This window comes from Barbatula barbatula, assembly GCF_947034865.1.
Source record: "Barbatula barbatula genome assembly, chromosome: 15".
NCBI lineage: Eukaryota > Metazoa > Chordata > Actinopteri > Cypriniformes > Nemacheilidae > Barbatula > Barbatula barbatula.
This window is the reverse complement of record NC_136778.1, coordinates 12,796,822-13,085,179: the sequence shown is the minus strand read 5'-3', so window position 1 is coordinate 13,085,179 and position 288,358 is coordinate 12,796,822. Positions and strand designations below refer to the sequence as shown.

The 288,358-nt window shown below is 38.5% G+C and overlaps 13 protein-coding genes across 24 annotated transcripts in view; 8 read left to right on the top strand and 5 right to left on the bottom strand.

Moving 5' to 3' along the window:
• tdh (L-threonine dehydrogenase) overlaps positions 1–2,784 on the top strand; it is a 5,203-nt gene extending 2,419 nt beyond the window's left edge. Inside the window, exons 5-9 of one of the 2 annotated variants that reach the window (XM_079475490.1) lie at positions 348–497; positions 575–747; positions 880–970; positions 1,226–1,495; positions 1,579–2,784. In XM_079475490.1, coding sequence (XP_079331616.1) covers positions 348–497; positions 575–747; positions 880–970; positions 1,226–1,495; positions 1,579–1,718 — 824 coding nt within the window. In that variant the 3' untranslated portion in view covers positions 1,719–2,784. The remainder of the gene's footprint in view (positions 1–347; positions 498–574; positions 748–879; positions 971–1,225; positions 1,496–1,578) is intronic. The other variant, XM_079475489.1, reaches the window with a different exon arrangement.
• A 6,661-nt stretch (positions 2,785–9,445) lies between these two features.
• Positions 9,446–34,028, top strand: pinx1 (PIN2 (TERF1) interacting telomerase inhibitor 1). The gene is made up of 7 exons (XM_079475404.1): positions 9,446–9,544; positions 10,003–10,112; positions 12,902–12,994; positions 13,080–13,161; positions 13,620–13,709; positions 18,256–18,341; positions 33,235–34,028. Exons 1-7 carry the CDS (start codon positions 9,526–9,528, stop codon positions 33,835–33,837), a joined length of 1,083 nt encoding a protein of 360 aa, XP_079331530.1. The 5' UTR covers positions 9,446–9,525; the 3' UTR covers positions 33,838–34,028.
• Positions 34,029–37,479: 3,451 nt separating this feature from the next.
• sox7 (SRY-box transcription factor 7) lies at positions 37,480–40,628 on the top strand. Its single transcript, XM_079474091.1, has 2 exons — positions 37,480–37,899; positions 38,913–40,628. The coding sequence occupies exons 1-2, from the start codon at positions 37,668–37,670 to the stop codon at positions 39,866–39,868; spliced, it is 1,188 nt and encodes a 395-aa protein (XP_079330217.1). The 5' UTR covers positions 37,480–37,667; the 3' UTR covers positions 39,869–40,628.
• Positions 40,629–52,796: 12,168 nt separating this feature from the next.
• rp1l1b (rp1 like 1b) lies at positions 52,797–74,252 on the top strand. Its single transcript, XM_079473992.1, has 4 exons — positions 52,797–52,972; positions 54,974–55,616; positions 61,308–61,485; positions 61,789–74,252. The coding sequence occupies exons 2-4, from the start codon at positions 55,122–55,124 to the stop codon at positions 73,158–73,160; spliced, it is 12,045 nt and encodes a 4,014-aa protein (XP_079330118.1). The 5' UTR covers positions 52,797–52,972; positions 54,974–55,121; the 3' UTR covers positions 73,161–74,252.
• Positions 74,253–81,208: 6,956 nt separating this feature from the next.
• On the top strand, positions 81,209–94,688 carry blk (BLK proto-oncogene, Src family tyrosine kinase). 3 transcript variants are annotated; one of them, XM_079473993.1, is made up of 14 exons: positions 81,209–81,580; positions 82,096–82,181; positions 82,264–82,348; positions 82,517–82,547; positions 82,789–82,882; positions 83,431–83,529; positions 83,903–84,006; positions 85,011–85,160; positions 86,418–86,570; positions 86,782–86,961; positions 87,064–87,140; positions 92,679–92,829; positions 93,232–93,363; positions 93,624–94,688. In XM_079473993.1, the coding sequence occupies exons 3-14, from the start codon at positions 82,265–82,267 to the stop codon at positions 93,824–93,826; spliced, it is 1,458 nt and encodes a 485-aa protein (XP_079330119.1). In that variant the 5' UTR covers positions 81,209–81,580; positions 82,096–82,181; position 82,264; the 3' UTR covers positions 93,827–94,688. The 3 variants fall into 3 exon arrangements, with proteins under 3 accessions (XP_079330119.1, XP_079330121.1, XP_079330120.1); XM_079473995.1 differs by having other exon boundaries at positions 81,363–81,580; positions 82,138–82,181; XM_079473994.1 differs by lacking the exon at positions 81,209–81,580 and having other exon boundaries at positions 82,041–82,181.
• An 8,437-nt stretch (positions 94,689–103,125) lies between these two features.
• fndc4a (fibronectin type III domain containing 4a) lies at positions 103,126–139,856 on the top strand. Its single transcript, XM_079473997.1, has 6 exons — positions 103,126–103,646; positions 121,697–121,812; positions 122,573–122,777; positions 128,358–128,447; positions 136,230–136,363; positions 137,685–139,856. The coding sequence occupies exons 1-6, from the start codon at positions 103,571–103,573 to the stop codon at positions 137,724–137,726; spliced, it is 663 nt and encodes a 220-aa protein (XP_079330123.1). The 5' UTR covers positions 103,126–103,570; the 3' UTR covers positions 137,727–139,856.
• Positions 139,857–140,976: 1,120 nt separating this feature from the next.
• LOC306904222 (low density lipoprotein receptor adapter protein 1-B) lies at positions 140,977–168,079 on the bottom strand. The gene is made up of 10 exons (XM_079473996.1): positions 167,774–168,079; positions 154,434–154,576; positions 153,241–153,359; positions 148,372–148,486; positions 148,006–148,078; positions 147,797–147,877; positions 146,824–146,942; positions 145,976–146,010; positions 143,980–144,017; positions 140,977–142,998 (listed from the first exon to the last, which is right to left on the bottom strand). Exons 1-9 carry the CDS (start codon positions 167,856–167,858, stop codon positions 143,981–143,983), a joined length of 807 nt encoding a protein of 268 aa, XP_079330122.1. The 5' UTR covers positions 167,859–168,079; the 3' UTR covers positions 140,977–142,998; position 143,980.
• An 898-nt stretch (positions 168,080–168,977) lies between these two features.
• LOC306905112 (E3 ubiquitin-protein ligase RNF19B) lies at positions 168,978–181,788 on the bottom strand. The gene is made up of 10 exons (XM_079475506.1): positions 181,696–181,788; positions 179,442–179,825; positions 178,678–179,138; positions 176,936–177,138; positions 176,689–176,836; positions 174,268–174,430; positions 173,074–173,188; positions 171,519–171,650; positions 170,478–170,742; positions 168,978–170,280 (listed from the first exon to the last, which is right to left on the bottom strand). Exons 2-10 carry the CDS (start codon positions 179,598–179,600, stop codon positions 170,085–170,087), a joined length of 1,842 nt encoding a protein of 613 aa, XP_079331632.1. The 5' UTR covers positions 179,601–179,825; positions 181,696–181,788; the 3' UTR covers positions 168,978–170,084.
• A 941-nt stretch (positions 181,789–182,729) lies between these two features.
• znf513a (zinc finger protein 513a) lies at positions 182,730–189,371 on the top strand. Of its 3 annotated transcripts, XM_079475659.1 has the most exons (5): positions 182,730–182,955; positions 183,274–183,389; positions 184,425–184,559; positions 187,051–187,713; positions 187,788–189,371. In XM_079475659.1, the coding sequence occupies exons 2-5, from the start codon at positions 183,350–183,352 to the stop codon at positions 188,546–188,548; spliced, it is 1,599 nt and encodes a 532-aa protein (XP_079331785.1). In that variant the 5' UTR covers positions 182,730–182,955; positions 183,274–183,349; the 3' UTR covers positions 188,549–189,371. The 3 variants fall into 3 exon arrangements, with proteins under 3 accessions (XP_079331785.1, XP_079331786.1, XP_079331787.1); XM_079475660.1 differs by lacking the exon at positions 183,274–183,389 and having other exon boundaries at positions 182,772–182,955; positions 187,788–189,364; XM_079475661.1 differs by lacking the exons at positions 182,730–182,955; positions 183,274–183,389; positions 184,425–184,559 and adding an exon at positions 186,591–186,728 and having other exon boundaries at positions 187,788–189,364.
• A 1,291-nt stretch (positions 189,372–190,662) lies between these two features.
• snx17 (sorting nexin 17) lies at positions 190,663–211,466 on the bottom strand. 3 transcript variants are annotated; one of them, XM_079475423.1, is made up of 16 exons: positions 211,301–211,411; positions 210,665–211,165; positions 208,352–208,426; positions 206,987–207,104; positions 204,525–204,589; positions 203,221–203,331; positions 202,010–202,100; positions 199,278–199,365; positions 196,890–196,959; positions 196,542–196,634; positions 196,177–196,380; positions 194,131–194,259; positions 193,145–193,222; positions 192,765–192,839; positions 192,631–192,672; positions 190,663–192,534 (listed from the first exon to the last, which is right to left on the bottom strand). In XM_079475423.1, exons 2-16 carry the CDS (start codon positions 210,722–210,724, stop codon positions 192,415–192,417), a joined length of 1,419 nt encoding a protein of 472 aa, XP_079331549.1. In that variant the 5' UTR covers positions 210,725–211,165; positions 211,301–211,411; the 3' UTR covers positions 190,663–192,414. The 3 variants fall into 3 exon arrangements, with proteins under 3 accessions (XP_079331549.1, XP_079331548.1, XP_079331547.1); XM_079475422.1 differs by having other exon boundaries at positions 192,765–192,842; positions 211,301–211,371; XM_079475421.1 differs by having other exon boundaries at positions 192,765–192,842; positions 210,665–211,466.
• Positions 211,467–214,095: 2,629 nt separating this feature from the next.
• eif2b4 (eukaryotic translation initiation factor 2B, subunit 4 delta) lies at positions 214,096–220,127 on the bottom strand. 4 transcript variants are annotated; one of them, XM_079475587.1, is made up of 14 exons: positions 220,006–220,124; positions 219,581–219,615; positions 219,209–219,374; positions 217,866–218,060; positions 217,707–217,789; positions 217,532–217,573; positions 216,736–216,827; positions 216,456–216,570; positions 216,279–216,355; positions 216,041–216,143; positions 215,828–215,955; positions 215,460–215,637; positions 214,928–215,108; positions 214,096–214,818 (listed from the first exon to the last, which is right to left on the bottom strand). In XM_079475587.1, the coding sequence occupies exons 1-14, from the start codon at positions 220,052–220,054 to the stop codon at positions 214,619–214,621; spliced, it is 1,644 nt and encodes a 547-aa protein (XP_079331713.1). In that variant the 5' UTR covers positions 220,055–220,124; the 3' UTR covers positions 214,096–214,618. The 4 variants fall into 4 exon arrangements, with proteins under 4 accessions (XP_079331713.1, XP_079331714.1, XP_079331715.1 ...); XM_079475588.1 differs by having other exon boundaries at positions 219,581–219,612; positions 220,006–220,073; XM_079475589.1 differs by lacking the exon at positions 217,532–217,573 and having other exon boundaries at positions 220,006–220,127.
• A 9,407-nt stretch (positions 220,128–229,534) lies between these two features.
• nme6 (NME/NM23 nucleoside diphosphate kinase 6) lies at positions 229,535–233,936 on the top strand. 2 transcript variants are annotated; one of them, XM_079474083.1, is made up of 6 exons: positions 229,535–229,666; positions 229,793–229,944; positions 230,429–230,528; positions 231,705–231,744; positions 232,868–233,028; positions 233,276–233,936. In XM_079474083.1, exons 2-6 carry the CDS (start codon positions 229,849–229,851, stop codon positions 233,428–233,430), a joined length of 552 nt encoding a protein of 183 aa, XP_079330209.1. In that variant the 5' UTR covers positions 229,535–229,666; positions 229,793–229,848; the 3' UTR covers positions 233,431–233,936. The 2 variants fall into 2 exon arrangements, with proteins under 2 accessions (XP_079330209.1, XP_079330210.1); XM_079474084.1 differs by having other exon boundaries at positions 229,535–229,602; positions 233,276–233,889.
• A 985-nt stretch (positions 233,937–234,921) lies between these two features.
• baalcb (BAALC binder of MAP3K1 and KLF4 b) lies at positions 234,922–236,342 on the bottom strand (the record flags this gene model as incomplete). Its single annotated transcript, XM_079474085.1, has 3 exons — positions 234,922–235,095; positions 235,495–235,685; positions 236,159–236,342. 3 exons carry the CDS (start codon positions 236,340–236,342, stop codon positions 234,922–234,924), a joined length of 549 nt encoding a protein of 182 aa, XP_079330211.1.
• Between the last annotated feature and the right edge of the window lie 52,016 nt (positions 236,343–288,358).

Sequence of the window (288,358 nt, the reverse complement as noted above, 5' to 3'; positions counted from 1 at the left end):
TAATGATTATTAATAATAATAAACGACATCCTTATTTATGTTTAGGTATTTTAGATCAGAAGTGAAAAGTATATGTTTGCCTGAGTTGTCTGGTTACCGACGTTCAGAAGAAAACAATTTAATGACACAAGGGTGAATTAATGATGAATTAATTGAAGAATTTTCATTTTTGGGTGTCCCACCACTTTAACTAAACCTTCGTTTCAACACTGTGTTGTTCAGAACATTATAAGAGTGAAGATATTAATATTGTGATAATATATTTTGTTATAGGAAGATTATTGTGTTGTCAGGTAGTTATGGATCAAATGTAAGCTGATTTGAGGATTAATATGTATCATTCACAGGCCCCTTTATCTACTCTGACATTCTGGACTACAAGAACTTGCGAGAGATTGTAGTAAATAACAGGATCACTTGGTTGGTGCATTACAGCGCCCTTCTGAGTGCTGTCGGGGAAGCTAACGTTCCACTGGCTCGAGCAGTAAACATCACAGGTCCGTTAACCTCTCATGATACTCGTATGCATATTGAGATCTGTTTCCATGACTCATCTCATCTAATCTTTTTCTAGGTCTACACAACATCCTAGACATTGCTGCAGAACATGGGCTTCGGCTCTTTGTCCCCAGCACCATTGGTGCCTTTGGACCAACTTCACCTCGGAATCCCACTCCAGACCTCTGCGTGCAGAGACCACGAACGATTTACGGTGTCTCCAAAGTCCATGCTGAGCTAATGGGGGAGGTAAGCCGTAGGTCACCCTTTAGCATTTTATTTGTCTTTTATTCATAGGGTTCATGTGAGCTACATGAGCATGCGACTTTCACTCCGAATAATTTATGAGAATGAACCTTTACTTGTTTTCTTATTCTACAGTACTACCACCACCGCTACGGCCTTGACTTTCGCTGCCTGCGGTACCCTGGCATCATCTCTGCAGACTCTCAACCCGGCGGTGGCACAACAGGTACGGCTCACTCTCTTCCAGATGTATCTGAGTCTTCGGTTTTATCAGTAGTTGAAATGAAACAACAACATTGAATCTATTTTGTTAAACGCAATGAAGAACATAATGAAAACCAAAACTAACCTTGACATTTGTGTCACACCACTTCTTCCTGAATCTACTAATGTTGAAACAGTACATGTTGCCACGGCAAAAAAAAGTTTTAGACCGGACTGCTGTACAATAAAAAAAAGTAATTCTCTTTGTTGTTTTCAGACTACGCCGTGCAGATTTTCCACGACGCTGTCAAGAGCAGCAAGTTTGAGTGCAACCTAAAGCCAGACACCCGGCTACCCATGATGTACATCGATGATTGTCTGCGGGCCACGCTGGAGGTGATGGAGGCCCCTGCAGAAACACTCAGTATGCGTACCTACAACATCAACGCCATGAGCTTCACTCCCGAGGAACTAGCCGTAGAGGTCCAAAAACCGCTGCCTGACCTGCAGGTCACATATAATATCGACCACATGCGACAGGCCATAGGTATGATTCAACACATTCCACCACATTCATTTTGTCTTATCCTTGACTGAACACAACCTGAGTTCTTGGTTTTGCCTCTTTAGCTGACAGCTGGCCCATGAATTTTGACGACACCAATGCACGCAACGACTGGGGTTGGAAGCATGACTATGACCTGCCAGAGCTGGTCCAAACGATGCTCAACTTCATCGGCTCAGACTCTCGAATCGCCCAAGCCAACTGAGTTTGATGTTGGACACTGAAAAGTTGTACATATCAGAAAGAATGATAGCTACAGAAAAGAGAGATCCATGAGCTGTAAATAGTAATTTGCCTTTTGGGCTAGCACATGATAGCATATAGTTTAGGTTATCCAAAAGGGTTGGGTCTCTCTTTTTCTTGGTCACGTCAGAATACCCTCCACGGGGGCTTTTATCAGTGATCCACAGATCTCTCAAAAGTTGACTGTTGAAAAAGATAAAACCTACGTGACCCTTATGTACTATACATTTAGAGATATAGGGATCATATTGTGATAGAGGGATCACTTCAGGCATAACAAACCAAAATCCAAAAAGGAATGTGGCAGCTCTTAAACTTGTTCCCAAGCTCTATTCTGATATAAAGATTTCCAAGGTTAGTTTTTTTCTTAGAAATCGCTTTACTGTACCATTTTTGAGGAGTGTTGATATAAGGCAAGAGGTTCTTGGTCATGTTCCTGATGGGTTTATGATGAGTTGTTGAAATAAGTTACAGTGAAATAACTTGAGTTAAAAGTGTTTTCACATTCTAAAGTAAATGGCCAAATACATTCTGGATTAAACAGGGTGGGACCTAAATGTACAGGTCCTCTGATAAGTAAAAGGGTGGTCATGATAAATTAAGTTATCAAATCTCTCTTGGCTGCCTTTCCTCTCTTGTGCACTATCTATTTATTCAGTCTGCTCACAAGCAAATAAAATAAACTTTAGCAAGTCTTGCTCTGCATTAGTGCACTATACGTCAGCAAGGTCACGTTTTGTCAAATGCAGGTATTTTGCGTTTGCCCGTAAACTTTCCCACAGTGACTATTATCCCGTGTGAAGGGGCAAGTAGGAACATTTTAAATTATTATTTTTTAATTAAGCTTTGCAACCACATCTTTTGTTCTTCTGACCACAAAACTTGTGTCAATAAAGCTTTTTTATTTCAATTATTTTGAAGTGTCTTTTTTTAGTTTCTTTGCACTTTGCAGAACACTGCTTGCATGTCTTTTTCAACTAAAGAGGTGGAGATTGTACAAGCTATTTTATTAAATGTTTACAACCTACAAATTGTGCAGGATTTTTATCATAGACTCCCACTTAACATTTGAAATGCATATTAAGATAATACCAAGTTTAGTCTCTCTTCAACAAAGACATTTTACATTCATACGGAATCAAGTAACTACAATCGCTGCAAATGTGTTTTTGCATTCTTTAATCCCTTCTCATTTCTCTTATTGAATTTCTCTTGTTGTGTTACAACATGGTCACAAGCGGGAGAAACAGTACTCAAACCATTGCATAGCACACTAAGAAACCAAATAGATATCATCATTGTTTTATTTCAAAGTGAGTACAATGCATTAACAAAACTGTACTATAGTAACTATTATCCTTCTTGGATATCAATTTGAGAGTAATTTGCCTTATCTGCATTCATCCCTTGGCATGTTTTGGTTGGAGACATGCCACGTTAATGGCTCTCCGGGAACAATGGTATCTAAACAACTCTCTATTTTTGCATTACTTAGATTACTAAAATACAGAGGAGGTTATGTAATCTGTTGGCATAGTGCTGTAAGTACAATAGACTAGTCTTTCCAAAAGGGTGTTCTCTGCGGTTAATTTCAACACAAGGTTTAAATGCTTCTAAAGATAAAGAGCAAATGTTTCAGTTTCAATGAAGTATCAAATGACTGTGTTGTTACCGTAAAGGAAATGCAAGGAAAGAAAGAAATAAGGGCCGACAGATTTGTTCAGATTTTGTTCCAAGATGTTCTCTTAGAGGGATAATATTGGAGGGGGGGACTTTACTTTGACAAACTTATAAAGATCTGGTCCCGTATCCCTAAAGATTCTGAGAATCCTCTCAGAGAGCTCCTAACTTAACCTAAAAATTCCTTGCCAGGAGTTTTAGCTTAAAAGTGATTCCAGAACATTTTCAGTGAACTTTGAGCAAGGAATGGATGGAAAATCCTATCTTAGTGAAGAGGTGTGGTTGCTAGGTATGAGTCATCATTTCAAAAGCTGTGATTGGTTGATCCTACAAGTTTGATGAAAATGAAGTTTTGGTGATAATGAGCAAAGGATGTACCCTCAAATCAATAAACATAATTATACACTCTAATCTTATGCAGACTGTAATTGTAAATAATATTTCACATTCAAGAAAATATCTGGAAAATGAACAGTAAGCTGTAGGGTAAATTTGAACACCTAAAAAATAAACCATTTAGAGATTGTGTTCTGTGTCTTGCATTTAACAATTGCAGGTGATGTGCAGTAAAACTGTGGTAGTTCTTAATACCATCACAAGTTCTCAAATGACATGGGGCTACAGCTTGCCTGAAATGTAAATTTGTGAAGTTGGCCCTGTAAGGCAGTCCACTCTGGGCTAGGTTCCCCTGTGGAATGTGAATATCTTCTTCACCACCATCCTCATCGTTGTCTTCATCCTCATCCTCATCGCCATCCTCCAGAGGTTCTGCAATCTGTCTAACCTTGCAAATATTGTGTAATATTGCACAGGCTATGATGACTTTGCTAGGCCTCAGCCGCACCTCTCCGTAGAGAACATGAAAGCGCCTCTTAAGCTGGCCTATGCCACGCTCCACCACCACTCTTGTTGTCTTGTGGGCCCTACAATAGAATACAGACCTTTAATTATTTAATGGAAATATTGCACTACTTGGATGCTCTCACATATTGCTTGCATTTCATTTCCATGATTTTTGTATTGTTTGGCTTACCTGTTATAGTTTAGTTGGGGCCCTTGGCGTGGCTGGAGGTAAGGTGTAAGGAGCCATTTACATTTACATTTATTCATTTGGCAGACGCTTTTATCCAAAGCGACTTACAAGTAGTTTTTACAGTGACACATTACTGCAGAGCAATCAGGGGTAAGGTGCCTTGCTCAAGGGCACTTCAGTCATGACCTGCTGGCACTGAAATTTGAACCAGCAACCTTCTGATCACAAGCCAAACACTCTAACCACCAGGCCACAACTAACCATGGTTTGCGATGGTCTCCCTCAGGGAGATAGGACTGTGGGTGAGTATGCTCGAGCGTCTGTGGCAAGACGGGGTTTTCTGCCAGAGACGCTCATGAATGCCTACTTCCTGGCGGGCCTCGTTAAGCCTCCACCGTTGGAGGAACGGGAGAGGCTGATCCGGGGCTCCTTTCAGCAACTGGTCAGCAGTCTTGCCTCCAGCTGCCCCTCAGCTTCGCGCTCTCTCCTGCCTCCGATCCCAGAGAGTCGTTCCCTGAGGATTGGGGTTTTGGGCGTCACCACACACTCTGCTCCACCACCAGCTAGCCTCCGTGGTAGGCGTGGACGGCGGGAGTCGTGGGACTCCCCGTCCGACTCTTCCAGCACGGAGATAGTGGGGTCCCCCAACGCTACTCTGCAGCCGGCCACACGTCCTGTGAGCCGATCAAAGAGGAAGAGGCAGAGGAGAGTGGCACCATCCTGTCCTGCCCAGCAGCCGGTATCCAGCCCTGCCCAGGCGTCAAGTCCGGTGGTCCCGTCGTGTCCGGTGGTCCCAAGTCCTGCACCCAGTCCTGTCCAGCCGGCCTCTCAGCCGGCCTTCCTGTCATGCCCTACCCCTTCTAGTTCCTCCTACTCCAAGAGAGGTATCCCTACCATGCCCAGGCCTTCCTACCCCACCCCTCCGCCCAGCTCTTGGAAGCAGGGTCCTGTCCCTTCTAAGTCCCCACCCAGTTATTATGTTCCCAAGTTTGTCCCACCCATTCCACCTCCCCCCTTCCCATTGATGTTTATTTTTTTGTCCAACCCCAATCCCTTTTTAGTCAGGTTAGCCCTGCCCTTAGTGTGTTCTGTTCTGTGTTTATGGTGTCTGTCCTCCTGTCTGTCTGTCTTGTCATGTTTAGTGAGATCTTGAAGAACTCCCGGAGGAGTTCTTTAAGACGGGGGCTGTGTCATGATCCTGCCTCTCCTTGTCTTGGTTTTCGAGTCTTGTGGCAGGATCATGTCAGTCCCATGTGTTTTGTGTGGAGAAAGAGCATTGTTTTGGTTTGAGAAGCCATGCTCTCCCTCCGGTGTCACATCCTTTAGTCCCGCCCCCTTGTTTCCCCGGTTAGCGGTCCATTAGTGTTAGTCTTGTCTCCAGCCCTGGTCCATCTTTCCCTTAGTGTTTCAGTCCCCTCACCTGCCTCGTGCAATTCTCCTGTTAGCTTTCCCTTAGTGTTTCATCCATGTCACCTGCCGCCACTCTCCCTGTGTCATCAGTCCTTGTTAGTGTTTCCCTTTATCAAGCCCCAGTTGCCCTCTGTCTCTTGTCGGTTCATTTTGCATTTTGCACACTTTGCACATTTACCCTTCCTAGTCTGTCTGGATTACCCGTGTTCCTGTTCCCTGGACTCAAGTTTGTGGACTTATAGTTTGTTATTCTTAAGACCTTGTTTGTTTTGTCCCCCTTGTGGGAAGTTTTAGTTTTCAGTCTTGTTTGTGTTCATGTTTTCCCCCATCGAGGGTCTTTGTTTTAATAAAGTTTTGTTATTTATCAAACCGCTGCCTGCGCTTGGGTTCTGTCTATACACCATAACAGCTTTTTCACACTTGTACATTTCTATGTAAGCACCACTATTTATCTTTGTTTAAAAAAATAAACATTTTAATCCACAACGTTTGCGTCAATTTAACTTTAAATACTTAAGTAGATTCAATTTAAAAAGTACTTTTGATACTGAAGTACAATATTTATCTGTTAGTTTAAGACTTTTACTCAAGTCATATTCTAAAAGGTTACTTTCAAGTTATTTTCTGGGGAGATATTTGTACTTTTACTCAAGTGTTGCTTTTAGGTACTTTTGCATCACTGTCCAAAAGTAGGGCGACATTAATACGAGCCCAGGATAACGCTGATAATAGTTATATAAGTTCAACTTGCCAAACTGGAAATAGGTTAAACTATTTAACACATCATTTGTTTAAAGATTGTAGGACATGCTAAGGCAAGTCTTATGATTTCAGAGATTGTTTCATTTATCTATTTCTCTAAAAAACGGATTCAAACCGCACAGTGTTTAGGTGTTCAGGGCGCTTGGCAAAAGAAGAACTGGGCGTCTCTTTGCCCGTAACATGAGAGCCTTGCGTTATCCAACATTCAGGTTTTATTTGAGGCTGATTTTAACCGTGGGAGTCATTCTATCCCATGCAACATGTGATCGTGTGATCAGTGGACACAAATAACGTTGTTTGTCTGTACTATTGCTTAATATGACATAATGCAATGGTGCATGTGACCTAAACCAGTTTACAACACAAAAATGACAAACCAATCACAAAAATGTTTTACCCAAAACTATCTGTTCCTGTGACATTTTGTATTAGTAACTTAAATGTCACACATGAACATTTCTGCTGTTGCAATGCTGCTGTTGCACAAGGCTGGTGACTTCCATTATTTTATAAGTCTGTTTGTGACACATCACGTTGTCTTAAATCTTTTTTTTTGTGTTGGGGGGGATTTACATTTAACCACAAACCCAAACAATAGAAAGCCATTTTTGTTTGTGTGAGGAGTCATAAATCATCCAGGACAGCTACTGTAATGAAACCAAGAACTTCACACACTTACGCCTCACTGACTATGTAAAGCTCTGCTTGACTTTTGACAGCTCGCTGTTTGACAATGGTAGGCCTATGTTACCTCGTGGATGAAATGAAGGATTAGATTTCGACAGAAAAAATGTAATGCTAAATCATTGCAATGTAAGACATTTCAACAGGTAGTGTTCTAGCGTCCAGGATAATCTACAATAATTGTCTGGGACTGATCTAATTCTTTTTTCAATATCGTGCAAAATGTAATTGCAAAACATTGCATAACACTCATTTGCATGCCCATCCATTATGCCTGTATGAGCTCTTCTCGCTTGCCCCTCTCCTACACCAAGAACCATTAAAAGCTTCCTGGAGTTTCAAAGAACTGAGTGCAGCTAAAGAGCAAGAGACGACTTTCTCTTGAACTTTATGGTAGGGAGTGTCGTGTTATGTAAGCATTTGTTGCATTGACACACCTTCCAACGTGTGTGCTTCTTGACCAATACGAGAGGCAGGTGAACGTTAACATGCTTTCCAACCCCCTCCTCACTGCAGATATTGAGTATCAGATCTGGCAGAACTGTACCGTGTGAGTATAAACACGTCTGGTGAGTTTCTTAAAGAGAGACTCTGCAGCTGTCACGTAGAAGCCTGTTGCTATGGGAACATATACTGTAGCAACTATCCTCTATGACCCATATACTCTTCATGCATGGACCTCCATACGTTCTGGTTGGTTCTTTAACCAAAAATAAAGTTGATATTTTTCTGCATCTTCTGATATTTCTACATTTCACAATGCCGATAGCATTCACATCTGTGACATTTTGACCTCTTGTGTAGTGCTGGATCAATGACTACTTAAATGGGAATTCAATAAAACATTAGCAGCTAGCTCGAGATAAGAGTATTATTAATCACGCTGGCTCTTCCCCTTGTATATCACCGCAGACAGCAGATGAACTCTTCAACCTCTTACTAAAGCTCAGCATTCACCTCCACAATGACATACGACTGGAGCGTGTTTTGTCCAAAATGGGGTCATAAACCCTCTTATTTTAGCACCGGTCAGCAAGAATCAAAGACGTAGCTGAATGATAATACATTTACGTGAAAGCTGCCTATAGCCTACATGATTACTTAGTTACCTCTAATAGCGCAACAATAAAAGGCGTAGTTGACTGTCTGTTTAAAACAAGATCAAATGACTATTCTTTTATTCTATTCATTGCAGACAGGTCACCAAGAGTTAAATCTGGTTTGAATTGAGAAGCTGGGCAAAGCCATTCTTGTGTAGCCTGACACTATAATTCTTTTCTACACTTGAACTTTTAAAAGTCATAGCCTTCTGTCAACCGGAAATAAGTAAGGCGTTAAATTGTAGTATTTCACTTGTGCTTCAAATTGACTTATATAATATATATAATAATGAAATCGGCATCATTTAGAGGTTGTTAAGGGCTCATGGGTGTTATTTGCAGCTGACCCACCCCCCTGAATGAATATACGTTTTAAGAAACTTTCTGATGAGATTGACAACAACAAAGAAGTCAATGTGACTTAATATGACACGTGTACAGGCAGGGTTGTGCGGGACGTTTTATAAATAATTTATTGAAAGACAAGGTCTTATCACAACGTCCTTACAAAACATTTAATGCTCAAGGTGACACATGCACTGAAGCTCAGAACACAGAGAGAGAGAGAGAGAGAGAGAGAGAGAGAGAGAGAGAGAGAGAGAGAGAGAGAGAGAGAGAGAGAGAGAGAGAGAGAGAGAGAGAGAGAGAGAGAGAGAGAGAGAGAGAGAGAGAGAGAGAGAGAGAGAGACCTATAATGGACAAACAATTTTTGTAATATAAAAGCCACTACTCTTATTTAGATACAAATATTTAGGTGGTTTCACAACAAGTATAACCATTCCTTTTAAATGCAATAATTGGTATAAATGTGTCAATTATTAGTATATATTGTTATTACTAGTTGTTTGCATTTGTACTAAAGAAGTACACTCACGCCATCTGTTGTTACAAAGAGTACTGCATGTCCCCTTATTTACTTCAAAATTTGTATTTGTTAAAATTATTTACATCCATGTTTTTCATATTTGTAATAAATTGTTGTTACTGTTGTATATAAGACTTTCCAACGTTTGTAACATTATACGTTCACGTTTATTTTAATCAGGCACAAAAGGACAGTCTGGTTTCCTTTTCCTCCATGTGTTTGAGGACCCCTTAAAATGTCCATGCTCGCCGAACGTAAGTTTACATTTTAAAGTGTATTTTTAAGACACATTTATATATCTACTTATATATAAGTTTTTTTAAGACATTGGAGATTGGAATATTTATAAACCCATTCATAGTTAATATCTGAAGTCGCGGGGTTCTTCTATGAGCTGCTTAGCATGGTTGCTAACATGCTGCCATCAAGGGATTTAAATTAGGGGGAATTGTTTGCTGTCAGATTCTATATTGTTTTTTACTCTACTTTTGACTTATTTATATCGTACCTTATTGATATACACACTTATGTGATACGAAAACGTAACATTAAAATTAAAGCGTTATCAGTGCGGAATTGTAATCACATTTACATTTAGCAGACGCTTTTATCCAAAGCGACTTGCAAATAATTCAGGGAGCAATAAGCGATATGTCACACCAATTACATGAGGTGGATACATATTTATTTGTGTAACTTGATATTTCTTTAGCTCGTCGTAAACAGAAGTGGTCTGTGGACCCAAGGAACAGCGCATGGAGCAACGATGAGTCGAAATTTGGGCAGAAGATGCTGGAACGCATGGGGTGGTCCAAAGGAAAGGTAAAAGACTGAAGTCTGAATGAACTTATTGTCTCTTTCCTAGGAATAAACATACCAACATATGTAATCCAGTTAGGAAGCGCCAACAAATAGTGAGCATGTATTTTGGATCATTTGGGAAACGGTTCATGTTGTGCCAGTGACTGGCACAGTGGCATAACTGGTACCTAGTGGTGGTCCTTACTACTAATTTCTAAGGATGCACTTGAATTAGACATAGCAACAGTTTATTCTTGGTCTTTAACAGATAATAAAACCTCACAATAATTTCAGATAATTTAAAACGTATGTTTGCAAATTAATATCTATTATTATATAGAATAATAAATGGTACAGTTTTATATTATGTTTATTAGGGTTTCGAGCCCGAAGGGCTGAAAACCTATTGTTTTTGTAAGGATTTTTATTCTTCTTCTTCTTATTATTATTTTTCCGCGCTAAAACGCATCGCCCAGCCCAAACCGTAAGTCATAGAAACTCGAGACTTTGTCAATTGGTTGTATATGTGCAGGTTACTCAGATAGAGTGACCCAGCCAAATCGGCCCATAGGGGGCGCTATAGCGATGGCCAATGCGTTTGGGCTCATTGCTCGTAAACCGGATGTCGCACAACAAAGTTTTTGGTGTCATTGGAATCCTTGGCTCCAAACTTAAAAAATGGCTATCTCCGATTTCATTTCCGGTATGCAAATTTTTCCGCTAATTTGCATTTTATAAAAAAAAAAAAAAATGAACTAGTCCCTGGATTTTTGCCCAATCTGAACCAAACCAACGCTGATGAATTCTGTGGAGTGTGAATGTAAATATTCATTGAAAAAAAGTTGAAATTTCGATTCATGGTCGCTAGGGGGCATCAAAACGTCCGAACCGGAAGTAGAAAATGTAACTAAAATGGCCATAACTCGTGAAATGTTTGAGCTATCTTCACGAGGCTTGGACCCTATGTGTAGACTCTCAGTCCAGGGTCACAGTAAGAAGGAGTTGGCGTTTGGCCACTAGGTGGCGCTATAATATACATGAACTCTAAAAGGGCTATAACTACCCAACCGTTTGCCCGATCGACTTATTATTTGGTATGGTGTGTCTTTGTATCATGCACCATCACTGTATAAAAGGACTTTGGGGTTTCTCAAAAAACATGGCCGCCATCGGCCAATGAAGTTTGAGCACTCATTAGACAGGGTTAACGTAGGCCGATCGAAACGACACTCGCTGGGCTTGTTCGACTCATGGTCCTGAAGGTCTGTAAGAAATATGAACTCATTCGGCCACTGGGGGCGAAATAACGTTTTTGGAGTTCATAAACAATTGTGTATCACGTGACATTTGACATATACTCAAACTATGGTTATCATATGATAGCTCTTCTCATTCTGAATAACTTTGCCTCTGGACACGCTTCTGTCGATCAAACGGATCATGAGTTATCGCTGATAATGTCAAAAACCTACTTTCGCGAACTAGTCCTTGGTTTTTCAACCGATAGGAACCAAACCAATGCAGATGACTTCTGTGGAGTATGAATGTAAATAATCATTGAAAAAAAGTTGAAATTTCGATTCATACACGGTAGGGGGGGCCAAAAACTGAACTGGGCGGAGCCTATCACATTAAAATGGCCATAAATATAGAACGGATTAACACATCATCATGGGGCTTGGGACATATGTGTAGACCATCACTCTGAGGTCACCTACAAAAGAAAGTGGTGTTTGGACACTAGGTGGCGCTAAACCAGTTAAAATGGCAAAATTTAGACGCATTTCAATTCTTAAACAATTGTGTATCACGTTACATTTGACTTATACCCAAAATATTTACATCAAATCATAGTTCTCTTCATTCTGAACAACTTTGCCTCTTGAAGCATTGCTGTCAATAAAACGGTCCATTAGATATCGATGATAACGTTAAATACCTACTATTGCTAACTACTTCGCGGTTTTACGCCCTATTGGAACCAAACAAACGCAGATTGCTTCTGTGGAGTGTGAACATCAAAAGTACTTGAAAAAAAGTTGAAATTTAAATTCATACACGGTAAGGGGGCCCAAAAACTGAACTGGGCGAAGCCTATAACACTTAAACAAACGTTGTTAGAGAAGGGTTTGAGATAGCTTCACGGGGCTTTAAACATATGTGTAGACCATCGCTCTGAGCTCACGGTAAAAATAACACGGTGATTGGACACTAGGTGGCGCTTTAACGGGAACAATGGCACTAAATACTGTAATTATGCAACTGTTATACATCTACAGGTTCTGATACGCTTTGAAAATAAACCTCTCGGCCCAGGAACTTCAGACTTCTTGAGTTTGAAAGCACCTTCGCTTCAATTTAAAAGCCAACAACAATGAAAATCGGATACTCATTAACGAATTGTCCAAATGATTTGACAGTCAGGAAAATAACATTATTGTAGTATATGTGCATGTTTCTGTAAGCATGCATAGTTTCTATGAGTTCATACCTCTCATTTTTCTGTGTCTGTGTGTGTTGGACTTTGAACCTTCATGCGTTTGTTGTGGTGTGACCCCTAAACTGTTCATGAATGCACGACTGCTTTTGACTGCCTTAAAACTCGAAACCCGATAAATGCTGCTTGCAGCTTTAATTTGTATTATTATTTTAGAACCATCATTTAGCCTTTCTAGCTAATCGGGTTCATATATTATAATCGGCCATAAAATCAATGTAAGTTGTTATCACTAGCTAAAAAGGCGTTGCTTAACATATCAGAAAAGTTTTGTTTAATGTTTTATGTGTGCTGTCTTTTTTTTGCCTGGCAGGGCCTTGGCAAAAGTGAACAGGGGTCTACAGAACACGTAAAGGTTAAAGTTAAAAACAACACCATGGGTTTGGGCACTTCAGTTAGCAATGAGGTGAGGAACCAATCATATTTCTTTTTGATCTACTGTTATCCAAAATAAGTTATCCAGTCTCAAATTATGGTGTTTGTTTTTCCAGGACAACTGGATTGCCCATCAGGATGACTTTAACCAACTCCTTGCTGAGCTGAACAGCTGTCATGGACAGAACAATACTGAAAGTAAGCTGATACGTATTAATCAATATTTCCTTATAGCATAAAGTATTCACTTATTGTTTCAATATTAAAATAACTATGGCCTGATTGCAGCTTTTGAACGTTTTAATGCGTGTAATGTTCACTAGGTGGTGCTGTAGTGACATTTATGGTGGAATGACTTGAAACATGCTCTCTAGTCATTTTTGTTGAATACTATTTGTGGTGTTTGTCTGTTATGTTTTAGTTGTCCATAATTAAACTCAACTATTAAACATATTTTTTTCAGAGTGCACTGTTTTTAATACAAATAGATAATATTAAATGACATGAACTGAAATGTTTTCTGCATTATATTATTTATTCACTCTGCTGCTGACATAGTGTAAATAAATAAATACATAATAATTATGAGTTCATTATTATGGTTATGTTTTTTTGCCAAATCATTTCTTATTTTTATTATCTTTGTGTACTTTCAGAGCCCAAGGAAGAACAATCCCAGAATTTCAGTTTGGAAGAAAAATCCAAGACGTCCAAAAAAAGGGTCCATTACATGAAATTCACCAAGGGTGAGTTCACAGTGTTATTTCTTGAGAATCTGCCACTGTGCTGCTGGCTGGCATACTCAAGAATAAAAATAAATATTTTTATAAAGTAATAATAACTTTACCTATTATATGTTGGCCTACAATCTTTCGCCATCACATTGGGTGATTCTCACAAAATCTTGGTTTTAAGAAATCAAACATGGTTTTCTTACATTACATTATATATTGGTATATAATAATTATGGTAATAATAAATTCAGCAGAAAAAACAATAACATTTCAAAACCATTGATATTAACAAGATGATAATTATATGTTTTTAAATTAAAATCTTAACCCCCAAAAAGGTACATTTTGTCAATATGTGTTGTGGTATTTTTTTCTACTTGAGTATTTTAAAATTTCCTTTATAAATGAACTCCCGGTTGGTCCTGGTCCATAACTTCCTGTGTTCAGTAACTGAACGTTGTATGCTTTGGCATATGTACCAGCAGCTCATGGGTCACTGCTGCAGTTGATCAACAATCTGTATCAAACGTTCGGTCAGCTTAACCAGGAATCTGAGCCGCCCCAACAACAGGGAGTCACTCGTAAAGCAAGCTTTTGGCTTGTTTGTGTACATGCGAGTCACAAACCTGAACAAATAACCTGCTATACCAATGGCTCCTGAGTTTGATCTGACAGTTTATTTTGTTGTATATCGCCCTTTCTTTCCCAGCATGGAATTACGTGCAACATGATCTAAAATCTATTGGGCTTTAAGTCTTCAGTCTGACTGTTAATGATACTTTAGATTGTTCATTTTCCATGATGGTTGTTTATAAAAATGCCAGGAATGTGGGGAAAAAGCCCTTCGTCTCTTATCACCTGAGAGGACAGCATAGCATGCCGTTCCTAAGCTGGACTTCCTGTTTCCTGTGAGGAGCAGAAGCCAATGCATTTACTTCTCAAAATGGCTTCACTCAGCACCCGATGTGTTCGAGATTACACAGCATTCAAAACAACGTTGTTGTCGTCTCTCTTCTCCTTTTTTGTTGTTGTTTCTAAACCTTTAACTATAAGAAATGCAATTCTCGCTGCAAATGGATGTCAAGTGTCCAGACCCAAACAAAGTCTCACTGTCACCTCTATGGTAATTGGACAACTTCATTAACCCATGTCAGTGACCTCAGCTCAACTATGATTGGTTGTTTGTTGCCCTCTGTCTCAATAAATCACGTTTTATGTCTTCCTGGGTTGAAAAAGCATCACTCATTCTTATTAATGGAAAAGTTTTTTCTGCTCAGGGTTTGATTGACATGACATTGTAAAAAACTAGATCCTTTTAATAAAAAATGGAAAAATCATTTTAGTTTTGATTTACTGTAGTTGTGAACTCTAGGTAGACTCGGGTCTTTTAACATTTTGATCTGTAATGTGATCCAAAGTCTGACTAATCTTCTGAAGGCTTACGTTTCCGCGTCTGAAAATGGAATTAAGCTGTGTAACCGTCTTGAAAATATGTCAAACATGACATTAGTTGTTACAACTTTGTTGTCATGCCAGTTGACTGGTTGTGTCGTTGCATCAAGGTTCCGCCCATGTCCCCTGGGGCGCCTTTGTTGATTGGTTCACCTTTTGCTGATATTAGTTGCTAGGGGTGTAACGGTTCAAATTACTCGCGGTTTGGTTTGTCTCATGGTTTTAGGGTCACTGTTTCGGTTGGGTTTGTGCTATGTTCAGGGAAAAGGGACTACTGACAAATAAAAATAAGACCAAATAATCAAGCTACAAGTTACCGCACCAATAAAACAACAGAGCAAAGAAAACTATTTAATAAACAAGATACTGTATATATTCCTTTTAAGGTATAGAAATGGATTCAAGTAATGAAATAAAACATAACATTGCATATGTATATCATAATTGAAGGTACAGAAGTTATTGAGTCACGAGCGGTGAGTGCTTTCCTTGACTTTTAACACAGCAGGAATATGCTGCTGTCACTTTAAGAGGTGTGCAACAGATCCTGTACACTGATACTGTACACATGCGTTGTTTTCCGTCCCTTTCGTCCGTTCATTTTAGATATAATCTGTTAGATACTCAACAAGAGGGGCATGTGCAAGACTTCCAATTCAATATTTGTGCCATGTCTGAGACTTTCCACATGTGCGCTTCGGGTCTTCTCACAGCGCGCGGTGAGTTTTCTGAAATGTTTAAATTGGCAATGCTTGAATAAATTTAGTCTAAACAGCAACATCTGCTGTTCAGGTCTCACCTGAACAGCATTAATGACTGGTCATATTACAGCATACGTCAATCCTATTGATATGTGTCTACGTTATTTGATTTGTTGTAGGTATCAACTGTGCATAAGGCCGGTATAAGGCCTTTAATGGGTTTTGCAGTTTTTTAGATGTAATTTTTTTTAACTCATTAATTTGCCTCTCTATGACAACCAAATCTCTCAACAAGAAAGCTTATGCTTAAAGGGATCGTTCACCCAAAAAATAAAAATTCTGTCTTGTACGTATCCCAGAATGCACCTGATGTTGGTTGACAGAGTGTGCAGGGCTGAAATCTCGTCAGAATGAAGACTACTTTAAAGAGTCTCAAACATAATTTCTTAATTCTTTTTGAACAGGGCACTTTCACAGTACATAATTTATTTTTCTTCTTTTTGAGGTAGTTTATAGTTCGGGCCAATTAATATTCTAACATTTCTATAGTATTTACTGGAAGAAAAAATGTGTATCCAAAATGAACATTTTGGGAGTTATCTTTTTAGACTACACAGTACGGCAGTAAACGTGAGGCAGCTTATTTCCAAGATTGATGGTTTTCAAACCAAGAGAAAGGCACCAGCGTCTCCGATGCCCATCTTAGGCGCAAGCAGTGTAAACCAGTAACCCAGATTTAATTTGCTACCCATTTATCAACTGATCCAGTATTTTTTTTTATGCGTGTTGAACTGCAAGCACTTCATCATGTGTGTGCCTGAGTGGGTCAAGCTGTTTTACAGATTGTTGAATAATTAACCTGCTTTCTTTTGAGAGACAAAACTAGCATGCATCACTTTTTATTTCTATATCCTGCTTTAACTGTTAAAAGGACATCTCCATTTACCGATCAGACTGACGTTCTTGTCACTTTTTGTTCTTGCTAACCGAAAAGCTTAAAAATTGTCCAGGTGTCTTATGAGGCAGTCAGTTAGCATTTTGCCTGTCAGCTTAGTAAGTCGATCTGAGAAAGCCGCTGTGATTGGTAATCTGGTTTGGCCAGAGTTTTGTCACATTCGTTGCCATCTTGACGGTGACCTCGAGGTGTTCATGACCACTTGTGCATAAGCAATGACTGTCAATTTTGAACAGCTCGGTGTTTAAAAGTCTGTGGCACTTGTATTTACAGCCCCTGTTGGTTGATAGATCGCAGTGCCAAATGGGAAGGGATCATTCGTAGGCTCCAGTTGATGTCCACTGTGATCAGTGAAAAGCTTGTGCACCCCGACCTTTTGTTTTGACTGCCTACAGGATACTTTAGTTACTTGAAGGCAAGGTCTTTCCTTTGAAAGCCACGTTGAAAAAGCAATAAATAAGTGAGCGTTATCTGGAGCCGCTCTGAGGAAGAGGATGCAGCTGGACGAACAGGACTTGAGGCCGAGACGGGCGCCCAGGCACTCCTGGAGCCTTTGAGCTGCTGGAAAACGGGAGGTGTGAGGCGGGGCCGCCCATGTACCATTTGTTTTTCCTTGGCCGTTTCATCCCTGCATCCACGCAACTTTCCCTCTGCTACCTCTCAACCTTTTCTCTCGGCAGGAGTTCAAAACCTCTGTGACCTCTGTTTGTTTAAATCAATAATTTCACCTAGTTAAATGGCGCTACAAAAACATCTGTTCGTCAACAGATCTTGACCGGAAGTTGTTCCTTCATCTTTACCAAAGTTTGCGATGCGTAAAACAAACACGCATCCCATTTTATATCGAAGAGTCTGCAGATGATAACACAGTGAAACAAATTCGTTATTTTCGCTTGACTTTTTACAGTTCTTGTACAATTCTGTGGTACTTATTACTCTGGTAATATTTATTGTCATGTAGCATCAATGTTTTGGTGTGTATTTAATTTGATTTTATTATATAATTCTAGAAATTTCTTTAGCACAAGGAAGGTGGGATGAACGGTTCATGAGGACAGTATTAGTCATAAAAGACCAAAACGATAAAATATACACTTCTGAAGATTTGAACGACTCATTTTTATTAACTTAAGTTATGTTAAACTGTTGCTTTGAGCTCAGTGTTATGCCAGTACCTTGTAATGCCTATGAGTAATAATACCGAAGTGTTTGAATGTCTTTTTTGTGAGTACTGTTGATGGTAAAAAAAATCATGATTTTCGCAAACAGCATGTTAAACTTGTCAGTAAAAATTTAAGCAAAACAACTTTTTCAAAAACGTGTTACATTGTGTAATGAGGAATAAAAGTGAAATAAGTCAGATCTGTAAAATGTGTTTATATAATTGTTCTATTGTGTGGTGTAATGTCAGATCTATAAAAAGTTCTATGTTTTTAACCTTTTCCCACAGGAAAGGACCTATCCAACCGCAGTGAAACTGACCTGGCTTGTATTTTTGGGAAAAGATCGAAACGCAAAGCAAAAGACAAAGATGAGGTAAGCAATGTAACCATCTCCGTTTGATGTGGTATTGCACTGATATATTCTTAACATTTAAAGTGATAGTTCACCCAAATATAAAAATTCTGTCATCATTTACTCACCCTCGTCATTTCAAATCTTTTTGACTTTCTTTCTTCCACACAACTCAAAGAAAGTTGTTAAGCAGCACTTGCACCCATTCACTTCTATTGTATAGACACAAAACAGATTTAAGTGAATGGGGGTCAGTCAACAACATTTTTCAAAATATATTCTTTTGTGTTCTGGGGAAGAAAGAAAGTCATATAGGTCTGAAATGACAAGAGAGTGAGTAAGTAATGACATAATACAATTTTTTGGGTAAACTATCACTTTAAAGGGATTCTTCACCCAAAAAATGAATATTCTGTCTTCATTTACTCAGCTCTGAGTTGTTCAGAATATGTATACATTTCTTTGTTCGGATGAACACAGAGAGAGATATTTGGAAGAATGATTATAACCAGACAGATTTTTCCTCCCATGGACTGCCATAGGAGGAAAAAATACAATGGTAGTCAAAAGTGCCCCAGAAATGTTTGCTGTCCTACATTCTTCAAAATGTCTTTTGTGTTCAACAGAACACGGGTATTTTTCCTACAACGGTAGTCAATGGGGGTCAAAATCTGTTTGCTTATAAGCATTCTTCCAAATAGATTTCTCGGTGTTCATCAGAACAAATACATTTATACAGATTTGGTCGAAGGTGAGAAAATGATGATATAATTTTTTGTGTGAACTAAGCCTTTAATAAAAAAAACCTTCATTCAAATGTCAACTTAGCTGGCACATAAAATTTGAGAATTAAACCGAGACGTGAAAAGCCTCTCGCTGGTTACCAGTAGCGGCTCCAGACAATTTTGATTGGGGGGTCAATGGGGGGTCCTGGTCATTTAAAGGGGGGTCTCATGAAAACCAACAGAAAATACAGTGGACACGGGTAATAACTCCATATTAATGCTACTAAACAAATAAAACAACACAGCATATCAACTACTTTGTTTTTAATTAATTAATCAATTGTAGTCTGCAAACAATATGCACTTTAATTGCCATATCCACACCCAGTGCCGCTGCTAGTCATATTGGTGCCCTAAGCATAATTCCATTATGATGACCCCCCCCCACCCTGAAATTTGCCAGTTTAACTTTTTATTACCAAATTTTTATATTACCATATAACTCAATACCAATAACACAATAGCAGCATCGCAGTATAAAACCTAGGAACACTAAATAGAGAAAGTAAAATCTTCACAGCTTTGCTGACTTTGTAAACATATGTAGAATAGCCAACACACACTACACATTTGAAAGTGCAAACTTTTTTTCAGTAAACAGAATTAGTAGCAGCACATCCACATTTCCCGAATTTAAGTTAATTAAACATGGACATACCTGCATGTGATGCACGGTCATCATCTCGCAGTTTCTTCTTCTTTCTTTTCTCTGATCCTGACTCCTAATGTCTTTTCGGGGCCATTTCCAAATAAGTTGCCTAGACTACAGTCTGTCACACTGCATCAGGCGGACGCGCCATCAACCGGCGCTGCCGCGCGGACCGTACATGGGCGGGTGGTGGTGTTATGGGATTGTTCGGCCGTGTTTTTTTTACATATACATGGCTAAAATGTGCCCGCCTAATCATTTTTCTATAGCCTAATGAAATAATATTAGATTTGAAAAAATGTTTTTCATTATGCTATTTTGGTGTCGCCTCAGCACTTGGTACCTTACGCACAGCGCGTGGTAGCGGCGGCGCTGGCCACACCCATGACAGAAAACATATTTACAATCCAAACGAACTACGCGTGTATGATTTAAATTGAGGCTGTCTTGGTTTCTCGGCTGGGCCATGGATTAAATCCCCAGTTAAATCCTCTCCGCCGTCAGGGTTCCCACCATCTGTGCCCGCTGTAGCGCTCGATGAGACGCCATTTCTTTCCATCTGCTCACCTGTCTCTTCCGCCCTTTTTTAGGTATAACAAAACGATCCATTTTTAGCTTCAAGAAAAGTTCGTAGCAGCTCTTGCGGTCTCGCGACAGCGCCTTGAACGCAATGACGCAAGACGCAGCGGCAGCAACGTTCATGGGGCGTCGCATTGATTCTGATGTTTATATTTTTTTATATGTCGATTAAATTCTTAATTATTATTGTTCTGCGTAGTTTGAAGAGAACGATTTTTAAATCTTTATCCCGGATATATATTTTAATATGTATCAAATATTTTTTAATCAGGAAGGGGTGGGGGGTCTAATGAGGGGTCAAGGCGTTTTTTGGAAGGGTCTTGAGACCCCCCAAGACCCCCCCTGGCGCCGCCACTGCTGGTTACCCCTACACCATACATTGAAGCCCACTGCTGACCTCTGATGTCACGTGACCTGCACGCAGCAGCCTGATAATCAGCCGTGTCATAGCGTGCAGTCGGACTCCACACACGAGTCACTGGAGGCTGGGATACCGTGTAAATCCCCTTAACAGATTTGTACCCTCTCTGAGCTTTCACCTTATAGTGAGCCACCACTGCGGTCAGATCAGGTTGTGTATTTCTGATGATGTGCCACTGGGCACGATCAAAGAACATTTATCCCCCATCATCCTCAGGGGTGCAGAAAGCAGTGAAGTAAGTCAGAATTGCCAATGATCCTCTGAAATCTTAGAGACTTGGTTTTGACGTTTTGGAGGATTATTTGGGAGTTTTTGGCTTACCTGGCTCTAATAGTTGTAAGCAGCTTTTACACCATTTGAAGGTGGTTCCACCAGCCCATATTTAGTGGGAATGTTTATGTTTGCTGTCCTTCTGAATTTGGCATTATATGTTATTTCTACACCTTGTAATATGTTAAAATCTGTATAAATGTCTTTGTTCTGATAAACACTTGCTTTTAACCAAACAGTTCTTGGGCGCAATTGACTAGGAAAAATTGCTTTATAATTTTTTGTTTTGTTTATCTCAAAAGAAGATATTTTGAAAAATGTGGAAATGCAACAGGTTCCTTTTGAACACCATTGTAATTTTTCCTACTATGGTAGTCAGTGGTGGCCAAGAACTGTTTGGTTACAAGAATTCTTCCAAATATCCTTCTCTGTGTTCAATAGAACTAGGACTGTAGCTATCGATTATTTTAGTAATGGAGTATTCTACCAATTATTCCATCGAATCATCGAGTATTCGGATAAGTAATTGTTCTTTATTTAAGAGCAATTCTAAATATACAACAGAAAATAAGACGGGTCTCTTAAAATGATCAAATAATTTGTTTGCTTTTTAGATTATTGGCGAAATTGCATACATTAATATCTGTGAAAACGAAACCCATTTAGTACATTCCATTGCCATATTACATTCAAAATGCATTATGATATAATTGTATAAAATGGAAAGAATAATTTCAAAGGTATACAATTAACTTCAGTTTATGCATGATGCATTTAGTTAACCTCAATTGGTTAGTAAAAAATTAAAAACAGCAATTTGAAAAATTCTATTACTTCTTTTAAATAGTTTTGTCAACAAAAAACTACTGTAGTTTACCAAACCTTTATTTTGGCAGGTTGTCGGAAGACGCTTTTTTTTAATGTGTGTTTGATAGCTTCCCTTTACACGGCTTCACTCAATAAAATGCTCTGTAATAAACTCTCAGAGCAATTCTGGAGATGAAGTTCATGTGTTCATGTCTACATGCAGTGCAGGCGCAGACAACCCATGAGAATCACACGTGTAGCATGTTAAACTGTGCAGTCCATTCACTCAGTCACACAGATCAGCCAGATGGCATGTTTAAATAAGAGGATTATTGACATTTAGTCATTTAGCAGACGCTTTAATCCAAAGCAACTTCAGGGAGCCATGAGAAATATGTCATACAGGAGCAATAACCAGACCACTAACTGTGGAGAGAAAGAGAGAGGGTTATTTCGTTATATGAATGTTGTTTGGACTCGATGCTGCTGGAAAACTGGTTTCATTTGCAAAATAGACTCAATCTGAGTAAAATAGCGGTGCGCCATTTGTTAACGTCACACAGAAACAAGCACAACGACAAACACAGTTCACACAAACAAGCGGCTCTGTTTTATGCACCTGCCAAACTGTATCACATGCCGGCTTCACCAGTAAATACATACAGTATATGCCGCGCTGTACAGCCCTGTGTTAAAACGGCCACAGAGACCGCTTTTGGACAGCCTTTGAACTTGGTACGTTGCTTGTGTCCAATGTTCTCTCAACATTCTCTCTCTCTCACACACACACATTTTTCATATTCGGGTTACTCGGGGAATTGTTCCAGCCCTAATCAGAACAAATAAGTTTATACAGATTTGGAGCAACTGGAGGGTGAGAAAATGATCACAAAATTAAAATTTCCCTTTAATGCAGTTTTTAATGCAATATGTTGTGAAGAACAAGAAGTGTTTTTGAGAATCGACACAGCACTAGTACCTCATAAGAACTATAATTAAATGTTTCAGTGCACTGTGTGTTTGACAACAAACACATCAAACAGGTACTTGCACAGATGTGTCTCTTCATGACTAGGTTATTTTTTTGTGTGTGTTTTGGTTTTAATGATCTAGTTGCCAAGCGCCAGCGTGTATGACATCGCACATAAATTAGCTCACAGATATTGTCAGAATTTGTGCTACATGCTGATGGGTTATGGTGTAAACTAAATGAAGAAAATCATCTGAAATGCGTGAGATTATATGAACATTATTAAAAAAATTAGAAAGATTCTGATGTATTGGTTCCACTTCTAGAACATATAATGGAAAAATATTTTTAAGGCTTTAACATCAGCGATATAAGATGATACTCGTGTCGGAAGTACTTGAGCACAATTGTAAGATTTTGTGTATATACCCTATGTTTACCAGTGAACCTTCTCCTACTTTTGACATGTTTGCCTTGTTTGTGACACAGCAGCTCCATTTACAGCTAACGTATGTACTGTGGGTCTGAAGCCCTGAATCTTAAGCCCTGCTGAACCACCCATTTACAGAAAAGCAGCCGCAACACAATAGCAGCGCTTCATGCTTTGCTTAAAATTGGAACTGCTGTTATTTTTTTTTCTTCTGCTAATCGTTTTGTTGCAGTTTGTTATTGTCCTGCTCTGGAGGGACTTCATTGACCGGATTGAAAACCAATCTGAACAGGCTCACAATGGCATCCCAGGAGGCCGTGCGACGCAGGGCTGGTGGCAAGCCCTGTATAAGAGGGGCATTTAGGCCTGCATAGGAAGGCAGTGAGGGGGTGTTTGTTTGTGTGTGTATTGTGTGCCTGTGCGGTGATATAGGCAATGGAAGGTTTTTTTTACTTGGTTCATAGGTGCATCCTGGGTTCATGACAACATGATGCTTTGACGTCTGACAGACACTGAATGGTTAAAACTTTAGTTGAAGGCTTTTAAGACGTCATTATGCCCATTCCAGACATATGTGTACCCTAACTAGTCTAGTGTGATGTTAATTGGTGACACCAAAGATTGTGTCATTGTCAAATCATAATTGTGGTAAGTGGCATCTCGGAGGCTGGGTTGGTGGGTCTGCCGCTCTCTCTCTCTCCCCCCCCCCCACCTCTTGCACCAGGGGTTTTCCTTCTTTCTCTCGGAGTTTCCTGCTAGTCCCTTATCTCCTGTCACAGTGTTCTCTGACACACACATGATCAGGGGGGGCTGTTCCAAGACACCCCTTCCCAGCAGACGTCTCATTACCTTGATTTAAAGAGCTGTTATGGAAAGTGTGTGTTTTAAGTAACGTTTTGAGCTATACACAATTTTATTTGATGTGATTTTAGAAATGGGTCAAACTGGTGTTGTCTTTTAATATTTTCAGTAATTATTGTTTTGATGAATGACCATTGCCTTTAAATTGACATGTCAACTGTTATATTTGAGATGTTGACGTGTCAAGTCAAATTTTTGAGAGATTTTACAAAGTTTTATCATATCCGACTAGCTGTTATTTTATGCAAGAATCCTGAAGACCCTGAAGAAAAACAAATGTGAGATGATCCCAAAATCAGCCTGAAGCTGACTGTCAACTAGTTTAAATGAGTCAGTTTTGAACATGCACACTTTTTGCACGCCCCTATCGAAATTACACTTGTTTATTTGTTTCAAAATGTAGAAACAAAATGGAAAGATGACCAAATTGTTAAATCTTTCTCCGTCATAATTTCTATTTTGTTGCACACACAGAGTTTGAAAGATTATGATGGACACGATAACGATTCTCTTGGCGGAGAGGCAGCGGTGTCCAAGCAGATCTCCGCCTGGAGGTCAGCCTGTCATCCATCACCTCCTTTCACTCTTCCAACAGACTGTGGGAACAGCTGAGTGGCTGGAAGTGTGATGTCTATGATCAGCGTTTGCAGATTGTTTTGGCAACCGTTCCTTCCTCGTGCCGTGTTTTAACTTTTATTATTCGTGGCTTTCAGTATTTATTCTTGACGTCTCATTTCTTTTTCTGCCCATGTCTCTCTCTTGTTGGCTTGTTCTCTTCTCGTGGGCCTTAGTTAGGCTGTAGGGTAGTAGTCATGAGAGGAGTGGGTGTGATTTATTTCCCTCGGCCCCTCTGTAGCCCCCTCCACTGTGGCAGGCCCAAAGGAAAGAGCAGAGTTTGCTCGAACGCGGCTCGGTTTGCGAGGCCCCAGCATTAGCTGAAATAAACCCTCCTGCTGCTGGTGAAAAATGTCTTGTGATTGGCTAATTAATCAGTCAAAAGGGGAGCGTCGCGGCCTGTGACTTGAGGGACCGGAGCAGGCGACCGCTGAGGGCCTGCTGATAAATGGATTCCCGCCTGCTTCATACATCAGTGAAACTTAGTCATTTTTTACCACTGCTCTTTGCGTCAATGGTGGATCGCCAAGGCCTATGCGTATATATTTGGTGTGAAACTCCATCTGTATGTGTGGAACGCTTTCAAACAATTGTTTGATGTGCTCTGCCCACTTACATTCTTCCATAAATATTGCCTATTCAGCATAATGTGCACATCAGGTGTTTTGTTTCAATATACCCCAGATTTTCAATTTGAAAATGCAACCGTCTTTGCTTTCATGCAATTCATTTGCATTTCAAGGTGTGCCCATTGTATGTTATGATTGTTTTTTTTTTCTTAAATCTGTATTACTGCGTTAAAGGATTTTAGGCTAAAAAAGCGTCTTTATTACTTATTAAAATGCATAAACAAAATATTTATCATTTTAGATTTACTTCATTAATATTTACTTCATTTTAGAATTCAGTTTCGATTCACCCATTTATTTACCTTAGCGCCGATGTTAAACGGGTGCTGTTCCTGTCCTGTTGCTTCTCATTTGTGTTCTTTCTTGTAGTTAAGAGGATAGTTCACCCAAAAATTAAAATTGGTTTTCTCACCCTCATGTCATGCCAAATCTGTATAACTTTCACAAAAAGACTTTATTGGAGTAGTTCACTTCAGAATTTTCCCCATTGACTTTCTTTAGTAGGAATAAAAATTATAAAGGAATAAGATATTTTGAAGAATGTTGGTAACAAAATGACATTGAGCAACATTGACTAAAAACGTTGTATGAACGAAACCACATAATTTCTCGATTGACAGACATTCCTCAAAATATAGTCATATGAAGGTTTAAATTACATGAGGGTGAATAAATGTTTTTGGGCGAACTATTTCTTTTAAGTAATCAATGCTGTCTGATTAATTTCTGATTTTTTAGGATAGGGCAGTTTCTAGTCAGTCAACCAACATGCAGTCTTTGATAAAACAAGATTGTAGATTGCGGACTTCTATACTAAAGTACTGAAACCGTTTGGCTCGTGTGGTTGTCTCCCTGGTTCCTGTCAGGCAGTCGGGCATCTCCTCTCGCTGTGATTCCAGGGGTTGGCGTGACCCACCGTGGCCTCTCCCACTCCCACATGGGCTCGAACACAAAGCTTCTGACTAGAGGGTGGTACCTGTAGCTGTTCTGACTCAGCCCACGCCCGTCTTCATGAAAGATTGCTGGCCACTTGACTTGCCCGTTCCCCCAACGCCACCACCTCATCAAATCAGTAAGAGAGGCTCCACCATTTGGCAGATGGGGTGAATGGGGCGAGAGGCAGCGCGGGCCATTGGTCGCATGGGAGTCGGAAAGTGGGCAGGGCTCAGTGGACTGAAATGCTGCTGATGATGCAAAACGTGAGCTTCAGATATGCCAGCAGGCCAATGAAGCTTCCATAGCAGGAATCGCAGAGTTTCATAAATACATTCAAAAACATTACGTTTTTGTATTTCAAGTTCATTACATCATAAATTCCACAAAGCTAATTTAAGGCTGTGTTATGACCAGCCGATATTTGTGCTTGGTCAGGACCAGACTGCAGTGCAAACTGGCACGTTGCGACTATGTGGTCCAGCATGTTTTAAATTCAACTAAAGCAGTAACCAACGCCTTTGCTCTGGTGTTCAAAGACATGTTTGTTTTTAAACTGGGCTGCACTAATATGTTCTCAGATAACATCTAATTGCCTCAAACAAAAGCACAACCTCCCTCGCGCTGTTGACAGGTTGCGTTGCTGCCGCTACAGAATAATAACGAATGGTCCTGAAATGACTGCTCGCTACATACCCTCTGGCAACTGGCTTGAAGCCCAAACCAGCCCGGCTGACACGTACAAATTAGTGCGAAAATAAAAACGGCATTAACAAAAATAGCTAACCGAAATGGTCAACCTCCGCAGTCATTATTGGCTAGGCAGGACTGCCCCGGCATGGTGATTACACTACGAACAGAGGAAACTAACCGCCTGATGCTCTTAAGAGTCGCCGCCACCACTGTTTTCACGGGCCCGACTTGCATTTAATCACCGCTGGTTTAATCTAATAAATCACAGCAGGGCAGAGAATAAATGGTGCGTCCTCCATCTTAGGGCTGACACATCAGCTCCTCGGAGGGCACGGAGAGGCAAGCACTTTACATTGTAAAGCAAGCATAGTTTAGTGATGATGCCCTATGCAAAGCGTTGTCGCCATTTGTTACTCGTGATAAATAATGAAGTCTGGGGTTGGTGAAGAGATCTGCATCACTGCTACCGTTTGCGTTCCTTGTAGGTCTTTGTTATTCAGATAGCTCTTTATTTTCCACTCTTCAGTGTAATTGATGTTTTTTCCCCATGAATTCCTTTGTTTCATCTAGTATATACATTTCTGATGGCATGATGTGTTTATTTTAACTTGTGACTGACCAAAACGTCATATCAAGTCAATAATAATAATAATAATAATAACAATAAATAAATATATAAATATATTTGGAGATACTTAATATACCAAACATTGTTTCCAGCTCGGATTCACTGCTTAATAATAATAATAATAATAATACAAGTATTAACAATAATTAATCCTAATAATAACTGACAATAATAATTCATAATAACGTTATACATTTACTGATTTTATTTATTTCTCTTTATATCTATATTACTGCGTTAAAAAACACATTCAACATTTTTTGTCCAACAAAGCAATGTAACTTTTTCAATGCAAAATTACACATTGCAGAAATGATCAGAAAGTCTTTTTTTCTATGCAGTCAAAGAACGTGTGAATGAGGTCAAATGTATTTGAAAAATAATAGTAATATTGTTATTGTGTAGCAAGCTTCCGAAGCTTTCTCTCGAAATAATAATTGTACACCCCTGTTAGCTTTGTAGTGCCCTCCCAACCAAAGACAATAATGCTAAACATACATAAACATGCATAAGTATTTAACTAACATTAATCAAGTTATGGCATCTATTTGGTCCGTTTGCTTTGTTCCATTTCATTATGATCAAGTAATGTCTTGTATTACGATACATGTTAAAATTCTCATTAAACCATGCAAAGCAGAGTATTGCGTGGGTGCCACCTGTTTCACTGTCCGCCCACATGAATGCTATGAAGGATGGTGCGGCGGGTCCTTTCTCCTCATCAGGGAGAGACAGCTGGGTAGTCTGGGTCTCGATCCATAAGCCCAGGCCACCACCAAATTTATAATAGTGGCAGGACAATGAAAATGCATTCGCACAATCAGCCCTCTTCCCAATATCGTCTCAATAATGTTTATCAGTCAGTGTGCATAATGGGATGGTATATTTTGTTTAGAATATAGTTTACCTTGGGAAACCTCAGAGCAAATTATCGTCAATACTTCCAGCCCTAATTATTGGGGAATAAGAATAACAATATAAAAACATTATTGATGTTTGTTTTCTAGATTTCTTCCCTTGATTGATCAGTCAACTCCAGCGCTGGTGTTGTTTTTGCAGGTGAAGTCCGGGTTAAAGGCATTCCAGATTAGCTCAACTGACGTTATTTGGAGATCTGATAACTGTCTGAGAAAGATCAGATTTAAGTGCAGCAATGCAGAAATATGAGATGAAATAATATTTTAAGGATCTTACAAAACCGGTAAAACATTTACGAAGCCAGGGTTGTCTTTACTTTGAATATATTAGTTGCACTGATAAATAGTACCTAACTTGACCTCTGTGTCAATCCGGTGCACACCACACTCATTCAAGGGCAACACTTTTTTAAAGCCTGACTTTTCTCCAATGTGTGAAGACGGCAGAGATTTCAGTGATCAAGAGGTTGCGTCTGTCAGTAGACGGGTGTTGATCCTCCCATGTCAACTTGACGAATAAAAACTCACTAAAACACTGTAAACTGTGTGGCTTTGAAACTGCATTTAGATTATATGTTATGGTAGGCGTATTAGAATAATAATTAGCATATCATGAAGTGAATTATTTAAATTATACATTTTAAAAGAGAAACTATTTTTCATTATTTGTTCTTTATTCCTTTGAAGATCTTATTAAAAACAGAAAAAACAGCGTATGATCTGTTCTCAAAATTTAAAGCGACAGTGAACCTTAAATTGAAATCTATATATTTGTTTTAATTGTATATAACTTTTTATCTATGCCTTATGTTGTAGTTGGAATGGAATGAATAATAAGTATGTTTATAAGCTATATATCAAAATGTTTTCATTTCATCATTATATCACAGTTCTGCACTACCTTTCATTGGTGTCCCTCATTGTCCAACACAATCCTGTCCCACATTTGGTTTGTTGGGTGGTGGTAACCCTAGGTCAAATTGACTTTGTCATGTATATAAACATCAGGACAGGAGTAGATCACCTTCGAAATGAAAATTCTAACATCATTGGCATATCCAACCTGTATGACTTTATTTCTTCTGCAGAACACAAAAGAAGATATATTGAAAAATGTGGGTAACAGAACATCACAGCCCCCCCATTCACCTCTATTGTAACCAATGCAAGTGAACGGGGGACTGTTAGAAACATTTTCTGTGGAACAAAGTTTGAAATGACAAGAGGGTGAGTAAATGACGACAGAATTTTCATTTTGAAGGTGAACTACTCCTTTAATAAATACATTTTTGACCCCTTTTATATCCTCAGTTGGGATTATTGTTCATGTATTGCAAAAATATTCAGACTAGAAATAATCATAGCTTTATATATAGCACTGTGTTATTGTACCATATTGCAGTATTTAATCCCCGGACACTACAAGTTCTCATTGCTGAAGCAGCATTTGCGATGTTAAACTAGCCCAGTCAGAGCGCCGTGTCTCTATGCAGGTGAAATTTTACTTTTGCGTTATAAATTAGTGACTATCTGACATAAAACAGAGTGGGACAAATTAGTTGCGCTTTTCAGCAGCAAATTCCAGAGTTTCCTCACAATCCGTTTTCTCTGTGTTTGTAAAACACACTCAAAGGCATTTCAACAACATTTTTTCGCCTGTGCAGACTGTCTGCTGCGGTGTGTTGGCGTCAGCGCCGATGTCTTATTCCTCAGTTTCCTCAGCGCTGCCTTTTGAATACCCCCCCTCCCAATCCCAGCTCCAACCCTAAACCCCCCCAACTCAAACGGCCCATGCCTGGGGAGAGCAGAGCAGGAAGGAGCCCGTAGCTGCTGCTGCAGGGCCCTTATCTGAACGCTGCACACCATTCAGGGAACGCATCCTCTTCCTGGGGCCTCCCATCTGCCAGGAGGAGAGCGAGAAAGAGCAGGAATGGAGAAGAGAGGCAGGAGAGAGTTCAGGACGTGTGCGTTCTCGTACATGTTTACGCCCTCAAACACAGTCACGAAGCCTGGAATATGTTTGTGCGCGCATGGATGCGGCTGCATGCGTGTGGTATAAACCGATCCGTGCTCAGCACTGTTGAGGGATTGCTTCTAGCAGCGTTTCTCTCGGCACATTAGAGAGATAAGGCTAATGGAGGTCCCCAGGCGGCGAGACATCGCAGCACACACACTATCATCACCTCTCTGATGAAGAGGATTTCCCCACTCACTCCATCCCTCTTCGTTTGCTCCCTTACTCTTTTTCTCCAGAGAGTCATTTCACAGTTCACTCCAAAACGCCCCCCAGTCGCTTCTCTGAACGAACGACTCTCACGGTTCCTCAGACCTGAAGGAACGCTGAATTCTGCCGAACCTTTTTTTTGAGGGAAAAATTCATACGTGCTGTCCTGAAGGTCTTGGGGCTTTTTTCCAGGCAGCTCTCAAATTTTGAGTCTTGTAGTTACCACAACAAGATGAAAGGAAAAAATTAATTTACTGGTATCTTTTGGATTGCCATGTGGTGTTGGGTATCACAAACAAATTTCCGTTTCCAGTTCTGCATAATGATTTTCCTTTATTGAACGTAGTGTTGCTGTAAGGTTGTAATGTTGAGTAATCAATCACACATACTTTAGTGGTTGTTTTTCACGCTATCAATAACATTCTGGACACACGTTCTTTAACAAAAACACAACTGATTCTGGATAAGAACCGGTTCTCTGTTCCCAACCCTAGTGCCCAGGAATTTTACAGGCATTTCAGCATATATTGTGACCTTTCCTTTCCATGATTTGCGTTCTTTCTCACTTTTAATGTCTCTGTAAAATTCATCCGTGTTGTAGTTTGTTCTTTTAATGACTTCTAAATCACAATAATAACTAAATACAAAAACGTACGTTTGATTTAATGAAAGATGGAATGTTTTTTAACGTACGGCATTGCAAGAAGTATTAAAACGCATATTATTCTGAGCCTGTATAACACTTATGCAACCTGTGTATGTTTGGTAGAAAACGAGCCCAAACTAAAAAAATTTTCTTTGCTTTAGTCCCCCGATGCATCTTTTGAAAAATGCCGTTTTCACCCGCGTCGACGGCGTAATGTAGAGCAGCAGCGTGGTTTAGCGCAGGTATTCTTCACCGCAAATCATTATGCATTGAGGAGGCCATTAGCACAATGAAGATGAATGAGACCGAGAGGCGCTGTGATAAAGCATTGCAGGACGACGCTTTAATCTAAAGCGCTCCTCTGTGGTCTTTCAACGTAGTCATCGTGTCTTATGATGCTTGTGGATCTGCTATGCTTAAGCTGTACGTTGTGTTAGAACGTTAGCTTCTTTCTCTCCCTTGATGCTTGTAATAACCGTCTCTCTTTGGCTTGCACAAGCAGTGACAGTCACTCATCAGGCGAGTTTTTCAGGACTTTGCAGTGTAATTCAGCCGTTTCAGCTTTAGCGTGGCTGACTCGGCCCTCTTTTTAAATCAAAGTCTTTTTCCGTTTTAATAGGTTTAGTGCCCAATAAAGACAAACTTTAATATATCTGTACAATTTAATGTATGGCATAAAAATACTGTGATCTGATTGATTATTTTTCTGTCATTTTGTTCATCAATTGTACTTAAAAAGTTGGTGCTTTTGCGATTTTAAACACTTAAGGTTTACTTTAAAGTATTTTGTAAATGTCGCAGTTAATACCTCACACGTTGTTTCGTGATGTCATTAGATACTTGGGACATGTCCCGGCACGAAGCGATGTTGATTGACATCTACCGTTCAAGTATCTAGGAAGGAGCTCTGTGTGGGTGTGTGCTTGATGCTTGTAAAAGGGGTTGCTTGACCTGTTTGTGTCTAACTTTGTTCATGTCTTTACGTTTGGCTTTTATACAAAGCGTCGTCCATGCAATGTGTCCATTTTTTTAAGCTTGCGTGTTCTCTGGGTTTTAAACCCTGTATGTGCTGCATTTTACATCCCCTGTCCTTGATCTGCACTCAATGTTGCATTCAAATGACATTCCTCCATCATTCGAGTTGTATCAGATTTGTATTTTTTGTGTTGTTGTGTAGATGTAGCAAGTCTGTGAACAAAACAAATCAAGACTTTAATATCTAGTTTAAGTGCATAAAGACAGTCTTCTCTGTTAAGGTCACACATAACACTTCTGTGTACAGCATATCACTATGGGGATGCGAACACATCTCTAGAGCTGCTCTGAGAGTTTACTTAATGACATTTCACCGCTTCATTTAAAGTAAAGCTACTGTCAAACATCCACTAAAAAGATCTTTGTGTCAAAATAAAAGTCCAGTTTACTTAAATTCGCTAGGACACACCCACATAATTAAACAACAGTATCTTATATTATTTCCTTTAATAGAGTAAATGTATTCATAAAAAATCTCAAATTTAAGGAGGTGTAAAACAAACAAAAGAAAAATCAGAGAATGCACCGGAGAGATGGTTGTTTCCATAAACATAGTTGTGCATTACGCCATATTGTTTTAAGTTTCAAAAACACTGTAGTATCAAGTGTCTTACTATAGTACTAAGTAAATGCTATAGTATACTGAAGTATTGTTATGTGGGCAAAATATAACTTGCTTCGTTAAAAAAAGGAACAAACATTTTACTGGAGAAAACTGATTTTGGGAACAAATAAAAAGGATTTCATTGGGCCCTAAAACAGCCTAAATTAGACGACGAAATCCCTAATTTCTCATAATTGCCCTTTTTTCGTTTTATTTAGGCAAGCAGTGGACCTGACTCTCAGGAAGAGAGGGAGAATGAAAACGACACAGAAAATAACCCCAAGCCAGAGGCAGAACAAAACACAGTGACAAGCACATTGACCATGCAAGAGTACTTCACCCAGCGCATGGCCCAGCTCAAGAGAGCTCAGGTGGGAGATGCCTCTGCAGCAGCTTCACCTGGGGTCAGCAGCAATGCACCATCTTCACCTGCCTCCACAGAGGACTCCACAAACACAAGCGATATGGAACAATCCAAAAAGAAGAAAAAGAAAAGGAAGCAGGAAAATAGAGATGATGCAGAGGAGAAGGAAGATGTTGCATTGACCTCAGTAACAGAAAAGGGCGTTGAAGAGTCGAGGCGATCGAAGAAAAAACAAAAGAAGAGCAAACAAGAGGAGAGGGGAAAGGATGAAGAGTCCAGCACACCTTCAGTAATGAACGGTGTCACTGAGGAAGAGGCTTCGATTCCAAAGATGAAGAAAAAAACATCTCCAGAGATTCAGACAGAGACCGCTGATGAACATCTGCTGGTAGAAAATGTCGATTCTGAAGTTTCAGCTAAAAAGAAAAAGAAGCGAAAGCAGGAGCAGACGAAGTGACTTTGTAAAAGATGATGAAAATAAAGAAAAACTATTGAAATTGTTTTCTAGAACTTATTACGCTCAACCTCTTGATATCGGAATCATTTTAATATTGAGATCACCAAAATGAACCCATGAATTGACAGTACATCATTGGTTTTAATATCTATATTTAAACTACATGACAAAAAATAAAAATGTCAACTATATGTGTACATCTGTGTATTTATTTATGCAAAAGAGAAACACTTGAGGGGTGCTGGCCAATTCAATTACAATCCCCTTTTCCAAGACATACATTTTTTTAAACTGGATTTGTATTAACTCATCTATATTAAAACGATTAAATTGAATATGAACTAGAATTAAATATAAAAATATGATACAACAATATTGCAAATTTACATATAACTTGCATGTGTTTTTAATTGGCTTAAAAAAGCCCATAATGTATTCTGTACAAATATTGTAGATATATTTATTTATTAACTTCCTTTACAAACAATCATTTTGAGAAGGGTTTTGTCACCCAAGCATTCAATCACACTGGAAAGTCATTCTTACATAAATGTAACTTAAATGTTGAAAGACACGTTCTTAATATTGTGTAAAAGTGTCTGCCCTTTGTCTTGATAAACATTTGCATCAAATGCTTATTTAAAACATCTGTGATGAAATCATAATATAACTGTTACACATGAAGTGCAAATTTATCCATACACATTCCCGAAATCATTTAAAAAGTGACTGTTCATTTTTCTACCATTGGCACATTTTGACTTAAGGAACAGAAATAAAAGAAAATTCTGCCGTTTGCCCACGACCAACACTGTCAGCAATATTTGCTGTTGATATGATTCATACAAATTGACAATTTTGGTACATGGAGCATGTGGCTTAATCTTAATCCCACCTATTATGCACATATCCTCAGCGATGACGCTATATACACAAGCTTTCATTATTCCTGCGTGATTGATGATACTCCGCTCAAAGTATCCGTGCTTCTCTTTGTTACACTAGTGTATTTATCATAATGGTAATGTTATCCATTGGGCCTTCTTATTTAATGTATGTTAAGTATATATGTCTGAAGGCTTGAGTTGGTGCAAAATAACTGGCAGCAAATACGACGCTTTTGTTTAAAATCCTAATGACTTTGTCCCATGGTCAATATTGATCCTCTGGAAATCTGCGACACCAGAGGATGTCCTGTTTTATGAGATTAATCAAATCCAGGGGAACTGACGTTCTCTCAAACTGTTTGTTCACCTTTGTGGGCATCTGTTGAGAATTTGTGAAAGAAACAGCTTAGTCTTGAGTATAAATGGGTGGGTAACGTCTTGGAGAAGAGCCGTATTGAGAGGACATCAGAAACCCCAACCAGATAATCTTGTTTGGATTAAGAGTGGGTGTGTGGAGCAAAAAAGATGGAGATGGAAATGGAAACGGCTTATGTTACTCCGAACAATAATTGAACAATCTGCCACATGGCAACGGCTTAGTTAGTTTACTTGTTAAAATTGTCTCTAAAATTGAGCTTTTGAGTAAATCTGAAAGCATCATCAAACCCGTTTGTGATGGGGAAATAATAGAAACGCCTCCCACTCGTGCCCACGGTTTATGTCCAGAAGTGAAATGAGAGTGTCAGTTATGTTTAATAAAGGATCTTAAATAAAACTTGTTTCTTTAAAAAAACAATGCAATTACTTTATTAAATCCTAAAATTTGCTAATGCACTCCGAAAACTAAATTGGCTTCAAAAGGTTCTTCACAGCTTTGCAAAAGAAGAACCAATTTCTTTCTTACCTTTTTAAAATCTAGAGAAGCTTTTTCCACTATGAACCTTATATTCTGTGGATGTTGAAGGTTCTTTATGCAACCATTTATCCAAAAATCTTCTTTTATGGTATCATTGAGCGCCTCTATTTTTAAGAGAGTGACTGTAAAACTCTTAAAAATAAAGGTGCTTAAAAGGTTCTTCACAGCAATGCCATAGAAGAACCATTTTTGATTCCACTAAGAACCTTTTGGTCTTTCGGACGTTAAACGTTCTTTATGGGACCACCTAGACAAAAAAAGGTTGTTATATGGCATCGTCAATCACCTTTAATTTAAGCGTGTGATGTAATAGTTTAAACCTTGCACTTGTGATATATGCTAGACACGTCTGCATCTCCCCAAAATGAAATGATGAAATATGAAACTATTCTCCAAAATACAGAATGAGAAAATGTTGTTTACCACACAATCGTACGTTTCTGTCTTTCCACACGATGAGTAAACATAATTTGTCAGCTCCAGTCCGTCACACCCAAACACTCTTGCAGGTAGGGCATGGAAAGAAGGAAGTGTAGTGTCATATGCTGTGTGTTTTTGCAATCTGGGGCATAAAGATCCTTCTCCCTGTTCCTGTAAATAATGAATCCTACCATCTAAGCGTCCGTCCTTTGATTCTGGTCATTTTAAATTCTACTGACACCTCTATTGAACTTTTGAACATGACCATAGACTAATTCAATGTAACTACTGATAGCAGTATTTGAACTCCATTATGGGACGAATTGCTCCGTTGATATTGTCTTAGAGCAGAGCATTGGTTTATTCTGAACACTTCCTGTCTTCCTGCAGCCCTCATGAAGGGCCAACGGTAAAACTGTCAACAGGAACTTCTTGTCTGGTCGTGTCCATTCGGCTGGCTGTGAGGAATGATCAATATGACAAATACATTAATTGCATTTTACCCATCTTTTTATGCATGAAAGACCATGGAAAGCACCGTTTACGCAAAATGCTACGTGGATGGTCATTGATAAAGGTGCAATACATAACAAGTCTGAGCTTTTTGAGATTGAGTGAATCATGTAGAATGACCGGTTTTGACGAGTCAGTGATGCAGAACTTGTGAGGTAAACAACTGTTGTGTCAATCTCGATGAAAATTAAATAACAGTTCCTCCATCATAGCTCAATGAATGAAACACTGTGCCAGAGAAAAAACACGTCATCGGTTTAACCTGCTTAATGGTTGCTTGGACAGGACGGGCCCCATCGGAACAGGTTTGAGCATTTCTCCGAACTAAAAATAACTCTCCTTTCAAATGCATGTCTCTATACTAATATCCATAGAAAGTTAGCAACGCAATTTCGTGAGTGTTATTTTAAAGCTTTTAAAGAAATGACATTCATATAACTGTGTTCACATTGTACAGAAACTATAGTTTAACCATGAAAACGCAGTTGAAGGATGTTAATACAAATAGAATAAATTCGCCAAGAAAAACATACATTCACTATAATAAAACAATATGCAATATGAATATATATATATATATATAAGTCTTTATTTAAAATAGTAAACTTGAAAATGATTTCACAATATGTATGTCCCATTTATCCAATGGATTGCCTTTGTGAATAATAGTTAAAAAGTGTCCATATTTATGTATATAATGTCAGACGACACACACCAACACAAGCCAAATAACCCTACTAACAGCCCATGACGTGATTTTGAAGTAAAGCGTGTTGAAATATTTTTGTCACTGTTTTTTCTGTCGTGAATCTCAGGTTGCAGTCAAGGAGGAGCTGAAATCCTCCCGTGGGCCTCTGCTGGAAACTGCTCCTCTCATATAAAGCGCTTCCCCATGCCGGAGGAAACAGTGAATCACAGCTTCAGAGCGCAAAACACCGGTTCAGAGGTCTCTGCTCGACCACCTGCTCATTCACGGCCAGCTTTTATCGCTTTATTACTTAACTTTATATTTAAAAAAAACGAAAGTTAACTTCTAGGTCACATTCGCATCTGAGAAACAAAGTTTGTGTGAAGGTGAAGTTTGCGGTGCGCACATGGCTGCTCTGATAAGCGCGTATTCCTCCTGGCCGGAGAGCTTTGAGTGTTCTGCGGGAAATGCGGACTTACCTGACGGACACACCTCCCACAGGGCTCCCGCGGACAAGGTGTCGGAGCCGCGCATCAGGAGACCCATGAACGCGTTCATGGTGTGGGCCAAAGATGAGCGCAAGAGACTCGCGGTTCAGAACCCAGATCTACACAACGCGGAGCTGAGCAAGATGCTGGGTAAGACAAATGATACGGATATATTATCATTAATATTATTGTTATTATGTAGCACTGATCATGTACTTTGTTACATGAAAATTGTGTTTTAATTCTGCGCCTTATTTCACGGACTTGTTACAGAAACATTTACTGAGTTCTCTATTACAGATTCATCTCTATGCTTCTAAATTCATTGTAGAATTAAAAACAGACATTTCTAGAAGGTGTAGGCAGTTAAAATTACGACTATAGAGTAAACTTGACGTCCGTAATAAACTTTTTAAAAGCGCTAGAACAAACGTTTATTGAATTGATATGCATTTAATTGTTCCTCAATCACGAGCACATGTATCATTTTATATAATATTTATCATATACATCCCTCTGCGTTTTGCTTATTTTTAAAATAAGTTAAGGAAGGATTTAGAAAACTATAACTTATTTATTTTCTTATCAACCTTATTAACAATTACTTATTAACCTTATTTCAATATGTCAGTTAGAACATTTTAATTATTTGTGTTACTGTAATAGTTTCCAGTATTTGGTTTGTAGGCAAGTTTGATCAGTTACGCATTTACAGGAAATTTATCAATGAAACAATGATTTCAGGTATTTTAAAATGCCGAAATGAACGCTAATAATAACAATAAGAGCCTAAGAATGGCAATTACCTCAATAATAACAATAATATGAGTATAAACAGTTTTTAAAAAGTCAAACACAATAAAATAAGTGTAGTACAAAGTATTTTTAATTGAAATCAAAAGAAAGAATACTTTTTCATGTCATCTTTATTTTTTCATATTTATAGTGATCTGCATCTGCTTATAATAATCTGTGACATTATTTTGTGCTGGTGTTAATGTGATTATTAAAGGAATGATTTGTAACTTTCCAATTTATACCATCATGACAACATCTGTCCTTTTTCCTCTTTTCAATGATTATACTTCGTCAGGAACTTTAGTTCAGTTTTCACAGTTTAAAATGACATATAAGGCATCTGCTCTTTTTGTCCCTCTAAACAGGAAAGTCATGGAAAGCTTTAACTCCGCTGCAGAAGAAACCGTACGTGGACGAAGCGGAACGTCTGAGGGTACAGCACATGCAGGACTACCCCAATTACAAATACCGCCCTCGTAGAAAGAAGCAGCTGAAACGCATCTGTAAACGCGTGGACCCTGGTTTCCTCCTGACCTCCCTAGGTCCGGACCAGAATTCTCTACCGGACCCCCGGGGTTGCTGTCACCCCCTTGACAAAGATGATGAGAGTGGTGTGAGTGGTGGATTCAGTTCTCCTAATGTAACTCTACCGGGTGTGAGGGTCTTCAGAGACCCTGCAAACTCCAACAGCAGCTTCGACCCATACCCGTACGGCTTGCCCACACCACCCGAGATGTCACCTTTGGACGCCGTGGACCATGAGCACCAATCCTACTACTCATCCCCGAGCTCTGTCTCCACCAGCTCCTGTTCATCCTCCACCTCTTGCCCAGAAGACAGACGTTCAACCCCTGTCCACATGAGCAGTCCACCTCCATACCATCCAGAGTACTCGCAACAGACGGCTCTACACTGTGGGAGCACACATTTGGGCCACATCTCGATGTCTCATCAGGGAAGTGGGGTGACTCTCATCCCTGCTCCTCCGCTTTCCTATTACAGCCCATCGTTCCCCCAAGTTTCGATTCACCCCGGGCATCAGGGGCACCTGGGCCAGCTGTCGCCTCCTCCAGAACAGGGGCATCTGGAGAGTTTGGACCAACTGAGCCAGGCTGAATTGCTAGGTGAGGTAGACCGAGATGAGTTTGACCAGTATCTCAATTCAACAAGCTATCACCCCGAGCAGGGTGGGATGACAGTCACGGGACACATCCAGGTAACACCGGCTTCCGTTTGCTCCAGCAGCGCTACTGAAACCAGCCTCATCTCTGTATTGGCTGACGCCACGGCAGCCTATTACAACAACTACAGCATTTCATAAACAACTAAATAAGGACCATTAATAGAAACTGTGCGATGTTCGCGGGTCAGCGGTGTGACTGACAGGTAAACAAAAGGGGCGCTATGGAGGGAGCGGAAGAGAGAAGCTACAGGAAGTCGATGGACACCTCAGGGATGCATAGATAAAAACTAAAGTTCATTCCCATCTTTGTTTCCAAAAAAAGAACGGAAGTAAAAAAAATGGACAAACCGAAATGCTCTCATATCTTGCGACAGAAACATGTACATATGCTATGAAGCTTATTTATATATCGAATTGCTTTGCATTAAAGCTTATTGTATTGCTTTTTTCAGTTCAGATATATTCTTCATTTTCCAACCTCAATTGTTTTACCTCAAGAATTATTTAAGTGAGGCTGGTCTTTTCCGTATGTCCTTAATAGGATGTTATTTTGAAGGAATTGCCTTTTGTTTTATTTTTTACGTTCATTTCAAAATATATATATGTACTCATGAACAGTTAAGAAAATAATGATGGTGAATACAGTTGTATGCCAATATAGGTTTGCCATGTTAATTTAATTGAGTTTAGCATTCTCGATGAACAGCTATTGACATCAAACCCCTTTCTGTTTGACTTATCTTGATGGAGTGGTCAGATTTGATGATGAATTGCATTGTGTATAAATACAGCACATTCTGTCTGTAGGTCTGGACATAAGAAAAAATTTGCAGATGCTGTTGTTCATTTTGTGAAATATTAAAGATGAATGTTTTGAGGTCTCTTCTGAACCAGACTTAAATAAAAACAATATAAATACAGGTCAAAGACTTTTGTAATTTATTCATGGCTTGAGGTCATTTCATTTACAATTATCACCATTTATGTTCATCTCTAAATTAATTCATAACTGTATATTTATTTACAGTTTTCATATTTTTTTTTGAAGCACACAGTTAGTACTGATTAATTGTACAAGTTCGGGCAGTTTGATGTCCCATGGAGAACCTGACCTGTGAAATTTTGTTGTGCATGCCGGGTTGTTGCTATGACCACGGCACTGGAAATCAGCGGTTACCACCCTGCATTCCCAGTTTGCTATCACCAACACCCATTATGCACTCAGTTTCACTCCTCTGCGGATCAGAGGATTAGTGTAAAACAGGCTCTGCTGTTTTTTTCCCCGCCTCCATCTCTACGGGCCTTTTGTTTCTCCGTCTTATTCTGGGTGCGTGTCTTAAGCATAATGTTGGAACTCCCCTCCTACCCAAACTCCCCCCCTCTCCTGCCTGTCCTATCTTGCTGATGCAGACTTTCATAATCTCTGCGAAATAAATAAATACACCTCGTTCCCGTCAACTGTTTTACACGTTCATTTTTCTTGTTCTCCCTCCGTCTCTCTCTCTCCCTCTATTTTGGAATTCCTTCTCATTTTTGATAAAAGGAATCTGAAAGGGGGGCTCGGGGGGGGGGGGAGTCGCAGTGGCGGGCGTTTGACAAATCCTGGAGTCTGGCTTGGTCTTCCTGCGTTTTTTGGGAACGTTTGAGTCGTGTTTCTTGTAAAAAGGATGTGGCGGAGAAGCAGTGTTTCCTGCCTGATAAGAGTAAAGCCTCTCTCCGTCAGGATGTTTGGGCCCCGGCCGGTCCCCGCATTAAAAGAGCCCGTGGCGTAGGAAAGGGGACCTGCTGTTCGCTTTAGCAGGGAGGAAACATGGCTCTCGTTGATTAATATCACACACCGTGGTTTTTTTTAGGGCTTGGATTTGACCCTCCTCTGGTCTGACCACACACCGGGCTTCGTACAGATTTTCCTAATCTGTCTCTGTCACTGGCTCCAAAGACAAGTGGAGGCAGCTCATGGTTGTGATGGGTGAGTTGGGAAACACGTTTTCGTATTAATTTTTTGAAACATTTTAATAGAGGCACATTCATCATATGTTAGTGACCAAATGTGTTTGGGAAAAGGGGGCGAATGGGGCCACCAGCCCTAGGGCCAAGGCCTTCCTTATAACCCAAACACCTTTGGGCTTGAGGTTAGTGGGCCCGATACAACCTATTTTACTGCCCTGGAGGAAGGACATTGTGTCTTATATGTACAAGGCATGCACGTCAACATTGGCAAGAAAGTAATATAAAAAGATTGCATCCAATATTTTGGCTTTATTTTTGTTTAATTTTGTTGTGCAAATTCTGCAGTGTACATTAAAAGTTTAAGGTCAGCTGAAGTGTGATCATAAAAACCTGGAGGCATATGCATATGTCAAGTGGATACAGCACACTTGTGGTGGTTAAGGAAGAGACCCCCCCTCATACGATTGCTTTGGGTGTACAGCAATACACAATAAAGCACTATATAAATCCTTCATTCATTCATTTAAATGTTTGAATGTTTGGAATACGATTGAATTATGCAGAAAAAGCATTTTATAATAGTCCAGATTCAGAATACTGTTAAAAATCATCCAATGAGTGATGCAACAAAAAGCTACTGATAAAAGTCAAGAAGACATTTTTGCATTGTAACATTTTGCGATATTTTGTGTAATACTTTTTGTCATGTATTGGTGAATTGACCATTCTCAAATGTGTAAAAGTAATCTAAAAAATGAGCAAGTGACCCTAAACATTTAAATTGAAGAATAAAAGCCTGCTTTTGAAAGGCTCTCACAAAAATATTAGCCCATTTCATAGTTCTCATAAGCACCACCACCCATTGCAGTCACTGTGGAGACTGCTGACTTTCAGGAAGCCGAGCCAAACAATCAGCTCATCTGCTACAATCTTTTCCTGTGTGAAACTTGAATAATTCTCCATGCAACATACTAAGAATACATTGCACTCAATGTCACACAGAATGGCCTCTATTACCATGTTCCATATATAGCCAGAGTTCTGGATGCTCTCAGCATGAGAATTACATTAAATATTATATTGTAATTATAAAAAAAATCATATATAATTATATATAGGCTACTACAATTTAATGAATATTATTATATTAATAATATATACTGAACAATAGAAAAATAACATATGTCAAGATATCTTAAGAGTGTTTATAAATTAGAGGTCATAGTCAAAAAACCTTGAAGTAACATTTTTAACTTTTTATTCTATTTGATAATGGCACCAAATAAAAAAACATGATCAAATTAAGTGATTTGCGCGAGTAAATTACATCCAAAATCAATGCAAAGACCAATGAAAATATTTGTCAGATTCTGTCACTCACGAGAACATAACAAACTTTTCCTGCGAGTAATAATGAGCGTGGAACTGGATTGTTTGCGTTTGGTGTGAACCCACACCCAGCATAACCTTTACAAATTGAAAATGATACTAAATTATTTACAAATATTCTATTGAAAAATTTTTTTACATTTTAGAAAAATGGGGTAAAAATACCAAATAATTCATTATATTCTACACTTTAGCTACATATATATGCGTATTTAAACATTTTCTTCACATGTTACCAGTCAAAAATCCCTCTTATATGTCTCAAAGGTACTGTACTGTATATAGTTTGAATAAGCAAATTTCCTCCTTTTAATGGGCATTTCTTGTTTTTTCTTCCTGATTGCTCCCTGGATCGGCTCCATTCTAAGGTCAGTGCTGTGGAACGTGGATGTCAGGTAGTCTCAACTGCTTCCTGTTTCCCCAACAGTGATGTCACATCGGCTAATGCATGCAAGAAAGTGCTGCAGCACGCGCCATCTTCCTCAAAGCGGGCATCTGATGGTGTGACACGGTCTGAACGACCTTGCTGAACACATCTGGGTAAAGTATTAGGTGTCCTGTGGGAGGGGGGTCATGCTTATTGACGCCTCTGTCGGAGACATACTGGCTCGAGCTCTCATCATAAACACTACTGGGTGTGGAAAAAAGCCACCTGATAACGTCAGCTCTAAAATAAGTATGGTACACATGTGTATGCTGTAAACTGGGGGGGTTCAAAGATGTAAAGATGAGTTTTACTATAAAACTAATTCAGACGTTTACATTTTTGCCAATCATCAAATTACTGTAAACAAATAACAATTCTTTTGTGATGCTGCACTGTAAGGAAATAGTGTAGATAGTCATTTCTTATTACATATATAGTGATTAGTGTTTAATTTGACTGGGATATTTTGGCTAATCCTAAAATACACAAAGCTAATGATTGATTCTGAAAGCACATTTCCCAGCCCCGTTCGGCGTGTCTATGAGTCACAGTGCAGTTCTCATTTATTTGTAATACTGTATATTAAATAGTTACTGTACATTGTAGTATGAAAAAATGCATGTACAGTATACATACATACAGTATATAAATACAGTAACTGTAAATGAATGCTTCCACTGAAAAAATGACTTCTTTTCACATAAATAACCAATCATTGTTAAAATGGACATTTTAAGCCATTTGGCTTTAAGTAGGCTAAATTTTTGTGCATTATTAGGCCGCCTGCATGTAAAAAAAGACGTTGAAATTCTTAGTAGAATTCCTAATATTGTGTAGGGTTGCATTAGCAATGAGGATAATGTCATTTTTTATTAATTTCCTATATAAATCTATTATGTTATTATGACTTATTATTTTAAAACCGATTGCTGTATTTTGTCCAACAAAATGATTTCCCCACTAAAAAAAATGTCATGAAAACTTCTCGCATTAGTGCATTACAACAGTCTGCATTGTCACTCCTCTATGTCATATTCTCATGTCAAACCTTCCAAACAGAACAAGACTCTGTGTCTGTCAACCGTGGTCATTGCACATACCTGCATGTGGATCCAGAAGAATAATAACCTGCTTACTATTCATATTTGGCATCTATTACTGGTGGCTGGGGATTATAGGTCTAGCGGTTCTCCTGCATTCCCGCTTATTGTGGTAGAACAACAGACTCTGCAAGCAGATGTGATGCAGGCGTGGTGCAAGGCCAGCTAAAGAATGGACCAGACCTGGCCCAGGGCCCTGTGCCATGTGGTGGAGCCAGCGCATGGGTACAGATGGGAACCCCTGGAAAACTGGAGGGATGCTGCAAGCGGCCAACAACCACCCACCTGTACCTGGATGTGAATACGCCAGACGTGTTGCGCCCGGCACCTGTTTACTGCAGATACTGGTGCCATTAACTGAGAAAATGAGGTTGGACTTTCACTGCCAACCGTGAGTGAGTAAACAGCTCCTCAATTATTTTCTTAGAGCAAAACGATTCCAATATTGGTATTTTATGGCTAGTCTTTCTCCACCCGCTCGGTTTTGTCAGGTTATGAGATGTTTCTGCATGTTTCTGAGATGTATTCCTTGTAAAATTTCATAAATCGTGAAAATCAAAGATGCGATCTCTTTAATATGTCAATGATTTCTCCTAGACATCAATTAGATTTTGGGGAGTAAATGGAAACTTTTACTCAGACATTATTCCTGAGAAAGAGCCAGAAATCTCACAAATGTCGAGTTTCAGAAGAGAGCTCAAAACTGAGCTCAGATTTGTCAAGTCAGCAATCAAAGGTCAATATCAGGGACATGCACAGGAATTTTGAGGGGCAGTTGCTCTGACTTTTTTGGGGCACCCCCCAAAAAAATTTAAACTCACAGGCTATATGAAGGACTGAGAATAACAGTGTCTTTATTAAAATATATATACACAAAGAAGTAAAACACTGAAATACAGCACTCAATCACCGTAACTTCTACTAATAATAACACAGAAAAACATGACTTGAGTCATAAAAATCCCTACATCAATATCCCTATCAAAATGCCTCCCTGAATTGTCTCTCCCTCTCCTGACTCCGCCTCTTTTCAGTGGGCATCTTGGCATCAAACAATACCCAAAATAGGATTTAGGCATTTAGCCATTTTGAATGAAATAACATGATGCATAACTTCCATCATTCATTCTTCTTGCTAAAACGAAATGTGAGAAACTAACAATCAGCAGAAATGTAGCTTAGTTTGCCTAATAGAGTGTTCACACCAAACATGGTAAATACACTATAATACCTACCAAAATAGTAGCCTAGGCTGCTTGTCTGCAAGCGATCTCTCTTATTGTTTCAGCTTAACGTGGCAAACTCAGCCTGGATTTATGAAGATTTTAATTCATTTAAAAAAACTTGATGATGATGATCGTTCGTTTGTTATACTGTACATCACAAACTCACCTTTTCCGACAACGTTGAGTCGTCTCATCCGACAACCACGACAATCTCCTTCTAGGGCCGCTCATGGAGACTCAGCTCAGGTGCCGGTCGCGTGCAACCCCCCTGTGCACGTCCCAGGTCAATATCCAATAATACCTCAAACATTTCTCATCAAATCCAGTTTATTTAACCCATACAATCTACATTCATTTAACAGCTCCATACTGTATTTTAACAATTTTGTCAGATCTTTCAAAAGCGATTGTAAAAGAAACATCCACGACTGATTTGATACCTACACTCCTAAAAATAGAGATGCTGCTAAAGGTTCTTCCCAGCGATGCCATAGAAGAACCATACAGTCAAAAATTATTCCTTTATGAATCATTTATTTTTCACAATTATCTTTATTGTTTTTTTTTCAAAATCAAGACAAAAACCCCACACAAGAAATTAAATAACCAAATTAAACATGAATTAAAACGGTTTTCAATCACAGCAATGTTATTTAACCCTGTTGTTTTACTCAATCCAAAATGATTCTACTGTCAGGTCCACTTGACCGCAGAAGTGAAGAAAGAGAGTCCAGATGTCGATACCTTTAACATCTCTTTGAAAGCAAATGTACATTTTTCCAAAGCAAGGTTACATGACGTGGCCCATTTATTTTTTTAAATAGTAAAACAACTGAGAACTGCATCAAATCTTCTAAGATGAGCAACTTCTGAGTTATCAAATGAAACAATACAACACTACAATTACCAAAGACATGGCACCCTCTAACAAAGGCTTTGCTTTAGCAAAACGCTAAAGCAAAGAATAACTTCTTCAACTTCAGAATAGCTCCTTCTCAGCGATTTACGTGACATTTGTGTCAGGAACTTCCTCACTTGTGACCTAAAATACCCATTAGGAGCTGACACATAGCTCTAATCAGTGTTCCAGAGTCAGATTCACAGCTCACCCATTGCTTTGCTGATGCAGATAATGATACCATGTACATCCCACTAGGGTCAGTGTGCGCAGGCTGCAGTCTACAGGCTTGTTTTTGTAGCACAGGAGTTCCCAGGAGTGTCATAACTCTTAACCCCAATGTGGAGAAGGATGTTCCTATTGTGCTTCCTAATTGCAATGTGGATCTTTCATTTAGCCCGTGTTAAACATGACGTCATTTCCCGTCCTGCTGCTGGCAGTCGAGTTTGGTGACAGCACAACACGCAGGAATTTTTTGTTCCAGTGATGCCTGACCTATTAAACTGCAAAAATGTCAGCTACTTATTTTAAAGGTCTTACAAGTAACAGGAATGCCAAACTTGAGCCGCAGAGTTTTTTCAGGCACTGTAATTTTACACAATCGTAGACCTCTAGATTTAGTTTGCTTGTTTATCACGATGTGATACTTGTGACTGATCTGAAGTCTGTAACTATTGTGTCTGTGTTTACCCAACTAATTTCCTGAAACTGCAGTAATGATTCTGATGAGTGATGCTTTAAACGGTTTCATCCTGTTTCGGCTGCCGTTGACTTTATACCTGCTTTGTTGACAAATCGTACAAGAATGCATATGTGAGTTATTCAGGCATTTGCCTGTGAAAGCAAAAAACTCTTTTCAATGATCAACCTTCAACACGCTTAAAGTGAGTACATAGCAGTACTTACTTCTCACCAGTGCAAAAAGCATTGCGTTTTCCCTCAAATATGTGAATCTGGCAAAAACGAATTTCCGATGCCTTGATCCCATGTGTTTACAGTGTGATAACAGGGGGGAGGATCAGTAGCAGCTGACCTTGGCCACTGCACAAAGTAACATCATTTCCCCACATGTGAGCAAACATTATGGGGTGATGTTGTTTATGGGTTTGCAAGGAATCTTTTCCTGGTGGATAGTCCGATCTGTTTCCTTAAGACTTGACTTCAAATGAAAATTGTGGAAATGAGTCATACTGCCCCTGATGTCTGATAGTTCATTATGACGCAATTTGACAGGTGCATAACAGGATGTCAACTAAAGTGTGTATAGGTCATCATACACTCTTAAAAATAAAGGTGCTTAAAAGCTTTCCATAGAAGAACATTTTTGGTTCCACAAAGAACCATTCAGTCAAAGGTTCCTTAAAGAACCTTTGAAAGAAAGTTAAAGGTGTTAAAAGTGGAACCAAAAGGTTCTTCTATGGCATCGAAGAACCTTTTGAAGTACCTTTTTAAGAGTGTATGAGGGGGGAGATGAGACGTAAATGATGTTAAAATGTTGGGGGTTGATGGACCCTCAAACAAATATGTCTCACATGTAAACAATTATGTTTAAATATCCTTTGCAAATGTACAGTAACAGTACATTCACTTGCTATACCTAGAACTTAAACTTTTGTACAATTTTCCCTTTGCCTTATTATTGGAATGTGACTTCAGTTAAAGCACATGCAAACATCGGGAAACAATTAGGAAAGCTATAATTTTCTATTAGTATCTCACGACTTGTCAAGTCCAATGACTCAATTCACTGTGATGATGAGGGAAAATTTGGGCAAATGTGGGAAAATGTAACATGATGTACTCCAGAAACTAATCATTAGGTATAAACAATGCAATGGAAGCCAGCGATAAAAAACATTATATTATCAAGATATGTCTTTCTTTACGGGTACAGTTTGTCCTCCCATAGTATCATTTACATTTAAATGAATGCGTTCAATTTGTTGTGCATTGTGTTAGTGCTGAACATTTCGGTGTTTCATTATTATTAGTGTGAAATTCTATTGAAATGCCTTAAACTTGGATGCTTTGTTTACAAGATTCGAGCCAAAAATCTGACAGAAAAATATTGTAGATGTTGCGTTATCCTGCTGGAAGTAGCCATCAGAGGATGGGTACATGGTGGTCATAAAGGGATGGACATGGTCAAACAATGCTCAGGTAGGCCGTGGCATTGAAATGTGCCCAATTGGCACTAAGGGGCCTAAAGTGTGCCAAGAAAACATCCCCCACACCATTACACCAACACCAGCCTGCACAGTGGTAACAAGCCATGATAGATCCATGTTCTCATTCTGTTAACGTCAAATTCTGACTCTACCATCTGAATGTCTCAACAGAAATCGAGACTCATCAGACCAGGCAACATTTCTCCAGTCTTCAACTGTCCAATTTTGGTGAGCTCGTGCAAATTGTAGCCTCTTTTTCCTATTTGTAGTGGAGATGCGTGGTACCCGGTGGGGTCTTCTGCTGTTGTAGCCCATCCGCCTCAAGGTTGTGCGTGTTGTGGCTTCACAAATGCTTTGCTGCATACCTCGGTTGTAACGAGTGGATATTTCAGTCAAAGTTGCTCTTCTGTCAGCTTGAATCAGTCGGCCCATTCTCCTCTGACCTCAACAAGGCATTTTCGCCCACAGGACTGCCGCATACTGGATGTTTTTCCCTTTTCACACCATTCTTTGTAAACCCTAGAAATGATTGTGCGTGAAAATCCCAGTAACTGAGCAATTTGTGAAATACTCAGACCGGCCCGTCTGGCACCAACAACCATGCCACGCTCAAAATTGCTTAAATCACCTTTCTTTCCCATTCTGACATTCAGTTTGGAGTTCAGGAGATTGTCTTGACCAGGACCACACCCCTAAATGCATTGAAACATTTGAAGCAAATGTGATTGGTTGATTAGATAATTGCATTAATGAGAAATTGAACAGGTGTTCCTAATAATCCTTTAGGTGAGTGTGTGTATATACTGTATATATACACTATATAACTAATGTTCTTTAAGTCAGCCTAATTCGAATTTCTTGTAAAGCCAATTTGCTTTAACCTAAAAGTGTAAGGCAGCTTTTGAATTTAAGCTTTCGTTGAAATAGGGGATTTTTTATAATGTTACGTGCAAGAACGAATTCCTGACAATGCAAACTCCATAATTATTTTATTTACAGCAAAGAAAGGCAACATAGCACATGAGTACAGTGGCGTACTGAAGAGCCATGTGACAGGATAGTATATCAACTGTAAAGTTTTATTTTAAAGCGTGTTTGTGTGAATGCAACTTTGCATATGTGTCTGAATTAATTCAGCTGGTTCTTTATGCAAGTGAGGTTGATTATGGAAAAATTCAGAAATTAGCATTTGATTAAGTGTCTGATGTTCACAGATACTCACCTTCCTCTATGTCCTCTCTTTCGTTCCCTTTCTCTCTCTCTCTCTCTCTCTCTCTCCACCACCCCAACCACTTTCTCACATACAAATATACAAAAAATTATTTTATCTAATAAAATGTCCGAGAACACAGTTTGTGAATACAGCTTCCCAGTTTGAAGGAAGAGATTTACAAATTTACAGGTGAATATAAGTAATTGTATTGTTTTAATTTGAGAAACAATAAATGCTAATCATGCGAAAACTATTGGTATTCTTAAAGACATGTACACAGCTACAGCTACAAAGAAGGTTCTGCTGTATTTGTGTCTGACATGTGTCAGTGTGAGGCAGCAGCTAAGCTCTGATGTCAGAACTCACGTGTGGGCCAGACAAACTTGACTCATGCTGAGATAATATTAACTTTAGAAATGGCTTGCACATTAGAATGTATATCACTTAAAACAGATCAAAACAAGATTATTAATATTTTGTAGAATAAATGATCAATTTATTTTTCTTACATTCCATATTTGTCCATGACAACCACCTTGTGACGTCCCCTTGGAATTCTTTCAGTGCAAACCGGATCCATTGCCATTTAAAAAATGTTAGGACGGTTCCATAATTCAGGAAAGACCAAAAGGGCGGAGCAAGAGGTGTGAGCAGTGAACATGGGGTGGAGAGGGGGAACATCAAGACGTCAACTTCTGAATGACTGACTCGGGGCAGAACGTCACAGGGGTCTGGCCACACATGACTCAGTTGAAAAAAGATTCTGTCCTTATTCACCCTTCCACTTGGCCAAGCTTCTTATGACACGGACAGATGGTGGGAAGGGCAGGTTCGGCTTTAAAGAGTATGAGTGTATCTGCAGGAAGACACAGACTCTGATGAATAAGCAGTTTACCCATGAAATGACTACAATGTGTGTTAATATGTCCTTGCAAGGTGCAGTTTCTGATAAGTAAATGACTAGCATTGAGAATGTTTCCAAGCTGTTTCCTTATGTTTTAAGGTTTGATGTTTGTATATGCTCATTCCCAGAAGTCTAACGGCCTGTGCTCATGATATATACAGCATCAGTGATTCCCTACCAGACGTACAAATACCCAAAGGGGTAGTTGAGCCTTCCTGATGATTGGTGGGGGTACAGTACGTGATGTGAGGTTGGGAACTTCTAATATATGTATTAAATCATGGAAACTACATATCTGTATCTTTTTTCACCGAAAAACTTAAAGTTATGTTATCATTTACTTAGCCTATTGTCATTTTAAATCTTTGACGTTCATTCTTGTGTGGAACACAATGGTAACCAAACAACATTGGTCCCCATTGACTTACATTGTATGGACACAAAACCACTGAGACAATTTTCAAAATATCTCTATAATTGTCAATAAATGTCAGTAATTTGTACATTGTAAAATAAAATGTAGAAAAATAAAATATCTGTCAGCTGGAGTGACAGAAAGATACCGTAAAATAATACTTTCTTTCCTGTAAAATTACAGGATATAAGGATATATATTATAAATTGAAATTTTACAGTTTCTGACCGAAAAATAAATTAATAATTAAAAATCTTGTTAAAAAAGGAACATTTTCTGGCAGCTGGGGTGCCAGAAATAAACTGTAAAATGTTTTTTCTCTATTGCACATTTAAATTTGTTGTCTTTTTCTAAAATTTCAATCATTTTCATTCAATAATTTTCAATAGTTTTTTCCACGTGTTACTAAAACACATTAAAAACATTTGTAATTGTACAGAATGTTTTCTGTAAAATTCATTTTTTACAGCGCATCCTTTACAGGAATAGCATAAGGGTGAATACATGAAGACAGAATTAAAATTTTTGGGTGAACGGTCACAGATTTAATTGAACTCTTGATTTTAATACTGGTTTTACATAAATCCATTATGAGCAGCTTTGCGTTTCTTGCTGGTGGACACTCTTCACATGTTAGCTTGCTTAAACCAGTACTGTGAAACATATATTGATGTAGTATTTACATAATACTGTAATTCTGATATCAGATATTTTGCTATAGATCAATTGAATATTTAATTTCTTTTTGAACCAGAATTGTTGCCTCAGGATAGCAATGTGTTATACATTATTGTAATTACTGTTGAATAAGAGCGCCATTAATCCATTTTGCATCTGGGCCACCTATTAAGGTAACTGGATCACACCCTCCTGAGCCCTGTTCTTATATGGGATGTCTTACCCTTTTAAGCATCATACTGTCTGTGTACAAATTAAGCGAAAAAGTATCACTTAATAGTATAGTTCATCACTTATTCATCATTTTTGAGAAATTAGGTTTTGTGTCCAATGTAAGTCAACGAGGGCCAATGTCTTTGTTACCAATACAAAATATGTTGGATGTGACATGAAGTTGATTAAATGAAGAAAGAAATTTCATTTATGAGTAAACTATCCCTTTAATGGTGCTGATGTGAGGGCGAACCCAACCGTTTAAGGGCGCTTTCTCACCTTAAGTTCGGTTCAGTTGGTCTGGACCAATGGCAAAAAATTATACACTGTAGGATTTTTCAGTAACAATATATCCAAGTGTAGTTATTTGTGGCTGATAATGTGCTAAATATGTGTGCTCTTTTACACAGTAGCCAAGTTCTTGTCATGTGTCCAAAGCCTCAGCAGATTCTGATGCAGTCTCAGGGTGATTAAGAAGGCTTTTCGTTCTATCCTTAGCACCTCAAGGAGCGATTAGCAGGTAGGTCTCCAGTGGGAGAAGAGCTCTTCAGCTGGCAGTTCACAACAGCTCCCGCTCCTTAACTCTCGCTGTGTAGAAACAACCTGAAAAAACATTCCTGAGGATGGTTTTCTCGGCATTAGGAAGATGGTTCTCATCATGGTGAGTTTTTTTGTAACTGTATTATGTTTGGCTTTTATCGAGAGCACAGTGGAGGAAAATATCCAAAAGAAAAGATCCAGCCTGAATTCAAACCCAGGTCCTGTTGAACCATTAGTATTCGTGAATGTTGTGTGCGTCCCTCGGCACCACTGACTGGACAGTAGGGGACAGTTTGACTTTAGGATGACAAGACTAGTTGACAAGCACTTAATACATTTTATTGGTTAGATATTTGCAAAACCCAGTGACAAACTTAAAGGGTGACTAATAATAATGATTTATAGCACAAAAGAATTATCACAAATATGGAGATACAAGGTTTTAGAATTGAGTGGAATAATTACAGTTGAATGATCTGTAATGCATTATATGAATATAATTATGCCAGTTGGCTTCGAGTGCTGCATGCACAGTGCTGTTCTTACAGCTCTGGATTGTTTAACATCTCTGTTCGATGCTGTTTTGACCTTACAGATCACCAGAAATGAAATCATTTACTTTTTTTGGGAAATGATTATAAATTATAAATTATAAAACAATGTTTTCTTCACATGCTTATATCAAAAGCACATATTAAAACAGGCCTCTGGGGTTTGGAATCGATCAGCACTTCTTTGCCTAAACTTTAAGGAGGTATTATAGTGCAGTCAACCCAAAACAAAACATTTAAAAAAAAATGTGACAATCTGTGTTGACTTGGTTATGCATTAACAGTATAATACATAACCAGTATACATTATTTGTTGTTTTTCATAAATAAGTTACCTGGTTGCCTTAATATTAAAAATATTAGTTAACTCAACAATTTTCTTATTGAGTTGACTAAACTTGTTGAGTTGACAAATATTATTAAATTGAACCAATCATTTTTTTACAGTGTTTGAAAATTTGCTCTGTAAAAGATGGTTGGGTCCTGTTACGGAATTCAAAGCCTGTATCAATCTTTGTTTTTGTTATAATAATCATGGTAAAAAGAGATCAAACTCATACTAAGGTCATGGTCTTTTTGCATTTTATTCCCACATTAAACCTGACTATCTGATCAGAATATCACGCATCATACTTATTGAGAAAGTTCAGACTAGTTCATCTCTATGGTTTCACTTGATTTTAACAAACTATTTTCCACTTAATTCTCACATTTGTACCTGAATCAAAATTAACAATGGACTTCGACTTCAGTCTTATCCCGTCATGTGTCGCTTCTACTTTCTCCCTGCACATGTAGATAAGCCCTATAGTCTAATTCAGGCAAATCTTGTCTTCCATGTCTGCTCTTTTTATCCAGTCTTAGTATTTGATATCTGTCCATCATTTCCTTGGCTATATCTCTCAGCCATAGAGTTTGCCAGAGACAATTGTGCTGGCATGATTGTCCACTGGGAGGTCAGACGGCAACCTCTGAGATAGTAACTGCTGTTTTGGACGGTTGTAACTTTTATATCAGATTATTTATTGACAAAAATGGTTTAATATCTTCATGAATGCTGTAATTGGTATCCAAAGTATTACAATTGATTCCATTATATACAGTAAATAAATAGAGAAAAGTCTTCTGTATGCTATTTGCAAGCATACAGTACATTACTTTCTACATTTACATTTAGCAGGCGCTTTTATCCAAAGCGATTTACAAATGAGGTAAACAATGGAAGCAATCTACAAAAGATTTGTCAGCTGGAGCGACAGAAATATACCGATTAATAAAAGTTTTTTCTGGAAAATTACAGGATATAAGAATATATAATACATTGTTTTCCCCGTTTTAGTTTTTTTGTAATTTTACGTTTTTTTACCGTATTTCAACATGCATGACAAATCTGTAAAAAAACAGTTAAATTCTGTTTTTCCTTCAGTGTACTGTAGGCCTATTTTATACAAATGGATTTACATCATAATTAATATTTACCCAAAGACAAATATGTTAATGGAAATTACATCATTTGGAGTGCTCAGTTTGTCATATTAACCTGACCATATGCTTTCTGTGTCTTTCTGCAGAACGCTTTGAAAAAGGAGGGGATGAATGAGTGTGGACTGCTGGACCAGAGATCATATAGCATTGCTGTATTCTTCCATGGTCGTCTTATTCTCTTATTGAAACCAAAGCCAATTTGACAACCAACACCAACCATTAGATGAAGCTAAAATGGGTTCTCACAAGCGAAGCTTTCAAAGCTTTGATGCCATCCTGGATGATCCATCCCTCAAGCCTTCTTTGTCCTATGGACACCGGTCTGCAGCATCACACATGAGCTCTCCGGCTTCCAATAGACTGGATCCACTGGAGGATCGCGGATGCTACCTTTGTGCCGATCACCAGCAGGCCACGTCGATGACCTCGGAGGCCTCCGGAGCTTACTCGACCCCATGGTATCATTTTCAGACACATCCACATTCTCACCGTTATATGACCAGAAGGCCTGCCCGACCAGAGGAAACCGCTGGAGAGTTTGAGGATCACCACTTCCAGCATCACAAGCTCGGCAGGAGAATAGTGCTTGTGAAGAACAGTGACCCGTCGGTCCGGAAGACCATTGTGCTGCACCGCAGGAGTTTGTGCAGTTTAGGGCTTTTCATGGATGAGGTTTCTGAACTTATGCAATGTCTCATTAGGAAACTCTACACCCTGGATGGCCACAAGGTGAGCCTTGTGTCTCTTGGAAGTTGAAATAGTTAAGTCATTTATGCTGTTTTTGTAACAATCAATAAAAAGCTAAATAGATATAGACGGTTTCAGCAGCAACAACATTAACCAATGTTTTGAGGCCCAAACGATAATGTGTCCGATTGACCTCCGCATAGAATCAATGACTGTTGAGTAGTTTTAATGTAATTGTATACAATTAATAAACAATGAAATATTACTATTGATTAATTATAAAATAGATTCTTCTATTATAACTAGGGATGCACCGATGCCGAGTACAAGTACCAATATTCTTTTCTGGTACTTGCCGATAGCAATACCTGTACCTTTTCACAACACAGCGAGACTGATAAAAATAGAATAGCTTCATAATTACAAACAACTCCAATAAATAATTGTATGTTCTTGTCACAAACTTTCAAAGCAAAATTCATGACAAATTTTAGTCAGTTCTGTCAGTTATGTCACATAAGGTATCGGTCTTTGATATCGGTGCATTTTTACAAGTATGAGTACATGAGCTCAGTATCGGTGCATCCCTAATTATAACCAAAAACAGACCGGAAGTCATCTTTTTGCCAGGCAGGAGCGTCTGATGAAACCATCTAAATTTTTTTTAAATCATCTACACCCCCTCGACTGAGAGAGGGTGAAAAATATATTTTGAAGACCATTGGTTACCAAACAACACTGGACCCCATTGATCTTTATTGTTTGGAGACATTTGTCAGAATATCTTCTTTTGTGTTCCACAGAAGAAAGAAAATCATGAGGGTGAATAAATGAGGGAATATTTATTTTGGGTGGGGAACCAGAACCGTTAAAAAGCAGAGTTACGACACTCTCACAGACCTCCATAGTGAGAATGGAACGCAGACGTAACTTGTGTCATGGACTGACCAATTGCACACTGCACTGAAGCCCATTCTATTCAATATCTCCCAAACACACTTGCTGTACAGTTGTTGATATAACGGCATGTTTATATAGTTTAACGAGTTGGAAGACATATCTTATATTCATAGATCTTATATTCATATTACTTCCAAGACAGAATGCTGCTAAGAATGTAGTCAACATAGTATTCAGTGTACACATAATGCCAATATATTTAGCATCGGTTTTCTGTCCCGCTAAAATCAATTCAAATGGGTTGACAGCACGGACTTGTTTGGAACTTTTAAGCGCTCCATGAACCACGTGACCACATGGCGGCGAGATGGAGTGTGGTAACTCTGTTTTGAGTCTGGGGGGAACCAGGGCTGGACTAGGACAAAAAAGGGACCTGGCATTTTTACTCAGCCCGGCCCATCACAATGGGTCGGACACAACCAACCAGTACACCATCCTTGGGGTCCCTGTAGATATGCATATCTACTGTTCCATTCTCCCAAAAACCTACAAAGCTGAGAACTAAGTGCCATGGACCAGTGTACCAGTGCAAGTGGACCAGTGTACTCACTCTCTCTTGACTGACTCCCTGGTGATAGACCTATACCTACTTGTGGTGTGATTCGCGCAAATTGAGCGTTAGTAAGGGAAGCCAAACAATCCAATTGTGGGATGAGACAGCGGGGTATTACAGAGCTCGCGCCGCGCTGACATGTCATCTGCGCGATTCAATTTCCTATCGCCAAACGATGGGCAGCGTGGCACCAACCAATCCGCTGCACTGACCAATTAAAACATATAAAATGTTCATTTGGCGCCACTCATTTACATTTTACCCATAAACCTCTGCTATTATTAACATAAATAGTTGAGGTAAAATGGCTAGGCGCAAAACGTACTACAATAATAAAATAAATTACCTGAACATGTAAACTGTCCTATATAATTTCAAGGAGGTTGACTACGATATTGGAAGTCATTGAAGTTTCTGCTTTGTACAGGTCTTTCCGTAGCCTCTATAGTATAGAGTCTATACATATGTGCAGTTCTTCAAAGTATCGATGCAAAACACAACCGTTTACTTGTACACTAGAGATAATAATAAAACAATATTATGCATTTCATCCTGATTTCCTTTGTCTTCTGTAGGAAAAAACTGATAGACTTGTGTAAATGTAAACAAATGTAAATGTTTTTAAGGAATGAGGGGTTTCTTTATTGTACATTTGAGTGTACGGTTTGCGCTGTTTAAATAACGTGTGCGCTGACGAGGAGTCGGCTGGCTGGGCGATTGAATCGCGCAGATGACATGTCAGCGCGGCGCGAGCTCTGTAATACCCGCTGTCTCGTCCCACTTTTGGATTATTTGGCTTCCCATAGTTCGCGCAAGTTGAAAAATCTGAACTTTGGCGAAAAGTCCAGCACTGGGGGGAACTATCGCTTTGACCCTCATGTTTCATTCTGAGATTGACCCCAATGGTATATTTGAAAGAGTTTGGTTCCAAAATGAGATAATATTGTACATTCTAATTAATATCAATCAAACTGCAGTTGGTTTCTTTTAACTTAAGCCATAATAACTATACAGCTAACTAACACAATAAAAACATTGTAACATAATAGAAATCTTGATCCTTGAATTTTATTTCAAACAGAGTTATCTCATTTTGGAACCAAACTCTTCATTTATACGAATATAAAAGTAAATATAAAAATATTTTTTAATTAACCTCTTAGTTTCTTTTTTATTACTTTAGTCTAGTTTACCTTATTCAAGCACATAATATTATTGAAACTTTTTTGCTCTTTTGCATGCATTTTTGAAAACAAATGTAAATGACCCATTCAATAATTAATTCAATCAGAAATCAAACAATTTTCAGGACTTTATTTAAACATGTATACTATTTTTATCATATACTATTTTATCTCTGAGAAGCAATGTTTTAGGATTATATTTACCTTGATACTATAATTTGAATAATTATAATCTTTAGTTATTATAATTGTTCTTTCTCAGACCCTAAACAGAACAGGAGGTTTAAAACTACTAATAATTTCTATTTATGATCCGAGATTTCATACAGTTGAATTACTGCAGTTATTCATCAATTTATATGAGGAGGTGAGTCTGTACAGGGGTCACACATATTTTTAACCATAGTTTAAGTTTGCTTAATATGGTCAGGTGGTAATTGTGGAAGTGAAAAAATTATGATGAACATTTACCATCTTTGAATTACATAGTCATTTATATTTTCTGGAAAGAAGACTTGCTGCGGATTTGCAGGAAGGGCAAATGTTTTAAGGACCTCTAGTGGTTAAAGTTGGTAAATATCTGAAACAAATTGTGTGTATTTGATAATAGGCTATAATAGATTGAGTTGTATCTATATTTGAATGAATCACAATGAGAACTATTAGTCGAGTCACTATCAGTTAAGGGCAAATGCCACAGGAAAAGGAAAAGAAAAAAATTAAGAATTAGAGTCTGCAGGTGGTTTGGCCAGATAAGAGGTGGACAGGGTGGTCAGGCCAGTGTAAGGAATAGCCCCTCTGGGACTGAGCCATGGCAACCCTGATAGAAGGTGAGAAGCTAGGAGTTTATACAGCCCCAAGACCTGTGCCACAAAATCAAGACATGTCTCGCGTGTTCGCACGCAATGATAAGGCTCAGCATGCCACTTGCAAACCAAGCCCTTCAATTTGCTGATCTGTGAAATCACGCTGGGGGTGAAGAATGCGCTGTCCCTTTAACAGGGGAAGGTTTCTTGGCTAAGAATCCACAGAATGTCTGGAGTTGATCCAGGCATTTCCTGCCCAGCAGAGTTGGACTTACCAGTCATTGCTGGTCCTCTGTGAGTCCACAGCAGGCACATCCTATTAGTACGGCCACAAGCATGTACTTTCCTTTAGAAAACATGGAGTAAAACATCACACACCCCTCCGCAGGGGCCTGACTGATACATGGATAACATTACGAATGGCACAGAGACACTGCCAGAAATAGATCTACAAGGGCCGGAGAAAAGGTTTATTTGTCATCATTGGTTCAAAATTGTTAGAGTTAGAGAATACAGCTTAACACCGGTGTCCTTGAAGATATGAAGTTTTGTGCTTCAGTTATAATTTATTTGGGTAGAATTCCTTTGGCTTAGAATTTCAAATAAAATATGAACTAAAGAATTTTAATTTGTTTATTATAAATACATAATTTTATATCTTTCATTAATTCCTTTCTTCTTTTTCCTGTTGGAGGCAATCGGGATATTCCTTCACTGGTATTTGTGCACAGCAGTGATACACCAGCATCCAGAGGATAACTATTAATCTTGCTCAAATCAGAGCTATTTTGAACCAACAGAAGCAGGTCAATGCCATGAAAACATAGAGTTTGAGATGCTCGCATCCTCTACACTTTCAATTAATTATGATCAAACCAACCCACTGGAAGAATTGAAAAGTTTTAAAGATACAAAAACTGCAAAGAATGCAGATTGAACATATTGTATTTGTATTGTGGTAAAGAGGGAACGTATGTTTACTTCTCTACATTCTATACTTCTGTCGCATTGGATCACATCCACATCTTTTAATACAATTTTAATGTAAATACATCCCCTATTGTGGAAGTTTGTTCACTTGACATTTTTGCACCACCATTGTGAAATGACGACAACACCACTGGTGGGCCAATTTTGGTATCATGACTCTTCTTCAAGTCCAAAATTTGAACTATACATGCAGTAACAAGCAAAATATCCACTAAGTAATAGTGCAGTTTTTCAGTCTGTGATATTGAATGCTTGTGCCCTTCATTATCATGTCCTATCTTTATTTGATAAGGTGTTTGCCTTAGTCAAGGATTCCACTTTTTCAATCATTCCCCTCTTTCAGTCTACAATTTCCAGGTGCGCATGAGAATATTAGGAAAGAGATAAGAAATATGTTGACATGTAAATGTAATAATTAAAAATTAAAAATGAGTAATAAAAGAAAATAAAAGAAAATATGGGTTATTTTTTACCGTTATATTGTTCAAAAGTTCAAACAGATTTGCTGTTTCAAATAAATGATCTCATCTCTCATTTTCGTGGAGTTTAACTGTAGTCAGCAATGTCATGATTGAGCTTCATGCATTGTTTGGAGATACAGAACGCATTGTCACCTCAGTTCAAGGGATCATCAACTCTCTGAAAAAAATCCATTAGTAGGCCTACATTTAATAGCCTTTGTCATAAATATCGAATGTAGAGTTCATCTTAAATAAAAAATACATGTACCTCATAATAAACTAGTTTCATCGTAGTTTTTCTTTGTGTACTTAAAAAATTAATATGCATTTATTTTTATAAATCTCAGTAAATTAGAAATACATTCACCAAAATTCCTATTTCTGGATAAGAAGATTAACCTATAACCCATTTGTTTGTATTTATTTTTGTTTGCACGCTATTTGTTTTGTGCTGACCCATGGGCACTGACTCATACGCAGAAAACACCCTCTGTAATGCATCACACAGATTTTTAGGTTACCGGTTTACTGATGCGTTGAGTGTAGTAGTGTGGGAAAATGTATTTACCAGATGGTTACACTTCCCATAGTCATTAACCTTTAATTGGTAGGTCTTTAATCCATCATAACACATTTCCTCATCAGAATTTGCAGTTACAATAAAATCCCTGCTGATTTCTTTCCAGACAGATTTTGCTGATCCCGATCATTTTGACTCTTTTGTAATCTATCTGTAATCTATCACTTATCTTTCCAACTCAGACTTGCCTGTTTTTCAGGTTGACAACGTGCAAAGTTTGCTGCATTGCGCTGGTATTTTAGTCTGTGTGGGACGTGAGCCTTTCCACCCACTTCTGTTGGACAGTTTTAGAAAAAACTCAAACGACAAACTTCCAAAGCTGAACATGAAGTCACGCTCCAGTGCTGGCTGTGATGATAATGGAGCCAAGAAAAATGGTAGGTCATGAGTAAATTGGATCTATTCCAGAATTATTCTGGGCTGTCTGCACTTTTATATGCATTATCCATATAGCTATTCCAATTATTACATCAAAGTGATACTTTAAAAAAATATTGTTTATATTGATATGAATTTTCCATTTAAAGGATAGAAAATGATTGTTAAAGTACCGTGTTTGTGCAAAGTGTCTATTACACTACATTACAAGTACTATTTGTTTTGCATTTGTATTTGTTTGGAATGTATTTTCTTGTATTTAATAACACTAAATACTTTAATACTTTATTAATTCCTTACAGTCAATTTTGGACATGAAACCAAGCGAAGCATCGTTCATCCAAGATGCGATTCAAGCAACAGGTCTGCGCAGATGGTGTCATCTGAGAAGTTATTCAACTCATTGCCACCAAGGCATGCGGGCACTTGCCCTCGAGCAAGAGAAGATATGATGGACGATGACATAGAAAAGCGAGTCCTAGTAAACAAAGACGGAAGCCTGTCGATGGAGATGAAAGTGCACTTTCGACTCCAACATGATGAGACGTTACACTGGTCCACAGAGATCAAGAAGTCGACAAGCACTGTGAATAAATGCCATACAGCACATGATGATGCCTACTGCATTTCTCACGGTAGTGCTGAGAGTTGCTCAGAAGTAGAGTCTCTCTCTGCTGGTGAGGCAGAAGAAACCTACAACACAAAACATTACCAAAAAAATTTTGAGGAGTCTAATTGCTACCACCTCTGTGCTCAGTGTCAAGAGTACGACATGTGGAAGAAGCCAATCCTTCCTGATCAAACGGCCATCAGACACATCAGATCCTCAAGCTCAAGTGCATCTTCACACAAAATAGTATGCAAAAAGGCATCAAGCGATAGTATGCACACAATGTCCAGTGAGGAATACACAGAGCATGTTGTTGAAAAGGTCGAACAGACCTTTGGGAAGCAGAGCGACACCAGCATTAAACATTGTACCATCCACTGTTGTTGTAGAAAAAGTCAAGTATGCTTAGTGTCCGCAAAAAGCACAGGTTCAACAGAACAAAAGTATAAAGTATCAGAGAAGATGGAAGTGTCTGATAATGATGAGAATAAACCAGACAACTGTAAAGACTCACAAAAAGGGCAATTAACTGTTCGGATGGCTCAATCCGTAGTGGAAGATGATAGGCCTGTGTCAACAGTCAGCTCTTCCTCACAGATTCTGGCCTCATTGAAAGAAGATCAAGATGAGGAAGATGTAGACATCATTCCAAGCATCTCAAGAGCATCCCTTGATAGTGGCCAGCAAGAGGATGAGGATGGCAGAGATTCTGAATTTAACCCATGCTCTGTTACACCCTGCAGATCCTGTGCATCTATGACACATTTGTCACCAAAACCACCAAACAAAACTTCTCCACTGGGACGGTCCAAAATGTGCAGAAAGCTTACCCCAACAGAAAAAGATGTGGACCAAGATTATCAAAATGTCAGGGCTGGTAGTGCAGAATCTGCTCCGTCTGAAGCTCTGTCGGGACCCAAAAAGTGTAAATGTTCACAACCAGACGACATAGAAAATAATGAATTAATGCCCAATGACCAACAAGAAGAAGATTCTGAGCTCAAAATTAATGTGAATATTGGAGAAATAAAAGAGAGGACACATAGCGAGATGTCAGCCAAATCTAAAACATCAACAAAATCCCCGTCCAAGCTATCACTCTGTTCTCAAGATGATACCGCTTCTGAGAATAATGAGGAACATCAGGACATAACAGATAAGAGATCAACAAGTGGTACAGCCATTAAATCAAATGAATCAGGTAAATCCAAGACTACATCTGTCAAATCCAAAAGATCAAAAATATCAAAAAATGACTTTGAAGATCTGGCTAAATTACATGACAATGTTGTGGAGAGGATGATAAGCTCTATGTCTTGTAAGTCAAATATTTCATCAAAATCAAATCGGTCCAATGAGCCACAGCCTGAAGAAAAAAAAGAAACAGATGAGCATATGCAAGAGAAAGCTTCAGGTGTTAAATCTGCAATGTCAAACAGATCTGGAATTGAAGATCTCAAAGATCAAACCGACGAGAGGGCTTCCAGTGCCCTTTCATTAAAATCCAACACTTCTGACAGGTCTAAGATGTCAGTGGAGCTTAGTGAGCTTGAAGAGCACGAGCAAGACAGAGTTTCTGTTCACTCTCATGACTCCCAAAAATCCAAGTCTGAGATTTCAGAAGCATCTTCTTTCCAAGTAGGAGAAGAAGGAGAGCTGCAGGAACGAACTGGAAGTGCCATGTCAGCAACATCAGTACAGTCACTCAAAACGACACTTTCAGATGTTCTACAAGCAACTACTGTGGAACCACACAATAGTCGGCCAAAAGAAAGAACTCAGAGTGTCATTTCTACCAAATCCTGTGCATCTGTGAAAGTAGATCTACCTGAAGAAGCTTCTCAGGTGGAAAGTGAACTACCAGAGGAGAGATCTCCAAGCTCCATGTCATCAATATCACATATTTCTGCAACATCCAAAGTTTCAAAGGGAGACCAAGAACAGTTCCAAGCTGAGGATAAAGAGGAATTTCAGGAAAGGGCATCAAGCGTTATTTCAGCTAAGTCTAATATATCTTTACAATCAAGAAAATCTGAGACTACACCAACAGCCATTGAAAGGCCAGGAGAAGAAATTAAGGAAAGAACGCTTAGTGCTATGTCCAGCAAATCCAAAGCTTCCTTAAGGTCAAAAAAGTCCAAAGTGTCATCTGTAGCCCCTGAGGAACATGTGGACATGGGGGAAACAGGAAAAAGAGCCTCCAGCACTATGTCTGCTAAATCTGAAGTTTCCACAGATGTAGAGCTAGAACAAGGAGCATCAAGTGCAATATCAGCTAAATCAAATGCTTCTGAAACATCAAAAAGGTCCAAAATGTCAAAGGTGGGAGAAGATGAGCATAAAAAATTACAAGTCCAAGATGATGACCGGCTGTCTGCAGTATCATATAACTCGGAAACATTAAATACATCCAATGAATGGGAAGAGAAAGAGGAGAGAACACCAAGTGCATTGTCAACAAAATCTAAAACCTCTGTGAAGTCAAAGAAATCCAAAGCATCTGATTTGGCAGCTGTAAAAATTGTGGCTGAAGAACATTATTTAAGATCTGCAAGTGCAATGTCCTCAAAATCCATATCTGCAAAATCAGAAAAATCTGAGGTCTCCCAATTGGTCATAGAAGATCCAGTTAAAATAGATGACCAAAAAGAAGGCCCTCAAAGTGCAATATCAGCAAAATCCAATGAGTATGGAATCTCAGTTGTTACTGATGATGATGAAGTTGCAGATGATCGATCCCTAAGCGTCATGTCATCCAAATCCAATGCATCTAAAAGATCCAAAAAATTTAAGTCTACAGTAGAACAACAAACAGTGGAACGGGCACAGAGTGCACTGTCTGCAAAAACAAATGTTTCTCAAAAGTTACAAACATCAAATGCATCTGCCATAGCTGACAATGCTGATGACAAAGAAAAAGAAGAAAGAGTGCCAATTGCTATGTCAGAAGAATCTTGTATTTCTACAAAATCCGAAGCATCAAAAATTTCAGAAGTATCTCTACAAGAGCCTTTTGATACAGAATGTGAAGACAAAACACCAAGCGTCATGTCCATTAAATCCAGTGTTTCGGCAAGATCTCACAAGTCAACTAATTCATACGGTGGCCCTGCTGAAGTAGATATACATAACAATGATAGACCTTTAAGTGCAATTTCATCTCTCTCTAACATCTCTACAAAATCTGGAAAATCAATAACATCAGAAGCAACATATAGTGAAAAGGAAACCCCAATTGAGCCAGATATCAAAGAAAGAGCTCTAAGTGTAATGTCTGCAAAATCAAATTCCTCTGTAAGAACCAGTACATTAAAAGTTTCAGAAATAATAATAGATGAGCCAAATGATCAAAAAGTGGAGAGGACGTCAAGTTCTAAGTCCCTAAAATCCAATGCATCTGGAAGAGCTAAAAAATTGACTAATGTTTCAGAAGCTAGTCCAAAGAATGTTGTCAATGAAGATAAAGAGAAGGAAGAAAGAGCACCAAGTGTTTTGTCCTCTCTTTCTAATGTCTCAGAGAGAACAAAACATTCAGAGATAATCCCTGATGTAATAGGTTCCTATATAGAGGAAAGAGCACCAACTGTGGCACCAGTTACATCTGTAAAGTCTAAGAGCTCAAACATTTCAGGTGTTGTTCCTGAAGAAACTGAAATCACAAGTAACAAAGATGCCGAAGCCTCCGTTAACTCAAGCAATGTGCTTGGAAACGCAAATGCTTCCACAAGGTCTAAAAGCTCCTTCTCAGAAGCTGAAGAACATGAAGAAAGATCAATAAGTGTTTTGTCAAGAGCATCTGTTGAATCCAAAGTTTCCAAAGCAGATCTGGAGAAACAATCAAATAGATCAACGAGCCAGCTTTCTGCTAAATCAGATGTTTCTGCAAAGTGCAAGAAGTCAAAAGTTTCTGGGGGTAAAGACAATACGACTTCAAATAGAAGTCCAGTTTCTGCTCACTCAAAAGTATGTCAAGCAGACTCAAATAAATGTTTTTGTGGAGCAGTTAAATTGAGTCCAACTGTGTCATCTGAAAAAGACTCTCATCATGAAGAGATACCTGCAAGTCCCCCGTCCACAAAGTCAGGAAAGTCCAAAATAAACTCAGCTGGTACTACTTCTGAGAGAGCTTTGACACCAACAAGCACATCCGTTTCTATTGGGATTGTAGATGACTGTGAGGATGATGATGTTGAGAAAATAGATGAAGGTACTACTTCAGTAAAGTCAAAAACATCTGCATCATCAGAAACATATGATAAATCTAAAAAAGTTTTGTTAGAATCCTCGCTACAAATGACAAATGACAGAGCAACACACACACCAGAGGAAAGACCTAAAAGTTTCACATCGGCTAAGTCAAATATTTCAGAAAGATTGATTTCCAAATACTCTCATTGCACTGCTACATGGCTCGCAGACAGAGCACTAGACACAAACCAGAGAGATGAACCATCAGCCAATGATTCAGTGAGGCAAAACTATCCAACCCAAGTAATTCGATCATCCAATAAAGCATCCAGTCTGTCTGTTAGCTCTTGTACAGGGATTTCAGAGGAAAGCACTGCAATAACAGGTCAAGGGGCAGATGAAAGTCAAGATGTTAGCCATGAATCTCAACGTATCTGTTCAAAATGCAGCTCAACAAAAAACAGAGGAAAAACAGCATTAGTCGCACCTACTTCACCAGTTTCAAGTGCCTCAGCTGTCTTAGACTCCAAAGGCTCTGCAGAAATAGTTGACAGACCAAATAGTAGTATATCCAATTCATCTAATTTGCAAGTAAATAATCAAAAAATGTATGTGGAACTAAAAGTTAACAGTGGAGATTCACATTCAGGAAAAAGCAAAAAATCATGCAAGTCTACACAAACAAGTGGGTCAGGTGTCAGGTGTCATTCAGCAACTTTGTCAGTGACCTCCACAAACCGGCGTAATCCCTGCCCACCAAAATCACCCCAAAAATCCAAAAAAACGGTGATTCTACGTGTTGGCTCCAAAGATAGCGTGTCATCTCAGACTGTCCCTGACCAAAGTGGAGAAAACATTGAAAATAAGAATATGGAACAACCTAAAACTAACAGACCTGATAAAACACATAATGGCCGACCCGACACAACAGACAGCATTAGAAATGTCAGTGACAACAAGAGTGAAAAGAGTAGCAAATGTAGAAAAAGAATAGGAAGCAGCTCTTCAAGTCAAATAATTCATGATGATGCACCAGAGTTGAGTCCTTCTTGCTTGCCAAATGCCTCTCCAACTGAGGTGGTAAATGAATGGCTCATGAACATTCCATCAGACACTGCCTTGTTTGATTTGGAAGATGAATTTCATGATAACTTTGATACAACAGAGCCACGTTGCACATCACATGTGCCTTCAGGAGATGAAAATGAGCATAGAGATTTGAAAGATTATTATGTAACCAAGCCTGAAAAACAAAACAACGTGGTGGATGATGCTCATCTGGCAAGTGCAGAAGGAACAATTGACAGAAAAACTCAAGAGAATCATGCAGTTTCTGAAAATGATCGACACCGCATTCGCCCTCAAGCAGGGGAGGAATCTAAAGTTTTGGACTCCTCAGTCCTGGTAATGAAAGTCTTGCTGAGTCCCAAAATTGACAGATGCAACAGCTTACCAGAGGTGTCTCCTGTGTACGGACGTAAACTCAGCACATCGGCACAAGGTCTTTTAGATTGTCTGGCAAAACTGCAGTTGTTAGACTTTGGCCCGAGTGATGATAACAGGAAAAAAGCTAAATACCAAGAGCTCATGAGCATGCTTAAGTCGCTTTGGCTTTGCGACCGAAAAGGTAGTGAAAATTTTAAAGATCAACAGCCTCTGGATGAGGAGTTCAAAGCCAGGTCCTCCTCAGGAGTAGATGTCAACAGTGGCTCAACAAGCTCTGGGAAAAGTAGTGTTTTGGGGGGCGCCCAAGCCCAAACCAACCCAGAATGTGAAGTCCCTGATACACTCACAAAGGTACAGGAAGTTGATGAGACAGTACAAGAAGAACCCTCAGAAACACCTGAATCAAAATGTAAGTCAGCCTTCCCCTATATATCAAGTCGAGCTAAGTGGACCCCTGAGGGTGGGGCGAAGGGTCCAGTTGATGAGAAGCTAAAAGGTGATGTTACAGGCTCTGATGAGACAATCAGGAGCAATGATAGTCCAAGGGAACTCATGGAAACACCTCTCTCATCCAACAAGAGTTCTGGAAATCATCCCCAGAATAAGGAAACTGAAACCGATCATCCAGAGGATTCAAGTTCAGGCAGCCGTTCAGCATCACAAAGACCACAATTATCAAAAATGGTTTCTCAAGACCCTGATCCTATATGGGTGCTAAATTTACTGAATAAATTAGAAAAGCAATTTATGACACATTACGTCAATGCAATGGATGAGTTTAAAGTCCGCTGGAATCTGGATGACAATGAGCAGATTGACATCATGATATGGGAGTTACAAGATGAAGTTCGCAAACGCATACAATGTAGTGTAAACAGGGAGCTCAAAAAAATTAGAGGAAGAGCAGGGAGACCGAGACCACCAAAAGAGGATGTGTCACGTGAATCAACAGTTCAAACCGAGCAAAGGCGGCGGCGTCTGAAAGTCATGCTCAACCAATCAGTTGACCCACATCCTGGAAAAAGTGAAGATGAAAACACAGCCACAGGTACAGATTTCAGTGATCAACGCAGCGATGATGAATATTGCCCTTGTGACACATGCTTGAAAAATAAAATTGCATCAAAGCCTGTTCTACCTGTGGAAATGTTAAATTCTGCACCTGTGATGATGGACTTTGATTTAAGAAGAATTCTCCAGATTAAGAAATCTACTCCAAACAAGGAAAAGACTGAAAGTGATTGCAAAATCAGTAAAATGGACGATGCAGAAGAAAATTTGGCTCTTGAGGCTGTCAAGGAGGAGGATGACAGTGAGGTAAAAGATGCTTCCACAGCTCAGGAAATGGAGAAAGAAGATGATAACGATGGAAAAAGTGACGACTGTGAAAAGAAAGAGGATACTTTTGAGAAAAAGTCAGACACATCTTTAAAGAAAGATATGAATGAAGAAGTGGAAGTAATTTCGGGCACGGAAGTGGTTGAAGTTGGGGAAATTTTTGAGAACAACATGACAGCTGAACAACAAAAGAATATAAATAATGCAGATGAATCAGCGGATGGTGAGATGGTTGATGAAAAAATTGCAGGAAATGAGAAAAAGGCTAATGTAGAATCTGTTGATGTGGCTGAGTCAACAAGTGTTAAATCTGTAGGGGTTGACCAGACTGCAGGAGAGACTGAGGCAGCTGAAGATGAAAATGCAGAAGAGGGTGAGATATCTGAAGTCAAAACTGCAGACGAGAGTGGGACAGCTGAAGATGACACTGCAGAAGAGGGTGAGATATCTGAAGTCAAAAATGCAGACGAGAGTGGGACAGCTGAAGATGACACTGCAGAAGAGGGTGAGATATCTGAAGTTAAAACTGCAGGAGAGAGTGGGACAGCTGAAGATGACACTGCAGAAGAGGGTGAGATATCTGAAGTAAAAACTGCAGACGAGAGTGGGACAGCTGAAGATGAAACTGCAGAAGAGGGTGAGATATCTGAAGTCAAAACTGCAGACGAGAGTGGGACAGCTGAAGATGACACTGCAGAAGAGGGTGAGATATCTGAAGTCAAAACTGCAGAAGAGAGTGGGACAGCTGAAGATGACACTGCAGAAGAGGGTGAGATATCTGAAGTCAAAACTGCAGACGAGAGTGGGACAGCTGAAGATGACACTGCAGAAGAGGGTGAGATATCTGAAGTCAAAACTGCAGAAGAGAGTGGGACAGCTGAAGATGACACTGCAGAAGAGGGTGAGATATCTGAAGTCAAAACTGCAGATGAGAGTGGGACAGCTGAAGTTGAAACTGCAGAAGAGGGTGAGATATCTGAAGTCAAAACTGCAGACGAGAGTGGGACAGCTGAAGATGACACTGCAGAAGAGGGTGAGATATCTGAAGTCAAAACTGCAGAAGAGAGTGGGACAGCTGAAGATGACACTGCAGAAGAGGGTGAGATATCTGAAGTCAAAACTGCAGATGAGAGTGGGACAGCTGAAGATGACACTGCAGAAGAGGGTGAGATATCTGAAGTTAAAACTGCAGATGAGAGTGGGACAGCTGCAGATGACACTGCAGAAGAGGGTGAGATATCTGAAGTTAAAACTGCAGATGAGAGTGGGACAGCTGAAGATGACACTGCAGAAGAGGGTGAGATATCTGAAGTCAAAACTGCAGAAGAGAGTGGGACAGCGGCAGATGACACTGCAGAAGAGGGTGAGATATCTGAAGTCAAAACTGCAGACGAGAGTGGGACAGCTGAAGATGACACTGCAGAAGAGGGTGAGATATCTGAAGTTAAAACTGCAGACGAGAGTGGGACAGCTGCAGATGACACTGCAGAAGAGGGTGAGATATCTGAAGTTAAAACTGCAGATGAGAGTGGGACAGCTGAAGATGACACTGCAGAAGAGGGTGAGATATCTGAAGTAAAAACTGCAGACGAGAGTGGGACAGCTGCAGATGACACTGCAGAAGAGGGTGAGATATCTGAAGTTAAAACTGCAGACGAGAGTGGGACAGCTGATGATGACACTGCAGAAGAGGGTGAGATATCTGAAGTTAAAACTGCAGATGAGAGTGGGACAGCTGAAGATGAAACTGCAGAAGAGGGTGAGATATCTGAAGATAAAACTGCAGACGAGAGTGGGACAGCTGAAGATGACAATGCAGAAGAAGGAAAGACATCTGAAGTCAAATTTGCAGAGGAGAGCGAGGCAGCTGAGAATGAAACTGCAGAAAATTGTGATACATCTGAATTTAACTCAGCAGAGGAAAGTGAGACAGCTGAAGATGAAACTACAGAAGAGGGTGAGATATCTGATGCTAGAACTCCAGAGGAGAGTGAAACAGCTGAAGATAATGCTGCAGAAGAGGGTGAAACAGCTGAGGATGAAAATGGAGAAGAGGGTGAAACATCTGAAGTTAAAACTGCAGATAAGAGTGAGACAGCTGAGGATGAAATTGCAGAGAAGAGTGAGATGGCTGAAGATGAAACTGCAGAAGAGATTGACACAGCTGTTGATGAAACTGCAGAGGAAAGTGAGACAGCTGAAGATGAAACTGCAGAAGAGGGTGCGATATTGGAAGATAAAACTGCAGAGGGGAGTGTGACGGCTGAGAATGAAACTGCAAAGAAGACTGAAGAAGATGGTGAGACTTCTGAATCTGAAACAGCTGAAGAAGAAACTGCAGAAAAGAGTGAAACAGTTGCGAATGAAACTGCTGAAGATGAACAAAATTCTGAAGATGAAACTGCAGAAAAGAGTGAAACAGCTGAAGATGAAACTGCAAAAGATGAACAAACAACTGAAGACGAAACTGCAGAAAAGAGTGAAACAGCTAAAGATGAATCTGCAGAAGAGGGTGAGACAGCTTCTCATGACACTCAAGAAGAACACAAAACATCTATAAATGCATCTTTAGAAGACGACAAAACTGCTGGAGAGAGTGACACAGCTGCTGAGGAACAAACTGCTCAGGCTAAATCTGCAAAAGAGACTGAGACTCTAGATGAGGAGACAGCAACAAATGGGCAGTCTGCAGAGAGTGAATCGGCTGAAGAGGATAAGACAGCAAAAGATGAGCAGAATGTTGAAACTTCTGCAAGAAACAGAGAGACTTCTGATCATGAAACAACAAATGAAGTAGAACCTTTTGTGAAAGATGGACAGCCTGCTAAAGCTGAAACTGCAGACGAGAGTGAGACGGCTGATGAGGAGACAGCAGCAGAGAAAGATGATTCTGAAGGTGAAACTATAGATGAGGATACAAATAGCACTGACAATAAAGATGAACTGGTTGAAGAAAGAGTAACAGCTGATGATAAAAGCACAGATGAAGATAAGGAGACTGATCGAGCAGAAACAGCAGATGAGGAGACCACTGAAGCTGTTGAAGATGTCTCCTCCAGAGCAGAAGAAGACCTTACAGAAGATGAGGAAAATGCGGGAGAAGATTTGTCAGAACAAAAGAAATCTGCTGAAGAGGACACACACGAGAGTCACTCTGAACACGAGGAGGTCGATGAAACTGTCTATCGTAATAAAGACGTTCTTTCCAATCCTGATGACACTGAATATGATGATGTTATTGACCTAAAAGCAGATCAAATAGTAACAGAAGAGGAAACTCTGTTTAAGAATGAGGGTGATGTTGTCATAGATAGTATTGATGAAACAGCTAAAGAAAGTGGCAAAGAATATGATGCCGAAGAGATACAAGGATGCCATTTTGCAGATATTGGTGAATCAGCTGAAGGAGGAGATGAGGCTGAAGATGACACTGAACCAGATATGGAGGTAGATGAAGGGGAACACGACGGGAACGTTCAGGCTTCACAGTCTACTTTACTGCCAAAGCAAGAAGATGATAAACCAGATAAGACTACAGTAACTTCATTTGATGTGGCAGTAAATAATAACTTGGTGTATGATGCTGATGTAGAAGACTCAGAAACTGAAGTAAACAATCAGATCCAAGAACTGAGTTCTGAGGCTGAGAGCAAGCCACACAAGACTGTACGCAAAACTTTCAAGATGCTTATTCACACTCTGGCTTTCCTACAAACCACAGCCACTCTACGGCCAAAAGCGAGAGAAAATGAAGAAGGGGACCATGAGGTGGAACATAAAGAGACTCCGGAGGAGAGTGATAATACAGAAGACAGTTCAGTTGTGGAGAAAGAGGAATGTGGAAAAGAAAAGGGGAAGCTGTCAGATATTACAGAAGATACAGGAGAAGAAGAGAACCATGAAACTGAGACAGGCAACTCAGCCAAAGATGATTCCGAGGAGAGTGAATGGGAATCATCTGAAAATGCCTTAGAAAAACAGTTCACAAAGTCTTCCATAGAATCTCAGCCAGGTTCCTTCGATGAGGTTCTCGATGATCAGGTAAAAAGTCAGGAAAGTTCAAATCATGTGACTGTGAAAGCTAAACAGTAGAATTCGTTAACAATCTCCAGGAAGTAAACCAAAGAGGCACTACAGCATAAAATGGTTGGAGGTTCTAGAGAGGAATGCTATTCATTATTTACAGCAATCTTAGACTAAATACAATAAACCTGAAGCGATGATCATCAAGGTGACCTTGGGTTCTTCTGGGTCAAAATGTATTATTTACCAAAGAATAACTTGCACTTTATTATATGTTTATGCACATTACAGTATACATATAAATGCACATTACAGTATACATATATATGCACAGTATTAATACTCTGTAAAGGGAATTTTTGTATGTAAACGATTGCTGACAAAGGGATAATAATATATCGTACTTCAGTTTCACTTATGTGTAACTTTATAGAAATGTACTGAAAATTTATTTAAGTATATAAAGAAGCATATACCAACATGTAACTGTATTCGGTGGCCTGAGATTTTACATATATGAATGGATAAACATGAACGTGTCTTCTGAAAAGAACTCGAAAAGCAAAATGGATTAATAATATAATTTGCTTGTGGGGACTTCAAATAGATGTGGGGAGAACATACCTTTGTAGGGAAAAAAAGGAAAACTAAAATGTACAAATAAATCTCCATTAGAAAACATACAGTAATACTTAAGTATATCGAGGCAATGCAGATAAACAGGACAGATCAAGTCCAACGTATACCATTTCCCAAAATACCCCAAATATTAAGAATTGAGGTGCACATTATTGATACATGCATTTGATGTTTTGACACATGCATTTACGCAGTGCATTTCCCATCTATTAACCCTGAGGCTATAAAATATTATAGGAAAATAATATTATAAAATATATCACAAAAGAACCATCAAATTAAATTATGATTAATCATTAAATTAGCATGTTTTCTCAATCATTGCAGGTATGAAAAAGGTTTATTGTACCATCATGGCACCATGAATTATGTACATCTGAAGTGTCATCTTTCTGTTGTGTTCACACAAAACTCATTTTTGGGGCTGAACTGTCATTGCACTTTGCTGGCCAAACAATAAGTTGTTCATTTAAAATAGGCATTACTTGAATGTACTGATATTCTGCCTGAAATAAATATATGTAATCTAATGGTGACGTTTTTCTGGTGTTTTGGCATTTAAAGAAATAGTTCGCCCATAAATAAAAAAATCTGTCTTGATTTACATCCTGATGTTGTTCAAAATCTTTATCAATTTATTTGTTCTGATGAACACATATTTTTAAATATATCTTCCAAATAACTTTCTCTGTGTTCATCAGAACAAAGACATTTATAAAGATTTGAGTAAGCCATGATAGATTTTTTTTTTATTTTTAAGCAAAGAAAGTATGCGTGGGGGTGGGTTTAAAAGCACTTAAAATATTACATGTGATTTACTTGGCAAAACACTTAACCAAATGAAAAAAGGACCAATAAAGGAGAAACTGTGTAACCTACATTAGCTCACCCTGCTCTGTCATCCTGAGGATACACCTGGAAGTATACTCAAGGATCTGACGTCTGCAGTAATCTCTGACGTGTTAATTGCATGTAGAGAAAGTTTAAACACAGCGCATTAATCACTGCAGTCTGGAGGTCTCATTCCACGCATTTCAATACTAGTCAAGTAAAACAGCATTATTAGTATCTAGGGTTGGGGAGTAACGGATGACATGTAACGGCGTTAAGTAATAAGGATTTACAGTTATGCACATTTTTTTTATCAGATTACAGTTACATTTTGTAAAAACGGGAATGCTATCAGGATTACAACGGCACGCAGTGCAAACTATGCCTTCCAGCTACAAATACACTCTATCAAAGGTTGCAACTATATGACATTTTCTTAAATAGGTTATATTTTGCATCAAATATTTTACATTGTGGACCAAACCCTTAGTAAATACAAGTTGTTTTTTTAAATGTTTTCTTAAGTAGCTGTATTTACTGTATATATGTCCAAAAGTAGATGAGATAACATTACTTTTATATGTTGTTGCTTGTATTAAGTTACTGAATACTTCTTTATGAAGTCATTTGTAACTATTATGGAATGCATTTAAAAAAAACTCCCTAGCCTGTTATCACACCTGATACAAAACACAGTTTTAACAGAATATTTAAATTATTTTATTCGTAAGGAAATTTTAGAATGAAGAAATCTGTTCAGTAATGTAATTCTTTACATCTTCATGCTTTTAAGTGACACCTTAAAGATGACATGTTATTAATTGAAATGTCCTACTAAAAATGCTTTCTTAAAAACAAACATCTCCAGTGAAAGATAAAGGTCCAGATTTCTCAGCGGGTGGTAGGTAAATCAGTAAATCTATTACTGGTTCCCTTTTCGATCTAAGATATACTGTACATGTCCACATATAGAATTCTTTAAGAAGCATGTTGCCTAATTGAATTAAAGGGTCATTATTAAAGACCGAAACTGTCTAAAGAATTAGTCAGTGCTAATAATGTCTTTCTGAGAAGAAGTCAAGCCATATATACACTTCTGTCCTGAGCTGAAAGTTCTACTGTGTAAGATGTGGATGCAGACCAATGCAAGTCCAATTTCTCGTTTTAAAAATGCACAGACACCAACATGACAGACACCTGCAAATATTTCACAAGCCGTGTTGTCAAATGGTATTGCGAAAGCCCTGCTGTTGGTCAGTTTGTCTTTCAGAAGTTTTGAAAGAGAGAAATTATTTCAAGGGACCTGACTTTGTCTCTGAACCTTCGATAGATCATATCATGACATTCGTGACACAATAAAAAATGCCCCCTGAAAATATTGAAGGTGAAAATCAGCAAACTATTAATAACCTGACTCACCTCATCCATCAAGCACCTAGTTAAGAGTCAATTCCCAGCCACCGAGACATCTGAAACAACCTGCATTTTGTTTTCGCTCTCCAACTTTGCAGTGTTTTTAACAGGCTGGCCGGTTCACTAAACAGGGGTAGAGCCCGAGGACCCCTTTCCAAGACTTCAATTACTCACAGAAGTTAATATCCCTTCAAAAGATATCAGCTTTCAATTTAAGTAGCACGCAATGGAGATTTGCAGACCAATATGTTTATTCTGGGACTTTTAATTACCGTCTGCTTGTGACAGGGTAAGTGTGTGGTTTTTCGAAACTGTCCTAAGAGACTTCATTCCCTGCTGCTGCGGTGCTGGAGTCACAGGTATACAGCCCCATTGGACAAGTCTGATGGATGGTCCTCTCTCGTTGAGTTTCCATCCTCCGTTTCCGGAGGGAATGTGACATAAATAATTGGTGTCACTCCCATCGACCGAGTGCCACACTCGAAGGCGGGGCTGAAGAAGCACAGCTGTCCAATCTCTGTACTCGCAATATCATTGATTGCCTTCCATCTTCTTTCAGAGAGAAATAAACGATGAGGCCACTTGCATTTTAGCATCACGAGGATAAGTATTATATATGAATATATATACAGTCATTATATTCTGTATGTATGGCAATACACAGGGTATTTTAATACAAACAGGACTTTTTATCACTTATTTTAGTCAAATTAAAACATGTAATTACGCTGTTAATGTTATGGCAACGTATATCTTTACTTTTCATCAAAAAAGTTATTCGATTTCAACATGTTTTTATAAGTTACAGTATCAACTCATCACTTGTCAAAATGAAAAATAGTTTGAGGGAGCAAAATAAAATTTACTTATTAATAAAAATAAAAATTATAGTCTATTGAAAATGTTATTTTATAAAGTGTATTATGTCACATAATTCAAATGAAATAGATCAAATTCAATTGAATGATCAACTAAATGTTTAAATTATACTGTTTATATTATGTTTTGACAAACTCAAAAAGTTTTGTGGTAAATAACTTTTAGACTGAGACTGAAGTGAATTTTACTGAATTAAATTGTACTACTTTAAGTTGCATATTTCATATGCTATTCAAACTTGAACATCAATCAATACAACATCAAATTGTCAGTGGTTTAGCACCAACACCAAAAATAAAAATCCTTATCAATTACATAATAATTCAGTATGCAGTTATTTGATGATGATGATGAATTTCTCTTTTCATCATTCAGAGCACATTTAGTCTCCCATCTGTGATTATTCACAACACATCACTGCATTAAACGCTTAACAATAGGATTGTTGTTGGCATTCAGAGGGTTTGGCGCTTGAACTTGAGATGGTTTTCGAGTCTGCCCAAACATGGTTGTAAATGTGGATAAATAAGAAGTTTACAGGAAGCACCTGCTCACTGAAGAGAGGGGGCGATTTCCACCCTCAACACTATTAGATATAGGCATTTATTCCGGAGGATAATGCAAGGGGCTTTCCCTGTTTTTTCCCTGTTTACTTTTGAGTGTTATGCCTGAACCCAGCTGCAAAGTTGTGTATTGCAGCGTCACACTCCCATGCTTCCAGATGTTCCAGGAAAAACAAGTGTGCCAGCCTGTCGGTCAGGGGAAGAAACATTTTAAGCTGTGTGTCAGAACTTCCTGCCTCAGTCTCTACACAGGTGGATGTCAATTACAAGTGTAACAAAGCACACTTTCCTTTTTTAGTATTATACTGAACTCCAGGCATTCGGACCAATTATTCACGAAACTGATCTGGAATCACTTATTTAAATGGCTTGGAAAACAAAATATGTTTTTTATAAATTTGAATTCAAAGAAAAATATTCCTACACCTCACACCAAGAGAACGACATCAAACATTTGGGACCCCCTCCCAAATAGATGTATTTACTGTGTATATGAATAATACTAAATATTTGGTTTCGACCAAGCAAAAGATTTGTCTCTTCAAAAAGCATAATTTTTTTAACCCCATCCAAGTAAGTTTGGAATTTAAATGTTATGGGTTGTATTATACAATTCCATAAAAAGTACACAAAGCACTTATAAAACAAACATTTAAAGGTAAACATTTAAAAAAAAAAATTTCATTGATCATTGTATCAATCCTGGCATGTCTTTTTACTTTAGGATATGCGTGTAGTGCCAAGGACATGTCTTTACAGACCACCAACTCCTGACAAAAAGTGATTCCACAGAGGAAGTAGCGTGTATAAAGTGGCGTTGGCAGGCACGGCTAACAGGCCCTTGAATGCATTGTTGAGTTTATTGTTATTGTGACTGATGTGTCCATGGTCTCATTTAATACAGGCCGAATAAATGAGTGAGTCCCTGTCCGGCTTGATATGTGAGAGAGGCAGAGGAGTTTTCCCACACGGTGAGAGGAAGAGAGAAAATTTTCTCACAGTATTTGCTTTCCCCCTTCCAATGAGGAAGCCCCCCACAAGGCTGTGAATAGGGGCTTCTTTCTCTTTTGTCCTCAGGTGCTGCTTGATTGACACAGTTAAAACTGGGTGCATGCAAACACTGTGAGAAAGAATAAACGTTATGTACCTGTTTATACTGTTCGCAGAAACTGACTTGATAGTCGAGCTGAAACATGTGTAATGTGCTTGCCATTTTTACTAAGGCTACATATACGTTGGAGATCGGGGCAAGTTGTCACAGGAGCTTAGTAAACACCTTAGTAAATAAAGTCTGGAGTCAACAGCCCAGTTACACAAATTAAAAACATTTTTTTGTTTCAGACACCTACCAAGTATTTAATAAAAGTACACTTAAACTGAAAAGTTAAACTCTCACGGCCATAAAAGTCAATGGCCAGATGTCAGATCGGGGCATGTTGTCATAAATTAATATAATAAGTTGGCATGTGTTGTTTATGCTGTAATTTTATACATTTAACTCAATTTGGAGCTAACAATGGTTTTATATTTTTTGTCTCTAATAGATGCCCCGCTATTGCCATATCTGGCTTAAACATAATATTGCAGGTTTCTTTTCATACTTATCAAAATGCAATGCAGTCAATTTGAAATCCAACCAGACAGGTTAAATCTTAAATCATTATAATAATTGCGTTTGAAACATATGTTTATTTTAGTTTCTAAAGTTATAGATATATATTTCCCTGCCTAGTCCATAATATAGTACTTAATAGCATAGATTATTTAAAAGTGTTCATTGAGACAACTGACCCCACATCAGGTGACATCATGGCCCTATATAAAATAAATTGTTATATATAACAATGAGAAGTGCAGAGTGCATTTTGCTGTGTTAGCACATTGTCGACAGTACGGTTCAGAGGTAGAACACAGGTTCTCTCTTGTCAAAATCTCTATTTCTTTGTGCTTCATTTCCACTGTTATTCAGGTTATATTGGTGGACAGGACGCGGTGTCTGGGGACCCGGGATGTGGGGACGCAGTATCCGCAATCTCTGGGAAAACCAGAGTGGGATAAAGATAAATGCGTTACCAGGACACCCTCAACAAAGCTCCCATCACACATCTGCACTGCATGTCAGAGGGGCCCCTTAGACTCCACATCACAGACACAGGTGGTCCAGAAAAAAACGAAAAGTTCTCGACCACAGTGACATTGTTACCCTGTTTATGCGGCATTAAAAGTGATTCCCACAGGAAAAAATGACAGGAAACAACTTTGAAGTGATTTGAAGTTTACTGTACTTCCTTGATATGATTGGTTATGTAGTTCTCGTATTAATGTGATAAATGTCTTCCTGATTATATGGGAAAAACGAAGTATAAAACCATTAATCAACAACCTATTGTTTGATGTTTATGATGGTTTATTTCCTCTCTGACTTGTAAAAATCTTGTTCAAATGTTCTAGCAGGAAAAGCTTTGGAAAGATGTAACTTCAGAATCAGATATTTATTTTATAGACATGATACTCGCATTTTAATAAAATGGTACAAGATCATTCCTTTTGACATTATTGAGTGATTATAATGATATTACACTAAATTAAACCAACAATATCGTAAGGTGGTCCGTAATAATTAAAACATCCATGAAAACTAAACACTGCTAATGTACATCGTCATCTGTTTAATCATACCCAGTCATCACCCCGACTAAAACAGTGTGAGCTAACTTAACCTCAAAACTGTTTCACTGACCATTCCAGCCGAATGCCTCATCTAAAAATCAGCTTTGCTGCCCTCTTATGTGCGTTCATGACAACAACAATTTTACAACCAGGTTCTGTACATAAGGAAATCCTGACAGAGTGTTGATTCTGGTCTATCACATTTAATCGAGGTCTAGGACACTGTCTTTGCAATACACTGCATAACCGAAGGACCAACATTTTTTATGGATTTTCCCTGCACTCCTTGAATGCGCTTAAGCTATTCAACCACCAGAGAGCAGTAATGTGTACCATATAGAATGCTTTGAGTAAACAACATTTCAAGTGTGGTATAACATGGAAAAGTTCTAAATTTGTGTGTACTTTTGAAGGTATGAGTTTTGTTAAGTTTTATTTTATATTACATAAAAACATGCATTTTTCTACCAAACGTATGAAATGAATAATTACATTCAGTATTGTAACGTTTAAAAAATACATAGGCCTACAATAGGCTACTTTTTACATAAACACACAAATGTAATCACATCTTAAATAAAATATTTTTTTTCTATAAAATACTAACCTATAAATACTAAATTGATAACAATACATTGAATTACTAACTTCATTTCTAAAATGTAAATGCTTGCTTATGAGGACTCAAAAAACCCCAGAAACAAATAGAATAAGCAAAAGGGCAAAGTGCAGAGATCAGATCAGAAGCTTAAGGAAACCACAATGCCCTTAAGGGGAAACAAGTCTGTATGGGCTAGTTAACAACATCCTGTCACAACGCTGCTGTTGAATGCTAAAGTATTCCTCTAGCTTCCGCACACATCTCATTTATTATACACTCTCTCCAAGAAATAATTACATCTGGTCCAGGATGAGAACAGAAAACACAACCTTCTAACTTTCAATACGACTTTCATAAAAACGAACTATACTCAGTTTTCTAAATCATATTTTTATATATATTTTGTAGCTATTTTTGTAGGGTCCCTTTTTGACGAAGCAAAATAGATAGCAAACTAAACTCATAAACTCTGTTTGTGAATGTGCACACTATTTTTAGCTTTAAAATGGTTTCCGTTTTCTAGAATGAGGATGTTAAAATCTTGTTGTCCACAACTTTAATGCCTGACATGACATGCTCATCATACGCATGTACACAGTTCATGAATTAAGAACTGGGAGAGGAAAAAGAGGGAGGGGTGGGTTAAATAAACAGAACCGGTGATGTCTATTTATCTCTTTCAACTAATGTGGTCTCTCAGGGCACACGCTGGGTCTCAAGTGCATCTTTGATTGCGTGTGAGCGAGAGTCTGCTTGTGTCTGTCTATGTATCTGCGTTAATGTCGGTACTTGACTGTAAAAGACTGTAAATGACTCCTGATTCATTTATGAAATTAAGAATCTGAATTATTCTTGTTTTAAGTCTTTTTCGTTTGCTGAGGCCAAACAAGATGGTAAGTAAGTTCAAGCTTTTGCACTAGATATTAAATATTGATTGTGTTAAAATGACTTTGATAGGCATATTTTCAGGATACAAACATTCTTTGAAAATGCTAGAATTGTAGTTTCCTTTTATTATCAATTTGATCCTGTATTCAGTCATTTGAATGTTTACTGTCCTCAATTGACCCCGCTACAACACGAATGTCTTTTTCTGTTCTGTATGTTTTGCATTAATTTATTTTTTGTCCAAGAAATTCTTAGAATTCTAAGAATTTTTTGTCCAGTTTTCATTTCATAAGGATAAGCATCTATTTTCTAACCTTTCATTTGATATATTGGTTTACGATACTTGTCCACATTTTGTGAGCGAAAATTGGTGTCAGCACCAATGTCATGGGATCTGTTTAAACAAATGGAAACATTGCTGCTAATCTTTCTTTTTGTAAAAATGTATATCACACCACTTTTGGGAAAATAGCAGTTAGGTCACATGGATAGACTTGTTGTTTTTGTGTCTTTTATTTAGCCCCCAGTATGACGTCTGTAAATGTCTACTCGACTATTACAGAAAACATAGTAGAAAACTGGGGAGACTGACACCTGTGAATATAGGTATGGGGTTAAACATTTTTGTTTCATTTTTATGAATTAAAGCGTAAAGATAATTTATTGACAATATCATTTTATTTTAAAGGATGGGTTGTGTATCTAGTGATCAGAAACAACGGACAGAAAATAAAGAAAGGGGTTTCAATTCAACTAACTCTAACACATCTCATGTAAGTATTGCTGCTTTTAGCACATAAATAATAATTTGATGTTATGACAAGAGGGAATGTTTGATCTTCAGTTTCAAACAAAACATTTTTTGTTTGTAACTAAACGTCTGTAGTGCTATTTTGATTAATTGTGAATAAGTGTTATTTTTTAATTTTGTATTTTTCCAGTTATTGAGAGAACACAGGAACAATAATATAGGTACAGTGATGCATACATGTCATTTGTACACATACAGTACAAACTCATTTGGATAATTGTTAATACTTTGTGAACAGCAAGTAGTGAAAGAATAACAGGTTTATTATCATCATGCTGACGTTAGGCCTATTTATGATATTATTGTATTCATTGGATGTACCATGAACACGCTTCAGTTAGTTATTGTAGTGTTTATTTTATTTAATAAAAATGCCTTAAAGTGATTTATTTTGATTTTTAGATGAAAACATTGTTATTGCTCAGCATGACTTTCAACCTGCTAGTGAGAGTGATCTTGAATTAAAAAAAGGAGACAGACTCAAGATTATCAGCCAGTGAGTATTATGAGTCCACATTTAACATGGAACAAATACATGGAAAATACAGGCTTTAAAATTCTCAATTTGTAAAGGTCCATTTGTTTGGAGTAAATAGAATAAAATTCCTGCGAAAAATTGTCTGCAAAATATGTACATACAGAAAATAACTGCACTCTTAAAAAAGGGTTATTTTTAACCCAGTGTGGGCTCAACAAGCCAGACTTTGGGTAAATTAAACTAGAAATGTTTATATTTAACCCAATAATATACATCACACTGTGGGTAAAATTATGACCAAATGGTTGGGTTTGTCCTTTTTTGACCATATGATGACATTTATGCATTTGGCAGATGCTTATATCCAAAGTGACTTACATTGCATTATAGTATACATTTGGAACAGAGTAGAATCCGTGACCCAAAATAAGCCAACATTTCTTAGTTACTTAAAAAAAACACACAGTTATCAGATAAAAGCTATAAAAAGTGTGTAACATTGTGGCCAACTAACATGCACAAACAAACAAAACTAACTCATAACGAACAACACATTTTTGTGACAGAAATGGAGATTGGTGGTTGGCGAAGTCCTTGGTCACAGGTAATGAGGGATATATTCCAAGTACGTATGTGGCAAAAGCAGAAACATTGGAGGCGGAGAGGTGAGTTGTTGAAGATTATTAGAACTAATTTCAATTGATGTTATCATTTCTGTGATTTGAAAAGAAGCCTAAATGGCAACTTAACTAAATTCTTGTCCAAATAAGTTATGCAAAATGACGCTGTAAATAACTGGTGGTTGTTTTAAACCCAGCTTTGGGTCAACAAGTAACGTTCCCAAACAATCGGTTGTAAATATGCTGTGTTGTTTCATTCCGAAATGCTGTGTTGTTGGATCCACTATAAACCATTTTCTGGGTTAATTTAACCCAATGGCTGGGTGCGTCCCTTTTTGACCCCATGGTGGCTTAGAAATAACCCTGCAGAATTGAGTAATTTAATAACATTAAGTCACTGTCGGTGTTTCTCTTCCAGATGGTTTTTCAAGAATTTGAGTCGCAGAGACACAGAGCGTCTGATATTGGCCCCAGGAAACAAGCTTGGCTCATTTCTTGTGCGTGAAAGTGAAACAACCAAAGGTCAGATGCCAAGAACTTTCAAAGGCATTTCTGTGTTTACATAAGTAGTCTATTTTTTAGGCTTCAGCAACAAACTTTTACTCTATGACCACAAGGTCAAATTTTCAATATAGCTGATAATGTTTAAAATGGCCATAATGTAGGAAAGTGACAAAATGCTTGTTTTACTATTTACATTTATGCCATGAAAAAGAAAATGCTAAATAGATGACTGCTGACTGTCAAAATATTTTCAGATGTCAGGGTTTTTGTTTTCCTGCCAAACAAACTCAAAATACATGTGTGTGTATATTTGGATTCACAGCCTGAGAACATCAACTCACTGAGCCTTTTAACAAACAGCTCATACCTCATACAATATACCTCAACTTTTTTCCCTTTCTGCTCTTTTTATCAAGTTTACATCATTCAAAGAACTTAACAAACACAGAAAATACGTCCTTTGTAGTGCATGAGCTTGTTCTCATGAGTGCAGATATTATTAGTCTTTCAGATTTTTTGTACTTCTAGAGTAAGGGGAACTGCAAAAAAAATCACCCTGTGTAACAGATGACTAGAGATGATAATAATATACTAAACATAATAATCCTTTTACTGATGGTAAAGCTTGATAGTTACGTTTCTGCTGTAAAGAAATAGAAAATTCAATTTATAATATTACACTTGACAAGAATTTATCTTCGCTAGCCTTGGTATTTTTTCTACTTGGAAACATATACTGTCCCCATTGTTGGCTGCACCATGTGAATGTCACTTGATAAAAGCATCTACTAAATGAAAGAAAATGTATTATTCAATGTCAGAGCGGCACCCAACAGTCTTGATACAGATATGGAGGCTTTTTGAGCAAACTTCAAATATGAGCTTTACAACAGAGATGAAAGTGTCTGTGTTTTTAAATGTTAGCTAAAGTTGTATGTGGTTTAACAAAACCAGAATACATTTGAGCATTTTTGCAAAACTGTTTGTATTCATTAACTGCTGTTTCTGATCAATCTCTTCAGGTGCTTTCTCTCTGTCTATACGAGATTCCTGCCCGGAGCAGAGTGATGTAGTGAAGCACTATAAGATCCGTGCGCTTGATAATGGAGGTTATTACATCTCTCCCTCCAAGACCTTTGCTTCTCTACAGGAACTTGTGAATTATTACTCCAGTAAGTACCCTATGGGAATGACAGTTTCATTTTTGTCAAGGTTTTGCAATTTTGCTTTTTAGCAGAAAAATGTGTTTCATTTAGTACTTTTTTATTTAGCACTTTTATATATAATTCGTTTTTTTAATTAATATGTTTTTTATTTATTTAATCAATTTTAATATGTTAAATTAAAATGAACAATATTCAATTTTTATATTTATTGGTTGTTGAACAGTAGCCTATTAAATCCTGTGCTATTCTTAAGCCTTCACTTTTAAATAATTCCAGTAACTTGCTGTAGATTTACATTTATGTAATTGACATTCAAATTTAATTAAATTTGAAATAAAATAAAATAAAATAGATTATGAGGATTTCTGCTTCTCAGAATGCTTTGAAAATTGTAGAGTACAATGTCACTACACTGTCAGAAAAAAGATACAAGAGCTGTCTGGTGCGGTACCCTTTTAAAAAGTACACAGATGCATTTTTGTAGCAAATTCGTAGCTAAATATTATAATCTTTTGAAAGGGTACCACCCCTTCGACACCTTTTGTAGCTTTTTTGTGACTGTATTATTTTTTACGAGTTCCGAACAATGTTGCATAGCAAACATTAAAGTGATAGTTCACCCAAAAATGAAAGTTCTGTCGTTATTTACTCACCCTCTTGTCATTTCAAATTACTTGACTTCTGTAGAACACAAAAGAAGATATTATGAAGAATGTTGGTAACCAAACAACGGAGGCACCCATTCACTTTATTGTATGGCCACCAAACCAATGCAAGTGAATGGGTACCGCCGTTGTTCGGTTTATCTTTCTATTTTTCTTTTGTATTCTGCAGAAGAGGGTGAGTCAATGATGACAGAATGTTAATTTTTGGGGGGAACTATCCCTTTAATGCCAAAGGGTGCACGTTTTTAGCAAACGTTTTGACTGTACCACGAGCGCTTCTCTCACCCCCTCACTATGATTTCTGTGGTCGTAACTGTATGAACACGGCAACGCTTGCTCTAACCACCAAATAAACAGGTCAACTTTAGTCTCAGTTTGCATTCTACATCTTCACTTCTCTTTGGTTTGCTTTTGACACAGACCACACCTTATTTCCATATTTAAATTTTTCTGCATGCCTCACTAAACTGTTGGCTTCATCTTTGGCAAAACTTAGATTCAAGCAAGCTAAATGCTATATTATTTTGCTTTGCTTGTCACTGACACTGCATTCTCACTCTAAACATTTGTACTTTCCCAAACTTTTGATTGTTTACAGGAACATCAGATGGTTTGTGTCAGAAATTAGGAAGTCCTTGTAAGACCACAGCCCCTCAGACACCCTGGGCCCAAGATGAATGGGAGATTCCTAGGGAGACTCTAAAGTTTGAGCAAAAACTTGGTGCAGGCCAGTTTGGAGAAGTGTGGATGGGTAAGAAAGTCTGTCTAAATATTTCAGATCTTTATTTTAGTATTGGGCTATACAGTCACTTATTGTCTTCAAAGGCAGGTGTTTGTGTGTCATGTGGTTTTGTGTGTGATTGCCATATTGCACCCACACTAGTGCAGAATATACTACAGCTCGACTTTGGCCATGACCCTTTGACAAATTGTTAACAAGAAACAAAAACATGTGTTTGTAGGGTACTATAAAAACCGACAGAAAGTTGCCATTAAGACCTTGAAGGAAGGCAACATGGAACCAGAGGCTTTCCTGATGGAAGCAAACCTCATGAAGCAGCTACAACATGACAGACTGGTCAAACTGCACGCTGTGGTCACAAAGGAACCCATTCTGATTGTTACAGAATACATGGCACATGGTTGGTATCACAATTGTGTTTTTATTACTGTAGCAACCAGAATGATATTTTGTCCTTCAAGTTATGAAGTGACTATAAACGATACGTTTTTCTCTCTTCAAGGAAGTTTGTTGGACTTTCTGAAAACGGATGATGGACGGAAATTGAAACTACCCAAGCTGATTGACATGTCTGCTCAAGTATGACCTAATTTAAGCATATAGAAACACATGATTTATTTTGATTTTATGACAGTTATGATTTCTAATGTCAACAAAATCTAGTAAAAAATAAGGATGCACGATCCATATCGGTATTTTTTAATAAATTTAAGACCGATATAATATAGCCGGTAAAACAATAATCATTTCCTCTGGCTAAACTTCTTAAATACAGTATAGTACGATCTTTCTGTCGTGATGATTCATTTACTGCCATTAACAAAACATTGTTGATGTAGGTACACTATTTAGAGACAGTATTTATGTGTAATATATAGGAACAAAAGCTTGTTTGAATCAGACTGCTGTCTAAATGCTTTCAATGTTTAAGAATTATTGGTTATCGCTATCCGCCAAAATGTACATAACGGTGCATCCCTAAGTAAAAAACGTTGTGAGAGACTGACTGGGGTTTGATCTTGAGAACCTATCAACTCCGAGATAATTAAAACCACGCCAATGGGCTTGGCGAATGGCACGCGCACTCCAGTCTCCGCCCGTACATACGGGTATAAAAGGAAGATGGCTGCGGTCATTCACTTACCCTTTGTACTGAGGAACCTGAGAGCTCCTACAGGGGCTCGGCGAAGCACTGTGGCATGAAGACACAACGTCTCGTTCCCTCCATCAGGGAACGGAGGTTACATTCGTAACCGGGACGTTCCCCTTCAGTCGGTCTCTCGACGTTGTGAGAGACTGACTGGGGATATATCTACACGCCACAGCGCTACGCCGTAACATGACCTTCAGCGGCGCGACCCTGACCAGACTAGCGAGTCACAAGAGTGCTACCGCGAGACGTAATCTTCCAGTAACAGAGTAGTGGTCATACGAAGAAGCCTGTACTAACGGTCGTCACGGACAGTGGCGTACACCTCTATTAGCGAGGTGCTGTCCGGAGCCGAATACTGGGGAAACACTGCTCTTCTCTTGAAGAGTGTGTTATGGAGGCCACATCCTACTCAACTGAGAGGTTACATGTGGAGACACTAACATGGTCTCACCAGTGGGGAGAATGACATGCGAAGAGCGGTGTCAGCCCGAGTAGGGGGACAAAACCAGGTGGGAAGGCCACCGGCGGGGAGGTCACAGATTCACCAACAGGGAAATCGGGAGTGAGGAATTCAACATACGGGAAAACCCGTAGGGGGGTCACTACGTATGGGGCATTAGTCCTATTATAGGGGTCCACCTGAGTAGGGATGACTCTACCATTACTGGACTTGCTCCGCCCAGTCCGCTGCCAGAATGCCAATGCTTAGTGATGGATGTTATGCCTACACTTCGCCCTGAATGGGGAAAAGTAGGGAGGCTAAAATAGCGCGCTAGACTCACCTGAGGAGGGGAGAAGGCGCTTTCGCAGGTGTAACAAAACCAGGAGCCTGTCCTAAACGCTTGCAGCATTCAGAACACGGGCTGCAACCGGTTCCACTCGGAGGTTGTAAAACCTCGCGAAGGTACTGGGCGTAGCCCAACCCGCAGCACTACAAATGTCTGCCAGAGAGGCGCCATGTGCCAGTGCCCACGAGGAGGCCATACTCCGTGTGGAGTGGGCTCTCACTGCCAGTGGGCACGGGCGATCTTGGGATTGGTAAGCCACCGAGATGGCCTTGACAATCCAGTGCGCCAACCTCTGTTTGGAGACACCCCTCCCCGGGTGCTGTCCGCCATAACAAACAAAGAGCTGCTCGGAGCCCCTAAGGCTCCTTGTGCGGTCCAGGTAGAGACGTAATGCTCGTACCGGACGCAACACGTTGGAGGTTGGGTCTTCCTCCCCAGAGGGGAGCGCCTGCAGGTACACCACCGGGTCCTGGAAGGGAGTGGTGGGAACCTTGGGCATGTAGCCGGGACGGGGTCTCAAGATAACGTGAGAAACGCCGGGCCCGAATTCTAGGCATCCTTGGGACACGGAGAATGCCTGCAGGTTCCCAACCCTCTTGATAGAGGCGAGCGCCATCAAGAGTGCAGTCTTCATCGTTAGACGAGAAAGATTTGCAACTCTTATGGGCTCAACGGGGCCGTACCAAGGCCCTGTAGGACCATATTAAGGTCCCAAGAGGGTACGGAGCGTGGTCAAGGTGAACACCCCTGATCAAGCTACACCCCTCTCGCGCCCCTGAGGAACCTGGTGACCAGGTCGCGCTGACAGAGATACTTACCTGTAGGTCAGCACTGACCCGATCAGGCAACTCCGCGGGTTCTGCTCCCGGGGAGAACACCAGGACAAAATGGCACCACTTGTAAGCGTATAACCGCCTAGTGGTGGGGCTCTAGCCTGTAAGACAGTCCCCCGGACCGCTAACGGCAAGCCCTCGGGCCAGGCATGGAGGTTCCAGAGGCCTGGGGAATTGGCCAAGGGGGAGCTGCCGCCTGATCTACCAGATCCGAGAGCCAGGTCTGGGTGGGCCAATAGGGCGCCACTACCAGAACCTGATGCCCCTCTTCCCTGACCTTGCACAGGACCTGTGCAAGGAGGCTCACTGGGGGGGAGGCATACTTCCATTTGTCCCGCGGCCAGCTGTGCACTAAGGCATCCATGCCGAGGGGACCCTCGGTCAGGGAGTACCAGAGCGGGCAATGGGTGGAGTCCGGGGAGGCAACAGGTCCACCTGTGCCTGGCCGAACCGTTCCCATATGAGCCGACTGCGGAGTCTTCAGCGGGGTCGAGGGACGCTTGATCAACCTCAGACAGTTCAGCACCGACCGCGCACGCTCGCTGGTGAGACGTGCTGTCACACGGACAGAGTCTAGTTCCGTACCGAGATAAGAGGAGCTCTGCGCGGGGGAGAGCTTGCTCTCTTCCCAGTTGACCCTGAGGCCCAGACGGTCTAGGTGCCGAAGCACAAGGTCCCTGTGCATACACCACACATCTCGAGAGTGTGCCAAGATAAGCCAGTCCTCGAGATAGTTCTGTACCTGCACGCCCTGCTCCCTGATGGGAGCTAGGGCAGCCTCCACGAGTTTGGTAAAAACGCGTGGAGACAGGGCCAGAGCAAAGGGCAGGACCCTGTACTGATTAGCCCTTCCCTCGAACGCGAACCAAAGGAACGGCCGGTGTCGAGGGAGAATAGAGACGTGAAAGTACGTGTCCTTCAGGTCGATTGCCACGAACCAATCCTGGTAACGAACTGAACCCAGGATGCGCCTCTGCGTCAACATCCTGAACGGCAGCTTGTGCAGGTGCCTGTTCAGGAGGCGCAGATCCAAAATGTGGCGCAGGCCCCCCCCTTTCTTGGGCACGATGAAGTACGGGCTGTAAAACCCGGTGGACATCTCGGTCGTAGGGACGGTTTGATCGCACCCTTCGCCAGAAGGGCGGCAACCTCTTCCCGAAGCACGGGGCACTCTCTCCTCGCACCGAGGTGTATAGAATGCCCGAAACTCGGTGGGCGTCTGGCGAACTGGATCGCATAACCGTCCTCTCTATCCAGCGTGACCGGCCGGTGCGCTGCCAAGCGCCCAAACACCGCGCCAGCGGAATCAGAGGGATGATCTGCTTCACCGTGGCCGGGAGGCCAGTTCGGTGGCTGACAGTTCGGTCACCTCGCCCAGGGGGGACCCCTGGGAAGGTGACGGCTCTGTTGATTTGTCTGCTTTTCGGCTGACCGACGCAACATCCGGTGGAGATTGCGGTCGGTGGCTAATTCCATCTAAGACACCGTCGAGACGAGAGTGCTCTGGAGGAAAACCCAGGGGGAAACTTGTCTCTTTGTGAGAATGTGGGCACCTGGACCTGAAAAGAACTGCCGTCCTCCGTCAGGTGGGCGTGCTGGGATATGGGTGGACCACGAGCCGAAGCTGACAGAGCAACATCCATAGATACTCCCAAATCACCCCCGCTACCCGCCAATGCGGTCGACCTCGCTGAAGCGGCAGTCAACGCGTGGGAAGCAAATGGGGTGGCGGCAATATTCACACGAAAATTGCCAGCCGTGACCGCAACACCTAGATCGTGCTGAACATGCTGAATCAACAAAACCTGCCTCAACATGCTGCCAAGCATGTGACGCAAGTCTCATGACCGTCTGACCGAGGGATGAGTGAGTCTGTCACAACCAAGGAAACAGCGGAGGCTGTGAAAACAGCAGTGAGAAATTCGCTCTTTTAGGTCTGCAGCTCCTCTGCCGAAACGCCTAGGGGAAATCCGCACCAGAAGGGGAAATACGCTGCACTGCGTCGTAGATCCAGCAGGAAAAGGTCTCTCGAAGACGATAGAAGTCGAACATCATGTGTTAGACAGGTTCCGAAGAACAAAGGATAAGTGAATGACCGCAGCCATCTTCCTTTTATACCCGTATGTACGGGGCGGAGACTGGCGTGCGCGTGCCATTTGCCAAGCCCATTGGTGTGTTTTTTAATTATCTCGGAGTTGATAGGTTCTCCAGATCAAACCCCAGTCAGTCTCTCACAACATCGAGAGACCGACTGAAGGGGAACACATTTTTATGTTTTTAATGCATATATTATAGTTTATAATACAGTATACAGTACAGATTGTTATATTGCAGAAGCAGGGTGACATTTTTTGCAATGCATGACAACCTGCATATTAGTAAAGTTAATTCAGGGATAATTTAACATTATTTAAGATCCAGATGAATTTAATCTATTTTAAGAACTGGCGTCTTGACACCAGAGACTCTGGTCGTGTACAGTTTTTGTACATATAGAGGAAATAGCTTTTGGTTTTCTAATCGTTTTTAGAACTCACAACACCCCAAAATTAGATTTTAATCTTCCGGGCAGGAACTTACGTCAAAATTTCCATCAAACAGAAGCCTCAACCATGCAAGAGTGTTCTCGCTCTTTTTGAGAAAGCAGTTTCCTGTAAGAGACCACCTTGTCGGCTGCACACTGTCACACTGTCTAGTCTGCATTGCATGCAATGACATATGACTGTTGGACGATATAATTTGACCGAGCTCAGATATAAACCGTTTTACTTCAAAATACAAAATGAAGAATTTCAAATAGAGAAGTTTCTACGCAACTTTTATAAATAAGTTATATTTTGAAGAGTAATTCTCTCAAAATTTTAAGTCAAATTAAAAAGTTAACAATAATATTTTCTTGAATTAAATGGAATTTGCTTAAAAATTTAAGGCAACCATTAAAAGTTAAACCAACAAAAAACAACAAATATCTTTACAGTATATAAGACAACATTGAAATATGCTGTTTTCAAGAACATTCAGCCCTTGCTTATAAGGTTTGAGAGTCAAAATCACATCAAAAGGATTTGCATTGATCTTAATAATGTTATTCAATTTGACATTTAAAGCTACGATGATCAACTATCAGTCAGAACAATGCTTTAAAATAGAAAGACCTAAATACTTCCATTGGAAAAGTGCATTTGATCTGTAATATATTTAACCTAAACAGTTTAAATAATATATTTTTTAAATAAAATAAAATCATTTCTTTTTTGAGGTAACTGATAATAGGTTTAACTTTAACAGTACGTATATACAGTATATTATTGTCCAGTCAGACCTTCATCTCCTTCTATTGCAGATTGCAGAGGGCATGGCTTACATTGAAAAAAAGAATTACATTCACAGAGACCTGCGGGCTGCGAATATTCTAGTTTCGGAGACTCTACACTGCAAAATAGCAGATTTTGGCCTTGCCAGGATAATAGAGACTGAATATAAAGCACAGGAAGGTAAGTTGGCTGATGTACTCTCATGACACAGTTTATTCCACTAGATGAATTTTCCATCAGTCTGTATTAACATTTGCTTTTTAATGCAAAGTATGCACTAACATATCTGACCTTTAAGGGTGGGTACAGGCAGAAGGTAAACTGTATGTAAATACTGATGTGAAGTGAAAATCATTTTTTTCTTTTACCACAATATAAGCAGAATTTGCTTCCCATGTGGGTTTATCATCATCAATGTAGCTGATACTATCAACCATTGAAGACATTTTCCACTACAAACTGTAACTAACAAAGTTGCATTTAAGTTTATCATTTAAACTGCAGGCCTACATCACTATTGAAGAGTACCTGAATAAAATGTTTCCCTCATTCTTTAATTTCCACCACCTTTTTATTCATTAGGTGCAAAATTCCCTATCAAGTGGACAGCACCTGAGGCCATAAATTTTGGTACTTTTACCATCAAGTCAGACGTGTGGTCATTTGGAGTTCTTCTGACAGAAATTATCACATATGGCCGAGTACCTTATCCAGGTAAGTTCAATGGTTTCTCTTGGACTTCCGTAGCTGTTATTTTGCTGTGTGTTTGTGTAATACATGCATGTTTATAAATGTTGAAACAGTGGAGAGTTAACGAAATCTAGAAACAAACATTGCATTATTTTGTGATCTGACTGCATGTACAGTACAACAGGGATAATAATAAATAGCCAAACCTTGACTTCTGTAAAATCGGGTCTTCCAAAACTTTGAGCCTTAAACAACCTGCCTGTCCTCTTCACACTGTTGTAAAGGCATGACAAATCCGGAGGTGATCCGTAACCTTGATAGGAGCTACAGGATGCCTTGTCCAGATGGCTGCCCAGAGGAGCTCTATGACATCATGGTGACGTGCTGGAATGAAAGACCAGAGAACAGACCCACCTTCGATTACCTGCAGGATATACTCAATGACTTCTTCATTGCCACTGAGGGCCAGTACGAGATGCAGCCGTAGCTCCTGCACCCTCATTGAATAAACTTTATGAATGTATACTGTAGATGAACTGAACGAGACGTACAGTATTCACTGAACTTGGAACGTGGAGTGGTAATACGGTCTAAACCCTGTCTCGAAAAAATTATTAAAGGGAAAGTTCACCCCAAAATTTATATTCTGTCTTGAATTACTCTCTAGTTGTTCCAAATCCGTATAAAATTATTTGTTTGATTGAACACAGAGACTGCTTGGTACCAAACAGTTCTCGGACCCCATTGACTATAATAGTAGGAAACATTACAATGGTAGGCATAGGTGTCTCTAAACTTTCCTAAATTCTTCAAAATGTATTTTAATTATAAATATGTTATTAACAGAACAAAAAAATTACAAGTATTTTTTTCTACTATGGTAGTCAATGGGGTCCAAGAACTGTTTGTTTATTTGTTTATGAGCATTCTTTCAAATATATTTCTCTGTGTTTATCAGAACAAAGACATTTATACAGATTTGGAACAACTCGAAGTTGAGTAAATTATGACAGAATATACATTTCTGGGTAAACTATCCCTTTAACAATTGGTAATGTACTAAAGCAACCACAGAATGCAGTAAATATGTGTTTTGTTATATTTTTTAATTTTTACACATTTTTTAAATATGTGTATTGCCTTAATGTATTTTTAAGATGTACTGTATAGTCTTTTAAGCCTATTTTTGCATTATTATAAATATTTTTTGTTACTTTTGTACATCGTTTCGCCATCAGTCACATGTAGGTTGTTTTCCCCGAAATGTGTAAAAATATTGCTCTGTTAGTTTGAGCATACCTGGCAAAATTTCGGGCTGGTTACAGACATTAAAAGCCTGCAGAACATTATTATTTTCTCAGTTTCTACGGTGATACACAAATGACACTCTTCACATCTAAAGCTCTCTGATACAGCTGTTTGAAAGTCCCCATAAGGGTCTCTTCATTAGATAAACAAGATATTTTTATAATTTATTTAGAAGTTTTGGTAAAGAACATTTGATATTGTTAATGCACACAGTGGGGTTCCTTTGAACACTTAAAGTGATAGTTAACGCTAAAATAGAAATTCTGTCATTTCAAACCTGTATGAATTTCTATTTTCGGCAGAACAGGAGCAGATATTTTGGTAACCGAGCAGCACTGGTTTACTGTATTGGACACAAAACCAATTCAATAAGTGAATGGGGGCCAGTTAACAACATTCTTCAAAATTATTCTTCAAAATAGTGTTTCGTGTTTTGCAGACAAAGAAAGTCATATAGGTTTGAAATGACAAGAGGATGAGCAAATTATGACATATTTTTTTGGGGGTGAACTGTCTCTTTAAAGTAATAGTTTACCCAAATCTAAAAATGTAGCCATCATTTATTCACCCTCATGTTTAAATGGCCATACAGTGGAAGCCAATCCAGTTACCAACATTCTTTAAAATACACTTTGTTGTGTTCCGCAGAAGAAATTGGGTTTGGCGTGACATGACGTGAGTAAATATCAAGACATTTTAAGTTCTCCTTTTAGAGAAGTTGTGAAGTGAAGCGTGTGGAAAAAGAAATGATTTTCATGACAGTTTCATGCAGGAAACCATAACATGAATACAGTCAGTAGTCAGACTTCCTCCTCAGATTATGAATGTTCAGTTTTTCAGGAACACATTTAAGATTTAGAAACTGATAATGCAGTAGATGGCGATTATGTAGGCCTACTCACATACATTCATCATTTCATTAGCATGTTCATTGCCGTTTTTAACAGTGTTATTCTTTAAACACTTTATGAAAGCTATCAAAATACCCAATAAGTTAAAGAATATTTTAAATAGCATTTTTAATTATAATTCTGTGGGAGAAGTCTATAAAGCTCATCCATGATCTAAACGCTCCCCTGGGACGTTTACATGTTTGGAGATAGTCGAGGGAGAATGCAACCAACACCCACGAGCTCCTCCACTGGTTTCCGGTTAATCTGCTGTGGAAACAGGAAGCCATGAGTCAGCATTCCTTTCACGATATGCCCCTTCAGAGTTCTGCAGACGATTTCCTCAACATACATGGAAAATAAAAAGGAAGGTGCACAGTTTGGCAAATGCGTACATGGATGTTTATTTGTCAAATGCATTAGAAAGACTACAGTTGCATTCCTGTAAAATAGAGCTAGCGACGCTGAGGTCACATGCCTTTGTTCAATTCTCACATTTCAAGAATGTATTCACTAGGGGTCACTTTGGATTAAAACTGAAAGGGCTTCTGCCAAAAGTGCTTAAATGACTGAGTGCTTGTCACTTGAATATTATATATTATATTTAGTGTAGGAATGAATGAAAGATTATGTCATTTTCCTCCCGTCGTTCTTTTCATCTGTTTACGTACTGCTTTGACAGAATGGAATTAACAAAGGTTGATCAACTCACGGCTCATTTATTCACTTGTGACTAACGTAGCAGCTGGAAGGTAAAATGAATCATTACCCAGAACTGATGTCACACGTTAATGATGCCACTTTTGCCTTTCACTGCGAAGAAAGACACGTCACATGTGTAAGTGTGTCATTACATTTGTGAGGATATGTGTAAAACATTTGAATCAGCCTGCTCTTTCCTACGCACTATTTGTAGTGTGATTTACGTACAGAAGACCAATTATACTAATGGATAATCGCAAATTGCTTAGGTGCAAAAACGTCAACCCATTAAAAAGATTACGGAGGATGCTTTTCTCTGAAAATATTCAAAGAACACCTTTCTGATTCAGACATCCAGGTTGGCGTTGTGCCATCTGGCTACAAAATCTTTTGCTAGCATTTGCTCTACTTTACTTCCTGGAAGAAGCAAACTGTCAGACTTTTGACCCAGCCAAAACATCAAGGGCCAAGTAGTAGAGATTGATCGTGAAGACAAAATAAATTTGAAAGGAAAAAGCTGTCTCGACGTTGGCAGTTTTGAGCACTTTGACCAAGAAAAGCATATTTACAACATCTTTGAATGTACTTTGATTTGGTTGATGGAATTGAAAAAGTAATGGAAACCCTGCAACTACAGCATAATGAATTAAGTGTTTATAGCAGTTCATGCACATTTCCTCTCTCTTGTTTCTATCTTTGTTTTCATTTTTTTTAATGCTGCCTTTCACAATCCATTTTCAAAGCAGCTTTACAGAAACATACACATTTCTATGTAACCAGACAAAACCTGAATATTATAAAAGGGAATCTTAAAGATACAGTATAAGTGTAAATTATAGTATTTTATTTTTTCTCTCTCAGACATTTCCACTAGGCAGTAGTCAAGTACTGTTTACGCGCGACTCTCCCCCGGTGCATCTTTAGCCTCTGATAATGTGCCAGATCACGTTATCTGACATAATAAATTATATTGCTTTTCAAACAAATCGCTTTGCCGGACTTCTGAACCTTGTGCGTTTGGTAAATGACTCATCTGCTGGGCAGCGAGCCTAAACATCTCTTAATAAGCAAGGATGCTGACGCTGTCTGTAGGTAATGAGGGCAAAACAGTCAACTATCTACTTTTTTCACAGAGACTACAACGTTATAGAAACAAGTACAGTTCTCATTGCATCTGTTATTTGTTTCGCCAAATATTCACAGTAATTTATAACGTCACAGATGAGTATTGTACTCATGAGTCTGCTTAAAGCTGATTGGCTTTTGATGTATGTAAGTCTTTTTTAACATGCTACATTATGGTCCACTCTTAGCTTTTGCTTCTTGTTCTGATAAAAGGTTTTGCAGTCACTCGATCTGAACGAGCAGGAATTCTTGTTTCCCAAAGAAATTTTATGAGACACTCTTATGCAGTGAAGTCAATGCCATTGAGTAAAACAAACTGAGTTTGTCCTTTGAGAGATACTGTATGCTCAATCACACAAAAACAAATGGGAACTGATGTGTAGGCAAGCGTGGCTGCTATTTGTTCATTATTTCACAAGTAAACATGCATATCAATACATAGTCAATAATCATTTCCCTCTAAACATACAAAAAATCATAAAGCAAATCATGATAAATACATATGTGATGGACAAACAGTATCCAATAAAAATATTAGTAGGGCTACATTTGCATGCAACCTTTGTCCTTGAGTCGACTTTGCTCTGTTTCATTACGTTCCCCAGATGGAAGACCAAAATATTCTCCTCCCAATCACTCCATCCCTCCCTTCTTTACACACCATCGGTAGAGAGAGTATGATATGAATACAAAGCAGTAAAGGACACAATCTGATTCATTTCCCCAGTCCAGCAGTAGATCCCAAATTATATTATCTTTTTTATTTCACACTTGAGTAAACCAGCCATGCTCTCTCTCCTTGTGTTTAATGATTGCCATGAGTTTAATGAGTGCCATGTCTCCATAACCTCTTATTTTCTGAAATATCTCTAATACGATGTGGTGTAGAATTCAGTCATATGTTTGCGTTTTGTAAAAATCACATCTGAACCCTGTATAAACTTCATTGCAAAACCTTAGAATGGAAATTTATTGTCAGTTTAAGGTCACCCAAAATATTTTTTCCCTTTTCTACACCTTCCTCAAACCACCTGCCTCCATGTTGGTGCACTGCCCAGTGTTGACTATGCGATCAATTCTCGGCCCGTATTCACAAAACATCTAAAGGCTAAAAGTAGCTCCTAACTTGCTGATTTAGGAGAAACTCTTTAAAGTAATGGGCGTGCCTGTTCTTATTTTAGGACTCCTATTTTTTTGTGCTAAGAGTATTTCACATAGCGTTTTAGAACTAAAACTAGCTTCTAAACCTGTGAGAAGTTCGGAGTAGTGAAGAAGACACTAAGACCGACTCACAACAATCCTAAAATGGCTGTAACACCTGCAGTCTACCTTGAAACGTAAACAGTTTAAAAAGATTTCATGACAATGAGTTAAACCATAAAGACTACTAATATCTGCTAACTGTTTGTGAGACAAATAGCAAATAGCTAAACATATACTTTATAGAACATATGGCTAATTTGCAAAGGATAACCCTTTGTTTTAAATTGAATTCAAAAACCATGTTGTTTATTGTGGTATCATGTGTTTTATTGTATTTGTTAGCTGTACTTTTCAAAGTTATTGTTACTTACTAAAAAAACATATACAAAACAAATGCTTTGATTGATATTAATTGGAATGCACAATTAAAACTTGAATTTAGAATTTTGAGTTATCTGTTTTTGTAAACAAACTCTTCACTTGTTGAATTATTAACTCAGTGTATATTTTATAATATGAATATGAATATGGCAACAGTTATATTTTAAGATCTTAATTTAAATATGTCAGCATGAGACCTCATTCTATAATATGATTAAATGACCAGCAGAGACCCATCCTCTATCAGCCAATCACTGTGGTCGTAGTCAGTAAGCTTGCTGACACAGCACAGCTTGAGTTTACTTTCTGTTCCTTAGTAAAAGTTGCTCTCAGCAGTATTGTGAATAGGTTTTAAGTGGAAATTCGTAACTAAAAATGTTTACTGCTGTTAAGGAGAACTCTTAGTGTTCATTGAAAAACCTGTTTCAGTCAGAAATACACTTTTACAAAAGGTGCTTCAAAAGGTTCTTTCATTCCATTGAAGAACTTTTTAGTTCCACGAAGAACCTTCATATCTGAATATCTGTGGCTAAAAAAAGGTTCTTCAAGTTATAAAAAGTAAGAATGAGATGGTTCTTTAAAGAACCTTGGACTTAATGGTTCTTTGTGGAACAGAAATGGTTTTATGGCTTTGCTGTGAAGAGCCTATTAGCACCTCCATTTTTAGGAGTGTACACTCTTTTAAAAGGTGGACAACAGCAAACTTCATCTGAATAAATAATCTGTACCTGTATACTTTCAACGAAAATGACTAAATCTCTGTACATACTGTAGCAAACAAGAAACAATACAAACAAAAAGTAAATAATTATGTAAAACATTTAGGGATGAAATAAGTTCTAAAAATTGCATGACAAATATTAGGGGAAAGAAACAAACAGTAGGCTATCAATCCATTAACATTATTAACAGCCCACAGAGGCTTGCTTCTTACAAGGATAATGCAGGATCAGATCTGGCCTGCAATGTGTCCTTGTCCATTTCAGATAAAGTAAGAGACGAATAAGGAAGTCATAAGGAAGTGTTTTGTGTTTATGTCATAGACAAGTGTTTTGTTTTTTGCTGAGTTTCAAAATGATTTTTGCTCTTTGTTCGATTTACTTAACTTGCTTAAGTTAAATCAACAAAACTTTAGGAAAATTTGGTCACAACAAAATTTTTTATGTTTAGTCACACACAGTAACTGAATCCATTCATGTTGGCACAACATATGGGAGTTGTGTTAACATAAAACAGTAACAATTGGGCAGAGGCGCATTTTTTCAGTAAAAAGAAACACATGTTGGTGTTTAATGTTCATTTATCTTTAAGGTTTTGAAGAGTTTGTAGTATTTTTGAGTTTTATGGTTACCATTATTCAGAAAAGCGTTGCCTTTGGTTAGGTTGTTGGCGGTTACGACCTATTATTAAGTTCTATTAATTCAATATCTTCATACTGAAGTTAAATGAAATAAGGTATAATTAATGTTAAAAATGCATGATAAATAATAAAAAAATGTTCTCAAATAGGACACAAATTAATTTATTCAAGACTACTACAAAAATGTAGTTCATACAGCAAGATTATAAAGAATAGTTTGAAACAAATTAGATTTTGTTGGAGAAATGCAATTCAATTTCATGTAAAAGTTTTCCTTTATTTAATTAAGTTTGTTCAACAACTTTTTTTTATTGCAGATTTATAATTCACTAAAATGTAAGATATCGAGGACTCATAAAATATACAATCCAGGTCCCTGAGGCTTAAATCTCAGACTCAGAATAATGAATGTGAATGATTGATGTCACTCTCCAGGAGAAGGGACTTTTTAAACATTGAAATACTTAATAATGCTTAAATATTTGTATGGTATGACCTTGAATGCTGTCCTTGCTGATGATGAACTGGTTTCTTCCTCCTACAGGAACAATTAAAAGCTTTAGAGAGAGTGTGTTTGCAGCTAAAATCAATAGCTGTGCCTACTCTTTTATTTTTTTACCAAACAAATCGATTAGACAGTTTTGAGGCTCTTATTTCATGTGGAGAATAACTTTCTCAGACTTTTTAATGGCATTGAATTCATTTGAACTAGAACCAATTGGAAATACCCTTTTCAAAGGACTGCCGTTTTAAATTGTACAGCTGTGGTAAAGGCTGTAAAATTTCTGTAAAATTCTAAATGATGAGGCAATTACTTTGTTATTCTCCCTGTTTCATTGCACAAAATGATGAATTATTTGTCAAAGATTGACAGAACAAACCTCGTTTTTGATTCATGCCCTACACCTGTTCCCCTCTTAATTTGGTCCCTTATTAAATGTCCTTGTGTCTTCTGTCTTGTGCTGGTTCTTTGTGGTTTGTGTGGTGAGTTCCTGTGTTGTGTTAGTTTAGGTAGTTTTGTAGTTTGTTTAAAGTTAATTTTAGTCTTGTTTAAGTGTAGTTAGTATTAGTCCTGTCTTGTTATTGTATCTTTGTTTTGTTCTGTTTCCCTCCTCGTGGGTCTCTTGTTATTATTAAATATCTGTTAACCCTTTACCCGCTGTCTGCACCTGGGTCCTCTGTCCGTGTCTCACCATCCGTGATCATGACAGATGACTTGTCAATTTGTGTTGGTGGAACTTATCCACTTTGGGTGAACCCAGTAAAATGACAAAATGCCATTTTACTCTTCAGTAGTGTTGTGAACGTGGTGGAAGAACCCAAGTGCAGGCAGCAGTGAAGGGGTTAACAAATATTTAATATATAAAAGCAACAAAACAAACACCCACGATGGGGGAAAAACACGAACTAATACAAAATTAAAAACACATAGTTCCCACATGGGGGGCAAAAACAAACTACACTTTCAAAACACGACGAATCAGGAACAAAGACAAGGTTACTGGGACCATCACACATAGACTCTTGACAGGGAACAAGTACACCGAACGAGCACAAGACAATAGACAAGAGGGCATTAAATAGGGAGACTAACAAAGGAGATAACGATGGGCAGGTGTGGGTAATGAGACACAGGAGGAAAGCTATACTAGAAACGAGAGGGGCGGAGCCAAATGAAGAGACTGGAGAGAATGCATATTAAGTCAAGATTGACAATAACATGCTTCTCTCCACATAAAACACATGGGTCTGTCATGATTCTGCCCCTAGACCAGAAAATCAAGACAAGAGAAGGCAGAATCATGACAAGTAATTATCTTCTGTCTTTTGTCTGTTCCAGAAATGTGCTGTTCCAGGTTTCACTGTCTTTAAAATGAACTGCGACATATGCACTTGAGTATTGTCTTTCATGATACATGTAAAGAATAATCAAATGAACTTGTGGGACATATGTGTGACAAATTTAAACAAATTAGTTTGAAATGTATCACCCTCAATACCTATGAAAAAGGGCAAGTTACTTATCCATGACTAAACTTTTCGCATGCATATAAATGACAATGAAAAACTTATTTAAATTTAAAGATCTACTGCCAATCTATAAGGTGCAGTAGAACCATCGGTTTTGCAAGCTATATCATGTGTATGTCTAGATTGTGAGTTAAAATCTGAGTAGACAGTTCAGTTGCACGTGTAACATACATAGATTACTGTATGTGTGTAGCTTCATGAACAGTGCCACCTTGTGATAAAATTGCAAAGCAATAAATTTAGCCGCAGCGACAATTATTTGCTTAATAAAATGTAAAAGGCTTGTGTTGTGCGTGCTTGTCATTTATTTGAAAAATAAAATGCATTTTATTTGCAGTGTTTATTGGTACTATTAGTATATTATGTAGACATTATTGTTACATAAATGTAGCTAAAACTACACAGGCTAATAAAACGTTATTATAAAAGCATCATTGTAAAATGTACAGTGAGGCGTTGTAGGAGAAAATGGTAAAACACTCGACAAGATTGTACCAATGTGGATGGGTCTGATATAATTTTTTAGACTAAAGATAAAGATTAATTTTATTGAGTAGCATACCAATCTGTGACGAAGAGGTGATTCACCACCTTATAAATGGAATGTTAAAGTAAGATTGATGAGGAATGAAACTCCCGTAATGAGTTTTCTCTTGTACCGCATGTTGAGTGAGGGAGCTCATTCAGTGATGTCCTGTGGTATTTGAGGGATGTTGCGATACTGGCATCTCCACATGGTTTGAGACGTGCACGTTTATAAATAAATATTCCTACTGTGTCGCCACCGCGCATTCGCGCTCAGCAGCTGTGGCGCTGACCGTGGTGCTGAACACTCGCTCGGTCAGTCCCCTCGACCACTGCATGACGAATGTGCCTGAATCTCAACATCTCCGATACTGACAACTACATGGGATTTCGAGGGAAAGCCTGAAGCAATCGTGCGAAATGAATCCGGAGGGAAATTGACATCGACATTGCATTTGGGAAAGTCAGTATTAAACCTGCAGCTGACATGGACGTTCGGGCACGTGTTATTAAAGAGTCGCTGTACATGATGTCCATCGAGAGATTCCTGCCGCTTCTTTACTTAATTTAATGTGTTATTTTAGGTCCGTACGGTACGTCATTCTTCATAATGTTATAAACAAAGCCGTGCAAAAGCAAAAAGACAACTTCATTTAATTGGATTCGTTAACTTTTTATTTTCTGGAAGAAACCAACCCACGCTGAGATGTCTCGTCTTCTTGTTCTCGTTAACTCTGTCGGACTGTTGCTCTTCGGAAGTGAAATGTTTCTGGTGGGAGCAAGTAAGTTTCTTTTTTTTTGTCAAACTTAACCAGTGTTCTGTCTTGTATTCATTGTATATGTGGACCTGACAATAAGCTTGTTGAAATATGCTGAGTTCAAATGGATATGGTTATTTTGGCGCTTGTTTGCGCTGTAAGTCATGCAATATTCTTAATAAACAACCGTCGTTAAATTGAACCAATACCATCCATTGTTTCTACAGATTCGAATGCACAGTTTTTGTTGTCACTTGATGTACTTGGATTGGTATGTTCAGGGTATGTCTCTGTGCACTTAAGTGAATACTAACATCATTTACAGTTTTACACCTCAATGCAGTGCAATATGATAGATATGCACAGTTCTGAAAATATACTAGATTTGTTGTTGCATTTGAAAGATATCACAGGTGAAACATTTTTAAGCACGCCCTGTCAGTTAGAACTGTGAAGAATTTGTATCCATGCCGTAGACGTCGTTTTCTGTCCTACTGTGATCCATTCCCTTTCTTTGTCCTGATTGAGTCATCTGGGATTTTGTGGTTTCTTTGATATGGAACTATCTGACGCTCATGTTCTCACTAGAACGGTACTTCTGTTTGAAGTCTGAACACTCGCTCTGCTCAAAGTTGCTTAGCTCTTGTCAAAAATATGGATATCTTGTAATAAAGAATAGATTAGAACTGTCAGAACAACCAAAATAAAACTGATTCTCATTCACTGCATGCAGTAATAATGTAATAAATCACTAGCTCTTTTCCTAGTCATAAGCAGAATCTCTGTAGGGAGCTACATGTATATCCTTGCTGCTCAGCAAGATGTCCTGAATTAAATTAGCATCACAGAGGAACATGTGAGACATATGTGTAAAGTCTTGCTAATGATCACTTGAACATAAATCTATATTTAAGGATCCAGTGCAGAGTTTTAGTTTGATGAATAATTTTAATTCATCTTTGTTTCTTTAGCTCGACAACAGACACCTGGAATAAACTAGTTAGTTTCAATGAGAGCATTGTAATACTACAGATACTGTAATACTACTACCTCATGCTTAGTTGGACTGTAGATCAAAGCTGAGCTTCACGTTGGTGAAAGAGAACAGTATATACATGACCAAAGGTAAGCAGACATTGTTTTCTAATAAATGGGTCTCTATATAGCAGTTTCAGGTGCCTAAAATCAAGAACATAGCAATGCGATTTCATAAGACAAACATTAACAGCAGAATAGGGAATACCAAAAGGCCGAAACACTGGGATTGAATGGGAATTATTTCCCAAACCCATGTTCTAATATCTAGTGAAAAGCCTGCCCAGAAAAATAGAACCTGTTATAACCACGAACTCAACAACCAACTTACTATCAAATTAACAATTTAAGCATATTGTTGCTGTCCTCCAAAAACCTCATATCTCCATTTTCTATCATTTAAATGTATTATTATTATAAGTCACCCTTTATGCTTGTCGCTGGGTTTTCACAAAAATTCAACCATTAAAAAGCAGTAAAAGCTACTTGTCCACATTTCCTGAAAAACGTCACATTTGGACGTACAAGGTTTCAGAAGGACATCAACGATATGTAGGTTTTTATGTGTCTGCTGCATACTTTCAGTCACAGTGTATAGTGTGGTGTAATGATTTGTCCAGAAACTGTGCCTCTATAACAAATTGTCACCAACATCATGTGTTGGACAGTTGCTAGGTGATATAGGTCAATTGCATATCCAAATCAGACCTGGTGTACGCTGTGTCACCAAGTACATCAATTTTAAATCTATTCCCTTTGAACCCGATAAGGTTAAGTGTATATTTATCACTTATATATGTATCGCAACTTGCGTTTGCAATTTGCGTTGGAAATCTGTCGGCAGAAAAGGAGGTTGCATTTGTGTACAGGTGATGTGGTGGAGAATGGTATTGATTGTAACTTTGTGAAATGTCATCTTATTGCATTGTATGTATGTGAAGTCTAGCACACATAGCACACATGTATGTGATGTCTTGCACACATACTTTACATTATCAATTGCTTTGAGACACGGAAATTTAACATATCACAGTAGACCTACTTTATACAGATCTTATCATACTATACAGACAAATCTAAATGACTTCATAGAGAGACATCAAATGGGAAATAGTATTTTCAGATCTTATAGAATACAGCATAATATCCTATACATTATTTAGCCGGGGGCGGCCATCTGTCGCCTACATGTACAGGTTCAAGTTTAATCCTGTTTAAATTCTTCAGCTTGGAAACTTTCCAGGCTGATAGCAAATAACTGTTCAAAGGAGGTGTGGGATCATTTGGAGGGACACTGTACCTTGTTCCAGAAAGTCCAATGTTGTTCCCCGAGAATTGTTCCCTTTGCGGCTTTGTGTTGATAGAACGTTCCGCAGTGCCATCTGTGATTGCATTATCCACCCTGGGAGGATAAAACAGCATGACATTGAATTAAATGTATCATGTGGCGAACCCCGTCAACAGAATCCATTGCATGCCTTCAGGTTCTTACAGCACAAGATAGAAAACATAGTGTTTGAGGGCGGCTGTGAAGACAAATGACTGTGGGTTGTGTTCTCTTTATTGCACTCTCTAAATGGACATTCTGCTGCAGCAAGAGCATTCATTTAAATCAACACTTTAGATAAAAAATCTGTTGTTCAGGATCAATATACACACTTGCTGTTTAAGCTGAGGCTGGCAACATGTAGCCCACTGATGTATAATGTCCACTACACTGGGTAGATGTTTAAAAGCATTTCTGACCATTAAACTTGTGATGTTCCACCCACAATCCCGTAATTTTGGCCCAGTCAAATTTTATTTGATTGTTGTCTTTGTTGTCACTTTTTATATTATGATAACATACAGGCCACTCCGCAAAATGTAAAGACGGCTCCGCAAGCGCTTCCGGTTATACTGTAAATAACAAAATCTGAAAGATATTCGTTTTAACATTTTTATTCTGTTTTAAATGTCATGTTGGTTGTAATTCTGCTCAAACGTTTGTGTAGTGTGATAAAACTGAAACAGGAAGTTCCTCTTGCGTTAGACCATCGTTGTTTACATCTTCCAATGGGATCTATATGTGACCCTGCCTGTGAAAACCCAGCTAATTTCAATTAGTTTAGTAGTTTTTGTAGTTTATTGTTTTCTACATAACATCATTCTACATGCAGAAGATAACATTTTGTGAAAACTCTTATCTTGATATCTTTAATGTTGACTAAGTAAGGCCACATTAGAGACTGAAATTAATGTGCAAAGCCACTTTTAAACATTATTTGGTGTTGTGCAAAATAATAAAAGAAATTGCAAATAAAGTTATCTCCTGTATTTTTAATAATTCACTTCAGTATTATGAATAAAAATATGAATGCTGTTTTTTTTATCTATCATTTTTACCTATAAACACACAAATTAATATGACTAGATGCTCCTGGATTTCTTTAACCTGGATTCCCTTTCTGTCGGTCTCTCGACGTTGTGTCGAAGCCGACAGATGGGGTTCGCCCTTGAGAACCAATCATCTCTGACTATTTTGAAAAGGCCAATGAAATTGGCGAATGAAATTTGCATGCCGGGCTCCGCCCCCGGATATCCGGGTATAAAAGGGGAGCCGGCGTGCTCATTCATTCACCTTTTGTGCTTCGGAGCCTTCGCATCTGATGACATTCTTCGAATTGCCGGTTTCTACGACGCGGTGCAGCGGAGATTCCCCTGGGCGTCCTGGCAGTTCCTGAGGTATTTTTCTAAAAGAGCAATTTCCTCAGCGTGGCATTGCCCGCTGATCTCTTGGGTGCAGTACACTCATCGAGGACGGGGACGGACACGGTGGTTGCCGCAAGTGTTCGGGGGTCCGATCGCTGTGGCAGCCTCGTGGATTCGTCCTGCCCGCACGGCGCGCGGATGGCTATTCAGACGTTGCGTCACTGCGCGCGGATGGCTAGTCAGACGTTGCGTCACTGCGGGCGGACGGCTATTCAGACGTTGCGTCACGTTGGCTACGTTCTGTCAAGAGCAAGCCACCACCTCGTTTGCTTCCCGTTCTGTGACCGCAGCGGCTACGGCCCTGCCGTCAGCGGCGGCGAGCAGCGAGGGTGATGTGGGGATTATCGTGAGCGTTAATCCGTCAGCCGGTCGGCTCGCGGACCGCTCGCGCCCCGTCTCGCTTGTTTAGCAGGTCCCCAAGGATGGTCCTAAGCCATCTTATTCCTCAGCCACGCGCTCGGACACGAGCCGTGGAGATGAGGTGTCTCTTGCAACATCGGAGCGCGACCTGCTGGCATCAGACTCTGGCGATTCCCTGAAGCTCCCTCCCTCGGGAGGTCGAGCACAGGTGAGAGCAGACGTCAAGATGTCAGCCATGCTCGCTCGGACCGCCGTGAGCGTCGGGTTGCGGTGCAGCCCTGGTGCTCGCGGCTGGGTACTCGCACATTGGGCCCGGCTCAAGTGCCAAGTTTTACCGAGCTGCATAAGGAGTTCAGTAAGACCTGGAGCGTCCCTTTCGGCGCGCTTCAGTCTAGCTGACTCTATCGCCCTCTCTTCCCTCGGGGCGGGGAGGCAGCTAGGGACTATGTCAATGCACCCTGGGTGGAGCATGCAGTCGCGGGTATCCGCAGACGGCGGCCACCTGGGGGGCTTGACCTAGACTCACCGTCCAGGGCATGTAAGGTCTCAACATCTCTGGTGTTGAGGCTGGCAGTGCCGTGGACCAAGCTGCCTCCACTCTTACGCATGGCCTTCCTGCAGGCCAGGGCGCTAAAGAGAGCCCCACGGGGTAAGACCGACCCAAGTAGTGCCGCCGCCGACTGGCCCTCCGGGGACCGCGGTGGCAGCGCAGGCTGGGTCGGACGATGTCCACATCAGTGGCCCGGAAAGATGCCTCGGACCCAATCTTGCGCAGGGGGGCGATGTCGAGAAAGGCCACTTTCCCGACTCCCCTCTCGCAAGGTCGGCTGATTGGTGGCGCTGTCAAGGACTGCTCCAGCAGCCTTTTGACAGTGTAGAAACAGACCGGCCTGCTGTGACCCGGCCGCCTTTCGGCCGTCGAGGTCTCGCACGTGGTCTGCCCCCAGCAGCCCTGGCCTTCTCCAGCGTCGACTCCGGTTCTGGTGCCCCCGCAGGTGGCCCCCCGGAGGAAGACGTTGAGAGGAGGACCACCTAGAGAGATTGAACCATCGGGCCCGACCCAGCCTGGGTTGCTGGATGGTCGGACTGGGGCGGTCCCTGCCGCGTCCCAAACACCTTCTGGGCCCCTTCGGGGGCCTAGTGCCCGCCTTCTCACAAGGAGAGGTCTCTCTCTGGGTCCCACTTGCAGCCGCTCTCACCCTCTGAAAGATGGTGTTCGGCAACTCGACGTTGCGTCGTGGCGGCACGCAATGGCGAGTATAAAGCAGCCCTCAGCACTCTCGCTTCGACGGTGCGTCGAGCTGCGCCATCGCCTGGCAGGTGATTTAGCGGAGCCGTTCCCCCCGGGGAGAACAGCACTGCTAGTCATTGAACCAACCCCCGCGGGTTGATGATGGGAGTGTGGTCCGTCTCGGCATTCGATCCAGCTCGCCAGACCTCCGCCGGACTTCAGGCATCCTCTTACCTCAGCAGAGGCAGGGATGTTCCTGTGCTCCAGGCCGGGGCTGCCACCCCTCTGGCGAAGGCGATCGAACCGTCCCCTCGGCCGAGATGTCCAGTGGCTTCGACAGCCGCACTTCATCATCCCCAAAACCAGGGGTCGCTGCATACCTTGAGCAGCACCTTGCAAGGGTGCCGTTCGGGAGGCGCAGAAGCGCGTCCTGGTGTCTGTCAGACGCCAGGAGTGGTTCATGACAACTGACCGCATACTCTCATGTACAGTTTCCCTCGGCACTGTCGAGGGGCTGGCATGTCAGTAACGGGTCAGCCGGGAAAAAGAGAGCAGCTCTCCCTGGCGCGGAGCTCCCCCTTTTCCTGGTAGAGAACTCAACACTGTCTCCATGACGGTGTGCTCGCTCACGAGCACGCACAGTCAGTGCTGAGCTGCTTGAACTTTCAGGCAGCAGCCAGCGGTCCCCTGAAATCAGTTTCAGAGGCTCCTGGGCATGGTGTCCTCGGGGGTGGCCTGTCCCCCTCGGGTTGACGCACATGGGACCGCGACAGCACTGACTACAGAGATGAGTTCCCTGGAGAGCGTGGCGCACTGGCAGTAGGCGTATCGTCATTACGCCTGCTGCCGTCGCATCCAACCCCGAGCAGGTCTTGAGGCCGGTCGTGGAACGACAGACGCCTCCCTACGGGGTGCGGGTGCGGTGTGCAATGGGCGCGCAGTGTCGGGTCGCTGGACGGGCCCCCGCCTGCGTCGGCAGATCACTGCCTTCAAGTTGCTAGCTGTCCTGCTTGCACTGATGAGGCTCCGGCCTCTCGTGCAGAGCCAGCATACTGGCCCGGACAGCACGACCGGCGTAGCGTACTAAACCTCAGGGTGGCACTCGCTCGCTGCAGTCATCGCAACTCGCCCAAAACGCCTCCTCCCGTGGAGACAGCAGGTGGCAAAGCCCCTGCAGGTCACAGGCCCACCGGGTGTCCTGAACCAGACAGCCAAGCGCTCTCTCGTCAGTTGACACCCCGTGGGAAGTGATGACTCCACCCCTGCAGGCTGGCCTGGGTGTGGTTTGGGCGGGCACAGGGGGACCTGTCGCCTCCCTGAACACCACCCAGTACCGCTGGGCATTCCTTGGACGAGGACCCCCTCGACACGGAGGCCCTAGCGCGCAGCCTCCAGTGGAGACAGCAGGTGGCAAAGCCCCTGCAGGTCACATAACCACCGGGTGTCCTGAACCAGACAGCCAAGCGCTCTCTCATCAGTTGACGCCTCGTGGGAAGTGACGACTCCACCCCTGGTGGAGACAGCAGGTGGCAAGGCCCCTGCAGGTCACACGCCCACCGGGTGTCCTGAACCAGACAGCCAAGCGCTCTCTCGTCAGTTGACACCTCGTGCGAAGTGACGACTCCACCACTGCGGCCGGCTTGGGTGTGGTTTGGGCGGGCACAGGTGGACCTGTTGCCTCCCTGAACACCCCCCAGTGCCGCTGGGCACTCCCTGGTCGAGGCTCCCCCCTCGACACGGAGGCCCTAGCGCGCAGCTGGCCGCGGGACAAGCGGAACTACGCTTCCCCCCAGTGAGCTTCATTGCGCAGGTCCTGTGCAAGGTCTGGGAAGGGAGTATCAAGTGCTGCTAGTTGCGCCTTACGGGCCCAACTACACTTGGTCCTCGGAGCTAATACTCCTGACGACAACTCCCCCTGGCCAAATCCCCTGGCGAAGGGCCTACTCGCAGGGGATGGACACGTTGTGGCGTTCGAGCCGGACCTCTGGGTCTGGCTCCTGGATGGGACGAGGAGTTCCTGGATGACCTACCCCCCTCAGTGGTGGAGACTGTCACTCAGGCAAGGGCCATGCCCACAAGGCTGGATGCCTTTAAGTGGCGCCCCTTCTCGTCCTGGTGCTCTTCTCGAGGAGAAGACCCGCGGAATTGCTCGCTCAGGAACGTGCTGTCCTATTGCAGGAGAGGCTGGGGAGTAATCTCCCCTTCCACATTGGAACGTGGGTACCCGCTGTCGCGGCTATCACGTACCAGTTGCTGGTGAGCCTCTGGGGCGGCATGACCTGATTATTAGGTTCCTCTAGGGCGCGAGGGGCTAACGCCTCGTCCGCGCCCCGTACCCTCTTGGGACCTTAAGGTGGACCTGTGGGTCCCCTTTTTTCGGGCCCTGCCGAGAGCCCCTTCCTCGTTCTGCGAGGGGGGTTGGCTCTCCTGCTGGGGCTCGAGTCCATCCAGAGGGTGAGGCACCTGCAAGCATTCCGTGTCCACCGATTGCCAAATTTCAGGCCCGGTGACTCTCACGTGATCCTGAGACCCCGGCCGACTTACGTGCCCAAAGTTCCGCCGCCCCCCTTTGGGACTAGGTGGTGAACTTGCAGGCGCTCCCACACCGGGAGAAAGACCCAACCTGTACGTGGGGTGTCCAGTAAGCGCATTGCGCCTCTACTCGAACCACACTGAGGGCTTCAAGGCCCTGAGCAGCTCTTGTCTGTTATGGAGGTCAGCAAAGGGAGTGCTGTATCCGAGGAGAGTTGTAGCGCTGGGTCGCACACGCCGTCACTACGGCGTGCCGATCCTAGCCCGTGCCCATTTGAGTGACGGTACACTCCGCTCGGGGTGTGACCTCCTCGTGGGCATCGGCTTAGTGCGCCTCTCTGGCAGACATCTGTAGAGCTGCGGGTTGGGCTACGCTATACCTCGTAGAGGCTTGCAACCTCCGTGGGGAGTCGGCAGCTCGAGTCTTGCCAGCAGGTGAGACCAGCAGTCGTGGGGCGTACGCCTGCGCATAGCGCCATTCCCCTTCTGAGGTGGACCAGTGCGCTATGGGCTGCCTCCCTTCTTTCCCCAAGGGTGAAGAATAGGCAGTCCGTCCATCCATCAATAGCACTCAGGGCGGCGGGCTCGGCGGAGCAGCCCTGCCGCCTATGGCCGGGTATCAAGCTGAGTTATTACATATAGCTCTAACCGGACCTAGTGCCCCACACGTAGTAACCCCCCACTAGGGTGGTTCCGTCTGAGATGTCGTCATGAGATGGTTCCCCGCGTGGCAACCCATGACCTCCCCAGGTGGACATCCACCTTGCGGCATTCCGCACATACCTCCCATGAGTTCTCCCCTATTTGGTGAGACCATGTTGGTGTCTCCACTGTATTCCCCCCTAGGGGGGGAAGTGGTCTCCGTAGCGCACGTCCTCATTGAAGGAACAGCGCTTACCCAGTAGCCCTACGACTGGATGGCCCTCGCCAATGGGGCCGTCTGAGTTGGCAGAGGGCAGGGGCTACTCATCTTTGCCAAAAGCTCTGGGAGCCCCTGCCTGCCCACTGGAAGGTTACAAATTTCGCGATAGCGCTCACGTGTGGCTCGCCCAGGCCGGTCAACGTCGCTTCGCTAGAGATTGTGACGCGGCTAGTGCCGTGGCGTTTTCCATAGGAACCCCATCTGTCGGCTTCGACACAACGTCGAGAGACCGACAGAAAGGGAACGTCTCGGTTACGTATGTAACCTCTGTTCCCTGATGGAGGGAACAAGACGTTGTGTCCTTCTTGCCACGACAATAGCCGTCCGCTGCAGCAGTCACGAGATGCTCTCAGGCTCCTCAGCACAAAAGGTGAATGAATGAGCACGCCGGCTCCCCTTTTATACCCGGATATCCGGGGGCGGAGCCCGGCATGCAAATTTCATTCGCCAATTTCATTGGCCTTTTCAAAATAGTCAGAGATGATTGGTTCTCAAGGGCGAACCCCATCTGTCGGCTTCGACACAACGTCTTGTTCCCTCCATCAGGGAACAGAGGTTACATACGTAACCGAGACGTTTCACAGCCAGGATCAGATATCTAACATGGTCTTCAGATCAATGAACATTTCATTTTAATATAATTGCCTTGAAGTAAAAAAAAAGGTTTATTTCCTAAAAAAACAACACAGAAACGTTTGTTTTAGTTATGTGCATTTTTAGCTAGAACGTTCAAAGCCATGTTAAATTCGAACAGAATTTACAATATACATACAGTAACTTTGAGCACATTTGTTTATTCTGCTCCCATCCTTTATCGAACTGCAGATACATGTGCCTCAAATGTTGGCTATTTCTTTGAGAGAGCTTTTGAGCGTACTGGGATCTTCTCTCAGGACAATTCATGAAGTGTCAGTTTCCTGTAAATTACTATTACTATGACTGGACTTCTGAGTCCTGTGTGGTCTCTTTTTTTACTCATATGCTCAATGTGTTACCCAGGGTGACCTGAGCTCTTCTTCCTCTTATGTAACAGCTTTGAGTGAATATGACTTGTACATGAGTAGTTTCGGTATATACAGTATAGAGACATACATAGAGACATAGCCCAGGAGTATACATCATCAATAAATATGTATTTATGTAGGTTTGTAAGTGTTTTATTAGCTTTATTATGCACAGTCCAAACACATAAATCACTTAATCAAGTAGGTGAAACTAGAAATGTATTTATATTCAATAGCCTACCTTTGTGTGAGGAACAGACAAACTTTTAGGACGTAATTTTTTAGATACATTCAGACTCCAGGTCTGACATTGTTGGCGTCAAATGACGTTGGCTTTCACAATTTCAGATAGGAATGCTTTGACAATGGGAAAGTTCAAAAGTGGTTAATGCCATTGCTCTGTTCCTCACTCAAACCTATTATATGGCTTCAGAAAGCACGGAATAGAGTGCACAAGTTGTTTGGGTAATACAGTTAGACTTTTTGTTGGTTTTAGGTTTGCCACTGGCAATATAAATCACCATTCTGCCAAATGTCTTGTGTTTGATTTATAAAAGAGAGAAATAATACAAGTTTGGGGCTTAGTGAATTATGTTTTGTTTTTAATGTTTTTTGGCAGGGTTATTGCTTTAATAAATATTTGTATACATTCAGGCAGTAAGATAAGACATTGCTTTTAAGCTGTGACAGCAAATGATGACAGTGGCATCATAGCTCACGCCTTTGTTAAACCAAACCATTATTTTTCACATAACTAAAGACAAAGGTCCGGCCATGTATCACAATTTACTTGATAGTACAGTCAGGCACGTGTAACCTCTATTACTTCAAGGACAATGAGCTCTCAAGATGGAAGAGCAAGGTAAATTACACGGCTCAGATGAAAACAACACGATGAATGGTTTTATAACCTTCTATTCCCAGTGAGCAAGTTAATGGACATGTGTGTTACTTAATGTGGTGCTTGGCAATTCATTATTTGTCATTGGCTCCTTCTATACATTCATTTGGAATCAATCTGTGCTCTTAGCATAATGTATTAACTGAGACTGTGATGTATCTTGAGACCGAGAACATTTTAGTTTCAGCTTTCTTAGGAATCACCATTACTATGATGATCTAGTGAATGTGACAAATGTGATGCCTGCAGATGTTCTACTATGATATCAGTTTATGAAAATCATAAAACATCAGTGTGCATCTGCAGGACATCTGGAATGAAACTGGCTCGGCACCAAACTACACTTTAGATCAGCAATCTACTAATGGACAAATGTAAGACGTGGCCTTACCATTACCGCACAAATGTGGCGCTTCCCCTTGAGAAATAAATGTCTTTCTTTGCTCAAGACCTAATGGAGTTCTCAGTAATGTGCCGTTTGCTTTTTGTTTTAGCTTAATGTCTTTTGAAGTAACAAAAATAGACCCAAATGAGAGAATTTCTGACATTAGTAAGATGTAAAAGTATAAACCTATAAGATTATGTTATATGGATTTCCATAGATCAAATAATGTGTTCTTGAAACAAATTTAAAGAGAAACATTTAAATTCAGATCTAACTTTTTGGAAAATATGACAACCGTTCGATTTTCATGAGCGCTTATTTGAAACTCCAAAGGAGACACATGTGGGATGTTTACTTAAAGGGGTAGCTCCCAAAAATGAAAATTCTGTAAAATACAAAAGAAGATATTTAGAAAAATGTTGGTAACCTTCATTTTTGGGTGAACTATCACTTTAAAAATGAATCATTTGTGATTTTTATTTTTCCACAAGTAATTTATTATGAAACTGCATATAAAGAAAGAAAATATATGAGATCTCTTTACTTAATTATTACAAGTGGAACCTTTGCTTAAGTGTCTTGCATCCATACCTGTCAACATTTGGGTACCCAAATCCAGGAGGCCTATGAGCATCCCTCTCCATTCCTTTGCCGCTTGCATTTCAGGGGGTCTATTCTGGGAGTTTACAGGAAAAATAACATGAAAACGAGAGTTTCACTAAAAAAATAACAAACCTGGAGGGTGGCTGGAGATGGGTGAGAAAAACAGGAGACTTCAAGGAAAAACAGGGGGTGTTGACAGGTATGGCTGCATCAGATATTTTCTCACAAATGTCTCCATTACAATTTCTATTAGAGAGATCTCCACAATGTCACAGACAATATTATTAAATAATTCAAAATGAACTAATGAACATTTTTCATAAAATGTACCCAAATCTTATTAGAAAGAAACATTTTACCTTTACATTCCTTATTCATTTTACAGATCCATCCTCAGTATTTAAATCTCATTTGTTTCTGTTTTTATTTCTTCTCCTCAGCAATTTTAGGAGAAACGGTAATACTTAGTGAAACTAAAGAGCAAGCTTTGTGCGATAAAAATGTCCTATGGGTGGACGTGTTTTATTCTATGTCCACAGCCAGCAAAGTTGTTCTGTAGATCTCACAATAAACCTAATTTCCCACATTATTACACAAAAACAAACATCTAGCTGCAATTCTCATTAAAATGAATGCTTAGATGCATTGCACCCACGTACGCTTTGATATTACTGTGAGCTTTTACCAAGGTGGCCCTGTCGTCCCTGTAAATGATTATCCGTGGTGCACAGCCAGACCTCTTTCTATCCAATTTACACAGCCATCGATAAGGGCCCCTAGCAAGGAAGACCAACATAATCAGCTCTGACCCCAGTGTGTAGATCATAACTGTATGAAGAACAGCGCATGCCACTTGCGACCTCATGGCATCAACACAAGACATTGATTATCAGTCTGATACTAAATGCGTCCTCTAGATTTGTGATGCATTATGGGATTAGTAGCAAATGATTGAAAAAAGCAAGTCATGAGAACAGCAGCAAATGCTGAATTTGATTATTGTTTTTGTCCGCTTTCTTATTTTTGGCCTCCTAAGTGAAACATACATTATAGACATCTAAAATAAATTTGTTTTGTGAAAAGTCCAGATTGGTCTTAAAGCACCCGTTATGTAACATGGCTAAGGGCTTTGTTATTGTTTATTTTCTTTCACAGGTTCGGGTACAGAAACAAATAGAAGCCCTTCCCCTTTTTGCAATCGCCCACACAAACACGCAAAGTCCATTAGAGAGCCGCTCCAGGAGATGCTGCAAAATGCTCACGCGGTTCAATCCAGTTCAGCGCTTTTCTATTTTCTCCAGAGCGACAGAGGCATGTGCTTGAGTATTGAATCTGTCTCTGTGCTCCTCTGCTTTTTGTGGGACTAATTACTTTGTCTATGACATCCTAAATCGTGATCCAGTGCTCTAAAGGCTTGGCTGGATTTAAAAAAGGGACCCATGAAAAAAATGTCATATTAGATTAGCGATTTCATCAATTTCAATCAAATAATGTCGTTCTGCCTCATATTCTATTTCCATTTTTGTAAGTTTTCAAAATATGTTAAACCTTGATACTGTAGATTCAAAAGGCATTAAAGTGCACAAGACGTATGTAAATCTGATGATTACGGCTAAATAACACTTGATATCTCTGTGATAAGTTTTGTCTGTGTGGGAAGGTGCTGCCGCAGTCCAGTAGCGCAAATCGGTGTTCTCAAACTTCAGCTGATTTCCTGTGTGCATGGAGTAGAGAGCAGTGAACACTGGCTGCGTCCAAATACCCCCTCTTGGCCACTTGAGAGCGTCTGCACACTACACGAAGTAAGAGCGCAAGTCTTAAAAAAGCGTGCCTTAAAAACGCATATGTGCAGTGCCCTTAACGCACACCAACCCACACCATCTTGAATACCGCATGCGAGCGGTATTCAGGGCTAAGTGTGTCCCATAATGCATCACCTTCTGGATATATCATGAGACTTTTTGTCCAGGTCTCGCGAGCGTTCCAGTGTAAGTTATAAAACTACTTTTTAATGTAATATTTTTTTCTTTATGTATTCTATGGTTGGCTTGGCTAACATGTGTTTTTCTGTTGTTTTTGCTTTTTTGGAAACAGCTGTTTTGATACAATACAAATAAAGCACTATACAAATAAATCTGACTTGACTATAGAATAAATAAGATAATACATATAATTTCGTAGTAAATGTAGCTTGCACGTTTTTTTGGTGAAAACGTCAGAGTTATGTATTTTTTGTAAAATTGCTTTTTATCACATGCGTAGAAACACCACATTAATTAACGTCACATGTTTGCACTTGCTGAGTGTGTCCCAACGGGTAAGAAATTACATTTGCATTTAGTCATTTAGCAGACGCGGGGTTCTTGATGGGGTGTAGGAGTGTAGTAGGGTGTGAAAGTATGCCGGTGCATGCCTCAAATCAAGTCAAGTCAGCTATATTTATATAGCGCTTTTTACAATTTTCATCGTTACAAAGCAGCTGAAAAATAAAACATTGACTATAAGCAAAACATATAAGGTTATGCAAGTCAAACACAGGTCAAATATCAGACAGACATCAAATTCCTATATGCAGTGTTAATTAAATAAAACTATAAAATTCTAGAAACGAAGAGCCCAAAACTCCATTGGAGGAGGAAAAAAACCTCAGAGGGAAACCAGGCCTAACCAGGAGATTCCAGTTCCCCTCTGGCAAAAGCTGCAGCTTTTGTTAAACAGAGAGAGACGCAAAATATGCAGAGCCTGATTTTGGACTTTATATTTGATGTAATAAAACAAGAGTTTTTGCAAAGTCTAGTCACACCTTTTGGCACCATTTAAGTCAATTCTCTAGGCCAGGAAATTATAAGTAGGAAGTCATCAACCCAACTTAAAACAGGGTAAAACTTGAATCTTTGACTCAGGTGTGTTACACGTCATGGTCAGTAAAGTGTAATTTACAAACAGTTCAAATACATCACCCTACAATACACTGACATGTTTAGGCAGGGTTATATGTAATTCTGATGTCTGTTTGTTGCTTAGATGATTTGTACATCAATGAGCTGGTGTATTATGTTGAAAGCCTGGTGTTGCCAGCTGCTCCTGGTGACGAAAGTCCAGGGCCACTTTTTAATCCTTCAATCTGTTGCAATGGCTGACACTGTTTTTTTATCGCAAATTGAAATTTTCTTTAGGTCTAATTTGCTGACATACAGGTATATGGCCAGATGTGCTCACTTTGTGCACAGTATTTAAAGTGATAGTTTTCCCAAAAATAAACATGCTTTCATCATTTACTCACTATCTTGTCATTTCAATTATGTTGGTAAGCAAACAACGGTGGTACCCATTGATTGCATTGGTTTTGTTTCCGTACAATAGAAGTGAATGGGTGCCGCTGTTACCAACATTCTTAAACATATATTTTGTGTTCTGCAGAAGAAAGAAAGTCTAACAGGTTTGACAGCTTTTTTGGTTGAACCATAACATTATTACATTTTACATGTTTAATAAAGCGACCCATATTTTCTTAATCGCAACATAAGAAATTGATAATGAATTACATTATAGTCATGTGACCAGGCAGATGCACTATGAAAATGACTTTTTCTCAGATTATTTCAGGAAATACTGGTAAACTAGTAATATATCAAACAGAATAATGGATCCAAAAATATTTGCCAGCTTCTTAAGATCCCCATTAAAGCATTTTGCTTAAATGTCTCTGGATGCTTTACTTGCTTTAAGAGAGAGCTGTAGACCCGCTGATAACTAGCCAGAGAAAAAGAGATCAAGCCATAGATGTAGGTGTTTTACAGTCCGTATCTGATTGGTCAGATTGGAAAGCTTTCTTGGCAAGCAACGCAGACGGTCTATTTAAGATAAACAGAATAACAGAGTGCAGCAACATATTTAAGACCTGTGGATAGTTGTTGTTTGCTTCATGGCAATGTAATAGCTTGTCCATGCCATGTTCATGGAATTCTGTGAAAAATAATTTATCTTGCCACTAAAATGAGAGTCTGCACTATAGATTAAAGTGGAATTGCTAATTCAAGTCAAATAGTGTATGGCATAACACATATCAGTTAGGTATACATATAGAAAAATAAATCCTTCAGGATCCTTTTCTTATAATGCATGATGATAAAATGTTCCCCGTGGGCAGTCAGGTCTGACATTCTTTGAATTATTGTAAATGCATGCAGTTCTTCTATGGGGTATTGGAAAGCGTGTGATATTGCTTATAAAATTCCGGATAAACTGTATTGCAGTCATCCTCAATAGGCGAACCGCGGTCCAGAAACGGACCTTGGCTTCCTTCCATTCGGACCGCCAGACATAGCCTAATAAACCATTTAAAACCTTTTACTATTTTGGTTGTTTAAATTGAGCCGCTCGTGTTCACAGCGTTGAATCACATCACATGCGGTCTCAGGAACATTTATGTCATTTATTTTTTGCCTCTATATCCTCTAATATCTTTATTTAGCGCCAAACACGCTTCATTTTAACCCTTTCCGCTCCGTGCACTGCTTCTCTCCCGCCAAAGACATCTCATAATCGAATTGATTATTAGACAACAAGCATCAAATATTAATTTCAAGACATGGAAAGGCTAATTTAGTTTTTGTTTTCTGTCTATTATTTTAATTGTTACATTACATTTGCTGTTTGCATGTTGTCAGTAGTTTTTTTTATTTACAAATATTAATTGTGGCGGGGAAGGCAGGATGAGAGCCGTGAGGCGGGGCCAGTGACCTAAGTGATAGCTGGAATCAGCTGGGCACACACCGGTCACGCATATCTCACGGAGGAGATCGGAAGCTTAAGAGAACGAGCGGCAGGACTGTTGACGAGAGAGGACCAGGCCCGGACATGTGTTAAGTTTGTATTTATGTTCTTGTGGCCTGCATTTTCTACCGTTAGGTGGCTGCCGGCATTTTACTTCCGTGTTATTGTTGGTTTATTTTGATTAAAGATTGTAGTACGTTCGCCAGTTCCCGCCTCCTTCCTTCCCTTTTGTGGATCTTTATTACAATAATTATCAGACTTCTATTAAGAGGGCATTCCCCTAAATCCACAGAGCCTCTACAAATATTAAAATATAAAATAAATGGCTTGATAAAAACATATTTTATTCAGTATATCCAACTGGGCTTAACTGATAAAATATTTATTTATTCTTAAAAAACATATTGTCCGGACCTCCGTTTGCAAGAAAATATAAAGGCCGGACCTCTTGAAACTTAAATTGAATACCCCTGATGGACTGGCCATCTGCCGACTGTGTTTCCCTGTTTCGACCCGAGATATCTGGGATAAGCTCCAGCACAGTAGATAGAAAAGGGGTACAAATGATGAACAGACACGTGGTATAGATTAATGAATGAATGGATGTATGACAAACAGTTTGTATAGTAGCAACAAAATCTCACAACATATTTTGCAAGGTGGTTTATTCGTATGAATTTATGCAATCTCATTTGTACGTTTTAGTAGGATTTGCTTTTGTGCCAGTGACAGTGAGTATAGAGGAGCAACTTAAAGTGAAGAAGTGAATCTTAAGGTGAAACTGAATTTCGAATGAGGAAAATAGTGGTCTTGGCTTGTGTTTTTCGTTGCGATTTGATTGAATGTATAAAAACAGCTGTTGCATATTTAAATGAAGCTGGCAGCAGACTCACAGTTGAAGGGGAGGAGTTAACAGATGCTCCGCCTAAGCTGTCTAGCCTATGTCATCTGAGATGGATAGTTCAGATTTTAACTGAGATTTCGAAGGCATATGAATTTGAAACAGAAAATGACTGACACTGATAAGCTATTTGCAATAAACACATTTTTGAATCTTTTCAAACATTCTCTATGTCAGGCCTGGAAGACCTATATTTTCATACAGCCGTGTGACCACAATGATATTTGAAAGTAATTTGCTATTGCGATTACACAATATTGATATTATTTGTACATCCCTAGTACATACTGTAGATGATATTGCACTTCACTTGTTAGTGTACAAGATCATTAAATGGATAGTTCACCAAAAATGGAAATGGGAATTTTTTTATCATTTTCTTACCCTCGTGTGATTCCAAACCTGTATGACTTTCTTCTGCACAACACAAAAGAAGATCATTTGAAGAATGTTGGAAACCAAACAACATTGACTTCCATTGTATGGACACAAAGCAGACATTTCTAAAAAAATCTTCTTTTGGGTTCTGCAGAAAAAAAGAAAGCCATGCAGGCTTTGAATGACATATTCTGCTATGCACGGCAGAATTTTCATTTTTGCCTGAATTATTCTTTTATTATTCTCTCACAAGAATGACATCAGAGTTGATAATTTCTTTTTATTTTATGTCTAGACCGTCCACCTGCTCCAGTGAATGTGTCAGTCATGCACCTGAGAGCTGATTCAGCAACGGTATCCTGGGAAGTTCCTGAGGGTGACATCATCATTGGCTTTTCCATCTCACAACAGGTAAATCGCTTTAAAAAAAATGTTTATTAGTTTGACAACTGCAGTTATTGTTTTATTATAAAGAGCCGTCAACTTTTATCTTAAACTCTTACAATTATCTAAAACTAACATTCAAAGTTGTTTAATATAATAGGTTGACTTTATTTTTGATAATTATTCGAAATAATTTCATAAGTAAAACTTATGAGATACTACACAATAACATTACTAAAGAATGCATGGTCATAGTGTGCATTAGTGGGTTTGAATGCAACATATGGCTGTTTTCATCTTACCTTCATTTAAAATTGTTGTAGTTATACTGTATATTGCAGTTGACCGAGTAAGATTCATACAAATGTAGACTCTATCAGATCTTTAATGAAAGCATAGAATTGTTTACTAAAATTACTTTGAAGCTATTTATTTATGACTTATCTCATCTCACATTCCAACAATTACAAATGTATCTGTCAATTCTGTGATGAAATTGGTTGTCTGAACTTCTTTAATGGTTTGTGTGGGTGACGTTCACGGATTGAGGCATTATTTATTTAGCCAAGAACTTCCATCAGACACCCCCACACCTACAGTAGGCTGCCTCACAGCCCAAGGGCAGAAAAAAAATGCTTTGCATCAATTTGTAGACTTTAAAGAGCAACAGAGCTAAATAAGTTAAATGCAACGCTATCCAGAATATACGTAAAAAAGATAACCTTTTGTAGCACACTCGCAAATTAAGGAACAAAACTGTAGGTTTGATATCTATGTTTTTTTCCAGAGAATGGACGGCAAAATGCAGAGGTTTATCAGAGAGGTCAACACCACCAGTAGATCCTGCGTGCTGTGGGACCTGGAGGAAGAGACAGATTACATCATCCAGGTGCAGTCCATCGGTCTATACGGCGAGAGTCAAGCCAGTATACGCAACCACTTCAGAACCCTCAAGAAAACCGAGCGCTATCCATCAAACAGCTCAAACCAAGGTAACAACACGATGGTGAATCATTCTTTTCAGTCTATTCGTTCCGGACAAGCAATCCATCATTGCTTGACATTTCGCTTGCACGTGAAATGCACTTGTTCATCCTGCCACAAAGCAATGACCGTTTCAGTCCTCAGTGATTTCTACCATTGTTTTGAGAGTTCTCTTTCCTACAACTGAATTAATTATTGATGAGCTCTTCACGCATGAGTCAGTTTCCTTGTTACTGCTTCTCCGGTCAACTTCAATTTCTAATCAGCTCACGGTGTCTCTGGGGAAGATGCTGTATATCGGTGCAGGGCCAACTGATGGGCCCTAATGGCAGTCTAACCGAGTGGATTATTAAAACCCTTTTCAATGTTTGAGATGTTTCAAAATGAATGTTTTCTGAGAGATTTGCTCTGCTGTGTAGTGTATGAAATCCCGCAGCACACTGAGAACCCTTTAAATGGAAAATGATCAGAGAAGCTATTTTTGCCACTGCCTTGTTAAAAACAAAACGAAACATTTTGCCATATGCGCACCGTCGCAGACTGAGAGCTCGACATTGATCATCAGATCATTTAAAGATACACGTAGATCAGAACTATGCTGAATATGCCATTTATGTTTTCTGCAATTAACTAAAATAAGATATTCAAAGGACTAGCAATAAATCATGTGATTTGATTTGAACGAATTGCTTTTTACTTTGGCTTGTACTGGAAGTGCATTTACCTTCATAGGAATTCAACTCTTTCAGAAAACTGAATCATAGTTACATTCATAGTTTTCTAAACATGAAATGCATAAGAAATAGTTTGTAGAACTAGATTGTAGAAAAAGATTCAGCTAACTGCAGAAACCGGTTCATTTACATCCAGTGTATGAATTGAAGCTGCATCCAATGGTGAGGTTGCGAATTGCAACCAATAGCTCACTCCACCCCTTCCTTTCGAAGCACAACGGTGGCTGACGCAGGACTAAAATGTCATCACGTTTTTGCTTCTATATAGAAATAGCTCATTCTAAGATAACAAAAGAACATAGATCTTAGACATAGTTCTGTATATATTATTTCATGTCTGTCAATAGAAAAAAGACATCCCCTTAAAATCAGTATTAAATTAAAGAATCAAATGAACCCGTTTTGTTAATGACTCATTCAGACCTAAACTGGGTAACTGTCACAGGTGCGAAAAAGGACTCAGATGCAGGTGATAAAGGTAACTAAGGGTTTATTCAAACGTTGGTGAATAATCCAGAACACAGGGAGACAGGGTACTCTTATACCAACAACATAAAACTAAATAATAATCCAGAGAGGCCGAGTGTGCGGCAAGTCCATCTGGTAGCAGGGGTAGCCGAATGGGAGAGAAACATCCAAACTGGCTTCAGCGAAACTAGTAGAGCGCCACGGCACGGCAGCCCGTAATCCACTTGGGTGAACAAGCAAAGAAGACAACGCCACAACCAGTGAGGGAACACAGCGGTATAAATATGAGACCATTAATGGGAAACAGGTGTGAGTAATGATAACAATATTTGGCTAGAACAGCGACCAGGCGGAAGGGGAGTAGGGAATTTGAAAAGTAAATGATTAAACACAATATATAAATGAGAAATAAGAAAAACTACAGAAAAGAGTGAAACAAACTAAACAGTAACATGATTCACTAAAACAATGCAAACTTGGCGTGTTTTAACATCCTTTGTGAGACTTAAAAACCTTGATTCTCATTCATTATAGTTTCATGGAAAACAACGTCCTTTACTATTCTTTAGATGATCTATTTTTGCTATACGGGTTTGATGCAACACAAGGTTTTAGTATTTTTTTGGTTGCCTCATCTTAGCTTCCAGCTGCTGATGCTGTGCGTCCAAATTCTAAATCCGTCCAACAACAAACAAGAAAACACTGTCACTTGAATCTTTTGGTTAGAAAAGCCACAGTGAGGTATGAAAAGATTCTTCACAATAAAGGGAGGTACTGTCAACTCCCACTCAGTTTCCAAGCTCATCTTTAAAAATAAGATATTTTCCAGCATACACAGGGCTGTCCGAAAAGAATACTTCTGTCTTATCATTTTACAGTGACTGAAATTCACCCCACACTTGAAGTCCTTAAAATTTCAAATTTTCCTCATGTATTCAGGATAGATAGTAGATAGTTACTTTAGACTAAAGCCCAGTGATTTTATTGGGGTGTCCAACAACGTATGAAAACTGTATGACATGTACTACAGTACCAAAAACAAATTCTATAGACTATATTTCACTCTTTAAGAGGATTGAAGTATCTGTGTTTGGACAGTCATCCAAAGAAAATCTGTATTACAACTACAGTAAGTACTTAAATCACCATCCAATGATTAACTTCACCTTTAAGGGCATTCCAATCAGTTTAGGTCAATACGGAGAAAACATCTTCAGTACATCTCTCTGGTCTCTGACTTATGTTGAAGACTGTGAGAAATTAAGAAATTATATATGGCAAGGAGTATTTGTAATTTAAACTCTTAAAATGCTGTGTTGTTTAAACCCCAGAATTTTCTAGGTTAATTCAAACCAGCGGTTGGGTTTGTCCATAAAAATTTGGAGTGTACTTAAACACAATTTTATTCCTCTCAAACTCTCAACCTGCTTTAAGTGCCTGCGTAATCTTCTGTCAGATGTGCCAAGTCATAGAGTAATGTGTCTTGTTTTTTACTCCAGACAGTTTTACCTAGGGTTTTAGTTTTTATTTTAGGCCCAATACCTCTTCATAGGTTGTCGGACTGAGATGAAGAAGATTCCCATTGGACTCAATTACCGTGATGCTTCAAACGACTTCTGTAGACATGTTACCGACTCAACATCAAAGACTTGAAAACAAAATCAAAAAGAAACAAACCTGTGCATTCTGATGAGGAAAGACCCATCACAACTAGAGTACATTGCAGACATACTCGCATAGTAATTGTTGACATGCATCTTGGTTTCTGAATGTATTGTTGGCATGTATGTGCCTCTACAGTGTTTCTTAATGGGAAGGTTGACGTGATGTTTACTGCATACATGTCCAACAGTGTTTTTGGACTCATACAGTACAGCAAGCGGAACAAATGAGCAGATGTCTAGTAAAAAAACAAGTCAATCGATGAGGCATAATGTTGTCTGGCACATATAAGCTCTCTTTTTAAAGGCTTTTAAAAGCTCCCCAGTTGGGCTTTTGGAATATAAGCATTGAAATGAACAGCACGGCATCTCACTCGAGCCTGTTATCTCCGTGGAGAAATATAACCAGGATGCGTCAAACCTGTTTCACCATGTGGATGAGAGAAATAGTTGATTCTATTCACTTGTTTTCCACAGATGAGCATGAACCAGCACATGCGTGGTTGTAAATATTCATCGGGCTGATGAGTGGAGCGTTTTGACTGCAATCCCGCGCGGCCGAACTGGGGAAGATTGTGATCTCAATGCTGTGCGACTGTAATTGGAATTTACTCTGATAGGGTGCCCCCCTCCAATCCTTTATCAATTTATGACAGCAGGTGTCTCAGTGCCAGCATTGCGTTCATGCTGAAAGGAATATCAATTGGGAAGAGTGGTGTTCTGGAACAACGCCACGCAGGTAAAAGATATTTGGAGGAGGAAATGAGCCAGCAGTCAATCCTTTTAGCACTGGATTAAGGATGAAGAGAGATGGCCGGTTAGGGCAGCACTTCCTCCATGTTGTGGCTGGATGGAGGTGCTGATTTGAATGCTGGGTATTAAACCAGCTTTGGGCAACATATGGCCAATTTGGAAACAAAATGAAACGTGCTATACATTTATTTCTTTGAGGTTGTGGTGAGGAAGGCGGGACGAGAGCCGTGACGCGGGGCCGGTGGCGTGAGTGATAAGTGCAATCAGCTGTGCGCGCACCGGTCCCGCATCTCATCACGGAGGAGATTGGGAGCTTAAATGGATGTTCGGCAGGACTGTTGACGAGAGAGGACCGGGCCCGGAAATGTGTTTAGTTTATGTATGTTTTATGGCCGACAGTCTACCGTGAGGTGGCTGTCGGCAACTTCCGTGTTTATTGTTTGTTTAATTAAAGTTTTATTATTTGAATGTTCGCCGGTTCCCGCCTCCTTCCTTCCCTTCTTACGAACTTTATTACAGAGGTCATGCTTAAAAATGTTTTTAAATCCTTTGCATTACCGTTTTGCAAAAGCTGCAACCCATAACATTTGCCTCTTTATCGCCAAATGAAACATAAAATTGCACATGATTTATTTTTACGTGTGTTAAGAAGCAACTAACATTTCCAGTGAAATCAAACCGACAGCTAAAATTAAAATCATTATAAGCTACCGTTGTGACAACACAATCTCACTGGAAAAGCATAACTAGTTTACAAGGTGGCTAAATATGGCTGATTTGTAAATCGCATTCGTACATTTTATGTATGATGTTATGTTTTAGGCCGGGGTAAGGGGTGGGGCATCAGTATTGCTTTTTTCCAAGTAATCATCCATTTTGGACGATTCACAATATTAGAGTTTATACGAATTAGACACCCAGGAAAATAGTTACGACTTCCCCTGAGAACAGGTTGGTTGTGGTTGTGGGTAAGATAACACTGATTGCTTACTGTATGTGTTTGCTCAAGAACTGATTATTTTGGATTGCAGAAGGTTGATCCGCCCCAAAACTGTAAATGGATCTGTTAGTTTGAGAGTGAACAGCCCACAATTACAATACAGTATACACAAATGTTGGGATATTTTTGATCAATGGACAAACCCAACCATTGGCTTTAAAAAACCCTGCAAACGGTTAATATTTGACCAAACTGTAAGTTAAAACAACCAAGCATACTGTAGGTTAATTCATAACCCAACGTTTAGGTCTGTCCATTTTTGACTCAATGCTGGGTTGAAAATAACACAACATTTTCAATGTGATAAACCAATGATGTGATTTTGGGGCGAGACCATCTTTCAGTCAACTAGTGGACTGTTTGAGAACATTAATTCGCTATTTTGTTTGGTATCACAAATGGCACAGAAATTATTTTACAAACGTAAAAACAATTACATTCTAATACACCAACCTAAAAGAGTAACTCCACCCAAAAATAAAAATCATGATTTTCTGAAACACACAAGATGCTCTTTAATCTGTAGAAGACACAACATGATGTTAGGCAGAAGTTTAGTCACTGACGACTTTTTACTTTTTAATTACTTTTATTGCATATTTATATGATGAGTTGCTTGTTGTGTTTTTCAACAATTTAAATTTTTAGGTAAAAAATCTTCTTAGTACTGTATATGCCATGTTGCCACTTGTTTCATTGAATGATTCAATGAATAAAAACTGTGGCTGTGCTCCATGTTACATTTTATCCTCTATTGTACCCGATGCATCTATGAGTGGGTTTGATTCAAGGGGTTTGGGCTTCCATCTGCAGCAAATTACCTCACCCACATGAAAATGTGCAAGTGACTTTTTAAATGACGACAGGGGTTATCAAAGTTTACAAGTTTATAAAGAAAATGAACAGAGCCTGTACTGGGTATGACTTTTATACAACCACATACCAATTGATGATCCATTTCTTTTTCCATAGATGACCCAACAGTGCAAGGCCTGGATAAAGCTAGACACCTACAGACAGGCGAGATGATCATCATTGTGGTTGTGCTTCTCATGTGGGCAGGTGAGAAGCTGTTGTCACATCTAAGAAAATGTGCTGAATCTTTCAATGAACACAAGATAGTTGTGGAACACCGATCTGCCTGTTTGTGCAAACAGAGAAACTGTGAAATCTCACGAAATTAACTCATCAATTACTACCATTGAGAGACTGAGCGAGCGCGATAGAGTGAGAGAGCAAATTAGAGTTAGAGCGAATCTTAATTTGTCATGGATCTGTTAATGGTTATACATTTTTCACCTGAGTGATTTTAAAACCACTTGAGGTAAGCAGTTCATAAAAATCCACTTCACAGGCCAGCTCTGGAATGCATGAAAAACCATAATTTGCATTAAAGTGATCAAATATGAAAACTGAGACCCATGTATGGGAATAGAAAGCGCGTCTTTTCTTATGTAAGGCACTTAACCAGCCGCCTCCCTGTCACAAATTGTTTCATGCACTCAATTGCATCTGCCACTCCAGCAAACAGGGAATATCTCTGCACAGCTTGAGTACTGAAAAAAATCTCTCTGCATCTCCCGATCCAGAAGATACTGAACATGTCGACATGAAGAGCAGGGGCAGCCCCATGCACACCCTCATAACTCAACATTTTAAGTGGCTTTTTACACAAAGTAATACATTACATATTTTAATGTGTGAAACGTTAAGAATCAGTTAGTATGTTCATTACATGCAGTTCATTAAGGTTTGTAATATAGAAGTCTCATTAATCCATGTATACAGGACGACATGAATAACCCATCATTTATACTGCATGTGTGTGCGGCGCGTTACGGCTCCGATCCTGCCACCGTACCTGATCGCGGCTACTCAGTCACTTAAGTCAATGCTTTTGTTTATACCAGCCGCACAGCAGCACGTTACCGAAGCGTCCCAGAGGCGGCTCTCTGTGCCGCCTCGCTAAAGATACGCACCTTTTATTGACGGACACTGCATTATTTTGTGGTAAAATATTGTTTAACTATAATGATATATAATAATGTTTTTTGTTTTACGTGTAGCAAAATGTCTTGGTTACGGATGTAACCTCAGTTCCCTGATGGAGGGAACAAGTCGTTGTGTCGAGACAGACAGAATGGGGTTTCACTTGAGAACCTATCATCTCCGATTGTACTTTTAAAAGGCCAATTAACTTGACTAATGGGCCGGCACGCCAGTTCATTCACCTTTTTGGGCTGAGGAACCTGAGAGGCTTGCTCGGTTGCTGCAGTGGCATGATGGACACGTCTTGTTCCCTCCATCAGGGAACTGAGGTTACATCCAACCAAGAGGTTCCCGTTCTGTCGGTCTCTCAACGTTGTGTCGAGATCAGTAGCGGTTTTAGGCACGGGCGAACCGGGCAGTCGTCCGGGGCGTCACTTTTTCATGTCACATGGGGGGCGGCACCGGCACGAGCAGTAAAAAAAAACTCTGGGCCGCCGCAAAGCGGATTTCTATGATCTATCATTCATTCATTGTGTGGGGAATCGTCAAATTGGCGCCCCTGCATGCTGAGAAGGTGCCGTGTGTGTGAAGGGGAAAGGGGAGGGGCGCACGCAGGGGATAGTTCCACCTCTGGATGTTTAAACCGAACGCGAATGTAGCGTTAAGCGCGAGTATTTTACATGTTAAGTCAATTCAAAGACGCGATGACCTACTTGCGGTGCGATCCGCGCGAATGAGGCGATTGAGCGTTCGCGCGAGTGGAAAAATCTGAACTTTGGCGAAAATTTGCGCTGCCAATCAGGAGCTTGCTCTAGTTGAGCCGTGATTATTTACATTTACATTTAGTCATTTAGCAGACGCGCTTTTATCCAAAGTGACAATAAGCGATACCCTATATCATACAAAGAACAATAGCTTATACAAAGTTAGTTTCAACAAAAGCTAGACCACAACCTGTTGAGAGAAGAGTGTTAGTGTACGTTTTATTTTTTTTATTTGTCTGTCAGGTATTCGCCGAAGATGTGCGCTATTGGGAAGAAATTATTATGATTTAGCGAGCTGCAGAAGCCCCTCCCATGACGCAAATTCAATTAGTGGGCTAAAGTCAGTCACACACCACCTCGACTTTCTTCCAAATAACGCACATTTTATCCATAATGCAATAAATACAGGTCATAGTTCCTGCACATTTTTGTTTTTCTGAATTGTGTGAAATGGCTAATAAAAAATATCAAAGGTGGTCTCGCCCGGGGTGCAATTCAATGTAGAACCGCCACTGGTCGAGACTGACAGAATGGGGTTCCTATGCAAAACGCCATGGCGCTGAGCCACACCACCACATACGGTGGAGCCACATTGACTGGCCACAAGTGACCGTCACCGTGAATCGTACACTCCAGTGGTGTAGTAAGGCATCAGTTTGCATGAGTCACAACCAGTGGGGAGATCTCATGGGAGTAGTAGTGCGGGGCCCCAACCAGGGGTGCACAGAAAGCAGTGGAGTCCACTGAGCGGAGGTCACAGGTTCACCGACAGGGAAACCAAGAGTGAGGAGACGTCAGACGGGACTACCCAAGGAGGGGAAGTCACTACATGTGGAGCACTACCTCAGGTATAGGGGTTTGCCTCGTGAGGGAAACTCACCTTTACTGGGCTTGGAATACTGCCCACTCCGCCCGGCTCGTAAACCAGAGAAGTACTTCACCCAGTGGGGGAACTGCGTGTAGCGTCTGGTCGGACCAAAGGCCAACACTGGGGTCGTAAAATGTAAATGGCCGAGCTATCACCTATCTGGACTGACCAGGGGACATTCCGACACTCTCCCTGAGCTTCAAAGGCATTCTCGTGGGGGGGTCCAGAATGCGTCCTAAGGTGACAAAAGCCATGTGGCACCAGGAACAGAGAGAGATTCAAAGTCTACCAAAGAATGTCTCTTTCTCCCCTCTTGCCACCTTAGAAAGGCTTAAAGTGTAAATAATTGTTTCTACCGTTTATGTTTGTTCCCATGATATGCTAGCCTAACCATAATATCAAAGGCATAGGTGTTACACCGTAACTAGGCTCATAATTGTGTTCTTGTACAAATTATGGGTCAATGTTCTAATAACCCTATCATGTTTCATACATAAAGGTTCCCCTTTTCCTTCTTTAGATGATGGTGTATAGCACAGTAATGTATTGTTTACCATACTCGTTTTATTTTCATCTAAGAATATTACAGCGCCAAAACTTCCAGGTGACCATAAATGCAAATGAGCTGTTGAGCCGGACAAAGGAACATTTCCCGCTCAAAAATCAGCTCACTACATTGGATCGCCCACTCGGGAGGGGCGTGACGCCCTCAGGGTTAAAACATCTGTGCACGGAAGAAAATGCGCTCGTTGCTGTTCGTTGCAATATCTCGAGACCTGTCTCCTCCCTGGAGACAGCCCTTTTCCGGCAGTTTGCTTCGGCTAAGTTCGTACTTCCTTCGGCAGCCAATCCGCGAACCCAACGGACTCACCGCTCGCTTTAAACGCATCAGGACTTCCATCAGCGCAGACCAGAACATGTCCCAGCACATCTAAAAGCCAATGCAAGTATCTGGTCTATTTATAAATAGCTGCGCATAAGTTTTACCCCTTTCAATAAGGAGATTGTCCTTGATGGTTTATGCAGATGTGAATTGCTGATGTAATACTGCCACTCCTACCTTGTCTATTACTTTCATTCTTTACTGCTTTTACGTTCCATGTGTGTTTGTCTAATTGTTCATCATTGTTTAGTTAGTTGGTTTATTTCCCCTTTGTCTCGTAGTCAATAAAATCCCAAAAGTACACCTGAATTGAATCTGTTATTTGCTCATATAACTCGAAGTCAATGAAATAAGATCTTAAACGTTATTTAAGCTGTATATTGTATTACTATTTTAGTAATACAAACTGTACGAACATAGGAAATATTATTTTATCCTGATCAGAAATTTAATGTTTCTTAAACGTTTGTAAAGCAGTAATCCTCTATTGAGAAGTCAGTTGGAAGTCTACAACTTTAGTTTGCAGGACAACAGGTCAGATAACTTAAAGCAATTCTATAAAGGTTACTTGTACTTAATTAAACAATTCCCCTATCGGGAAATTGATATTTGTTGTTAACGACAAGCAAATTATATTCATAAACTAATGAATATTCAATCCATTTGAGTTAATTATTCCCCAAAACTCATAGTCGCTACATGCGAAAGCTAGAATTAGCACACTGACTCACCTGAGGGGAGAAGGCACTTCGCAGGCGTAAGCCCAGCCGGCCGCCGGTCTTACTGCAAGACACGGGCCGACACTAGCTGTAAGCGAAGGTTGTAGAACCTTGCAAAGGTGTTGGGCGTTGCCCATGGGAAGTTGCACACAATCCGCTGCACTGCGTCGTAGAATCCAGTAGTAAAGAGAGATAATTCGCTCAGCCTTAAAGCTTTGCAAGTTACGAAGAACAAAAAGGTGAAAGAATGGGCACGCCAAAACCTCCCTTTTATTCCCATATGTACAGGGCGGGTGCCGTCCCATTCCCCATGAACATTGGCCTTTTAAAAGTAAAACCCCCAAAATGAAGAAAAAATGTGTGCGGTGTAAATGAGGGGTAAGTTGAACTGGCATTAACTAAAAAGGGAATAGATCCCAGCGTTAGACAAAATGTGGGGTGTAAATGTTAACATTAAGCGTTATGAATTTTCAAGTTGGGATTCTGTAAGAATCTGTTAGTATTTTGTACATCCGAAAGCAATTATCTGTTTTAAATTGCTTCCTATTAGATATTATGCAATACATGCCATGTCTTAAAAGTTGTATTCAGTTCTCTACACTAAGTAATTGGCGACAGATTCAAGCGGAATTAGTTTGACAAGACTAATTTTATTAGACTGTACTCAATTCTATTATGTTTTGTTCTATTATGAGTGGAGTTCAAATTTTAATTTAATGTCACGAAAACCAATTTCCAATTATGTGGAATAAGAGTCTACAATGAAGTGTAGCCAGCCAAGTAATTTTTGATTGAATGTATACATTTAATTACAAAACCCGCTATAAACACTTTACTTTTGACTTCCTTAATTATAAAAACTATGCCAACTCCATTTCAGAGACAAGAAAAAATGCTTGTGCACGTTGACCATAAGTCCTAGTTGCTGAAAATCCAATGGGCGTAATTGAAAAAAGGACGGATATGTATTGATCCATAGTTCATTTTCTTACATGCATAGGCTGTTGTTGACAAGAAAAATGTTGCATTCATAGAAAGTGCTATGTCTATGGAAGCCTAATCCTGCGTAAATTTAAAATTAATAAATACAAAAACAAATGTAAAAAAGCTCAAATAAATAAACAAATAAATACAGAAATACATTTTAAAATGTATATATATATAAAATCTTTTCTACATTTTTGTATTTCTTTTATGCATTTATGCTAATATATATATATATATATATATATATTTCAAAATATTTACATTTTCACATTTATTTATTTTCACATAAATCTTTATACATTTATTTATTTATACATTTCTGTGTCCATTTATGGTAATGAGGGGGCGTGTCTTGCTTCAGACATGGCAGTAGATCACAGAGTGGTGCTGTAGGCCACAGGTAAGCTTTTAGGCCATAGTAACATCTTGTGCTTTGACAAAATGACATGCAAGAGATGAGTAGGATCACATGAATCAATAATATGATATATTACAGTAATATGCTGTAGTTTACTACAGGGGCGATTTTAGGGTCAGAGCTTTAGGGGTGCTGAGCACCCAATGAGCCCCACTGCCACCACCCACCCTCTTTTCACACAAAAACAAAAAATGTGTCTATTGAAAAATAACTTAATCATTTTAACATTGATTCAACTAACGCCAAAATCCAGATTTTCTTTGACACCTTTTTTTGGGACCTTTTTTACGCTAACACATACAAACAAGGTTTGAGACCTTTTCAGGACACCAGTTTAATTGTGAGAGTTCACACAGACAGCCCCCTGTAACAAACACAAAATCTTCTTCACACAGCTTTTCCTGACCCTTAACTCCATATTCCTCCTTATGTATCAACAGTCATCAGATTGGTTAGATTAGATCTTTATTGACATTGAACAAAGTAACAGGTTTTTGGACAACAAAATGTAATTCATCTTCTGTAAATTATTTACAAATGACCATCTCTAACATATCTGGTCGCACGCCAGTCTGAACTTTCATAAACCAATATAAGTCATCAATAAATTAAATAAATTTAAAAAAAGAAGGTAAAACCAAAAAGTCCAAAATATCCAGATAATTTACAGAGGTCTTGTAAATACTTAGAAAGTAAAGATATAAAAAAAGAAATAGAGGTAAATCTTTAAAGTACTTCCCCTGAATCCCCATTTGGCTCTACTTTGGGAGAGTTAATCTATGTCGCCGCACTTTGAGGCTGGCAAACCTGTCAATGACCCTTTGGGGTTAAAGCAACTCCTTCTCAATAGACATCACAGCTATAGGTGCTGGAGTCTGCTTTGGCCTGTGGTCCTCCTGAGCCATGTATGGAGCCGATGCAAGGCACAAAAAAAATTTTGTGAAGGGAACACGAATCTGAACTGTACCAGCCTCAGTCTTGCGCTTCAGTAAGAATCACTTCCACTGACACTCTGGTCCAAACGCCAGGGCGATCATGTTTCCATGACGACTGACCAGAAAAGACGCACGTGACGTCATGTTTACATGACTCCAGACTGTTAAAATGAGTATCAAATGAACGATAAACTTTAAAAACAGAGGCACAGGTCTGCAGTTTAGTTGTTTTTGTTTCACGCTCTAGCAGTTAATGCGTCTTGCGGAAGAACATAATAACCGGCGCAACTTCTCTCCTTTTATGACTATGGACGAGTCACCCCATATCCTGTGCTACTCCACACCGGCGGCGACCCGCTGGACTAAAATAGTCCGAAAATAAACACTTAGTATAGGTGTACCTAGGTGATTCAGGATACTGACTCCAGTAGTCACCGATATGGTTTCGCAATCGGAATAGTGTGATACAGCTTTGGAGCAACTTGATTCACAACACTACATGACGCGTTCTCACTCCGCGTGTGTTTTGCGCTGGATGACACTCGCGCTGAGCGATGCAGCTACAGAGGAAAAGTAGAAGAAGAGAAGAGGAAGACACCTTAACACATACATTTTAAACAAAAAACTACGGAGTATGTTTTGGACATTATTTAACCTTGTAAAAGACGAATTGTTTTAGAATAACAACATTTCTTACTCCAAGTTTTAGGGGTGCTGAGCTTCTTATTAGGGGTGCTGAAGCCCCCCAAAAAAGGCGCTAGCTACGCCCATGGTTTACTATAGTATTGACTATAGTAGGATTTAAAATCCCTTAAGGAAATCAACCATGGTTTTATCATAGTGTAAGTGTAGAAAAATGTTTTTTTGGCAGATTTGTATGACCATAGTTCCACTACAAAAACCATGGTTAAATAAATGTGAAAATAAACAAATGTGAAAATGTAAAAATTTGGGAAAAAAATATATATATATGCATAAATGCATGAAAGAAATACAAAAATATATAATATAATATAAGTTTAAATATCAAATTGTTCTTTACTTTGTTATTTTTAGAAAATTGATATCTGTCTTTATTTCTTAATGGAGTGTTTGTTTTTTTGGCAGGATTGTGCTTAAATAATGTCAGGTGTGCGTTTAATTTCACGACTTAAAATGTGTATCTTCATTCAGAATTCACAATGTTTTAAACTAGCTACTTGAGCTTTTATGATTTATTCAGAGTCTTACAAGTTGGATGTTTAAGTAACAGAGTTCACCATGTCTTCTGTGTGTCTGCAGCTGTAATTGCACTGTTTTGCCGGCAGTATGACATTATAAAGGACAATGATTCCAGCAACAGTAAAGAGAAGGTAAAGCCGTCCTCAGAGAGAAGCACACCAGAACACCACAGTGGAGGGCTGCTCCGGAGCAAGGTGGGACATCTTTGAATCTGACCACCTGACACAAGCGTCCACTATATAAAACATCATTTCATAAAGCGTAGTTCACCCTATTTGTCTTGTAAATTTGTGGCCTTTTTTGTCATTTAAAAAAATGTATTTAAAAAAATACATGTAAAATAGGCCTACATGTAAAATTACATAATCTTTACATAATACGTTGAAAAACTGTAACAAAAAATCTTCTAAAAACATGAAGTTAAGTAGTAGTGCTAGCAACGCTAAGGTCATGGGATTGATCCCAGGGGATTGCACATAGATTGCACATAGTCATTAACAAATGTATAATACAATGCAATGTGAGACACTTTGGATAAATGTAAGTAAATTATGACATAATCTTTATTTATGGATGAACTGTCATCTCCTTCATCATCATTAACAAAGTCACAGAGAGTTTTGTATCAAGGAACTTTATAAATTCATAAATGAAATCTGTTTATTAGATGAATTACAATGCAAATTGTCTCCTGTCTCTTATATATTTCACTATTTTTAAGCTAATTTCAAACCTGTCAGTCGTTTGTCTCATGGTACCTGCCATCTAGGAGAAGACCAGAAAGGACTTTATGATAAACACAGTCTGTCAGTCTGTTAAAGCGGTTTTATCACACTTGTGCATTTCATACTTTTCTCATCTGAAAAGCTTGTATGTATTCTGTTGAACCTTTGTTCTGTGATCATCGGACTGCCGTGGAGTGTCCAAAATATGCATAGCACTTAATATTGAACCCAAAAATTCATTTTACCGTAGTAAAGTGCAGTGGATCAAACATCAGTGCAACTGACCTACTTCTAAAATAGATCTTGGCTTAAAAAACTACTGCTTGCCTTTGATCCTTCTTCCCCTGATCCTCATTTTCACCCACTGCACAGCTGTAACCCTTAACTTGGCTCTTTCCCCATGAGAAATGCACACCAATAAAATAGATGCTCCACATTTAACTTTTTTCCACTATGACCATTAGTGCTGTAACACATCGTAGACCGGGACTTTTAAACGCATGATAAAATCAACACGTGCCCTGGGATGATGTCGCCTCTCTGCATGGCAACCCTAATGGCTTTAATTTCCAGTATTTGAAACACAGTTCCAGCATATTGCACTGCTAGATGACAATTATGTACAGTATGTCTTTTCTATCTGAGAACGGCCATATATACGATACACTCTAGCTGAGGAAACATCCATCCATGCAGCCATCCTTTCCAAGACTTCTGCACAAAATAATGACTGCGGTTGTTGTGGGTCCCTCGGAGGAGAATCATGTTGTGTTTATCTTGTCTGTTGCAGTTCCACCAGTCTGTGCCATCCATCAACATCATCGAGGTGTGATGGGAGTATTGTAGACGTCAGTCACGCCCTCCATAGCACCTACAGTATCGGGATGAAAGTATATCGCTCATATTCTCCATCAACTATCCACATGGAACGGCACGCCGGCTGTACTGTTGTCGGTTGCCCCTGACGCTAACACTCAGCCCACCCATATGCCGACATGTACATGTATATTAAAGCAATGTACTCCCGTGGAGAGGTGGGGGTGTAAACACATACAGTAATGTACAATAAGACTGTATGTCTAATGCATAGATGATGACAATACAATAGAAGGGGAAATCCTCAAATTTAGTGAGCTTGACTTAGGCTTGTCATAATACACCGGTATTGGCAATGATAACCGTGATATTAAAATTATGATTATGAATATCGAAAATAAAGTTTGAAAGCCAAAAAGACAGAAAAGGACAATTCCAGCATTATGGATTTGACATTTTCAGTCAAAGCCCAATAAATGGAAAAGGGATGGCTCCTTATAGAACATAAAATAGTTACTATAGTTTAATTCCCATTTTTTAGGAATATGGACGGTTATGGATGTGACAATTCACTTATTAGACTATAAAGAATTTTTTTATCTTTCGATTGACATTTGCATGGAATTGCTTAAAAGGTTAATTACAGCGACGCCAAAGAAGAACCATTTTGGTTCCACAAAGAATCTTTCAGTCAAAGGTTCTTTAAACAACCATATTTTTCTTACTTTTTATATAGTCTGAAGAACCCTTTTGCCACAAATAACCTTTTGTGAAACAGAAAGGTTCTTCAGATGGTAAAGGTTCTTTATGGAACCAAAAAGTTCTTATTTGGCATCAAAGAACGTTTCAAAGCACCTTTATTTTAAGAGTGTACCCAAGTACAATATAAACAAAGAAAAGAGGTATCTGGGCAATATCCTTCATTTACATAATAATCCTATTAAAATATTGTCGTATTATTGTTACAAGAATCTTTTGACCATGATGACTGGGTAGTGAAGATCTGATATTGTGGCAGCCCTAGCTTGACTAAGTGTTTCCTCTTGTATTGTAGAGACTAGTAGAAGGAAAGTGTATTTTTGATATGCCACTGGCAAACTATCTCATGGTTTCTACTTTTTAATAATGTTTTGTGTTTTGTTTGAGCATGCACATCTCACGGTCCAGTCGCTGCAACATGTGTGCAGAGGCGCCATTAGATTCGGCTTGTGGTGTTTTTTGATCAGACGTGAAAAAATGAAAAAGTTCAGAAATTTTAATTCTGTTGTCATTTACTGGTTAAGACGAGGTAAAGGAGATCAGGTTATTTTTTCACTAAAACCGATCACGGAATGACCGGCAAGCCGCAGATACTTTCTCTGACATTGTTGGGTGATTTATTGAGCGTTCAAGTGAGTCATGATGTACTGCCATTGTATTCAATCCACTCAGCCGGATATTGAAATTATTTCTGGGGGCAGTAAATTATACAGCTTTGGAACAACATGAGGGGGAATAAATGATGATGAAACATTGTCATATTTAGGTGAGCTATTACTGTACTCTGGTGAATGGGATGAAAGATAAGACTAATGCAAAGTTTTGTCATTTCTACTTGCACTTATCATCACTTCACATTCTTAAATACAACTAACAGTGTTTGCATATTCTAAATACATCCAGCAATATTTGTTTATTTATCTTGTTAATCCAAGAGATGACCTACTAGTATAAATACATGATTAAAGCTGTTGAAAGTATTAGATTTTGATAAAAAGAGTGTTCATGAAGCCTGCTGTTTAGGAGCAAAAATGTAGACATTAGGTTTGTATACATGTGTTCATAGCCCATACTTTTTCCCTACAGTAGTATATTCTAATACCTAAATTCTGCCAGACTAAATATTGTACATAATTGCGGTTAATCTCACTATGTACATTTGACTTCATAAGAAAGGGGAAATTCATTGTTTGCTATTAAGAATATGCCATGAAACATGCCGTAGGATCATGAGTAAAGCATGCATGGTTGTTAGCAATTCTGAACTCATATTTTACAATTGATGCTCTCAGTTTCAATTTGGGCGAGGGACACAAACATGGAACCTGCTTTGGTTTCTTCTATTTCTCCCTATCATCAATTTTAATAAAGGCATTGATGGAACTTGATGAAAGCTTGTGGTTTTCTTTCCTTTTAGCACAGAAGAGTTTATACACTTTCAGTAATATGACAGATGATAGATGTATTTAACAAAAACTGAAATGATTTTTGTTTCAGCATAGAGAAGTGGTAATGACGGGGAACCTTATTTAATGGTGCATTTGAACCAGCAAGCAAATGACATTAACCATTTTCAAAATAAGGTGATTACTCAGACATTTTTTAAATATGCTGTGAAAATAATCCATACTCGATTTAATATTTGACTTTCAAATTATTTATTGGCCTGTTGCAAATTTCCTCATTTTCACCCTCACTTTGTGTCAAACCCCATTACTTTTCTTTAGGAAGACAAAAGTCACCCTACTAATTGTAGTCTTTCGAAAAAGATGTAATAAATGGTGACTGGGTCTGTAAATTCAAAACATTTTGGAAGAACTCACGTTGGTTTGTTTAAAAATATAATTTTTTTAATTCCCAATACTTTTAAAAATTGAATGTTAATCCTCAATAACCTGGCTAATTCTATTTTCCTATTAACAGTATTATAAGAGTATACAGCATGACTGAGACTGCTGACTCACTGTGGCTAAACTAACATATGCATAAGTGAAAATGATCCAAACAGACGTCTATGCTAAATGAATCAGCACCCAGACACGCGCAGCAGGTCACCAACACATGACTCAAGAAAATAACTAATGAAACCGTAGACAGCAGCACAGTGAGCTTCAAGAATAAGTTACAATATCACATGCATTTAATCAATTATTGTTGAAAATTGAAGAGGTAGTTTATTTTATCAGAGTATACAGAATGTATTTCTAAACTGTAGCAGAAAACATTTTTCTTCTTTTAGTTAGTTAATGTCAATGACACAATGAGTGCAGATTTTCTAAAGGTTTCATGTACTAAAGTAAACATTTTTATTCTTCTGTATACAACTTCTGATTTATTTATTTTTCAGTGGATGGTAACGCAGATAAAGTGTACAACGTACAAATCGTAACAAATTGCATAGTTATTCATTATTAATAACCTACTGCAAATTGTATATTTAAATAAGTATTTATATTCACTATTGTCTAGTTCTGATTAAATATTTCATAAATCACTTCAGTTCTTTAAAAGGAGATCTTAACATGTTTATTGTTGTTTTGGCTGTTGCAGTTGTTGTAAAAACATTTTGACATAAGATTCATAAATTTCATCATCAATGATATCGATCCACTTCTCTTGTCAAACTTGTTCATTCCCTTAAAATAAGCCACCACCTCAGAACAGTTCAAATCGTGAAACACAAAATACAAACATATATTAAACATGATTTATCAAAATAACTACACCACTGCTGAATTAAAACCTGTTCCTACTAAAACCAATTGTGCGACTGGATATTCTTAAACTTATTCCACGTTCAGAAAATGGTTAAATCGATCTGTAATGTTGAAAGCATGGACCTCATTTAAAAATGCATAAAATAAAAAACTGCTAACAGATCCAATGGGATCAAAGACCTTCTTGAACGTTTAGCACGACTTGATGAGGAGGAGATGAGGAGATTTGGATCTTCTGAGGGGGTGTAGCTGCTGGAAATAAAGAGGATATCTGTACTCCATTGAAAATGTTTCATATTTCATTTCTGAGGGCCATATATAATATTCACTTGGTCAACACAGACATATATGCATTTGGCAAATTGACAGTGGATGAAGGTCAACATTTTATTATTAATGTTTATTGTTAAATTTGATCAATGTGTATCCAAGGGAATTAAACCCTCGAGATTGGTCTTGTCAGCACTTTTCATCATTAGTTGAGTTACTGGTGTAAAACAAGAAAGCGTGACATTGTAAAATTGTTGAATTTCTTTAGTTTTCATCAAAGTCCTACACAGTTTATTATTGTGTTGTCCATTCTTATATACTTTTCTTTGGATTATCACACCATAGGCATAGCTATTTGTTGAAATCTGCTATAAGCAAATCTGCCATCATTACTGGCTTTTTATTTGTCTGTTTGTGATATTTTATTACTTAAAATCTAGTCAAAATAGCAACCATTTGTTTCATGTTTAAAAAAAAAACAAATTATGATTTGGATCTCATGTAATGCCTTGACAAAAATCTTCAGCCCTGCTCTTTAAGTATATAAAGTTGCATATATATCAAAGTTTAAACGTTAAATTATTTCACTAGATTCAAATAACAAGACCAACAATAACACAGGATAAAACACTGTAGTGTACAGTAAATATACATAACAATAATAATGATGTAAATGTAAAACCTATTTTAAGAAATCTGTCTATAAATAGTCCTCTAAAAGTGATGAAAAGCGTTTGAGGACATTTGCATTGAAATGTACAAATTTTCCAAATTCCATTACACAAAGAAAATCATTTCTGTAATAATTGCTTAAGCAGACATCCCCTGAACCACAGATTGTATATATGAAATTCGATTTCGGTGCTTTAAAATACAAACATTGTGTGTAAATATCAATAATCCTCCAGAAATGGACACACCTGTCTGCTTGGGATAATCCATCCAATCTACCTTTCAGATGAGAGCTTTGTTGACATTGTTAGTTTATTGTTATGATGAGTGTTGAGATAAGCAGAAGATAAGCATTACATCAAACAAGGACTGAATACCTTTGGATGCTGGGCTGAAAGGCAGACAGCTGGAATGTATATTTGGTCTCCCTTTCAAAAACGTGTCCATTTATTGTTCCCTTGCAAAAGATAGCACCAATGCATTGACATTTTTACTAATAAACGTATGCATGAATACACAGTAACAACATGTTATTTTATACATGTTGTAAGCTGTCATGAATGTACACTGGCATTCAAGAGCTCAAACACTTGAATCATGCACATTTACTGTATTCTGCTTGTCTTTGTAGTATTGTTTGGTGTTTTGAAAGCAGATGCTATGGCAGTGGTATTTTATGCAGTCAATCATTTGGGTTTCGTGTGAAGTGCTGGGATGCACTGAATGTTGAGGACACTTTTTGATCGGCTGGCTATAGAGTGTTTGTGGGTTTGTGTTCAGTCGGAGGTGTCGCTGCTGAAGGATAAAAGATTTTCTGCTGGTCTCACTGCTGCATCTTCAGACACGGTTCTGTTACGGGACATCGCCAGCCTGATGTAGGGAGTGGAGACGAAAATGGAGGGCGAGAGGCGAGAGAGAGAGTGAAATCTAAGATGAATAATTCAAATGTAAAAAATGACATCACTTTGCATCTGATCTCACACTGTTCCAGCAGAGGGAACTAGAAGTGAAAATGGAAAGTCTATAAATATAGTGGGGTCCAAAAGTCTAAGACCACTAATAAAATGCTTAAAGTGGCACTGCAACGGTGTTTCATGCATTCTGACTTACAATGTTAAACATGCTGTCTTCTCATCCTTAACATGGTCAACTTGTCAAAAAACGAGTTGGACGTATGACGTAGTATATCTGTGCTCGATATAGTCCCCCAACGTACAGGTTTCGTAAAGTTTTTTTCGATCATGAAAGTCGTTACGTAACAACTTTTCTTAGTCCCTTATTGGACGATTGGAAAAGCATCATGGTGAGCGGGAGAAGGAGCATGTCACTTTCGCACAAGTCACTTTCACTTGTGTGCAGGAGAGAGAGAGAACTAAGTTTGCGAAGTTCAGATGTGTTTGTCTGTTCACTGCATTTGGGGGATGTAACGAAGGATTTGGAGATCGTTTGAAACTCATAGATGGAGCGGCGGTCCCAGCCTTAAAAGATGGCGGACATGAACCGCACGCGGTAAGTGAAACTGTCTGTGTTTTGTTGGCCATGTCCGCGCACATGCTATAGTTCCGCCTCCTCCTACATGCGCTGCATGTTTTCGGAAATAACTGTACAGCTGTAACTGTCTTTTATAAATGTGATCAAACTAAAGACTCTACGGATATTTGAAGGGTGCGAAACTATTCTGTAAGTACTCAAGATTAACATGAGATATGCGGAAGCTCTGTGTGTTTTGTCCGCTTTAATACTTTTTTCATTACGAGCTATTATCTTATTATTTGAGTGGAATGCATGTGGGTATATAGCCATGATAAAACAACCTGAGTCAAGTGATTGTTTCTAAAGAAAATCTCTCACCTCACTTATTGGCGTCCATCTCCTCCACCTCCATACTGCTGCATGGCAGGTGAGAAAGAGATAACAGCTGATAGCGAGTTGTGGTTAAATCATTACATGTCTCTATTACAATCTTCGGTCATTTCAACCAACCCAACCTTCAGGTCGCGACAGCAAGATCTATTTTACTAATCTTCTTTATACACACAGTTTAGGTTCAATGTGTGGCTGTAGCCTAATTATTCAATGTTGCATTAAGAAGATCTGCACGCTGTTTTTCTGCCAAGTGAATGGCAGAGCTGATGCTGTATTTGGATTGATCTCATTTGCTTTAATGGATCGTGGCTCTTTTGTGCATTATGTTACTTAAATGACTTGACATTATAAATTGATGACTTACATTGGCACGATGAACAGTTTCTGACCCGCTGTATGTCAACAATGAGGTCATAGCTATACATTGGCATAAGTACTAATAAACTGACGCATTATGGCAGCAGGGAATCTATGGTCAGCAACTACATGAAGGCCTTTTGTAACATATTAAATATCAGGTTTAAAAAATGTGTTTGTTTATTTTTCACAGAAAGCCAAACGAAATCTACATCACCAGCAGAAAAATCAACTGATGTTTGTGATTGAATCACAGCAAGCAGCACGGTATAACAAGTCAGAAACAGAGTTAAACCCTTGTGAATCTATTTCCATTTTAGAGTGAAATGTAAATCACATTCATTTGCATGTCTTACTGTAAAAGCAAATCTTTTGTACATCACAGGCATTCAAAAGAAATGTGCTAATATTTTCACCATATTCTAATATTATGCCTTTTATTGACATGTCAGTTTACAGCTCGATCTCAATGGCCCAAGTCAATTTCAATCTTTTCGTAAATGAATAAATGAATTATTAAAAAGATTAATTATCATTTCAGAAGAAAATTAATGGCCGGCAACAGTGTAATACACACCAAAAGCAAATATACACAGATTTTGTGATGCTAATAAAATAATAATAATAACTCAACCTGTAAAGTTTAATTGTTATAAGTTTACTGGGTAAACACTTCAGTAAATTCTCACACTATCAACTATTGATATTAGCATATTGGCTGTTTATTGGTACTTATGAAGCACATATTCCCTAATCCCACCCAATACCTAAACCTAATAACTACCTTTCTAACTATCAACTATCAAAAAACTTTATTGGGGGAAAATTCGTAGTTAAAGGTTAGTTAATGGCGAGAATTGACCCCATACTGAAGTGTGACCGTATACTGTATATATTCAGTGTGCTTTTGCAGTTCTTTACGCATTTAACACCTTTAACTGTTCAGTTATAGAAGAGGTTTTCAGAACAGAAGGCCTGAAAGGCCAACCGCTACAGTCCGGTGGCTGTTCTGATATTTATTTCAGGTGCTCTCTTTGAATGGATCATTTTACTGCTGTATGGAGAAACAATCAGAATAAGTTTATTTTCAGTGACATTAATCTAAACCATAGCTGGAGCTGCCAATGCATCTCAGATCTCCTGCTGTGCTAAATCTCTTTCTTTCAGCACCTTATGGAGAAATAATGTCACACCTGAGAGTCTGCAAACTCATTAGCTGAATATATGAGGCTAAATATTGTTCAAATATTACACATTAGAAACAAAAACAGACATTAAAGGAAGAACATCACAGTCTCTTGCTAATATGCAAAGACAGCTTAGGTAAAGGACAAATATGGTCTATTTGCTGTACGCAAGGGAAACAAGTGTAGAATATTTGATTTTCTACAGATTTAAGCATCTGTTGTTTTAAATTCTGCATTTAGATGTTTGTCACATAACAAAGTAAAAATGCTCTTGGACTAAACCCACAAAGTAAACATTGTCTGTTTTGGGTCAAAGTGAATTCTTTTCATTTTGCCTATATATATATATATATATATATATATATATATATATATATATATATATATATATATATGTGCATGTTTTGCAAGTGTTTGAGTGTGTCATACAAACTTACCTTGAAAATGCATCATCAAGGCTTTCTTCCACGTCCTGGAAAATAAAAAGAAGAAAAACCAAATGAACACATCATATACGTACATACAGTATATCGCAAGAATGTTCTTAAACATAGAGCACATGTGTTTCTATAGCTCGATTGGTAGATCACTGCATCATTCCAAACCTGTAGTTTCTTTCTTCTCCATAACACAAAAGAAGATAATTTGAAGAACAATGGTAACCAAACAGCATCAGTCCCCATTGACTGACACAAAACCTCAAGTTCTCAAAATATCGACTTTTGTGTTCTATAGAAGAAAGAGTCAACATGTTTTAAATGACATGAGAGTGAATCAATTAGAAATATAATTTTTGGGATGAAACCCGAACGAAATTCAGTCAACGAGTTGAAAATTATTAACCAAACCACAGCTGAACAGAATGTGTAGACAGGCTGATGGATCCAACCTCGAATAAATGAGATTAAATTATTTAAAAACAACTCTTGAAAGGAATGGGTATTTCGCCATCTAGTGGTCATATATGGCCAATAAAAGAATAAAATGGCTGTTTTTTGTTAAATGCAGTGAGGTCATTCTCTACTGGCATGTCACAAATAGTAATGGTAATTGTTGTTTTTGGGGTGCTATTTGTTATCAAAACTTTTAACTATTTTGAAGCTGATATGTAGAACAATAGTGGCACTCTTTCAGCAAATCACAAGTCGTATGTCATATAAGAGCACATACTGATTCGAAAACACCCCTGCACAACACAGCAACTATCCTGCTGTAAAAGGATGTATGTATTTAGTCTAAATAAAAACAAAGTGCACATGCCGACATTTTGAGCATGACAACGTACCCAGGAGTCATGTTTGATTGGCCGTCTCATAGTATTGCTGCGTGGAGAAGGTGAAAGGAAGGCAGGGAAGAAGGGTTTCCGAACTTTGTGCTCCTTCAAAGCCTGAGTTTTGTCTGCCTCTGTAATAAATAAATAAAAGTCACGTTTAGATGGTTTATCGGACACACGCCCCTGGCCCCAAGTTAACTTCCGGTCTGTGTTTGGTTATCAGTCTGGCTAGTAAAATAACAATTTAGTTACTATTTAGTGACATTTATATTCATATTCATTTCTATTACTATTATTGTGTATGAATTAAATTGAATGAACCAACGGTTATTTATTTTTTGCAGAGACTACCGGAAGTCTATGGCCTAAGTTCGGGCCATACCAGGTTAATGCAACACCAGGTTGCTCAAAGGGCTTTCACAACATCTCAATAAAATGACATACACAGACAGAAATGTTTCAAAAATAGACACCAACAAAACACATCACAGCATGGGCACAATTTAAATGAGCTAGACCGGCATCACAACAACTCCTCATTTGTTTTAAAAGATGTGCTTTTAAGATAGCTTTGAAGACTGGCAATGAGTAGACAGATCTAATAATGAGAGAGAGAGGTCATTCCCTGCTTGTGAAAGGGCTCTATCTCCCCTGTGTTTGTATTTTGTCCTGGAAACACACAGGAGGTGTTGATTTTCAGACCTCAGAGATCTTGAGGGAGTATAAGCTGATACCAAATTGTGAAGAGCCATAAAAGCAAAAGTGAGAATCCTAATCATTTAAAGTTGTAAATATGTTGTTCCCGCTTAGACCATCTATTACATTTGATCTATTACATTTTAATCTAATAATAATCATATTTTGTAAAACAGTACATTCTTAATTCATGATGAAAATTCAACCACTCATAAACTGAAAACAGATAATTTCCCCCATTTTATCAAAGTTATGATGGAAATAAAACAAACAAAAATGTATATTGTACCTGCAACACTGTTTGGTTCTGATTCTGGGTAGGATTCCCGTTCTGAACAGGAATCATATGTGCGAGTTTTCTTACTTTTATCTGAAAAATAAAACTTTTCCCTCAAAAAAGGTCATATATTCATACTGTCAAATAAGCAATACACCGCAATATAACAAATTGTATTATTGACATGTTTTATTACCTATCAAACATTCATAAGATCTCACCTTCTTGTGCTATCTCCCACAGATCCAGAGCTACTTTGAAAGCTTGTGCGACTGTCAGAGTCACAGCCTGAGCCTGTGAATAACAGAACAAAATCAAAGGCTTGAACTTCAAGTCTCCCGACGTTGTCCACTAGATGTCGCTACATGTTAGGTATAGATCATGCAACAAAGGCTGTGGCTTTTCTAATGTTTTAAAATTGTAATAAAAACACAAACTGTGGCCAAACAAAAGGTACACACGAAGAAGGCAAAATTCACAGACTATCAGAACTATGATAACTGAAACATTTAATAAAAAGTGTAAGTAAAAGATGTGGATTACATCAATGAAACCCAAAGTATTCATGCACATCTAAAAGCACTCACTATTTTCTTTTTTTGGCACAGGAAGGCATGGCACTCCAGAGTTTCATTGAATTGGCTTTGGGAGACGTAGGCGAAGACTTTATCCTGAGTTTTATCAGTTGTGCAGTACGATATTCTGCAGAGAAAAGAAATACAAGCTCTTTCGTGTACACTGAATACGGTGTTTATATTTGCAGATATATTTCAGGAAATAAAAAATGAAACGTTGGCAGGTGGCTAAACATTAAAGATAAATTGCAATCTAAACCGAAAGTTGTATTTTGGTTTGAGAGCATGGCACTCAATAAAACATTTTAGGGAAAGGGCATTATTGCAGTTAAACCATTTAAAACCATTAAAAACTTGATATTCCAGGAAAAGGATTGAAAATTAGAGCAACGTGTCGAGAGAGATTGTCTGTGTGAAATAAGGAGATACATTACACAAGAACTGGATGAAGCCGAAAAGCTCTGATCTCACAAGATCTACAAGTGCCCCTGATGCACGACCTAAATATAATGCCCAAGACTCTCTATTCCCCCTCTCTCTCCTTTCTCTCTGAACATGTGGGGTGTGGTAAATTATCATTTATTCTTGTGTGTGGTGCATCGCTCAACTTCATTAATGAAGAGGGAAAAGCAGAGGGAAGGAAACTCTTAATGTTGGCCTAAATATATAGAGTCCCCTTTTAACAGGAGGTTTTGGTTGAAAAACCTCAGTTATACTGCCAGCAGAATCTTATAGTGTTACAAACATCTGTAACTGTTCTTTTGAACGTTTTGAAGTCCAATGCATTAAAATCACATTCGATTATTACTTTATCAGTTGCAGTTTTTACCCGAGTGGATTTATTTCTGTCAATTTTCAAAAGCAATTTCTGGCACATACTCAAATTTGCAGATACAGAAACAAAAGCGTACACCATTACTGACCATAAAATGATACATTGAACATGTTACCCCAGTAGCAGGGCATGTTGTAAAACAATGGACACCTTATCATAAAAACCTTTTATACTTTTCAGCAAAAGTTACAGCAAATTCTGAAACACCAAACAATATAAAACAAATAATACTGTATTACTTAGTGTAAATAAAACACACCAAATGAACCCCCATCCCCCAAAAGGGACAGCTTGCCCTGACCTGACATTTATAAAAAATACCATTGTGCTAATAAACACTTGGGACATTTAGAAAAAGCACCAATTGTGTAATTGGAACTTTTTACATTACATATTGTCAATATACAGTAGCGCTTATGCCAGCTTTCCCATGTGACAACCCATAGATATGGGAACAAATAAGGTTAATCATATACAAAGAAACTGAATCCAGGTCAAGTGGAAAGCACAAAACCTCTAAAGTGGCCACAGTCTGAGCATTCATCATCCACACAGTGGGGTTTGGTATTAGCACAAAAGCTTTTTGCTTTTAGACCCTTTAGGCAAGAAAGATGCACGCTTGTTCAATTTGAGCAAATGCACAAACGCAGCCAGGTCACAAAGAGTCGTGCATCGAACAGAGAGCGAAAAGATGACCCAGTGCCTAACACAGGACCTTCCAAATTGGCATTGGCTGGATGATGACATATTTTTGCATGTGAAAACAATTTATGATGAATGTAAAGAAATAAACAAACTGTTCTTGGGTCATTTTCCATCAAACATGTCAGCTACCAATACGATGTTCAAAAAGATCACGTGAAATTAGCTCTGTGTTGTCTTGCACAACTTTATTTATTATTATTTGAATAATATTTATAAGAGATGCATCGATATATTGGCCAATAATTGGTATCGGCTGATAAAAGCAACTTTTCAGGCTATTGGCCTATAATCAAGGCTGATATATCCTGTCAATTAAGAGGGCAGGAAAATGGGCAAGGATTTCTTTTTTGTTTAAATTGTTGAGAAACATCACAAGATTTATGTTCAATATCAATATTTATTATATGAATTAATAAAATTCGGACAGTTATGAAATATTAATTCAATCTTCAGAATGTAGTTAATGAGAGTAAATATAACCACCAAACTAGGGCTGTCAAATGATTCATTGCGAATAATCGCATCCAGAAAAGTTTGTGTTTACATAATATACTGTGCATTTTCATTTTGTATTTATAAACACATATATGTATACATAATTAGGTGTACATGTATTTATTTATATTGACCAATCATTAAACTATGTATAAATGTTTATAATTTTGATATTTTTCTTAAATATACTGTATGCATGTACAGTATGTGTGTGTTTTTATAAATACAAAATTCATATGCACAGTAAACAGACATATATTATGTACACACAAACTTATTCAGGGCCAAACCATCGGTATGTAACAGCATTATCATCGAAAGAACTCACTCTGAATAATCGGCTCTTGGTATCAGTGGAGAAATGTAGTATCTGTATTTTGTAAAATAATTCAATTATGAACGGAATCAAATTTCCTTTATTTTCAGTACATCCCGAAAAAAAGGTATCACAATAACATTTAAAAAATGCAACATTTTGTAAACAAAACATTCAACATTTTCCTTGGGAATGCCGGCGTTCACAAGAGTGACACTTATTGTTCAGTCTATGACACTCGGAAACGTAAGCATGCTCTGGTTCAATCCCTTCATGAACCCCCACACACTTAATGTGGGACCGTAGTGAATCTTATTACACAAATCACCCTGCAAAATGTGTGATTTAGCTAAATAAAGTCTTGCACAAATACAGATCTCATTTTCCAACATGGTGGCAGTAGTAAAATGATGTTTCTTTGAACGAATGTGCACAGAATGATCAGAAACTGCCGTTTGCATCAATTGTCATGGAACAGAAGCAGATATAAAAAGCCTCAGATTGCCCTTCAACCTTTACTGTTTCTGATGTAACACAGCTGACAGCTCCTGACAAGGCCTGACAAACAACATCATCTTTTCTTTCACTAGAAATAGAATTGGCTGTTTTTTTCTTCATTACGTGTATACTCGGCTGTGCACTGGGATGGACCTCAAAGCAAATAAAGTATTAAAGTATTCATATAATTTTCTTCTTTTGAAACCCCCATCACTTGATTTGCAGTTCTCTCATTTTCTTTACTATATCAAAAAACACAGAATACCCATAATTCTGTGCTTCACCCTCCAAATGACTGTCCGAGACCCCCTCGGGGCCGGGTTGAAATAGCATTTGTTATAGCATTCTGACTGAACTCTGATATACCGTATCGTCCCCTGGCACTTGAGTTTATTTTTCGAAGCCCCTTTGAAAGTCAAACCGAGGCCTCGTGATCAAAGTCTACACTGACTGCCTTCTTCCATGTAGACTCGCTGCTCTAGGGTATTTATTTTATCCTGACTGAAACTGCCTCACCTGGATCAGGATAATACGACAGAAATAACATTAAGCCTGGTGCTTTGGAGAGCATTTTGTCCTGCTACATGAGCTCTCGGCATTCGACAGTGTTATGCAGGAATCCATATGCCATTACACTAAATAGCCAGAACCCCACAGAGGATCTCTGATGGGTGCGAGCGGGATGATGGAGGACTTCCAGGTTCAAGGACATAGTGTTTTGTTGCAGACCTGATGTTGTGTTGGCACAGAAATGAGAAACAAGGCACGTGGCATGTTTTTACAAAGAATTCCCTTACTGTCAAAGAATGTATTGATGAAAAACGTCATTTTTGACCATTAGAAAGTATGTACTTTTGATAAATTGTGTCCAATGCGGTTGCAAACTTCAGGATCTAATTGGACATAAGAGGTCATCAGACATCACAGTCTGTACATAAATGTCACTCACCCATATTTCAACTTTAGTTCAAAAGCTACCATAAATTTTAAGTTTAAGGTTTTTTAGGTCAGTTTTTATATTAAACTGACTCTAAATATCAAACACTCACCAAACATACTGCTGTTTGCGAATGTGCATATTTGGATGCGGGAATGAAGAGATTGGGAAGAAAAAGGGCTTCATCTTCTTGGAGAGGATTATAAAATACCTATAATTTCCATGACTGAGTCTCTGGTGTTGCTGATAAGAGTGGTTCGGCACGGGGACCCCGCTCTGCACTCAGAACCAAGCCCCGCCCCCATCACAATCCCCCCCCACCCAGTATGATAATTGCTTTCCTTGTGTGAATATTTGATTGACACACTTAGATGGTAATGACTTACTGGTTAATGACTTGACTACAGAGGTCATACTGCTATCTGTATACCCATGGGAAAAAAACACATAAGGTCTACAGACCTTGACTGGCTGTTTAAAGAATTGACTTTTTACGGCATACTGAACTCTGCAAAAAATTACTAATGTCGGGTAACTTTAAAAGCTATTTTTTTCAGCACAAACCAATTAACAATTCATTAAATAACACTTTCTACATTTATTCTTATTATTCAGTTCTAAGCAAAGCATGCTGGGAATACGAAAACCTCTGCGCAATCACGTGTTCAGCCTAAAGTTTACTCAAGATATACGTACAAAAATGTGTGTTCAACAATTGATATAAAGATACTCGAAATATCAAAGTAAAATACCAAAACAGATTTATTTGTTGAACGTATATTTTTGTTTCTTTAACAACTACGCATACGTAGAGCTGTACAATATTGAAATTATCGAAATATCGCAATAATTTGCAATAACTAAATAATGGTTAAAAATGTATAAAGTTATGTTAAATCGCAGATAGCAGACCGACTGTGCCTGATGTGTGGAAGATGATCAAAAATCTGAAAGAATGTGAAACATGTACAGGTCGTATAATTTTCAATGGGGAGGTTCATTTTCAGCTCATTCAAGAAATAACTTTGAGTTTCAATTTTGCACAGTGTAATAAGATCATGAATTGTATGAAAGCATGTGGAAAATGCTAAATACCTGTAAATGGAAACGTCCTCGATGAGGTCGTTGGTCTCTGTGTCTGAGAGGATGATTCCTTTAGGAGATACAGTGAGGGTCACCTTTCTGAACTTCTTGGCATTGGCACTGGCACGAGCCTGTAGACGACAAACACCCAGAGAGAAAGGTTTTGTTCTTTCATACTGAAATTGAGTTCTAAACATTTTTCACATAGTTGACTATGAGATTTACGCTTAGAAGAATGAGACGCTTGCTAAAATACAATGAAAATGCTACACGATTGATTTTAATTGCAGAGCTAAACCTTGGTTTGGATATATTTTAGTTCTCCATTTAATCTAATTGGAGTCTAGGATAAAAAATGTGATATATCTGCAGAGATTTTTCTTTCTCATGGGCAGAAACAATTTGTGTGCGGCACAGATAAACAACTTTATCACCGTCAGCTTTGAAAGGCCAATCCTAATTCGTCGACCAAAAACAATATCTCAAAAGGTCAGCAAAGTCTGTGTCTGCCAGTACCTGTAACAAGGTTGACTACTCTATAAGTACAATTCTTCATATATAACAATTATTTTCAGATCGCGTAGGTGGTGTCACTGTGTTACTGTGATTTAGGTGTATGAACATATTATTGCTATGTGCTGGCAGAAAGGAAAAGAGGCCAGTATGGGACGAGAGGAAATTAAAGTTCAGAACTTCTCAAGGACAAATGAATTCAGGCAGAGTGTATCTGGAGGGTCTTTCTTTACCCCAGGAGACAGTCAACACTTTTAAAACGCAAATGATAAGGAGAGCGGAGAAACTCATTTCAGGGGTCCAGAGCTTGGCGGCTTATTTGGAAAGATTGTTGTCACTATAATGCTGTCTTATTTGATTGTACTATTGCTGGATGTTTTCCGGTTGTATTCTGAAAAACGATAATATAATTTATTTCATGTACAACATATTCTCACCCAGAAGTATACACTAAAAATATATTTTCATTCAACAGCATATATCATACAACAACATAGGGCTAAACAATGGAAATGTATTGCAATAAACTTTTTTACAATGTATCCCCTTCATCAGGCGAGAATACTAAAGACAAACACAGGAAGCATTAATATTGTTTAACATAAAATAATCTGTCTAAAGCGGCTAAGAATTACCAAAAGATGTGCCAACATGTTAACATTTTACATGTCTCTTGACGTTTGGTGACTGACCGTGGTAACAATCCTCCTGATGGCAGCTGCTGCCATGTCTTCTCCTTTCGGCTGGCCAACTAAAGTCATACCCAGATACTTCACATTGAATACCATTCCTTCGAGCAGCGTCTCCTTGGTGTCCGTCCAGTTCTCCGGCAGCTCTGAAAACACGAAATAAACATATTTCAAACATGGTCTTGCTTCAGCCTTTCAAAAAACACACACCAACATTTTCAAAGCATGGAACATGAAGACTTGCATGAAGGCTTATTAATCACTACAGGATATGACATCAAACTGCGAAAGAAATGCAATCTTAACATTTATTTTCAATCTATTGCCTAGACTGAAAACAAAGGGTCTATTAGCAAAAAGTGTTTTTCTGCCTAAAATATCATTGAACATGGAAAGCAGATTTTACACATTGGTTCTTGTTTCCGAGCAGGGAGACATTAGAAAACTGTGCCACATAGCAAGCTTTAAATAGCTTTTCGGTCCCATTTGGGTCCAATACAAAACGCTGTAGGCTTGCAGAGCTAGATCATCAGATATGTACACACTTAATTTGACCGCCCTGCTATTGAAACAGTGTTTAAAAGTACTATTACATTCGCAATTGTGATATAATATGTATCAGCACGCTGAAGCCGAATGACATGACATGCGGCTATAACATCACTCTAATCAATGTGATATTGTTTTATAATGTTACTACAATGTCAAATGTCATCTATGCATTTCTACGAAATTATTTGGGAAAGAAAAAACTCAGAACTGTAACAAGGGAGCATTCAAAATGTAGTTTATATTTATTTCAATTGCATGAATATGTGGTACGATTAAACAAGCATGAAGAAAGAGCTTAGATCAAATCATATACTACAGTTCACCAAATTTTTGCTTACTACTATATTCTTTTATCTAAAAGGGTTGCAAGGGATAAGAAAAAAGCGTATCTAATATGACAGTGTCCTGTGCCCCGCTTTGACAGCTCTGTGCTTTGAGCCATCTGGCCCCCCAGAAGCACCAGCTGTTTGTGGCCAGAAAAGCAATTTTAACTCCACAGAATTTTCAACAGCAAGTAAATAATTAACCTAAGAAGACACCAAATCTATCTCAACCCTAGGCCGGTAGGAAAACGTACACTTAATGCTCACTCAGCACAGCAGCATCTCTGTTTACTCTTATTTCAGCGGGGCTACAGGGCAGGGAAAATACAGAAGTGGCCAAAAAGCTCTCTGGCATGTGAGCTCATTATGTTTCCTTGAGCTGTTTCTGTGTATTGGCCATGCTGAAAGTGAAGTGGACATGCTGACAAACATAAAAGCTGGGCCAAGAATCGTTTTCTTTCCAGCAATGAACAACTACAGGTAGCATTGTTGTATTAAAGGCTTGTAGTGTACCATACTGTATGTACACCAGACTGCTCAATTGACTAAATTATCAGATTAATGTTGAGGTGTTTCTTTGTACAAAACATGTATCAGGAAATTCGTGAGAATGTTTCTAAGTGAAAATGTTTTTTCTTAAGAACATAATGTTTTCATAGGGATGCCGTAAAATGACATGTCAGTGATTGTACTCACCAGCGTAAATGTAAATATAGAAATATCTATTTATTATCTACTTTATTTTTGGAAAAGCACCTTTCGTTCTCAAGCGTGTGAAGTGTTAAACGGCATTAAAGGGGTAATACGGTGCGAATACGTATTTATCTGTGTCTTTGGCGTGTTATAAGTTGCCGATGCATGTATTAGACACGTAAAAATGCTTTACATATGGTCAACTTATCAAAAAACAAGTTGAACCTAGTATTTCGGTGCTTGTACACTCCCCCAAGGTTTGTACACATTTTGGAAAGTTTTTCGAACATGAAATTCCATTACGTAACAACATTTCTTAGTCCCTTATTGGGCGATTCTCCTTGAAAATCACGCCCACGAGTCAACCAGTGAGAGCGAGAGAAGGAGCACGGTCGGCAAGTTCAGCTGTGTTTGTTTTTTCACTGCATTTCGGCGATGAATGTTATTTAAACGTTGGGAATATATTTGTAGATTGTTGGAAACGAATAGATGGATCAGTCACAACGATTTTGCATTGATATTGTGTTGAACAACAGGGTGAAACATGGAAATAAAAAGCCAGTATTTCATCTTTGGAGTGAGAGTTGCAAATTTTTAACAGCACATAATTTGATGTCTGGGTTGGTGTGTGTGTGCGTGTCTTTGTGACAGCGTGATCTGATTTGTGCAAACATAAAATGAGATTACCAGAGGCGCTGAGACGTGCTATAACAAAGCCACATGGCATTAATCCTGATTGATCTTGTCACGGTGTAAAGGTTCTGCGATGCAATGCTCTTCAATCAGTATAAATTGACTTGCAAATAATAAATTGTTTAGCATATTATTTCAGTTTTGAAGGGAAATGAATCTTGAAAATCTCGACTTTAATACTGCCCCAAGCCCCCCTAAAAATGCATGCCAGATTAGACACGAGAGAAACATTAGCAGCTCATTTTCTTGTTCATAAGAAGCTAAGTGTGTTTTCAACCCACTGACACATTTGATAATTGGACCTTTGGATGAACTGTCACGCTGAAGTAAATCAACGGAGACTGTTAGCTATAGTTCTTGTCATGAATATTACAAGCTTAATGGTCTCATTTACACTCAAAAGTCAGATGAATACTCAAGCGTACAGCCCAGTAAATATAATGACTTCATCTCCATGATGAGATTAATTAAAACATGAGCTAACACATAAACACAGCCAGGACGGTTGCCCATAGCAACGGGTAAATCAAATGCCCAGATTTCTCGAATCAAGTTGAAGCACTATGTTCACAAAACCTATTTGCATTTTATGTATCACATGTAGGCTATTGTTCAACCACAAACATGCTAAGGAGTAAGATTGGTGTTTTACTAAGGAGACTAAAAAATTAAATTCCCTTCTTCCAGCTACAAACGTGCCGACATGCTTTCATAATAAAGCACTTTTAGTTTTCCTCGGTCATTTAAAGTGTCGAAAATAATGAGTGTTGGTATGAATCTAGGACATTACCTTGACAGAATATAGGACAAGAAGAGACTGTAGAGGGGCATAACAGAGTATAACCTTAGATGTTACATAGAAACATTTGAAAGACTTTGTCTATAGTCATCTACATTTTTTATATTCTTGGGCTGCCTCTATATTTTTTACAATACAAAAGGTCTTCATATAACATAAAACTACAAACTTCTTGTTCCTTGTTGCGACCTTTATTTCAAAAGTACAAGTTTTATTCTCAGATCTAGTTCATTTCAAATGTGTTGTTGAGGAAGGTCTTCATGTTAAATGTTGTGCTTTTAGATACAGAACTGAACACATCAGATCTTCATCAAATTTCTTTGCTTAGGACAATGCATGCAGAGGACACCACAGGAGTGTCAGGCCAAGATTCGTTGTCTAGCAACGCAAGTGCTACAATGTGGGGGTGTTTACAGGCAAACATCAGCAGTCACAATAAAAAGCAAAAAATACTGAGAAATCTTTACTATGAAGTTCAAAGAATGATCCTAATGAACAATATAAATACTGTACTTTTGAGCATCTTTCTGAATGATAGAACGAAGATTTCACATAAATTTTTTCAGAAGTTACAAATGATTATGAGTTACAAAGTCACATCTAGTCCTTTAGCCTTTCTGGGTTTTTTCAGAGATCTCATGATCAGAGCCCTCCTTCTAAGCGAACTAAGCGGCTGCTCAGGGCCTCGCCGCCACTAGGGGGCCCCCAAGAGCACATGAAATTACTGCTTTTTGTGATATAGTCACGACACACATCCATTTTCTCACGTATGGCCACGTATACCCACTATTTTTTGTCAAATTTGACAATGACTAAACGCAACATTGTAAAATCCAAATACGGGAGGTGGCCAATCAAATTAAAGGAGGCGGGAGTTACTGGTTACAGACCCGAGCAGTGACCAATCAAATGAGAGAAGACGGAACTACCGTCACATCTTCAGCTGTAAAATAAAAAGGAATTATAAAATAAATTCAACAACCTTTGTATGGTCTGTGCTCATAATTTAAAGGGACGTTTCACCTAAAATTGGAAGTAATACAATTATCAAATGTTTGACAATCATAATACACTGGTAATGCAAGGGTTTCCGTTTTTATGACATTCCTACATCCCAAACGCAGACAACTCATAGAATTGGGTGTATTAGGTTTAAGGTGGGCATGCAAATAATCAAACATTGACAATAGTCGATTGTATTGGGGGCACAGGGGGACCCCAAATAAAATTCTGATTAGGGCCCCGAAAAGGCCTGGGCCCGCCCAGCTCATGATTCATTCTCATGCATTTAAGATTTACTTGAGAATAGCCCTTAATCAATTTTCACTACTGTTCCCTCTCCTCCAAGAAATTTCAGGTCTGCAGAGGCCTGTTTCAGTGTTATCTCTCTCATGCATTATCTCTCTCATGCATGACTGCGCAAATGGAATTAATGAACAGAGAAAACAAGGTTTATCTTCCTAGTGAAAGTGGAAAGACAACATCTCCTCCCTCAAGGCGACCAAAGGAACTTTCTAACACAGATGCGTACATCCTTTGCTGGGCCACTTTAAAAAGGGGGCATAAATTAACAGTTTACCCACTTTTTATAGAGGGTATGGATCTTCAACTACTTTTCTTAGAGGGCCAGATTCCAAACACAGCACACACATATATATCAACATCGTCATCATACATTTCCATTTTATTATCTTCTGGGTAAAATGAAATACAAATACATATGAAAACAGACGACAGAATTGTTATGTATTTTACATAGGAGAGTCATCACACTTTTAACTAATCTAATTTGAGCTACTGAGTTGTATAAATTATAATTTACTGCTACAGATTATAGAAACTTTCACACCTTTCATGAATGATGTTTACAACAAAGAGCAAACTTTTATTATCCAGGCCTTTTCCTCACAAACCTTTAAAATAAACAAAATGTATGAATGAATAATGATTTTTGCTTTTTGTTCTCATACTAATCCAACTGCAGTGCAGCTTTGCCTAGTTGTATGAGAATGTTTTTTCATGATAACAAAAACAGAGTCTTATCTGCGAACTTTGGGCTTCATCATTCAACCACATGCCATGTTTTTTAAAAACAGCAGCAGCTGGTGATTTTTCCCCATGCTCAGCGGTGATACCTACTACTATGTAGTAGGAGAAAACAGTACTTGAACAGAGTAGTATGTCCGAATCGCCAGTATCCATCATCCAAGAGTAGGCAAGATATTCCCAGATGGTTTAGGAACTGACTCTTGGACTAGACTGGACCCAGGAACGAACTCTTGGACTCGACTGGGCTCAGGAAGGGACCCATGGACTCGACTGGGCTCAGGAATGAAATTTTGGACTCGACTGGGCTCAGGAACAGACTCTTAGGTCGGCTTCACACTTAGTTAGATTGCCTGGTCCGAATCCTAGTTCGATCCCCCCCTCCCCCTGCACCCACTGGACTCATATTATAATTTTTGGGTCCGAACCAGTGGTCATTTGTGTCATCAGCCTGCAGCTGTTTACCCTGTCGCTTGTAACAACGATGCAGGAGAAGGCGTCAAAATACTGAACATTGCTCGCATAACATACATTTATGTTTTGGACCATTAGTTTGGTTTCCAACGCTTCAGTACATAGCAGGACCTTCGTCTTTGAATGTTCTGCAAATGCTCTTTAGAACGCTGAAGGCGAACAGAAAGGAGATGGAGCACTTCAGTCATGCTCGTCAGAAAAGTTAGAGAAACACACAAAAAGCCAACATTTTAACCAAAGAATACGTCATTCATAGCGGTTCACTTCCGCGATTTGGTAGGATTGTGTTACTATCAGCAGCAAAGCGTACTGGAGTTCACATGAATCGGGTACAGTTCGCGGATGCACACCCAGGTTCGGAAGACAGCTTTTACATCACCCAAAAGAACCAACTCTGAAAGTACTAGTGTGAAACTGCCCTTAGACTTGACTAATGATCCACATGACAAACTGAGACCCAGTTTGGGCGTATACCCACTTCTATATCAGTCAGCATTGCCGTATACATTCTGTAATTTTTCCATGGTGTGTCATAAACGTTGTGCACATATAGATACATCTTTTTGGACATGGGTATTTCTAACATCCTGCATACTGCCCTTAATTTGTCTCTTCATATAGCCAAAAAGGTCATTATTGACTGGAGAATCTGCACCTCTTCTGTGGCAATCACTCATTTCTGATACGAAACTTCAAAATGTGCATAAAACCAGAGTGGAAACCTGGTTACATTATAACACAGATGCGTACATCCTTTGCTGGGCCACTTTAAAAAGGGGGCATAAATTAACAGTTTACCCACTTTTTATAGAGAGTATGGATCTTCAACTACTTTTCTTAGAGGGCCAGATTCCAAAAGTATAAATAGAATGCAGGCCAGTTTTTTTTATCATAATTTCTTCTGTTATTTTGTATTTCTGTTATTGAATCACATTCATGTGCCCCACACACTTTGAAGGACCGATCCTTTGAAGTGCAAGTTCTGGAGGGAGATGAACAGCTGCTTTCATAAATATAGCCGTTTAAATCATACATAATTAATGAAGTATTAAAAACAACACATTTTTCCCTTATCTGAGACAATAGTTCACATGGTGTATCCTGCAGTTACTTTCAAGGGCACAAGACACGTTTTTGACACGACCTATGGCGTGTGCAAACCGACTGCCTGTGGCTGTGAATTGCAGATTATTACGTTGTTAATAACATTAAGTTTCTTGAACAAACCAATCAAATCACTTTATAAAATGTCAATATACCGCTATGAGGCGCAGGAATAACTTTTGTGTGAATGTAGCAGCGTTCTGGACTTTCAAAGATATGGCGTCTCAGGACGTGCATTTTTTAAAATCTCTCCATTTATTTGAAATACGGTAAAGATGATTGGCGGGCCGCATTTGGCCCGTGGGCCGCCAGTTGACTAGCCCTGTTCTAAGGTAATGAAAACAAAATGCTTCCTTACGTAAGGTCTATATACACCTCTGAAGACATAATTATGTATATTATATTGCATTTCTGATCCTCCAAAATATTACACAGTGGACCTTTAATTTTATAGCTTTACCTTTTGAGTTATGAACTACTTGTTCTAGTCTGAGCTTGTGTCTTTGAAATTGATGGAGAAATCAATACTGGCTGAAAACAAATGTGATGATCATGGTTTATTCAAGATGCAATGTAAATATTCAGGTCTTCCTCTAAAAAGCCCAGTACTGGGTAAGAATCCCCATCCCTCGGTTTAAACTCCCATCCCTACTGTATGCTTTTATATTATGATACCCAATTATAAAAAACTGGTGGCTATAACAGGGCCACAGCTGGTGTGTGTGGCATAAGCGATGACCCATGGGGGTTTGGCTCTAATGCAACCACTCCGTGTGATGCTAATTGGTGGATTTTGAGCCGGAAACCACATGCCCTGTCTGCATTTGGTAATTGCTGAGGTCAAAGTTCAAAGCACTGAAGACAGCTAATGGATAAAGTGACTGCCACAGCTACCTCAGCAAGGTAAACCACTCCCAGCATGCCATACAGTATGACTCTGAATCTTATAAGAATGGATAGTGAAAATCTTACATTGCTTATGTTAGGGGTCTCAGAGACCCCGGATATTTTAACATGCATATATGAAAGATCGCAGTTTGGTTTATAGACCAGACGAGTCTGAATCCTACTGAGATCAGCAGCAAAGATAAATGTCAATTAGAGCACATGCATAGAGTGACAGAGAGTGACAATGTTCACCAGGACTGGTGTGCCGAAAGCAGAAAATGCCAAAAATAGAAGAGAATACCGCGGGTAACAGGTTCCAAAGAGCAAAAGAGAACTGCCAGACGAGTGGTTTCCCTGATACATGTTCAGGCTGTCAAACAGGAAGGAGAGTTTGGATGTCAATGAGCTCGCTGTGGGCGGATGTGGAGGGCCCAAGACACTAGGATGGCCATTTTCATGCAGTACATGCAGTACTCAACTGCATGACACTTCCTACTTTACATGCTGGAAGAATCTGAGAGTTGAGAATGTACATTTAAATGAGAATAAGAGGAAGGGAGGGAGAGGCTCAATACATTGTAGCTGAAAAATGTATAAGAAAATAATATTGCTGGTTAGCTAAAGTGAGCATGAAAAAAACTATGTTAGGGAAAACCGTAACAATAACTGCTATCGCAGTCTAGCTGAGAGATAAGCAAGCTCACTCTACATCAGTGCTGTCTCATGCTTTTCAGCAAAAGATTCAAGGGAATGTTTGCCCAAAAAGAAATATTCTGGCATTGTATATTCACCCGTATGTCGTTCAAAACATGTATGACTTTCTTTCTTCTGTGGAACACAAAAGAAGATATTTAGAAGAATGTGTGTCCATGCAATGTATGTCAATGAGGGTCAATGTTGTTTGTGTACCAACATTCTTCAAAATATCTTATTTTGTGTCCTGCAGAAAAAAAGAAAGTCATGCAGGTTTTGAATGAGGGAGAGTAAATGAGGAATTTCACTTTTGGGGAAAAAAAGATAATATAATAATATTCCATTATAACATTAACAGTTATTAACAAGTATTTACAAGAAAGTAAAATGGAAAATCACATAAGAACTTCTGTTGTGTATTGTATGACTCTTATTCTTTGCTTTTAAACACACTGTGCCCTGAGTGTGGCCAGATATGCACATGGTGCATCAGTTGCTCTCTCCAAAATCTATTTCTCTTCTTTTATTCATAACCTGCAGGGAACAAACCACAGGGAGCCTCTATCTTCACAGAGAGTTTGGAAAAATAATGACAAAGACAAGAGAATAGACAGAGAAAGAAAGATCTATACTGAGGTCTTAGGGGAGTTTTTTAAGTGATTTAAAATATTGTAAATAAACAAATCAAAGCTGGAGGAATGAATAGAGAGACTACATGCAGTTTTATAAATGTATTTTTGCTGACAGACATGAGAGCCACAGTTCAAACAGAATGCATTTATATTTGATGAAGAAAAATCATTTCAAAGAAAGTGTTCAAATAAAGCGCACAGTATAAGAGGCGTTGAAAATAATATACTGATAATATGCTGCATTATAATAACCTTATAAAGTAATCAGTGTTATGTTAGTACATCTTGTCCCCCTTCAAAGACCCCTGAGCTAGAGCTCAGATCCTGTGGTCCTAAACAGTCCTACTGTATGTCAAAGCCTTTGTACAGAAATGAAACTATATTGGTCAACCTAAATGGTCTGTGCCTAATTTCAATGGCTGGCAGACTTGTTGTTGCACATAGATGTCACAGTGTCTTATCTTAGGGTTAACACAATAACATTGTCTAAGAGTCACTGAGGCCAGCAGTAATAAAGGAGCAAGTCTATTTCTCTGTCTAACCCCATGTGTGCCTTCGCGGTCAGTGGTGAGTCGTAATTAAGGCAGAATAAAGGTAGTCTTATATACTAAGTCTTCATAAAAGCTGTGCCTAGTGACATCAGCGTCAGACGAGTCGTATAATGGGCAACAAGGAGGATGGCCTTATGAATCCTAAAGGTCTTTTTACACAGCATTGCAAACTTGTACTGCAATACTGTGTGTGTGTGTGTGTGTGCGTGCGTGCGTGCGTGCGCGTGCGTGTGTGTATAAATGGTGTACTGTACTGTATAAATATAAAGTAAGTAATGCAGTGTTTTTACAGTATGAGTATGTGGGGATACACATCAAAGTGTTCAGATTTCTAATTAGAGATATTTTCCTTAGGGAGGGGAGAGAGGCAATGCCTCAAGAAATTTGAATAAGAAAACAATCTATATTACAAACAAAGCAAATATGAGGAAATATAATAGTGTGTAATTTGTCAGCAGATAATGTTTCAGAGTTTAGAAATTATCAGTAAAAAACTATAATATTCCAGCAGCTGAGGTGCCAGAGAAAAAGTAATTTTACATTTTATATATGTTAAATAAGTAAAATTCTGTAAATAAAACAGTAAAATTGCGTTAAATTACAGTTTTTAAGAGTGAGCATCTCTTTTTGGCAACCCTTGAGCCCATGGTGTCATATAATGGATTGCCTGAGACCTGCTCTAAATGTTTATTGCTTCTTGATCTTTAACTTATACATTTTGCAATGCTTTATTCTATTATCTTTACCTCTGATGTGTAATGTGGTCTTTGTTTTTGTAAAAATGTGCTTTACAAGAGAATTATTATTATTATTAAATATTGACAACCCAAAGTGATGAACACCTGCAATGTGAATGGTACTGTGAAATACAGATTACAAGTCATCAGGAAGAGGGTAATGGATCAACTGAATTGAAGGAATCACTTTCAGTCTTGTCTGTATGAACTGGATATTAAAAAAATATTATAAACATCAGCAGGTGTTTAGCAAACACTCAACTAAAATGAAAGTGCACCTATAAGCATGAGACCTTCATCACACCTAATTTAAATATGAATAAAAGAACAGGAAGCTGGTCCCTATTAATAAGATTAATACAATATAAACACACTCTTCACTGAAGGTGCTCAGTTTCTAGAAGAACCATTCCATTAACATTATTCTATAACATCTGTAGAAACATTTTGTTACACCAAAGAGTCTTTGTAAAAAAGAAAAGAAAGAAATGAACCTTTGAGTAAACGCAAACCAAAAATGGTTCTTCCATGGCATCGCTGTGAAGCACTTTTGGTAGCACCTTTTTTAGAGAGTATTTCTGACTGAACCAGGTTTTTCAATGAGAAAAAAAAATAAAAACAATTATCAGTCAGAATCTATTGGATTGTGAACACTGGGCAGAACACCAACAAAGAAGCAAACGGTTTGAAGGAATGTGTAGAAACATTTCAGATGTATTTTCCCCCATTTTTACAGTATAAAGGGGACATACGCGACCGAATAATCCCACAGCATATCTGAGACAATATAAGTGTTTTTTCTTGTTGTTAGTTTAAAAATGGTGTTCCACATGTATTTAACCTAGAAACTATGCACACAACTTACACTAATATAAACAATGCAGAAACAGGACATCACTGTTTATTAACGTATGTAGGGCAGAGTTTTCCACCCACATTGTTTGCATGTACTGTATCAATCTGTGTGTGTTCTCTTTACTTCAGATAATAGAAAGTGAGACACCACCGTCACTCTTAGCGATGTTCATGACTTCATGTCCTTCAGAAGCAGCCAACAGACGCTTGTGTGTGTGATCAATGTGCTGACTGACGTCCATCCTGAGAGTCCTTCAACCAAATGTGCCTCTAAAAATGTTTGCTTTATCTCAACATGGACTAACACAATACCTTTAAGCAAAGACTGAGAGCTTCTGCCGTATTGATCTTATATCACGCAGCATTAGCAACCATTGCGGTATTTAATGTAGTGCACAGAAAATCAACACTTGATCAATACAGAGAAAGTCGTGTGGACTTAATCACCTTATGAGCTGTATTGAGAATGAGTTTACTACATAGATATCAATATATTTGTTCTTGAACGTGTGTTTCTTTAGATCTGGCAGAGCACACAACATTCTTGCTTAGCACCACAAAGCCTGTCATTTATAAACCTGCCATTATTGTTTCAGAAATAAAAACTCATCAACTAACATTAAATACTACGGTCAATAGTATTATAATACTACAGTCAGAACCTTGTTTCATGACTGTAAACATACCATTCCTGTGATCAGATTCACTGGAGTGACTCTAGTTGGGAACATGCAGAAAATGACACTGTAATATGTATGTATGAAATGTGCATAGTGTTAGGAGGCTGTGTCATAGATAAAAGAGGGAGATCCTCTATTTGAGGTGGAATTCCGTCCCCCCTTGAAATTCACTCGTTCGGCCATAGATACTTCCTTTTTAGCAGCATAAAAAAGAAAATTATTATTGATTTGACTACTGTCACTTTTAAAGGGATAGTTCCCCCAAAAATTTTATTATATTGTTCAAAACCTGTTTCTGAACGCAAAAGAAGATATTCTGAGAAAGGGTTTTGTGTCCATACAATGCAAGTCTAAGGAGTCCAACGTCTTCTGAATATCTTTTGTGTTTGGCAGAAGAAAGAACGTCACACATACACTATACACCCTCTCCCCATCATATCAGCTTTGTTTTGAATGGAAGCGTAAAAGATCAATTTTGAAACTGCAAACATTGAGGTGCTAAAAAGTCACGGAAACATCACACTCTGATTCCAGGCGACGCTGACCTTATAGACACCGATTCATTCATTAGCATTGCCTCAGCATCATCTTCATACACACACACATCACGGCTATTTTCACTGAAATTGTTTTAATAATAAAACCAATAAGCTTAATATTATTATAAATATTAATTGTGCCCAAAAAGCAGTTTGGTATACCCAAATTCTAGATATTGTCTCTTTAAACCCAACTGAACACAACGCTAGAGCAATAGACTTTCATTCAAATCATTGGAAATGAATCCTGCGATAGAAATTCCCAAGACAAAGCTGTTGATTTAAATAATTCATCAAGCTACTTTTATCGGTCCTCAGTCAAAATGTCATCCCTCAGATGTGAACGGCAATATCGAGGGACGCCAGCTGTATTTCTGGCACACAGTTCAAGTGGGAAACTGAAATGTTTTCTTTTCTCCCCCAGAGTGGATCCTGAACTTCACATTTCACACGTCAGGACGGCAGCGTGCTGAGCCTCAGGCTCTCGGCTGTCAAAAACGCCTGTCACCGCTGATGTGACATGGGCTGTCTCCTAAAACACTGCCTTCTTTTCCGTACAAGAGCGCTCAATTGTTCGTTCCTCCGGAACAAAAGCTGCCAAGACTTGGAGGAATTGACCAATGGATTAAACAGTTAAAGGTGAACTTTTAATCGAGGATGTGTGATTCAGAGTCACTGAAAGGGTGAAAGTCTGTGATTTTATTGAGAAGGTTTGAGCAGTTTTAGACACATATCAAAGCACATAACAGTGCTGTAATGAATTATGTGACTACATTAACCATCATTTTACAGGATTTGGAGTAAAAAAACATGGTAAACATTCTGCAGGGGCATCGTGTGCAAGGACCCCCACCACAGCACTGAAAGAAATAGCTTTTTAAAGCATTCAAACTAAGTACACAAATGTCTTATACAGTTAATATGCTAGACTAAAAATAGTGTAAATGTAAGAAATATATTACATTAGTCACAAAAACGCTCAAAATGAAAAGGCAACTAGGTCTCGCGCAATAGCGTTGCATCGCCTGGATGATGCAGATCTATAGACGCAGTATTCAGTCAATATAAAGACAGATCTACTCACTTTCATGCTTTGAGGTTCCCCATGTGTGCCGCGGCACTCCCGGACTTTTGATAATCGCCCTCCCGGCTGACTTTAACGCATCCATGCTTGATGGTGGCTGAGCAGGTGCTGCGCTCTTCTTTGGTCCCTATCACTGTATGTGTACGACAGTAGAGCACGCAACGAGTATGAAGCGAGTGGACACGAGCAGCCTATAGACACCTCACACACAGTCCTGTACAGTAATATTAACCCTTTACTGTACAGCCCACGATCTGATCCACGAGGCGCTGCGTTTACACTAGGACTCGTGACGTTTCATGACATGAAAGGAGAAAAACAAATACATATGGCGCCGAGGCGTATATACATCTACCTCAATGATCATTGTGCTGACAATTCGCGTTTTCCTTTGTAGTTTAACCAAATAACACAATGTAATGAATCTTGACATCTGGGTGATTTATGTAGAAAAACAATATAACGTGAATATAACGCTTGTTACTCTTATTTACGGTGTTTGCTAATAATTGTTATGGTATCTATTACAATCAAGTACAATTACAAAGACGTTGAATACGTATAAATAAATAAACAATTGTGCATACTTTAAAATGAACTTTTTTTGCTGAATGATGACAATTTGTATAAGATAATTTGTTAGGTTTAACTACACATTTTAAACTTACGGCATAGTTCATTTTACCCATGTCACTGAAATGCGTTTTGCTCAGGATGCATGAAGCAGCAGGCTATAGTAAGATACTGTACGTGTTTGCACGCAACTCTAGCGCCCTCTGTCGGCCTGTTACTGTTACACTTTATGGATATTGAAGGGATACTACTCCCAAAAATGAACAATCTGTCATTATTTACTTACCCTCAGATTGTTTCAAACCTGTTTACGTTACTTCGTTCTGCTGAACACACAGGATGATATCTGGAAGAATGTCAAATCTCAGCTTACCCCCCCACCATTGACTCCCATTGCATTTATTTTCCCTACCACGGCAGTAAATGGTCGGTGAGATCATTCTTCCAAATTTCTTCATGTGTGTTCAGCAAAACAAACACATTTAGACAGGTTTGGAACAATCTAAGGGGCAGTAAATGATGACAGAATTGTCATGTTGTGGGTACAATATAACATTTTCTCATGGCTTCGATGATGTTATAAGATGGAATGAAAATTCAGAAAATAAAATCTTTTTGGATAGCCACTGTTCAATACAAATGTATTTTTATTGGCGTACTGTATCATTCATTGTTTCCAATCTGTATCAAGATCATTTGGTTCATAAAATCATAATTGAGCTACATTTTGAAATGTGGGCTTTTTTCTGGTCATTCAAGTGTCGTAAAACACCAGAAAATGAAGTTTATGTTATATTACGCAACTCTTGGCTCTGGCCAGAAGGCTATCTAATACCAGGAGCTTAAACCAGTTTAGGTATTGGATAGTTTCTACAGTGAATGAGATAAAGTAACCTCTTCAGTGACGGGGCTTTAATGCATTTACTGTAGAAATAAAGACTAAAAGTAAACACTTGTGGTGTTAGAAACAAGACCAATAAGAACAATTCAACATTGCTTCGTTCGCTTTCAATGCAGCATTTAAAAACAGTCCGTATATGTTTACCTTCCCAAAAGATCACAAACTTTTACCTAAACGGATCAAATTCAAGACACAGCAGGCTACTAACAGCATGACGCTGGGGTCTCATTTAAAACCCAAATCCCAGATTTTGCTTCTTCTTCATGAAAATGCACCAACAACTTGGATCATTCGAATGAATGAACACCATCAGGAAAAATATTTTTGTTTCCTGGTCAGCCTTAGCCTGAGGCAAACTCATCTTCAGCCGAAGAGTATCTGCATTTTTCCATGTTGGTAGTCATGTCACATCAGGCTACCAACCTTGCAATAGAAACCATGCTACTAATCCATTATTATGTTTTTGTTTTGTAGGAAACAGTCAGGGTACATAAACCATATGGCCTTTATTCGCTTTAGAAAAGTGTAGCTAAAAGAAAAGCTAATCAAAGAAATGAAATAGACCAGCATTCAAATAGCCAATGTTTCCTATGGTAAAAAACTGGTTAGCACTCCTCAAAGTTGTTGACAAACATGCGCTTGGTCATTTCATGTTTTATTATCATCTTTAATCCTCTGTGGCGTTTTGGCAGCTACCCTTGGCTTTCATCTCCATAATCTCTCTCTTTTCTCTGTTGGTTTCCACATGGCCGGCTCTCAGCGTTTAGCAGGCAGAGGCTCGAAGCACCTGATGGGAGTGGAGGTGGGCGGTGAAAGCAGTTGGTTTCCAGGAGTCTCTCAGACACTGTCCGTCTCAGGAACTGGCAAGGGGTCTGCACTCCCTGACTGTTGAGAGGCACATAGAGGTTCACAGGGCTGGCCAAGGGATTCTGAGGAAAGGCTCTTGCTAGACAGGATACTGCTGAGACTTGGCTTCCGTCCTCCTCGTGGCTGAGCCTCAATCTCCACACGGACCTCGATATTGGTCCCTTCCCTTTTGTAAACAAAACACAAAAACAAACACGGTGACATAACAACGAGTAAAAGATTCCAATATATTGACTGTACAGTCAGACATAAAAAATTGCAATACCACCGTATTGTTATTCAGAAATCTATGTACAATGTACCAGCTCTCTACTAACATACACCTTTAGTTTATGCAGTTTTTTAAATGGCGGATTTGCTCACCTCAGAGCAAACGTCTGTGTGCTTGTGTAAGCACATTGGTCTACTAGATCCACTTCATCTGACTGGACGTCCTGCTTAGTGATGTCAATATGTCTGTCATTGGGTGGTTCAACAGAGTCCTTTTCTCCTGACTGGATCATACTGGTGCTGGGAATCGGCAGCACTTCCTCAATGTTCACACGCACTTCCTGTATACTTCCTTCGGTTAGAGCTGGATTGGGCTGGCCACTCCAATGGTCACTGACTACATGAGAAAATAGAAGATCTTCAAGAGAAGTTTATTTGTCAGATCAGGCCAAACTGAGAGCAAAGAGATACTCCACCCAAAAATGTGACAAAAATTCTGTCATGAATTACTCACACTCAAGCTGTTTCAAACATGTATACATTTCGTTGTTCAGGTGGACACAGAGAAAGATATTTGAAAGAATGTTAGCAACTGACAGTTCTAGGGCATCGTTGACTACCATAGTAGATCTGTGCCCCAGAGCTGTTTGCTTTCCTAAATTCCTCAATATTTTCCTTCGGTTTAACAGAACATAAAAATATACAATAATTTTTCCAACTATGGTAGTCAGTGATGCCCCAGAATATTCAGTTGCTAACATTCTTCCACATATCTTTCTTTGTGTTCAACAGAAAAAAAGACATTTATACAGATTTTAAACAACAAGAGGGTGAGTAATTCATGAGAGAATTGTCATTTTTGGGTGGAGTATCCCTTCAATAATACATTAAAAATCTTTTCTGCATGATGTTTTTCAGCTTCAATACTCATATATTGTATGTATTATACATTCAAACTGATATGTAAAGGTTAAGTTTCCCACATTATTTAAAATATGTTTGGTGTTCCGCAGAAGTACAGTTTTAGAATATGAAGGTGAGTAAAAGAGGACAGAAGAAAAGTTTTTGGGTGAGCTTTCCCTTTAATCCTCATAAGGTTAATAGCTCATATGGTTTATATTGTGAGTGATGTTTTATCTTATACCCTAACATATGAGACACTTTTTTAAGGTGGACTTTTTTAGGTGCACTTACAATTGGCAAGATCTTCCAGCTGTATATTCCGAACATCTGGAGGTTCATTTTGTGGTCTGCACCAGCCATTCCGACACAAAGACATGGGCACTACCCCGTAGACATATGTCAACATGAGAGGCACTCCTACCCCTTTTAAAATAGAGAACAATCACAGTTAATTTCACATGTATTCATAAGTACAGCACACTGGCCAAAAGTAATGTCCAGCGATAATGAAAAACATGAGTGGATCAACAAAATAGGAATAACTTATTAAGCTGTAGTCAGTGTAATGTATATGCTTAATTTCTTGTGAGCTTTTTGTTTTCTAACAATTACATAATATTGGAATAATACCCACATTCCCTAATACACTGTTGCTTACCTTTTCCAATAACAATGTCTAATAACACAATTTTGTATTTTGCCCATTTTGGACCATACTGTACTCCTTATTCGTCCCCCAGACATCACTTTTGACCACTTATTTAGGTCTGTCAAAGTTAATGCAGGCAAAAACAATCTGTATGAACTTAGACAAGATGTTTTCTTTCTTGGTGCAGTGTTGAAATTATTAAACAACATTTAACAAACGTAAATATCTGCAGAGGACTGCATGATAACACATATAAGCTTTAGATAAGACAAGGTGTGTGTACAAAGTCTGCAATTCAATACATTTTGATGCAGTTTGAGAAATAAACAGTTAGATAAGTAAACAGCCCTGCATAAATCTGCCTCTGCATTATATACACTGTGTAAATATATAGATATATATATTATATCGTGAGAATATATACACAAATGAAGTATTCTTCCTTCTTTTTTTGTAAAGGAATACGTTCATTTCAATATGTGTGAATGAAGAACAGAGATAAAGTATTCAGGTGACCTTATTTTAAGCTAAATCATTTGAAAAAAGGAAAAGTGATGCAATGTATAACTAACTGCAGTATAAATCCATAAGCAGCAAACACAAGAACAACAGTCCACACAAATGAATTTAGACAAAGGACCATAATTCTCCTGGTTACGGGTAAGAACAGAGTGGCATTGTTGATGGGGGCATTCTAGGAGACAGGGCCCCTCTGTAGATCTACTGCAGAAGAGGTCAGAGCTGTAGAACAGACGGGACTATTCAGAGGGGAGATGAGAGGGAACAGAAGATTCGGGTTTGGTGGAGAGTACCGGGCAGTGAACGCACTGTGCGGGACTTCACGCTACGCTGAGGAGATCGGCCTGACATTTTAGCAGGACCGGCTGTTGTAATCTCCCCTCCCCACTCAAGGTTCCACACAAGCTTAAATGCTGAAGATAGACGAGTCATCGGGGCAGTTGCGTGTGACTGTTAATGAATGCACTTAAATTGTTCAGACTCCATCAGTACACAAACGTACTAACCAGTGAGCCACACCTATAGAATAAGACTTAAACACACATACACACAAACCAAATTGCCCATTCAGAAGAATTAAATATCGATTAAATACACAACACTAAACACAGTATACCTCTTTTTTCTCATTAGATGTCATGTTACTTTCAATAAACAAGAATATAAGCAGATTCTTACCCACAGTAATGGCTGCTATGACTGGAGACACGAACACAGACATCATGACCCCACTGGCCACTGTCAAGTAATGCTTACTCCCTGAGATATTGTTTTTCTTGCATCGACCGTGGACCTGAAAAGCAGCAGATACATACTTAAAGGGAAAGTTCATTCAAAATTGAAATAACTGTACTTACTTTTGTCTGTGAAACACAAGAAGAGTATTTGAAGAATGTTGACACTGGATAGTGAGTGAGGCTGTCCATCACTAACATTTTGCTTAACATCCGCCATTGTGTTTCGCTAAAGAAACAATTTTTACTTTACTACATTTCTTAAATGCTTTACAAACAAATATCACTTGTGCTTTTCAAGTCATTACGACCATAATGACCTCTTAGGGCACTGAAAAGGCTCTGTACGTGCTGTACTAAAGTTTTCTATATCACACTGCTGTGGGATGAGGACAGGTCTGGTCATTTACATAAATTTACATATATGCATTGAGCAGCACTTTTCTGATAAGCATACACACAGGGACGTGACCTTGTCTTTTAAAAAACGCAGAACGCAAATGGTCACCTGATCCATTATACCACAAAGACGATAGGTTGGAGTAGTTTGAGTTATGGCAAGCAGACACTTAAAGACGCCCTGAAGGCATTTGCCACATACTGTACTAGTAAAAGACTTAAAGGGATAGTTCACACATAAATTAAAATTCTGTCATCATATCACCCTCTTGTCATTTTAAGCCTGTATGGCTTTCTATTTTGAAGAATGTTGCTAACCATATCCTTTCACTTGCATTGGTTTTGTGTCCATACAAGATGAATACAAGTTGACTCTTCCGTCAACACGTTGCTGATTGAGTTTTTCCTAATTCTCTTCCCTTTCCTTCTTAAAAAAAAAAAAAAAAAAAAACTACTAACCTCACTTTTCTTAGCTTTGTACACTGTGCTAGGCTTTAATGGACTAGTTTGATGCACTTATGTATTTTGTTGCCTATGTTGTTATAATTGCTTCCAATGTTTCCTCATCTGTAAGTCGCTTTGGATAAAAGCGTCTGCTAAATGACTAAATGTAAATGTAAATGTAAATGAATAGGTGTGTGACCACATTTTTTAGGTGAACTATCACTTAAATCAAGGGCAACTGTGTTGTTGTGTGCTTTGTTTTTAATCGTACCATAAAACACGTTTAGTTCTTTACCTTGCGAGCCATATATATTGGGATGCCCACAATGATGACCGGTATTGCAATGCCTGCTATTAGTGAGATCACCACCGGAGCCCCAAGCAGCATGCCGACCTGCCACAAAACCTTTCGGGTCTGCGACCAGGGCTTCTTTCCCCAGAAAGTGCAGCCTGAGGGACTACAAAGTAAAAAGGTGAAAGACAATGCAAGAATGAGAATTTAAAAACAGGACTTTACAGCCATCAGACAGAAAAAAACAGACATAAAAGAGATACATCTTGGGTTAAGCCAGTCACAGCAGTTACACCCTGTTCTATATCTGCTTTTTCAATTGATCTTACTCTCACAAGCCTCTTTACACAGCTGTGCCTGTACGTGAAATGAGAGTTAAAGCTAAAGATACGAGTGAATAGGAAATATTAGCCAATGAAAGCCAGACAGACACATTCTCTGTCTCATTGGATCAATATAATCAAATTGAATGATCTCAGCCTCGATCAGGCTCAACCACTGCAGTGGTGAATTGCAATCCTTTATAGCCAATGCCGATGCCTGATTTGTTATATTGTGTCAAGTCAGCAAAAAAAAGTATCAAGAGAACTTGAAAGTCATTTTGAGGTATTTTTTGGATATGACACTTAACACAATAACATTTTCAAGAGGTAAATGCAGTAGGGTGACATTCAGATAAAAAAGAGAAAAAATGAATAAGACAGGAGGCACAAACACACAACACTATGCCCCATTGGCGAACAATGCCTTAATAAATTGAATTAATATTGTGATCATTTTTCAGTAACAAATCAGCAGAACACTGTACTTAGAAACAAAGTTCAGCAGTTCAATACTTTCATCAAAATTCTGAAAGTCGTCCCAGCAAGAATATGGTGTTCTTAAAATTAATAAAACCTGCTTCTAGTAAATGATGTGGGTTGGGTTGCATGGAAATATGAGCAGACATTTATACTGATTAATTGATTAAAGTCTGTGCTGGCTGACGCCCAAGAAGGGAAAAATCTATCTGAAATTACTGAAACTATATCACCACTTTAGACGTGAGAGCTCTGTAACAGATCAGCTTTTTCAAGCTCTGTGTAATTACAGTAGTTGTAATTAAGTAAATCTGATAATCGGAAATGTTCATGAAGAAGGCTAAACAAGCAAGCCTGTTTAATCACAGTTATGCAAAAACATGTTTTACATAATTGCCTATTTAGCTTGTACAGAGCATGACCAAGTTTTGTTGGTTTTATAACAGAATGCCACTGTGGTTGCTGGAAAAAGGCAGTGTTGTCTGTATAACACACAAATTATAATGTTAGTTGTTAATAAGAGTACGGTACAGTACGTCGTGTTAAAATAAATATCTCCACATTTAGTGATTTGTATTTTTTGCCATAAACTTTTTGTAGTCACTGTGTTTCGCAAATATCTAACCGATAAAAAGCATTCCAGTATTCCAAATGTAAATTAAATAAATCACTACTAATAGGCTTTCCCTGTTAAAATTACTTATTTACTCCCTGTTAATCATAAACATTCACTCAGTAATTATCACTCAAAAGTCACAGACTTCAGCTGCAATGTGTCAGAGGAGAACTGGCCCTCCCGGCTGAGTCTGGTTTCTCCCGAGGACATTTTTTTCTCTATTTTTGAATCCTTGGAGTTTTTGTTCCTTGCCACCGTTGTCATGTTGTCATGCCTAATTATTTGCCCCTTGAGCACTTCAGCTCAGCCTAACATCACGGCGAAGTCCCGGACCGGCATCCCGCGGATTTCATGAACTGGCAAAAGCTCACCGAGCTTCCCCTGGACCTGGATCAGGTATTGCGGGAGTTCGACTCCCTGTATGTTAAAAGGGACACTTCCAAGTTCCCGAGCCCTCTGAGCCCCCCAAGTCTCCCGAGCCCTGAGAGCCCCCCAAGCCGTTAGAGCTTTACGCTGCGGTCATCCTGGCAATCTCCATCATGCTTACAGCGGCCAGCCTCCTCCACGCCCCCGTCCACCGCCATGGCAACCAGCGCCTTGGCCAGGGCAGACCCCAGCACCATGGTGGCCCCCATCCCTGAACCCCCCAGGTCCCTTGCTACAGCCACGGCGGCTGTTATCCCTGAACCCCCCAGCTCCACTGCTATGGCCATGATGGCAATTGTCTGGTTTAAGGCACTGTGACTTGAAGTAAATTAGAAATCCAAAATTAAAACTGTATATTACCTTGTGTGTTCCTTAATGAACTGTGGTTGGTCACTTTACCTTTTTTTACAGTTTTGATCAGTCTCTTCCAGTCTAAGTGGGCATTTCTGTGACAGAATCAGGTGCAGTGTGGACTATTTTTTATGCCATTAGTTAAAGTTCTGGTGTCTGGTGATGCTAGACTAATCTTACTGTAATTTGATGACTATGTGTGGCTTTGTGGGTGTGCATGTGTGCGTGTACCTGAGGTAGTGCACGTCCGTGATCTCCTGCATACATAGCCAACAGAACTGACAGGCACACACTGTACAATTCATCCTATTGCAGCTACCATCATTAGTCTTCATGATATAGGCACCACAGCGGGGACAGGGCTTGATCTCCTCTGCATCTATACCAGAGACCATACAAACTGTCAGGGGAGGTACTCAGGCATATCAAACATATCTTGGGTGAGACACTATTACTCAGACTAATATTTCTACCATACCTCCAGGTTCCTCGTTAAATACGTAAAGTGTGGATATATCATTGGCCCCTAATGTGTGCCGGGTACGCTGACGTCTGGCTTGGTCACAAGTCTGGTCTGGATGCCACAGTTGTCGGCAGTGGTAGCAGAACTCGGTATCACAACCTTCCCGACCACAGCTTAGCTTGGGACATTCGGCACAGCCGAAGGCTATCACAGCATAGCTGTTGAATAACACAAACAACATAAAATGAGAATACTGCAAAGAATGTTTTAGTCATAAACAAGGAAATTGTGTCTCATTTATATTTATGTTTTGGTTCTCATGCTAAAATATGGAATTTCAAATATTCTAAATAAGTTCTGCAGTGGACAATTAACATAATGCACAAATAAGCTCAAATCTGCAAGATGTAGCACAATCATGTGTGCTAGTTAAAATTATAATATACACTGTAACAAACAGATCCTATCACAGTTTAAGCTATAATGCACATTATATTTGTTACTATAAAAATATATTAAAGAAATATATGTTTGTAAATAATCTATAAATTAACAAAAACATATTACATATTAATCTATATAGATATAAATCTATTTTAGATATGAATCTAGAGATAACAAAAACACATTAGATATTAAACTATTATTTTATTTAATAATTTTATCTATGTATAAATATTATCATACACATTCTTTTTTATTATATAACTCTTTCATGCATTAATCTATGACAATTTTAGGACTTTTTGTTTTTGTGTCGTACAACGATATCCATGAACTTTTAACACATTTTTCAATAGATGGACTGCATGCATTTTTGAATAGATACTGTGCTCTACAACCTCTATGCGTGAATGGGGTTAATTTTTGTTACACAACGAGATATTTGTTTACTTTGTTTTTGTTGCTTGTTTCAAAATATATGCTTGAATTTAGAATAAAACGTAAGTGTAAACGAATAAATGACTCATTTCTTCACACGCAGTTCAGTGATGAAGACCAATTGTTGACCAAATTGTGTTTTTTTCAATATTTTAGATATAATCTGATATATGATCATATGCTGATGAAAGCAGATGAAAAGCTGGAATCATCTGTTCTCCTCTCATCAGTCACAGTAGTAAAGAGAGAGAATGCTCTGCTCCTCATGTGGCGTCACTGCAGGGGATACCTAATACAGCCCATGTTGACAAGACACGGCAAACCTCCCGCCAATCAGCTTCCCGTCACCACCGTGATCCAGTTACCGTGACGAAACCTGACGCTTGCATTCAAATACATAATGCACCACAGAACAGAATGAGTCACTGAACTGCCCCCCACCTCCATCATTTTATGCTGTTTCACACGTCATGCTTGCTGAATAAGCAACACCAATAAAGCCCTGCTTGAAAATCCGGCTTAAACCAGCTGGATTCACATGATTTAAATTCAATTTTGATCCTGGAGGGCCATGTCCTGGAAGGTTTAGTTCCAAGCCGTCTTTTACACAGATGTTGCATTTACAATAATCCTGAAGACAGCAGGAATGGATTTAAAAAGTTCTGTCAAGCAGGCAACAGCTGGTCTAACCAGTCTGAACTGGTGGGGAAAAAATGAAAGTTTTAATTTCCATTGTGATATATTAGGTGTTCCCCACTGTCTGTCAGTGTGCAGGCTTATGTAAAGCCCCTCTTGTGTGTGGCACAAAAGTACATCAAACCTTGGTGAAACCTATTACTCTACAGTCGGATATACGGTTTCATTTCGACCCTAACCTGCAGTCTGGTGCCGGGCACCAGCGCGTGTCTGGGTCGGCTGCCAGAAAGCGACGTAGCAAGAACTCCTCGAAACGCTCCAGCAAAGCTCGGTCATCCAGTATGTCACGGACGTCAGGCAGCGCCAGAGTTTCTGGGCACTGCGGGCAGGCGATGCCCACGCGGCTCTCTGAGATCTCGATGCGTAGGTACTGCCGTAAGCAGTCGGTGCAGGCTCGGTGCTGGCAGGAGGATAGACGAGGGAAGTGGCTGCGAGGTTGACTGAGCAGGCAGAGCGGACACTCGACCAGGTGCTCGAGTAGCTGTTCTTGACTTGAGGAGGATAAGGACAGTACCCCCATTGAACCACTGCTCCCACACTCAGCACCTTGCCCGCCATCTCCTACTCCGGCTTCTTCAACCTTCATAAGATCTCCTCCATCCCTATCGACCGCTCTTCCAATGCCCCCTTCACTGCGAGCCTAGTCATGAGAGGAAACAGATGCATAACGTGTACATGTGAGACGAGGCAAATGAGAAAATGGCATAACCTAAGCACTCTGTATCTTGGCAACAGAAGATGGAGACTCTGAATAAAACTAATTCAATAAAAAACGGGTGTGGGGGAAGGGAATTGACATGACAAAGTGTCCACCTGGTAACATTAACCATTACAGCCTTCGATTACAGCCACACGCCACTTTAGTTTATTTGACGCGACAGCAGAAAATGAATGGAAACTCATTTGCAGTTTACAAGGGTGAGAGAAAAAGTGTCCATCTTACTTTTTCCACATGCTCATGCTCATTGGGTGTAAGAGTGATGGCCACCTCGTCCTTGTTTAAAGTACCAGATGGCTTCTCAATCTTGGGGTCAGATTTGGGCTTGCGGCTGAAGAAGTTGAGAAAACTGAGAGTCTGCGACTGCTGCTTGGGTCTCTTCATTTTATGTCGCTGATCAGCGAATCAGTCCCTTTTGTCTGTGTCTTTAGAAGTGTGTTATGTCTCTTTAAGGAGTGACACTGAATATTGGCAAAGATACCATAGTGGGGAAGCAGAAAAGTGGTTCACAACAGCACTCCTTGATCAATGTCATTGTTTACTTTTCATGTAAAGTCCAGGCTTGCTCTACATTTCTTTATCTTCATTTACCTGAATACATTTTCATACCTAAAAATACACAAAAGACACAAACACACGGTAAGATCTCTTACCGGACATATGCAAACATAGACAACAAGCATGCAAACTTCAGTTTTGATAATGCTCTTTTCTAAGAGTGGTTAAATATATATCTTTGAGAAGCTATGTCTTTTAAACACCTAACAACATACAGCATAGAGACAACTTTAAACTTGCTTGATAATGTATAATGTGGTGATGCTTAATTGATTATTTATTACTTAATTACTGTCATATTGATAGTCAATATTTGAGAGAGAATATTGGGGAAAATCGTAACTCCTAAACTCCACTCCAGAGTCCAAATTATTTTTTTATTGAAAAGAATGCATAGTCTAAACTGTGTGGCATGGGTTTTATTTTGAATTGTTAATGCTAACCTTCAAAATAAGCTAAATACAGCTAGATATACTCTGCTAGATGGGGCTGCCAGATGCCACACATTTAATTATGAATCTGATAGTCAGCCTTTAACTAAGTAAAATAGCCTATAAAGCCGTTTAAAGAAGTAGTGCTTAATGTTATATGGTCATTCGAACAAAAGAATGAGGACTAAGGGAAAAATCAATGACTGAAAAGACCTTCCTTTCCACTATATAACTCCCCCAATGAATAGCCTAGCATCTTCTTGTGGTATGGGGTCTTACAGTAAAACAACAACATTCCTGACTCTTTCCTCCTAAAAAATAAATCCTGACATTGTTTACATTTGGTATATGGAGAAATACATATTAAAGGCCCTGTTCTCAATAAATAAATAGAAAGACAGTCTAAAATGAGCATTAATAATATGTATATCAAATAACATTAGAGAACAATATTTATAAATATAAAATTTTTGCCTAAAAACATCAGCATATATGTATAATATAATAGGGCAAAAAAATAAAAATTAGGGTGAATGTCTTCAATTTTACCACCACTCATTAAAACAAAAACGATTTCAGAATATAGATGATAATATCAAAATTACAACAAAATCCATATCATGTAAAGGCTACACAATTGTATCATACATTTATAAACAAAACAAGTTTATATCAAATATATTACAGAGAACAGAAGAGATGATAAGATATTCAGCAGACGGGCTCAATGATGACAGAGCTTTAATGTGTTTTATGGCTTTTTGGCCGGAGAATAAAAATCCTGTGGCTAAGGTCTCATTGACAGACTTTTATGTTTTTTTTTCCCTTTGTTGCCTGGACTGTTCCTGCTTGTCCGGTCCACTCAACAGCTTTCATGTTTAACCACAATAAGCAAAGTTTGGCAACGGCTTTGCAAACCAAAACATTAAAGGCAAATGCATTCTTATAAATAGGATGGTTACAATGTTATCAGTCTCTTCTGGGAAGTGAAGGGAGCCCGCATTGATACCCTGATAACTCGACAAGGCAACATCGTGCCAATGGCGTTTTTGACGTTTGACGAGGACACACCTCCACATCCTGGCCAAGAGCGCATCTGTAATGACTTACACCATTTACACCAACTATTACTTTAATGATACATTAACAGGCTGTACGGACCTTTACATCCCACTGACACCATCCCGTACAGAAGGACGCGCACCTCCATCACCATAATCACCTTTCGATGTGCTCGTACTTTCTCATCATTTCATTCGTTACGATTTCTTGTCTAAAAACTGATTTTTTTTAGTAACTAATCAGAGGGTCTCTGACCAGGGCATTGCAACACTGCAGGGAGTGGCAAGGTTATTACGTATTGCAACTCATCCAAACGAAATACAATACTTTTATGGTTAAACGCAGCTCGCGATATGCTTCACAAGAAAAGAAAACAATCTTCTCACCAAAAGACAGCGCGCAATAATTTTATGAAATCGGTCTCTTACCTCCGCTTAGTGCGTTATCTTATTGCAGCTCAGCACCATCAGTTGACTCCTCCCACTGAGCGGTCGAGGACACAGGCTCCCGTGGCTCCTCCCACTGCTGTAAAACATCTCCGTGGTTTTAAGCGTTTCTCCCGTTTATCTGGACCCTGTGGTCCGAGAGGCGCCGTGTGACGTTGTCGAGGACATCCCCCTGTACCTTGAGGTTTCCTTCTCGGCACAGTCTGTTTAGGAGGTTGTGGTGGCCTGCGGGAGTGATGGATGTACTGCAGCGATCCAAATCGATGAAATGACGTAGAAATCATATTCTGTTCATTTAGTAAATGTACATGCAGTCGTGCATCCAACTTGACTCATAGCTACTTAATTATACAAATGTGATCGTATGACATATAGACACGATTTTCTAAAAGAAATACCGCTATTTGTTTATTATATAACCACACGATACTATATTATATAAGAAATACGCATAGTTAGCATTACGTAGACGACTGCATTGTATTACGTAGACCTCACAGGGTACGGCGGCCAACTTAACTGCAATTTATTTTTGTTAGAATTAAAGTTGCTCAAATTTATGCAGACGTTTTTTTCAACTTAATATCCCGTCTATTTTTATGGATGCTCTTTATTTTTATTTTTTATATATATATTCTTTTTTGTGGATTTAGAATGTGTCCATAGGAAAGAGGAGAAATACTTGCTGTTGTTTACTGTATTTATTTATTTTTATTTTTTCTTTATTATTATTTATGAATCCTTTTTTTCTCTTCCTCTTTGTGTGCTCTATTGTGTGATCTGCATAATATTTTTACTTTCAAAGATTTTTTTTAATAAAAAAAAAATGGAAAAACTACATACTACTCTTCTTATCGTTATGCATAATATCGGTAAAAAAAACTATCATCCAAAAAAAGCCTAATCTACCACGAATATTTTGATCAATTTTTTGCTTATCTTATCCTATTTCGCCAATCTCTAAATATTCCATATAAAGCTAAATATATAAATAGAATTAAAAGTCAGCTCAGTATGCCCGGAAACGCGTAACCGATGTCAACGGATGTACGCAACATAGCGGAAAAATGTATACAATGGCAATTTGGAGATCAATTAACTTATGAAAAAAAGAGCAATAATTGCCTTTCTTTGTGGTCGCTGTGTAATGGAATGGCGGACTGTGAGCTGTAGTGCACTTTGGAGCGCTGTCGTTTTGAGCGGTCGAGAAGTGTTATTTGACGCGTCAGGCAGAAGGAGGAGGTATATTTCTGACATCTGCTGAGCTTGACAATATGAGTTGGACATTTAAACGTGCACGTTGAATATCGACAGAACAAACAATCTGGATACGCGTTACGTTTGTACTGCTTGGTACACGTACATTCACGCTGACGTGTATTCTGACGCACCGTGATTTGGAAATGTATTTTAGAGACCGTAAATAAGACCGCTTGTCTTTATTTGCCTTCAAGGAGAGTGTCAGATTAGCACGTTAGCTCCTTAGTTATGTTGTGTAGCTGTTGTATGAATTGCGTGCAAGAAACGTGTAGTTCAACGTATCGTTTTTTACACTTTTAGAGACTGCATTGAAGAATGAGTTGATCATTTTGAGGGAATCTAGAGGAGACTGCAAATTTAAAAGGCTGACTGGAAGATGCCAAGAAGAAAACAGCAGAATCCACAACCTGTGAAATGTAAGATGCTTTTTGGGCAAATATTGTTTAGCCTTACATCGATTCTATTGAACTGTATGTGGGTGTGTCCATCTGAACAATCTGTTGAAGCAGCTTTTCAACATTGCCGATAAAAAACAAATACTGGATGATAAATATGTGTTGTTTAAGGGTTCTTTACGTATTTTTGTTATTGACAGGGGTCCGTTACATTAAATTTTGCTACAAGTTCTATTGCATTGCCATTTATCAGATACGACCTAGATTTGAAACAGTCCCTTTCCTACTCTAAGTGTGAAGTGAGTGTTTTGATCAGACAAGCTTGGTTGTGGATTCTTTTTAGGATTTTGTGTCCCGATGAGAATAATTCATAACAAATTCTGTATTTGTGTCAGAGGGGAGCAAGACGTTTTGCAACTGTAGTTTGTTTAAATATTTTTGTATTTGTTTTCTCTGTTGCATTAGCTAAAATACACATCATTGAAAATCTTTAACGTTCCCAAACCTCCTGTTTTCTGAAAAACTACTTGTCCCCAGTAGGTGGCAGTACAATTGCAGTAAAATGAAAAGCCTGCGACCGGCCAGTAAGAAATCAATGCTGCATAATAGACAATTTGAGTTGATTTCTATTAACCATTATTGAATTATTCTTGTTTTTATAAATATCATTTTGTGTTGTATGTTGTTTTCTTTTAAATTTGAAACTTTCCAGATGGCGTCTACTGATTTTATGAAAAGAAAAGAATATACCAAATCCCCAGCAATTTTGCCTCAAAGTTTTTTCTAAAGATGACAAAAAAATGACTTTTTTTAAAGCACACACGCAAACCACAGAATGGTTTGTTTATTATTGCCAGTGAGGTTTTAGTGTTTCCAAATGATTCCAAACACATGAAATAATTGTTTTGTGCTGGCTATGACATTAGCATGTATGCGGTGGGAATTGCGTGGTGATAAAAATATTTATGACATTTAGAAAACATACAGAAAAGACTGCATATCTTAAATAATGCACGTATAGTCAAACTTAGATTTAATGTAACTCTTTGTTTTCAGGGGATTCTGAAGATGGTTTAGGGACTGAACGTCCAGCAAACCTTACCTTCGAGAGCGACTTTCTCCTGGGACACGAACTTGAGTTCTCCGATCCTGACAATGACAGCAAGATCATAGGCCTTGAAAAGTTCTCAGGTGAGTAAGAAGAGCTTGTCAGCCGAGCAAACCATATAATGCTACACCAGAACACGTAATAGTTATCAGTGATTTCCATTAAACACGACTATGGAATTGAAATTCATTCAGGCTTATATTTGGAGATTTGGCATTAGTTATTATACATAGGTATTATTTAGTTTTATACTATGGCTTTAATTTATACTTATACTTAGATTTATCGCGTCTATAATAAAGGTTTGTGTTTACATAATATATGTCTGTGTACTGTGCATATTAATTTTGTATTTATAAAAACATAAACATACATGCATATATTTAAATAAAAAAATCATTTGAATCTTTGACATAAATCAATTTGAATATTTCCTAAATATGTATACATGTGTGTGTATGTGTGGATCAATACAAAAATGTACACAGTACATATGTGACTCTGCACAACAAAACCACTCTAAAGGGTCAATAATTCGAAATTGAGATTTTTACATAATCTGAATAAGATTTATATTGATCTATGGTTTGTAAGGATAGGACCATATGTGGCCGAGATATAATTATTTCAAACTCTGGAATCTGAAGGTGGAAAAAATCTAAATATTAAGAAAATTGGGTATATGCACAAGGAGCGATGACGTCCTTTCGCTAAAATCTCTGCCAGCTCTGTTACATCCGGTGCCTTCAGGATGGACATCAGGATGGTCATAGATCAACAACGTGAGTCTAATTATTCAAGCACTTCGCCATACGTCGACAACCAAAAAGGAGAAGCACTTCAGGCTATTCGTTTCAAGGTACATAAACAAATATGAAAAAAAGCAAAGTGAACTTTTGCACTTGCTAGAGGCATGATCAGAGAGCCACTTAACAATGCTCACCCGTAGTGCTGTCGTTTCGCAGATATTTGAATGTTTTCTTAGTAAACACATTGTTTCAATTGGTGAAAGTCCCCTTAGTGCTATGAGAGTGGAAGTGAGTTCAAGGCAGTGAATTTAGCGGAAGTACGTCATCGTCCCGTGTGCATTTCTCTGGCTTTGGAGTTTTTAATCAAAGGCACTGTAGCGGGCCGTTGAAAAGAATAAACAAGTTTGTTCTAAAGGGAATATTATTTGCTAATGTGTACCGGAAGAAAAAGTGGTCATATGGCACGAAAACGTGTTTTGCTGTGTCTTTGGTGTGTTATAAATTGCCCATGCATGTAATAGACATGTCAAATTGCAAAAATGGAAGTGTCAGAAACGAAAGATGCATTCTATCTAAAAGCGAACGCTCACCCAGACCTGCCTGAAACGCCTCGTGTAACCACACCCCCCCCAAATCTACTTCAGTTCGTGGTATGACTTGACTAAGAGAGTCAGCGTTTTTAAACCTTTAAGCGTGTTACACAATGCATTATATCTAAAACAAATGATAATATTCGTTTAATGCCGTGTCGTATGACCTCTTTAAGGGCAGTCCACGAACATGCGCATGCGCAATAATGTTTTTTATGTTGTTGCTTTGAAACCGTCTATATGAAGGCTACAATGTTTGTTGTATTACTGGTGTAAATATGTCTGCCTCAATACAGGCAGGAACATTAGTTGGAAAGGTAGATGCTTAATGTTATTGCTAAATGTTATTACGCAGACGACATAGTGCATTCTGTCTGTCAGTGAGCATTGTGACTGTGTGATCATTTACAGATGGGACACATGAGCCCACTACCCTGGATAATGTCTCTAGCTTTGGCATTTTCACAGAACACACTATTTGAGATTGGCAAATCAAGAAAAAAATACAGTGTGCCACTGCTATTATAGAGGGGTCATCAAGACCATCAAGGGCACATTATAATATGGCATTTAGTCATCATCATCACCATCATCATCATCATCATCATCATCTCTTCTCAGGGTCTTTATCATAGTTGTCATCATCATCATCATCTGCCCTCATCATCATCATCAGGGTCATTATAGTCATCATCATTATCATTAGGCTGGGTAATCATCCACCCGGGGTTTGGGAGATGGACGATATATAGGGCCGCTCGGGCTTCAGACTCACATTTCCTCACGTTACGTGCATGAGGACGGAGCTGGAAGGAATTGTTGTGAAAGAGAGCGAGCAGAAAACTACAGCTTTGTGTTTACCACCTCTTATGTGTCTTTATCACAATTGATCTCTTTTTTACGCTTTGGATTGGTAAGTATAAATGCTGTTGAAATTTTGTTCTGAGTTAGTTTTTTTCCTTGTCTCTTTCTTTCATGTGATAAATATTTTGTGTTTTAAAGACTCATTCATACATTCTTGGGCAGGTTAACCTAATATCCAGGCATAAAAACCTTGTCCAGGAATTGTTTTTAATACTATACTAGCCTCACAATGAACAACATATTTTTAAATATCTGTTTTTATCATCCCTATGTCAATGATGGATGTTTCTGTTCTCCTTGCACATGATCTCAGAAAGCACATATATGCAGCTGCATAATGTAATGGTGTGTCCTGCTGTGATCCTATATAGCTGACATCAGCCTGCCTGCCTTCCCCCTGGGAGACGACGAGAGCTCCCCCTTCAGCATGGAGAGCGACGCTGATGACCTGCGCGCAGCTGAAAGCGAGCACGAAGAGGGCGTGTCTGAGCCTAGCTTCCCCTCTTACCTCTCTTGTAGGGGCTGTGGGCAGCTCCTGGAAGACCCTCTGGGACCCGGCATGGACCTGGTGGGGCCCTACTGCATGCGCTGCTGCAAAGGGAGCCTGAACGGCGCGGCGGACAGAAAGCTCTGCTTACCAGCAGGGTGCGGAGGGGACGAAAGTGCTGGTGGCGATGACGGTTCCCTGAAGCTCCATTCTTGTACACTTTGTGGTTTTACGTCACGCTATACGAACCATGTTAAGCGGCACATGAAAACGCACAACGGCGAAAAGCCGTTTTGCTGTCCTCTCTGCTCATACGCGTCGGCACAGCTGGTGAACCTGCAAAGGCATTTGCGCATACACACAGGGGAAAAACCCTATAAGTGCAACTATTGCACGTTTGCGTGCAGTTCCTTAGGGAACTTGAAGAGGCACCAACGCATGCATACAGCCGTAAGCCAGAGCGTCCGTCATCCGACAAGCGGCAACGGTTTACACCGTACCACAGCACTTTTAAGAGAAAAAGAAGTGGTTCCCAGCCCCACCGAAGGTAAGTCAGCCTTTGCTCTCACCTCCTGCAAAAGTCAAAAAGAGAGTTTTTCAACAAATGTCCTCCAATTGCAGATGCAGTACAGTCTGACACACATCCCCACGTGGCGAGGGGTGGAAGCTACATGCAGACATTTGATGGCCTAAGGTTGGCGCAGCAGTCATCAACAGGGTTGTTGCAGTCAGGTCAGGGTGCTTCCGACCCTGCCCCCCTACCCCCCATATTCTTTCCCTTCACCTGCCGGCTGTGTGGCATAGCTCTGGATGATGAGGATGGATCCTCAGCGCAAATCTGTGCCAAGTGCACGCTAGAGATGCTGACTAAGGACACACCCGGCTGCCCCGCCGAGCGAGGGGACAAGGTCTACACCTGCGCCGCCTGCCCCTTCCTCACCCACTACCCCAACCATCTAGCCCGCCACATGAAGACCCACAGCGGCGAGAAGCCATACAAGTGCCCGCAATGTGACTACGCCTCCGCACACTTCGACAACCTAAAGCGTCACCATCGGGTACACACCGGAGAGAAACCCTACAAATGCCACCTGTGCGAATATGCCTGCGGGAACCTGGCTAACCTGAAAAGACACCAGCGGGTGCATTCCGGCGCCAAACCCTTTCAGTGCGCCATCTGCAACTACACCTGCAACCAGAGCATGAACCTGAAGCGGCACATGTTGCGCCACACGGGCGAAAAGCCGCATAAGTGCCAAGAGTGTGGCTACACCACCGGCCACTGGGACAATTACAAACGACACCAGAAGAAGCACGGCCTCATCGCCGAGGGGTGGGATAAAGTACAGATGCGTGGGAATGAGGAAGAGGATGAGGTGTAGCCTCACAGTAGTGTGCTGTTCAAGTGCAGAGAGTTTTTTAAGAGTGATGCTATAAGACAGCGGTCTGTTATATGTTACTGTAACAGTTTAAGCTTTGCTGGTTATTTTGCCTTGTGCCCTGAATTATATTCATAGCCATTTCTTGAAAATATCAAGAAGCTGCTACATAAAGTCATGCACAATTTTAAAGACAGTTATCTGAATGTCCTAAGGCCTTTGGAATAAGGCAGCTTGTGTTACCCAAAGCTCTCGAGGAGCATTCTGACCCTGAACTTGATTCATATGTCAGTGCCAAATAGAAATTACTGCACCACTGCCATAATAAAGAAGGCTGTGTCAAGCCTGACAACATTGCATGTGTATGTTTACCTCTGTAACAAGCTTACATTCTTTTTTGTGATATTCGTCATTCTCCATCTTAATCCTGACGGTTAAAACGGCAGGGTCGTGTTGCCTTTTTGTTGTCGTGTCTGTTTTATTGACTGTGAAATGCATTGTGTCGGAGTTTACTTGAAGCAAAATGGTGCTTAGTGAATATTTGTGTCATGCTCAATGTATAGCTTTTATTTTTCTATGTGAGTGTTATTTTCATCTCAAAGGAATGTCTGGCATGAATTTGCCACCTGTGATATGACGTTAGTAATAGCGAAAGACAAAAGTGACCGTAAACTCTATTATGCAGTTCAACTTCAGGTTGCCAAGAAATGTTGATTATGATAGAATCTTGTCAGTGTGTGGTGCTTGAGTTTTTTGTATTATGCAGTGGTTTCATTAATGCCTTAACTATCTTGAAATAAAAACTTTTGTGTTGAAAGTGCATTTGAAGATGACTTCGTGCTTTATGATCTGTCAGAAGTGTACAAAAAGGTTTTTGTAGACCAGCAGGGTGGGATTAAGATGCTGACAGGCAGTGTGTATTCCTCACACTTCCCTAATGAGAGCTGTAATCCTTCTCTCACACTGCAGAGAACAGCACCGGTAAATATGCAAATGAAGACAGAAGCTGCAGGAAGAACCTCTTGCAGAGATCTGCTTGCTGTTAGTGAGTGGTTTTTTTTCATGTTTTTTAAATGTTAGTCTGATGACAATCTGATAATAATAATAATCTGAATAATGTCAAAAAGCCTTCGGTGCTTTTTATGCTAATGATTTATTTTTAGCTATAATGTTTTACAGCAGGTTTGAATAGCAGAGGGGCTTTACTGGGTGGGATTATGCAAGTAAAATCTTGAGGAAATGTGCCATAAATTGATGCACTTTGCACATCAAAAGTGTAACAGTTCTCATGATCTTAAACATCTTTTGATCTGATGGTACATTTTTAAATATAGGAACTATTTCTATAGACAATTCTATAATATGTCAAAACTGTATACTTTATCATTTGTTATTTTCTATATTCTTTATTTGAAATATAAAAATTTTATTATTTTTAGGGCCGTCGACCATAATCACATTCAGAATAAACCTTTGTGTTTGAATTATGTATGTCTGTGTACCATGCATAGGCCTATTAATTTTGTATATATAAACACAACATACACATACATGTATAGGAAATTTTTAGATGCATTTATTTATATTTACTAATTATTAAAATTCTATATAAATGCAAAGTAACTGTTATTTTTCTTAAATATACGCATGCGTGTGTATGTATGTATGTTTATAAATAATTAATATGCACAGTACACAGACATATATTATGTTAACACAAACTTTGATTCTGGATGCGATTTATCAACCGAAATTATTTTTTGTGTTACTAAAAACACATTTATGTTAGTTAGTTAGAAGCTTTGATTTGGTTGCTATTATTCAAAAATGAGAAAATGGAAACCCTTTAAAATAATGCTGTATTTGTTTACGTTAGTTAATGCATTCGCTAACATGATCTAGCAATAAACTAAACTTCTACAGCATTTCTTTATCTAACTACATGTTAATTTCAGCATTTACCAATACATTTTTTAAATCAAAAGTTTCAACTGTTAATATTAATGAATGAACCATGAACTTTCATGAATAATAAACAACAAACCTGCAACAATAGTGAATAGTGTATTGAACGAGTGGTAATCAAAGCAAAGGTACAGAAACCACAAAGGGATGTCAATGTTTGGCACCTAAATTTATTGAAACCCAGCTGCAACTTCCATTCTTATATTTACCGTGACTGAGAATCAGAAAAAGAAGTAAATCATACTGATGAGCTTTATGAGAGATGTACACGTTTAAGCATACAGACAGTATACACTTTTCATTTTATACCATGATGCTTGTTACTCGAAATCACAAATTACAGACATTAGTTCAAAAATAAATCTGCATCTCCTTTCCACAGATCAGCAGGAGAGAAAGCTTTGAAATAAACACAATGTGCACACTGGATGAATGTACACATCTGCAGAATGGAGGAAATGGAAATGTCATTCAACATGACTATCAATGCAGTCAAATCCCCAGCATAAATGTGATACAGCCATTTCCCAAGCACCATGTTATCACAGTCCTCTGAGATGATTGCCACAATGTATTCAATGCGATACAGAATGTAAAAGGAAAAGTGGAATGATGATTTACAAAATAAAATATATAAAGTGTAATACGATGATCAATTCAATTTCTATGTGGAATTTGTAAACACTTCTTTTAACAATTTTCAACAATTCTGAAAACAACGATAAATGTTAGTTTCTATTTATTTTATACAGCTTCGATTATATTTGATCAAATGTACTTATTTGTAATATACTAAAGATAATACAGATTAGTAAATATTCGTAATCCTTTAAAATTGCAAGTACATTTATAAAAGTGACAAAACCATGAATTTATTTTTTTTGTGCAAAATGCTTTAGTGAGCTATAATCTTGGCATTTATGAAAAATCTTTGTGCTGGTTTGTATAACAACAGACAAACACAAAAATCAACTGACCCACCTCCAAACCTTATGCGAATGTTCAAGGATGTTTTCCACAATTTGTCAATAAATATACGAGCCATTCAGCCTTTCTTAATACTGTGCAAAAAACACGGGTTCAGCTAGTGCAGCAGGCCTACCGAGGAGAACAAACAAGCAAGATTCAGGACACAGCTTTCTGCCCACTTGTGTCCGGCGCTACATTTATTTTCACTTTGAAAAGTTGATTTTGATCTGTAAGGCGGCTGAATCAGCGTAAGGCAGAGAAAAGCAGGCCTCTCATTCTAAACTTGCGTTTTCATCTAGAATAAGCATTGATGCCGCAATGAATAAGCAACAGGCATCGGGTTGAGGGGGCGTTCCATGACGTCTCCAGAACAAACAGGAAGCTGCAGAGATCTACAATTTAACGGGTTATAATGACCCTTTTGGCAAACGTTGGCACATTGCACGGTACGAAGCAAACCGCATCTCTATTAAATAAAATTCGAAATAGATTTGAAAAGGAAAATATACAATTTGCTGGTATGGACACACCTACACTAAAAATGAGGTGCTGGAATTGAATTTCACGCCTGCCCGATGATAAGAGGAAAACCACAGTTTTACGTCTCTAGTAAGGAAGTATGATTCAATGGAGCCTTTTTCCATAATTTGCCTACATGTTGTGTCTCTAATGAATGTAACAACTTGCCCCGAGGCAGCTTTGTGAGCTTTGCCACTCTCCCTTATTACGCCTCAAAAGAAAAACCAAAAAATACAATCCATTTTCAATTTAGGTAAGAGAATAGCGCTTTTGAGACCAGTATGACACTTTGAGTCAACATTTTTTACGAAGGGAAAAGTAACAATACTGCAGAACTGGGCATCTATGAACTAAACTCGGCTCAAAGAAACAAATTTTATCCGTGGTCCTTCCTTCAGTCTACGAGGGCAGCTCCATCACAGATCATCGTCCCCGATTCCTTCAAAGGCGTAGTTTCCATGGAAATCATTGCCGCTGATGTCGTTCGCGGAGTTGGAAGAACTGAGTCCTCTCAGGGAAACAGAAGACAGCTTGGTCTAAACAAAACAAGCTCAGAGTAAACCAAACGGTTTTGAACCTATTTACATTTTAAATTCATTGATAAATGAAGTGAAACCCATGACATTACTCACCGAGAGTTTGACTACGTGTTCACGACTAGGATCAGGAGAATCCTGAAAAACAAAAATAAGCATAGTGAGCATTAACTAAAACACGTCTTTTATATACATAAAATCCATATGTTCTGCATAAACGTCATGCTCACTAGTAATGGAGGAGACTTTACAGCCTGCTGACTGTCGGATCGATGGACAGTTCCGTTCAGACGTTTCTTCTGCATCTGCTGGAAACATGAAACATTCACCAAAATATTCAAGCTCATGGGAACACTCAAAAAATGTGAGCTATGCACCAGTGCGGTCCTTTGATTCTAAGCAATTTCGATTTTCGCAAGTCTTCACACCACAAGAGAGAGCAAAATAAACCGATTCAGGCCCCTTTTCTCACATGGCTGGATACCAGAAATATCCTCACTGAGATTCTTGAAAAACTCACTGAGATTCTTGAATGATACAAACACACACTGAAACACTTTCGAAGGTATCCGACATGTACATTAAGGAAAACAAACAGAGGCAGACTTACCTTTTTAATGCTCCCGCCAGATTTTTTTATCATAAGCTCATCGACCATAGACTGAAGACAGATGCTCATCATGATAGCCTGTGAGAACCAAAAGATCTCTTAGTACACTGGTTCTGAACTGGTGAGTCATGGACAGACATGTATTACAATTTATGCAAGTAGGTCTCGCTGCATTCTGCGGTGTGTGGAAAGCTGTGCATCACTTTGTCGATTTTGCCACAGATTTACAAATGCATATCAAATATTTGTCCTAGTGTTTAATAATGTAATAAACGATCATGTTTTTGAGCCAAGGTAGATCATGTGAAACTTCATATTACCACGTATGGAGTGTGCTCGATGTAATCATTTATTTTAACGAACATTTTTGTCGTTTACTACAAATCTGTTGATGTGTTGTGTCAACCGTCCGTGTTCGTCATAAAACATGGAGGTTTACAATGTCGGCAAGAGAATAAATGAAATTTGTTAGCTTTTAGGGATGTCCATTTTAAGAACACGATTATGATTAAAATTATCGATCAATTAATAGTAGGGCTGTCAAACAATTAATCGTGAATAATCGTTTCCAGAATAACAGTTTGTTTTTACATAATAAACGTCTGTGTACTGTGGATTTTAACTTTGTATTTATAAAAAATATATGCACTTATGTAGGAAAGATTTAAAATGAATAAACGTGTATATAATTAAAATTATTGGTAACTGTAAGTAAATAATCATATCTGATTATTTCAAATTAGTTATGAGGAAAAACAAATCTGACTTTACTATCAAATTATTTTAAATGCAATTTTGAAGTTTTGCCACCATCTGCTTGCACGATTCCTAAATGCTTTCGTGATTAATCGACACTCAGTAAGTTTAATCGGATAAATTATATTGATCGATTAATCGATCGCTGTTTAACTGTTAACATCACTACTTGCTTTGGAATCCAATCTGTCAAAATGACATTGTGTGATGGCCCATGATACAGCACTAACCTGTTGACTGGTGATGGTGACCCACTGCAGACGGTCTTTGCTCATCAAGTACTCGAAGGCCAGCTCTAGTTTCACATCACATTTGGTGGAACTGCTCGGGTTAGCGGTACCGTTCGCCACAGGCAACTGCTGCAGGATCAAACCAGGTTATTATTACAAACACAGTCACGATAATCATTGTTATTTATGCTGAGGCAATGACACGCACCATTTCTAAAATCCTCTTCATGGCAATTACCATTAAACCTCAATTACTCATCATATGCCTCTCTCAAAATGTCATCTCTGATATTCACGCACCTCCCTAAAGCCCTACGCGCTAAAATGTGTCATTAGAATCGACACAAAACAGACACCTTGTGCCCTGTTCATACAAAGGAAACCTTGACGGTCTCATTAGAGAGACTACAGCCATGATGGACCCAGTGTCTGGGCTGCACACTCTGGACCTGAAAATATGCAGTGTTACCACATCCCACTGAGAAATCATTTGGATTCGGTTAGTTTGAGTGCAGCATTTGTTGTCAATCTGCCATTAGGAAAAATAGGAATGGGGTAACAGTTCTTGCACATACCGCTGTTTTTTATTGTATTCTTTTAAACAAACTGTAATAATTTCATTTTGTTTTCAGATACTTATGATTGTAGAAAGCGGTGATTAAAATAAATATGAATGGATAGATGGAGTAGTGTCTGTTAGCTGGCTGAGGGGTGCAAGCGAGCAATAAGATAGAGAATGAGAGCAGAGTCTTTTTTGCTATTGCAAGCAACTTTTTTGCTCATTGGAGTTTCAAATGAACTTCCTTGTTTCAGCACAGAAATAGAATCAATCCAGACATCTGAAGAGACAGTCATAGCATGATTCGTAGCGAAGACCCTAGGTGAGTATTGTTGTCTGGATCCTTAAAGGGAACCCAGTGTACAGAGAGATGTATAGCTTAATGCTTTGTTATAGACTTACACTACTAGCATTTGTCGTTAGAAAAACATCAAATACTTTCAATTCTTAAAAAAACGTATGTGTAATACCAATTTTAACCTTAGGAGGCCGCCATGTTCTTTTTCAATGACGTAAACTGGTGGCACGCACAGCTAGGCAGCCAAACTAAACACAGACACACTAATCAGTTCTTCGGTAAATATAAGGTTCTGTAGTATAATATATATATATATATATATATATATATATATATATATCAAATGCTAAAATAATAAAAAATAAAGATGCTATTTGGTGTATTTTCATACATTTTAATACTGTTGGTTAGAAACGACACAAACCAAAATAATTATTATATACACAATGTTTTAGCCATTATAATACAAATTTTATCCAGATTTTGACTTTTTAATGTTGATTAATCAACATCAGTAGCCTAACATTGTTGTCTTCTCCCCCTCGGTCATTAGCTGACGGGGGCTTATATTCCTGTGTGCTCTAATACAGAATAATAACCAAACTGCAAGCATCTTATTATTGTGTTTATCAGTATATTTTCATAATTTTTAAACTATACGATTATGGTGGATGTTGATGTCTCAAATAGTCTTAAAGGCGGTAGTTTAAAGCTATGATTTAATGCACATTTACCTTGAACAGACGCTTACTGATACTGAACGCATTCTTCTTTTATGGCAGGCAGGCTTGCTTGTGTCAAGAGGACATACCGCCACCTACAGTCCCTGTGTATTTATACATCTTTGACTTCTCACATTTCAATTTTATAGATGGAAAACTGGTGTGCTTCGCTCTAGCGTTAAGGGAACAGGTTTAGGTTGCAACCATTAGACGTCAAGGAATTTGACGCAAAAAAATGGCGGCCTCCTGGTAAAATAATTTTCATGAATAATGTGACAGTTACACTGTTTTTTAATTTCACATTTATAAAGTCAATGCCATTGTTAATATATTAAGCCATACATCTCTCTATACCCAAGGTTCCTTTTAATATATACAGTAGTGGCCACATTTTTGCCTTTAATGGTTGAACCAAACCATTAAAATATGAGGCGTAAATGTATCAGTAATAGCTGTAAACGACTTACAGATGATGTTACCCGCCAGCATCTCATGCGTGTGACTTTGAAGCTGCCCTCTTTCATCTGCTCGTTGGGCAGTTTGACATGAAAGTTGAGTTCGTTGTTGCCGGCGCCGACTATGACGTGACAGCCCTTCTCAGGAAAATCTGTGATGCAAGGATCAAACTTGATGTAGCCGTAGTACTTTAGCGTCTGAGCTAATCTGATGAACTGTTGAACAAAGACACAGCAAGTTAAAAAGACCATAACTGTACACGAATGGCAGTAATACTAATCCGTCGCCACCAGCAGACATTCAAATCTCAGGCTGGACTTCAGTTCACAGACATGTGGAGGATGAAATAATGCAGCCTGGTGGAGTTCAGACGTACCTCCTTCTTTGAGCCCTTCTCCTGCAGGGATTTCAGCTGTCTGTGCTGATCTTTGTTCACCAGGATCCAGCCCCGCTCGATGTCAGACACCGTCTGAGTAGAAACGGAGAGTGAAAGAAGTTTCTTGTTTCTCTCGCACTGTAACTTTTTTCTGTGTAGCTTAACATTGTTAGGGTACTGTATTTTTGTTGATTTTAACCAAAAATTACACCTTCAAACAAAGACCATCATTTTGTAAAATAACCACATGAAAGTATGTGAAGAACAGCAGCCGCAATATTTTTCACAACACACATCAGTGACGAGCGTTAAATGTAATATACATCACAATGTCATTTTAAATGTTACCTGAGCATACAACAAGTTCAGTCCCACACGGTCGTCCATGACATCACTGTCATACGCTGTGTCCCAGTAGCTGAAGAGAGACAATAATGATGGTTAAACAAAAGGTAAATCACATCCATAACTGAAATTCAACTTTTGTGATCACATCTATTTTCTAATGCATTTTACTACATAATCACACAATCGATACAAATGTGCGTGAGAAAAACAAGATGATGGTTTGCCAATAGTAAGAAAAAAGGCTTCTGTCCTTTTATTTAAAAATATATTTATATAAAATATATATTTCTAATAGAACCCCTGCAATGCTAGCTTATCAATGCTAAAAGAACAAAGACTCATTTGAAGGCCTTTAGACGCCATACAGATACATTTTATTATTGTCTTGCTAGGCTTTTGAGTGTCGTTACGGAGCTGGTAAACTGTTCCGCGTGGCTCTTAGCATAGTTCTATGTAGTTGCTAATGTTCTTTCATATAATGATGTCATATTTTCTTCCCATGTCTTTCCTCTGCAAGTATCCAATCATTGCAGTCGGATCTATATCCCCATTTCAGATCTAGTGAGCAGGTGGGATTTGGCTGAAGGTTGTCTGTACCCTTCTGGAAAGTAGGTCAAGAGGCCTGTGGTTTCTCTTGAGATGAAAAACTAAATACCACCATAATGAAGATATGAGATATACATGAGAGATGTAATATAGGGCCCTATGAAATCTGTTTTATTTTTTCCCAAATTCAGTTTTATTTTCTCCTACACAGGACTGTATATTCACAAGTTGCTGTTTATATGGGTCTATACTAAATCTAATGGTTATACCTAGTATTATATTTTCTATTTATTTCTCGCAGCAGCAACAATCTCCCTCTATGTATTGAATTTTAAATACCAGAAGGGAAATTATATATTTTTTTATAATTATATAGTTTTAGATGATTATTTTTGTTATTATACATATTATTATCCCCAATTATTACTGTATTTGCCTATAACAATGTTTAAAACGATCTCGAATGTCAGTCGTTCCATCAACCATAACACACATTTTCTTCCCACTGATCTTGTTCAGTATGGCTTTCATGTGTGTGTTGCTCAAAGACGCGAGGTAAGTGGGTTTGATGAAGGATGCTTTCATTTTGAGGCAACGATCCTCCTTGCTTGCAGTAGCCTACTTTGTGAAGTCTTTCAAAAAACTGAAATATTTTCTCAGTCTCAGATGGTCTCTTCGACATGATTGTCTCAACTTTGAATAAATGTTTATAAATATGGCGTAATTCCGCGCCTTACTAACGTAACGTCATCACATATATACGGCGCCTAATACAAACAGGGAATATGCATTTCTGTCATTCTATTTGTCAGTTAATAAAACCATGGCAAAGAACAGCTATTTGTAAATGGGTTATAATGGGTTTTGAAAATGATTTAATACAAAATGTGTCAAATTCCGTCACAATCCGTGTTATACAGTAAATTTTTTATGTCAGGGTTCCGCGATTCCGTCCGTGTTTTCTGCATCGTGGAAATCATAGGGCCCTAGTTATAGCTGCTAAACAACTAAAATGGTGCTCACATACCAACTTTAAATATTTTGTTATATGCTTTTTTTATCTAGATTCCATTTCACAATGTTGTATATTCAGTACTTTCATGCTGGTAATATTATTTTTTTAATAATTCTCCAAAAATATACAGTATGCAGTATGCTAACAATGACATCCAATGGTCAGCTGATAAATACGATGCAGTTAATAAACTACTTGGAACATCAACACTCATACACTATTCCTTTACCAATATACTAATATATGTTACCTTTCCTGCTAATAAGCATTGCATTTATTTATTGATTGTATAGTGTTTGTATTGCCCTTAATGCCCTTACACTATTGTGACAGATTTATAGGAGTTAGAAAAGGAATGTCTAAATCCTGCAAGGCCCCAAAACTCTCTATCCCCAGGATATGCATTGCAAGGACTTTGGAATCATTGTGAGTTACAGTTTAATGGAACAACATGAGAAACTATCTGTTCTTATATGCTCATCTCTACAACAGGAAGTCAAAATGTGCCTCTCTAGTGAAGTTAAACAGGGTCAAAGACAGAGCCTTGTGGGGTGCCTCTTCCTAAGGAAAATATTAATGTAGAAAAGTCTTTGGGAGCTCTGTTTAAACTGTTATTTATACCTTGGCAAGTCCTTGCGGTGATTCAAGGAAGTATTTTAAAATCTTAAAGGCTAAACAGGGCATTTTATGTGGTCTATTTAGTATACTTTCAACTTTTACTCTAAACAACATATGTGTATACAATTTTGTGTACTCAGCTGTAGCATATAAAAGCACTTTCAAAATGTTCAGTTTGATTCTCAAGCAATAACCTTGGAGTCTTGTACCTTTTGCGGAGGACGATGTGGTAGTCAGGACTATGCAGGCTGGAGATGGACACGTAGGGCAGCTCAAATTCTTGCAGTTTCCTCACGACTGTGGCACAACAGGAGGCAAGAAAGATTTTGTCAGTAGAATGAGAGAACAGATGAAATGTATGAGTGTCTTCAGACTCAAGGACATTTGGACAGTAAAACAAATCACAACAGACAAAGTGAGATGGGGAAGAGTCCATCTGGCTAAAGCCGCACAGGCCACAAAAACATGTTCATCACTTTGTGTGAAAGGAGGGACATAAGGAAGGTATGAGGGAGAAAATCAATTCTGCAGCTGTTAGAAAATATGTTTTTTCTAGACTCGGGAAAGGAAAAATGGTAGCCAGGGATTTAGAACTGAAATGGGCACTAGGCTTTTTATAAACACTAAAACAGGAGAGTGAAAAGAGGGGACAGATCTATAGCGCATGCCTTCATAACTTTGTCATTCTACTCTGTGTCTTACCATTTCAGTAGTCTGACATTAGACAGCATGTTAAGACAAGAATTATATTATTTGATGGGAGTGTACTCTTAAAGAAATAAGCCATGAAAGGTTGTGTGTCAAAGTGTTGTTATCAAGGGTATAGGAGTAGGAATCAAAAATGTTTTAGTCCAAAAATGCCCATTCAAGTACATGCAAGACTTTTTCTAAAGTTGTCATTTAAGTCAACCAATATTTCGCAAATGGTTGGAACCTAGATGGATATTAATATTAAATGGTAGGAAACTCAATAAAGGCTTTTTTTTCAGTTTCCTCGATTTGTAGTTTCTGTGTTTGCCTTTACTAAATCACTTGTAAGGGTAGAACACAATTCCTCTCATGGCTTACTGATATGCAATAGTGCCAACAGCTGTATGATAAAAACGCCAAAGTTCAAGACACAGCTCCATTTTAAAATAATTCTTCACATAAACATGTTGAGTGACCATAATGACAAAAGAAACAATTCTTATTTTTTATGATTTATTGTATATAGAATACTGCAGTGTTCATTATAAATGATTTATCTGTGCAGGTCTTTTGTTCAATTTATGTTCCCCCCTAAACTCACCAAAAACATCCTACCATCCCTCTCAAAACCACATCTTTGCATGATATATACGTCTCAACCAGCGGGTGGGAACACCTCCATCCATCCAATCAATCCCCAAAAAAATGAAATCAAGTCCCTCCCTACATTTTTCTCTCATTAAAAACTTCAAAACAATGCAAATTATTTTTACTATTATGCAGCTAGCCAAACATGTATTTGGCACATATCTCTTGGTCTCCACCATCTGTTCTCCCCAAAATGGGTTCTGTTTGCAGGCCATTATGTTTTTGTCAAAAGCATATTACTGCCAAGAATGAGCAGGGCGCCAGGATGGGTTTTTGGGGAGGATTCTTGCGGGGACTGGTTTTCATCATATCTGACAAGAATTTTGCATTCAGGTGAGGATCTGGCAACCAGCTGAGTGGGAGGCACATAGCATGTTATTCCGCAGGGACGGAGCAATGTCTCGGTTCCAAAAGTGGTTTAACAATGACTATGCGTATAAAAAAGGATTAAGGAAAATTCTGTAAACAAAACGACTTCGATATATCTCTACAAGGTGAAGGCTGCCAAACATCTGTGTCAAATCAGAAAAGAGATGCCCTCCAGTTTCAAGAACCGAACCAACACTATTGTATCTGAAGAATAATAATCCTGCTGCCAAAATCTATTTTGCTCTCCAAAGGATTTATCCTTTGAAAGACTTACAGTTCCATAAGGCACAAAGGAAATAAAAAACGAGAGCAAAATAACCAAGGAATGGTCTATTTTTTTGCACTCTATTTACCCAGTATGCAATGATCTAATGATGTGTATTGTGCAAGAAATGGAATCAACTAGACGTCAGAAATTCATCTGTGTGTCCCTTGGGGGTGTTTGGAGAGGAATGATGTAGGCACACAGTACTGGTCATTTAAGAAACTGCTGAAAGCTAGAACATTATTTAATATGAACTCGGCAAAGCTTGAGCAAACAAGCTCTTAAAGTGAGTGTGCAACCCGCTTCATTTTGGACAGAGCAAGTATTCTTATCTTTGCATTTCAGGCAATGCGCAATAAATCAATACAGTGACAACCAATTTGAATATCGCTGCTGCCTGCATTTATTCCTGCCAACAAAGTCTTAACTAACCTTGTTTATAACAGACTGGAGGAAAAAGCAACACGGTACATCTATTTGTCCTGAAGCGTTGTTTGTTTTTCAATCTCTAGGCAACCATAATGCAGTAGCTTTTTTCTTTGGTGCATTTTATCTCAAAGTCGCATATCTGCGGAGACAGAATGCTTCTAGCTGACACCTAATATTAAAATAAAATGATTAGATGTTTATTTAAATCCCTAACTCTAAATATAAGCAGCATTTATAATGATGCCTGGCTTGCCTAAATTAACTTTGAGGCCTACAGCAACGCCGCGTCATGCCAACAACAGCTTGACCGAAGCGTCATCCACTTCAACTCGGTTTACTTTTAAGAAGAGTGGGCGGCCTTCTTCGCTGGACGCAGCAGACTTCTCTTTTGAGCTGCCAAGAGTGCATTTGGATTCGATCACCGAAAAAGCACGTAGACTTTTGGATACAGTTCACTCACGGCCGAGCCACGTTACAGTCGCAGCCAGTACAGATTTCTCCAAAAGTTTAAGCCCAATGAAGGTCAAAGGTCATACTCACATGTGCAGCCCCCATCCGCCCTCTCCTGGACCAGAAAGAGGCTGAAGTATCCTACCAGCTCATCAGGGAGGTCCAGCTTTGAAGCCACAGCCTGCCGAGAACATTGTACGTGTCATTATGAATCCACAATGCGTTCAATTGCCATTAGAATACATGTTTGCTTATTTAGATTTAAAAAATACAACAGCATTTAAGAGAGTTTTTTTAGTTTTGTTTCACTGTAATTCTATTAATATTTTAAGCTAGCTTTTATTTCATTTTTTTAAGTTTGCTTGTTAATTGTAGTTAAATTAAAATTTTGTTAATTACTTTTTTTCAATATTATTTTATTTATTTTCAGTTACTAATTTAGTGCAATAAGTTTCAAAATAATATTTAGGCCTATTTTTTATTTGATTTCAATAAACATAAATGTTTTTATACTTCAAGTAAACAATAGTAACTTTGGGTACAACCACATACCAAACAAATCTGAAAAATCCTGTCTTTGAAAGAACTAAGAGCTGAAAAAGTGGTTTGGATATGATCCTATTCACAGTTAAAGTGTTAAACATTACAGCCTTGGAGGTCTCATGATCGTGATACTCTATTACGTATGAGACGAGATTTATGCAGAACACTTGACTTTCCATCAGGTGCTAAAGGGCACTCGAGGCCAGCCCTGTGGTTGTGAAGTACAGTAGAAAGCAATTGTCCTGTGGCGGTGTGTTCTGTGTATGCCTGCGGGGTGCATTTAAATAAGGAATCACTGAGAAACACAAGCACATGTGGTTCACATGAGTAAGATGTAATATACAACCAAGAGTTCCTCAATGCATAAGAGGTCTTAAGCTGCAGACAGAAATGTGTGATTCTGATCAGAGAGCTGATGTAAAAATAAATTGTATGCATTCATTGGCAAACAAAGTTTGTAAACTCAAAGAAAAACGCATAAAGGTAAGAAAAACTGCATTTATGTCATTTCTATGTATTTCTGACATTGAACACATTATGTTACTTTGTAAGACACGAAGGATTTACAGTTTAGGGTTAATTCATAGTAGCTCACTATAACAAAAAAGTCAGGCAGCCATACATGTTGCAATATTAATATTCAAAATGGCAATAATACATAAACATGACGCTGAGGATGATCTTTAAGAAGCCTTGAGAACACAGGGAAGACATTCTGCAAACGACTTCTTGTAAAGGACATAAAACAACATTCTCACCTCGAGAACGTCTTCGGTCTGATCAGACGTGAAGATATTGATTTTGACTTTCTGGCCATTGGACAGGTAGATTTCCAGCTGCACCTCCTCAGTGGGGATCTGCTGTGTCTCCTGTGCAAAAGCATGAAAGTGCTGTTCTTCAAAATGCTTTTATAAATGCAACACAAATTCAACTTCTGCTTTCTGGCAGGTTCAGCTGATGTCAGTGAACAATCTGATGAACACGCAGTACCAGTGACATCAATCACACCCTTCCGGGCAAACTGAGAATGCAAAATTGGAAGAAGCCATGTGGTTTGATTTCCCGTGTATTCCCATTTTGCATTCTCAGTTTGCCCGGAAGGGTGTGATGAGGTGCTTCCATATTTGCTTTACTTAAAGCGTTTTTTTATTTCGATTTTTACTGAATGAAGACTCCCCTAAGTTAACAAATTCATTGTCAAATTGAGACCTGTCCCCCAAATAATATGCTTATAAATAACCTATTTTGAATTTAAAACAGGAATGAGTTTGCAGCCCAGGGTAAACATATAAACACAAAGCCACAAGGGCAAAACACAACAGTGCTGACTAGAGCCGACTGTTATTTATGGATAAGCCTCATTGTTCTTTCACTGTCCTTTCTTTTGCTTTTTGCAGATTCTTCATTTTTCTTTCCTGCATGTTCCATCTCCCGCTGAGGCGCGTGGCCTCAGAGCAACAGCTGATCTTTACAGAGATTGGAAAAATTTTAAAAGCTGGGCCAAGTCCAATCTCATATTCTGTTCCTGCAGACTGCTTTATGAAGGGCACCTGGGGGATCTCGCTGAAAAATGTGCCTTACACAGAGTTACTGAATACTGGAATGTAGGAAAGGGGAAAATGCCACGGGTCTGCATTCAACAAGCATAAATCAAATCCACTTACATTTTTAACCTCTCATTGTTTAATTGGGTCGTCGTGTTTTTCTCAACCTGTTCCCTGATTGTTTTTTGTTTAATCTTTATTGGCTTACTATTTTAACCTTTCTTGAATGTTTTGAAAACAGAATTCCTGAAAGGAAGATTAACATTATTGAGAATTATGATGTTATAAATGTAATTATGTTTATATTATAGGACAATACGAAATATGTTTGAACGTGAAAAGGAGAACAATAATTCTGTTTTACAAAGGGTTCATTTTAAAGCCGTTTGTTGATAATTATGCGGCGTCGTGAGGTTTTTTTAACTTACAAGAACTGTTCGTGTTTACAGTACATTATATTCTCAGCATAAAAGGCAGAAGTTTTTAATTTAACAGTAAAAAGTATAAATATTACTCACCTGTTGAGATTTTCTTAAGAAGCTGTTAAACATCTCACTGGATCCCAAAATGGGGTCCTGGCGAACTGTTGGGAATAAAAGAAAAAGAGACAGCAGTTATTAGAAAGTTGAAGGAAGCCACCGTGAAACAGCCACATAAAAAATTAAGAGACCGTTCTGAATATTCATTTAATCGGCATGTCTAGATGTATTGTGACCATTCCCGTCTCCGTTGAATTTCAACTAAATTAAACCTGAGTAGAAACATAAAGTCATCGAACTGCAATGTAAAAGACTGACAGCATGACAAGACTGAAAACTGTGAGAAAAATTTAGGTCATCACATAAAATAAATAATTTTTGAACTTTTCAAAAATAAATGTACAAATATTTTGGTGGTGATTGAACGCCGTTTCATGCATTCTGACTTCTTTACAATGTTAAATGTGCTGGTTTCTCATGCTTAACATGGTCAACTTGTCAGAAAACGAGTTGGACATATTGCGTAGTATTTCTCACCCAAGGTTCGTATAGGTTTCGGAAAGTTTTTTTCGAAAATGAAAAAGTCCCTTATTGGGCGATTCTCCCGAAAAGCATGGCAAGGCAAAATAAATAGATCGTCCTCTCATCAACAGACAAGGGATAGGAAGACCCGCCTACCATCAAGGTTAGCTGCGCTGCGTCAAGATTGGCTGCCCAGTGGGCCTGCAGCTAGTTACTCTTGCGATAGTGAGAGAAGTTGAGGTGTGTTTGTTTGTTAACGGCATTTCAGTGATTGATGTTATATAAACGGTGGATATAACGCTGGACTTGGAGTCAGTTTAAAACTAATTGATTTAGCTGTCCAAGCGCTGTGTATCAGAGGTTGGGCTTGACTTTTTATAGTAATAAATAGTGCCATAAATAGTAAATTGGACTCTCTAAATTTTCAAATTAATTCCATATTTTACCCAACTGTGGGTAAAAAGAACCCACCATGAAAGCATGTATATCACCGTTTGAAAGAGTTCCTGGAAGACTTGTGGGTCAAGAGTCTGTGAATCATTCTTTTAAACCAGTAGATCAAAACAAACCAGGCAAAGAAAACAGTTCACTGAAATGATTCGGATATCTTGTTGCTACTTGAGAGCAAGGACAGTCTAGGACAAACATTGATATATGATGTGTGCTCTCTCTACAGAAGCTCTATGCCTTGAACTCAAATCATACAAAGTGAACATAAAACAGGGAAGTTATAAAATGTTCTTACCTTGAAAGTTGTGCCATTTCATGCAGTTGTTTTGTTATTTTTCAACTTGTATAACTCCTTTAAAAGTTTCAACTGCTGGACATATTAACATTTTCCTGAGAGTGTTCTGCCTCAGAAGAACCATAAAGCTGTGTTCTATGTTTTGAAAGTCCATTTTCAAATTCTAGGAAATATTGCACAACATAACCTTTTCTTCAATAATTCCACTACGGCTCTCTGACTCGTCTAATTTTAGAAAAAAAGAAATACTGGCACAAACAGGAACTACAATGTTTATTTTCACTTCCAGTACCGTACACGGCAAGCAACCGCTCGAATATGTGACCGACACTTTGCACAAACTAACAAAACATTCCCTGCGAACAGCTTGTGTGTTTGTAATGGTTAATTTTCCATAACCGTGTTAGTCAGTGATGTAACTTGGGGGAGTCGAGGCCAACAGCGGCTCCCAGACTGTGAGCAAATAAGCTCAACAAGGCTTGGCTTGTTCGATGAAAAGTGCCAGTGCTGGGACAGATTAGAGCGAGCAGTTCTTGGTGCTGCCAGAAATGCTGCTTTGCCTTTGTGTGTAGTAAAACTCAACCCGTTACAAGAAATGTATGGGAAACTCCTCAACATTATACCACACTGGTGGTCCAAACTATTTCATGACTTTCCTTAAGGCATAGTTAATCCAGAAATTATAATTTTGTCATCATTTATTCACCCTTAAGTTGTTCAAACCTGTATGTAGATATGTCCTCTGTGGAAAACAAAATAAATATTTTGAGAAATGTCTGAGTTTGTGTCCATATGGAAGTCAATGGGGGAAAATGCAGGTTGGTTACTTTTGTGTTCTGCAAAAGAAGGGCATGAAGGTTTGACATGACGGTGAGTAAATGAAGGGGTAGGGGTGAACTTTCCTAGTTTTTAAGCATGTGCAAGAATGGCAAAATATTAACAAGCTCTATCCTCTTTCTATCCTCATTTTGGCTCTGTCAGTACATGCTTTAGAGTAGCATTTAAAAATGTGATAGAAAAAAACAGAAAAGATGTTTTCATCAAAATAATAGGGGGCCCAGGACACACCCATTACATCAACATCTTAGACCAGTGAAAGTTAGGTGTTTAACCCTAACCAGTATGAGCTGTGAGCACTAAAACAAACTCAAAAACACTTTCGCTCTGCCCAGATGAAGTCCAAAATGTTGACCTTTCAAATGATAACCTTTTCAGTGATAAAAACCATTCTCACCAGCTTGCATGTATTTTTCTAACTGTTCTCTCCTCTGATCGACTTCTGCTGGTGTGAGGGTGAAGATCTTCTTTGGCGGAAACGCTGGCACCACGTTGTTTCCGTATTCTTTTTTTATCTGAAAGAACACAATAAAACGTCCATTATCCTTTAGCTGATGAGGTCAAGTTTTCAAAACAAAAACCCTTTGAGAGAACAAAACTGAACAACAGACTACTCACTGCCCTTGACCATTCTGAAATACTCTGGGCTGGGCGGTATGACGGAATATGTCAACCGTAAGAAATCTTTCTATTTCGTGTTTTCTGCAGAATGTAAATAAGTAGGTGTGGTAGACTCGGCGCTCTGCAAGTTGGGTGTTATGATGAATGTAAATGACTCTAAACATAACATATGAACAAATCAAATATTTGTCTATAGTTTTGTGATTTACTCCAGTCCGGCGCTTTCTATAGAGAGCGAAGAGCATCGAAGACCTGCAGTATTGACCCAATTCAAAGCATCTACTAAAAATCACACCTACTGTTGCTCCATCTGCATCCCTGTTCTTATTTAGTGGCATAACGCATGACTTTATGTTGGACATTACATGAATTGAAAATAACTGAAAAAACACTGAATCACAATGAACAACATTTCTTTCAAGGTGAATTTTTAGTGACTAATTATTAAGGTTTAAATGCCCCACCACTTCATGACAACATTTGCAAATTACATATGATCTGACCAGACCCTGTAACCTAGCAACAGTTAATGTGAAACAACACAACATGGTCCTGATGCGGAGTTCAATTTTTGCTTATTCATGAGGAAAGGCGACATTAATGGTTGTCAGAGAGAGTTAGGAAGACTCATTAAGCAGGCCCAGCTTATTCAATTCTGGTAAATATGTTCACAGTTCAATATTCCTTTTCTGCAAATCGTGACTAGGATGTCCTTAACCAATTACTTAAACACCAGAGCTGGGCGAATTAGCAAAAACTGAATGATGCATCAATAAAGGTTATTAAACTAAATATTATTAAAAATGTTAATTAAAACCTAATAAGGCTAAATAATAATGATACTAATAGTTGTTGTTGTTGTTATAATTATTTAAGTTGAGGCCCCAGAATGATAAATAAAATAAAATTAATGATAAAGATTAACAAATGAAATGACAAAAGCAAATAACAAAATTGCTACAAATGTTCTGATTATTAATTGACCGATTTAACAGCTATTCCAAACTATTTATTTAAATATTGCGTACTTCATGATGCTTCGTGTGCATGTATTCAAAACCAATACTTGCTACACTGAAATGGGAGAAATGGGAATTTTCTCAAATAAAGCCCATGCCTCTTGACATCAAAGGGAGTTTACCTGTTCATGGAGGCCTAGAAGTTGGCTGTAACGTACACGACAATGCAAGACGCCATTGACGTGGATATTGTAAGCCTGGGAAAGGAAGGGAACACCACAATTAGTCTTCATTCAAGTTCATTCCTCATTTTAATCAGAGAGCAGCACATTAGCCCTACAACAAACAAAGCAATTTCCCTTTTCCTATTCATCCTTGAATTATGCGTTCAGTTCAGTTAAGTTATTTTCCCCAAAAAGCCATTTTCAGACCTCTCTTTCATCTTTCCAATTGTTGCTGATATTGCATCCGCACCAATACATTCAAGAAGGCTCTGTCATCATATTTCAAATAGCACCGACTGCTCTCCACCATTTGTTGTCACAAGAATGTGAGCCGACACTTTTTGTGTTTTTGAAATGTTTAGAGCAGTAAAAGAATTATGGTAGTGGAGGAAACAGCAAAGCATTCTTTATACCATTGTTTCTCAAACGGTTTCATTATATTTACCCCCTTAGTGCACCATCACTTTGTAGCCCCCCGAATAAAGACTTACAATCTTAAACTTAGAATTTTTATTAATCCAAAAAGATATTGAGTTAGACAATGCTGGAAAATTCATTATTTTGGCTGGTGTGCTCATTTTCTGATGTTTGATTGCATAAAATTATTAACAAATGCAATATTTTATAAAATGTCACCAAATTTGTGGACCCTCTGGATCCATCTTGGGGGCCGCCAGTTTGAGAACCACTGCTTTATACAACTAACAATCAAGGTTGGAGAGCATTACCATGTCAAACTGCATGGCAAATTACAGAAAAAAGGCATTTTATCAACTAGACATAAACCAAAACAAGTCTAGGTGGTCTACAGGGTTCAAAGTACAGGGACTCTCAAGAGACAGGCTGAGTAAATGAGATGAGAAAACCAAATATGAAGGGCCTTAGAATATGTAATCAAACCTAAGTAGCTACAGAAGTGAGTTCTGCACATCATGGTGGTTTACCATTTCATTATTTCTTCATAAGTGGGTTGTGTTACACAAAATGTTTTTGTCTCACTGTGGCGATCCATACAAATGGTCCAAATGACCCATTTATAAGCGTTCATGTAACTGCATGGGAGTCAAAATTTGTAACCATGACCCAGTTATTGACAACAATATATGCAAATTACAACAGCTCATACATGAGTCATCAAAGATCTCTAAGCCAGAACAAGCAAAGGGAGAACAGGCATGCTATTCTGAACCATCACACTTTGTCTGAACAGGAATTCATCCATTTACATTGCAACCCCCTCGTGTTTAAGGCTCATCTGCAAAGTGTGCATATTTTGTGACCTGAGCACCTCGAAATACTTGGCTTTAGAGGTAAGATAGTCTGAACATACCAGCTCTACTCATGAGTGAATGCTGACACAAATGACACATCATCTACTTATAAACAACGTCTGGTGCTTGGAGAGATTTCAGCTGTGAGAAACGGCAAGCTAAATGTGTCTAGTTAAAAATGTAAAGGCTGAAAAGGGTTATAAAGTTATCGCAGTGAGGAACAACTCCCTTGCACATCTACACATCTGGCCAATGTTTTTTATTTCAGAGGCCTTAAGAGACGTATGACAGCTGCACTGATAGTGTTTGATGAAGAAATTCTCTCTGCATGAGTAACAAATAAACAAACAAAAGAAAGCATGTTGGCAAACAACTCTGCCCTGATTTAGATTATTTGGTGACTAAGAGTCAACACCATAGGGTGCACATCTGCCCTACATCTGACTCCCAGCAAAGTACTCAGACAAACAGATCTCAACAGATCCTTAGGAACCAAGTCTGTTATGAAAAGGTTGTTTTAGCTGTCACGTCCCAGATGTTATTCCAGCCTCCAGTTATGAAAAATAACTGTTAAACTGAACGAAATGGCAACCTTCCACGGCATGGCTGAAGGAAGGATGCCAGGAGAGCGGACAGACAGCGACAGACAACGCATTACGTATCTGCTGTCACTGTACGGCTTGTTAATGATTAAGTCCTTTGTCATGACACCTGAAATAAAGTTTAAATGCATAACTTGGCTGTACAAATGTATAACCCCCTCTGCTCAGCAACACTTCCGCTAAATGCTGCTATAAACAATAACAGTGGAAGTGGTGACCAGTGACGTCTCGTAACTTACAGTGATATAAACGCTTAGTTAAAATATATACGATGCACTGTGTGAGGTTCTCAAGTTCACAAACAAACACTCCATAGGAAAAATGTATCCGCATCTGAAGTAATGCTCAAGTACCTCCAAAAGCTAGCCGCATCGCGTATGTGACCTCTATACACTCACCACATATGTAGATCCGTTTTCATCGGACCGGACCTCCGTCTCGGGGATAGAGAAATGCATTCTTGATTTACGATCAAAAGTCAAAAGCGAGGATATTCAGGCAAAGTCCTCGATGTTGGTTTGCTGTCACGCGGGGTCCAAACGGACTGACGCAGGATCTTCACTTTCCTACGCGGTAGTCGTATCCAGCCCGGTCACAATCAGAGATTAATTATGCCGCAAAAGTTCCCTTTTCGCAAACTTTCCTAATGTTCGGGGCTGAACTTTTCCAATAAACATCTAAGCAGCAGCCATGTTGCAACTGGAGGTAATTCCACGTTCATTGTCGGTATTTTATCCGCCTGTGTCGACAGTCCTCTCACTTCCTCGCGCCGTGTAAAAGAATGTCGGGATGAGGTCTCTGCAAAACGCAAAGTATCGTCGCAAGGCCCGCAATGAACTTTCAGATTACTCCACGTAAAGGTGGTCCGTGTTCGTCCAAAGCCCCCGTTCCTGCCTATACTGGTAGTACATATGGAGGAGAACGGAGATAAAACAAATCAAGAATTGGTTTTCCGCAAGCGTGCATTCCGAGATAAAGATGTCGTGCTCGTATTTAAGGTGTTATATTTGAGCTACATTGTAGCGGAGCCTTACAGCATTACACGAGATATCGCTCTGCTTTGATATAATGTGTTCAATATGTATCCCTGCTGCTCTCTCTCGAAGCTTTGCATTGCAACAGTCCGCTGGATCAAACCATTCAGTGCGGATCGAGGGGGGGAGTCGTTGCGTAAAAACATTCATTCGAGATGTTGCAAGCGCTGTTTGCCTTGGCGGAATCCTTTAATCATTACATTTACTTATTGGCATTTAGACGTGAATGTTAAGGTATATACGCTGTGCGGTAACATGTAACGAACTGTTACGTGATTTGAAGAGTATTTTAAACGGTGTGACAGGCACAAAGACTAAATCCTTTATAGTATCACAAAAACTTATTTAAAAGTGACCTGTCTTAACATTCTGTAGGGCCCTTGCCTCCAAGTGGTTGCTTATATATTCAAAGATTTATATAGGCTAAGTTTATTATTTGGGACGGTGAGAGACTTAATTGTATTGGATCTGCGCGCGTCCTCGTGAACCTTTAGTCACATGATCATGGCGTCACCTGACTGTGATTGTACAAAAATGACTGTCGCTAGAATTTCATAGTTTTATTTAAGTAACACCGCATATAGGAATTTATAGTCTGTCCGATATTTGACCTGTGTTTTGACTTCATAACCCTATATGTTTTGCTTAAAGTCTATATGTTTTCTTGTACAGCTGCTTTGTAACAATGAAAATTGTAAAAAGCGCCATGTAAATAAAGTTTACTTGACTTATAATAAAAATGTAGTAATACTTTTTGGGAAATTTCGTCTAGATACTAGGCTAAGATAATATCTACAACACCCATCTTTTAGTTTTTTTTGCATAGATTTAAAGCTGTTTTATGAGTCACTTGCCACTAATTCTAAAAACAAGAAAGGTTTTAGAACATATCTTGTAAGAAAAACTGGATAGGTTGTGCTTATTTGTATTATTTGGTATTTAATCATATTTTCTTTATGTATATTTATGAAGTATATTGATATGTATCCCCCTGTATGTTGTTCGTCTGATGTTGTTTGTATGTTTCTTGAAAGCAAAATAAAAAAAACATCTGCCGTATCTTAAAGTCCCCTCATGTCCATTGTTTTTCAAGAGGAGTTTTCTTTATATGTTAATTCTTTCTTAGAGGTGAATAGTTCAAAAGCAAATTATTGATATTCTTTGTTGATGTATTTTGGTTTCACAGTGTGATTTTTACAGCGTTTCTTTCTTTCCTTCTTTTTTTGTTTACGTAATATATGTGGGAATTTATGGTGTACAATTCGCAACAGACTGTGGAGGATTCATGTCTTTATTGTCTTTTGTTGTGAATCATAAATCATAATAAAGGATTAAAAAAAACATCTGCGGTATCGATTGTGTTTAATGTTTTGTTTGTTTTAATGTTTGTGTCGGCAGTGAGGATACTAATGCACGTGTGAGATTCGACATGGCATGTCTCTAAATGAATGTATAAGAATACTGTAATGCTATTTTTTTACCAATATAGTTATTATAAATTCATTATAAACAATACGCACATAGATATAATTGTATAGCCTACTTTGGGTATTGATTTTTAGCTTGGACTTGGGAAATCATCCTATTAGGCAGGCGGAGCATATGATGTGTCCTAGGCAGTAATGCGACCAGAGCATGGTTTTTCCAAATCTGATGTCTTCATCAGCACCTTCTCGCCCACCAATAATGGCTCATGATTACCTGCCAACTGAGATTTCTCCAACATCCCAATCTCCAATTTGAGCAATGCTGCTATATTCCTTTATATTAATAACATGTAAGCATAATTAACTTGATAATTGTTCTTCTTTTCAGTATACTACCCTTAAAGCTGGTTTGTCCTTCACAGCAATGCATCATGGGAGAAGGTAGAGGTCAAAGATAATGGTAGATTCTTCTTATTGTGGTTTACCCAAACACCAAAAGCTCTAGACTTTTTAAAGAGAAGTGCCTATTAAGATAACAATAGGGGGGAGGGGGAGTGAAAAAAAATCATGCTGAGTGAGCTTGTTTCAAAATGATCCAATCAATGACCCGTCAGTTTAAAGGGATACTTCACACAAATATGAAAATTCTGTCATTATTTACTCACCCACCCTCAGATTGTTCCCAACCTGTATACATTTCTTCGTTATGCTGAACACAAAGGAAGATTTTTGAAAGAATGTTAGATTTCATGATCCCTTAAGTTACTGACATTCTACAGCAGAACAAAGAAAATCTTGGAATTTTGGGGTGAACTATCCCTTTAATACACTGAAAGTTAACCATCTGCTGAGTTTCCAATGAACAAGACCCTAGAGGTCCCTAAAATCTTTATTTATAAATTTGATAAAAAACTCTTCATGGATTCTGACAAGTTTGGTTTGAAAAGATAAAACTTACCATAGCCTGAACTCTCTGTTGATATTTTCAGTACAGTCAAATGCTGACAGCGGTTTTATATTTTATATTAAATTGACTTGAAACAGTTAAAAGTGAAATTAAATGAGTAAACATTAAAACAGACATTAAAAAAGTATTCATTATTATCATTATTATTGTAGATATTTTAAGTGTTATGGTTTTGATTTCTATGGAATATACAAATGTTAATAAGTGTTTAGATTAGAAGATGCAGATTTCATAATATTCATTTAAAATATGTTACTGTCAACTCCTGCTGGTTTACTAGATCCTACTGTGCTGTTTATTATTATTTAGACACTCGAGCATAGTAGTTAGTTTTATTTACTAACAAAATAAAGCCCTTGTTCTATTATAAGTACTACGAAGAAAGAAACAAACAACAGTTTTATCCAAACCATTTATTTTTCTGTAGCTTTTCCAGGGTTTTGATAATATTATAAACAAATCCCTTTATGCAACATATTTAGCCTAGGAATGGTCTAAGCCACAATTGCACCTGCACTTTATCACAGTTTCAATTCTTACTGTTACTTCTTTTTATCTATGAATGGCTTTCAGCAACCGATAATAACCAAAATGGTGTAGATCTTTTCAAAAAATAGTATATGCCTCACAACGGGCTGAACAAAATGTAATGAATGTTTTACTTGTTTTGTTTGAATAGTTTAGCTGGCTTTGCACATTTATAATTCTTCAACACAATGGAAGAAATGGAATCGAAAAGTAATTTTGTGTTCTTTTTCTTAAGAAAAAGGAATCAAATTATTGGATGTGTTTCAACTTTTTTTTTGGATCCGGCCAGCGAGGACATCAACTTATGCCATTTCATAGAGGTATTTATTTCATACCCATATCAATATATGCAGATGCAAAGCAAAGCAGAACCGCATTTATCTGCTCGTCTGATCCTCACTGATCTACGTTCTTGACTCGCAGTACCACAGGCACAGAGGTGCAGGGGATCATGCCCAGGTCAGTGATCACTAGGTCCACAAAGTCTGGTGGTGTCACATCATACACCAAGTTTAGAAGGCCCAATGATTTAACATTCTGCCAGTTCTTTAGGTGGGTCTTTCCATTTCGGGTCACAATCAGGTCATCAGGATCATCTGTGGAAAAAAAAAGTCAGATTTACTATTGCCAATTTTTTTCTTAAATATACGGTAAATACTCTAGTTCACTAAGTCTACCAACATAAGATCTAAATGACATGGTTACCTAATTCATTGGATACAAATGAATCAGTCTGAACCCGTTCACAGAACTTGTATGTCTCACAACAGACCAGGACTGGAACATTGTAGGCTTTCGCTACCAGGGCGATTTGGGAAGTTCCCACACGTGACATCACATATCCGTTGGCAAGGAGTGCGTGGGCACCAAGGAATACCTTGGATACCTGAAAAAAATAAGTTAAGCATTATTAAACCAGATTGAAACAACCTGTAACTGGAATGCGAGTGTGTCATAAAATGAAGTCCAACTTTATTTTTAACAACTTGACTAACATGATCTAACGGTTTATTCATGCCAATAACATTCCTACTGCAGTCGACTTTGCAACGACGGATATATTTGTCAGACATATCTACTCAAACATCTGAAGCAACAAAGTGCAACGCTTTGCAAGTTACTTTTCTAAGCAAGCACTTTTCAAGACCAAATCTGCAATTTGCCGCATTAAGCTTAAAATAAAACGTGCTTGCAAGAGCCAAGCAAGTAATGAGCTTTACTCAAATGAATTACTCACTTCAGGCAGGATGTAGGACAAGGCTGATATGAGCACATATGTACACTGGATGCCTCTCTTCACCAGACGTCTCAGTGCCTCTCTGCCCTCCAGCCTGGGCCGACTGTCCACAACGATAACTCTGAACTTCCTCTGCTTTTCAAAAGCGTCGCACAAAATGTGATTGACAAGTGAAGAGCTGTTTACAAATAGAAAGCAAATGTATTTATTCTTAGTTTTTTGGAATATGATTACTGTAGCTCAATTGGTAAGGCATTGCATTAGCTGATTTGACATAGTGACAAAATATATCAATACAATTAGAAAATATAACCAAGGACTCAAAAACAGCAGGCATAGACAAACAAACAAATACTTAAATATCTCACCATCCGTAAACAAGAATAACATCTCCGTTACTTATCTTCTCAATGGCATACTTAGAAATGGCTTGAGAAGCCAAAGTGATCTTCTCATTTATGTAATTATCAATAGATAGCTGTAGGTTCTGTTTTGCCTGTTGAGAAAACATAGATTTTAGAAACAGAAAACAACCTTGCTGGACAACCAGCATTATACCAGTGAACTACGAAAACACATACCTCTTCTTCTTTGCATTGACTGGAAATATTTGAGATTTCCTTCTTTATGTACTTGATTGCATTGCCCATGCTTGCCGAAAGGGGGCGACACTGGCTGAGAAAACTGTATAGATGCATAATGCACATCGGAAAAGAATCAGTCAAATATTGGTGGATATAAAATGTAGAATCAGAGCATTCAAAAAATGTCTAATTGTGAGCCTGTGCCGTTTCATTTTTCACAGAATAGAATATGAACCTGATATAAGGTGACAACTTATTTACAAGGTCCCTTGACAACTCCTCATTTGGAGGTGTGCTATAGTCTTGGATAACCTGTAAAAAATGATTTAAAAAAAAATTTAGTACACAAGTTTATAAAAAATATAAACTTTAAACTCATAACAATAAAAACTTTTTTTTGTGCATTGATTACCTGTTTAAAAGCATGTAATAGGGCCACAGATCGAGCATTGGATCCTGCTATAATGCCCTGAGAGTACTGCAGGCCCAAGCGAACAATGGATGGGTGAATAACTGTGGCAGGGATGCTGCAAATGAAACATTGTGAAATATATTCAGTGAAAAGGACATTTTCAAATGTTTTATTCACACGTATAGATCAATGTATACAATGTCAAAAGATCAAGAAGAATCTGATTTCTTAAGATTTCGATAAACTCAGAACTAATGGAGATGACTACAGGTCACAGTACCTGATTTGTTGGGTAGGAGGGGCTTTTCGGCTATATTGGTGTAGATGGGAAAACAGGCTGACCTTGTAGCCATAATCCGACCTCAAAGGAACCTTTGAGAACAGAGTGAACAACACACAGCAGTTGGTATGAGTAGTGTTTGTTTCTTTAGGGACAGTGTTTTGGAGGTCACATCCTCCCTCCTCAGGTCAACAGCTGAGGCTGCAACAGAACACTGTACATGAAGATATGATACACATAGGGATTTGTATGCTAGTACTATAGATCTACAAAATATAAATAAATTAAAAACACAGACATCTAAAAGACTAATTTTACCTATTGCACAGTGGTCCCGAAAAGTATTTGAACACTGCAAATGCATAAGATAACAAAACATCTGCATCTTGTTTAAAACATTTTCAGCAAGTTTTCCAATGACTTTTAAGAGGTCAAAAAGAGATATGGGGAACTACGGATGTGGATCATGGACCACAGACATTAATCCTATGGATATGTTCTGCTATCTTTGACAACCAGAATGTCTCCATCTCCACTTTTTTCTATTACTTTTAAATAAATGTGCGGTCTGATAATCTTTTATATTAAACCAAGTATTGTCTAATGTCCAAACTCTTATTGGGGCCTCTGTACATGTGACATCTAATTCATGAAACGCAACCACATTAATCACAGATCAAATCACCCCCGACAGACACCGAAGCTATAAACAGTGAACAATGAAAGAATCAAAATCACATTACACAAAAATAAACGGAATGAACAATACACTGCACGCAAAAGTGTGGAGCCAGACCTTGACTCCAGTTACATTTAAACAGCGTCCATGCCCTGACTTCTGTAAGACATAGGTGTAAAGTTCTTTGTTAATTACTTTGTAAATGGGACCTAGAGAAAACCTGGACCATCAAGTCATCGACAGGAAAGTTATCACACAAGATGGAAAACAGAATAACACAGATTTGTCTCACCTGCTGTCTCTCAAGCTTTTTAGCTAACTTCTTTAAAGCAGCTGGGTCGTCCATTTGAATATGCTCCGGTAACCTTTTCACAACTGAAAGTAGATAAAAACAAAGGTGTAACAGTACAATAGTTTCAATCATAGCCTACTATATGAAATACTGAGTTACCTGGTTGAAGCTCGCTGGGGGTGGCTTTAGGCTTACTGGAGGATGTCTGGCCTCCTTCTTTCTTGCCCTGTTTTGATGCCCGTTCCAAGTCTTGCCGTGCCCGACGCTCTGCTTTCATCTCTGCTTTGGTCTTTGCGGACTTCTCTGCCGCAGCAGAAGGTTCCGGCACAGACACATTTACAGGCAACGGGGCCGCTAAGAAATCAAGGGGACAAATGCTACTGAAGCATGGATTCTTAATAGACATTTTGACACAAAACCAATGGAAGTCAACGGTTATCACCAATCTTTGGTTAACAATATTCTGCAGAATATGTTCATTGGTTTTGGAATTTTTGGGTGTTGATTTTAACATTTACGATCACACTTTTACCATCAACCGTTGTATCTGTTAACAGCACTTAATGCACATTGAACTGACATGAAAGAATAATGAATAAAAAAAGAAATTTTACAAAAAAAATAAAAATGATTAAATAAAGTATTTCAGGAACCGTTCAGCGAAAATATTACAATTATATTATTTATTTACTCTACACTCACGCCATGTTGAACATCCTAAATATAAACCCATCATTTATTACATATATACCCAATGGGCTTCTACAGATTACTTTTATGATGAGCGCATGTCCTTTTTGGAGAAAAGAAAAACTACATGGAAAAACGTGCCATCATAAGTTCACAAGACAATTAAGAACTAATGAGATTCAACGTGTTGCCATATTTAAACTATGTTGGCAGAGATATCTGTTTATATGTTTATGTGACATAATGATCACTAAATAAGCTCAAAATATTTCATTGTGTTCACTCACAAACGTATTGTATTGCTTAAGAAAACATATTTTACCCTTCCCAGAGTGATATAGCGTATTTAGTTTTATGACGGGATGGATTTGCTTTTTGGAGCTTCATAACCTTGGCCCCCATCCATAGCATTAAACAACCAGAAATATTATTTAAGATGATTTATTAATGCAATATTGCTCAAGTAGGAGTGCTCTATATCAGGATGCCTGTGATTAGGCCAAAGGCAAAGGATATTGCATTTATATAACAGTTGGACAGCACAAGTGTGTAAATAAATCAGAAACAACATCGGAGTGTCTTTAAAACCTTATGGAAGGTTCTGCGGAAGAGTGCGACATGGTTTCCAAACAATGTTTCTGCTTTCGCCGGTTCCATCAGCTTAGTAAACCAATTCACTTGAATTGCAAATAGAACGAAAATGTATATGTCAACACTATTTGACCATATAAACATATTCTTTCATTGCAATTAAGATTAAATCTGTCAGCTGTGTCAATACATGGTCAAAAATCAAAGGGAAGTGCACTTACCTTTATGCGATGGGCTCTGTGTGACTGGTTTTGATGGAGCCGGAACCGACGGAATCTCTTTCTCCTTTTCTGGAGGACCCTTTTCATCTTTCTTGTTCTTTTTCTGTTGTTTCTTCTCTTTCCTAAGACGTTGCTTTTCTTCTTTGGTTAGCTCCTTGCCTTCATTCTACAGATCAATCCCACAGTTCAGAGCTTGTACGGTCTCAAACCACCAGTGTCATTTCAATGAAACGCTCCATTTCAAAGATCTTTCAACTGTGTGACTTACTACAAAATAAACCGTTCATGTCTCAAAACGGAGTTAGAAACGAGATACAAATGACATCACTAGTTATGGAATATTATGGAAATGTAAATCAAAGGCATACATACCTTGGCCCGTGAAACGTCGTGGATCTTGGCATCTGCTTCATTTATGACAACAGATAAACACATCTTTAAGACACTTTCAACTCTTAAGTATTATGAAAAATGAGTTTGTTAGGAGACAACACTTCGGTGCTTTTATTTATAGCAGTTTTATTTCATAACGCGGGATCCCTCGGGTCAAAACTAACGCATGTTGCAAAGCCAACAGTCTCGGTTTATATGTAAGAGTAAACGGTAAAACCGTGACTGCATGATGTAATTTCTACTGTACATATGTCAAGTGAGCTGTGTCATGGTAGAGTGACGACGATCGCCCTCTTGACTACCTAGAAACCAAGCTCCCTGGTTACGACTTAAAACGAGTGGTTTCGCTAGGCGATTAATCTCAGTAACAGCGTATTTGTAACGTGTAAATGAATATATTTCACCTGTAGCATGGTTGATGCTAGCAGCCTGTTTTCCTCCCGAGTCGGCCATGTTTTCGTGTACTTCGCTATTTCGCGCTGATAAATTGTTGCAAAAAGAGTAGAGGCGGCGTACACCGCCATCTAGCGATTGAAGTGAGTAAACTGACGCTCAGTTCAAGTCGGTTTAGTTGGTACTATTTATTAGTAAGTGTGAAGGTAAAGTTATCATTTTGATTCATTATGTGAACTACCCATAATATTTTCCCCCAAGATTATTTCATCAAGTTCATATTCACTTTTTTTCTTGTTCTTTTCATTTAAATTCAGAAAGGCAAATTCCTATAATTGTAGATCAGGACATGTTTAGAGAAAGATTTCAAGTCTTCTTTATTGTTTACATTTCTTTGATTGTGGCTCACAGGTCATTAAATCAGTAATGCAAAATAAAAATAATAAAAAATTCTGCTTATTTAATCACTATTTAGTTTAGAGAGACCGGTTATCTCATGATCTAGTTCAGGACTTTGTACATTTTAAAATTTGAACGTTAATGTTTTGTAATTTCTTTTTTTCATGATCTGTAAGCTATCACATAAATTAAAACAAAAGAGGCTTGAAGTATTTTATGAATGTTTTTTTTTTATAAATATTTTAACAAAATGTATTTTGATGCATCTGTAGGTATGCAGGCTGTGGCTGACGGACATGATTCTATGAGATGGGCCACGTCCATTATCAATAAACACACTTTCCTGACTTGTGTTCCCACATTATATGAAATGCAACGACCAAGAACGTCTATATAGTGTAGCTGCTGACATTTTTTACTGCGTAGAAATGAAAAGAATGTTGTGAGAAGTGGGATTCGAACCCACGCCTCCAGAGGAGACTGCGACCCGTAGAGTTACGTTGCGCAATATTGGATCTATAAAGTTGTATAAATAATTTGAGTATAAATATTTTTTGTTAAATATTTATAGCATTTAAGGAATATTTGGTGTACATTTTAATGACCCATATCACCATTTTCACACCCTATTATAACAATTATTTAAAAAAAACACCATAAATACTTGACACTGGTAAACAATCGCAATCGCAACTGCAAGGCAAAATCAAATCAGTAACACCATTTGAAAGTGAGCATGTAGTTGTATTTTTTAGTTTTTTTTCTCAAGATTTTAGCATTAAAATGTTTTATGACTTTTATCAAATATAATACTGTATATCAGTCCTCTAGGCGACTCTCCCGCAGACCCTCCTACAGTCAGTACCGGTTTACAGTCGCAAGATGGAGCCAGATAGTTGTTTTTCCTTTTATGTCTTTAAAAATACATGTTTTTTCCCTGAATGATATTTATAATGAATTATATGTTTTTTTTATTGATTTTAACTAAATAAGTAGCCTATTTATTTAATTTAATTATTAGTATGTATGTATGTATGTATTATTTTTTAAGGAAATAGGCCTACATTACCAGTCAAAAGACACTGTAAAATGTTTTCAGTTATATAAAAACACTTTTGAAAGCATTTAAGCTTAAATGTCGGAAATTACTTTAGTAGACAAAAATATAATTTTGAAAATCTTATATTTTATTTCATTTTATTATAGAAATGGATGACTTTGACTGAATGAAGAAAGAGCGGAGCACAGAATTGATGGTATATTGCTTTAAAAGCATCTCAGGGTGAGACCTTAAGATAAAATGACAAGAAAACATTTCTGCAAATTCTAGTCAAAATGTGATTACACTGAAGGTGATAAAATATTACACGTTTTCATACTTTATTTTTAGTTACAACACAATTCCCTCAGTTCCCTTTGTTCTTTTTTATTTTTATAAGTTCATTATTGTTCTAAAATATGGAAAAACATGAACACATAAGTGAGTAAGTGTCCAAAAACCTTTGACCGGTAGTGTATTTACATATTTTTCTTAAAATAGTGTGATACAATCTAATGAGATATTAAGAACATGAATGAATGATAATAAAAGCAAATTTTTCATCATTAGATTACAGATGGGCTTGTTAGTAGGCTGTTTACAAATGTAAAAACTAGTCCAATGGAGCTGTTTTTTGCATAGTTTGTTTGATGTGGATTCCCTAAAATAATAAAAATAAATATTTTTGAGGTAATCCAGCTTGCCCATTACAAAGTATGAATGTTTAATTCATATGAAAATGATGTATATAATAATACAAAACATACATAAATGGAGATGTGGTCAATATGTTCATGAAAGATAAAATGATGAAATAAGGTAGTGAAAAAGTACAAAGTCTTTATTTTCCCAGCAGTCCAGGCCAAATCATAAAATTATTTACTTTTTAAAGAACTGAAAACAACATTTCTCAAAATAAAACGTTTATTAACAATTTAACAGTGTAAGCTACACAAAAACTACATTCTTTTGAAAAACTGTTTTATAATCTTTTGGGTGATATATGTTGGCTGTATTCACGACGCAGTAGCTGGTTGAAGGGGACCAAACCTCGCAGAAACACCTGACTTGGTTCCATTTGACCAGCCACAGCAAGGTGTTTTGCTTCAGAGAGAATGGACAAGTACGCGAGCCCATGTTCACATTTCAAATCATTGTTGTTGCTTACCTGTTGAGAACACAAAATAAAATAACAAAATAGGCGAACTGACATGAGAAACTGGAAAATGTCAGTTAACTGTCAATGCATCCAACACAAGTTTACCATATGCTGAAAGGTGGAAAAATGTAATCGCTTATCTTATCGCTTATGCTCTCTTTTGGAAAGCCCATAAGGTTTGCAATACCCAGAAAGATTAGATACAGCTGGGCAATTCCAACGTTATGGACGTGACATTTTGTGTTATGGACGTGACATAAAAATGCTCAGAGAATGAATTTCTTTTACGAATATATTGAACCATCTGTTTATATTTTACTAAACTCTTGTTGATAGAATATAAATATAAAAAGATGTCATTCTATGAACACATTTTCCATTTAAAAAAAGGAAAATAAAAATGCGTTATGGATGTGACGCATTTTTGTGAGACAACAAACTTTGTAGGATTTCTGTGAAATAAAAATGCACAATCCTGAAGCAATAATACCCAATGAATAGAGAAGGGATGCCTCTTTAAAGAACATAAAATAGTTACTTTATTTTAATTTGTGTCCATTTATGAGGAATGTTTAGCGTTATGGATGTGACAATCCTAAAAATGACACTTATCCGACTATGAAAAATCATGCACTAAAAATAAAACAAATGCTTTACAAATTTGAAGAGAGATCTCACATGGGTATTTGAAACCCCAAATGTTAATATATGTGCTGTTACCATAGTAAAAACCTTTTTTTTCGTGGTAAGGTTGACATTTTCACGGAATTGCCCAGCTGTACTCTGTCAATCTGTCCTATGGGTCAATGAGAGATAATCAGGGTTGCAGCACTTTTTTATCAATGCAGTCACAAGCTCCGGTCAGAGAAAGGTTGGGTGCCTTGATGATGGATTCCCCCTAAAACCACACACTTCCTTACATTCCATAACATGAGTATTCATATGGGCATATAAGGAAGCATGTCTTCATAAGGGGAAAAGTTCCTCAATTCTTATATGATAAAACATTACTGAAATGTCAATGTTTTTAGTTACATGCATCATGTAGTAAATATATTCTGTTATTGTACAACTATTGACACTAAATTAATAGTATATACTCTGCAGAATTAAAAATATGAAAGTTAATATGCAAAAACAAAAGATTTTACCTTGTTTGCGCCTTTGTGCTGTCAAATTTTGGTCCGAATTTGGTTCTGACCATCAAAGTAGGAAGTGCAGGGGAGCGTGGACAACATGAGCAGGCAAGCAGTAGATCACTAACACTCAAATCATTCTCAATACATTTAAATAGGCCAGAAGGTTTCTCAGTCTGCCATGTGCTAAGCTTACCTGCAAACTGCCCTTTATGCTTTCCTGATGTAGCTTGATACACTGTAGATCAAAAGATGAGGCACGACACCTCAAGTGAAACCAGGCTAAACAGTCGTACCTCTATTTCCTTTAACAGCATCATTTCCATGTCTGGGGTGTAAAATCTTCCATTTGCCACCTCATAAAACACAGAGATGTCACCTAGGATTTCTATCTTAATCATATATAGCCTCTATCTATTTAGCTATACTAACCACCAAATAAAAAATATATATATTTCCTTTGGAGAGAAAGAAAAACCTAGTGGGACACAAACAGCCACTCACAATTCAGAAACAGTTTCTAACCAAATTTCCTCCATTTGATGTTTTTAATAAGGTAACAGGAATACCAAAAGACCGCTATTCCAATGATTTAAAATGTTACTTCCAAGAAGCATTTCATAACAAGATCTACCAATTGCAAACTCTCCCCACGCCTCTATCTTCCCTCTTCTGCTGAGAGCTACAGTGTATCGTCCTCTTTGCATGACGGGTGGATTCTGCCCAGGCATTGCCACATGCTCCCGGCTTTTTCAAGCTGGTAGCCTCCCTTATACTCCCCCCTCTGCCCCTGTGGCCTCCCACCTGTTGGTGTCCTTTAGAAGCCAGGGTCTCTCCTATGCCTGCTGTCCAACCCAATCACGGCCATGACAGGGGAGAGCGAGCCTGTGAAATCACACCTCTCAGCTGTTCACACTCGCATAGAGACACCCTACACCCACAACTCCGCTTTTACACCGAATTTCAATGGCTCTTTTAAACGATATATACAGTAGAGAAAGAAGACATGAACTAGGAAATAACTATGGATGGGGGACTTTTGCAAAGTTGTGGGAAACTGCTGAAACAAGCTAGAACACTGACTTGGTTTATTTAGGATGGAAAAGATTAGTGATCAAGAGAAATTCCTTTTACTGTTTATTTTCATATAATACACACAAAAAAGGACGAAACTGTGAATGTGGAATGCACTATAAGTTGGAGAATGAAGATAAAACCTTCTGCAAAATGCATGAATGTACTTGATTTAATGTTCCTGACAAAATCAAATCAGTTTCATATTACACCATAATGATGTTCAAAGCTTAAAATAATTCAAAAATATGCTTTTATTGACCCACTGGTTTTCTCAATAAAAAAATAAAATAGTAAGACCATTGCTGAAAAATTTATCTAATTTAATACAAAATTTTGCTTCAAATATAAAAATAAAATACAATAAAAAAATTTTTTTTAAAAAGTGTTCTCAGAAATAAAGAACTCAAAAAAGTCAATTAAAAGTGACTGTTCACCCAAAATTCTGTTTTCATTTTTCCGCCCTCTTGTTATTTCATTTTATGACTTACTTTCTTACACAGAACACAAAAGAAGATATTTTGAAGAAAGTCATACAGGTTTCAAATGACAAGAGGGTGAACCAGGGGGTTTATTTCTGGCTGAACTATCACTTTAAAGTCCCTGTATTGTTCTATAGTTTAAAGTCTGTTCGACTACCCTTGTGTTCTTTAAGGGATATTTGGTGTCCTTTTAATGTTGTCTCAAAAGGACCCCAAAATCTGTCATCATTTTCTCACCCTCTTGTCATTTCAAACCTGTATGACGTTCTTTCTTCTGCAGAACACAAAAGGAACATCGAGAACATCGGCAGGCAAACAACATTGGCCCCCATTGACTTCCACAAAAACACAGAGACATTTCTCAAATCTTCTGCTTTCCACAGAAAAAGTCGTACTGGTTTGGAATGACATATATATGATGAACGAATTGTTATTTTTGGGTGAACTTTCCATCACATGACAATAAGTCCAGATCAAAATACGCCCTGGAAAAGTAAATCAATTCAATGGCAGCAAAACGGTACATAAATAATTGATCAAAACTAAGGACAAAGTGTTGTGACAGCACCGTTGTGCCAGACTTAACAACCATTATCAATTGACAAACAACATTGTGTTTTCTTTATGTGTATCACATTCATTGTCAACATGACTCAATGAGCCATATTATTTTGATACAAATCTCTTCACCATGATGTCCACATTATTTCAAGACTGTCAAAGGACTAAACCAGCTCCAGCTTTCAGAATTAACCTGACCTAGTTCTACAGAGGAAATGGGAGAGGTCGAGTACATTTTCCCCTGCAACAAGCATGGCAGTACCCCTGAAGTCAGCACCTGTGTTCTAAAAGGAGCTCAGGCAACAAGAGACCCATCCCTATACGCAGAGACCCAGGGCCAGAGATGAGGCTTATTCTGAAACCCAACACCCTGCGCCCTTTAACCAGTGTGTGACAGCCACATATAGCCAGCCCGGTCGCCCCAGTCAGGGATAGCACCATGCATGCTTAACAATTAACATTTCTAGTGGCTGCACATGACAGTAACAAATTAAACATTTCCATAGACATTATTATAGAGGATTACATTATATGCGGTCAGTTATAACACATGGCGTCTTCACCTGTCACTGCAGATTATTTTCTTACAAAGCTAAATAACTTACTGTAATTTTCCATTGGTCGGTATTGATTACTGTTTTAAATAAGCTCAGATTTGATACAAAAACTGTGGAATTCCACATACCACATGAACAGTTGTTTACAATTATCTACTCCCATTGAAGCTGTGTAACCAATGCAAGGGTGTGTCTTTACGGAAACAATAGGGAACAAGTGTGCATAGGGTCACCAAAAAAGTGTTGGAGAAGAACGTAAGCTCCAAATCTGATCGGTGGGTTTATATTTAACACGGGGAGTCGTGCTGAGCCTCAGACTGCTAATAACTTTGTTCCTTTCTGACACTAGCATTTGGCCAAACAGCATCCCGGTTTATTCTAGGAGGTCATTGCTCTCCCTTTTTCCGGAGGCTGACGTATAATTTTTCAGGCAGTGAACATTCAGACAGCTGATTCTCACTCTGCTTAGAGCCGAGAAACATTGTCTGGGCACAGGTCTTCAGGGGCTATGGCCATAATTTATCTCTACATGAGATATCTCGTATCTCACATGAATTTTGTTAAAACAAATTCATCATGGATAAAATAATGATGTTACCTATTATACGAAAGGCACTAAATGTATTATGCTGCTATAAAAGTGATCTCAAAGAAAAGAAACGTCACAAAAGAGATCTCTTTTAAATATATTACTTTTTTTATAATTGAGCAAAAAGAGTAAGTGTAAATATAGAAAAAAGATTGTAAGATTCATTTTCTTCATTGGAGATTTATAAGAGATGTCAAATTGTCAAACTTGACCCCAAACCATTTTAACTACTATATATCATTTTATAGCTTTATACCTCCGGCAGATCTATTCAGCTTTATAACATTTTGCAGACACTTTTACCCAAAGCATTTAAAAAATGAGTAAAACAATAAAGCAACTGATCACATGGAAAATACTTCCACAGCATGCTATCAATTTCTGTGTCTATTTGTGTTTCTTCACAAAATAGAGATTTATATGAAATGTTACACACATAAGTACACCATGTCTCCTGGATGCTTTATGCACTCCAGATGATTTCCTCTATGCTATTACACTGAACGGTAATGTCATCTTTAGACATAAAACAAGTGAAATTGGTCAAATATAGCACAATGTCTTAACTTTAAAAGTTTTGCCCTTCTTTAGATATGACAGTTGCTGTCACTGAGGTTGACACAGCTGTCTCCGAGAGGCTGTTGCTGCTCTAAGCATTGGAATAGAAAAGGTCAAAGGTGCCCTGCATTTCAATGGATGTTAAAACAGGTGCTCGCCCTAAACAGGTGAATACCTTTCCCCCCGATGTCAAACATGACTCTTACAATAAGAATAGAATAGTAATTTGGCTCATGGATCATTTCGCCTTTTTCCCATGCGCCTCGGTGCTTGCTGTGCAATACAGTTTACATTTAATAGATTTGACATTTTCATCACCTTGGCATCGGCATATTCTAATTCGTTGACACTACACTTACATGTTTTTTCTTTATGCTGTGTACATTTTGTGATTTGTCTTTAGAAAACAAAACGGTTCTGTCTACAAAGACAAACGAAAAGCAATTTGAAGCTCAATATCTCAAAGCTGCCATGAATGCAGAAAGAACCTTATAATTCCAAGGACGTGTGTTACAGTATAACACATAAAACATTTATTGTTAAGGTATTTTTACTCTCAATCGCATATACATCTGTACTTTACCTGTATAGTAGTGTTTTTTGTACGATAAAAAATAGATGGATAGGTCTTCTACTTTTATGTTTTTCATGCTTTTACGAGTTTTAATGTACCTAAGTATTAATGGTGAAAAACAAGTCAAATGTATTCATGAAATGTAGTGGAGTTTAAAGTATTATATATGCTTTAAGTGGTGACGTAAAATTTTAAGAAAATGAAACAAAATAACACCGATTAAGTTCAGATACAGTGATTAAGTCCAGGTCGCTTGCTGGTAAGTATTCTGAATATAATTCACTTTAATGGTTCTTTTTTTCAGTCAAAGTGAGCAACCGTTTTAGCAATGGCTATTGCTAGATGCTATTAAACAGCAGACCAAAAGGTAATATGACAGGAAATGCACCTCTGACCTTATCCTGTCTCTCCTTAAAAGAACTTACATGAAACAGACAAGGCGTCAAAATAGGATACTTGTTGCTTCGACTGGTGTCAGCAATCTCATTGAAATGCCGGGGTGTCCACTAAATGACCGTGTGAGCTTTGGTGGTCAGGGTAACTAGGTAAGGTGAGGCTTGGGTAACTGGGTCAAAACGTGGATAATCACACCGAATAACAATTGAACAAAAGAGAATGTGTGTGTGAAAGTATTTTGCATTCAGCGTACATCATGTAAATGTGTCATTTCGTGTTGTCGTGTAATATCAAAAGGTATATTTACTGTATAGTATTCGACGATTTTATCCCTAGAAGATTGAATTAAATGGTTTCCATTTTGTTCATGTGCTTCATGAGTTTTCTGATAAAAACTTGCTTTTAATGTCTACATGAATGATATTATTTTTTATTGTCGTTGTCTAAATATAAATGAACATAGCACACAACCATGTGCTATTTCACAAGCATTCACTGGAAATGACATGGCGTCTCTGTTTGTAATTTTATTGTTACATTCAATAAATATCCCCTCATGGAAGATTTGTTTTGTGCTATTATGTCACCAAAATGAAACACCACTGCTACTTAAAGACAACGGTGGAGACCAGAGGATTTGTTACATTTTTAATAGGTTTAACAAAACCTTAAATGTCAAACTTTGTTTGAATGCGGGAACATGCAGATGAACATATTTTTAAATAATACTTTCAACTTTCATTTGACTTTTTTACTTTTATTTTATTTTACAAAATAACTTTTACAGGGTTTTCAGAACAAGGTTCTGTTTTTTACTTTGTATCATATATTTATTTAAGTTATATATTTTGTATCACAGGCACAGGTTTAAAGAAAGAGGTTACATTTTAAAAATAAATAGCGTAAATGCCACAAATGGTTTTCCATATTGTTAACTTTTTATTGTAAGATATTGTACTTGTAGTTTGTTAGTTAATAAATCAACAATATATTAAACGGCCACACTGCGCGCTCGCGCTGTACTTCCTATGTTTACTACAGAGCAAGATGGCGGCGCCCACACATTCGGCGACACGGCGGAAGGGCAGTTCATAAACCGACCTATAAAATAATTAGAAAACAAATATAAAGTGCAATTGATCTCGGCAGTAGGTCGCGCGTTTTCGTTTTTATTACGATACATTTTTGTATTGATGGTTGAAATGTTCACGTGCACTGCTGCTGTCCGAGGAGTCAACATTCACCCGAACTAACGTGTACTGTACTTGTTAAAGGAGGATAATATAACATTAACACGATCTCACGCGTTCGTTGGTGTTGGGAGTCATTTATGGGATCAAGCGCAGGCATGAGATGCGCAAAAGCATTGCAGCTCACCCTTGCGGTCATTAAACCAGATGCAGTCGCTCATCCTTTCATTCTGGAGGTGAGATAACAGGAAGGATTGAACTAAACTGTAATTGTGTATTTACTATATATATATATATATATATATATATATATATATATTGCCAGCAGAGTGTCATAAGCTATTTTGTAATGTCTTGGAGGATTAAAGCTGCATAATAATTCGTCTTTACTATTAATACGCCTGATTTAATTTCCGTTGTCTGTAGCCTCAAAGAGATAAAGTGGCTTTAATTAGCACAGCATTTCTTTATGCAACCTGGCTTGAAAACTGGAGTTCACGCGCCTTTCATTTACACCAGTGACACCACAATTAAAGCAAGATTTGCTTTTATCACTCAAGCTTTACCTTCTTTCATTTGGAAGAGTACAGCTCTCATTAACTCATGCCTTTGTTGAGAGGAAAGATTGATGGATGAGTTGAAAGCAACACATTGGAATTGGCTGTTGAAGCTTCTGTTTTATAGGAGGAAATTAACATATTTTTATTCATTGTTTTCTAGGCACTTCATCAGAAGATTGTAGACAACTTTATTATTATCAGAAAAAAAGATTTGGTGTGGAGAAGAGGAGATTCAGAAAGGTTTTACGCAGAACATTCAGGTAGAAAATAGTTTTCTTTGTATTCAATTTCAAACACACTGCTTGAACCTTCATAACATACAATGCATAGTAGTTGTTGCTATGGTATAGTTTTTAAGTAGTAATTTTTAGAAAACCAAACCTCTTTTAATAATAAGGTAAACTTATGCTTCGTACTCAATTGTGGGTCCTTCTGATCTGTGTATTTACTAGGTGTGAAATGATAAACGATATCATAGTATTACAGTATTTTTTCAGTATCACAAATATATATTTTTAAATATAAATAAAATTTAATTAAAGTGATTTATTTTCAATACTTTTACAATTCAGAATCGACAACATTTTATCGAACCTTCTGTATGTAAATAATAAAAACGAACAATGTCTGTCGTTAAAAACAAAACTAAATTTTAAGAGTAAGGAAAACGATTAATAAAAGTAAACCTTAAAAGAGAACTTCTAATACATTGAAACATTTGAAACAGTATGTGTACACAGCTCACGTGTTGGCATCTCAACCAATTGGATTGAACAGAAGTCATATGATAAATATGACTTCTAAATATAAAATAATTGGCATAGCACTAGGTACATAGCTTAATTTTTTGTATTGCAATATGTCATGCCACAATAAAACACCAGATCTATAGTATTTGTATACAGCAGTTGACATTTTATTCCATTGCAATCGTATGTACACTATATATTCATACCGGCCAGACCTAATTGAATATGTCATGAAGCTCATACATACTGTGCTGTTTGAAATAATTCTCACACTACTCCCCTAGTTCTGGCTAAAGATCTGCTCTGCAATGTGTTAAAACAGTCCTAAGCTCTTCTTTCCGCAGCCATGAATGAAAATGGTCTCTGCAACAGATTGAGCTGGAATGGTTCAGTACATGTGTGGGTGTGTATCAGTGATGTGTGATTTTAAACAAGATGAGTCACTGTAAAGGCTCCAAACAACCTGTTTCTCAGTCTCAGTTTATCTTATTCTGCCTTGAAGGAAAAGCAGCTGCCAGGTATTCACATGTCAGTATAATGTTTTCAAAACCTCGCTCTGACCAAGCTAACAGATTGCGGCAAAGATCTGCTGCATAAACAAAACATCACCCCTGTTGGACTGTTTCAAGTGCATAATCTGTTCAAATATATGCAAACACTAATTCAGCAATTTGTGTTTTTTTACAGGGCAATTTTTCTATCAAAGACTAGTTGAATACATGTCAAGGTAAATATACATATTCTTTCTATGATCTATTTGTAAAACCAAATGAATAATGAAAGTTTTTTTTTTTAAATATGTTATTTTACAACATATGTACATGCTGTTCCACTTTTTACTAGCGACAAAAAAAGCATAAATTCAATGTCTCCTATCATATTAAGCAAACATCTTCAACAGCTCTAGTTGTTTTTAGTTCACGTTTTTTCACTATGTAATGTGAACATTTTTCTTATCCATCCGTTAACCACCTAAATCATTATGCTGCAACATTGTTTTAACATTCACGCTTAACATAACGTTATGTTCAGCTACTTTTGGTGTTCTTTGTTTTTCTGTTATACGTGTTTACGATACAGGGAAGAAAAACAAATGATAATAGAAATTCTTTATATGGTCTGTGTATCTGTAGGGTATTAAAGGTTAATCGTGTAACCCTTTCTTCCCTCACGAGCGTAACCTGTGCTTTTTTGAAGAGCTTCAGAAATCCATTTCCACAAATGACACCCTTAATAGGCCTACTAATTACCGGACTAGTTTGCCGTCATTGTATGGTGACCCGCTGCATAGATACACTTTAAAGCCATAATGAATGCAGATATGGTCTCTTTGGAAAAGTGACAGATTATTAATATTGCGGGTGGTGTGGTTTAGACAGCGAGGCTGATGTTACCATGGCACCCTGTCCTCAGGCCTCATCTGGGTCTGTGGAATTTGAAACATTACCGCGACACTTGAACTGACCTTTGCTCAATTTTATTGTACCCTTTAAAATTGTGCTTGTGGCTCTGTGAATTAAAGAGATTGTTCCCCCAGAAATGAACATTCTTTCATTGTTTACTCACCCTTGGGCCATTCCAAGCCTGTATGACTTTCTTTCTTCTGCAGAACACAAAAGATGATATTTTGAAGAACATTGATAAACAAACAACATTGCACATTGACTTCCATTGTAAGGACATACGAACACTGAGACACTTTTCCACAAAAGAAAGAGTCATGCAGAAAAAGTATAATAGTATATGTTTGTTTTTATGATGATGCTTGAATGTGATATTGTAACACAAGCTGAAGGCTGCTCCTTCATTTATCGTGATTCTACTTACATTCTGTCTTATTTTCACAACAGTGGCCCAATGAGAGCTTACATCCTAGCAAGAGAGGACGCTATCAGTCACTGGAGAGGGATGATGGGCCCAACAAAAGTGTTTAGAGCTCATTACACCTCACCAGCCAGCTTACGGGGCCAATACGGGCTGACTGACACTAGAAACACCACCCATGGTTCAGGTAACAACTATGGAAATAACTGTAATCACTCTTCAATCACACTTTAATCAAGAGTGTTTATTAATATTTGTAATGTTTCTAATTCAATTACATATCGATTCAATACAATCTGGATACATTTGAACTGAACTGTGTTGTTTTTGAATACGTCAAAACTCTTAAGTATTACTTTAAGGCAGGTTACGATTACTTTTTATAGACTATGTTCAGTAGTACATTCGAAATTTGTTCATGTTTTTTCTTTCAGATTCCATTGAATCAGCCAGGAGAGAGATTGCATTTTTTTTCCCAGAATTCCTTTCAGATGAGTGGATGAAGAGGGAAGAGCCTGGTTTCAGGTTGGGACCGATTGAATATGATGAACAGAGACAAATTCATACTCGACAGATTACAGGATTATGATTGCAGGACTACAATGCTACATTAATGCCTTCACCAACTGGTACCCTAATGCTGAGTTGTATTTATTTGTCTTCACTTGTTTGCTTGCACAAGACGGTCATTTGTCTATACTGCAACTGTGCCAATTAACAAGATTGTATTCATTTGCATGTGTTTAATACAATCGATGTATACCGAAAAATACTAGCCTTGGAGTTAATTGATGTTTTCCTGTATATACTGTATTGTAGCAATCTCCGGTCATTTCTTCTGCCATACAAGCAGAATACAGCTTTGTCACAATCTTCTGGTTTCATAAACCAGTTGGCACTATGTTAAGTGGCCCTGTAAAAAAAAGGCCCTGGCTTTAAAATAAATAATGATAATTAATACCTTCAAAAGCACTTCAGTCCAAACTAGAGCAACTATAATCATTGTGCAAAGATTATATTAAACAGTGGTTGGTCTTTTTATTGTTTGATTTGAGTGTTTGTAGAATTCCTAAAATAATTGAACCGTGTATTGACAACATGCAATTCAGCGAGTCATTCTACTTTCCTTTCAGCATAGAGTTGTTTGGCAATATTGAAATAACAGAATATATTGGATTCTACACACTACCTTTACATTGTAGCCTCATCATAGAGCAGATGTTTTCCCTGTAGTCGAAAATATGTTTATATAACAATCTTTTTCTAAGATGAAAAGACACATTTCTTGTTTCAATGTAATGACTACAACAGTGTTTTACATTTACATTTATTCATTTGGCAGACGCTTTTATCCAAAGCGACTTACAAGTCGTTTTTTTTACAGTGGCACATTACTGCAGAGCAATCTGGGGTAAGGTGCCTTGCTCAAGGACACTTTAGTCATGACCTTCTGGCACTGAGATTTGAACCGACAACCTTCTGATCACAAGCCCAACGCTCTAACCACTAGGCCAAGTCATCAAAAAAAAAAGAACGAAACACTGTTTCAAGGCAACTATTGTGTGATAATAACACTTGTATAAGGAGACCTGATTTTCATATACATACACATCATCACATGAAGACGTCAAAATGAAAGCCATCAAACAATTATAATTCATTTTAAATAAATAAATAAACTCTACATCAATATCCACAATCAACTTAAACACTTAACACAAACATTTGTTGTTGGCATTTGGTCCAAACTATTGAAGTATATTTTAACCATTTAAAGCACATTAAACATTCATTCAAATCTAACGTATGCCTTTGATTACCTTTCTATATTTGTATGCTTCGAATGTACAGTACGTAAAGGAGATTTACTAAGACTGCATCAAAAACAATTTAAACAATCTAATGTCATCTGTAACTTAAGGATGATGATGAATTGACCATTGAATGATTCTGTTAATCTTAACACTGGTGTAATTCTTCATCTTTGGTCCATAACAACTTCACCAAAGCGTTCAAGAAGTCCAAGGTAGAATCTGTTTCAGGCAAATGAAAAATCCTCGCGATATCTTTTGCAAGCATCTTATTGAGGCACTGAATCAATCGCAGCATCCTTTAGACCGTCCACTGGTTTCAGGACCTCATATGTGGTTAGGGATTTTTCCTTGATCTTTCCGCTCTTGTCCACCTTTCGGATACTTTGAGTCACAGTTATGGTCACCTGCTTGGTAGACATCCTGTTGTCCTGCCATTTGGTCTAGATTGAAACATTTTGATGTGATCAAACATGAGTGTGACCAGACGAGAGCAACCTCAACATTTGAAAAAAAACAGCTGAGCTGTCAAATCGATTAGTTGATTCCAAAATAAATGTTTGTATTTATATCATATGTGTCTGTTGTATATATTTATAATTATTGTACATGCTGAGTTCTGCACAATTTTGTTGTGATGATTTTTTGAATAAGATCAACTTACTGATCAACAGTGTCAACTTATTTAAACTATATGTATAACAAATGAGCCTTTCCTGTGGACAATTGCATTATGGTTTGGAGTTTGATGTCTAAGCAATAAAAAAAACATTACATGAAAAAAACATTTATGTGACAGTGGCTTTAGCAAAGCAAATTACTGGATTAAACAAAAAACGTACTATTTCCTCAGTTCGTAGCACACTTCGCCTTTGTAATGTTGTACCGGACGTGGACAGAATTTCCTGCTCTTGTGAAGACAGTACTGCAGGGGTGCTTCCCGCTTTCATGTCATTAAGACCCACATCGGACATGGCTGAACACACTTTCAGATATGCCTGAGCTGGAGCAGGCAGGCCATCATCAAAGAGATCTATAGGAGTTCATAATAAATGGAAAAAAATATACATTTTCTTCAAATTGTGACAAATCAATAACATTATGCGGAGTTGAATAAAATCTCAAGTTTTCATATATAACAGTATATGAATGTATTATTGTGCACATCTATCTTTCTTCATCTTGCTAACATGTCTACAATTCTCTTATTCATTCTCAAATCCTTTTTCTGTATTTTAAATCTATCAGGTAACTTGTTATCATTTACACGTTATCCTTTAATGTTGTTGCTTTGCTCCAAGAGTAACAATTGTAAAGTGATAAGGAACACTTATTGTGTTCAGCCCTGCCTATACAGTACTGAAATTAAACATCTCCATGGCAACAAGAGGCCTACTAGATTGCATTGCTCACTAAAAGTATGCATACGACACTACCCTCTAGTTCTCTATAGGAAATGTTGTGGTCTAATTTTAACTAGTTTTTTTCAGAAATCTCCATTCTCACCGAGGTTGGCGGATTTCTCTGACGGGAAGCCTACTTCTGAAGAGTTTTCTGAGGGAATGCTCTGGATGGACGACAGGGGAAGGTCTGTGTCTGTGCTGGCCAGCCAAGTGGACTCTGTCTCTTTGGTCCAGCTTTCCATATATCTCGGCTCCAGCGCATCTGTCCTGGAGCCTCCACAACCCATGGTATCAAAGACCACAACTACACAGCTCTTGGTCCATTAAAACACTTCCCAAATAGCAAAAGAAATAGGCATTAGCCTAACTAGGTTTGCTATAGTGGGTGCACCACTTTCCTTCAGTCATGCATGTCATTATTTATCATCAGCAAGCCAAATGTCAGAATCATGTTGCTGGCAAGGGATCTGTAGGCTTTCAATGACCAAGTGGCGGGTCAAACAATGTGATAGGTTAATTCTGTTGAAGAGAAATAATAGTCTTGTTTGTAATTATTTGGATTTACATCTTAATGTGGTTTACAATAATAAAATCGATAAGTGCATACAAGTATTTTAGAACACAGCAAATTAATAAATAAACAAAAATTGTGCAATATTCAACAAAAATGGTAATGATTTCCATGAAAATGAATCTTCTGAAAAACGATTCTTCTGTTGGTCTCCATTCGCCTAGATAACATCTCACCAACAGAACCGACAGAGACCAATATAATTTCCATTAAAACCAGTAAAATTCCCATTATAACCATTACACAGCCTATATAATTAACTTTCTCATCCACACATGACGTAAACAAAATCGAGTTCGAGATTTGCTGCGGTCACGAATGAACATTCTTAATTTGAACCCGCGATGGAAAATAAATAGCGTCGTTCCTCTCGTCAAGTCCTTACACGAGCGCATCGTGTCGTATTTAGTCACAAAAACGCAAATATATAAACGTTACGCCACCTGTATACTTGACAGAAAACGCATTCAAACGAGCTGGGAGCATCATTGGCTTGCGGTCTTATACGCGATGTAGATGTTTGCATTAAGTCGACAGAGTATTGCTATTACAAGAAAATGCTTTCTTCTGTAAATAATTGTAGCATTCCATTCATTAACACTCACCATTGTCATCCTCTTCTTAAAACATCAATGGTAAGACTGACACACGAGCTCTACAGGGATGAGCAAAGCGAACACTGAGAGATGAGATGAGATGAGATGACACTCCCCCAGCACTCTCTCTCTCTCTCTCTCTCTCTCTCTCTCTCTCTCTCTCTCTCTCTCTCTCTCTCTCTCAGCATCAGCAGTATCCTGAACATAAAACGAGGTGCGTGGTACAAAATGTGTTTTCATAACTTAAAAGCAATCTTAAAGAAAACAGCATTCGTTGGCAGTGGTAAAACTCCACTCCCTTTGTCAGCTGAAACGTTACAGTTTTTATTGTTTCCTTGTCTGTCCAAATGTAAAGGCAAGTCAATTATTTCGCTTTTTTTGTCGAAAAAAAAGGAAATATGTCAGGAAATAAAGCAGCAGAAATATTAAGAGACCAATGCAGAATTATGTTCATTTTTGGATTTACCATTTAGGTATGTGTGTTGAATTCTCTGAACTAGTAGAACCTTGTTTATTTGCAGAGTATTAAAACGGGACAAACCAGTCACAATAACAAAACAATTATGCAATCTCTGCTTATCTTGAATATTACAAAAACAAGTTAATATTCATGTTTAAACAACACAATTCATAACGTGTTGCATGTAGGATCAGTATAAAAATGAATATATGATGGAATACACCTGATTTGTTTCACAGTTACCATGCATATTTGCATTTTTTTAGTCTTTCGCATTGGTTCGGAACACATTACATGAAGAAATTCTGATTAAAAGCAAAAGTAGTAAACAACTGTTTTCATTGGGTGCATGGTCTATTTTATTTGAATTGGTGAATACATGTTTCTATACAGTATGTGAAAGATTCAAATAGAAAATTAAAGATTAATTTAACCCAACAGTTGGCTGGTCCATATTTGACCCAACAACGGTGAATTTTACCACTACAAACAATAAAATTGTTTGCAACGGGAGGGCATCATAATCTAATCATCACAGTAAAAGCTCATATATTATTACTCATTAGAAGACCAAGAAACACAAAAGCACTTTAACCTTTTATGTAAATTGTTGTAGCTTTAAAGGGAAAGATCCAGTATCAAAGGAGCTGTGGTGCTCAAAGCCTGTCAAACAAAGTGTCACCACAGCTGTGTGCACAGCATGTGATTTCATTTCCAGGTTGGCTAAAGTGCTTCAGATAATCTTTCAGTGTGTGAGAGCACTGAAGTGTACGTGTCATCTAAAGGTGCACGCTGGTAAAAAGCTTTTACTATTCAGCAGTGTTTCACAAAACCACTCATCTAACCCCAAAATATGTGCATAATATTGGCACAATGATTCTCCTTAATAGCTTTATATTATGACACATCATTTTGAATGGCTGGGAAGGTTTACATTTGTTTATACAATAATTTTTTTTTTTGGATTCAACCTATCGTTGCACGGGTCAAATATGTTGAAAAGCGAGTGGCCAAAAAAGTGGATAAAGGCAAATGCTGACATGTTCCCAGTTATAATAGACTGTAAAACAATATAATACCATCTGATTCTTTATCAACATGCACTCTTCCATTTGGAAGCCCAATCCTGTCAAAATTAAAAATAAATAAACACAAAAATAAATCCATGAATGAATCTAAAAAAGCAAATATAAATAATACAGAAATGAATTTTCTGGGATAAAAACAATTATAATTTTTTTTATATTTAAACGTAGATTATTTATTTTTAGCAGGATTGGGGTTCCATACAGTGTACATGTTAAGTAGTCTGTCTATAGGCTGTAACGGTGGACATGATGGTTCTGTCCATATCTGCATGGCTTGAGATGCGTGTCTCCCTGCGTTTACATGAGCATGCACTTTTTGTTTGATTTAATCTCGGATCCCTAAATCCAATTGATGACTTTTGATTAATCAGTATGCAGCATCTATGAAATATTCGTTATATTGTAGGCATTCGAAATGCCACGTGTTATGCATTGCATAAGTAAGAAACACGAATGTTAACTGTATTTGCAGCCGCATTTCAAATGCATTGATCATAATGCTCGCGTACTTCAGTGAAATGCGATGGTTTCTCTCTGCGTTCTGAGCTGGGGTGTATTCCAGAAAGATGGGTTAATTTACCATCAGATTAACCCTGAACTCTGGGTTGATTAACCCAAAACCTGCTTACTCGGGGTATGTCGGTTTATTTCCCAAGTCAAAATGACACTGTTGCCCTATTGACATGCTCTGCATCGCCCACATTGTAGAGAAAACTTCCCGTAGCAAAAAAGCGCAGAGCAATAGGCCTACAAAGAATTTGTTCGGCACAAAGCGCTGATCCACGGTTTATCACGTTTGAGATGTGTGGTTTTAGTAGGTTTGTTAAATAAATAAAATAAAATAATTTAGTACGTGGTCTTATCACCCTCTCACGGCGAAAAAAAACCCTGTATCTACGCCTCTACGTCCACAGGATCCTCATCAAAAGGGCATGGCATGCTCTGAAACCTCTCTGAAACAAACTAACCCTGCAACATAACCTGATCCGGAGCAGGTTATCCTCAGAGAGTCAGTTGCTATGGTTACTTACATAACCCGAAAGTTACCTCCTTTTTTGGAAGCAAAAGCAGAGGTTATACGGTTACTTACTCCTAAACGTAACCGGGTAAATAACATAACCTGCTTTCTGGAATACACCCCCGGGGAGTCTCGTGGACAAACAAGTCGAGCTCATATCAGCTCCATCCAGCTCTTTTACGTTAAATGGGATTACTAGTGGATCATGTCTTCTAGCACAGGGCAGTAGCGGCGCCAGGATTTCGATTGTAGGTGGGCCTCCAGAAAAATGGATGGGCCAGTTAAAATAAGCCCAAAAAACGGGTTCCCCTTTATCTCCTTTCAGCGCTTTGGACTAGAGGTCTTCACGGGTCCACTTAGATCCGAAAACCCGAGGTCCGGCCCGAGACCCGAGCGGGTTCGGGTCTAAAAGATTCACGGGAGCTTCGGACACGGGTCGGGTATATTATTAGTGTCTTCGGGTCTCGGGTAATATAAAGTAAACATTGTTTTGCTTAATTGACCCGAGGAAGACCCGAACTATCCTGTACAATAACAGCGCGTCGCTTGTGTGTGTGCGTTACCAACTCCCCCCCTTAGCCGATCGGTTGAAAGCCACGCAAATCTTCCGAAAGTCGCGGTGATCTGAAATCACCTTAGAATTGAAATCCCGAAGTTTCCAACGCTGCAGGGGTTTGCACTCGATGTAGTTACCACCGTATTCAGGAAAAACATACTTCCACCAGGCGACCAGAAGTAGATATTAAACGACGCGTACATTTCAGTACTACGCGGTTTGGGACACATTGTTGAGACAGAATGTTCGCGCGAGTGGTTGCCATGTCGTCACTTATTTAGATTTGATTCAGCTAAAACTGGCACAACCCATAGCCTCAGTTTGCGCAATTTGCGTTTCTTACTGAAATTAAATGAAAATAAGCTGCTTTGCTTTGCTTTGCGTTTCATAGCTACCGTGTGCAAAGAAAAACTTGGCTAGGCTACAGAAAAAAAGAGAGAAGAAAAAAAAGAAGAAAAAGTAGCGGCTAGTTTTTCTTCTTTTTTTTCTTCTCTTTTTCATTCATTGAGCTTGCTTGAAAAGCTTGCGTGCCAACGTCATTCATTTCATTGGATCACTAGCTGGTGACGATGCAGCCTGTGGGCGGGCTTAAGAGTGGGGTAGTGGGGTAGAAGGTTCTCTTAGCCGCTGAAAGCTTTCCTCGGCCTGGGTGAAAATGGGCGGGCCCAGACCTAAAATGGGTGGGCCCAGGCCCACCCGGGCCCAATGGTAGCGCCGCGACTGGCACAGGGGCTCAGAAACTCAAGACAGCAAAAGTCGTAAAACTCTACCTACTGAAGATTATTCCAGTTTAACTTTTTCAAACAATATATTGTCTTTTTAATATCACACTTACTATTTGTCTGACAGTTAAAATGCTTCTTTATACAAAAAAATATATGTATTTTAGAAAGGTGGTCCCTCGCGAAAGGTTAAACATATTTGGGGGTCCTTGGCATGAAAAGTTTGAAAACCCCTGTGCTAGCAGACCTGTTGTTCTGCAGTTTCTGTTCATGTGTGCCAAGACATTTTTGAAATCTCGACCAGATAATGTTTTACGGCCACGTCCCTATTTAAGAACGTAGGTTGTGTTAACCCTATCTACATACAGTTAGGATGATATTAAATGACTAGATTGCCTTCTCTATGCAACTTCGTCAACATCGTTTCGTCACACCACAAGGTGTCACTGTGGCCTCAAAGCTTCAGCACCGCCGCTCTGAGATCGATTGCTATTGTCTGAGGTGAACACGCCCCCACTCATTAACATACAGACAAAGAAATACATAAATAAATAAATGTAGGAATAAATAAATTCGTTATGTAGGGGATTCAATGAGGAACAGTATTATTTAAACACTATTCTCCACCAAATTTGTAAGAGTTGTCATGAGCTTTGATCACAATTATAAGTTATATATTCTCCACCACCCTTTGTAAGGGAAACAAATATCAATAATATATGAATATAGGAATAAATAAATGTATAAATAAATATAAATAAACATGGAAAAATATATAATTACACATAAATAAGTAAATAAAAGTTTAATTCCAACTGGTTCTCTCTGATCACATCCAGCCAAGATCAACTGGAGCCTCAACAAACTGCATTAGGACACATTCTTTCTTTTGATGGGCGAGACATGCAAGTATCATACTTAGTTTTATTAATCGATGCATAGAGCGTCATTAATCCTTTTAACAAATGTGCTATACCAATAAGAAACTGATGTTTTGTTCACGCCATTGATCTTCTGAATATCAAATACTGCCATAAATCCATGCTATGTTCTTCTCTCTGCTTCAATTTAAACCGTCTTCCAATGCTAAACTGTATGTGTGCATGTTAGATCAGTATGTGTCTGGTCAAGGAAATAAAGTCCTGTTTTATGTCACAGGTGACGTTGTTTGTAGTTCATGCTCATAATCCGGAATGGATCATAATCAGTTAAATTAATCCCAATTTGGGTTGATATTTGTATCCCTTATAATTGTGATCAAAGCTCATGACAACTCTTACAAATTTGGTGGAGAATCGTGTTTAAATAATACTGTTCCTCATTGAATCCCCTACATGACGAATCACCTCCCAGGCTTCCCCCTCAAGGTGGTCGAAAATAAAAAATCCCTGATCAGCAGTAGAAAGGTGACGCGCCTGCATGCACACCGGTACTTCAACCCATTCATCAATGCTGATACCAGTCCGGCCACTACATTTTGGACCACCCCGGTCTTGGGGTATAAACACAAACCAGCACAGGTGGGTGGGGGCATGGCGATAGTCCCTGCGACACTTGCAGGGGTCTCCCTTGCCGTAGACGGTGCAGATGTGGACGCTTGGCGTAATTTCTCATTATTATCAGCTTTTAACTGCGCCACCAGATCTCTCAACTCTAATAACTCCTCCATTTCTACAACTACTCACCAATTGGAGAGGTAAACGAAAATCAGGGAGATTTTACCCAAACTGACACACTGCTGCTCTGCACTTGGAGGATACTCACAGTTTAGACACACAGGTTTATAGGCAGAAGTTGAGTGAGCATAAATGAACCCAAAACTAAATATAAACGCTTTACTACAAATCACACAATTTAATTTTGCACAAGGCCTCATCAAGTAGCTTCAAACAACCAAAAGAAAACACAACTTGACCGTCATGTCAGTAAGGAGAGAGATCACCAGCAGGGGTCACTTACTAATCACCCCACGCTCGATACACCACAGCAAAATCTCCAGATTTCTTCCCCCAGTCAAATAATCAAAATCAACAAAACATCAGGGGCGGAGCCAGACGTTGTAGACTTTGGGGTTTTAGCCCAAATGAATGGGCATGGTGCCCCAAGGAGAATATTTTCTCCCCATTTATGGCAGCTATATTACTATTCTTTATGTAATTGTTCTTTGTATTATTATTTTGAAACCATAACAAAACAAATGTTCACAATGACATTTTCTCTTCTCTTAACAGGCAGAATAAGTCTGCCGTAAGCCTGTTACTATGAAGTTACATGTAATGTTAGGATGGTACTGATTCCAGGAACAATACACCCAGATGTCTGTGTTAAACCTTAATTTTCCTCATTAGCATTCCGACATGCATTGGCGTTAGCAGGCGAACAACATGTGCCAGTTACCCGCACACTACCGTAATAACTACCTTAGACGGGTAGTGCTTAACATGCAATGATTACCTTAATGACTCTTGTATAACTATTGACTATCATTACATCTTCCCCCTTTCCAAACGATAATGCCTATGTTAGCTAGGGATAGACTACCGGGCACCCATATAGATGCTGAGGATTAATCTGCCTCATATAGCAATCTATGTACTAACTATAAAGTCTTGCCGGTACGCACGCTGTAACCAGTGTTGTAGGTTGTCCTGGGTTATTCTGAACTCCAGCTTGATCTTGAGTATTTTCCTGCTGCTCAGCTCGTTCCTGATCTCCATCCACAGCTCTCTCATCTTCCGTTACTCTTTTCCGGCGAAGACCAGTTGAGAAGACAAAGATGTTTTCTGTTTATCCTCAGATCTCTTGTCTGACACGGACTGGATTGCCGGCTGACACAGACTGGAATGCCGGCGGACATGGACTGGAATGCTGGCAGACACGGACTGGAATGCCGGCGGACACGGACTGGATGGCCAGCGCTATTGCCGGACCTGGACTGGGTACCGGCACTGCTGGAGCGGACAGGAACAGGATACCGGCTGACCCGAACTGGATGCCGGCTGACATGGACTGGATGGCCGGCTGGAGTGCCGGCGGGGATCTGTGGCGGTAGCCGGATTCTGGCAGTTTCGACCCCAGATGGGAACTCGGCGGCCTCCCCCCTGGAAGGGAGCCCGGCGGTCTCAAATCTGCAAGGGAGCCAGGCAGCCTCGACCCTGAAGGGGAACCCGGCGGTATCGACCCCTCCTGAAATGATACTTCTGTCTGCTGGGTCTTGTACTGGCTGGTTCATTCTGTCACGACCCGGGGTGAGACACAAGGACAGAGGACCCAGACACAGACAGCGGGTAAGGGGTAAACAGATGTTTATTTGCAAAACGACAAAACAAACGCCCACGAGGGTGTAAAATAAGAACAAACATAACATAGAAACAGGAACATGGACTGACTAAACTAGAGAAGACTAAAGATGACATTAACTTAGTTTAGCATTAAATACGAATTATTATAAATTTAGCATTAATGTGACAAGTAGTCCGTCTTTGCTCTTGGTTGGGAATGGAATTGCCTGAGATGGTGCTGGGATGGTCAGTCAATCCGCAGGCTCTTGCAGGACGATGGCAAGGGATTTAATATCACCAGAGGCAAAAGGAAACATGCAACATCGACACAACTCATACATTTGTACACGTTATGCCATAGCATGTTACTTCTAGGAGCACTCAGTATTTTTCATCACTACACAAAGAAATGAATAACATTTTTGACAAATTTACTGTAGGCCTGATTAAAATATGTGAAAATTATATTTCAAATTGTTACAATAATGCCCCATTTATCTGAATATGACATCGACATACACCAAGACTGAATTGTCATAGTGAGATACAAAAGGGACAAGTCATTGAACCTGAATAGGTTACACACTAGTATCCTGTGGTTTTTCCGTATGCTATTCTACATTACTTTAAACACTCTTCAGATGACAAAGATGAAAATATGTATACAGTATATTTGGCAAAATAATACAATAAATGTGAGGGGGCGATCAGAATATTTTCTTTAGCCGATTTCCTCAGGTGTTTTGTCAGCATGGTGGCTATGTTTAGCGGCTATATTGCTGAAAAATGCTCGGCCAAACTGAAACAGACAGGTAAGCTGACGACAGCGGCACTCCAGTTAAAGAACCACCTCTTCCATGATAGATTCAGCAAGATTATGTATCCCTTCCTTTGCCCGAAAACTTAAAAAAAACATTATTGTGTTACCACACATGGATGACTTTTAGCATGCGATCACATTTGGCAGAACGTTTTATTCAAAGCAACTTACAAGTGCATTCAACACATTTCGTGAGTTTTTGACTTCCTTTGGAATGCCAGCGCCGTGCATTACCATCTGAGCTACAGGAGCCCTCAACCGGAACAGAGAAAAGGTGAGTACGGACAGATTGTAATAAAGTGAGAGCTTGTGAAAGAAAGAACAGAAAGATCCAGGAAGAAGGTAAAATGACCAGTCCGGGTCTCTGTTGAGTCGGCCATGGATGACGGGTGAATGATCCTTGCTAGACTTGATATGCAGAGTCATCAGTGAACTGACAGACATATATGATTTAATGCCCATATAGGGACAGTGTGAATACTGGTGGAACTCCTCTTCTATTCGCCCTTTATCATCTCAGCCGGAGAGTTCAGAACAAGTTAAAGTCATTGCTGATTTATGTGACTTGGGAAAGTTGGGCCACACTAAACCTGCAGTTCTTTGCTCCTACAGATAGAAGAGCAAGAATATAATCTGGAGTCTGTTGGTGACACACCATTAGAATTACAGTCACTGACTTTGTTTCACATGCAGTGGTTCTAAAAAGTATTTGGAGACTAAAACCAAACTTAAAAATGCTTGACTGTGATGGCGTTAGACAAAAAAAATGAGGCTATCAAGTGGCATTTATTATAAAGATGGCACACACTTTAAACAAAACATTTATCAAGAAATGTTGTTGTTTTTATTATAACTCTGTTTATTATTGAGAAAACACCTCATAACACATCCCATAACTATGCAAGAACACAATGGCTTAATTTCCACAAATGTATGTATTTATATGTATAAACTACAAATGCAATGGAATACACTGTGTACAGTGATATACTGTATCTACAAACAACAAATAATACAATACAACACAATGTAATAATCTAGGACAAATTAAATCAAATTTTCTGGTTATGCAGAGATGCAAACTGCATGCGTCCAGTTTAAAGAACAAAGTATGCGAGAATCAAAAACATGGTTCATCGTCTAAAGATGACTAAACATGTATTTTTTTTAGCTCTTTCACTGCCATCATGCAAATTGCAAAGTATCCTTTAAAAACCAAACGTGAAATCATACTTAACAAATGTTTATTTACTAATGACTTTGGAGATGTCTTTCTTTAGAATCATTCTTCTGTAGCGGATCTGCAGGTTTTTAGTGTGGAAAATGAGGTGAGAGTTGTAAATATGAGTAAATGAGAACAGTATCTTCATTTTGGAATGAACTGTTCCTTAAAGGTCCAATGTGTAATCTTTGGAGGATCTTTTGACAGAAATGCAATTTAATTGACATGTTTTCAGAGGTGTATAAAGACCTTCCATAATGAAGCGTTATACTTTATTAGCTTAGAATGAGCAATTTCTATCTACATACAATGGGCGCCTTGCATGGGTTTAGCCATGTGGTTTCAGTAGCCTTAAACGGACAAACTACTCAGAGCCCGTTTTGTAAATACGTTAGTTAAAGAAGTAAAAATGTGATGACATCTTAGTGCTGCCAGTGTCAGCTGCCATGATGCTTCAAAAGGGAGCGTGGAGGTGTAGTAAAAATAGCCAACAAAAGATTGTTGGTTGCAATTTGAAACTTCACAGCTGGATGCCACTAAATTCCATACACGGGCCCTTTAAATGTTATTTACTTTATGCTATATACTGTATCGCAGAGAAACATTCAGTGTAGACTTATCATAGTTAAGCAATAATTATCACAGTCTTAAAACTGCATGCACCACTTGGAGAGCACAGAACATTTTATGAGAATGTTCCTTCTGAGAAAATACATAACGTTGCCAGCCTGGTTGTATATAGTAAATTATAATATCTAGATAAAATTTCACCAAAACATTTGTCAGTAAGGATTTTTTTTTAAATAAAATAAAATAAAAATAAATCAGTCAAAAATCATAATTAAACTTTAAGGGCACCAAATTATGTTTTTGTGCCACTTGGTGGCAATGGTTCCACATTTAGAAAGCAAACAGTATTGGGTATTGTAATCATATACTCTAACCAAAAACTGAAAACATAAATGTATTATTTGCTGATTATTAAGCATTTGTTGATATACAAAGCTTGTATTTGTTCATAGTTCATATAGTTTATGATTCATTAATAATGATAATAATTTCACTAACTTCCATATCGGTCAAATTATGTTTTTTATCTGTTCACAACAGAAACTGGAATTACGGTTAAAAAAGTTGAAATAAGTGATCATTGAGATTAATAGACAACAGTAGAATCTATAGAAGTCATAATGATAAGTGTGTTTAAAATGCTCTTTCAATCTACGGCAAAATACTTATTCTTAAGATGTACACAACAACAGAACATTGCTGTGCATTGACCCTACATCACAGCTACTAAAAATACTGGCTATTGACAGAACTAGAACAGCGCCTTTATAAATACAAACATGTGAAAAAATTCTGGGTTCTTTTTAATCCAGCATTTAGTCAAAAAGAGGTGAACCCAATCGTTCGGTTATATGTTAAGCAAGAAAGTGTTTATATTTGACCCAACAATGGATTTAAACAACCCAGCATTTTGCATTTTGGGTTTCAACAGCCCAGTATTGCACAAATTTAATCAAACAAAGTTTTGTGTTCAGTGTCATTTTTTAAAGAATGCATGTATTAAGAACCTGACCTTTGACATTTTCCTCTCACCCTCCTTAGCATAAAAGGTGCCATTATTGTGACTGCCTGTACCAAGAATATCAAATAATCATGCACTAATGGATCTCATTTCTAACATGGCAGGTCGTTTCATGAATGTAAGTCATGTATTTAGTTTTGTCTGGGGCTGTTTAGGTATCAAATTAACATGCTGCTTATATAAACACCAAATTATATGGTTCTATAAATATGTAATATTAATGTCACGGAAATTACGAATCCCGGGTTCTCCACTAAGATGTACCCATTCTGCAGCACTGCGGATTTGATTATGACCACATGTACAAATTACATTCATTTATTGTAAAGTAGCGTAAGCCAGCTTTCTGTGATTAAAGCAATCAGTTTTCTAAATGTTACTTAAAAAACACATAAACAAAGAAATCGCTCCTGTGCCTGTTCGTTTCCCTTTTGAAAATAATGCATTATGGTCTTATAATGTTTGCTAGCACCAAAATGAGTTAAATGGGTATGAGGTGAAGAATGCAAATATGGAATTAATAAATAAGGCAAAGACATGTTTGTCACAATAAGTACACTACATGCAGGCTATGTCAAATATAATGTTAAGCATGTTTGCGAATGTGATTGCTGCAAATAATTGATGGTAAACAAACATGAATCAAATTTATTTTATGTTTAGATGCCAAAGTATTCCTTTGCCATTGAATGAGCATTTATGGATGTGCAATTATTTCAAGAGAGGCTTGCAGGCATGCATAAAAACATTATGGTTTACAAGCCTAGAACTTTCTTAGATAAGTTTAGTTCAGTTTTGGTTTAAAGCTTTGCTTATTTGTAAATGATTTGTTGAATCAAGAATTATTAGTTGTACAAGAGTCAGATGTAAGATAGAAAATATTGAGGCTTTAATGGTATGCGCCGAGACCACAACAGACGTTAATAGAAGGCATATGATGAAATAACATGAAGCATATTGAACTGAGCAAACAGTCAAGTAAAAATGAACATGGTCTGAATTAATCCTAATTGCAATAAGAAGGACAAAATCACCTTGATAATTCGGTCAGTCGAGAAGAAAATAGTGATTTGTAGGCCTAATATATATTAATATGTTTTTAAAGATTTCTGTTTGGGTGGCACGAAACAGGACGCAAAACAGAAACGGAAAAGGTGTCAGAGAATATGAATAAATGTGTCTGGTTGCAAAATTGTTCAGCCAGACTGATTTATGTGTTTTGAAAAGCAGATTCTAAACTGACATTACTTACCATCAGTTTTTTGGCTAAAAATAGCGAGGCTGTATCTTCATAAGGCTCAAAAAGCAGAGCTACCACTGAATGCAATATTTATTATATGTGGAATGAAAGTGGGCCAGACATAAATCATCCAGGGCTAGTTTTAAAAGTAAAGAAATGGAGAGCCATAATGGGTTAAAAAACGGGAGGATTTTTATAAAATGAGGTAGCAGTATGTGTGTGAGGTAGCCAGTGTTACTCGATGTTCAAGTATTTCAGTTGTGTGTGAGAGAGATAAACTATGAATTAAGGCTTCCTGGTGTGAATTTAGTAGCCCCAGGAGACAGCAGATAGGGCAGAAGATGAATTACGTGAGACAGGATCAATACTGCAGAAACTGTGAAAAAGTAAAGCTAAATGGAATTAAAAAGTGATGGAATTAAGTGAAGATGGTCATTGTATACTTCTTTAAAAGAGCAAGTGCTTTAATTCTTCAGTTAATTGGTTGGTAATGGCAATAAATAATAGATATTATATCAAATAAATGGCAATGACACTACACTCATGGTGCATAATTTAATTGAATGAGTGCACTTAATAATTTCTATGACGAATTCATACACGGCTAAAACTGGCTGTTCTTTCACAATAGTGCACTAAATACGAAAATACAAAAAATGGCTGTTATTTCACATAGTGGGTATAGGGAGCTTGCAATTTGGAAACACGGCTTGTAATTCATGAATGAAAAGCTACAAACACATTATAGAGAATGTGGCACTGACGTCACGCTGTGTTGCATGCTGGGTGTTGCGGCCATATTTGTAGGTGGTAGCGGCTCTTTTCCGCAAGTGGATTCAGTTAAATGTTGTTCCATTTGACTAAGAAGACATAAACATTGTGGGTTGGTTGTGCTGTGTTATAAACCGCAACAGTGAGTCGCACAGTCATTTAGGGCAGAAACTAGACAACAGAATACAAACTTGGTGTTTTCCAGCGTGTAAACAACGCGAAGGAAATCACATCGAGGATTATGTATAGTGTATCAACCACTGGTAAACAACCTCTGAAGATGGCGGCGCCGTGATGTCGATTGACAAGCTCTATATATGTAATGTGTAAACTAATGATGTTACAGGTTCTATACTGTAAAAAGATCTAATTAAAAACAGTAAAAATGTTTTTCTTGTAAATCTTTGTAATTAGATTTTTTTACAGTATTTCATGTAAACAAATGCCTTATAATAGTAGCTTTCTGGCAGCTGGGGCACCAGAAAATACCATAAATAGCATTATCTAAAAATGCATGTTTTTCATGCTTTTTCAGACATTTTCTTTTATTTTACGTTTTTCTACACTACAATTTACATGAAAAATGTACATGATGTATTTTACACATAATTTATACGAAAAATCTGCAAAAAAAAGAACAGTAATATTCTGTAAAATTACTGTGCAGTGTGTGTGCTGGGGTTTTGCGATTCTGCAGTTCTTGTCAATCAAATTAAGCAATGATTCACAAAGATGACTATCTTTGTGCGAAAGAGTCCCTCAGTATGTGCATTTTCCAATTACATCTTCCATCTCAGTTATAACCTTTTGCACTATCTAAGGTCAACCGAATTAGCCCACGAGGCCATACAGTATATGTACCTCAGTCACCTAATGATATTTGACTTTGTTCATAACATAATCGACATTTCCCATTTGTATCCTATTAAATACAATTAAAGATAACTTATTTCATACATTAGCAAACCATTGATTTTCTTTTAGAGCAAAACGTATTTGAAATTGAAAATTATATTCAAATATACACCATGAGAAAAATGTATTGTGAAGGTACATTTCTGAAAAAGTGAACTGGTACATAGCTTCTTATAGGGTGCAATAATGTACCAAGTAAGGTACAACATTTCATGTTTTTCACCTGGAGAGATCCAAAAAGGAAACACCGGCTATGGTACAGTTTTATACTGGTGTTTCAGAGTGTGTATAGTACTAAGACTAAATACGCTGGATCTCCAAAGTGCACTGGAACTTTTACTGATAAACTGTCTCGCATATAGACAGAACCTTTCCCGAAGTCTCTTTCAGTTGCTCACTAGTGTTTATAGTCCAGTGAGGAAATCTGTCCAAACCACCATCCGTTATCAGGCAGTGGAAGGCTTCCATCTTAATGGCTTTCGATTAATGGGGCCCAAAGGTGCTGGCAACGGAGAGATAGCTGCACTTTGAGTTTTAGAGCCTAAACAGCACAGGTCCAGAGTAGGCATAAATCATTGACATGTTGGACTGATATAAGCTTACTTTCAATTCTAAGTAAAGTTTTCTATTGAATACCAATTATCATTTCCGTAGGCACATTAATATAATCTGCAATTAATAAGAACTTCTGCAATCTGCAACTTCTTATCTGCATGTGTTTCTTACCCAATTAGCATTTAGATCATCTTTAATTATAAAATATTTGGTTTTATCTTTTCCAAATCATTCACTCTAGGCTGTATTCTAGCATAACTGTGATTCGGCCACAGAGTCAGTGAGTCATGAGTTTCTGTAAGACCAGCCCTATGATGCTAATCATTGTTATCAAATCAAAACTCATTTAAGAACCTGCACGTGTAATTGTGCCCCAGTGTGCGACCATGAGTCATTCTGATAAGTCTATCATAGCCTTAATTTGTTTATTAAAAATCTAGTTACAAAAAGCCATTAAGGTGCTACTCAGAAATAATCCAATAGGAGGGTCATTAACCAAAGGGCTTAGGCCTCCAGAGTCTACATTCATGACTCTTCTAAAAGAAAAAGAAAAAACGAATAAAGAAAAGCTAAGACTGTTGTAACTTGCTACAAGACTGTATGATCTGCCGTGATGTGAAAAGAGAAGTAAGTAGGATTAGCAACAATAAAAATGACATATAAAACCAAGTTGTGCTATTATGGCTGCTTAAAAGACTTAACTTATATATTTATGTTTATGCTACTTTACATTTGAGCAAAGCAAGCTGTGATAGATATGATGTCTCATGAAATAGTGTGCTTGCTCTAGAATCAAGTTAACATCCTGAGATCAAAATAAAAGTTTCTCTTTTGTGTGTTAATTTTTTTTAAATCAAACTAATAATCTGCTCTTTTAAGAATCCAAAAGAAAAGCTTTTTAGGCTCTTGGTTTCAAATAAAACTCTTTTAACATTGAATCAAGACATTTTATTATTCTTGTTGGGGCCGGTTTAGGCTAATCATTAGTGAGAAATATGGCACAATTGACGAAGTGGCGGCAACCTAATTTATAGCTCCTTTGACTAACCAATAACTGTCGATGTCTTGTGTCTTAAAAAAACCGAAAACATTCTTGTTGTTCATTCTCTCTTTTGCCATCCCCAGCTCCTAGTAGCCTGTCCTTGTAAACTAACGGTACTGTTAAGTGTGTTTTTGGATTAAATTTATTGTCATTATACACACATAAGTACAGTGTAACGAAATGGAGTAAGAAGAAAAATACAGCATAACGTGGGGAAGGTGTAAAAAACAAGCACACAATACACCATAGACAAGACTTGCGGTTCAGCCAAATGAATACATGTAAATGTAAAATAAAAGCTTCTTTATATAAAAAAGCGAATTGCTGTATTTCAGGCCCCGGTTTTGATTTTGTCATCCATGACAAATTGGAGAGGTATCTGACATCCACCTAACTCTATCCAGCGTTCAAAAGACATGCATTGATGGCATTTGTAAAGTGCTGTGCTGTGGAGGTTAAATTCATCTGAATGTGTACACTTTCATAGGTTAACAGACTGAGTTAGGCCGTGGCTGATAAATGATGCAAGACTCCGCCTATTTTAACAGTGCCTCAGATCAATGATATTGATTGAAGACGTAATGCAGGAGGATAATTTGTACGTGTGCCTTTGAACACGTCCCTTGTGATAACATGCAATGAGATTCTATTCAGGAAAAAAGGAAAAAAAGCTAATCTAAATAGAAGTGTACTTCTTGATCAAACAAATTCTTTCTGTACATAAAGAAAATATTATGTATGTCATGATATCATGTTCAGTTGGCATCATCTAAGCAGTTTAATATGTGCGTACAAAAAACCTGAAGCAAGGTTAGTCGTTTCATGTCCTTCTTCTCTCCCTCCAGACAGACAGGCTGCGTGAAGACTTTGCGATTGGCAACAGCTGGTGAATAGGGCCATGACCATCTCGGAAACAGCCATGCATAACCCTGATCCAGAAACTGGCTGGGAGCCTGACAAACTCATGCCATAGAGATTCTGTCTGGTTCTAGACATTTCTTTAGTCTGAAGACAGAGAAAATCATCAAAGGTGTTCTGACTGAAATTGAAAAAAGGTTACTTTCAGCAGTTTTCTCTATAAATGTTTTAGTCGGTGGACAAAAATATAAGTAATCACAATATTTTTATTGTACAATGGTATAATAGCTAAAATGAATTTGCACAGTGTATGGTATAGATAGTTTAAACGGCAACAACATAAACAAACATTGTGTGGCCCAAATTTAATTTCTGGTAGACCGATGTACAGAATCAATAAGTGTTCATTAGTTTTAATTTAATATAATTCATATACAATAAAATAGTAATAGAAATTCACATAAAATAAATATAAAATAAATTGTTAAATTACTAGCGAGACTGTCAACCAAACACAGACCGAAAGTTAACTTTGGGCCGGGCGCGTTTTTCAGATTTATACAAATATTGCAAGTATTGAAGTCATATTTGAGTAATGCAGACCATGATTATATCTGGCAAACTTCAAAAAGACTGTGCAGCTTTAATTCGTTGTGAAAAGTGAAGTTTAGTACAGTCATTGTTAGACATGGGCTGAGACTGAAAGCATGTGCAGAAATAGCATAGAAAAGCAAAGCTCTATTCAAAAAAGATTTTCTGAACAAATGTGTATTTTGTAAGGCCAAAGGTAGTGATAAAAAAAATCGAGTTTAATTTTCTTCCATATAGAGTTATTAGAGTTGAAAAGTTTTTTTTTTAATAAAGCCTATTTACCAAAAATGCATGGTGACATTTCCATTGAAATTCTATTTTAATCTATAATAGCTATAGTTATCTATAATGTGAAAGTAAGTAATTATAACATCCTTAGTATGAAAGGCTTTGTAGTAACTTGGTAATTGAAGAAATGCATCTGAACCTTGTAATCCCGGAATTGCTTTTAATCCCGGCCGACACAAAGATTCAACACAACTTCTTCATTCAACAGGGCTCATCAACCATCACATCTTCCAGAAAGGCCAGAAACCTGGGAGTTGTGATCGATAATAAGCTTAACTTCACAGATCAGGTTGCCAGCACTACCCGGTCCTGTAGATTCATCCTCTACAATATTAGGAAAATTAGACCTTTCCTATCCGAGCATGCTATAGGCTCTTGCTCTGTCCAGACTGGACTACTGCAATGCGCTACTGGCCGGACTTCCAGCTTGCATAACCAAACCTCTACAGATGAACCAGAATGCTGCATCAAGAGTGGTCTTCAATGAACCGAAGAGAGCACACGTCACTCCTCTCTTCATTAAGTTACATTGGCTCCCTATAGTGGCTCGCATCAAATTCATGACTCTGCTCCTGGCCTACAAGACCACCACTGGTTCGTCACCCCCTTATCTTCACTCACTAATGCAGATGTATGTACCCGTCAGATCCCTACGCTCTGCAAACGAACGGTGTCTTGTGGTGCCATCCCAAAAAGGGAAAACACACTCTCACGTACCTTCTCTGGATCGGTCCCACATTTGTGCAATGATCTGCCCGCTGCTACAAGATCAGCAGATTCTGTAGCCATCTTTAAGAATCATCTGAAAACGGATCTCTTCCGTCAACACCTCCCCGATTTCTTTTCTAGTCTTTCAAAAAAAAATACAACTTTGGATAAAAGCGTCTGCTTCCGACTAAATGTAAATGTAAATGAAATGTAAACATTAAACAAATAGTTCACCTTCAAAATGAAAATTCTGTCATCATTGACTCACACTCTTGTCATTTTAAACTTGTGTGGTTTTCTATTTCTGCAAAACACAAAAGAAAAATATTAGTAACGAAAAACAGTTGGTCCGCAATTGACTTCTAATATATTTACACAAAACCAACGCAAGTCAATGGGGACCAACATTTCTCTGTTAACAACATTCTTCAAAATATCTTCTTTTGTGTTCTGCAGAAGCGAAAAAATCTTGCAGGTTTGAAATGACAAAAGAGTGTGTAAATGATGACAGAACTTTCATTTTGAAGCTAAACTATTCCTTTAATGTTTACATTTCATTTCTTCTTTATTCAAAGGTTTATCTTCTATACTCAATTTTTGTCGAGGAGGAGTTTTGTAGATTTACAAGATGAGAATCATGTCAAGGATAAAAGGAGGACATAAAAATCTTTCAGCTGAAAATCTTACCCGATGTTTTTATTTCGTATGAGAACAGCAAGAAACCTGTTTAGAAGGATTGAACTATTTCTGAGCACCCTACAGCCGAAAGCACAACACATCAAGGACATCCAATGTTTAGAGGAAGATTAGTAGTGCCATAATCCCAGCTGTGGAGAGGGGACCTCCAATTCAAAGCCATGGGTGCTAAATGCTTCACTATCAAAGCTCTGACCCTCAGGAAAGTGGATGGAGGGCTAACATTGGGCCAGAATAACAACTAATTCTTCGAACTCCACTGCAGATTATTTTAAAGCTGGTCTAAACTCCTCAGATACCGGCTGTCTTGATGAAAAGCTGGTAGACTATTATTTTCCACTTTATCTGCTGGGCACGGGCTGTTTCAAATTCTGCCCTTGAGAAACAGAAAAAGAGATTCCAAATCCTGAACCTCAAAAATATGTGCCATGCCAGTAATAGGATTGCAGGCTGAGGCACACAATAATAATTGGAAAAACTGTTGCTTCTGTGTTAATGCATGAATAACAATATGAGAGTTTATGTTTTATTTATTTGATGAATGTTTGTAGAAAACCAACTTTAGGAAACAGACGTTTGGGGACGCATATCATCCGAATTGGTCTTCGGACGTTTCATGCATGTACATATTTAAATACTGTAGATGCATTTCTTCCTGCATCCACCCGTATCTGATCTCACTTCCCCAAGGAGAAAAGTAAACATTTTGCTACATTGAATTTTCAGTGAATATAGATTTATGCTTCGCTTCTTCCAAAGCCATATGGGAAAAATTATATATTTATGAGGACAGGATCTGCGATCTTCAGTTTGGGAAGGATGGCTTACCTAGACTTTTGACAGATCAAGCATGATCACTTTTATGTTATTGTGTTGTTTAAGATACAAGTGTTCAGGAAGAAAGTAGCAACCTAAAGTGATTTTACACTTCTTCGATAGTTACGCTTCAGTATGCACAAAAGTGATGAAAACCTTAAAGTTAAAGTTGATTGACTAGAGAACATGGGCACTATTTTAACATTCTAAGCTAATGGTCTAAAGCACAAGGCGCAAGTTTACTTAGTGTCCGGATTCACTTTTGCTAGTTTACAGACGGGAAAATGGTCGGTTTAAAAGGGTTGTCCCTATTCTCATTAGTCATGGGTGTTTTGGGCAAAACGTGCAGTAAACCAATCAAAGTCTCATCTCCCATTCTCTTTAAGAGCCAGTTGGACTCGTGTCGTGGTGGAATTCGCAAGACCAAAGACTGGACGTTTCTCCAGAGAGGAAACGCATCTGCTTGTGCGTGAGTTTGAAGCAGGCTTGCAGACCCTCTACAGGCCAAGCTGGATTTTGTATCTTTATGTACACAATTTTAATAATTGACATTGCATTTATTTTGACATGTTTGCGTGCTGTGCGCATTCCTCTGTGTGTAATAAAGCAGAATGTTGTGCACACGCCTAGAGGCGTATTACTAATACATTGTATAAATAACAAAGAAATATTGCGCCGTTCACTTTAGACCAGGTTTCAGTCGGTCAATGGCAGTCTATTTCAGTTGCCTTAAAATAGTAGCGCGCCTACAATGCACCTGAACACACCTTGTTTTCCGACCAGCACGTCCACAGGTGCATAAAAAGGAGCAAATTCATTTGACACATGGACATGGCGCAGGACATGAAAATCTTAACTGCGTCGGGCTGAAACTAGCAAAAAGCACTTGCGTCGCTCCTGGCGCCGCATTGCGCCAAGTGTATGATAGAGCTCCATATGCTGATAGACATACATTGTAAAAAAGCACAATAGATAGCTCATCTACATGCAATTACCAAAGCAAAATTGTGCATTCCATGCATCGTCTGTGTTCTTTCCAAATGAATTTAAGGATGAGAGGATCCTGTCATGTAATTGTATGATATATGTGTATGTAAGTGAGTGCAGACATATTCGTTCTATTCAGGCTCTCTTTAACAATAGATAAATGAGTCGCAAACTTGCCTGGATTGTACTCGGTTCATTTATCTTCTTTTGACACACATTTTCACCTTGCCTGGCATAATAAATTCCTCAAGCTGTTGTCTAATGAGGTGTGGAATAGGCCTCAAAGTCTTCAGTATACGTACTGAACAGAAGCGTTACAGCTGACATAGACTGTACTTTACATTGGTCACAATAGAGAACTTAATGTGCACTTACAAAGGGCATGTCCAGCATAATTGTATTCCAATCATCCTCACAGTGAATAATGACTCTATGTGAGCCTTTGAAAGATATCAGCAGTGTTCAAGTGGAGAAAGCCCCAAAATTACGTCGTAAAGCCCCAATTGTTTTTATTACCATGCCAGTTACGAATCACTTAAAGGCTGGGTAAGCATGTTTTCAAATACGCTTTAGAAATATTAGTGTCCAAGTACCAAAATAACAGTTTTAGCAGCAATTTACCTGTAAGTAGTAAGGTTCTTTTACAAAGTGTAGCAGTGTGTTTGTTGGACTTATTACCATTTGCCTTACCATAATTTAACTACAAACATAAGCTATAGCTACTATAATGGTTTTACTAAAAATAGCTTAATTGGAGTATGGTTCCTATATATGAATATTCCTTAATAAAGAAAATGGTAAATTTGTGGATACGGTCGTTTTACTTCAAATACAATCCCTGCTGAAAAAAACAATGAACTTTTGAATTAGAATGAGATGTTTCAATTAAATTCCTCTCTGTTGTGTGTTTTGGGTTTTATTCCAATAGGATTTACCATCCCACCAATATAATCCATCACAAACAAGTAGACAACAAGTATCCATACAATACAATTCCCATTATAATCATTAAATCCATTGAATTTTTTCGGTTTTATTTTTGGGAAGGGTTTTATTGTTTTTATTTCAGCAGGGATACTTAATATAGCTACTTCAGTAAAAACATCTATCATTTTCCAAATGGCTTTCAATGATGTAGCAGCAGATCAGAAGCTAACACAAACACACGCGCACTTCCTTAACTCTGGCTATTTGATCTCATGACATTTCGAGTAAAAAGTATGACATTAATCTTTCAAATGTAGTGAAGTTAAAGTAAAAATACTCAAGTATGGTACAGATACTCAGAAAGTGTACTTATGTACAGTACACAGAAAATTTACTTTCTTAATGTCCACCAAGTGGCGTGTCTGCTCATGTTGATGGAGGGAAGAGAGCAATTGGGCATTAGAAATACTGTAGAAAGAGTAATATTTTATTTATTACATAAAAGTAAAGGGTCTGGTTAAGATAGAATACAGTTCAGTTTGGCAGGCCATTCCCTGGGAATATACAGTAAACAATGATGATACTGGCGGAACACGCAGTTCTAAATTGATCCCTGAAAAAACTGTATTTAAAAAATTGGGAGGTGAACACACTGAACTTAACACAAAGATCAGCAATAGAACGCACGCACGCCCACACACACAAACACACACAATACAACACCAAACAATACAAAAAACATTACCAATAACAAAGAACACATAGAGCACAAATAGTTATTTATACAAATATTGGAACTTCATGGTTCTGGAAGGTTTCGAAAAGCACCCCCCTCCAAATGTCATGATTTAAGTTAATCTGAACACAAGGTGACCCTCATAGACACAGAATTGTCACCCATGCTCATCATGACAGCTATTGGCACCTCATTTAGCAGGACCAGGCCAAGACCTCCCAGGCTGGGTACTGGAGTTATCACAGCAATAACTCATGGCTAATTAAACAGTCCCACCAAACATCCGCATGCCCCATTACTTATCTAGCGCCTGACAATCCAGAGCCTCCAGCACACTGACCAGAGCGAGTGGCAGCCAAGTTAGGTCTGGGGGCCACTGTGTGTCATGTCCACCTCCTGTGTGTAAATCCACTACTTAGGCACAATGATCGACTTCCTATTAGCCAAGACAAATTTGTGAACATCTCTAATCTATCCAGCACTGGTCTTGCACTTTGGTTTTCAGTTTTAGAAAGACGATGTTATGGTGTCACTTGGAAACATTAGAGCAATGATTTACATTTAGATTTATGAAATGTATGGTGCTTTATGCATTTTATGTTACAAACATGGTGCGTTTTATATATGTTTAATGTCACATAACTAGTTATATTTTTTAATTGAATGAACTAAAACACAATGGAAAAAAGTTGCACAACACAATGTTCTTGACAACAAAATGGCTGAATGCTGAAGTCTAATTGGATTCCAAAGCAAGACAAAATGCCAATTACTGGAAAGCTACCTAAACCCAATCCATCTGAAAACAGTCAGCACCATGTCTAGTACTATTATTAAACTATTAAACTATAGTTTTCCCTAAATTACAGAGAGAAATGTTGTACAATATGTTAGCAAAGCAAACTCATGGGAAGTATATAATGAGCAACAACTGAAACGTGCATGAGCCAAGTGACTAAAGTTCTTTCACGTAAAACACCAAACACACAGTTTGATAACTGAGCATACAAACAGTTTGCAGTGGTAAAACCGTATGCTGCTGTAGACGTGAATAATTCTACTGAATGATTCGCACCAGATGGCAATTACCAGACCATCTCCATCTCTCTGCCACTGAGGCAAATGATGCTTGTTAAAGGAGCATCTGGTCCCATCACAGAGTGGTGTACAGACACCAGTCAACAGAAGACTCCATTTAAAACAAACAGCATCAGATATCAACCCTGACATGACCTGACATCTGTGTTAAAATTACTCTTTAAAAACATAAGTGAATTTCTAAACATGTACTGTAAACTGAAAACATACACTGTAAAAATCCAAAAATATGTTGCTTCTATTTGACAAGGAATATACATTGTAGTTTTAAAATGTACAGTAACTGGCTAACTGGCTAAGAAGAATAAAGCCAGTAAGATTTTTTATCTTTGACAAACCTTTTAACAGAACAGCTTTAAGGTAGCTTTAAGTCTGCTTTCATTCAAGACCAGGCGATAAGTGAGTGAATGGTGAGAGTCTTTATACATGTGGTGACGATGAAGAGCAGATGCGGGTGATTCCAGAGAGTGTTCATGGAGGTGTTGTGGTGAGAGAGCCTGGAACCTGGTGTCTCTGGTACAGTAGAGACACCGTGGAGGCCCACTTCTGAGAGCAGAGGACCCCGCCGACACAGTGACCTGCCTCTGCCCCTTGGTGCGAGTCAACTGGGGTGGTCGTGATAGTATGTGGGGTCTAGGATGTTGTCTCTGGGGACTCGGGAGTGTTCCTCTGGCCCGTAGCCCTACCAGTTGACTAGATCCTTGAGTTGGCCACCACGGCGGCCTGAGTCCAGGATCTCCTTACCGAGTAGATGGTGCCGGCCTCCAGGTCCAGCTGAGGGGGACTCTTCCGACTGACCAGGCTCTGTGGAGAGATTAGAAGAAGGTGAGTGGAATGGTTTGAGGAGGAAACATGGAATGCAGGGTGGATGGGGTATGAAGGGGGGAGTTTGACGAGGTGTATGATTGGCTTTAGAATCTGGGACTTAACTTGCGGCATGATGTTCGGAGCCGGATGTCCCTAGTGGAGACATTGGGTTACCCCAGTGGCAGGCTGGCGGAGAGAGTTATGCGCGCAACAGAGGAACTGCCTCCAGGACTCCTGGTGGTCTTGGCAGAAGGTCCAAAGGAATCTCCCAATGTCCAGGATCTCACATTCGGTCTGTCCATTCAACTGAGGATGATAACCTGAGGAGAGACTCAGTCACACACAGGAGAGGGAAAAATGCACAGTATACCCTTGATACGAACTGGGTCTGATACTTTGTCCTCTGGGATCCAGAAGTATAAGAGGAGTGCTGCTGATTCCATTGTTGTGGGGAGACCATTAAGAGGGATTAGGCGGCATGATTTAAATAATCTATCTACGATAACAAAAAACAGTTTTCCCAGAAGAAGATGGTAGGTCCGTGACCGAGAGGGATGGATGTAACCTTGTCTGAGAGCCTTGGCATTATACTCCTCCATGGCCTTCTGTTCAGGTTTGGAGAGAGGGTAAATTTTTCCATGGGGTACTGGTTCACCATGGGGTACTGGTTTACCTTCCTTGAGGTCGATGGTGAAAGGTCCCTTCCTTGGCCTATGCGGAGGTAAACGGGTCGCCTGGGCCAGGGAGAAGAGATCCTGGAAGGCTTGGTAACATTCAGGGATGGAGACAGATTCAGTTTCTCAGGAGGACGTTCAATGTATGTGGAGTTTACGTTTATTTGTGGGGACCTGAGAAGGGAAACATTGGTAACCCCATTTAAAACTCTATAACTCCCATTTCCATGGTCTCTTCGGAGGGCACGTACTCTGGCTGGCGGGTTGAGTCTGGCCTAAGACTTCACAAAAATGTGTAATGAAGTTTCTGGAGGACCGACTTGAGACCAAAGGGATTTTGCCCACTGTAAGGAGTGAGATAGGCCATTTTTGATGCTGCATTAGGTTACAAGTGTGCATGATGCTGGAGATTGAGATTGGGACTGCCGGCGATCGCGGATGAGGTGAAGATATTGACAGGTGATGCTGGAGTGCTTGTGTACAACTCTGGTCTTCTGTAACAGAATGCTTCCACAGACAGATGGTAAGATTCAACTTGACAATTTATTTGAACACACAGATGAAACAGTTGAGTATAGAATTTAAGGATTTTCTAAAAAGAAATCTATAGGAAACATTTCAATGTTGCAGAATGTTTTACCTTAATTTGTAAACAACCATTTAAAGTGTTCTCTCAGGAGAGGAACAAGGGCTGCTGTGGCGGCAGGTGTTTATTAAATAGAAAGGTTTAGCATTTTGTAGTCAAGAAATTAGAGATGGCTAAAAAACTGGGGACAATTAAACTTGTTAAGAGAACTCAAGATGCATCATGGTGCATTTATTAACTTTTCTAAGTAAATTGGGAAAACTCCAATATCCCTTTGCCATACTGTTGATGTTTTTATTAGCGTTTTCAACCGTGTTTTCTTGATTTTAATGTTGAAATATAGAGTGAAAAGGGAGCTGGAGGCTGGAGAGAAAGAGAGATAAATGACAGAAACGAGATGACATTGAGTGTGACAGATGTCATTGTGTTTGGATCTTTGTAGAAAGGGTATGTGTGAGAAACTGCCACATTGCAGACATCCCCACTCATTTAACACATCAGCAGCCCTAACAGACTGTGACAAGCCCAGTGTCTCGTGTCTGGTCAGGTTATCACCCGCTACACACACTTCTAGAGAAGCTGATACATGAAATGGATCTGAGAGACACACTAGACACAGCCTCTGCTCATATATATATATATATATATATATATATATATATATATATATATATATATATATATATATATAGATGTAAACAAACAACACTGCATTGGTTTATCTTATTGCCAAACCATTTTTAAGTGTGTATATATTAATATTTGATTCATAAATTCTTTAAAAAAACCTGTAGAAAATTTAAATAGACTAAGGTATTCTTGATAAATAAAATCACATTAGTCTATGCAGTTTTGTACAAATGAACAAAGTGAATGATAATATATTTATTATCCATCAGATTGTTCAATGTGAGTAAATCAGGTTTTGTGTGATATTTTATAATTATGATTAAATATTTGCTGTGCGGGGCAAGCAGAAGTTTAAAAAGCATTTATTATTTCATACAGCCAAAGACCTGCAGAACGTTTAACAAACAATATCCTTTTCTCAAATCTTCTGTAGTCATTGAATCTTAATGCGAAACTACTACATTTTGAACAAAATCCAGAAATATATTAAAGGTAATATTTTATACTGCTGTTACAGATATAACAAATATTTGTCAATGGCCTATATGCATTAGCATCTATATCAAGCATTTATTCACCTTTGTGTATGTTGTAAGTCAGGCTAATAAAACTGCTTTACTTTACAGCAATAATTGGATTATAGTCATTTCATCCTTTTATTGTGTCTTGACCTTTAGTTTTAAAATTGTTTTACATTTAATCATAATCCAAATGGATTCCAAGTAGAACAGTTTGTAAAGGGCATCAGCTGCTGTCAGACCATATTAATCGTAACATGAAAAATTGAATTTTTCTCTTTTAAAAAACAGTTCAAACAATCTCTAACGTTTTGAGTCAAAAAGCACATTTTGAAGCTTTTTTTAGATACCCATATTACTGAACACCAGAAGAAGAAAGTATTTTTCCAGATAGTATATAGCTAATGGTGAGAAGTATGGCTTACACTTTATTTAAAGGTCCACTTCTAGCTATAATTGAATTTTTTGCCTCGAACTCATAATCCGGTGCTTTTAATAGTTAGTTAGGTAGTTGTTTAGGTATTGGGTAGGTTTAGGGATGTAGAATATGATCATGCAGAAAATGTGCTTTATAAGTACTAACAAGCAACTAGGGAAATTGGTAATATATATTTATTATATATACATATAATAAAGTGTTATGTTTGTTTGTTAAGTGATGTGTTGTCGGTTAGCACTTGTGGCTCAGCATACAGCTTGTGAAAGGATCTGAACATTTGAAAAAGGTTGCTTTGATCATATCAGTGCCCTCTTAACAATTTCTAGACACACACATGTGTAAGGTTTACACATTTAGCAGATGCTTCCATTCAAAGCAACTTGTGTATTGAATATAAATATTAAAATAATATTTGTATAAATCTTACCATATGGGGGTTTCCTTTCATCTACATTATATGTGTTAGTTTGCTGGTAAAACAAATATTATACTTAAGCAGTTTTTGGTCTGTTGATCTGTAGATCAGGAGAATACAATTTACGCTTTGAAATGCATTTTTGGTCTGTTGATCTGTAGATCAGGAGAATACAATTTACGCTTTGAAATGCATTTATATGCTTAGAGAAGAGGGAATTGTCAGATAGAATTTCTATTTTTCCTCTTATTTAGAAAGATATAATAGTTTTTGCTTTTCCCTGTAGTGCAATACAAACAGGTGGAAACAGAGATGGTAAAAAAGCTAGGGAGAGAAGGATTGTTTGTGTGGGACTAAGAGAGCGAGACAGAGCAATTTTGCAGAAGGAAGTGGGGGGGTCCAGGGTGTTGGAAAAGGCATTCCCGGGTGACACCTGGTTTTGCCATCAATCAGAGTCTTAAAGCCAGGCAGGAAACCACAGAACGGACATCATCTATCATCCAATCACAGGCCCTGCCTTTTCGCCATCACCGATCTCATTTGTTCCTCTCAACAATTCATTCCATGCACGCTCGTTGCACTCAGTGAGATCTGACACCTGGTTGTCACCTTGAATATGTTTATTCATTCCTGTTTTCCTCGGCTTGAGCAATGATGTCTCAAATTAAACATTAGCATTCCAGCCGGGACAGAGATGCAGAAATTGCTCTGCAAATGCTTTTGTGTAGTAGAACATACATTTTATTGGTTTTGGATTTAAATTATGAGTGATACAAAATTGCTTTGCAGTTCATTCAATTATTAGAGTAGTGTAACAACCCTCATCTTTGAGAGAAGCAGGAAGGCTGTTGATGGCTATTACTGCTGTAGAAATCATAGTTGTGCTCGACTTCATGTCTTTCTGCGCAAACAAATCAGTGTTCACGAGAACGATTTGAAAGCACTGATTTGAAAGTACTGTCGTATCACTTTGTCATATGCTAATCGATCTGTGTGTATTTGCCACATAAAGTCAAACTCACTTAATTTCAGTCTCATGAAAAATGTTGATACACAGTAGGCGTGATAGCAGCTTGCATATCACACTGTTGTCATTTCTATCAAGCCAAACTTTATAACATAAGGGTTATAAAGGTTTATGTCATCCATGAACATGATTTGAAAGTCCCGTCGGATGGATTTCCATCAGCGTTAGAGGCGAAGACAGGAACTCCCATCATTCCACTCCCTTTCACAGCGCCATCAAGCTATTCCTTTGTTGTTGTTTGTTGATCTCATTCAATTGAACTTTCATTAAATATGTGTCCATTGACTATAATCTATAACACGGTCAGTTTCCAACTACGTCAGTCTACTAAAGCAAGGATACTAGCAGATCTGTTTGAACGACTGTCCCCTGGATCTGATTCCCATGCGTCCACAGTTTTCTTTTAAATTTTCTGAATTGCTTATCAGACTTGAGCATTTGCGTTTAATATCAGTTTTCAAGAGTTATACATGCCCTTAATTTAACTCTAGTCTGTTATGCTAGTGTCCACTTAAATGCAGTACACCAGAAATATCTACCTCTAAACACAACAAGCCTCCAATGTCAAGTCGTTCATGTTCAACATCATAGCTGAAAACCTGGATGGACTCTCTGATTAGACCGTGTCATCTTAGCAGGCTTATGATCGATTTACCATCATTTAGGTTTGCCAGATAACAACAAATCTGGTTCCTTTTCTAAGCTTGCAGCTAACCTGTAATTACACGTGTCAATTAAGATTGCCATCAAGTGAAAAAAATCGATAAAGATGTGTTGCACCAGGCTTCCTTCTAATCAACAGGATCTCAGAAATGTGTTTAATGAGAAACGACCATAGAAGCACAAACATTCCGTCTGTAGGTGTTGAGTAAGCTTTGTGTAGTCCAAAAAGACATTTAATTTATTGGATTATAACAGCTGCACGGAATTGCAGGTGTAATGTAAGATAACGTTTCATGGTGCTGGAACTTGGAAGAGTTTGGTAACCAATTAACAGGAGTGCATTGAATGTCTAAGAATCCACTAAAAAGGAAGTGGGTGGACAATCAATAGAGTTTCTGATGAGGCCAAATTAAAATCAGTCTTTGGCTTCAGAAGCAAAATGTCTTATTTGAATGGATATGTGCCAAAGGCAATCCCTTATCTGCAGAGCAAGCCTACAGTTGCATCATTTTCCAGACTTATAAAAATATGACCAAATTGCAGACTAAAAGCTGCTTTGGCTGTGATAGTATTGTGAGTGAAGCATTTGCCTGACTTTACAGAATCTGTGCAGGTCTTAAACATATTAACGTTTTGTGTCGGCTGGCGTGATGTTAGCTGAGCGGGCATTTTCGATTCATTGTGCGTACCAAAAGCATTAAACATTCCCCTGCCTACACAGTCGCTTGTCGACACCGCTATGGCTACCTTGAAAGGCTGTTCCAAACAGAAGTGCTGGAAAATAACTGCTTTCAAGCCCCTTGGAAACAAACTAATAGGCTTTTTTTGTTTTTTTGTTGGGAATGCAAACTGCTTATAATCTCTGTTTTATATTACTCTCCGATATTAGTCTCCGATATATTACTGTGGCCGATATCCGAAATTTTAAAAGTCTCTGCATTTGTTTCTGTTTAGCCTCTATGCATTTTGTTCTTAAAAATGGCCACTTGAAACATACAGTAGTAAAGCAACCACAGTAAAATGGGTGATTTGAGGTGCATGAGATGCAAATAGTGTATGGTCATTACCAATAATACATTTAAGTTTCTATACTTTGATTCAAGCTGCCCAGATTTAACGTAATGTCATGTTTGCACCTTTTCATAGTTTCGCGTCTGTTTTAATGCTACCTGGATAACTAGCTACATTAAACACAACAATTGTTAATTTAGTTTCAGTAATTTTCTGTATCTTATTTTGTTTACTGTACACTGTTTTGTATGTGTCCTAATCAGCCGAATAGTTTTTTAATATCATTAAAAAATGTGTTGCTATTTGTTGTTTTGGTTGTTAAATTGAAAAAATTGACTGACTGACTGATTTTATTCTAGAGCATTTATGTAGTTGAGACAACATGGTGGTTTTTTATTACTATCACTGTTAGTGACAGATTGTTGCTCGCAGTTCGGCCTAATCGTACTTTCACTGCCCTGTTGACGGCAGCGGCTGATAAGATTATTTGTGACAAAAACAGCTTCTGTGATAGATCTGATTTGTAACCGTCATATCTTTGTCATTATGTGAGAAATAGATATGTCACGCTCTTGACTGATATTAAAAAGCAGTCCCTGTTGATTAGATTACGCTGTTGACACGATAATCTTCTTCACACTGTGGGTAAATCGACAGCGATGGAATTCTTCACAAGCCGCACATTTGTTGTCAAGGCCAGGCTGACGTATGACTGCATCAAAACAGTGTCTCTTATCTTTGTTTTTCTCCATTCATATACCCACTACATTTACAATGAAATAAAAATCCATTACAGATGAGTTGATTCTTTTTTTTATCACTGGAGTACAGTTAAAACAATCTCAGCATGCAGATGACTCTGTCATTTGTTTGAAGTGCATTCTGAAAATGAAACGACTCATCCTTCCACTGATTGTAGTGGACAGATCTAAAGAAGCTCTTTCTTGGGTTAATAACATAGTTCTTTGCCTTTGGCAAGGTTACAGCTGCCCGGCCGTTTGTATATTTAATTATATCTGCTGTGAATCTATCGAAAAAACAGAGAATGTGAATGGAACCCGCTGATGTAAAGGCTATGGTGACAGATGCCAGCATCCCTCAGGGCAAGCCAGGGCTTTGACTATTAGTAAAGCCACAGATAAAGAGAGGTCTTATGTTGTCTTTTTAAAGGAATAGTTTATCTATATATGACAAGTTTGGGACAACATGAGAATAATTACAAAAGATTTCGTATTTTTGCTTAAATTATCCCCATATGAGGAACAATGGAAAAGAAGAAAACACATTAGTAAGCTCCAACAGATGGTTCGAGCACAAACACATTTAAATGTTTGAAAATGGTGAAACAACTGCCCCGCAAAATAATCTAGGTCATACATTACCCAGCATGCCAATAGCAGCCGTTTATGTAATAAAAAGCCTGTCCCAGTACAGATGACATCTTTCGTCTTATCATTGATTATTTCCCAGACAGAAACACAAATTAAGTTTCTCGATGGGCTAATTGACTAAGAAAAAGGTCACCAATACAGTTTTACAAAATGGTTAAGAATTGTTTTTATCAAGTGTCAATTAAATACATAATCTCAATGAAAGTTGTAGTCACTTTATTTAGTTCCTTTTAAAATAGCCAACTAGCATGTACAGTATACACAAAACAATCTCACTGCTATTCGTACCAACTCTGAGATGGTTAATTTGTAAGATCTCATTCGTAAATTTAAGCGAATTTGCGTTCGTACCAGTTTGGTTTAGGGGGACGGGGTTGGGGGACGGGCTTCACTATGGATTTTTGTTTTGTACTGTTCACATTGTAAAATAGTTACACTATGAATTCCCGTGAGATCAAGCTGGTGTATACATAAGAAGATTTATTCATGTCTTGTACTGATCTGGGGTCTCAATTATAAAACTTCATACAAAAGGAAAATTTTGCATATGCACGAAAGTTTTCAGATTTATTAAACCATGCGTATGCCAGAACATGCGCATAATACCCTTTATAAAAACCCAGTCAGGGAAAGACTGTGTATACGTGTTTTCTCCTCTACGATATGACCATATATGGAGCTTACAACGCGTAGTTTTACTATGCATAACGTCATTTCCATATGCATTTCTGCTTTGGTTAAAGGGTAATTGAGTAATACTACGCTGTCTTTGGGTGTCCTTATGAGATAAAAGTTGAAACGCACTGTTCTGTTGTACAAAAAATGAGGCATCCCTGCATCAGTTAACAAACCCCAACAAATCCATAGCCTTTCAGACCTTGAAATTGAGTTGGAGCTCTGCGATAGCCGTGAAGATTGTCCATCAAGGACGTAAACAAAAACCTAACCGTCTACAGAAGACGCAATTTGTCTTATTTACTCCAGCTCGCCGTAACAACAGTCACTTAAAAGTTGACCAAGAAATACCCCACAAACCTAAATCCTACCACCTTCAAATACGAAAATAAATATGTCAAATGATTTTGAAACTCTCCAAGCGGATTGCAAGCAGCCGAGGGGAGCCGAACGTGTCAAACGGTGTACGGATTACTGTCTCCGGATTACACGAACTCCATTTTCTCATGTCAGCATTGTGTCTGACAGCTCACATTTCACCTTTACCAAAGTGTCCTCGGCGGGGAAATGTTTTTAACATCCTTCGTCGCATAGCGTTGATTTATTCCACGCCACCATCTGTCTCGCTGACTGCTGTGATGCGCCCCGAGATGAAACGCATGCTAATCAATACCGCTGCATCCTGCATCTGCTTAAAAATCTCAATTACATCGAATTGTAATCACAGCAGTATCGGTGTGATGATCCTGTCACAACAGACGATGCTCAAGCGCTCGCAGGTTTTGACAGCAGCTGCGAGATACCGGAGAGAAAATAAATTCACGTTTTGACATGTGCAATACACTTTTTCTAAAGCAATCCAAAACAGATCGTGTTCAATCTATACATTTGCCTGGGAGCTAACCCGTGACCTTGCTGTTTCTAACTGCGAAAACTTCATTATGCAAGCACAGGCAGACATGGGTTTTAAATTGCATATGGCGTATTGCTGACCGCTCCTGTTTACTATTAAATGCAGGACAGTGTCGAGATGTCGCAAATTGACATTGAGTAGCCATAAATCTAGAACAGGCCGTGCCATGTAGCCCTGCCCTGATAAACATCCCTTGGAGCTCATCTTATTTCTTTCTACTTTGAATCAAATAGATACAGATCTGATGTGATTTATGATCTCACATTTATTCCTCCAGTGCATGATTCCTTCCTTTCCTGGTAGCCAATTCTGCGAAAGTCGAACCGACAGCCATATGTAATAAATAGCTAAAGCTGAGCAGAGGGACTGTCAGGGTTACGTTCTAAATACCAATTCAAGATGAGCCTTTTAATGTCTATTATACACACCGAATGCCCCGGGTGCCAGTTGAGATTGTTTGGCTGTCAACCACGCTTTATGTTTGGATCGCTGGAGGAGCGAATGTTCCATTTAGGGCAGTAAATAAAACTTTGGACAGGAACCAAACAGTCAAACAAATGCCTGTGCCAAGTACTGATTTATATACTTAATTATCATATTGTCTTGGTGGTGCTTTCTTTCCAGGCACTTGAACTGCATTGAGAAAGGACCCGCCATGCGAGAAGGCAAGCTTCTAACCCACTTAGTTGAAATCAATCCTCAGTTTTTTTACTGGGAAACAGAGATGACCTTGCACAGGTGAGTAATGCTTTAATTGTTGGAATTTATGTTTGTTGTAGTGATTTTCTTGCAAATTACCTTGAAAAAAACTTGACGCTGCTATCAGAGTATACCAAGATGAAATGAAATGTTAAAATTAGTGCTGTCAAAGGATTAATTGTGATTAATCGCACCCAGAATACAATTTTGTGTTTACATAATATGTCTGTGTACTGTGCATATTCATTTTGTATTTATAAAAACATATACATACATGCATATATTTAAGAAAAATACAAAAATGTAAATACATTTATATATCATTTAAATTATTGGTAAATATAAAGAAATACATGTAAATATGTCCTAAGTATGTTTGTGATATTAAGTATTAAGTGACCTTGTCGACTGAAGGGTGGTTTTGAAGTTATATTTGAATGCGTTAGGCACAGAGTAAAGGTTAACAAATACTCTTGAGCATCCTAAAAAAGGAGTTTTGAAAAGCTTGTGCAATTTCCATTCAAAGAGAATAACTGACACAATAGGGAGTCAAAGTCTTGCAGTAATAAGTCAAGTAAAGGGTAAAGGTGAAGTGTATAATTTTCTTAACGTTTTTTAATGTTAAAATACTTTCTCCAGGCGATTCTAAAATGCATGTAGGCCCATATATTAACAACATGCAGCATTTAGGCAGTATTGCTACCGTTGCCTGATGAAATATTTTGACAACATTTTACAAAAAGGTTGTTAAAGCCAATAGCAGTTGTTCATGTTCATGGTGCATTAAATAATGTTAACTGTCACAACATTAAAATTGACAACTGTTACGACTTTTGGTCACACTCCTCTGTTGATATTTAATAAAAAAAGATATATGAAGACTATTTGAAGCATTGAATATCTTAAGACTTGAATCTGACTTTGGAAAACTATTTATTTAATACAAAATCAACACAAAGTGTTAAATAATTAAAGGGATAGTTCACCCAAAAATGAAAATTCTGTCATCATTTACCCAACCTCTTGTTGTTTCAGATTTGTATAAATGTCTTTGTTTTGATGAACAGATATAAAGATATTTGGAAGAATGCTTGTAACCAAAACAGTTCTTGGTGGAGGGAACGAGACGTTGTGCCCAGACAGAATGAGGTTTGAATTTGAGAACCTATCATCTCTGATTGTACTTTTAAAAGGATGATGAACTTGGCAAATATCTTCGCCCCATGCATACGGGTAGAAAAGGAAGATGGCCCATTCAATCACATATTGGGCTAAGGAACCTAACAAAACTGTCATTCACCTTTTGGACTGAGGAACCTAAAGAAACTGTCATTCACCTTTTGGACTGAGGAACCTAAAGAAACTGTCATTCACCTTTTGGACTGAGGAACCTAAAGAAACTGTCATTCACCTTTTGGACTGAGGAACCTAAAGAAACTGTCATTCACCTTTTGGACTGAGGAACCTAAAGAAACTGTCATTCACCTTTTGGACTGAGGAACCTAAAGAAACTGTCATTCACCTTTTGGACTGAGGAACCTAAAGAAACTGTCATTCACCTTTTGGACTGAGGAACCTAAAGAAACTGTCATTCACCTCTTGGGCTGAGGAACCTACACCATGCCCTGTGCTTTGTTTGACCTTTGCTGTGTTTTTTTATATTTTCTCATGTAAAGCTGCTTTGGAACAATGCACATTGTGAAAAGCGCTATGTAACAAAGTTCGTAAGAAGGGAAGGAAGGAGGCGGGAACCGGCGAACATTCAAACTTTAAAACTTTAATTAAATAAACGATAAACAATAACGTAACTGACCGACAGCCACCTCACGGTAGACTGCCGGCCATAAAACATACACAAACTAAACACAGTTTCGGGCCCGGTCCTCTCTCGTCAACAGTCCTGCCGAACATCCTTTTAAGCTCCCAATCTCCTCCGTGATAAGATGCGGGACCGGTGCGCGCACAGCTGCTTCCACTTATCACTCACGCCACCGGCCCCGCGTCACGGCTCTCGTCCCGCCTTCCTCACCACACGCTATATAAATACAATTGAATTGAATTGAGAGGCATCTCTCGGTCGCTGCAGCGGACGGCGAAGTGTTGTGGAATAATTGCCCCCGAACTCTTTGTAAGTCGCTTTGGATAAAAGCGTCTACTAAATGACTAAATGTAAATGTAAATAAAGGAAACAAGGACGTTCCCTTTCTGTCAGAAACACTAGATTCTCGCCAGCAAAGGGATATGTCAAGGTACCCCACATTGAGATTGCCGTCGAGGTCCATCTGTGCACGCAGACGGCTGCCACCTGGAAGGGTCGACCAAGGCTATCCTGCAGCTCCACCAAGCCAAGGTGTTGAACCAACTGGACAAAGCAAGACACGACCCAGCTGTCATGCAGGAAGTGTGCACCGCCGAGGGGACCAAGGTCATAGCGGCGAGACTGTCTGGCAACACGTGCACGCTGTTAGAAATTGCTCTCTTAGACACCTTGGTCCACTACCGAAGCGCCCGGGGGTAGTCGTGCACAAGTACAGTCCAGTAAAAATACATCTTCCACAGATGAAGAATGCTCAGCATAATTAATGCCTCTCAGGTTCCGAAGAACAAAAGGTGAATGAATGGGCACGCCATCTTCCTTCATACCCGTATAAAATATGCATGATATTTTAAAGAATGAAGGAAAGCAAACAGCTCGGGGGCACTTTTGACTACCATTGTAAAACTATAGAAATGGTTAACACACCCTTTTTGAGATTGCACAACTAATCCAAATGCAAAACAGACTAACTTTTACATCACACTCTTAAACAAATCTAATTGTAACAAATTCCGAACAGTGCTATAAATAAAATAAATGAAAACTTATGATTTATTGCAAGTTTGCAAACCGAAGGCTAAAGCAATGGCTGCAAATTTGAGATATGAAACTAATATGGCAGGCACAAGGTTGTCTTATTCATAATTAAATTTAATCTTTTTTCCCTTTATTATTATTTTCATTCTGTCAATATCGCTCAGACAGGGGGCTTAATAAGAGACTTGCATTTCTCCATTTACTTCCCTTGAGGCACGGTTTTGGTGTCATGTTACTTTGTCAATAACACAGACCATGCACGTTATTTATTTATTTGTTTATTTATAGCCTCCCTCCATTGCTATTATATAATTGCTTCATTATCAACTCTGTTGGTTTGGCATTAAATAAATAATCCAAATGGCACGCAATGCATTAGTCTGTGTCACTTGAGTAGGTCTAGCCTGAACTTTTTTATTATTAGACATGCACATCAGCATCGGCTGTTCCCCAGAAGTTGCATTCGGGTCGTCCATCATTTTCATTTCTCCATTTATGAAAAATATGGGCCTGGGAGGTCCGCGTTACATACGCAGGTGTCATTTGAGCAGCCATAAAACTGACCAGCGTTTCTAGCCTGAGGTGTGTGGGTAATGACTATGTATTGATGTTTGCATAAAATGGACAATATAAGTGATGCATTTGAATGTTAATGAAATTGGGTTTCAGTCTATCCCACAGCAAGGTTTCTTTAATCCTTTGTTCGATACACAGGAACATTTCTCAGCATTTCTCACTTGTTTATCAATATGTCTGTTGTAACAAAATAAAGCAGACAAACCTAATAGACGTGGGACAAGAAGTGACCTCGTCTCTTGTCAGCCATTGTCTCTGTAAGACGTATGGAAGTTTTGACCCTAGCTTTTATCTAATGACCTTCACATGCGCATTGACAGAAATGTAATGGCTTAGGTTATAATGACTCACCTCGTGCTCGCTGACATTCATCCAGGGGTTTGATTCTGCTGCTGCTGCCATTCACATCTGTGATGTGAGCTGCAGCGAGCGGAATAGCATGAAAAATCTCAGTCAAATGGATGAGTGACTGTAATATATCAGCAGAGCATTCTCTGTTGCTCTCCACAAGTAGCATACAATCCCAGCTCGAACCCATTTTCATTCACAACGAAAAATATTTGTTGTTTGATTGGATGAAAATCTGTGTAGTGCAAGATGAGTCATCAATGATTTGGTTCATTTCACTGATAGAAAAATGTTAAATTCTGGGAAGATTTCAAGGCTGTATCTGGTTTTGAAGTGTAGATAATTTGTTAACAATATTGTAGAGTTGTAAGAGTTACAGTACACTACAGTATATAGAACAATGGTAATAACAATATTATGCAGAAACAATTGTTCTGCTCAATAAATCTGTATTAAATGCTTATTGAGTTCATTGTTACTGGTCAATACAAGTGTAGGCTAATTACACAATAACATTTATCTGGCATTTAGAACTAGTGTCAAGTGTGACAAGATGCTTGAAAGCGTGTTAGAACACAGACTGCGAGAAAGTGTGGCACTGAAGGAGAAACTGCTTGATGGAAAATCCATTGATTATGGAAGGTGATGAGGTGCTGGTGTGGTGAAGGTTGAAGTACACAGTTCGCAAAGTCAACACGCTGGAATAATAGCACAGGTCTCTGTCCCCTTTGATATTTACTTGATCATGGCATTTTGTCAAATAAATAAGGCCAAACCCGTGTTTGTGTTGTGGGACCCAAAGAAGGAAAGGAACAGCAGGCACTTCATATGAACAAGTTATTATAAATGGAGTAAAAGGTGGAGCAAGTGTCAAAATTAAAAAAGTATTTGGGCACAGTAACTGATTAAAAAATTTTATTCCAGGAATTGTGGACTATATACACAAGAAAGCCAGGCAAAGACTATAGGTCTACGTATCAATACTTAAACTTGTTGATCTTCTAAGACGATTCTAACTATTGTTTATAGGTCGATGATAGAAAGCATTTTAACATATTATATTATTGCTTGATATGGAAATTTAGCAATGAGGCAGAAAAATAAACTGACACGAATTATTAAGGAAGCAAATAAGATCATCGGAGTACAATGCAAGACACTTGAAGTTCAACCTTCAGAGCATAGACTGTGCATGCCGACAGCTAAAAGGAATGCATATAAAAGATCATTTATCCCACTAGCGGTTACCATTTTAAACCAATTGTTTTAAAGTGTTCAAAACGTGTTGTAATGGGTAGTGATGTGTTGTATAGGAATGTTTTTATTATGTGATATGTGGATGTATTGTATGTTGTGCCAGTGTCAAAGATGAATTTCTGTTCAAGTAACAGACAACAAAGTGAACTAAACTAAACCTAAGGTCCAAACCTAGCATGTGCAGTAATACAAACATTCTTATATCCAATATACACCTAATGCATAATGCTTTGATCTTTTTAAGTACCTCTGTACAATCAGTGATACAAGTTATATTTTGTGCAATTTAATATCAGATATTATTGATCTTTCAACATTCAAATGCATAAACACTTAACAACATTGAACGCAAGCTAAATTTGGCATTGCATTATTCCTATGAAGACTTAGATCTTAGAAGACTTAGAAAAAGAATTAAAGTGTCGTATGAGCAGTGTAGCATTTACTTCAAATCAAATTCATTCATGTCTAGAGGTTAAGATTTTAATTTTGAGTATTCTTGGAGTACTGAGCAAAGCCTAATGGCTTAGAAAAATGGAGAGTGTGCCCGAGCTTTACACTTGTGACCATAAATAAAACATTGACCAAAATATAAATTAAATATACTTGTGTTTAGACAAATTTGAAGCAGAGAGAAAATGCAAAGTCAGAATTTCTAACTTAATAACCTTTGGCTAACTGGGATCGAAACAATAAAAGACTAACCTTGTGAAGAGCTGTATAGTTTTCTATCAGTCAGATTCGGATGAGCAGATATATGTCCTCTTTTGACAGCCGCTGGCTATCTCTGTCATCACCCACTGAGGGAATTCCAGCCAGATGTCACCAGTCAAAGCGCCTCAAATTCTGACAACATGAATCCTTGCACCCCCTGTGTCCCTTTAAAGCTGGCACAATTCTTTAGTCTGTCACCCAGTCCAATCACCTTAATCTGGATTTAATGACATACTAATAGAGCCATTTATCACAATAGGCCAGAGAGGGAGAGCCTGATTAAGACAGAAAAGTTACTGCTTTCATGCATCGCCTTTTTTACTCTTTTAGAGATAAATATTTTGCAAACTCTTTGGTAAAATCAAGAGTTATATGCAAAGCACTTTTCAAGCAGTTGAGTGAATTTTTTATTAAGATTTATAATAAAAAAGTTTCAATTAAGAAAAAACGAATTCTACGTTAAAACAGGTTTATCAACACGAACTCCTGATTTCTCAGACAGACCGTGCCTTATACTGTATTATGATATTTAAGGCACTTTTATAAAATAATCAATCTTGAAACAAAACAATGGCACATATTTTAAGATATTCCAGGGCAGGTTATTTTAAGTTTAGAAAGCTCAAACATAAATTTTAGTCTGGTAGTCTAAATCCTTGTCTGTGTAACCCACTATTTGTAAAATTAAGAAATATGATTTATATTAGGGGTTGAACGACCTCAGATTTTTTTAAGTTGACTTAAAAATCGCGTCGATGACGTCTTTAATAAATAAAATAAGAGCTAGGGAATGTTTTGCAAAACATTTGATGGGTGTGGGCAGTAATAGACTCATGTGTGCGGGCTGCGGGAGAATGGCGGAACTCCTGCAAAATAGCCTCTAAATATATAGTTTCCAAATAAAAATAAACTGTTGTTCATCTATTGCACAAGAGCAACAACAAATAAACTAAAATTCAATCAAATTGAATTGAATTAAAATAAAACGATTTTAAAGCGTGAGGCCGCTAGCGGGGTTATGCAGTAAAAGAGCAGCAGGTGGATATATACAGGAGCCTCACGTTCCTTCAGATCTGAAGCAGACCAAACTTATTTACATCCCTACCATTTACAACAAGTCAACTGAAAGTGTCATGTGCACTAATAAATGTGTAGAGTTTGTTCGTGACTTACAACGTCAATTGATCAGCCTAATGCAGCAGATGCTTTATCATATCAATGGGGAACAAGTAAAAGACAGACTATAATAATATTGTATATTGTTTTATCTGCCGACCTTCAACATCCACAGAATTTGGGGAACACATTTTATTTTAAGTGGCTTGTTGTCACACTTCTGGCAGAAGGACGATGTAACACACCACTCACATTTTGACAGGTTTGACACGGTTTCCACATGTAAGTCTAACATCCACAGGCAAGTCTTCATCCACAGGTAAGTACTGTATAACATCATGTCATGTTGTCATTGCATAATGACATCATTACCTAACTTATACAATCCTGTTTATGTTATGGAAAAGTATATACATTTTAGTGTTTAACAAAACAATATGCACGCACTGGGTCATACTAACAGGAAACAGAAGTGACCGTTGTTGCCTAGAACTGTTAACTCCATTTACTATTAAACACAAATCTAAATACAGCTCTGAATAAAAGTATATATTCATTCATTGTTTCATATGTAATGTTAACTATATAGTTATATTTATTAGCATTAGATGGCGGAAAATCATATTAGCATTAGTATATTAGTATTAGCATAAAATTAGTATTTTTCTAGACAGTGTGACAGCTGGAAGACTTACAGCTTATAAAGATCGATAGCAGATGTTCTTTCGCTTCCATAAAAAGGTGACTGTTTCCAAATCTGTCCTGGTGGACCCCAGTACTGCACAGTGTGTGTCCCTCATCTGACACACTTGATCCAACTCATCAGTTCTGTAGTAGAGACTAAAAGACCTCAATTGGGTGTGGCATTTTAGGCATTTTGGCAGATGGCTTTATCCAAAGTGACTTACATTGCATTGTACAAAACATGTGAAACATACTGTAAATGAGGGAAATGTGCAGTACTGGGGTCATCCAGGCTTGTTTTGGGAACCACTTGTCCATACAGATCTTTGCAGCCAAACATAAGCGAGCGTGTAAAAGAGAATATCATTATTTTGTGTAATTTTGAGGGAGAATGCATGGTTTAATTATTTGAGCCACTTGTTAAGTTGACAACACTTATACTGTACAGAGCGCTGACAAAGGCATTACAATTCAATATTATACTAAACATCTTTATCATGCACTAACAATATACAAATTCCATCCTATATTTACATTTACGCACTTGCCAGTGAAGCGCGTATCGAGGCTTTCAGAAAGGTGGTTCAGAAAGCGGTTCGAATCTTGCCACGACATTTTGAGAGCTAAATAAACCAAGTTACACAAGCACATTCACTGCCCTCTGCCCAAACCCAGACACTTTTCAGTTTTAGAATAATAATATTGCCATTTCTGCCAATTATGACCACATAATTGATTTTCACACATTTGATAGCCCCAGATAATTTCAAGCCAATACGTTTACTACACAGTATAACACAGTTATACAATCATTATATACCACCAGAAAATACGCATATATTTATATAAATAGATTATTCTATGTGGAAATAGTTTTTTTCTTCACTGTTATTTCTCATCCTTAACTGGTGCAAAATACAGTGCATCACAGACCACATCAGGCACATCTGTACTGTATCTGCTTGTTTTAGACTTTTTGGCCACCAGATGGTATTGTGAGCAAATGAAGCCGGATGGACACTGAGTTGTTACACTTGTGTTACAGCATAATTGTACATTTAAACATTGAGTGGTAATAATTGTCTACATGTACTTACTATAGAGCGAACCGCCACACTGGTTCTATCGATAATCGATCCTATGCATTTATTCCCAAAGACTTGGAAGATTTATGATACTTACACATTTGGTCCATCAAGATAATCGTTACAGATTAACACAATATTTGAAATATTACTGAAGCCTAAATACAATCGCAAGAAGTACAAAGCTAATATGAGGCTATAAACAGACTACATGATGGTCGCTCAATTTCAACGTCACCACCACTAAGCAAGTAATTACTCTGTGAATGAATTCTCGCCCATGTTTATAGAGATATGTATATGCGCAATGACATCTAATGTCCCCACCAAAGGAGCTTTTAGAAACTTGTTAGCCACCGCCGGTTTTAAGACACAAAGGTTTTGAAAAATCACGAGCAGATTTCAACTGGTATGTTTTATGTCATAGATAAAAATTTATGACAGGTGATTTACTAAAAATTTGTATTTTATAAATACATGCGCAACCAGGTCGGAGTTTACGGCGAATGGAGAAGGGGATCGCTTCTGGGTCTGTTCTTCGGCCTCTGAACGCTCAGAATAATTGCACTTTTGGAAAAAATAGCATCTAGCAGTATCTGCCTGTTATGTGTTGTGTTTTATATTGTATAATACACAAACCGCTTGGTTTAGGGGGTGGGGGGGTCGTGTTTACGTGCTCAAGCGAGTCTAAATTGCGCAAACCAAATATGAAACGTGCACAAAATAAGATGTCCGAATAAAACAACAATCATAACCCTGGTAAAATTAAACCACAATATATAATTTTGTCATGTCGTGGACGAGTCTGCTCTCCAGGAAAGCTAATTGGAGATATTGGTATATAATACACATGCAATATTGGACTTTATTACACACTATCGGAAAGAGTGATATTGATACGCACATTGAGTAGACCCGAAAATGCTAAAATGCTAACTCGCTTCCGGGATTTGCATACAAAAATACGTCATCTCTGAGATACTCTTTAGGGTGAGGATTAGGGTGTGGTTTAGGGTTAGTTACATGTAATTATGCAAAGTTTATAGTAAATTCTATTTTAAATAAATGTAACATGTTAAGGGCACTGTAAAAGAAAGTGCTACCGAATTTTGCAGTTGCACAGAAGGTTCTTTGTAGTGACAAAGGTGAAGTGACTACTACAAAATGTGAGAACGAAATGGTAATGCAAGATATGCTGAAGGTAAGCAAATCTGCATCTGTAAAATCCCAGTCTGTAAAATCTTTAGGCCTTTAAATAATGGACTGGTTTGATGTTGCCTTTAACAACAGAGAGCATGTCTCAACCAACTGCTTATAAAACCTCTATTATATACCATATCTGTTCAGTACCTTAGACTCCAAAAGTGTCCTTGAAAATGTGATAAGCATAAATGGATACATGAATTACAGCGATTCTTGCAGAAAGAAGAGAAGATAATTACTTTAAATGCAGTTATAAAAGTCATGACATATGCAATCAGGAATTTGATGGGTCGATATAAGTTACCTAAGACTTCTCATTAATTTTCTCTTAAAATGTCTTCGTTCTTTCACTGGGATGAGGATAATTTAAAGTCATGCCTGGAAAATCAATGCCATTAACAGCACGTGAGCCCTTGGAAACAAGAACCAATCAGCCGTCTGGACAAAAGTTACACATCTGCAGAGTAGCTGACAGTACATCTGTAAAGCATTCAGCTTTTTAATAAAAATGTACCTATTCTTGTCTGCACATTGTCGGTGCTGTCACTAGTTTTACGCAACATCTTGGCCATCCATTCATTGGCAATGATAATAGTCGCTAGGGACTTTACTTTATTTCTTTGGGAGAAATTAGTTCTAAAATAGCACCATTTCAAACATTATGTTTTTTAAGAGGACATAAAGTGTTTCTGTGTCATCAGACTTCAATCATTGCTCACAAACAAAATTGCAATGTTTTACCATTTGCATAAGCGATATCTCTATCAGTGCTGGCTGCAGATGGCAATGGTCTAACGCTCACTAGTAACTGCCTGTCTACCCCATTAATCTTGGACTTCATTGTCTGGCAATAAAAAGGTGTGTCTGAACATAAAAGATCCCTCCTATCCATCAGTCTTAGTGGCACTCAATAAATGGCCACAGATTCGAACAATGTACGACCTCACGATAAAATCTTGTTTGTAGTCTGTCTTGCCAATTGGCATTCCAAGATAACCATCTTAAGCTTTTAAACCTGTGGACACAGCAAGCTTACCACAATGCTCAAAGATGGCAGATTTCAAACTTATCCCCAGTGACATATTTGTCTGATGTTAAGAAAGGAGTCAGGGGAAATGATGATCCTGTGGACCTCGAGATGTACAAAAAAATCTATATAAAACTAAATGAGATCTATAACACTTTCATAGACAGCAATGTTACAGATTGGCTTTGGTGTTCTGTTGGTAAGGATTGATATTGGTGGCATTGACATTCTTATAAACAAATAAATTATATAAGCCTAACGTGTCAGTCATATCATGATCATCAATCACTAACCAACAACCTCACAGAAGAGAGCCACAAATGTTTTAGAGATGTGCCTTTACAACGCTAGCAACGCCAAGGTCATGGGTTCGATCCCAGTTCAATGTACGTCCCTTTGGATAAAAGCGTCTGCCAAGTGCGTAAATGTAAATATAGGATGGAATATGTATATTGTTAGTGCATGATTAAGATGTTTAGTTTAACATTGAATTGTAATGTCAGCGCTCTGTACAGTATAAACAGAGGACCAGCAATCAGCCTAATGTACTCTAGTGTGTCCAAACGATTCCATATAAGCCATTAGCCGAGCAATCTCTTCAAGTGACAGACCGCACAGAAACCCTTATTAAAATTGAACTACTTGCATCCATCATCATCAAGAGATTATACTGGGACACTACTTTCACTACAAAAATAGGTGAGGTTGACTTACATTTTTGGGGGGTTATTTCAACCTATCGTTGGGTCAAACATGGACAAACCCAACTGTTGGGTTAATTTAACCAGGAGAATGTTTATATTTGACCAACAATGGATTAAAACAACCCAACATTTATTTTGAATAAATCCAGCATATGTAACGCTACAACCCAACTGTTGGGTTTGTCGATTTTACCTCAACGGTGGATTGAATTAACCCTACATTGTTTAGTGTGCACCCAGAAGCATGTGCTCAAGACCTTTCAGAGCTTTTGAGGTAACGTTCTTTAATCCTTAGACGAATAATTGTACCAATAAAACTATATTCAATCAATCGATTCAATATGCACCTTTATGCTCAGTTGCTTAACCTTGTTTTTCCTGTTTGGTGGAGAGTTGAGAAGCTTTGTTCTGAGATGTCCAACCAGAGCTCTAGTGTTGTTTTACAGTATAGTATACACTTTCACAGGCGATTCTTATAAGGAGTGAAGTGACAGAAAATCTGACCAATCACATCTCTTGTGCACTATGGATGTCAGCCTTCAGGGTTTTACATATTTACAACCAAGCACAAAAAACTATATTATAGCAAATATTGTACAAATATACTCTCTGGACATCACTTCTGGCCACCACTGTGAATCTTATTACAGGTACAGTATGCATAAGTGAACTGAATACCATCGGGTCAGTAAATCAATACAGTGATTGCGTGCATACATTCAATTTGCGGCATGGGTATTGAAAGGGTACCTGGTTCATACGCTGCTGTTCTCCTGTACTCTAAATGATCGATATGACTGCTCTTCTTAAAACAGATTTACTGCATATCATCTGGTTCTCTTAAAGAAATATTCAGAATGTACAGTTTCAAGTTGTGACTTGTTTCACCTCTTCATTTCTAGCTTTCCTTTGAAGGCCCTCGTGATAATAACCATTATAATTGCAGAAAAAAATAAGGAAATAAAATGAAAAGGCAAACTCGAACACCGCTCACTTGTTCAGAGGAACGTTGAGAGGTTAATAATGTTCCCTTTTGATCTTGCCAGTTTTATTAAATGTGATATGAGCCTAGAGGATGGTTGATAATAGACTGGGAGCAGATCCCCAGCATCAGCTAGTTTAGCGGCCAAGCACAGTAATATGAGATACAGATATAGACAGCATTGTGCTGATCTGTAGTCTTTAATTTTAGAGCATGTGCAGTTTGATAATAGCTGATGAGACTATAAGCAGACCACACATTCCAAGGTTAACAAGGAGCGGTTTGGGACTTTAACACTGGCTGTTGGGCGATAACACTGCTGGGTCAGGACTGTTCAATATAATATACAGTTAAGGGCTGTTTTTGTTCTACAAGGCACAAAACAGAAAGATGCCCATCACTGGCTCTAAGCTGTGCTTCTCGCTTCTGTCCTGCTATAAAAAAATCAATTCTGCTGTACAGTTGCTATAGCATTTTAAGTCTTTTCTCTTGGGTCTCACGTAGTTCAGTTTGAATCAAATCTTTCTTTGTGCCCCATATATATGAACTGTATCAACCTGATCTCACTAGGACTGGTAACTATTTTACAATGTGGCTTATTCATATGAATTCATATATTGTGAGTCGTACAAAACGTATGATTACTAGGAAAAAGCAATAGTGAAGCCCCACCCCTAACCCTGCGCATCAACCTAACGTCATTACCGTGAAAGCAAATCATACTAAAATGTTTGAATGAGATCGAACTAATTCATATGAATTAACCAAAATCAGCCACATTGCAAAATAGTTACGTTTCTGAGATTGTGTTGACCGTGTTGTCAGAGATTTCATTTTAATGTTTAACACTTCATGGTGTAGAAGTCAAAACATGTAAAGTTGTACATTTCCGGTGTTTTTACTGGTAGCTGATGATGATGTTTGATTAAGATTCTCATTTGTTTTATCTGTAATCTCTCAGAAGTACAACACACAAATGAGACAATTACAATATTTATTAATTGCTAGTAGGCTAGTATAACTAGTACAAGACATGTATAAGACAACAGTGTACAACTACAAAATGTATATGTACAACTGTAAAATGAATGCGAATAGCATAAATGTAACATAGACATTGCAGATATTGGTGTTGGAAGTTTTGATGAGAAGAAGTCTTCTCGAGTCGTCTTTGGAAAAATAGGTCTTTTTGCTCTCCATTTATTATCATGTGTAATTTTCCTTTTCCATTGACTATGCTACGGGGTACGTGGGTCTAAAAATACATATCAGGTGTTCAGCTTAGCCACAATACACTGACCGGTCCTGGAAATCACATATAGCCCACCGTAAAATGTTTCCTATCTCAGGAGAAGGTTTTACAGCTAGCCAACGGCAACTAGTCGTCCTTGAGTAAAGGACTGACAGAAGCAAAGTGGACCCGTGGTTTATAAGAGCCTGTGTATTAGCCCATATTTTACAAATGTTGCCAACTATCTAAACCCGTCTCTGTTGGTTTGGGGGGGTCACTTGCCAATGAGTGAATGTATCTCTTCTAACTGTTTTACTTTGTAAATTTCATTTTCTGTCAGCAGTGCTTTGGCTATTTAGCATCCACGTATTGGAACTATTTTGAAAACACTGTGATTCTCGACTCTTACTTTCGAACATCTTTGCTACTGAAGCATGCAGACAAGGGAAAATGCGATTGAATTGTGTTAACAAAATTTGGTTCGCACAATCAAACACTCTTTCAATTCTTGTTCTCAATGGTACTGAATTTCAGATTCAAGTGGGACCGCAGGCCTCTGCAGATAGGTAGTAAGAGGGGCCAGTCACGTATAAAACGATTGAAGAGAAAATAAATAAATGAAATGGTCCTAATGGAAAGAGAGGAACGGGCATGAAATCATGAACAGAAGCCAATCAGCCCATTCAATCTCCTGTGCTTTATGAGCCATGTTGAGTTTTAGCACTCTGCGCGATGAAGTGGAGGACGATTAGCATGCGACCAATTAGATCATAAGCTTTGCACACTGCCAACCCTTTGCTTAAAGGGATTTGGGGTTGAGGTTTGCCACATAATCACTTTCAACAATGTAACGCATTTGTTACATTGTTTGGTTTGCTTTCTTTTGCTTGTTACTGATCAGTGAACAAATGGTTTGAATGTTTTCATACATTACGGCGTAAATCTAAGCTCTTACTTGGATGTGCATTAGCAATAGACTTATAGACCAAAGTTTTGATAATTCAGAATTAAAGTGTATATTCAAGCTCATTTATACATAATGGCTTTTTCCATTCCTGTAAAACAAAAAAATAACTTTCAAAGTTACATTACATGATCATTTTTTTATATTTACCACCAATAAGTCCAACGAATTTTAGGCAGTACCAATAACAACAATAGTCTAAATTTCAACCGGACAGCTAAACAACTGAATAGTGTGCATGTAGCTCCGAAAATAAAATTTCATACAATAATTTCACGCAAATGTGATTCAGGTCTGATGCAGTAGCCTATTCAATTACAATTTTGTTTTATTTATATAGTGCTTTTCACAATGTGCATTGTTCCAAAGCAGCTTTACAGGAGAAAATAAGAAAAACACAAAAATACAAAAAGGTAAAACACAAAACATTAAAGGGTGTTTATACAACCAGCTAAATTATTTTAGTAAATCATATCTAATAATATAGTCTCCCGGTGGTTTATTTAGCATATTTTGAATTAAGTGAATGTCTGGCTGAAAATATGTGTCTTAAATCTAGATTTAAATTGGGCGAGTGTGTCTGATCCTCGAATTGTGTCGGGAAGGCTATTCTAGAGTTTAGGTGCTACTTATGAGAAAGCTCCCTTTGGTGGATTTAGTTATTCTTGGTGTTTTCAAAAGTCCTCAGTTTTGAGATCTTAGAGAGCATGATGGGTTATAGTGTGATAGAAGCTCTGTTATGTAGGTATAGAGGCTAAACCATTTAAGGCTTTATAAGTGATTCAAGTCAATACGATACTTAACATTTGAGATGCGGAAGGACAGGTTGCTGTCTAATATAACGCCTAGATCTTTGTTTGGTCGTGGTCTGTCTCATGTTCATGAGCCTTGTAGTTTACTGACCTCAGCATTAAAGGGGAGAATGCATTTCTGACCCTTTGACTTTGACATCTGAGGATGCAACACCCATATGTGTGCATGGAACAGTGCTGACCTGTTGATTTTTTTTACACAGCACAGCAGGGCTTTGTACTATTCAGGGGCAAGCTGTCTATTTATAATGAAGTCTTAAGAGACATGTGTCATCAGCTGACAGCATCCGGTGATGAGAGGGCACGAGAGATTTAAAATGTTGTGTGTGTTATTTAATCGCCCTCATTAAAGTATGCTTTGTGTCGTGCATCTGACTTTGAAGAACGCTATATGAAATGATTTGAAATGATTTGAGATATTTATCAAAAATGAAATGCAGTAAAATCATAATATGTGTAATCCTATAGATAATAAGAGTCATGTATACCGCAATAAATCAGGACCACCAGTCAGATTATACCCCTCAACTGGGTGCTCGGGTGCTTAGTGGGCCAAACTATTATTTTCCAGACACAGGACAGTTTTGAGAGTGACTGAATTAATCCTTTTATCTTCCACCTGTTTTTTCAGACCATTTCGGAACCCGTTCTTTCCATTTGTCTGTCAAGGTCTTTAAAATAATTTCTTGTAATGAGGAATGACCTGGATTTCGTACTTGTATTATGAATTACAATCAGAATGCTACTCTAATATTTTTGGCTAATTCAGGTTCAATGGCAAGTATTAGACATAATGCATCCTGCAAGAGAATAACATAATAGAAAGCATCTGGCTTATGTACTTCAGGCTTATTATGTTTTTGTTAGATGCACTCCTCTGAGGCAAATGGCAAGTAAACTCAATAAAAAACTGATTTACAAGGATGAGTTTCAGAATCGAGTTACCGGCAGAAGGACTGGCTTCTATATAACAAATAAACAAACAATAGTATGATATGTTTGTATGAGAATATATAGTAAAATTCATGGATTTACAGTTTTAATGTAATGTAATGCTAGTTTCTAACTATTGATTTAGAACAGCCGCACAATTACATTATACAACGAACATTATACTGTGTTTCCTCACCAAAGAGAAACTTTCATAGTTTGTATGTGCATATAAAGTTAATAATTGCAATTTGTACAATAAAGAGTCAATAATGGTCTACGTACATAGTAAATGTATATATTATATGTACACAGTATGTATACACATTCTGTCACTTTCATTTTCTTTATTAATGTTTGTTATGTTTAGTTGTTTTTTAAATGATAATGGAATAACATAAATGGAACTGTGGAAATTATATTATATGTCCAAAATTAATAAAAACTGTATGTTGCATCTTATTTTCAAAACAAGCGCAACTCTGGGTTTCTTTTGGGCTCTTATCATTCTTTCTGCTTAAGTAATTTTTTGTAATTAAATCATATGTTGATAAACGTTTGTCTGAAAAAAAAATACCCATTAATATGAAGAGAGAAAGCGAGAGACAAGATTGTAAAACAAGGGCCCAGCATACCCTATGAAATACACAAACATAAGCATTTTATAGGCTATTGTGATTTTCAGGATTGGATCCCTCCAACAACCAGATTCACCGTGAATGTAGTTATGAATCTTCAGACGATTTACAATTTTCGAGAAAATGAGAAAGCTGTTCTCAAATATGGTTATGGTTGAGGAAGTCACTGAATCATTTCACCCTGATCAAAATATGATGTACCCCGAAGCCAGAACTGGCATTTCTGACAACACAAAGACCCACAAAATCTGTTGTATTCACTTTATGTTGTTTGGATAGCATCATTATTTCTCATAGTTTAAGGCTTTTTAAATTTTAGGCCTGATTTACCCATTTTTAAACAATTTTTGTTCCCACTCACTGAAGCCTGACCAGTGTCTTTCATTTGGCCTCTACTCCCGCTTCATCATTACAGTCTTCAGTCTGTCTTGAAGTTGAAAAACATCATCAATAACTTTCAACAATCAGTTTAACAACCAAATTCTAGACTATTATGTTAGCAAAAAGCATATTCCTTAAAGGTTTTAAAATACAATGACACAACTGTATTGAAATAATGTTTTATTTAGTTAATTCT

What these genes read in the sequence shown, in the direction of transcription:
- blk (XM_079473993.1), top strand. Translation starts at nt 82,265, where the DNA reads ATGGGTTGTGTATCTAGTGATCAGAAACAACGGACAGAAAATAAAGAA. An exon ending in GTTTGGAGAAGTGTGGATGG is followed by an intron (nt 86,571 to 86,781) that starts GTAAGAAAGTCT and finishes ATGTGTTTGTAG; the next exon opens with GGTACTATAAAAACCGACAG. An exon ending in TGAATATAAAGCACAGGAAG is followed by an intron (nt 92,830 to 93,231) that starts GTAAGTTGGCTG and finishes TTTATTCATTAG; the next exon opens with GTGCAAAATTCCCTATCAAG.
- rp1l1b (XM_079473992.1), top strand. Translation starts at nt 55,122, where the DNA reads ATGGGTTCTCACAAGCGAAGCTTTCAAAGCTTTGATGCCATCCTGGAT. An exon ending in ACACCCTGGATGGCCACAAG is followed by an intron (nt 55,617 to 61,307) that starts GTGAGCCTTGTG and finishes CCTGTTTTTCAG; the next exon opens with GTTGACAACGTGCAAAGTTT. An exon ending in TAATGGAGCCAAGAAAAATG is followed by an intron (nt 61,486 to 61,788) that starts GTAGGTCATGAG and finishes AATTCCTTACAG; the next exon opens with TCAATTTTGGACATGAAACC.
- LOC306905112 (XM_079475506.1), bottom strand. Translation starts at nt 179,600, where the DNA reads ATGAAGAGACCCAAGCAGCAGTCGCAGACTCTCAGTTTTCTCAACTTC. An exon ending in GCTGGAAGATCTTGCCAATT is followed by an intron (nt 170,743 to 171,518) that starts GTAAGTGCACCT and finishes CTTCTCTTGAAG; the next exon opens with ATCTTCTATTTTCTCATGTA. An exon ending in ACACAGACGTTTGCTCTGAG is followed by an intron (nt 170,281 to 170,477) that starts GTGAGCAAATCC and finishes TGTTTACAAAAG; the next exon opens with GGAAGGGACCAATATCGAGG.
- znf513a (XM_079475659.1), top strand. Translation starts at nt 183,350, where the DNA reads ATGCCAAGAAGAAAACAGCAGAATCCACAACCTGTGAAAT. An exon ending in GAATCCACAACCTGTGAAAT is followed by an intron (nt 183,390 to 184,424) that starts GTAAGATGCTTT and finishes CTTTGTTTTCAG; the next exon opens with GGGATTCTGAAGATGGTTTA. An exon ending in GGTTCCCAGCCCCACCGAAG is followed by an intron (nt 187,714 to 187,787) that starts GTAAGTCAGCCT and finishes CTCCAATTGCAG; the next exon opens with ATGCAGTACAGTCTGACACA.
- LOC306904222 (XM_079473996.1), bottom strand. Translation starts at nt 167,858, where the DNA reads ATGGATGCGTTAAAGTCAGCCGGGAGGGCGATTATCAAAAGTCCGGGA. An exon ending in TCAGGAGGATTGTTACCACG is followed by an intron (nt 153,360 to 154,433) that starts GTCAGTCACCAA and finishes TGTCGTCTACAG; the next exon opens with GCTCGTGCCAGTGCCAATGC. An exon ending in CTTGATGATGCATTTTCAAG is followed by an intron (nt 144,018 to 145,975) that starts GTAAGTTTGTAT and finishes CCTGCCATGCAG; the next exon opens with CAGTATGGAGGTGGAGGAGA.
- snx17 (XM_079475421.1), bottom strand. Translation starts at nt 210,724, where the DNA reads ATGCATTTCTCTATCCCCGAGACGGAGGTCCGGTCCGATGAAAACGGA. An exon ending in TTCTAGGCCTCCATGAACAG is followed by an intron (nt 207,105 to 208,351) that starts GTAAACTCCCTT and finishes GTGTTCTTTCAG; the next exon opens with ATAAAAAAAGAATACGGAAA. An exon ending in AGAAAAATACATGCAAGCTG is followed by an intron (nt 204,590 to 206,986) that starts GTGAGAATGGTT and finishes TATTCCCAACAG; the next exon opens with TTCGCCAGGACCCCATTTTG.
- eif2b4 (XM_079475587.1), bottom strand. Translation starts at nt 220,054, where the DNA reads ATGGCCGACTCGGGAGGAAAACAGGCTGCTAGCATCAACCATGCTACA. An exon ending in GTCAATGCAAAGAAGAAGAG is followed by an intron (nt 215,956 to 216,040) that starts GTATGTGTTTTC and finishes TTTTCTCAACAG; the next exon opens with GCAAAACAGAACCTACAGCT. An exon ending in ATTTGTATCCAATGAATTAG is followed by an intron (nt 214,819 to 214,927) that starts GTAACCATGTCA and finishes TTTTTTCCACAG; the next exon opens with ATGATCCTGATGACCTGATT.
- fndc4a (XM_079473997.1), top strand. Translation starts at nt 103,571, where the DNA reads ATGTCTCGTCTTCTTGTTCTCGTTAACTCTGTCGGACTGTTGCTCTTC. An exon ending in AATGTTTCTGGTGGGAGCAA is followed by an intron (nt 103,647 to 121,696) that starts GTAAGTTTCTTT and finishes TTTTATGTCTAG; the next exon opens with ACCGTCCACCTGCTCCAGTG. An exon ending in GAGGGCTGCTCCGGAGCAAG is followed by an intron (nt 136,364 to 137,684) that starts GTGGGACATCTT and finishes TGTCTGTTGCAG; the next exon opens with TTCCACCAGTCTGTGCCATC.
- nme6 (XM_079474083.1), top strand. Translation starts at nt 229,849, where the DNA reads ATGGGATCAAGCGCAGGCATGAGATGCGCAAAAGCATTGCAGCTCACC. An exon ending in GTTTTACGCAGAACATTCAG is followed by an intron (nt 230,529 to 231,704) that starts GTAGAAAATAGT and finishes GTTTTTTTACAG; the next exon opens with GGCAATTTTTCTATCAAAGA. An exon ending in CTAGTTGAATACATGTCAAG is followed by an intron (nt 231,745 to 232,867) that starts GTAAATATACAT and finishes TTTTCACAACAG; the next exon opens with TGGCCCAATGAGAGCTTACA.
- sox7 (XM_079474091.1), top strand. Translation starts at nt 37,668, where the DNA reads ATGGCTGCTCTGATAAGCGCGTATTCCTCCTGGCCGGAGAGCTTTGAG. An exon ending in GGAGCTGAGCAAGATGCTGG is followed by an intron (nt 37,900 to 38,912) that starts GTAAGACAAATG and finishes CCCTCTAAACAG; the next exon opens with GAAAGTCATGGAAAGCTTTA.
- pinx1 (XM_079475404.1), top strand. An exon ending in TGGGGTGGTCCAAAGGAAAG is followed by an intron (nt 10,113 to 12,901) that starts GTAAAAGACTGA and finishes TTTGCCTGGCAG; the next exon opens with GGCCTTGGCAAAAGTGAACA. An exon ending in AAGCAAAAGACAAAGATGAG is followed by an intron (nt 18,342 to 33,234) that starts GTAAGCAATGTA and finishes CGTTTTATTTAG; the next exon opens with GCAAGCAGTGGACCTGACTC.